Raw genomic sequence first — 227,572 nt, 5'->3', positions numbered from 1 at the left:
GATGGAAGGAACGATTCTCATGCCTCGTCGACAGAGACGGCTAGCTTCAGCGGGCCTGCCACGAACCCTCGCCGGTACCTATATGACGCCGATGGAATGGTTCGACAGGGGATCGGGCAGCCCGGCCGGCCCCTCCTGAAGTTCCGCGGGATGCATGATTGGCAGGTCACAGCTGCCGGCCTTTTGTCCCCACCAAACACTTTGAAGGTTATCACCAACGATCTCACGCTCCCGTACCTGACGCGGTGTCCGACGGTCTGGCTCGACGATCTGTTCCACCGGGGATTGGCGTAACGAGCTTGCCTATGGCGGCGGGGCTTGAAAGGTGACGAAGTTTTCTATCCATAGGTTCATTTGGCTGGCAACACTCTCTGATATGACTTCGAATGTATAAGAAAGATTGGGAGCACTTGTATCCAGTCGGCATCATTCCACTTGATCGTTCTTCGAACGTTTTTTCTCACTTGGAAGATGGAAAAAGAAAGCGTCACATAGACCCTACAATTCCAGTTCAGGTCTCCTCCAAGTAGTATTAAGGTATTGCGTATTAAATACAGCAAGGATCAGACTCGCTAGCGGGAAAACGGATCACTGAGCTGGGCGGCTCGCAGCCCGGGGTGTTGGCATCTTGGCGGGCAGGTCAGGGGCTCCGCCGCCTGTAACCCCTGGTGGGAGGTACACTGCAAAGGCCAAAAAAAGCTCTAAGTGGGAGCTGGCTCCCAAATCCCAAAAAGTCTCACAACGGGAGGTACTTACGTTCCACAATCCAAAAAGAGCCCAGGAGAAGATGTACCTGCATCGCGTAGCCATTCGCGTTATCCTTTGGGAGTCACTTCTACCAATAAGTTCACCCGCACATTCATCTGGTTAGTCAAGGGCAATCATTTCCCCCGTACGTATTCCCTGAGAGCGGTCAACAGACTGATGAGGAACAAAGGTTGTAATCATGGAAGGTGATCAAAGGCAACTAAGTGTGAGGGGGAATGAACGGAAATGGAGCGTCATTCAGCATAGCCAACACCACTTGAAATACCTGTGGCTGATTTACCACATGTACATCCTGAAGCCATCACTCTGAACAATATTAGTTTCGTAGGATGGTCTCAAATCCCCGAGACCTAAGCAGCCTCATATTCGGCTCGGTGGTTCATCTGCAGGGCATCTTGGTATGATTGCTGGTCCATGGAGGCCCTAACTAGCTAGCGGTATCACCGTGGAACGCCAACAACATCATTGTAGTTAAGTAAGCGAATGAGCTTATTTGAACCGCGACAAGACCTACCAGGTTCCTCCGAAATCGCAGGTTGATAGAACCCACGCAGAATCAGCGCCAAAATTGTATCCATCTGCAATGTCCTGTGATGATGTGGACATTGCTGATCTCTTTTTTGTCATCGAACACCCGAAGTGCTTGGGCTCATGGCACTGCTTACTACTTACTATTGATTGGCTTTCATCAGAGGACCCCAATTCACCAAAAATTCAACAATTCCGCAGATATACTATATTTAAGCACGTTTCTAAAGCTCCTCCTCAGATCGCCATTCTATCATGTACGCGCGGATCACTATTGCAGGGATTTTTGAGAGACATTATGAGGTTAAATAGAGCTTAGACGAACTCCGCTGACCCCACTTGAACGGGACACCGTGCCGATAAATGGGGGGTCCACTTGACGCCGGGTCGGTGCGAGCTCCGTGATCCACAGGGAGCGATCCCAGTTTGATCTTTTTTTGACGGTGAGATCCTAGCATTCGTCTCAATAATCCCAAGTTGTGGCATATTTTGTATCAATGCTGTGGCCTAAGGTAACCAATGACAATTGAAATGAATTTGCGCCACGTCATCAAGCCTGCATGAACTCCACGTCCCACACAAATGTCACCGAGATCACTGTCTTCATCCTAAACTTCGTCGCCACATTCCCCCATCACGCAAGCCCAACGTAAACTGAAAACCCCCCTCCCCCTCCTTCCCCCACCCCAAACTCTTGACTCGGTCGGAAATACCTCTTTATTGATCTGATCTATCGAATATGTTAGTAACCGTGTGCCTATTGCGAATTACCGATACGAACTTCTTCAATAGAAGGCGTAGCTAAAGGTCTCATCAGTCCAGAGCAGCAGATTCAAGAGCTCTTTGTCCAGCTCATTATTGTAAGTGATTGAAGCAGAGTCCGAGACTGAGGTTGCTTCTAAGTCCGAAGGCGATTCATGGTCGTGTCCAGAAGTAGAGGTCATGTTGCCCTGCTGCGTCGCAATGATCTTGCATTTTTTGCAATTGCGTTCATGTCGTTTCTTGTTGGACGTGTGGTTCGCGCGCTCTTCTCCACAGGCCATCCGAGCTTTTGGACCATGCTTCGATCTCATGTGTCTAGCAAGGTTGGATCTTGTGCTGTAGGTGGTTGACTGACAGCTGGGTTGAGGACACTTGAAAGGCGAAGTGGTGGGACGAGAGCTGCCCATTGTATGTAAGTGGAATTAGACTTTGATGGTGGGCTTGGAATTGGGAATGTTGCGTCGGGCCTAGCTTGCTGCTTGTGGGTTTCTTCAAGTTGAAACAACACTCAGTTCTTTAATGATTTATTTTGACATGCGAAAGTCAAAATTACAACGCGTGAACACGCTTCTCTTGGTAATATACGTGGGCGCAAGACTGAGGAGCTTCATACTAGATGGGCAAAGGTGGTCAGAGTAGAGGCAGGCACACAGACTGGTACCTCAGGTGCAGCTCCTTACCGTGATTAGACGTTTACCTCAGAGCTAGATGAGGCCCGTATTTACATACGCAGTACTACGTAGGTATACAGTAGTGTGGTGGGATGCAAATGGTGTGCCCAGGCGACATGATCAGCCCAATAAGAGATTGGTGCTGCACGACTGGAAATGAACCCCTGGCTTCGGTAGGTGCACTTGTTGATCTCATACCTGGATGTAGGGGCTGGTTACGTTAAGCGACTACGGAGAAGAGGCTCAAAATCCGCAACCTTTTCCTCCCCCCATCAGACGAATTTCATCTTCCACATGAGCTCGTTTAACGCTGGGCTTTCCAATAAGGTCTTCAGCTGAGCCTTGGAGACAAGAAGGGTGCTTATTCTCTACGTTCTGAGTCTCTGCGCTGCGATGACATTGTGCCGGTGTTTTGGCCACGTCATGAGCACATCCTCAAATCAACGTTTATTCCAAACAAGATTGTGTTGGTGTTTGCATGGCTTCGCAAACATGCGCTACAATACTTGCTATTATATGTTGTAGGCTCTTACGGTGTATTCGTCTGCCTGAGGCTAGGCGTAGGCAGTTTCAAGCTATTTTGACTTCCTTCGATTCAAACGACTTGAAAATGTACTTAAACTAAATTGAAGCCGCCTCCTGTACCATTACCACTTCAACTGATGGCAACATAAACCTCAAACCCCATCTTCCTTGGAGTTCAGTACGATTGGCCTGGCTCCCCGCCAAAAAGATGCGTTAACAGAGTCCGTTGATCATGACGATCTGTCCATCAAGCCTGTGCGGGATTGTTTGTGTTAATTGGATCCGAAGTGATCTGCAACAACATTCGTTCGATAATATGAAGCTAGCACATGTCTTTCGCTTTTGTGTCCAGCCTCATATCTAGTACACTTAACCACCTACCCAATTCATGTATACCATGTAAATTTGTTTACTTTTCATAGTCGCGTGTTTCTGTACCGAAGACCAACCCAGTCTTGTATGAATACAATTCTGACATCTTTACAATGCACAATGCTTCGATTCCACATGAGCCTTAAACAATGAGGTCAGAGGTCTTCCTGAGTGAGTTGATAGTCATTATAATTTCAGTTTGCAATCAATTTTCGGCTTTACCTCCTTCTTCATCGTTTCTGAATGAGAATGCTTCGCTTGATTTGCCAAATCTTGAGTCGTTATAATCCAGAGTTTGCTGATCCCTCACTGCATACTATACTATACTGTATGTAGTCTGACGATACTCTCAACCCTGCAAATACAACCTTGCCTCCCATGGCCTCAACACCCTCTTGTCTCCTTCGGCAGCAACTCTATCTTTTACATCGTCATAGTTTCCGACTCTGATCTTCAAATCCTCTCCAGGGATCTTGACCTCTTGCTCTTCGCTGGTAAAGTTCAACGCCACGACAGCAGCCCTTCCATCTCTTGTCTTCTTATACACGAAAGTCTTTTCGTTCTCCTCATCAAACAACTCAAACGCACCATGTGTAAGCAGGTCTCCCTCCTCCTTGCGTAGCTTCAACATCGCCCTCCAGAAGTTCAGCACGGAGCCGGGCTCCTTCTCCTGCTTCGCGACGTTGATCTCGGGGTACAGCTCGTGGACCCGCATCCACGCGCCATCCGTGTTGTCCGTGAAGCCCGCGTACGGCGAGTCGTCCCACTGCATCGGGATGCGCGCATTGTCGCGGCCCATCTTATTGATGCTGTCCATGACATACTCCAAGAACTTGCTGCCCTCGCCGTGCTCCCGCTTGATGTCGTTGTAGTAGTTCTGGCTCTCAATGTCCTTGTAGTCCTCAATCGGCCAGTCGCGCGGCACGTTGATCATGCCGATCTCCTGCCCCTGATACACGAACAGGGTGCCCGTCATCGAGCACATCATCAGCGCCAGCATCTTGGCCGACAGCTCCCTCCACTCGGGCGCGTCGCTCGCGAACCGCGACACGGAGCGGCCCTGGTCATGGTTCTCGCAGAAGGCCGTCGTCCAACCGTCGGTGCCCTCGATGAACTGCTGCCACTTGGCGACGATGTTCTTCATCTCCGGCAGCTTCCAGTCGACGCCCTGGTACTTGTAGCTCTTGCCCTGGCCGACGTCGACAATGTCGAACTGGAAGACCATGTCGAGCTGCCTGTCGCCGGCGCTGACGTATCTGAGGACGTGCTGCGGGTCCGGGGTGTGCGGGAGCTCGCCGACGGTGACGGTGTCGTAGTGGTTGAGCACCTTGTTGTTCATCTCGCGCAGGAACTCGTGTATCCTGGGGCCGTTGCAGTAGATCATGAAGGCCGGCTGCTCAAAGGCGTTCTTGTTGATGATGGGGGCGTCTCTGTACTCGACACCCTTGCTGTACATGTTGACCGTGTCGATGCGGAAGCCGTCGACGCCTTTGTCCAGCCAGAAGCGCATGGCGTTTTCATAGATGGCTTCGCGGGTCTCGGGATTCTCCCAGTTCAGGTCGGGCTGCTCTTTGGCGAAGAGATGGAGGTAGTACTCGCCCGTTCCCTCATCCCACTCCCAGGTGCTGCCGCTGAAGTGGCTTCGCCAATTAGTTGGGGGCAGCCGCGTGCCATCCTCGGCATAGCGAGGAGGTCGCCAGATATACCAGTCCCGCTTGGGATTATCTTTCGACGACCGGGACTCTTTGAACCACGCATGCTCGTCAGAAGTATGGTTGACCACCAGATCCAGAATCAGCTTCATCCCCCTCTTATGGCACTCCTCGATCAAGACCTCCATGTCGCGAACAGTGCCATATGGTCGGTGGACGTCTTGGTAATCGGAGATATCGTAGCCCATATCGACCTGCGGACTGGCGTACATGGGCGATACCCACACCACATCGACACCTAGGTCCTTCAGATAGTCAACCTTGCTGATGATTCCCGGGACGTCTCCCAGTCCGTCTCCGTTGGCGTCCTTGAAGCTGGCCGGGTAGATCTGATAGATGACGGCATCCTTCCACCAGGCCCTATCGGCCTTGCCGGTTGTGACCGAGCCCATTTCGAACAATCAAGCTGCTGCTGCTGCTGATGCGAATCGATTGAGGTATAAGACGGGGAAAAGATGACAGAATACGACGCGGCAGCTAACGACGACAGAATTCTAGCTATCAGAACGGGGACTGGGGGGAGAAAGAGCATGCGAGGAGCTATGTCCTGGAGCTTGGTGGTCTTAAATAGGTGAAGTTCCCCATACCGGCCGCGCCAATCTAAATAATTAGCCCCCAAAGCTCCCCCGGTTCTGCAAGACACCACGCACACACACTGGAGAGCGGGACACGAAACGTCGTAAGTGGGCTCGGAGCGGGATGATCGTCCACTCGATCGCAGGCTGGTGCATGCAAGCGCCGGACGCGGCAATCGCCTCACTGGGCTAAAGGAACGCACGCTGCGTGGTTGTGTAGTGTACTGCGGTAGTGCAAGGTATGGAGGTGGGTGGTGGCGCCGGGTGGACGGTGCTTGGTGCGGTGTGCTGCCCACCGCAGGGCAAGGGCAGCAGCTGCAGCGCCCATCAACAAGCATGGAACCTACCCAAGGTGTGATAAGAAGCCTGTCAGGGCCCGCGGGGGAGGAGGGACGGCCAAATGGATGGCAATTGGCTGTCCCGAGATCAATTCTCGCTGGAACGACGACAACCACCAATGGGCAGAGACGCGCCGGTGATGGGCGGGCAAACTCTCGCTGAATTGCAACTACACACACCAACCGCAGACTGCAGCAGACTGAGTGCGAACGCCTCCATCAACCTGTCTCAAAACCAGGCGTGACGTCTAAACATGCGGCGGACCTTGAGCCGAGCAAACCAGAAAGTGCTTGGGCTTGCCCCTCTGAGCAGTAGCGGCAACTGACGCCCCGTGATATCGATCCACTCCCCGCGCCGAGCGAGGGGTAGCAAGCATGCTGATGCTGGGGGACGGGAACATGGAGAACCAAACCTCTGGTTCGTCCACGATACCCCCTCGTTGACGTCCATCACCAGCTCCGCTCTTGCGGAGTTTCTCCGACGACTTGCGCCAGTCCAGTCAGATAGTGCTCATGACCAGACTCGACTCGACTCTAACGTCCTGCTCGTCGTCTGGCGTTGCGACGGTCGACGTCTCGTGCATCTGCACTTGCTCGCTCGACTCCAATAGAGGAAGGATACGTGCATGGCGTATCACGAAAGCTTCGAGGTGCTCGGAAACCTTGTTGGAACCCCACCGGCAGGCATGCTGCCACGCTACTTACCGACCACGCTGCCACGCCAATGTCGCTTGATTTTGCCGCTTGAATTTCCCGCTTAAACCCGCTCCGACATATTCCAACGATCCGGAGCGCGGGGTTCATCGATGAAGTCGGGTTCGGTCTTGCTGGCGCTTGGGCGAACCCCCGCGGGGGAAATGCCGCCGTTGTAGTCAGCTTTTACTGTGCAGTCACCAAAGCACACCAGTCAGTCTAGTCCGTCTGCTCGCTCTACGAAGCCTCCCCTCGCGACTCAGTTCAACAACGAGGCAAGGCCCCGGCGCCGGCCCGTGAAAGTTCGCATGCACATCCGTCGGCAGATCCCCCGAAACTGCTCGGTTTCTCGTGTCGGTAATTCATTGTCCCATTTTATGTAATTCCCATCCTATCATACCTATACTACACTCCGCCGAAATAGACGCAGACGCTTTTATAAAATTCCGGCCACCTGATGGCTGTACTTGCGATTCCGTCTGCCCACCTCTGATGTACCCAAATCCAGTCTCTGAGCCATTACCTGCCTCTACTCGTCGTCGTCGTCTGCCATGCTGGTGTCTGCTGCTGGACGTGCCTCGTCGTCAGAGTGGGCGTCGGCACCGTTCTTGGTTGGACCCTCATCTTCGTCTTCCTCGTCACTGTCAATGACTCTGCCTCTTCTCGACCGTGAAGCCTGCTGCCGCCTGCTGACACCAGCATCCTCATCGTCGTCTTCATCGTCGTTCTTGTTGTCCACATCCATCCGGTCATCCTCGTCGCCATTCTTGTCTCCAGCGTCGGATAACGGAGAGCCAGCCTTCTCAAGAGCCCTTTCTGCGCGCTCGAGGGGATCCTCATCGTCGTCGTCGTCGTCGCTGTCCACGACGATTTCGGCGGACTTGTACTTGGTGTTGTTGACGGATTCCTTCTTTGTGAGACGGCGCTTCTTTTTCGTGGGACGTTCCTCTCCAGATTCGTCGCCATCGGTTTCCGCCCTCTTCTTGCGAGACCCCCTCTTTGGACGACTTTCACCATCGCCTCTCGGCGCCGGCTTCTTCTTCCGCTTCACCTTCTCGCCCGTTTCCTCGTCTGTGGTCATCTCAGCCTCCTGACGAGCCTTGTCCTCTTCGGCGCGGCGCTCGGCAATCTCTCTGTCCCTTGCAGCAATCTCCTCTCTTTCCCTCTTGATCTTCTCTTGCTTTTCTCGCTCCTTCTCCAGAGCTTTCTGGCGCTCCTCTTCGCGCCGGCGAAGCTCCGCTTGACGTTGCTCCAGTGCGGCTTGTAGCTTCTCCTTGTTCTTCTCCTCATACTCCTTCTGGCTGGCGATGGCTCTCTCGAGTTGTTTGCGTTGCGTGTTGCGAGCCATGTTGGCACGCTGTTCGACGTCATGCTTGGGGTAGGGGGTCTGGGGGTGGCCAGCAATCTCGTCCAGTGCTGAGATGGCAGCCTCGAGCCCGGCGGCGGCGTCCTGAAGTTGCGCCACCGTGCGCTGGTTCTCACTCAGCGCATAAACCATTGTCGCCATCTGGATCTGCACAAACGCAACATTGAACTTGTAGTGGACTTGATCCGGAGCAGCTTCAAGAGCCTAAATGTCACAGAATTAGCATCGTAGTCAGCAGAGCTTAGACGGGGGTATATTACCTTCTTGGCATACTCGAGGGACTGTCGGTAAGCATCCAGGTCGCGCTCAGAACGGCCCTTATTGAGCCAAGTGCGGCCTAGGCAAGCAAGAATGACGGGGTCGTTGGACTTGCCCTCCTTTGACAGCGCCGTCTCGTAGTTCTCAATAGCCTTGGTCCATTGCCTCAGCTCAGCGTAGATGTGGCCCAAGTTGACGTAGACATGGGCATCCTTGATGGTGTCCCTGATCTTGACGAAGATGCCAAGAGCCGTCTTGTAGTCCTTCTTGTCCTCCACCAACGCAATGGCGATACCTTGTGCTGCGTAGGCGTTCCTGGGATCCAGAGAGAGGGCCTTCTCGAAGAACTCAACCGCCTTGCTGTAAGTTGCGCTCCGCTTGGCTCTGTCACTGTCCGATTCGCGGCGCATCTCTCGCGCCTGGATCAAGTACAGGTTACCCATACCGACCAGAGCGTATCGGTCGTGCTTATCATAGTTCTGCAGAGTGTGCTTGTAGTGGCGGAACTCGTGGTCCTCGTTGATGTTGTGCGGCCGCTTGCGCGAGTGAACTTTACCCATGTACCAGCCATACAGAGCGCGAACCTCGAGGTCTTGCGGGTTTTCTTGGTACAGCTTCGCGACGGCATCCGGGCCTTCCTTGTTAGGGTTTTTCCTGAGCTTGATATATGCCAGTCGTGTGCGAGCGTCGGTGTAATCATCATGGCGCTTGAGCAAGCCGTCGTAGACCTCAATGGCCTCGTCGAGAAGACCACGAGACTCGTAGCTGCGGCCGAGGTTGAAGCTGATCGTAGTGACGAGAGCATCAGTGTCTATCTCTGAATCCTTTTCGCCGATCTTCATACAAGCGCCCAGGGCAGCCTCAAACATTTCACTTGCTTGCTCATGCCTCTCCGCCTGGGAGTAGAAGCACCCGATGTTGTTGAGAAGTTGTGGCGGCAAGAACTTGCGCAGAGCAGCGCGCTTCTCAGCTTCATCTTCGATATCCTTCGGTTGCTCCTCCTCAGGAACCTGCTCGAGCTCAAGTTGCTCGACTTGGAGAAGACACTGCTGAGCCTTGTCCGGGTACTCGGTCTCATAAAGGCGAGCGAGATTGAGGAGAACCGCGGCATCGGGAGACATGCTCTTCTTGGAATCCTTCCAGGCACCGCGAACTCCTTCAAGCAGACCAATTGCCTTCTTCATCTCAGCCAATTTGTCTTCCTTGCCATCGGCGTCCTGGTTGGCAAAGACCTCTTCGGCATACAGAGTTCCCAGCAATATCATGGCCTCGTGACTCTTGGACTGCTGAATTATCTTCTCCAAACGCAACTTTGCCTCGCCCAAATCGCCTCTCAACACGGCAAGCTGAGCAGCACCAAACTTGGCCGGCAAGTATCCACGCTCAGAACCTCCACGAGCGTCGTCGGCCCGGCGATAGAAGTCACTTGCGCGGTCCGGGTCGCCCGTGTAGTGTTCCTTTCGTGCCAGCAGGTACCAGCCGTCGCTAGCAATGGCGTTGACATCCGTGTATTGAATCGCCTTGTGCGCGAGAGAGTCGACTGTAGGCAGCTGTTTGCGGGACAGGAAGTAACCAGCGAAGGTGGCGCATGTGAGGGGCATGTTCTTGTCGAGCTTGAAGGACTTTTGTGTGTATTCGGTCATGGCCTTCTTGTAGAGACGAAGAAAATCGGGACTGTTGGTGGGAATATGGCCACTGGCGTCGAGGTAGTAGAGACCGAGAAGGATGTTGCCGACCTTGTGATCGGGGTTGATCTCGAGAGATCGCTCCCACGCTAGCTTCGCGTCATCCTTGAAGCCAAGCTGCCAGAAGCAGCATCCAATGCCGATTCTCGGATCGGGGTCGACAAAGTCCGGCATCTTCTGCAGAACATCTTGGTAGCATGCCAAGGACTCGGGATATTTTCCAAGCGAGAAGAAAGTGCGCGCTTTGCCCATCATCGCCAACATATTCTTGCCTCCGGAAACTCGAATCGCGTCTTCGAAAGCTTTCAGTGCCGATCGCAGAAGGTCTGCCCTCTCGGAATCAACTTGGCCGTGCCCAGCCGTCTTCGGCGTCTGCAGCGATGCCTTGAGCAACTGGAGAACACCACGGGCGAGGAACAGAGGAGGGAACGCGGGGTTGATGCGCGATGCATCGTTGAGTGTCGAAGTCGCCAGCTGCAGGTAGTATTCTTTCGTCTTTGCCTCGGAGGCTAGCTCGCCATCGGGGGGCAGGCGCGGCGCCTCGCGGCTCTTCCACAAGTACATCCAGCAGAGGCAAGAGACCATGCTAAGCTTCTCCTTGGGGCCGTTGTCGCGCATCGCGTTTCCACCACGAACCAGCATTTCGATGGCATGGTCGATCTTCTTCTGCTTGGCGTAGGCCAGCGAAACGGTCATCCAGTAGGTACGAGCGGCGCGCTCATTTTCGAAGAGGGTGCAAAGTTCGGTCGGGTCGTCGAATAGCTCGAGGAGATCGATTTCGACGGCCTCATCTTCGGCTTCGCCCTGAACAGGAACGTCGATGGCAGCCGGGATGTCAGAGAACCGTTTGCTGACTGGCGCACTCGTTGTGCCATTGGCACCGTTCATCGCGCCGTTCCGGTGGGCTGACATTGTGGCGGATGAGAGGCTATGACATGCCTCGGATGGATATGGCGATGGGATGGGTTGACGAGAAAGCAGTAATTAAGAAATTCGGGGGAGCTGGGATGAGGCTGAGGAAAGGATCACTCAGTCGCGTTGGCCTTGCACAGGTGGGTCTGTAAAGACACTAGTGGGGCTCTCCTGCATTCACCGAGCTGCTGCCAATGTATGCTTTGATTGGCTGATGTATTTGAAGTAGACAGTACTTTTGAAGACCAGACTATTGCCCTGCGTCTCAGGTACCGAGGACCTAGCTAGCTCACTTACACGCACCTACAACTACCATACACTTGGTCGTTCTTTCCCTTCCAGCATGAATCACGAAGAAAAATATGAAGGTGAAGCTTGAGTTTGATGGAATCACTAGTGAGATTTTGATCCAACTTCGGTTCATAGTTCAATTCACACGGAGGCTGCGGAAAACTTTTTTTCAATAGTGAAATGAATGTGTTTGAAATTGGAAGAGAGCAGTAAAGAACGACTAACACCTCCTTCCCCCAAACATTGCTCCTAGTTGAGGTCTGGACCGTCTCTCGACCGTCTCTCGACCGTCTCTCTGATATCCCACTTCAAGCCATACGCAGTCTTCTCCCACTCCTCCTCATCTCAAATCAGAACGCCTCCACCCTCATCACCGATCCTACTTGAGCTGTGAAGACTCCATCATGCCAGCCATCTCTTCATCCGGGGCGAGACTCAACTCTTGGGTCCTCAGATCACATTTTGAAGATTCGAGTCGAATTTTCGCACGGCAAGCCGAGGAGCCGACCGGGCCACTGCCTCCCACATCGCCAGATTCAGACACCACCTGCTTTGGATGGGGATGTCTTACAGAGGCTCAACAGGCCGGAATTATCGTCTGCATCGCCGTGGTCTTTGCTGTGTTTGCATTCTCTCTATGGTTCTTCCTCAAGTCGAAGAAAAAGAAGAAGGAATGGACAGATCAAGATTTCGTTCTCGTCCGCAAGGCACGCCGCCGTCGGCGCAAAGTTGATAGCCGGGCCAGCTCCATCGTTACTCAGCCATCGATTCCGTTCAGACATAACGGACTTTCTGTTATACAACAGCCACCGCCAATTATGATCACTCCCCCGACCTTCTTTCATATTCCCCCACCCCCTCCACCGCCCGTTCCGGTTTATGTACCGACGCCGATGCCGATCCCGGCGCCGATACCTCCGCCTCAACCTATGTACCCATTGGTCTACCAGCCATATCTAAACCATGGCGTGTCTATTCAAGGCGGCTATCAACACCCGTTCCCGCCTCAGAGAACTTATGCGGCTCCTGTCGCCCAAAACAGCCGTCAAGGACAACAAGTACCGCAGCCGCCTTCTCAGAACATGTGGTCAAACCAACCATGGACACATCCTCGAGGTGACTCGCGTCCACAAGAGGCGTCAGGTGGACGGCCGTCACTCGCCCGCAGGCTATTCGGAATCTTCAGCACCCCGGTAGGCAGAGCCTCAACCATTGCGAGCTCAGACTCCAATTCTCTCCATGCGGTGTCTACAAGGGACAGCCATCAATCGAGATTGTCAATGACGTCCGTCACCACTCCCCCCTCACCAGAAACACGTAAAAAGCCCGAAGCCAGTCGCAGCACACAGAACGTTGCCTCTCCCTGCGGAGCTACTGTTGCCAGCGACGACTACGTCTTGTCCGCCGAGCGACCCGACGGCCCATCGCGCAAACCAGGAAAGAAGCAGACCGCAACAATCAAGAAGGACTCAATCGAGTCCAAGACCTCATTGAAGGTGCACACGACAACTGAGGAAACGAGGAATCGAAAGAAGGGAAAAGAGAAGGCGAAGCTTGACGTTGAACAAGACATCCCTGCCGGTCAAAGCCACCACAGAGATGAGCCTCGTCACAGCCCTCTTAAGATCAAGCCAATGAGAAGGTATGAAAAGAACCTCACGGAGGCGAAGATAGCAAAGCTAATTAGAGAAAGTGCTCTCAAAACGCGGGTCACAGCCATCCCGAGATCCAAGTTAGAGACCTCTCCGCGTATGACGGGTGCTCTAGGAAGCCCCAAGTTGGTGCCTTGACCTTCAACCCCTTACTATCTGCTGATAATTCCCTAGAGTTGACGACATACCTTCACACAATCGACCTGCGACATCTTCAATGGCTGTGGAAGGCGGGCAGTCCAAAAGCCCAGATTACGAGAGCTCATCTATCAGAATTGATGGGAAGGCTGACACAACCACCAGACAGAATGTAAATCACAAAGTCGTCAAACGCAAGACGGAGATCGACAGGGATGGATCACCCAAGAAAGCTCGAAAGGATCCGATGGAGGTGACGCTTCGCACAGTTGAAATGGTTGGCCGGCTCTCGACGGGTGATCTCAGTTACCCCATACAGGGAACTCGCGACAACCAAGTCACTCCTCAGCGAGACCCTCCGAAGATACAGGAGTACAGGTATGATTGACTTAAGCATTAGAGGTTGCTCCCAAACTTACAATTGAATGCAGCACGCCGTATCATGATGAATCGGATAGCGCTGAGGAATTCGACACCGACTCGCCGCCGCCTTCTCCGCCAAGGCCAGTTCATCAAGGCGGCGGTCGATACGCACCGGACCAGCTTCGCCGTGTAGCATAGACAAAGTTGGGTGAAATTGCTGAAACGAACACGACGTCGTTCTGAGATGACTAGCCATGGGAAGCAAGAGACATGGCAGAAACATGTTTTTGGTACGAATCCATTTTGGCATGGATTTTTAATGATGGATGGAGTGGTCTCAGGAGTCTGAGGGTTGCTTGACAGGTCCACAGGATGCTCAGATGATGGAGTCAGGTTACGGCGGCAGATGAACCGCAGGGGTGTGTTCAACCAAGCCAATACAAACAAAGATTCCCCTTGACAGTTGCATGTGTGCATTCATAATTCAGAGATGTGCCGAGATGTGCATATTCCAGAACAAAACAGCGGCACTGCGGGTTGCTAAAGCAGGGGTAAGTCAGGTAGTTGTGTCACTCTGGCCTGTGCGCCAGCAGGACAAAGTGGTGAGGTAAGGCACATTTGGGGGCATCCATTGGCTGAGAAGGTGAACTGGAGCTGGTGAGTGGAGTAAGGTGAGGTGAGGTACAAACAGGTAGGTACCTGCTGAGGTACTGGGGAATGGAAGGTACCACCCAGTCCGGGTGCGTAAGGTAGGTAAGGCCAAAGCAGGCCCCGGAGGTGGCTTCGTCATTGCCTGGGTCTCCGGCCGGAATGGCACTTGCACCTGCTGCACCCTGGAGCTTACCTTAGTCCAACCACCACACGAACCTCACCACTGATCAACCTCTTTCCCCCACGCCCGACCGACCTCTTGTCCGCACTTCGACCGCATCCACAGTCTTCCCTGGGACTTGGGTTCTATCACTGAGCTACTGGGATATTTTTTTCTCGACTCCGATACTCACAATCACCCGATCGCTGATTGTCGCATGCTAACGACTGCCTCCACACCCCTCCCCCCCTACACCCGGCTCAGCTGCGCATCCCCCGGCGCGCAGCCTAACTGAGACCGCAAACCCTTTCGCACGATTGAATCACAGCCTATAGCTTTGTTTGCTGTTGTCTTCAGTCACGGCTAGCATCATGTGGAACGACGAGGATAACAACCCCTATGGGACCAGCTTCGACAGGCGGGACAGCCTGACTTCCTCCTCGGCCAACCCGGCCTCTCCTACCTCTCGTGAGTGTATGTTGCGACCATCCCCCCAATACAACACCAGGCGACCAGCAAGATTCTCAAGATGATGGAAACCATAGATCTGGATGATTCCTCAGACAGTGCTGATGCCGACTGGGAGACTCTAGACCAGCGATTCGACATCCCTCAGACCCCGTCCACTACAAGCGACGAGGCTCCCCAGAATCGCGGCCTCGGCCACGACGAGAGCGAGGTTGAGAGCAGTGACAATGAGCCTATTGCTAGAGACAGGGGCGATATCGTCCCTCGCCCAAAGCCCGGTGGCTACGAGAGTCGCGTCGAGCAGATTCTCTACGAGAACCCGTCGATGCCCATCCTCATTACGGATGCAGGAAAGAGCGCAGAGAGTGGTGGTAGATACATTGTCTACACCATTCGCACCGGGGCAAGTTGGTTGAATAGTTCATACGGGGCTGTGTGCTGACAAGAAACTAGAACCTCGAGGTCCGCCGACGATACTCAGAGTTCGCTTCGCTGCGAGAAGCGCTTACCCGTCTGCACCCCACCCTGATCATACCCCCCATTCCCGAGAAGCACACAATGGCCGACTACGCCGCGAACCCCACGAACGCGAAGCAAGACCAGCAGATTATTGACTTGCGCAAGCGCATGCTCGCTGTGTTTCTGAACCGCTGCCGGCGCATGGAAGAAGTCCGAGTCGATGGGGTGTGGTGGAGATTTCTTGACCCCAATGCTAGCTGGGTGAGTCCATGTCATCGTTGCGATAGTATTATTGTGGCTGATTTTTCTTCAGAGTGAGGTCCTGCACTCTCACCCCGTAGCCTCAGTCCCCAAGTCCGTCCTGAAGGCGCCCCCTCTGGATCCAGCGAATCCTACACCCGCCCATGCCTTCCTTCCCGTACCAGCCAGCTCCGCGAAGTTGAGAACAACGGGAGGCCCAGGTGTCGATCCCAACGCCATTGCCGGAACAGGCTCTCATGTATTTGGCCGATTCCCCCCCGACAGCCATAACCTTAGCGAACAGGAACTCGACCCGTACTTCATCACGTATGAAGCCTCGATTAAGGAACTGGAGCAACTTTTGTCTGGATCTATGGAAAAGGTCAACCGTCGGACACTCAGCCATCTGTCAGCCCTTGCTGCCGATCTCTGCGAACTGGGTTCCAAGTTCAACGCTTTTGCGCTGTCGGAACAGGCACCGTCATTGGGACCTGCGCTTGAGAGGGTGGGACAGGCCGCCGACTCGTCATACATTGCAACGGAAGAACTGTCCGGATCGCTCGGTGCAAGCTTTGCGGAGCCTATGCGCGAGAATGCGCAATTTGCGGGCGTTGTCCGCAGCGTACTCAAGTACAGAGTTCTGAAGCGCGTGCAGCAAGAGCAGACGAGCGATGAACTCAACAAGAAGATTGCGCTGCTTGATCAGCTGGAGCGGAGCGAGCAAGAAGCCAAACGCATTGAGCAGTACTTGAGTAGCAGTCAACAGATTACACCCCCGCCGAAGCGATCAACGAGCCTTAGAGAGGCGGGAACGTCGAACCATCAACGTGAGGGTAGCGCCGAAGATACGGCATCCATCGACTCCGACTTTCCTCCCACCCACGGTGAGCCGGCGCCATCAGCAAGCCAGGGAGTACCGCAGAGAAGCAACTCAACGCCAGGTCATAAGAAGGCCGCGAGCAGCAACTCTATCACGAACAAGATTTTCGGACCGATTCGCCATGCGATTCAAGGAGTGGCAGACGTCGACCCTGAGAGGACGCGCCGCGACATGATCGGAAAGACCAGAGAGAGCATCGAGCAGCTGGAGCAGGCCAAAGTGGTATCTGAACATGACGTCAAGGAGGCCAGCGCCAGCATCTTGAAGGATCTCAAAAGATTCCAGGGAGAGAAGGAAGAGGATTTGCGCCGTTACATGGTAAGTTTTGCGGTATCTATGACATTACCGTAGCTAACACGACAACAGCTGGCGTATGCCAAGAGCCAGATCGAATGGGCAAAGAAGAACAAGGAGACTTGGGAAGATGCCAAGGCCGAGGTCAGCAAGATTGACGAGAGCTAGGTGTGAGTTGAGGTAACGGGACATGAATTTGCGCGTGGATATCAGAACAGCTCCAGCTCAAAGCTGCCGGCTTGTTCCTATAATTTGACGAGGCGTTGATTCTGCAGGCTTGGTTGAGGTTCGCTCGTCAGTTGGCGAAACGACGAAGGTCATTTGGCGTTTACGAGGGCTTGCCGTTCGTAAAAGCCATTGAATAGTCCATGAAATAATCAGATTAGTTCAGCTTGCTGTTCCAGACTGAGTTCATCTTGTGACTGTGACACCTTGAAAGAAAGTAGTTGAGCCATTTCGTAAACACTAAAAATGGCTTGGCGCAGCTTGGCATATCCTTTTTCATAACGTTCCTAGCAGGTTCGGGCTGTCGCGAGTTCCAGGCTCCAGCACACCTTAGGTACCCTACCTAGGTACGGCACAGCTCCCTATGGTATCGCTTATCGATAAGAAACCGATAAAGCTCCGAGACTTTTCGTCGTCGCGAGGCTAGGCCGGACCTGTTTGTACTTTCTCCTTTGCGCAACACAACACACAAGATGGACGGCGTACAGCCGCCCCCAGAGGGCCCAATCGCCTCAATCGCAGAACCCGGCATCAAGGCCGAGGGGCAGCTGCTCTTCGACCTGCGTCGGGAGGTTGCAAATCTTCTGCATCGCAATCAAACGAGCTTCCCCGGCGCACAGCCCGTCAGCTTCGCGCGCAAGCACCTGGATGAGCTCCGGAACAAAGAGTGAGTGCACCTTTTCCCCGCCCGCGCCCATCCCTCTCGCCTGCCGTAGAGGAGTCGGACAACACCAAGAAGATGAGAAAACGCGCGAGTAGATTTGCTGACTCAACGCGACGAATAGTTACTACGTCTGCGAGAAGTCGGACGGCATCCGGTACCTGCTGTACCTGACCGAGGACGAGAGCGGCCGCGAGATTCACTACCTCATCGACCGCAAAAACGACTATTGGTTCATCAAGAACAGCAGCTTCCACTTCCCGCGCAAAGATGACGTGGGCAAGCACCACACGCGCACCATCGTCGACGGCGAGCTGGTCATGGACGACGTTGGCGGCGGTCAAAAGGCCCCTCGCTTCCTCGTCTTCGATTGTCTGGTTCTCGACGGCCAGGACCTCATGTCGCGCACCCTCGATAAGCGCCTGGCGTACTTCCAGGAAAACATCTACAAGCCTTATCGAGATTTGTTCAAACAGTACCCGGAGGAGAAGGACTTCCAGCCGTTTCTCGTAGAGATGAAGTCGATGCAGCTCTCGTACGGCATAGAAATGATGTTTCGCGAAATCCTGCCCAAGCTGCGACACGGCAACGACGGCCTCATCTTCACGTGCGTATCATCCGACTACAAGCACGGCACCGACCCGCACATCCTCAAGTGGAAGCCGCCTGAAGAGAACACGGTGGATTGCCGGCTACGCTTGAACTTTCCGACGGTCCACCCGGACGAGAACTTTGACGACTTTACGGAGCCGTACATTGACTACGAAAGTGTGCCGCGTTCGGAGCTGTGGAGCTTCATGGGCGACGGACAGTATCAGTTCTTCTCGGAGGTGCACATCACCGAGGATGAGTGGGAGACGCTCAAGTCCCTTGGGGATCCGCTGAACAACCGTATCGTCGAGTGCCACAAGGACGACAAGAACCGGTGGAGGGTCATCCGCTTCCGCGATGATAAGGCCGAGGCCAATCACATCTCCACGATCAAGAGCGTGATGGAGAGTATCGAGGACCGCGTCACGGAGAAGGACCTAGCTGAGGCGGCCAAGGGAATCAAAGACTGCTGGAAAACGAGGAAGAGATGAGCGACCCGCTAATCGCGTGTTCAAAAACATCCCGTGGCGACTCCCGGAGTGAGGTTGTCCGGAGGCTTCGCGAGTTCTGGAGCGGCAGGGTTTGTATGTGTGTGTGTGTGTGTGTGTGTGAGTACGGGCGACAGAGGCGTCTTGGTGTTTACGCTGGCAGCCGAGAAAAGAGTGGGTGATGGCGGTCTGAAAAAGAGAAGAGAGCTCGCAAGACTTCTTCTTCTTTTGCAAACATCATATTGCGTCTTGGTCTCAACAATTTTTTGGGGGCGCCGGGCTTCGATAGGCGCACGATAGCAGTTATTTCGGCGTTTGCAGCTCAGGATATCAGGCATGGGTCGGACTCAAGGGGATTCGTTCATCAATTTTGCGGTATGGCCCGCCAGGGTCGTCATTGTTACTATTATACAAGTCGAGCGAAGAAGAAAACAAAATAACCACATTTAATAACGCAGCTCGGAGAAGGACATGATGCATTATGGTTGTTGACGAGTATGTTCCACATTCACAAGCCAAACAGGAAGAAGAAGCCAAGGGGTTGTCTGTCTCGCAGCGCAGCGCCCCCTTCACCTTGACTCAGCAAGGTCTTGGCTATCATTTCTCGCCAGAACCGTAAAGGGCACGTTTTGGCAACTTTCGGATGAGCAAGGGAGAAAAAAAGTATCCGTACAGCACTAGCGATTAGCTCAGCTAGGATCCAAGGTACCTACTATGAGATGCGCATGCATGGTCGAGCTATACAGAATGCATGTGAACGAAGCCCCGCGTCACTGCTGATTCCCTCAGGAGCTTCCCAACAAACTCAGGGCAGGTAATAGCCAGCAGCTGGCTGGCTTTCCCGCCTTACCTACATAGGCGCCCCTGGCAGTAGCAGCACGCAGGCGGCAGCACCCCGCCATTGCAGCCAGCCCGGGCAGGCAGGGACCGATCCAGGCACGGGCTTCCGCAAACCTCGAAGACGTCACAAACCTAAAGTTTCCCAATCTTACCTTAGCAGCGACGACGAACCACCCGGCCGGCGGCGAAGGGAGGAACACTGGGAGTTCCGATAGAGCTAATCTTGAACCTCAATTGCCCTGTCCCATTACTATTCTCCTTGCCATGACCCTCCTCAGCGCGTCCAACTTACACATCCGTCCGTGATACATTCAATTGGCCCTCCAACAACCTAGTAACACCAAGTTTCCCCCATCCGCCCACCATGATTCTCGGCCCCGTGTCGCTGCTCGATTGCCTGGTCTTTGTTATATTCCTGACGCCCCAGCTCTTGCTCAATGTCGGCTTCTTCCCCACGGCGGTGGTGGCCATCAAGGCGTTGCCCTTCCTGCTGTTCGAGCTGCCCAGCTCGCTGTTCCGCGAACGGTTCCTGCTGAGCCCGGACGAGAGGTCGCCGTTCGTGCAGCGGGCGAGCTTCTTCGAAGACCTCGTCATCCGCTGCGTGCGCTACGCCTTTGCGAACCTGCCCACCAACATTGGCCGCGTCTTCTTCTCAAAGTACATCTCATTGCCGTTCCTACGGTTCCGCATGCTGCGGCATGGGTACATCAGATCACCCGTCAGCTGGCGGGAGTACAAACAACATGTAAGTCTAGTTTGCCCCATTTTCTTCACGTGTGAGATGCGGTGGCTTAGTTCTCGATGGCAGGGTCGCCATGGATTCCAGGGCGTCTGGATCAACAAGGACGCTACCAAACCACCCGATGTTGTCGTTTACTATGCACATGGCGGCGGATTCGCCATGGGTTCTGCCTACTTCTACCTCGAATTCCTCCTGTCGTGGCACGCGCTGCTGGTTCAGCAAGGCTACCAGAACCCAGCCATCTTTGCGCTCGAGTACACGCTCGTTCCCGACGAGAAGTACCCGACGCAGGTGTACGAGACCTTGAGGGGATATAAGCATGTGCTCTCCATTGCGGGAGACCCGAAGAAAGTGGTCATTGCAGGGGACTCGGCAGGAGGGACTTTGATGTTGACGCTGCTGCTGGAGCTGGGCCACATGAATGAAGCAAGAGCATTCAAGGAGAAAGGGGACGACTCTGCACCATCGGAGGGCGAAAGCCAGCAGTCGCTTCGGCGAGCTTCGGAATCGCCGCTCCCAGGATTCTGCGTGTTAATTTCGCCATGGGCACGACTGATATCAACCAAACACGAAAACTCGGCCAGCGATTACCTTGACCGCGACACGCTGTGGAAATACGCGACACAGTATGCCGGACACACACATGCCTACGACCAAACGGCGTCTCCCGGGCAGTGCGGCGATCATCGGGTGTGGGCGGAAGCTAGCCCGCCATGCGGCTTCTTCATCACATACGGATCCGAGGAAGTGTTTGCGCCGGATATCAAGGACCTGATCAACACATTGGTGAAGAGTACCGAGGTAGACAGCCGCAGCGAGGACGGCGGGATCCACGCCTGGCCCGTAGTATCGCTGTTCTTGTCAAGCACAGAGGACAAGAGGCTCAAGGGTCTGCGGACACTAACGTCAGCCATACGGAAGCACATTCAGTAAGCCGTCTGCCAAGGGGGCGGATGCCGGTCGGGGTCAGATTAGATCAAGTAAAAAACTGTCATGGACCGAGGCGCACAACCTCGAAACCAGAGCTGGAGGACTCGGCTTCTGCAGTCGTGTCCTATTGTTGGTCTCCAGCTATTTCTCTATCTTTATCATCATCCGTGACGACCAATAGAAGGTAGGCGCTGGGGCGGGTGCGCAAACAATAGAATTGATTTCGTGGTTTGATTACCTGCATGATTGAAGTGCGTTCCTGCATACCAGGCCGTTGGCCAAGTGGGAGATTGCAGCGGTAGTGGCGGGATTTCTGCCGAGGGATCGCGAGCAAACATGTCAGTGTTTGCAGAGACGCGTTGAGAGATGCAGATGAGTTCTTGCGCACAGGTCCAGCCCCCGAGCGGAGACAAGTGCGACTCGCGACGGGAGGGTCGTCGCAAAGCTCAGACGGGTAGGTGGTAAAGGTAAGGAGCTGTTGTGGGTCTCGCGTGAGGTCATGGATGGCCTAGACAGTCAGCGACTCGATGAAGGCGACGTTTTGCGACGGGCAAGGCCATTTGACTTGGGACGATGGGGGCCCTTGATGACGGTGTGCGGCGAAAAGGGTCGAAGGAGCCCAAGGTGCAGGGAGGGTGCCAGCTCCAGGCAGCATTGAAGAGGACGGCGCGGGGTTTGACGATGTGTCTCATCGATATAAAGCGAGTGGGAGCTGATGCCGGTGCGAAGCCGCGAGGTCAGACTCGTTTGGACATGACATCTCGACGTGCGATATTTGAGCTGTCCCTCTAGAGCCTACTGAGGCCGCGTGTGTGAGTGCGCGAATATTGGCTGGGAGGCAGGCAACGAGAGGCGTGAGCTGAGTTGTCATGGACGGTCAGCCAGCCAGGCTACCTCAGTGAGCCAGCCGCCTCTTTCAGCCTGCTTGAGGTTACTTCGGGTGCGCCGCAAGGTACAAGTGCATCCGCGAAGCTGCAATATGCAGACTGGGCCAACGGTGGGGAGGGCGAGACGCTCGCGCCGTTGACGAACCGGCAATGTGACGGATGAGGTTTGTACTGGAAAATGAGTGAGGTTTGCGCCACGAACGACAAGAGAATAACAGAAGACGAAAAGGTGGTGGCGAGGCGTGGACAAATATCGCGGTCGGAAAAAAAAAAAAACAGAGACGAGGATTTGGTGGCAGATGACAGTTTGGAGCTTAGACGGCAAGCTTGAGTACCTGAGGGCGGTACTGGAGAAGCTAGCCATGGAGGTAGGTACTTGAGCGTGAAGTATTGGTGGTAAGGTAGAGGGAGGCAGTGTTGGCACTGGAGGGGGAAACGGTAAAGCGCGGGAGAAGAGGTCGAGGATCCTGGTCCAATCAGGATAACAGCGTGGCCCCTGCAACTGGGGGTGATTTTTTGGAGAAGGCAGAGGGGAGCAAAGGGGAGCTGTGACCCGCGACGTGCATATAAACGGTGGGCATTCCCACTGCGAATCCATCGCCTTATGAAAGGAGCCCGCTTCTGCCCACCGCGAGGTCCATGTCCACAGTCCAGCTGCCTTACACCACCCGCACCGCCTGCCAAAAGCCCACACACCCGCTGGCCACACCTGCCATCATCACGGGGCCGTCGTCACCTTGACCTTCCGCCTCCGTCCAACCAACCGTCGCAAACACCGGGCGGACAGCAGCCAGCGCAGAGCAACTGCACCTGCGACTGCACCTGCTGCCATTTTGCCTGGCAACTGCCTCCTGCCGCCTGCCGTTCGTGCCTGCCTGCCAGTCCGCCAGAGGGAAGCAAGCAAGACATCACGCCGCGCCTGCGTTGGCCTCACTGGCCCATCTTGACGACATAACACGCCCATTCACACGTTTCATCACCCCTTTTCCTTCTTGTCTCTCTTGCAGCCGCCAACAACACCTCACTGGATCACGGCCGAACATACCGCTGCCCCGCACCTCACGCCTGACCGCACCACGACCTGCGCGCCCACCGCCTCCTGCCCAGCACCCCCGAACCCAGTGCAGTTGCATCCTGGTTCGCCTCTCACACCGAAACCTTATCGTACCGAAGCTGCCATATCGCCAAAGTCTTTCCTGACTCAGCGCTCGGGCCCAATCGCGACTTCTCCATTTCATCGACGAGCTGTGTCTGTGTCGAGAGTGCGTGTTGTCGCACAAGCAGACCTCTTGTCTCGGCCACGCCCTCTTCAGCCACGACTTCCCGTCGCTTCGAGCTTCTGGTACTGTCTGCATCCATCAGCCTTACCACAAACACGTTGTTGCCTGCTTCGAGGCCCGGAGACGTCTTTCCATCAGGTTGCTCCTCTCACTTTGAGGACTGAGACTTGAGTCGCGAGAAGGCTCCTTCTGCCTGCTTGTCTGCCCTGGTCGTAACAGCAACCTGGCGCTCTTGTCGTGTGTCTGTATATCAGAGAATGTGGGAGCTTATCGGCCTTCTCAGACGTGCCTCGCTCTTCTCTGTCTTGTCGTGACTTGCTTGTGTACTTCAGCCCTGCCCATCACCTTGGCTCAGGCTGACTTGCACGCAGCTCACACTGGGACATCTTCCCCTCCACACGCACACAGGCACGCATCTCCATCCTGTCTCGTTCTGCATGTCATCCGCGAGTCGAGCCTACAGCATCTTTACTGCTTCTGCCTCGTTCACTGCCACCACCAACGCGACACTGCATTAGCCCCGCGTCCCAAGGACACCATCCCGTCTCACGCATCCCAGCAGACGTAGCGCTGGGACAAGCTGTCACTGCCTCAGTGCCTATACATACCGCACGCGGCAGCCAGGCTTAAATCAGACTCCGGGAAACACGGAACGATTGCCTTGGCCGGTCCCAGTCTATATCCCAGTCCAGTCAGTTGTTTATACCACTGAAGAGCATACGCCCACGCACACAAGGGATTGCTCGCGTTGAGAGACGCAAGTCATTGAAGGAAACCACCCAAGCCGAACGAGAGGGGAAGCAGGTGCTTTTTGTTCTCCAAGAAATCATCCACCCCCCTGTTCCTCGCTTAATCATCCTGTCTCCGCTCCCACGCTGCCATAGGCGGTTCTTGGACACCCTTGGCCATTGCACCCCAACCCGACCCAGCCAAGTCCCCCCCCTGCCATTCGTCCTCCACTTTGAGGGACGAAAAAAAAAATAGCGGCCTTCTAATTTTTCCAGAACAGCGCCAGAGCAGGACCTACCTAGCCGGGAGAGGGAGAGGGAAAAAAAATAAAAATGGCGGACGACACTGCCTACGCTCCCAAGTCGCCAGACCTCTCTTCCTTTTATTCGGCAGCACCCGCCCCGCCTACACCTCCACAGCACAATCTGCAGCACCAGCAGCAGCACCTGGACCTGAGCAAACTGCAAACTTCAGGACCTGCGCCGCCGGTATATGAATACTCCTCGTCCCCGTCGCGCGCCTACCAACCTCACCAGCCGACTTCTACTCCTGTACACATCAAACACGAGCAGCCCCACTACCCGTCCTCTACGGCTTTCAAGTCCGAATATTCCTCTTATCAGCCACCCGTGCAGCAAATCCACCCGCACCACCAGCACCACCACCAACCGCACCAGCAGTACCTGTCGCCGCAGTACAACCACCAGCCGCCGCAGCCACCACCACAGCAACAGCAGCAGCAGCCTTCTCCGCAGCAACCCCCACCAAGCCCATATGGGCAGCAACCCATCAAATATCAAGATCAGCATCAACTCCAATATCAACCACCAACACCCCAGAGCCACCAATACGTAGAGAAAAAACAGTACGGCACAACGCCCAATCTCTACGACATTCCGTACAACCCAAATTCCGACAATCAAGCTTTGCCCCAGACACCAGGTTCTGCCACCATGCCTCCAAGGAAGAACACACAGTCGGCTCCCTCGCCGCCGCCAGTCGAGCCCTCTCCAGTTCGGACTAAGTTCCCCACTGCCAGGATAAAGCGCATCATGCAGGCCGATGAGGAAGTCGGCAAGGTGGCTCAACAAACACCCATCGCCGTTGGCAAGGCCCTGGAGCTATTTATGATTGCAGTTGTCAGTAAGAGCGCAGAGATCGCCAAGGAGAAGAACTCCAAGCGTGTAACGGCACAGATGTTGAAGCAAGTCATCGAAAGAGACGGCCAATATGATTTCTTGGCCGATATTGCCCTCAAGGTCGGCGACGAAGAGAAGAGGGGTGGCCGCTCCAAGGCTGACACAGAGAGTGAGGAGGAAATGGAGGTTGAGACGAAGAAGAAGGGCAAAGGTGGTCGCAAGAAGAAGGCCACGTGAGAAACTGTTTCTGCACATCGCATCGGGGTCGAGATTATTTGAATGACGAGAACTATGAAAGGGTTATGAGGACTGGCGTTGGACTGGCTAGCATCTACATCGGCGTTGGGTGACACAACGAAAACTTGTCACTTGGGGGCATAGGGTACACGGCACGGAGGAACTAAGCGCTGCTTCCTCACACTTGCATGCCATGGACGGCTTGTCTTCCTTGTATGCGCATTGGGCCTGTCGTTGAACAGCATTCACATTCACATTCACATTTTTAGAATGAAGAGATTATGTTGCGCTTCAAAATGATTCTCGCATGTGCTGCTGATACCGACTGACTTACACCGTGGGCCATCTGAAACTCACTTCTCACCAACCCGGCGCGGCACGGCACCTCGGCGGGGTCTCTTTGCTTGCCTCATGCTGTGAAATCAATGGGGGATAGGGGGCCAAGCAAGCTCGCAAATTTGTGTAATTATATCAAGATAATTTCATCTCATTCTCACAAGTCCATGGACCTCTCTGTCTCAAATCACCTACCAACTGTACATAGTACGTCAGCTCTCAGGGTGAGCTCTCTCGCCCCGCCCCCTATGCACCTACGTCACATATGCATATAAGACGATACCCCGCCGGCAGGGGTCATCCACCTTGAGGTTCCAAGTTAGTAAGGTAGCTTCTCTGGCTCGGTGCCTCAGTCTCTGGGCAAATGTGTCTCGCCTCTCCAACTCCCGCAGGCGCCTACGGCTTGCGGAGTAAAGAAGGTAGCGAACTCGGTCCCAACGGACTGCGGCCCCTTTTTGTGTGAAGGTGGCCCCTAAAGTTCCGGTGCTCAGTCCTAACCCAGCCCGCAAGGTACCTTACAGGCATGGCAGGGCAGGCCAGGTAAGGTAAGGTACCTAGCAATTGCGGATTGAGCCCCAGTGTTCCCGGCGCTGAGCATGCTCATGCTGAGGTAACCCGGCGTACCTTAATTTGAAGCCCGAAAATTTAGGCACTTGCAACGGCGGGTCGTGCATGGCTGATGGGGCATTCCTCCCACCTTCCAAGTCACGCCCTCACATTAGTGGACAAATCGACCTCCCCAAATCCACGGCCGAGGAGGGAGCTACCTACAACTGGACTCCTTTAATACACCGACGAGCAACCGGCCACCTCACCGCGTGTACCTACCCTACCTGTCCTTCCGCCGACTCGACTCGATCCATTGTCTTGCTTGCTGCATCTGCAAATCTGCGTGCTGCTCTGCGCAAACCGACCTCCCAAACATATGAGCTTCTAGAGCCATGCGAAACCGTCCCTCTCGCTGCGAATACCGTTCATGTCCATGATCAATGAGGCACCGAGCCTCACTGTACTTGCATCCTTCTTTCCGCTTCGTGGCGTAACCAATGTCGTGGGACCTGCTCAAGCGATTCCTTGAGTCCGACGTCTTCAACTCGAACCCTTTTCTCTCCGTCTCCTACCTATCGTGAGCTCTTTCCCCCTCCTCCCGCCATCTCCAAGTTGTCGCAGCGTCCGTTGCGCCCCCAATTGGCGCTGACACATGACGTCGGACACTCAAAACTGACTCCTTTGTGATGCAGCCGGTATGCCGACCATGTGGGAATTCACTATGTCCTTTGCAACAAGCTGCGACAATTCCCTTACGAGGACATTGAATTCTTCTTGCCGCAGCTATGCCACCTTATAATTAGCGTCGACAATGAGTCCATGGCCCTGGAGGAATTCCTCCTGGACCTGTGCGAGGAGTCTGTGACTGCCGCCCTCCTTGTGAGTTACCCTCTGTCAACCCATTGCGCCTCGATGGCTTGTCTAATGTCACTTTCTAGACCTTCTGGCTCTTCCAAACCTACCTACACGACCTATCATCCAATCCTCAATCCAAGTCCTTTCAAACGTGTCGTAGGGTGTACAACAAGGTGCAGCACATCGTATTCGGTCTCCCAGATGCCGCGCGGCATGACAAGATTAAGGAAAACATCCTGCCAGTTACGGTTCTTGCAAGCTTCGTCTTGGCCAGTGTCGCGGTCCCTCTCGTCCCGCATTGGGCGGGACCCCTCGCCGTTGCACAAGCCAGGAAGCCTCAACCATCCGACGACCTGATATCCAACTCGCAAACACAGGACAACAACCCCAAGGTGACACGATCCCAGACGGTGACGGCCGCGAGCAGCACAAGGTCCAAGCGTGCGAAAGATGGCGGGCGCATCACGAGCGCCCCGGATCTTGTGATTTCGAACTTGCCTCACCGGGCGACGGACCCGTCGCCAACGCCGTCGCGGCAGGGTTCATCGGGCTCGAGGACTCCAGTAGAGGTCAAGAGGTTACCGTCACATCTCGAGATGAAGAACGCGGACGCCCGACTTAGTTCATCCTCGCTGCCTCTTCCCGAGCTGCGGTCTCCACGGTTGGCCATCACCCGGCCCGCAACTCCAGTGTCTGCAGGACTCCCGCCACGACCGAACGATGCTCTCAACAGGAGACATTCTCATCACTTCAAGAGCAGTGCCGCCGGCGCCGAATTGACACCTTTACAGAAGACGAGGCTTTTGCGACAACACTACTTCAGGTGCGAGACGCAGTTTTTGACGGCGCTCGAGGGGATTTCGAACCGGCTAGTCATTGTGCCGAAGCCTGCCCGCCTCAGTGCGCTTCGCGCGGAGCTGGCTCTCATCGCACAGGATCTTCCGGCCGAGGTGGATGTTCCAGTCATCTGCCCCCCGACGCTTGTTGATGGCTCTCCGGCGAAGAGTAGACACCATCGAATTGTGCGCTTGAACCCGGGGGAATCAACAGTTCTTAATAGTGCGGAGAAGGTGCCATATCTACTTATGGTTGAGGTGCTAAGGGATGACTTCTCATTCGATCCAGAGACGCCAGACAACAAGAGGCTTTTGTCGACTTTGCTTACGGAGCAGGGCACCAATCGACGCATCTTCGACCTGTCTGACTCGCCGCGCATACCCATCGCGCCTAAAACTCCGGAGCCCGTCATCGACAGTGTGTTCGAGCCCATTTCCGGCGACCTGGGAAGCTCTCCTATGCTGAAGCCATTCGATGAAGATCCATCTTCGAAGTTCCAAGCCAAACAGGTTTCGCCGGCGCAACCACAGCGTCTCCCAAGCGGCACTACCACGATGTCAAGTACAATTTCCGACAACATGACCACTCCACGCAGCTCAGGCGCCTCTACCTCGAGATCTAGCAGTCCCCCAGGCCCTCTCCGCAAGATGACGCTATCAGGCCGTGGTGCTCCAGCAGCCGAGCAGCCCGACTTTTCTGCACTCGCGACGCATATGCGCACAGCCTCACAAATGTTGGCCCAGCTTGAGGCTACGAGCGGCAAGCGGCCAAGACATGAGGTGCAAGCTATCAGGGCAAAAATCATTGCGAGCATGCAGAGTCTGGAGGAGCAGAGCTTCGATATGGATGAGCAGGGTCCAACATTTGACACGATCATGGCCAAGGCCTCTACTGCGCAGGCGGCGCAGGCTGCTGCCGTTGCACAAGTAAATGCTGAGCCTGAGGTGGAGAGCGAATCACCTATTGAGCCAGGGGCCAATGCCGGTGCTGGACTGGCGAGAATGGAAAACGACATCAAGACCGGTGGTATCCAGACCAAGGGCGACCGTGACGATCCGAGCGCAGCAGTCTTTGGTGAAGCCTGGGAGGCCAAGAAGGAGCGTGTCCGCAAGACCTCACCTTATGGCTGGATGAAGAACTGGGATTTGGTTAGCGTCATCGTGAAGACGGGGGCCGATCTGCGTCAGGAAGCGTTCGCGTGCCAGTTGATCGACGTTTGCCACAAGATTTGGGTCGATGCGAAGGTCAATGTCTGGGTCAAGCTCATGCGCATTCTTGTCACGGGAGAATCGTCGGGCTTGATTGAGACGATTACCAACGGCGTCTCATTACACTCTATCAAGAGAAGTCTGACTCTGTCAATGGAGGCGGGCCCGGGCCAAAAACGTCGATTCGCCACTCTCAGAGATCACTTTCTCAAAGCGTTTGGTGCCGCAGATAGCGAACCGTACAAGGCTGGAGTAGACGCCTTTAAGCGCTCGCTGGCCGCGTACAGTATGATATCATACATCTTGCAGCTGAAGGACAGACATAACGGTAATGTCCTGATCGACAGCGAGGGCCACATCGTTCACATCGACTTCGGCTTCATGTTGTCCAACTCTCCGGGATCCGTTGGCTTTGAAGCGGCGCCTTTCAAGCTGACACAGGAGTACATTGAGGTGCTGGGAGGCATCGGATCTGATGACTACGAAGACTACAAGAAGCTCTGCAAACAGGCTTTCCAAGGTAAGTTACGTCCCACCAGGAGTGTTTGAACAGAGCTAACCTCTTCAGCCTTGCGGCGGTCTGCGGATAACATCATTGATCTGGTGGCCATGATGGGACGTGACTCGAAGATGCCCTGCTACTCTGCTGGCGTAGCCCAAGCTACGCACAACCTTCGCCAACGGTTCCAATTGCAGCTCAGTGCGGACGAGGCGGAGCAGTTTGTCGAGACTGACTTGATCGGCAAGTCTCTCGGCAGTTATTACACGCGGCTGTAGGTTTCCTCTACTCTTGACACACGTCCAATTGCTAACGTCCGCCAGCTACGACACCTTCCAGTATAGAACGCAGGGCATCTACTAGATGGGTGATGATGGGACTTGGTCAACAACTCGTGCATTGGGGCATTGGCATACATCTAGGCATCTGGGCGGCGTTGTGGTTGTATAGACGACTTGCTGATAATGAAGAGCCGAGGAATGATCTCTCGGGCACACATGACTCGATGGGGAGGCAGCGTTTTAGAGGTATAGCTTGCCTCTTGAGGAGATAGGATACCGAATAAGATGAATGATATCCATATGAAAAGTTTTTAGTACCTGTTCCGAGTGCCGTGCGTGCAAGTGAGGCTATGATCTATGGGCAGGTTGCCGCTAGTGAATGACGCTCAACAGCTATAGGATACTCGCGAACTGAGCATTTAGTATGTTTCGTATGTTTCCGAACGGGCTCTACCAGTCCTGACTCCAACAACGATGCGCGGCATGTTGTATCACAAACGGGAGGCATCTCAGACACTCGTACGTCTGGCAGTGAGCATTCTCAGAGTTATCTGTTCTCCTCTGGTCTCATTCCTGTAATGGCTCTAGGATGTTGGAGTCGCCGCGCTCGTTTTGTGTCGCCGACTTGGAATTTTGGCGAGGCGGATTGGGTTTCGCAGCATCGAATTACTTTTGGGGCAAGTTGTGCATGTCCATTCGCTCGCAGACCTCTCAGTAAGTTTGAATAGTAACTGGGAGGGAAATTCACCACATAGCAAGTGACGCACGCACTCGTATTCTGTGCAGAGAATAGCCAACGCCTCGATGCGAACAGAAACGGTCCAGAGTCAACTTCGCTGTCACGCCTGTCGATCTCAGCCTGTTGGTCCTCCAGATTCTTGAACCAGCGCGACACGAGCCCCAAAACCTCCCAGAAAACCCCCATTTCCCGGCGTTGGGCCCGATTCAAGGTATCCATCAAGGTCAACTCGAAGGACCCCGTCGCCGTATGCACCACCATCTCTCACTCGTTCTTCTTCACGTCGCGAGTCACACTCCGAGCTGCTTCAAAGGCGCCTTCACTGCCAACCGCCTTCTCTAGTTGGCGTTTGATATGCATTGCATTGCTGAAAAGAAGGACTATTGACAGGTTAGCTCTAACCATCAGTATCGACAAACGAGAGGGATGGCATACGCGTTGGCACCACGACCCAGGGGCCGTTGAACCCGATGTAGTAGACCCAGAAGTAAAGGAACTCGGGTCGACTGTGAGATACGCCGTGGAGAAAGTACTCGGTCAAGCTGGTAGAGTAGTAGAGCACGACGCCGTACAGGTGGCCGACGCACATGATGATGGTCAACGGGTAGCGCAGGGTGCTCCTCTTTGCGATGGCGACCACGATGGACCAGCACAGCGGACCCCATACCGCCTAATTCCTGTTATTGACTATTCGCTCAGAGGTTGAAACAGGGTTTCTTACCACGGTGAATCCTTCAACGCAGAGCATAAAAGAGTCGGATGTCAGGTAGCGTGAGTCGGACAGGGCGTATTCCTTCCAGAGCTGGCCGAAGAAAGTTTGCAGGCTTGCTAGGTTCTCATGGTAAAGAATGAAGTAGCCTGCAAGGGGATGAGATACTGATCAGAAATGATGCGATGGAAGATTGGGTTGTTACCTACCCTCGAAGAAGCAGTGAAGAAAGCCGCCTGCGTCGTGTTAGCTGTTGTAAGCGCCGCAGCCGAGAGCCACTACGCACAAAGTGCAAACCAAGCGACGGTGAAGAGATCTGCCTTCGACAGAGCAGGGTGGGCTTTCCTGGCGCCCAGGACAGCCGCTCCAACGGCCAGAGCAAGAACGGCGCCGAAGGCGATGAGGAGGACGGGGATGGAGGTTTGGTTCGCGGTGTAGTGCAGGATTTGGGCGTCGACGGGGTAGTACGGATGTGCGGGAGCAGCCACGTTGGCCGAAAAGTCGACGGCCGGGTCATTCATGTTATGCGGGATGGACTCAGTCATTGCTGGCTACGTATATCTCGGTTTTGGGCTTGATTCTTGACGCGTGGCTGGCCGACAAAATTTGGTTGTGAGGATGCTGGAGGATCGATGTAACTCGGCGGTCAAGACGGTGGAAAATGACACCTAGGTGCCGGCCGAATCAATGGTCACAGCATATCCTTTCGGCCTGGTCTTAAAGTCCAATGCATTTTTCCTTCTAAACAAAAGGAGACCTGGTTATGTCAAATATTGAACTGGTTTCTCAGGCGGCTTGAAATCTCATAGAGGGCGGGAGTTATTGCTGGTTCCTCTCACACGCATGTCTGCTTTAGTTGCATCTCAGCTGCCCTTCTAAAAGACGGCGCCATTGAGAGGTGCCTGGCGCTGGCCTCCGGATAAAATACGTGCAAATTGGATCACTGAGAAGCCTGTTAGATGAGAGAAAAGTTGTGAACTAAGGCCTAAGAGAAACAGTCTGCTTCACAGGTTAAGTACACGGTAGTAAATATTGTTTGCAGAGAATAGCGCACTTGAGACGAAGTTCTTGTCTCTCACTTCACCACGTTGATGGTTCTCTAGCACCTGTGTAACGTAACAACAGTTACCTTAGCGGCCGATTGGGGAAACCGGACCGCTGATCTTCCGCAGGCCGCCGCCCGTGTGAGGTGGATGCCGTTCCCGCCAATTAGTCGACCTCGTGTTGCCATCTCCGTCAAGTCATCACCGTGGCTGTATGTGAGACGCACTTCTCAACCCCGCCGTCTGGTCTTTTCCCCAAATCACCGCACCCTCAGAGCCGCGACAGTCAACATGGGCGACGTTCCGGTCGAAGAAGCCCCTTTCCCGCTGACGGATGTCGATAAGTGGGTCCTCTCACAGACGGACGAGGAGTTCAAGAAGCATGACTGGGAGGAGCTCAAGGAGATTATTAGTGCGTCATATTTTTTGCGCTTTGGCTTTGTATCTTGAGAGTCTAATGGTCTACAGAGACGAACAAGCTGGAGGTTCTGAAGCGGAAGCCCTCAGACCTGCGTCGATACATGAAGTGGACGGCCGAGACCAAGGCCGAGTATGGTTCCATGACCAAGTACCTCCTCGTGAACCGCCTGCCAAAGACCTGGGGCGAGCCGCCTTTCACCCCCAAGTCGCTCGTTCCCTTTGAGGATCCGTCCGACTACCGAGTCCTTGTCAACGACTGGCCGTACGGACTTGACCCCGAGATCACCCATATCGTGGTCTGGTCGCGCACCATCATCCCTACTGATGCAGTGACCGGAGACATGACGCCAGAGAGCAGGCGCATCACCCAGAGATTTGTCGAAAAGTACTTTGTTGAAAGCTTAGGCGATGGTGGAGCAGACAGAGTTGTCTGGTTCAAGAACTGGGTTGCTTTGCAGAGTGTGCGGGCTCTTGAGCACATCCATGTTTTGGTGAGAAATGTAGACGCAGAGGTCATCAAGAAGTGGGCCGAAGAGCAGCCGTGGCATAGACAGAACTGAGCGGATAGACCCGGTAGAGATGAATAGACACCATATCAGCCGTCGAGCTGCTGGAATAGACTTTCAGTCAAGTTATGCCGCACGGCGCTGTTTGCGGTTGGCGGGCACAGGAGCTTCGTTGTTGCCAGCACCCTGCATACCTTGGGCCATTCTCTTGCCAGCTCCGAGCAGACCAACTCCAGCGTAGGCGCCGTATGCCGGGACGGCGAGCCACAGCAGCCAGCCCCAGTTGCCGAACAGGATGACGAGAACAACAGATGCCCAGGTGACCCAGACGACGTCAAACATGTACTCAGTCAAGCCGGCGGCTGCCAGGTCCTCACCCGAGGCCTTAAGGCTTCCTCCCGCATCGTACTTGGGACGTCCCGCGTTCTCGAGGACGAACTCGCAGATCAAGGCGGGGGCAGAGAGGAGAATGAACCAGAAAAGAGACCTCGACTTGATCAAGAAGTGGAACAGAAGAAAGCTGACATTGACAATGGCTGAGCCGATGTGCAGGTTGTTCAGGGCGGCGGCGTTGGACTTGGCCCTATCCTTCTTTGCCTTTTGCGCCATGTCGACGGTTGGTTGTGTCGAGGTTGCTGCGGGTCGATTTTTCGGAAAGGTGAGGAATGGTTAGTGCCGTCGAAGGGCACAAGAAACGCAGTTGAGGTCAATTGAGTTGGTCAATGCCCCGGCGCAAGGTGGCACGAATGTGAATGAGGACCGGTACGTTCCTGAGGATGAAGACAGGTTGCGTGCAAACGGTGTTGAGGCTGAAGGATGCGAGTGACGAAATTCCACAAAGTGAAGTGTGGCTCAGGCGTGGGATCCAATGACAGTGCACTAGGTAAGGTACGGACGGCATCAAGTGGATCTCCAACTGCTGAGAAGACGGTGCACCGCCTGGAAGGGAAGAGGTGGCGGGTGAATGTCTCTGGCGCAAGACGCCGGTCGGGTGTCCGTACCTCAGGTAGGCACTCCGTGGGGGGGCTGGCGAGTGACGACAGGGGGTTGGCAGGCAGAAAGGCCGCTGAGTGGGCGCTTGTTCCTGTTGCTGGGCGAGGTGATAGCGGTCGCTGCGGTATCGCGTGAGCCAATCAGGGCCGTCGCACCACAACACCACCCGCGACGGAGACTGAAAGGAGAGGGAAACGCTGCCGTCAGGTCAACACGGCACGGAGGGAACAGGAATAGCAACCTGACATTGTCCATCTTAGACAAGGTCCCTGACCTGACCTGAACTGACCTCACCTGAGGTGACACCTTCACGACGACGGGACTTGCCCTTGTCTCTCTGCTCTCGTCTTCCCTCCTCCCGCCATCCCACGGCTGGACGTCTGCCGCTGTCTCCGCCCACCACCTACCTGCCTGCCCCCTCCATCTTGTGGTATAGTGACTCTAGCTTGCCTTAGGTAGTTTCTGGTCTTTGGTCTCCCAGCTTCCACCCCTCTTCCTCTGTCAACACCTTTTCCTTCCTTCCTCCTCTCGTTCCGTTCAGTGCGCTTCGTAGCCACGTTTTTTCTGCAAGACGCGACCCAGTCAGCCAAATGGCCTGCCGTCTCTTCTTTGGTTGCTGCGAGGAGTGAACAACGCAAAAGTTTGGACAGAGTTCTCCGTTCGTTGTTACGTCGACTTGCAACGCCCCCCAGAAGGGAAACCCAAACAAATTCACGGGACCCACCACAACGGCCTTTCCGCCTCGACAGGCCCAGTAACAACAGTACCAGCAACAGAGAAACACCACAATACCCATCGCTACCAACGTCGCTTGTTTTCAGCATTTACGGCGCCAATTCATCTCCAACGGCCATTCATTACGGCTCTTAATTGTTAATGCCTTCAATAAGCCGAATCGATTCGACCGCAGTCCCCTTATTGCTCCTCTAGCCCTGAGGCTCCGCGCGACCCCCAACCTCGAAATTCACGGACGCAACTTTTTGCGCTTGCACAGAAACCACCATCCAAGCTCGCCAGAGCTCAACCACGCTTGCCAACCCTAGCCGCCCGCCCTCCCGGGACGCTGGCCACCCAGATTGACTTTCCAGCCATCCTACCCGACGACTATTTACTACTTGCGCGCGATCCCATGGCCACAATCTCTTGTCGACGGTAACCCCCTCCACCGAGCCGCCTGCATCTCTTCACCACGCCGTGAGAATGGCGCCCACCAGCGCAGCCATCACCGGCCTGCTGCGTCAGGTCATATACTATCATGTCGACCATCATACCTACGATAACGCCCTATTCTTCGCCGAACGCCTGAATGCCCAGGACCCTAAGTCGAGTGAATCGGCTTACCTGTTGGCGCTTTGCCATCTTCGTCTTGGCGATGCGAGGACTGCCTTCGAGGTCAGCAGGCCGTCTGCCTCTCGAGGCTCCAACCTGGGCGCCGCCTGGATTTTTGCGCAGGCTTGCCTCAAACTCGAACGATACAAGGACGGCATCAACGCGCTGGAAAAAGCGCGAGAGAAGTGGATTGGCAAGACGAACCTGGGCAAACATACCACAACAACCCGATCACTATATCCGGACGAAGCTGCGGTTTTGTGTCTGTTGGGGAAGCTGTACCGTGCATACGACGACCGCCGAAGGGCGATCGAGTGTTTTGAGAATGCCGTCAGGGTCAACCCCTTCATGTGGGACGCTTTCCAGGCTCTTTGCGACATGGGCGTCAACGTCAGGGTGCCCAACATCTTCCAGGTCACCGATTCACTCACCCATAGCTTCGACCAAGACCCCAGTGTGGTTCTCCAGGAGCCCAAGGAGGGCACATCAAACTCGTTTGAACCCAAGAAGCACTCGGCCCGGACTATGATGGACTCATCAGATCCTTTCAACCTTCACCGATCCTCGACATACCAAGACATGCCCTTTAGTGCCAACGTTTTTGCTGCCGAGGCGGAAGAGAACGACTTCATGTCGAAAATCACGGCGGCAAAGGCGAGACTGGCACCGCCAGCCACGGCGAATGGCGAGTCCGATCTTATGGAGACACCCACCGGTCCCGTATCGATGCCCGAGGTTCCGACACTGCGTAACTTCGCTGCTGAACCACCTCAAGCGCCACCACGGAGGACACGGACGGCGCAGGCCGTGGAGCCAGGCTTCCTGGAAGCACCTCCGAAGATGAGTTACAGACTAGGTGCCAAGAGAAGCACTAGGAGTCAAGATAAGGACCAAACCGTCGAGTTGCACTCTGACACCGGCACCGGTCCCGGAGTCTTGCGGACAGCAGCACCCTCGGAACGAAAGAGGACAGTCTCGGGGCACCCTGTTCAGTCACGACAGCATTCCGAAGAGGTCAGCGCTCCCACGCAAAGGAGGAGCGCAAGGTTAAATATGAACATGTTTCACAAGCCGTCAGTTACCAAGGCGAACTCGGGCGCTGCCACAATCAGCGGTGGGACTCGCGAGTTGAAGAAGGCTAGACCCCAAATCTCTCGAATCATGCGGCCTGGCTCTAGTGGCTCCAGTGTCGGTAGGGTCGTAAGTGGCAACCGGAAGCCCATTGAAGATAACGGCATGGACGTCGACCACGCCGAGACCACTCGAGTACGGGAGCCTCACGCGACCCAGCATGCTGCGCCAAGAGCTGCTCTTGGGGAGCCCGACAACGTCAAGATTGAAGAGGCTTTGAAATGGATTATGGACTTGCTCAAGAAGTTCGCCTCTGGCTACTTTGCACTTAAGCAGTTCAGATGCCAGGAGGCTCTGCATTCCTACAGCACTTTGCCCCGCAGTCAACAGGATACACCCTGGGTTCTGGTCCAGATGGGTAAGGCGCACCACGAGCAAGGCTCGTACAAGGAGGCCGAGAAGTTCTTCAGAAAGCTGCGTGTTGTGGCTCCAACGCGAATGGAAGATATGGAAATCTACTCAACCATTCTTTGGCACTTGAAGCGCGAGACAGACCTCTCTTTCCTGGCCCACGAGCTTGTTGATGCCGACTGGGACTCGCCTCAGGCCTGGTGTGCGTTGGGCAATGCCTCCTCTCTTTCCCGAGACCACGAACAAGCACTCAAGTGTTTTAAGCGGGCTACGCAACTAGATCCAGGTTTTGCGTACGCCTTCACTCTGCAAGGCCACGAGCACGTCGCCAATGAAGAGTATGAAAAGGCGATGGCGGCCTTCCGCCGCGCCATCGCTGCCGACAAACGTCACTACAACGCTTACTTTGGCATTGGTGGTGTGTACGAGAAGCTGGGCAGCTACGACAAGGCATACTCACACTTCCACACCGCTTCGATCATCAACCCGACCAATGCTGTTCTCATCTGTCGCATAGGAGGGATTTTGGAGAGGCAGAAGCAGATTCTTCCGGCGCTCCAGTTCTTCAGCAAGGCTGTGGAGCTAGCGCCCAAGGCTGCGATGGTCCGGTATCGGAAAGCCCGCGCACTCATGCTTCTCAGGCAGATAGATGCTGCGGAGAAGGAACTGTTGATCGTGAAGGACATGGCACCAGATGAGGCGATGGTGCACTTCCTTCTGGGCAGGCTGTACAGGAACGCCGGGGAGAAGCAGATGGCTGTACGCTGCTTCAGCAACGCGCTCGCTCTGGATCCAAAGGTATGCTATCCGCGTGTAGTGATGAAGTCCTTGGCTAACCACATCGATAGGCCAGCGTATCGATCAAGGAAGCGATCGAAAGCCTCGAGGAGGACATGAGCATGGAGGACTCGATGATGACATGAGTATATGGCATATGAGTTTCTTGGCTTCAATTCAGGGCTTGCCCTGCGAGGCAGAGAATAGCGATTTCTGCATTTTTAGGGGTTGTGCAAGTATAGGAGAAGAGTCTGGGTACGACGGAACGAGGCAAGTCCGCCAAGCTTGGGTTTAGGCATGGTATAACAGCACGATGACACGGATTCATGTTTATCGGCATGCTGCATGGCACCGGCGTTTGGGAAAGCAAAGCAGGGAGAGCATACTGGCTTAGGAAGGACACACTGTGTCCTCTTGTATAGCAACGGCCTCGCGTTGACCAGGTTCCTCGGTAGATAGGTCGTGACGAGAAAAGTAATGCATCACTATTCGCGACACCTCACGACGCTGTGTTGGCATTCTTGCTACGTTTGCTGTCAATCACAGAGGCTGACGTGACGGCCTGTTGTGCGAGCGGGTGCTGGAAAGCGGGCCTCGGCAGCGGCTTACGAGAGATGATACGAATGCTCGCGCGCTATGCTTATCGATATAGTTAGCCAGACCAAGTCTAGGACCCATTCGATCTGGTCTCCAGACCCCCATCTTGTTGCAGTGCAATCGACTTTCATCCCAGTACGGACCAATGAATCCTATGCTAGCCAAGGTACTCAACATTGAACCATTCAGAAGGCGCCTCATCACCTGTGTTTTCCAGAACGCGCCCACCTCAGATCGCAATTGTTGATTGATGGCCGATGGTGGGGGAGACTGAGACCCCTTGCATGAACTCAGTGGAGAGATAAAAATGCAGCCAATGAAAAATCATTCCAGTGGCAGCCGAAAGAACTAAGCGGACGGCAGGCAGCGGGAGGACATCTGACGCGTGACAAGAGACCGGTCGCAAAGAGCTCGGTCCACTCAAAAAATCGCCCACACCCTGCATTGGGCAACTGGCCCAGCTGCGACTGCGAGCACCCCTGCCTGCTGCTCCAGCTGGTCGGAAAAAAAGGCGGTGCACGGGGCAAGTCGGGTGCCCCCATTGCAATTGACAACACAAGACCCAACGCGCCTGCTAAAACAACGCTTTGCAACAGGCCGCAAGTGACTTGCAAAATACGCGGCAAAAAATAGGGACCTTACCGTTTCGCTATTTTTCCAAAGTCCAAATTGGGACTAGCCTACTGATCCGGACCTGCCTCTGCTGCCACTGCACGCACCGCACCTCAGCGCACCACACAATCAGTAACCCGTCCCCCAGACTTGCAGCACCGCCTTATTTATTCCTCTCCCCCTCTTTCTCCCCATTCCTACTCCTCTTCTCACACACCCCAACGTATCCATCACCAAACAACGTCATCAACATCTCGTCCTCGAGACACAACTACATCCACTTAACTATCCACCTCAAACAACTTCATCAACATGACTGGACGTAAGTAAACTTTTGCTTCCTTTTTCCATCGTTACCGTCGTGGTGCTCGGTGCCGCTAGGTGCCGTGGCATACCCCGCGGTTGGGTGCCTACGGAGGCCCATCGGCATGCACCACCGCACCTGGACGCGTCACCACGCATCTCAGGTCGCGTCGATACCAAGCGGCATCATCAACACAACTATATTGCATCTCGGACAATGTGCTGACCATCTCTCCAGGCGGCAAGGGCGGCAAGGGCCTCGGAAAGGGTGGCGCCAAGCGTCACCGCAAGATTTTGCGTGACAACATCCAGGGTATCACCAAGCCCGCTATCCGCCGTCTCGCTCGTCGTGGTGGTGTCAAGCGTATTTCCGCTAGTAAGTTCCCCTTGCTCTCCACCGAACCTACAGCAAGATCTAACAACCCCTCCAGTGATCTACGAGGAGACCCGTGGTGTCCTCAAGTCCTTCCTCGAGGGTGTTATCCGTGACGCCGTCACCTACACTGAGCACGCCAAGCGCAAGACCGTCACCTCCCTGGACGTTGTCTACGCTCTCAAGCGCCAGGGCCGCACCCTGTACGGTTTCGGTGGTTAAGCGTGTCATCACGACACGGTCCAGCTTTGTTTTGCAGCTTCTTGGTATCAAGCAGCCGGGAAAGCCGTTTGGCAAGGCTTGGTGCGGATGGTTCATTGGTCTTTCTCATCGGTAATGGGATATGGATACATCACGTTGATTTAAGGCGTTGGGGATCACACGAGACTCTGGGAATGATACTACTCGAGGCGTCGATAGGCAGACGCGTTTGTCTGAATGAAACAACACCGAAATGGTGACTTGAACATACCAAACCTATTCCACTGTGCATGAATCGTGACGCGTCTCATTGTTTACATCAGAATTTCTCTACCTGGGCCGCCTGTGTTCTCCACTGCGTGTGCCTCAGTCTGGCTGCAGGCTGCAGGACCCCAGATGACTCATTGCGCCGAGTGTTCTCGCCTCTATCCCCGTTGGCATCGTGCTTCTGTCCATGTTGGTCTAGATATTACAAGTATTTCCTTCCTGCCGCTGCGACTCTTGCTCTAAACACTGGGCTCTTCACCTCCATGTTCAGCCTGTAAAATGGGCTCATTATCGCTTTAACCCAGTTCTCGTACACCTCCTGAAAGAAGTTCTTGATCGCCTCCTCCGTCGCAGGACTCGTCGGGTTGGCGCCGATGGCTGTTGATGATCGTGAAGATGCGGTGCTGGAAGGTGCAGATGGCTGGTGGAGTAGGAGGAACTTGACGTTGCCTGCCGTCACGAAACAGGAGACGTAGTTGTTGAAGAACTTGTCGACGACCTTGAGGTATCTAGGCAGAAATTCCATCGTCAGCATGTGCCAGGCGCATGATCACCACCAAAAGCCTCCATCCACCCCTGGACATACAATTGACCCTGTGCCCACTGAACCTCCTCCACGATGTCCAGACTGCTGTGCAGGATGAACTGGTTCAGATGGCGAATCTGCTCGTTGAAGCGCGACTGGCCGTCGCCGCCCTGCTTGGAGGTGCCGAACTCATATTCGAAGAGCGGGTTGTCTTGCGTGCCGACGATGGCGAAGTAGTACGACATTGTTCACCGCGACATCAGTGGGTCTCGCCGTGCTCTCGCTGAGTGAATTGATATTCTAGGCCCGCGGCGCAAAGCAGACGGCCTGATCGTATTCGGGGTTTTGTCGTCGTGGAGTGAGGATGTTCTCGAGCGATTCGGGATACTCTCTCTCGCTGGCCTTTCGCGCTCCTTCACCGAAGTCACGGGAGCACCCGGCGAGAGCTGCCAGCTAAGGTAGGCCCGCGGGGCGGACGGGCGGGCGACCAGTGGGAAATTCCGCGCGCGAATGGGAACCTTGCGCTGCGGCAGCCAATTTGGCCCCACTCTTTTTGGTGCGAGCTCCGAAATTTCCTAGAATCGAATGTCTGGCTTGCACAATTGACGCCCTCGAGCTGTTCGACTCCCGCCCCCTCCCTCGACGACGACTCATTCACGGCGAACCGCGTACGATTGAAAGGCCTACCTGTGAAGTAGCCGGAGAACGCCAGCGAAGCACCGACAGAAGACCGCCGTCACCGCCGTGGTAGGCAGGAGACACACACATACACACATCATGTTCGGGGCGTTCCGCATCACCTCGCCGCTGTCGGGCGGTCTGCTCTGGAAGATCCCCTGGAGGCTGTCCAAGTTCCAGAAGAGGAGGCACAGGCTGCGTCTGCGCGCCGTCGACGACGTCGTCTCCACGGTGGACGCGGCGCTGGCGAGGCAGGGCGAGACGGTTGCCGCCGTGGAGCGGTGGAAGGCGGAGATGCCCACCGAGGCGGAGATGCTGCCGAGGGACAAGTACACCATGTTCGACCGCAAGGAGAAGAGGTACCGCAAGGGCATTCACAGTATGTTGCTTCCCAACCAGCCTGCTTCGTTGTTCCGCAATGGGGTGTCTCCAAAGGGAGTGGCATGGCTAACTTTTGATATCTGCAGAGCTGCCCAAATGGACGAGAGTCTCTCAGAGATTGAACCCTCCCGGATACTAAACGACGACGAAGACGAATGCCGAATGTTTTGTTTGAATGGAGAGGACGTCAAGGGAGGGATAGAGAGGATCGTCGACAGAAGGCGGGCGCTTGTATGGTCCTTTACATATGGTCCTTTACACACTTGGCTGCTGCCAACGCTCTGTCGCGGGGAACAGCGAAGACGTGAGCTCTCGCTGCTTGTTGTAAATTATGCATGTATGTGGGTTCAAGAACAACCGCGTATGCTGCAAAAGCCATGTAGAATCACACGTGCTCAGAACGAGCACAAACTCCAATCATGTCCCGAATGATGTCAAATTGAGGGTATCGAATCCCGAATCCTGTTCCCGTGAAAGCATATTTACCCGCCTATATGGTATGTCAAAAAAACCCAATGCTTTTCTTATCTCTATAATCTTCTCTTCCTCCCTCTCTGCCTTCTCTCTCTCTCAGAGATATGCGCGCCACAGTTTGCCGTGTCAGCACCACGTCTTACCGTCCCTCGTCATATTCTCCACCGCGGTCCTGGATGGCCCTTCCAAGTCCGCCTCTGCCCTCGTCGTAATCCTCGCGGTACTCGTCGCGCACCTGCCCGCCGCTCTTGCCGCGGCCGTACTGGCGGCCCTCCTCGAAGCCGGGGTCGAGGTCGGTGCGGATGACGCGCTCGTCGAGCTTGGTGCCGCCAATGTACTTCATGCAGTCGAGGGCGTCCTGGTGGGTGTAGTACTCGACGAAGCAGAAGCCGCAGGGGGTCTTGTTGAAGCGGTCGAGGCCCATAACGAGGCGCTTGATCTCGCCGCACTTGGAGAAGAGCTCGTACACCTGCTCCTCGGTCGTGTAGAAGGAGAGGTTGCCGACGTAGAGCGTCGTGGCGTGGGCAAGGGGGTCCTCGGCGGGTTCGGCTGGCCTAGAGTCCTCGTCGTCGCGGTGGTCGTTCCTTCTGCGCTTGTTCTGGGGAGAGAGCGCTGGTGTTAGCATAGGAGATGGTGCAAGGGAAGAGTGAGAAGGCGTACCCTGCTGTGGTAGTATGCGCTCGGCCTATCGAGACGCTCTACTGTGTTTCTTACGCCGTACCGCATATTTGCAGCTTGTAGGGTTGTAGGAGATAGCAATTGGTTTGGTGTTGCGCAGGTCGGATCAATGTGAAGGATTGGCCGACAGTTTTGCTGGTTGAGATTGGTTCTGAGATCAAGGTACTTGACGAGGTGAGGTACCTGAGGCAGGCTCCAGTTGCGCGAGAGTCCTCGAGTGCTCTGGATCTGGTGGTCCGTGCATGCAACCTCATGGGTGACCACGAAGGTCTACTTCCCGATTTCAACCACAGGTGAAGTAAGTTGAGTATAGCCATGTCGTTACTTAACTTCTTTTGAAACATCCTGGAACTGTTTATTGTTACACTTTCCGATTAGAGATTTAGAACTTTTAGTAAGAATATTATAGTCTTCGGGGGCCTCTGGCTCATTTTCACTTCTCATCGTAAAAGGCTTCGTAAAGAACCAATTTCTTCAAGTAACTTACAGAAATGCTCTGCTCTTCAGACATCGTCCGTCGTTCTTGTTAGGCAGCATCAGGCTGATGTTCTCAACTTCACTGCGAATTACCGTGTTGTAAGTTTAAGCTTGCGCAACTGTGATTGGCTCAGCTCCGGAACAGAGGTGCTGGGTCAGCCCGGAGCTCAAAGTGGGTCTCGCTGCAGCAACCGCGACTTTCTCTGGATTTTTGTCCAGGAACATTTCAGCAACCAGCCATCAAAGACGTCTGGAAAAAATCGGCCGACGACCTCAGTATTCGACAGCGACCCTGAAAGGCCCACGAAATCGCGCGCAGCTGCAGACACATATTTCCGACACGTCAAAAGGGTAACAGCCACGCAATGCCCAAAGTTAAGAGCTACACGGCTCCGTGGCTGTCCCATGGCCCCGGCCACAGCTTGTTTGCGCCGTCAACCGACTCCAAGGCGCTGAGCGCGCCGTCGCCGTACCCCAAAAAGAAGAAGACTGTCGGACCAAGGCGGACAATTGCTCGAAGAGGCACCGAAGTTTTTGTCGCGGTAGGCAAGGAGCTGCGATGGGGCGATTTAGCGTACCTGAAGGAGAAGTGGTCAACAAAGTATGGCCATCGTCGCATGGGCAGCCGTGTCAAGCGAGAGGAGTCGACGCAAACATTCGAGGATGCGATCCCCTCGACCGAGGAGGCCGCCACCGCGCAGGGTTTCCGCGTGGGTTATGGATACCAAGACGTTGGAATCAATCTCTAACATCTCGTGACAGACCATCAAGACGCCCGTCGCCGATGACATCCGGCAGCTCGTCATCTCCCCGAACTCCGACTACCTCGCCATCGTGACGACACACACCGTTCACATTTGCGTGGTTCCCGACTCATCCCACCTCACCGCCGAAGATACTAGTCCCCTGCGACCGAAGATATGGACACTTGGGCCTACTACCCACGTCACCTCGCGCGCGTCGGTCGCCTCGGCGATCTGGCACCCGCTTGGCGTCAAGGGATCCTGCTTGGTCACAGTCACCACCGATGCCATTGTCCGTGTTTGGGAGCTGTCCATGACCGATCGCTGGTCCTTCGACTCTCCTACTCTGTCTATCGACCTCAAGAAGCTCGTCGATGGCACAACACTTGATCAAGATTTCACGGCGTCCACTGCGGCCACGAATGCCAGCTTCTCGCAATACTCTCTGGAGATGCAGGTCGCATCGGCCTGTTTTGCTGGCCGTGGATCCGGAGGATGGAGTCCCATGACCCTTTGGGTAGCCATGAGGGAGGGTGATGTCTACGCTCTCTGCCCTCTCCTACCCCAGAAGTGGGCGCCGCCCCCAACTCTGATTCCGTCACTGTCTGTGTCCATTGTCTCCAAGGTGGCCGCTTTGGAAGACGATCCAGCAGTCTCGGAGATCGACAAGCTCCTTGCCCAGCAACAGCTCGAGTGGATGGGTGACTTGGACTCTCAGGAACCGCAAGTCATCGACACAGCACCGGGCGAGCAGCCGGTGGAAGTCTATACGCGCCCCTCCCGGCCCGGTGTTGTGCCGCGGCTGCAAGGCCCCTTCGACTTTATCGCCGATCCCGACAGCGAAGACTTTTACGACAGCTCGTTGACCGATATCATGGTCATCGGTAAAAAGGTTGACACGGAGGACCTCATGATGGGCGAAGACGAGGACTTGGATTTTGACGATGGGGACCAGGAGGGTCTTTCACTGTCCGTCGTCTGCTTGCTATCCAAGACTGGCCAGGTCCGAGTCTACCTAGACCTGGAAGGGATCGAGGCTCAATGGCTGCCACCACGCAACAAGTCGAGACTCGGACGTCTCCTGTCGGCGGCCGATTTGCCCAGTCTGCTGACTTTTCAATGCGTCGACACCATGGCACCAACCGAGATGAAGGTGGAGGACTCCTGGCCGACATTCTCGTCGGATGTCATGTCTCGGTACTCAATGTTTGTCACTTCGCATGCCGGCATTACCTTCCTCTCTCTGTCTCCTTGGATCTTTCGTCTTGAGGGTGAGCTTTCAGGCGAGTCGGAGGCAGGCTCAGACTTCCGTCTCGGCCTTCTCGTCAACGGACAGAACTCTATTCGGGACCGACTCTACACTCAGTCCTCGAACGATGTCACTGTGCCCCTCGCCGCGAGTGCCGCCATACGCGACCCTGATCTCGGATACTTTCTCTTGTCAGCCACCCCGTACGAACCGGTCGCTCTGACTTTTGAGACACCCGAAGACGATTTTACCCCTGTACGCCATGAGACGCCGTACGAAGAGAAGCCTGTCACGATGGAACCTTTAGATTTCTACGAGCCTCGTCCAGCCTTCCAGCCGTCTCATGCTTTTGAGCAGCAATCCGACCTCCCAGAGCTCATCAACAGGCTTCGAAGCTCACGTCACAAGACAATTGTAAACCAAGAGATTCGTTTGTCTCCAGTGACTCTGCAAATTCTCACAGACGCTCATCGCATCCTGGGCGAGGATACCTACCGCCTTGGTACTGCCGTTGCGGAGATTTTCCGCCGCTGCAGCACTCTGCAAGATGAACTTCGTGATCAGATTCAGAAGGCCAACGAGGTCAAGGAGAAGATTGATAAGATTGCGGGCAACGGCAAGGATGGGGAGGGTGAAAGCGACGAAGCCAGATTCGAGCGGCGCATCACAGACGCGCAGGATCGCCAAAAGCGGTTGAATGAGAGGCTCGAGAGTGTCCGAAAATATGTCGGCAAGGCCGCAACTCGAGAGCTCAGCGCCAAGGAAAGAGCGTTTGTGGAAGAAGTCAAGAGCATGGAGGCCAGCGTGCTGGGATCATCAGAGGACAGTCCGAGAGCCAAGCAACAAAGATTGCTCAAGAAACGTTTCGAGGACGTGCAGCGGTTACGAGATGAACTGGTGGCCGAGGTGGAGCGGGTACAGAAGCCAGCCGACGGCACTGATGTCCAGGAGTCGCCGTCAAAGGCGTCGGAGCTCAAGATCCCGTCAGAGATCCGTAAGGCCAAGCTTCAGCAGGTCATGGGTCTACTGTCGCGTGAGACGGCTTTAGTCGAGGCTGTCACTTCGCGGTTGGAGCGTCTGCAGACATAGAATGGGGTAGCGCGGGGTTGATAGATAGGTAGGATGACAGGATACCATGCGTTTGTTACGTTAAACATCGTCTCAGGTTGTGTGCTCAAAGCAACATGAGTTCGTCACATCGCGGTTGAGCCCCAGGAAGCACAGGGCAAGCAACTAGGGTCAGGTGCCATCAGTTTTTGACTTCGCACAGGGCGACGAACCATGTGGTGAAGCATCATGGGCTTTCGTTTCAGTAGCACCGTTACCTGACTTTGAAGTCGATTCCAAGCGAAGACCTACTGACTCGGGCAACGATTGTCGTCGAGGCTGTGGCGCCCAGTTGCTAAGTATCGTCAATCGCAAGGAGATGCTGGCTAGATACGCCCGTAGCCTTGAGCCTGGCTGGTGGTCGTTGAAGTTGACGGAAGGATCATGTCTGAGTTGATCGTCGGGTGTCAGATCGACAGTGTGATTCTAGACTGACTTATCTGCAGGCGTCGGCCAATTGAACGAATTTGCCTCCCGCCTCGTTTGATCTCACCTATCACATCGACATCGGTCTTGCCTGCATATTGCATTCTGCAGCTAGGGTGCACACCAACACTAAAATCGTCCACTTTGATGCCCAACTGTGTTGCGTCGTTCCGGATTCGCAGCCGTTGCTATGTCTCTCTGTGCGGGACGGGTAGAAGGGCACAACCAAGTTCCGACCTGCAGCGTAACGACGCAGTGCTTCCTTGGGCATTGTTCCACTGATTGAGATTGAGACGTGGCGGTCGGGCCCCGTCGTCCTCGTGGGAGGAAAAAAAGGTTGTGCATAGCGGTGCCTTCAAAGCACGTCTGGCAGTTTGCTTCTTTCTCGCTTCTAGTCTTCCAAACGCGCACCGCAGTCAGTTCTTGACACTTTCATCTCGGACCTCCCCTGCCGTTTGTAGCTGTAGCGGCAGCAACTTCCCTGTCTGTAAGTCGCAGGGCGGGATCGCCCATACTTTACCAGGCATACCCTCGCACCAAGCTTTCCCCGACTAAACATCAGATGGTCACAAAATCAACTACCTCAGTTCTTGTTACGCCGGGCTTTTTTCCCCTTCAGTTCAGTGCTTTGGTACCAAAAGTCATGACGCCGCTTGCCCTCTCGCAACCTGAGCGTAACCACCACCATCAACGCGCGGGATGTCTCACTTGGGCCTCGAGGCATCCGGACAATCGTCTCCACAGGGCTGTCACGGCGGTGCGGCCTGAAGATGACGACAGCTGCTCGGCATTTACCGAAAACGAAAAATGGGTTTTCGTGGAAACGAGGACGGAACCGATGTTTTCGAAAATGGACGAGAGGCTCGCGAGCTGCCACGACGATGAGATTGGGCTGCGTTCGGGCTCTGCCGAAAGGATCTGCCGTGTGGAATTTTGCCCAGCGTTACTCGTGCCAGCAGAGACATCTGGGACGACCGTTTTTATACTGACGCCAGATCCAAAGCGTGGTCGGCTGGTCATCCTTTCGGCAAATATGCGGCTCCGCGTCGACCGCAAAGTGCAATTCCAGGTGCCCATACTCGCACTCACACGCATTCAGATTTCAAAACTACATCGTGAAGACAAGATATGCAGGGTACAGTAGCCCTGGAGACCCAACAAAAAGAAAGGATGACCATGCAGCAAAATTTCTGATACCATGGGTATCTGTAGAGCCTGATTGGACTGATGCCTTGGCCTTGCTTCTCAGCCCCCTCCAGCTATTGTGCTCTCCCGTTTCCGTCCAGTCACAGCCCAAGGCCCTTCCAACCCCGGGCGATATACCTTCTTTTTTCGTCCCCATTCCCCTTGCAGGCTGTTTATCTGCAGGTTGTCCGTACATTGGCCAAGCCGAAGACCAGATGGGTCATAGCGCATCAGCTTCTTCCTCGTCGACTGGGCCACAGTGGAATGCCTCTCACTGTTAAGGTAGGATATTCATCACACCTGTCTTAGACCAACGTTGCACACATCAGGCTACACCTACCTGCCCGCCTCATCTATCCGCCCTGGCTGAATCATGGGCCACTACTGTTCGCAGCTATGAAAAACATGCCAGCCTTTTGAGATGGGACGGATGGAAAGGGGAGGCATCTTCGGCAGGCTTGTATAAGATGTGACCTACACCCTCTTGTTCTCTTCCTCCTGCATGGTCTATACAGCTTTCGGTTCCACCTTGCATATGATAGTGTTTCTGAGCGACATACGCGAAGCAATACCACCAACTCGTTGTCCCAAATCGACGACCATGGCACCTAACCCGTTATGCCTCGCCTGGCGCGAGCAGATTATGGGTAAGTCTTCGTCACGGCTAAATGAAATTTCGAGATTTTACCTGCCAACACTGCTTTAGACAACTTGCGTCTGATATCCGGCCGCAGTGCCTTCATCGACATCTATACCTCACGCCATCCCAACAAGTCGTACACCATCTACGCAGTGAAGGTGCACAAGGGCAAACGCCAGGAGGTTCTTTCAGCAACAGGCCGCGACCTCGAGGACGCCTACGAGACACTCCATACCAAGTCGGCTCAGGAAGTCTTCCAGTTTGTTGAGCTGAATGGCTTCGGATTCCCTCGCGGCACGAAGAACGACTCGGATAGCTCTGACAGCGAAGCCTCGACACTGGATGAGGTTATTTCTCTATCTGCTGTCTCGTCCGAGAGCGAAGACGATGAGATCCCATCATCCCGTCGCAAGAAGACAAAGGCTTCCCGCCGCAAGGATAAGAAAAAGTCCAAGAAGCACGTTTCCTCTTCTGAGGAAGATAGCTCCTCAGAAGAGGACTTGCCGAGAAGGCGCCCGCCTCCCCTGGTTGCACGCCCATCCTATATCCCGGCAGTTCCCATCAACAGCTCGGCGCCTCCCCCTCCACCTCCTGGCTGGAGAGGCCCCCCCACGCGCGTCTATCCTCGCGCTCCCGGCCAAGGGCCTCCACCTCCCCTGCCGCCCCCAGGCAGGTTCCCACCAGGAATGCGTCCCCCTTCCATGGCGCCCCCACCCCCGGGGACTGTCTCCATTTCCGCGCCTCCCCCACCTCCGTCGGTGCCCGGCAAGCCCGTCCGCCTCGTCATCGGGTGGGCAGGCCACGGAGAGAAGAAGATCGTCGAGCACTGTCAGGCCAGCCACCGCGCAATGCAGAGGACGGCCCTCGCCCACGTCCGCGCCAACTGGCAGTCGTTTGACAACGTTGTTCCCCAGGAGATGACACCCGGACGCCTTTGGGGTCTCGGTGCCAAGGTGAGGCGTGTTGCCTTTGGCAACGACATGTACTCCATCTCTGCCTCTGCGGGCGACGACCTTAGCATGTACTTCAAGGCGGACGAGATCCCCATGTTCGAGATTGAAGTCGACCACGACGCCAGCATCGTCCCACCTCCCCCGCCTCCTCCACCAACGCACCACCACGGTCAACATTGACTCGGGGAGGTCCCCATGGTGTGATGAATGGTGTGGCGTGATCAGGGGCTGTTTGCGGCCGCGAAAGCATGTCCGGTCGTTCCGACGTTGTATGGCTGGATCCTCCCTTGAAGCCCCGTCACTGTCGTAACTTCACGCCTGGGAAACGGACCTTGGCCGAGAATGAGAAAAACAGCAGGAGGGGGAGAATGCAAAGTCTCCGGCACTACATCGACTCCAATTATCTTCGAATCTGTGTTTACAACAATCTTACCTTGCATTGGGTTTATCAAGGGTGTCTGTTGCATTGGTTCGGATTACAAAAAAAAGGGCGTGGTGCATGGGCAAGGTTGCATAAGGCAAGGCTACGGAGAGCGTCTCGTGACTGGTATCACCTTCACTTCTCAAAATGTCATTTGGTGTTGGCGAGGACGGTGTTTGTGCGCGATGTGTAGGATAGGTAGTCATGTCTGGTTTGCAAAGCGGGTTGGTTCAAGAGGGGGTTAGGTAGATTATCGTATCACTCATCAATATTTCAGCATCGAACTTCGTATTCTTCACGAAAGCCTCATGTTGCTGCATGAGAATAACAATGCGCATGTGGAAATATTGTTATCGTCGACGTGCATCCATGTTGTTCTATTGGCCGGCCACGGATCCGTTAACGAGGTGACGTAGTAAGACGAGGCGACCAACGCATTTCTCTCGTGCATCGGCGCTGATCGGGTGAGGCTTCTCCGGACCAACCACAGCGATCGTCCGCCTCATTTTTTTTGTTTTTGGAACAACGTCCGATTCGGATCCCGGATTATATGATCAAGACCAAATCAAGATGCGAGGAATCACGGCACACATCACACGCTAGTGAATCCAAGTTTTCGGAACCGCATGTCGCATTGGGTGTGAAGATTTCTGTGACTCGGTGTGAAGGCATTGGGGGTTTCAGGGCTGCTGGTGGGATGACCGTATCCCGTGTGCTGCCATCTGGACTATGAAAAAGCTGCCTGGCTGAGTATCCTAGCGGTAGGCAGTGTGATGTTGGAGAGGTAACAGGCGAAGGATTGTGGATGTCTCGGTGTGATGGTGGGGATTTTGGTGATAGGGTTGGTAGTCGCGACGGGGAGTCTGATGCAGGCCGGCACGAAGGAGCTGGGGTACGGATTGGTGATAGAAAGACTCAAAATGCTCGCGAGTTACCTTACGGGTCATCGGCAAGAAGGAAATTTAAGAGTGCAATAGTAACGTCCATGGTTTGTGGTGAGATTTGCCGTCCGATCACCCAGTTAGTCAAGTCAGCGAAGCGCCATAATATTTGAAGACACTTACTTGGACTGTGGTATAGTGCCTATGTTTCTGATATTTCTAGTGTCGTTTCTGCTGTTGTTGACTCTAATATCGTGGTTTTTACTCTTGTTAACTCTATTGTTTTCATTCTCTTCTCATACTAATACTCATAGTTTTGGAAATATTCATAGTATAGGAAGTGTATAAGCGCATAGACGGTTTCGAAAAAAAAAAAAAAAGTCATCTCTAACTGCATCGTGTTATATTTTTCTACGCGTTTTTATTTTCAACTACGCAACTTTGGCTTTCTCTGACGGCTCGTACGTGCTGCGGAAAGCTGAAGGGAGAAAAACATAGCCGCCCCAGGCTCTTGACTCACCGCGGGGAACATGTACCCGGATCGCAGGAGAAACAAACAGTCGGTGACTCGCAATATGTCAGGGGTCAAATTCTGAAAAATAATCCATCCGGGTAGATCTTTGTGCATTATCTGAATATATCTCGACTACAACGTGAATGTGAACTATTTGCGCGAAAAGACCGTCCTCACTTATATCCTGGCAGACAACTCCACCCATCACGATGTCTCAATACATTTACATCAACGGCTACCCCGGCGTCAGGAAGCTCACGATAGCCAGAGAGCTATCAAAACTTTTCCCAGGAAGCGAGGTCTGGGACGACCACCGCATCATCGACCTCGTCCGCATCGACCGAGACCATCCAGACTACAACCTGATGAGAGCCTTCCACCGCCGTAACACCTTACTCACCATCGCCACATCTGATTCACATCAAAACACAACGTACATATTCACGGACGCGCGGAGCTCGAGTCCCTTTGGCAGCGCCGCTGCTCAAGAATATGAGGACGCTGCCAGAAGGAGGGGTCTGCCTTTCATTCCCATCGCCCTGGAGTGTCAGTTGGAAGAGAACATCAAGAGGGTCACGAGGAGCGGTCGGGGTGGAGCTGCAAACGGGAAGCTAACAGATGTCAACATCCTGAAGGATATCAGGCAGGAAGAGCAGATGTTTCGCTTTGGAGGGGATCTGGAGCTCGAACTGGACGTCACGGAGTTGACACCGGAACAGGCCGCTTATAAGATCTTTGAACATGTCAAGACCGTGACGCAGAGCCTTTCGGTTTCGAAGTCTGTGTTGCCTGATTCTTACACCATCATCTAAAATTACGTTGCAGCTTCTCGCGGCCGGATCCGCCAGCTTAGTCTATCCTTCCCGTGCTCCAAATGTTAAGGCCAACCTTGATGCCCTTCTCGACAGGCAGACCGGCATGCCACGTCTCCTCGTAACCCGCTCCGCTCCCGTCAGCGCGGAAATTCTCCCAGTATACCGCATTCCCCGGGACAGGCTTGAACACGACCCCCTTGTCTTCATCGCCGCCAGCATTGGCCCCCGTCTCAGACTCAGCCGCCGCCGCCGTCTTTCCACGCTTCTCGCAGTCCACGAAGCGACACCATCGCTCCTTCTGCCCTGGGATGCTCAACAGCGGGAACTCGGTGCCGCCCCCGACCAGCTCTTCGCCCTCCTCGTCGCCGCGCGCATCGACCCAGACCATCATGCTGCTCACCCGCCCCCATCCCCCGCGGTTCGAGCTCCAGTCGAAGTGGTACGAGTAGTGGCCTCCCTCGACGTACCGCTGCGTCCTCAGCCTCTCGATCCACAGCTCCTCTCTCCAGCCCTGCAGCGACCGGGCCCGGGCTTCGATGCACCTGACCCCGTCGGTGCGTGGGATCATGGCCACCTCGGACTCTCTGATCGATGTGTCGCGCTGCACGCCGGCACCATCGTGGGTGATGGTTGATGGCTCAAACAGAGATTGACTTGTTTGAACATTAGCCTCCTGTACAGCTCAAGAATCAATTTCACACTTCATCATGAAACTTGCCATGGGACGATGTGTGAAGCGAGTGAATCAAGGGATGGAGTCTCACCTAACATCCAAAAGATGCGCCCTCTCGTCCGGACTGACGAACCCTTCAATGTACAACACCAAAGGTTCCTTTGAAAATATGTGCACCGTGTAGGTGTCTGGTGGACACGATAGTACCGTGGCGTTGGGGTGCTCGATTGCGAGCAGCGACTCATTCATTGGCGGCCGCGGCGTGCGGACGACGCGACGACTTCCGGACGGGGACAGCATCCGGAGAAGCGGGTCGGAGAAGAAGACGACGAACGCCACGAGGGCGACAATGTACGTGAGCATGTCTGCTGCATCGACGGCGGAACCCGGCGACGAGACAGCTTCATCGAACAGATAGGCCCCTATATGTGAATGAAAAAAAAGACCGGCTCACTTTTGAGATTGACGTTGGCGCTTACATAGCTCCAGCAGGTCTAGCTGCTGTTACTACATCATACCCAAGGTAGGCACTATAAAGTCCCGCTGCGCCGCGTCAGTGGTCGGCTCCGCCACATCCGTCCTGTCACCTTACCGTGCCGATCCGCCGCAACACTGTAGCTCGGAACATGTTTCTTCGGTGCATCGTCATTTTAATTAAGCAATCATGCGACGTTGATATTCCAAGGAAATCCTGCAAGGAAAACATGATAAAAACCGGGAAAACAGCTTAAGCTACTGCGTCTTCTTCTCCTCCGCCTTGGCAGCAGCACCCTTGCCGTATCCGGTCCGGAAATGCGCGGCAACGAGCCTCCACAGAACCCATGCGAAGCCCAGCATCACCGCGCCCGCGGTCCCCATCCGCACCCACCCCGCCTGTCCGGCCTCCAAAACCGGCACGCGCACGGAGCTCGTAAGCCGACTACCGCCGCCGCCGCCGCCGCCGCCCTCCGCAGCGCCGACCGGCTCTACGTGCCAGAAGACGGTTCGCGGTCCGAAAAGCGCGTCGTAGCCCAGGTTGACGCGCTCAAATGGGCTACTGGGGAACTTGGTGCCTTCCTCCGAGGAGCAAGCCCAGAACACGGCTGGGTGGGGGACTTCGAGATCCGTGTAGCCGCCGTCGGCTGGCTTGAGGTAGCGCAGGTGCAGCGGGATCTCGGCCGTCCATTCGGTGTCCTGTTCTTGCGCGGTTGGGGGCGCGAGCTCGAGGAGAACGCCCGAGCCCCACGGCTTGGTCGCGTAGGCTGGCGCCTCGAGGTCGACGGGCGAGCTGGAGTAGCGCAAGGCGGTGAGGTTCTTGGATTGGAGGAACAGGTCGTCTGCGAGCTGGTAACGGTCCGCAAAGATGGTCTTGGGGAGTGTGAAGTGCGCGTGGATGGCGCAGTAAGCGTCGTCGACGGGAGGCCGGGCAGAGCTGACTGTAAGCTGTAGCGCGGGGTGCAGGCCTGTCGGCTCGAGGAACTTGGCGGAGAAGGAAGAGCCGGCGGCCACTTCGTCATGGCGGCGGTGGCGTGCGGGCACGTTGAACAGAACGGGCGAGGGCTTCGTGTGTTCGCCGAGGACGGTCAGGCCGCCGGTCATACCGATCTCGTGAGGCTCCGGCTTTGCGGAGGAGTCAGTGGTGAGAACGCCGACCTCGGTCCTGTGCTTTGGTGTTGAGGCGACGTCGATCTTATGGGTAGTGTACGGCCATTGTGCCGTGACTTTGAGGGCGTGCGAGATGGTATCGTATGAAATATCGAGGGACGCCGCCGTCTTGAGATCCTCGGCGCGGGACTTGCAGGCCGTGTTTGACGCTGGGCATAGCGTCTCGGATGTGTAATGAATGAACTTTGTGAGGTTGTCCAGCGGCTCGTAGTATTGGAGAGCTGCGGAGTGAGAGAATCTGTCATTCGGGAGACTCGTGAATGACTGTTTGAATTTTAGAAGAAACAATACTCAAGTCGTATTCAATCACGTACCTCTGACGAAGGGCATCCGCTGGCCCCAAATGCATCGCCGAGAGCTTCACAGAGTTTGACTCTGAGATCACGTTAGTATAAAGCTTTTCATGACATGACAAAAATACCCACGCATCCCATTGCCCCTCCTTTTTGGGGGTATAAAACAGATGAAAGCCCGGTGACACCCTTGAGTTCAAGGGAGTGACAGTCTCGTAGGTCTCAGGAGTGACCCATCGGATATGGAGCTCATGGCTCTCGCTCAGAAGCTGAGAGAGCTCGGCTGGAAGCTCCTCCAGAGCTAGTGTGACTCTGTCCTCGCGAACGGCCTCAATCTCCGGGCCTTTGACGCCGGCATCGCTAACCTCGAGAGCTTCGAAGGGGACTCCGTTTCCGGGCTTGTGGATGAAGGTGATTCGTTGACGCATGTTGATAGACTGTGCCCCAAGCAGAAATCCTGGTAGGTGGTGTTGACAAAAGTCCTTCCGACGACGACTGGATCAGATTAGATTCAAGGTAGCACCGTCATGTGGGCTCTCGGTGATGTGAAGGGCAAGAACGTGTATGAGTGTGAGCAGCTCGCAGATTGACCCGCATCGACGTCGGACCCGTTGCTGAGGACACCTTCCCTCGGTACCGAAAGAGTGAGGTGAGTGCACAACAACGTACGGAGTAGATTGGGGCGACTCAGGTTGAGCTCCAGTGGGTTTTGTGGCTGAACTCTGTACAAACGACATGTCACTGGTCATCCAGTGCCGCGACGCGCCCAAGCTCCCTCATTGGCCACACAGCGCCACACAAGTACCTCTGCGCACGTGGCAGAAAGCGGCACCAACGGTGCACCGACCCCTGCCAATCGACCTCATTAGGTCACCGGCGTCTGGGAGGCGCTAAACCACTTTGGCTACCGACGCTGGCGCGAAGTGGGATGCACCTCAGCCCGCCAGATGCCGACCGAAGACAACCAGGCCTCGTCAGAAAACACCGCCGGCGACGTCCACCCTCTTCTTTCGAGACCGAGGGGTATCTGTCGATCCTCACCGACAATGCATCAGACGTCCGTATTGAAAATGAAGACCTTTGGGCTCCTTCGGCCTTCATAGCGAACACCACTTTTCACAATTGCCATGCAAACCACCAACCTCGAGTAGCGAATACACCCCGCGCTCTATATTCCAGCATTTGCGGACGCTTACATCCAATCTTTGAAGAGGGGGAGACGGAGAAGGACTGCGACCGAACACTAGGGGACACAGCCAAACATGGGCGACCACCAGCCGTACGTGACCATCCGGTCTCGCCGGCCGTACGATGGAAACAGCGTGAGCAGTGGTGCAGACTCGACTGTAGGTGCTAGAGTCACGACTCACCAGTCGCGAAGAGTACACTCACAAGCTGGTGATGGCCAGTATGGATCCAGCTCCGGCGATGCACCCCGGACCGCCACCCACGACACAAGTCGCGTGAGCTACCATGTCAAACATCTCGATAGCTTCGTGCAGACCTTGGAGGATGTAAGTCGCCGTGAAACCTCTTGGCAAAGCCTTTTCCTGATGTCCACCTAGTCTGCAAACCGAGCATTCCCAAATAGGGGCAGATCATCACAGAGATATAAAAAGGTCCAGGCCTTGTTGCTTCATTGGGGCTCCGATGACCTCTTCGTGCTGCCCGAGCTGGAGGACTTGGAGCGTTGCCTCCGCGAGGACTACGCCTTTAACACGGACATCTTCGCCATTCCTTCCGAAAACTCACATCTTGAGCTCATGATGCAAGTCGGCAAGCTGATAAAAGACCACGAGGCCCAAGATACGCTTTTCTTGGTGTACTACGGCGGCCACGCAAGGATAGACGAGTCCAGGCAAAGCACCTGGTGCGCGTAAGTGACGTGAAGTCTTGTAGTAGATGGTTCTAACCTGAGTTAGAACACGAAATCCCGACTCTCCGTGGTTGCAGTGGTCAGCTATTCAAACTCTGCTAGAACGTTCTGCCTCTGACGTTCTCATCCTTCTTGACTGCTGCGCTGGAGCTGCGAGTGCTACATTTCCCAACGGCAACAGTATCACCGAGACCATCTCAGCCTCGAGCTGGGACGCCATTGCCCCGGATCCAGGTCGCTACTCCTTCACCAACGCCCTCATCGAAGTACTGCAGGAATGGAGGCTACGCACCTTTTCTGCCGCTATGCTGCATGCCGAGGTTCTTGCTCGTCTTAAACATCCTAGGCCAATCACTATCAACGGCAAGCTCTTTGAGGCAAGGTCAACGCCAGTCCACTTCATGATGACCACAAATCACAAAGCACCCAGTATCGAGATGTCACGGATTGTCCCCCCGGACGCTCGACCACCCTCACCTCCTCAGGACACGACCGCTAACGGAAGCGATAACCCGGATCAGTTGACAGGTGGTCGAGGGCCCGGGGCGCCGGTATCCGAAGACCCAAACGAGGACACGCCCCATGTCATGATTTCCCTCGCTTTGGAGGATAACCAACAGCTGGATCTCAATGCCTGGGAACAGTGGCTCTCGAATTTCCCAGCAATGGCAAAGTACGTTAAGGTTCAAGGGGTGTTCAAAAGCCATTCTACATTGCTTTTGCTGTCGATGCCGGTAATGGTCTGGGACCTGTTGCCGGAGGACCATGCGACTTCCTTCATAGCCTTCATCAGGTCAAACAACATGATGCTACAGGGAGGTCAGAAAGACAAGGCAGAGGCCGAAGTGCCTGTGGGAGTCTCTCGTGCAACGCTCGACAGGACACAGCCCGACTCGGCGTCAATGAAGACGTTTTTCTCGGACACCACCTACACTTATGCCCCGACAGACCATGGCAGCATGATTGGCCAGCAACTGGCTGACATGCGTTCATATTCGCTCGGAGAGGGGCGAGCCTCTAGGCGGAACATAGGCACAAGGCAACAGGTGTCCACCGAAGCTATCTCGCCGTCGTCATCGCCGACGAGCGGTCCTGCTGGGTTGTTGAGAGCTGGACCTTCCTCGGCATCCCTGGCCAGTCTTCAGCGGCAGCTTTCGTCGTCCTCTCAGACATCTGCGGAGATCACATCGAGAACAATGATTCCAAACCAACAGAGGAGTTCACGGAGGACTGTGTTCCAGGATATCCCCGAACCACCCAAGTTCTCGCAGCATATTGAGACGCTGCTTCAACAATACTACGATCAGGAACCTTTGCCAAATGACGATCAAAAGAACTTTGTTGCTTCCAACTTAGGCGTTGAGCTGTGGCATGTCGAGGTGGGTACTCTACGGTGTGTTGTGTAGGAACATATGCTGACCTTTCAGGCTTGGTTCCATCATCGAAGGGAACGAGACATCGTCTCTCATCAATTCCAGAATCTCAAGATTGATGATCTAGCCCCCGTGGCGTCTCAAGGAGCCCAGATGATTCTACCTCATCATCTCAACAAAATAATTGATATCCTTCCCCCCAGTGGGATCCTCTTGGTTGACCTCCGATCTCCGACTGAATTCGAGAGGTCTCACATACGCGGTGCAATCAACCTCCGCGCGCCCCCGAGATTCATTCAAGATGCCCCCTTTGACATGATTGAGCGTGCCTTCGCCGACCATGATAGCGGACGGAAGTTTGGAGAGTGGAGATCTGCACACTGCTTGGTTGTCTACGCCCGCGCCGTCGACTCCGTATGGGAGTGTCCCGTTGCCGACGTGCTCTTTACAAAGTTCAAGAGCTGGGGCTGGCCGGGCCGATGTTTCGTGCTCAAGGGCCACTACAAGGAATTTTCGGTCTCGTATAGCAACTCCATCGAGAGTTCCAAGATGACCAACGAAGCCAGGGCAGCCCGCACGGAATTAGCACTCCGCCGGGACGCCCATAAACAAACAACAGACACGCTGTCAGAAGATGATGACGCGGCGAGACGGCTACAATACAATGACCTGCTGACTCAGATCGACAGCGAGGAGGGACGGGTGAACCCCTCATCCTCGGCGTCAAACCCTACAGCCAGCTCTGACCGCGCGCGAGCCATGGAAGAGCATGAACGAGACCTCGAAGCCGAGTTCCGGCGTCGCGTCCCGGACCTCTACCGCAAAGCCCTGGACGTCGTCCACGGCAGCAGCGGCGTCCCTACCGCCGTCGCCTCCTCCGCACCCGTGACGCCAGCTGCCGCCCCTACCGCTGCACCTGTCCAGCCCGATGATGGATCAGGCTCACCTGCCACGCGAAGTGACAGAGCGGGTGGCGACAAGGACTGTGGCACAACGTTTGGTTTTGACACAAAGGCAACGCTCGTCGAGTACCTCGACAGAGGCCTCTCTCACATCCGGCAGGGGATACCCGCCCAAGCCTCGTCTATAGCTACTTCTGCCGCGACACCCACAGCTACTGCTGCCCTGTATACGACACCTCCAACCAACGACACTTCACCGGGACTGTCGAAACTCGCCGCCGAGGGCTGCTACTTCGACTCAGGGGCAGCAGCGGCGGCGGCGGCTGGGGCGTCTTCGGACGATTCGTACGTGAAGATCAACAGGGGAGATGCGCAACTAGCGAGCGATCCGGGCCTCGGAGGAAAAGACGGGACGACAAAGGACCACCATCACCAGCAGCAGCAGCAACGACAATCAGTCGTCACGGGGGATGAAACGCCCAAAAGGGGCCGGGGCGGTTTCCTAAATAAGGTTCTGCGGCGAGCATGAGTTTAGAGCGGGCGGCGTCGTGAGGTTCATCTCAGTTGGCCCTTCATTCCATTAGGAGGGGTTGTCTGGTATCTTCACTATTTGAAAGGACTGTAACCATGTTCATTCGGTTTGGGATCAGGGAGGCAGCAAGTATACACACACACAAGGGCAAAGGCTGGACGGTTTGGTTGGGGGTATGGATGGTGTGGACGGGTGTTCGCAACAGTTCGGGTACAGGCCGGGTAAGGTTGGCGTGTCATCTTTCGTTGGCGATGATGATGATGATGATGGGTGTTCGGAGTCGGACAGGGACTGCATCGGGACAAAATATCGGGACAATCATATACGCCCTATACCTTGGCATCTTCGTCTTCGTCTTCTCTTTTTCCCACTTGAGGTTGTATGTAGGGTTCTACCCTTCCTCTTCCCTTTCGTCTGATGGGCGGGAGTAGCATATTTGTTTGGAGATATAGCCACCAACAGCGAAAAAGCCTGCTTGACGAAGCCTTTTTCCGCCCAAAGAGAAAATACTCGAGTACATACATCACCGTCCGCACGTCCTCCTTCGCTCCTTCCCCTTGCGTGACAGGGAGATACCCTCCCGCCACCCTATGAGAGTTGCGCCTGGGAGAGGCAGAATGCGATGGAGGGGGGATCCCTTCCACCGGCCGCCCGCGCGCGTCCCGTGTGCGCGAGAGATGCTTCTTTCCGCCTGACAACGGCCCCCAGACAGAAACATCCCGAAGACACGGGGGTGGCGGACGGGCGCGCACACACACACAACACACACACAGACATCACATCCACTTGGAGTAGCCCGTTCGTCTCGACGGAATGTCAAATCACTGGCGAAATCGCATCCCTTTTGGGACGTTTTGGATTTTCTGTTGTTTTTGCCTTCTTCTGTTTTCGCAGCTTGGGTTTTGTTCCTTGTTCCCGGATGCTCGGGTATCACGTCATCCATTCTTCGCTCGGGATTTGAGAGAATCTGGCAACAGAACCAGACACACAATACTATGCAGTACACGGAGAAGTCTACCTACGACGGGCGGAAAGTCACTTGTAACTAGCTGGACCGATTTTCCCTTTTCTCGACGGCCGCAAGGTACTTCCCTTCTCTTCGAGGAAATTCTCCGCCAATTCATTGCGTTCCCGTCCAAGGAAGTAGGAGGGCAAGTCTGAAGAAAAAAAAAGGGGGGAGGGCAGAAAAATTGGGGCCTAGATTGATTAGTAGCTTGCGGCAGTTACAGTATCGATCCAATTCATCTGTGGTGATCCGCCGTGCCGCGTTTTCCCAAGTGCCGTTTTGTTTATATCACGGATACATGGTAGGCCAGATATAGGGCTATGTGCAGTAATGAGGCTACTACAGCACAGCACAACGCGACTTGCTCGGGCCCCTCGCCCATCTGGCAGGTTTTTGCATCCCAGGTGAAAGCAGTAGTATGTACACCAAGGGGCAACAACGTTTAGTGTTAGTCACGGCTCAGTCTCTCTTCAGTCTAAAGTTCGCCAGGCACGGCAGCCAGCTGTTGTGTCTCGAGTGCCTGGTCTGATGTGTATGTGTGTGTGGTGTCTAGTGTCTACGGGTCCTGTCTGCTCAGCCTTCTTGCGGGAAGAGCGCATGGCATGGACGAACGTCCGGGGCAGAAAACGCTTGGAAGACAGCATCTGTGTGGTGAATGCAAGCCCAAAGTCCAATGTTCCTGCCGAGCTGTCAGAGCCCGACTGACCAATCCCGTGTGCGGGCAGACGAGGCCTTGGGACAAGATGATCAATGACAAATTGCTCTGACCGGGTGTCAAAAACGTCCGTTGTTGACAGCGCACGCGAGAGTTATGAGTGTGGCCGGCGTGTTGGGTTTGGTCGGTTGTCTGTGACAAGCTTCACCTCAAAACTCGCAAGTGTCGTCCAGAAGAGAAAGCACTTCAGCGAACATCCGGGCCCTGGGGGCCGGACTGATGTTTCTTTTCGAGACAAGTCAAAGGGTGGCGCAGTCCGCAGCCCGCAGCCTCAACGGTCCTGCCAGAAAAATCTACAAGTTGCGACTGGCTGACGGATGTGACAAGTTGGCCCCCCCTTTTCTGCCAAATTCAAAGGAGGGGGGTGGGCGTGTGCGTGTGAGGGGTCCGATGGGACAGGATGAGCAGCGAGATCCTGTACAAACCGTCCCATTTTGTGAGAGTGAAGGAAAAAGAAAGTATGAGGCTTTATCCCTGTCGGCGGGCGGATGATGAAGGCGAGAGGACCCGAACATCGACAGACGGTGGTTTGGCAGCGGGTCATGAATATGCACGACATAACATCATAACGAGAATCTGTACGAGAGGCAAATCAGAAAACCGCTAACTCGAGGTTGAAGAAACACTGCAGATCCCGTTTGAGGGGCTGTCAAAGGTTTCTGCAGTCGAGAGACACATGTCGTTTTTTACCGTGCGTAAGCGTTGCGCTTGGTCCGGTCCCATGTTTTGATGTCTTTTTGGCTTTGGAGTTGTGCCTTTGATGAGACGTCGTCGAAGGTTATGACGGAGTCAAGGCCCGCCGCTGTGCTGTCGTTGGGATTTCGCATTCTGGACTGAATGCGAGAACGGGATGCGATTCGCTCGCCAGAAATCGTGACAGGTGCTAGGATCCCCCCTGACACCACCCCCGTTCAATTGAAGTTTTTTTACGATTTTGACAGGACGCTTGGACCACATTAAGGCTGGGTTCTGGCACCGGGGGGCGGAGAGTGAGGAAGCGGGAAGCCTCGAGAGAAAAGGAGGGTGAAGTGAACTCTTGTCGTGATGGTTGGCCCTGCTGGGCCTGCTCTCCGTCTCCAAGGGCTCCCCCAGGGGCCCGATTGGCAGCCAAACGTCGGTTGGCCGGGATCAGATCAAGGCAAACGAGTGGAGAACAAGCAGCATTTGGGCACCGGTCGGACCTGCCTGTTCCGTTTCAGATGTCCGGAAGCAACGCCAGAAGATTGGCAATTGAGCACGGCTTCCGGGACCAGGTCTGCCGCGAGCCCAGTTTTGCCTGCGGTCATTGTCCGCGGGGGCGGCTTGACAAGTTGCGAGTGGGTGAGATTCTGACGGGCCCCTGACTTCGGCCTCAGGGGCCGGGAATACCAAGAGGCAGAGCCCTCTTTTGACTCCCCACGAATCCTTGTCAGTCACGCCAGTCTTGCGTCCAGAGTGATGACCGCTGCTCCCCTCTTCCTGGCTAATCCTTGGAGGAGACGGGGAACATGGTGTCGGCAGAGGGTATGTTTGGATGTTAAACCTCCTAGCCACTTTGCCACTCCACTCGAACCGACCTTGTCCGATCCATCAGCGTTGGATCTGTCGTCCCCTTGCGGCTGTCAAACTTGACAGATCCCCTTTGCAATTTTGGTGGGCGGTGGGGGAGTAGGAAATCGATGTGACTCCCATCGGCTGGGGGGTTGAAGAATGGAGCCTTCGCCGGCCAGCGAGATTTGCCGTCAAAAAATGACTTCATAATGAGCCGAGATATCTCGTCAAAGTGTCCTCAGAGCAGCCTGCAGTGGAGTGTTAATATAGGTGGCTTTCCAATTATCTTTGCACGATTCTCCTGACTCTGCGTCGTGCGCTTGGATCTGGGCCTGGACCTCGCCTCCCTTCTGTGTAGTCTGCAGCCCTGCGGTCGATCTTTGTCAAAACCCAAGATTTCGTCCATGATTGCAGTCGGTCAACATTACCGACGACGGACGATGAAGTCAAGCAAAACACGCTTCTGCCCCTGTGGGTGTGAGGGATGTGGAAGGTGGTGATGGCAAGATTGGAGCCGCAGGCTGTGAACAAAGTCTGCTGCTCCTTTCTTTCCCCCTGTGGACACGCGCCCGATGTTACCGGCTGAAGAGCGTGCGGTCCTTTAGGCTTCAATCTTAGCCCAGGAACAATATTCCCCTGCGACGCTAATGCTGACCGTTGCTGTCACTCTGAAGGTTTGCAATTGACATGCGGAGCGAAGGCGGCTGCAACGACTGACGTTGCTGACAACTCGACATTGCCGTTCCCGATTACACGAGAACTGTTCTGAATGGAACTACCGGTCGGTGGACCTCTTGATCTCCATCTGATATGTCTGTGTCACTTTCAGGACCCCGACGGGCCAGGGCGGTACTGTATCCAGCACGGCCGTCCCAACCGGCTGTGTTACTTAATAGGGAGCAGCTTGCGCGACGCGATACACAGGGCCGTGACAAGGGTCACCACTGCCGCCTTAAGATCCGATCTGGAGCTCCAGAAGGGGAAACCATTGTCACCGCCGTCACTTGTACCTCGCGAGCGACGGCCGTGGTCGTAAAGTATCCACTGAATCCCCAGAGCTATGGGATGGTCGGACAAGATGATTTGTCTTGATTGCATGTAGGGAGTCGAATATGGCATAGGGCTCATTTGGGTGATTGCACCTCGTACGACGTGTCTGGATGCCTTTTGAGAGCACCTGTCACGGCCCCGGTGATAACCTGGCGTGCGGCGAGTCCCGGCTGGCTGGTGCATTGGTGTCGTCTGTGTATAACGTCGGGCCAGGGCTTGTCAGATCTTCCAACCACCGAGATTGGGTTGTTCTCGAAGGATGCATCCACCAATGACGAGTCAAGTTGACGAACCGTCAGATTAGAAAAGGCGTTTCCGAGTCTCCGACCTGTCCGAGCTTGATGATGTGGTGATGAGTTATGCAGTAGACAAGACCTGGATCACAACCAGAACCCCCAGTTGGAGGAGTGACATTGCGCGTTGTGGTGAGTCGACGACCCGTCATGGAGGCCCGACTATCATCGACCTGCATGTCCTGTGGGACGTCGGCCAAGGCCTGCATATGAGAAAGCAAACTCTGTTGATCATTGATCATGCCAGAACGCGCTGCATCTTGCGGCACGCCGCTAGAAAAGGACCTGTAAAAAGCAATTCTATCGGTCTTGCTCGCCGAACCCCAGGGTGAGCGAGGTACCTTGATAATGCCCTTCAAAGAGATTACCTGCGGACTTGTCAGCTTTGGGAATTGGAGGACGAGGCGTTGGCCGTTCAATGATTCAATCGTTGATGGACCCAGCTTTGTGGTCCAAAGATACGGAACCTAGCATGGCCAAGATGCAGATTCTCTGGACGGTGGCATTCTCCGTTGAACACAAAAGACATGCCTAACAGCTTGGATAGGGGTGCATAGGTGATTCCGTCGTGCCAGGTATCTCGTTGGCTGTGTGCTGAGAGTTTCCTGGGCCTGGACTGAGGAGTAAGCGCATGCTCCTGTGTCATCGGGGAGAATGAGGCCCGGTAACAGGCTATAACACGAGTGCTGGTGACACGCTGTTGCACACCTTACGGTTGCACAATGGTCTGTCCGTTTGAGGAATCGTTGATGTGAAAACCCGTTGAATTGGTTTTTGAAGCCCGGGCGGGCTGAATGGAGAGTGCATCGGGGACCCATGACACCTCCGTGCCCTGGGAAATCCAGGTGGCCTGGGTACCACAGACATACGTCTTCGTATGACCTTTTGCTTGCGCCTTCGCCATCGCAAGCAACGGGTCTAGGTTCCTCGAAAACCCATCGAGGCAAAAGTACCGGCCCGGACACTCAACTCAATTTGAGTGGGCGGGTCATCATGGCCGTAACATGAGGTGCCAGGTCGGCGGAGTGCGGCTCACCCACATTTTGAAAGGCGATGGGAAGATTGCGACTGCACGATCGATACGGATAATCTGGCCGTGATTAACTGGCGCGGCTCTCTTCCCCTTGGATGTTCAGGGTGCTCAATGGCGGTTGGTCTCTCCACGCAATAAGTATGCTGGATACGGTCCCCGGCCTTTTTACGCAGTAAAGGACCAAATCCCCGGAATTGTCAGCCAACCCACCAGGTCAAGAATCCTGGAGTTTGACAAGGCATTGGTGGCAGAAATTCTCTCCTGCTGGATGCGGCTTCGCGGCTGTCCCCCCACGCTTCAGCAGTGCCTGCGGCAAGTCGCACAGCTTTTCGTATGAAGACTGATGGTTTCCAATCATTCGCATACCACAACTGGGCTCGTGTTGAGGCGTCCCATCACCTGACCTTGGAACGGTTCACCGGTTCGGGGTGTTTCGGTAGTGAAGGACGGAGCCGGATCCGAGTCGAATCGAAACGTGGAGCAGCAAGATAACTGGGTCGGTGGAACCCAAGGAACCCTTGAAGGACCCCAGTTGGCGGGCTCTGCCGTCTCATCAATGGGAAGTCGTGCCCCTGCCTGCCCTGGTCTTCACAATGGAGATCCATTTGAATGGGAACCCTCACGACGGGTAATCTTTGCTTAGTTGGGTGATTTTTGCGAATGTGATCCCTGCACATGCGGATGGGTGGGCCACCCAGCGATCTGGCAGACTGGACAGGCCTGGCATTCATCGAGAAAACGAGTCCCATTTCTTTTTTTCCATACTTCGTGGAGCTGCGTGGAGCTGTCAAACGTACGATGCCATGTGTTGGTGCGCAATAACCTGGAGTTCGAATCCCCACTGCAACGATCCTGTCGTCGCCCTTTTGCAATGTAGGCCGGACATGCCGCTCAGCAGATAGATGCCAGTCAGCACGTATTTTCGAAAACGGTCGGTGAAAACGCTCGGCGAGCACAATATTGTGCGCCATCCGCCGACATAACGATACGCAGCATCTGAGATACAATGCAAACAGATGAAGGGAGGCTGCAGCCAGTCGATCAAGTCTTCTGAAACATGAGGCGTTCAGGCGAACAGACGCTCCCACGCGATGTTTGTGTCTGTTCGGCCGGACTAGTTGACGGAGCTTCTATTTCTGTCGACTTGGTGGAAGATAAACAACAACAATCAATCAAGCCATGTCGTCGCTGTTGATTAAGGTTTCTGGATGAACGTTCCTGACAGCAACCTGAAGCTTCGGAGGATGCTCTAGAGCCGGTGGACGACGACTAATGTGAAGAACTCCCGGAAGCAGTTCGGAGCCTCTCTCTTGTGGCACAAGGTATTTTTAGGGTTGCATCGTCGAGCGCGATATCCCCTGTCGCTGGTGGAGATCCAGGACACTGACGGAGCTGGACCGTGTTGGTATGACAAGGCAGCCTCCACAGCAGCTCGAGCTCCCCTATTTGACCATTGGGGCTTTGACGAGCGGAGGTGGAAGATGCCGCCCGAGAGACAGAACCCAGGCGGGCGTCGTAGACGGGAGACAACGGTGGTGACATGCAAGTCGACGGCGGTGACTTGGGTCGGAACAATATGCAGCGTCGGACGGGAAGCAAGATCGATTTGTGAACGACAGGCGGTTGTGATCGCGCATGCTGCTGTTGGCGTCTGCAGTGGCGCGCGATGCGATTCAAAATGCAGCTGCCGCGAGGGCCGCTGCGTCGGCGAGGCGAGCAGGCTGAGGGGATTCGGACGTGGTCCATAGAGACATCAGTGACGGCTTATGCAGTTTGCTCAACTTGACCGCAGCAGCAGGGCCAAATAGGCTGGAGAAGCGGCCGGGATGCGGACACACAGGCAAGCAATTTGGGGCCGTCAGTCTGCCAGGACGACGACTCGATTGGCATGATCGTCCTGTCCGTTCTGCAGGTGGGCATGTGCTCGGGCGCACAGGGCAGCGGGAGGGCATTGTGCAGTGCGCTTGTGCCTGCGGCTGGTGGATGTGATTGATTGACGGATTGATGATTGGTACTCCGCCGTGACGAAGACGGGTGCCGGGATCGCTCGGTGGCTGAGGCTCTGGAAGATTGGTCGAAGTGTTCCAGCAAGATGACAGGAACTTGAAGATCCAAGGCGGTGTCCGGGGAGTATGATAGGCAGTATGAGGTTTAGCAGTTAGATTGGCCTTCCCCTGAGACGTCGTAGAAGATCCATGGACGTCTTCTCGACTCGGGGCTCGGTCCCCAGATCCTAATCATTATCGGCCCTTGTGTGTGTCAACGCGCAGCCCGTGGCGTCCAATCTCTGGACAGGTTTTACAGAATATCTGACCGGCCGATCTATTCCTTTCCTCAACGACGACAACGACGGCGAGGTGGGAAGAAGATGCTCCTTCGAATGCCCTTTGCCTTTTCTTTCGTGGGGACAGGGAACAAGGGTGGAGAGATTGAGAGAAGCAGCCTTGAGCGGGGGCTAGAAAGCTTGAGAACTCGGGGTGGCCCATATTCGAAACGGCACTGAACAGTCGGTCAGTTCTGTGCGGTGAACCGGAAGCCAGCCGCGATTGACCGGTTGACGATGGCTGGAGGGAAGGATGTGCGTGGTGTGCACGCGCGTGCGTGAGGTATGTGTGTTTGTGTAGCGGAGACTCGCCCGTCTGTCAAGCAAGCTGGACAAGACGACAGGATAGCAGTAACAGTTAGGGTCGAGTCCAGGCCAGGGAGGGGCGAGGGTTTGGCAAGGTCAGGGTCAAGGTGCAAGTACATAGGAGTGCGAGCGAGCATCTCGTTCTTGGTAGGTATTCGTACATGCCTGTGCGTGGCGGCGGCGTCGAGAGTGTACATAGTAGTTGTCGTGGGTAGTTGTCCAGGGCCGGGACCGGGACCGGGACCAGGAGCAGGAGGAGGAGTAGATTCTGGCCGCATGTGCATCATGTTTGCTGCGTCGGTCTATCACATCTCATATCGGGGGAGACGATGTTGTTGGCGGATATTCGCAGCAGTTGTCAAGTCCAAGTCTCTGGCACCGGCACCGGTGAAGGGCAGGAGGGAGGGGCGGGTGTGGAGGGCCAGCAAATGGGAGGCTTGGATCGGAAAATGCTTCTCCGCCGCATCTCTTTGCTGGGGCGGCAGGACCAATGGGAAGAGCCGACTGGCGGGAGTTGTCTCCCACTTCAGACCGAGAGGCAGGCGTGAGGCTGCGGCATGTCCAGGGCAGGAGCTCTTTCCATGGATGCATGAGAAGCTGGCACTTTGCTCTCGCTTGTGGCTTGCAGGCAAACGATTCAATCAATCCAATTCAAGTCAAGACAAATACACAGTGGAGTCGGTCTGCTTACGCTGCTCCGTGCAGTGCATGCCCATGCCATGCCTTGAGTAGCTAGGTAGTTGTTTATTTCTTTCTATTTCCCCCCCTTGGCGTGATAGCTGACGCCCTCGTCACTTTAGAGAGCAGCGACCAGAGAGACATTATCCGTAGCTGTTGCCTTAATATTCTGCAGTAGGTAAGGTAAGGGACTTTGGTGAGGTGGTAGGTGACTGACTGGCCAATCACAGCAAGTCTCGTCAGTTGCTCCGACGGCACTTCAAGTAAGATTGCGCTTCTATTTTCTCCCCCTATCCGCCGCCGCAAAGCCATCGGGAGACGCCCGGGTGCCAAGTGACGTCTGGCGCGGGCCCCATGATGGACGACAGACGGCGTGCGGGACTCTCCAGGCTTGATCGCATCCCAGCTGTGTCAGGCTGCTGGGGCCGCTGTCGTTGGCTTCGTTGGCTTCGCGGGCGGTCCAGCCCATGCCCATGGAGGGAAATGCGAAGATTGAAGGCATCGCCAGACTGGTGCTAGCCTCGTCGACCTTGTCTGCTTGTGTCTTGGTTGATTCCAATCTTGGGAATTGGGGGAGTCTGGCTATTTTTGGGCGGGGCAGGAGGAAAGAGCAACGAGGAAAGGCGGCTGGGCGGTGTCGTTGTTGGTGATGGTGGAAGCGTTTTGGCAGGTGCAGGTGCGACAATAGCAGCAAGTGCAGACCACACCTTCCTTTCGTTGTAGCCAATCTTGGAAGGACTAGATAGTTGCAGAGACACTTGGTGGCTCTTTCCCCTTCAATTTGCGCATCTCCGTACACAGAAAGCCCAACATTAGGTACCTACCTTGCCTACCAAAGGTAAGGTAACAGCAACACTTTCATTGTAAGGTAGGTACGTCGTCAACAAAAATCTTGCCCGCATACCCACCTCACCCAATCGCGCTACCGACCACCAACCAACCTTGCTCATCGGGACGCACATCTGGGGTTGATGTCCGTCGCAGTCCTCGACGGACGGGTGCAGATGCCATCTAATCACCTCGCATTTCGATCTGGTTTGAGCTGCATCTCATTACCACGCGGCATGTCTCTGACCGGCTGTCTGGCTTCCTGACTGGCTGCTGTCTGCACCGTTTGCCAGATGCCAACCACCAACTAACCGGTCAGTGGGCAAGAGACAGTTGCAGTGCAGCAACTTGCCTTTGCGTCTGTCTTGCCTGTCTACATTGACAATACCTTAGGTTACCTATTATGCTGCTTGGCCTTGACCTCGGGCACACAGGCGCCAGCACGAGGCCAGGCTCGAGCATTGCATCGCAGCGTATCAAAGCACCCGCGTCCCTACCTTACCTACACCTATCACGCACCACACATCACGCATCTCGCATCACGCATCACGCATCATCACCCAACCCTTGCCAGTTCACTCAATCACCCCCAAGCAAGCCACAAGCCCCATGCCCACGGCTGACCCGGTGGCGATGGCGACGGCGATGGCCCTGGGGATGTGACGGATTGGCGACGGCCACCGCTACAGCGACCTTGCGATGCAGATGGCCACCGGTACAGTGCACCCCCGAGATCGATACAGACCCATGGCTGTGAGATCTAGGAAGGCAACCAAGTCGCAGCCTCCCGTCCAGCCCATCATCAACAGAAGCATTCGGTAGCCAATCCCAGTCAACCATGGCAAACATTATCTTGTCTCCTTCCGAACGCCATAGACTTCAACCGCTATTTCCTCCCGATAGCAAGAGTCTGATTGGAGGACCAGACACTCTCGGTACCAGCCATCCAGCCAGCAGCAGCCCACCGGTGCAAGTCGAAGACCAACTGCGAGGCCAAGTGTCTACGTACCCGCCACCATCACCGTCGTCAGTCATATGCACATCACCAGGCAGACTTCCGGACCCGCCCCGGTCTGTTGTGTACATACTCCAGATCAGGGTCGAGAGATTTGTACGTACTCACTTGGGCCACGCGCAAGCAGCAAACCTTCTCTGGCCTCGGGGCTGGAGACTTGGGACAGACCAAAGATCGACCGTCTAGCACAGATCCCGCGCGGACGTGCTCTGTTACTCGGAACTCTGCTGCGCTTGACTTCTTCGCCTGAAGACTCGCCGTGTTAGCCGCCAGCATGGCCCCAGGTGCCCTACGGTGCGCTGTCAGACCAGCCTTGGCTTCCCTCCAGCTCCAAACTAAGAGTCGAGAGGTAGAAAAAACCCGCTATGCACAAGAACGCCACGATACAGCTGCAAGACCAACCGTTGGTTGGTAGCGTCCTCAGCTTGTCCCGACACACGGACTGGTGACCTGGTAGCAAGGGCCGCTCTCAGCACTGGAAGAGGCCGTCGTACTGCCGGAGGAATCGGTACCTGCAGTGGCTCGACAGTCCGGCTGATTGCTACCTGCCTACCTACCACCCTACCTACCTGAGCGTTCTGGCCAGCCCATTGTCATGCTGGCTGTTGCTAAGCTGCAGGGCGGTCCAGCGCAGCAGAGCCTAGCGACTGGTAACCCGAATGACGCGAGTTGGTTCAAGGTTTGCAGATGTGACAAGATCGGCTTCGCACTGCTCTCCTACCTCACCTTACTTTATCAAACAAAACAACATTGACAAGGGGGAGGCCTCGATGGGAGTCCACAACGCCGCCTGGACCAGAAAGCGGTCGGGCTGCAGCATTTTCGACAGCAGCAGCATTCCGTCAGCCAGTCAGCGGCCACCTTACTCGAGGCTACTGGTAATCGAAACTGTCGACCCAAAGCGAGGGCACCAGCGTACGTGCAGTCGCTGCACGCTGTGCCTTTGGCGTGTCCCAGGAGCGGTTTCCAACTACGGGGTACCATAGTAGCTGCGACGTCCCAAATCAACGAGCAAAAGAAGACGCCCTCTCCTTGCTACCACGCACTCACACCAGCAAACCTCAGATGTCAAACTCGCGATACCACCGTGGCCCCTGACGGGTCCCCCATCAGTCAGCACCCGGGCTTCCGTCTCTCCTTGTCTCCTTCCCACCCTCCTTTGTGTGATGTGTGATGTGCACGCCGTTCCACGGAACCCCAACTCAACTTTCTTGGGGCGCAGCAACTTGAGGCGAGACTTGACAAGGAGCCCATCATGACAGATCCTGAGGAGCCAATCGCAATCAAGGCTGGCGTTTGACAACCTGAGCAATCCCATCTTGGTTCCGATCGACCTCAGATCAACCGTACCGTATACTGCCCCGAGCGACCAATCGCAATTATCGTTTCCCTAGATCTCGTCACGAACCTTCCAGTCTTTGGACCTGTCATGCACACACCTTGACCTGTTTCTGGGACCTGTCAAAGAATGGCGAGCAGAATAATTATCGTGGGACCCCGGACAATGCTTTTCGAGGCAAGGATTCGCCACGGCCACCAGGGCAAAACATTGATGCTACTCGGAACATGCCACTTCCTTTCAGCCACAGGCCCAATCAATTGTGGTGCCGACCGGGGGCCACAGGATCACCGCGGTAGATCTGCGTTTTTGACAGCTCTCCCTCGCGCGGGCGGCTTCGGCTCCGGAGCGCGCTTGCCTGTGTTCCCTTGCGACGGACAACGAGAGAAGAGGCACTCGGCCCCTCCCTGGAACTCCCTGGAGTTGAGGCTTGCCTGTTAGGGCGCGCCTCCCATCTCCCCTCATTAGCCATGATTCCCCAAAATAAGCACGTCTACCAAAAGTTGAAACGGTAGTCAGCAAAGTCGTGGCCATAAATGCCCTTAGTTCAGGCGACTGACTCGGCGGTTCTTCCGGCCGTGAAAAACTGCTGCTCGTTGACGAGATGGCTGTCGAATAAAGCATCCCGCCATCTCGGGAGCTGACAAAAAACGGGAGCCGCATGACATCGGGTACCTCGATACTTTGCGGGGATGGAAGGGTGTTGGCGGGAAAGGGGAGGGACGAGGGGACGAAGGTTACATATGTCAAAGTTTGATCATCACCAATCGCAGAGCAGCAACTCTGCTCAAATGGACACCAGCCTTCGTTTTGAATCAAGGCCTGCAAACACTTCCAGATAAGGCAAATGTCAGAACGATCCGATAACCAGACGTATGGCCCGTCAATGGTGGGAGCCGCAACGCACCGCATGCATCGCGCGCAACTCAACTCGTGTTCCAAAACACTCGGACGGAAGAAAAGCATCCAATGATGGTTGACGTTTCAGTCTACATCGATTGTCCTTGGGTCGAAGTGCCATGCCCTTTTTTTGTCGTCGTTGACAAGCACAGCCTCCGCCATCGAAGGTCGTGGTCGAAGCCTCAGAAGGACGTTCGACGCCTAGGAGGAGCAACCAACCAGCCAACCCTCGGACTCTGTACGGTTAGGAGGTTGTTGTTTTGAGCACGTCACAGACGTCAGCTGCAACCGGGCGACTGACGGGTGGCTTGAGAGGCGACAAGAGGAAGACGACAAGCAGAAGCAGAAAAAAAGGAAAGAATGCCATTACTCTCCCAGTTTCTTGTCAGAAACAAAGTTGTTCGGCTCCGGTTCTTCAACCCAAGGCTTGGGACGGACGTCTGAATCGCGTTGTCTGCCCTCTCACTCGTCAGCGGTCTCGCGCGGCAATGTCAAATACTTGCAGGCCTGTAACGCTCGCGGACCTTATTCAGGTACTGACTGCACAAATCACGATACCTGAACAGCATTAGAATTGGGCTGAAGGGGGTGGGCGTGTCAGCGGCGGATGGCATAGCCGCTCTAGCGCACAACTCAACTCTGCTCTATTCGTACTTCTTCCCATCCAGGAGACTTCCGGACCCGCCTTGTTGTTTTGGGATGGCTGATGGACATCATTCGGGGGTGTGTGGATGGGATCGATGGCAGACAAGCAGGGGAGCGCCGTCACGTCAGGGCTGCCCTGGCTGGCCTTGCTGGCCCCCAGTCGCCCAGGTCCTGGCCTGGCTCTCGCCCATCCGCCTAAACGTCGTCCGTCCATCCATCTACGTTATCCACGGGCACACACCGTACACACCATACGCACACATGCACACTCTCTCTCACTTGCTCCCTTTCTCACACACACTCATACAGTGGCGTACGGGCTCGAACCGGAACTTGAACAACCAGCAGCAAAAGATGCACCCATCGCACCGACTGTAACACACCATCGGGCTATCTTTCAACTGGGGGTCCCGTTCCTGTCAACATGTCTCCAAGTCATGACATATTCGACGTACGCCCTATCAAGGTTGTCTCACTCCCTGACCATGTGCACGAAGAAGAAAACAACAGGGATTTGCAGAATCAACGGCGCCTCATCGAAGGCGAGCACGAGCGATGGATGCACTGCGTAAACATAGAAGGGGGGAAGAGAACGATGGCAGAATCGAACGCCCGAGAGCAATGCTAGGCCTCATGGCTGGCTGATGATCAGCTTCCCGAAGCCGCCACGTCCAGGGATCACGGACGTCGAATCGGCCCAGTATGAAGTTCAGGATAATTCAGGACTCTACAAGCGTCTTCGAAAATAGATTTTTGAGCTCGCGCAGAAGCCCGTCAAGGGTCTGAAGATTCGAGGGCGCCATCGTGGAAGGATACGCATTCTGCCGGGCGATTGCATCTTGTTGCTGAAGATTCATCAAGGACTGGACCTGTTCGGAACGAACCCATACGGGCTTCGTTCTTGGATGCAATATGCCATGAATCCATCCCATATTGACCGCATCTCCGGCTTCCCATGTCGCGGCGGCCAATACACTGCTTCTTTGGGGCTCCCGTTGGGGAAATAACGGTTGAGTATCTGTACGGACACTGGCCTCTCTGTGGCCGACACCGTTACGTTGGGGGACTCGACGTGTGAACAAGGCCGCCAAGCCCGTCTGCCGTCAATTATTGTTTTTATGTCGGGCTTGCACATCTTTGTTTTGTCTGCTCCCTCTTGGTTGCATATTTGACAATCCGTCAGTAACCTAGTAGACCTTTTGGCGGCCAGAGCGTTGCAGAGGCTTGGCTTGGAAGGGTGAGGTAACTTGACGCCAGCGCGCCAGTTGCATATGTAATGGCACGTTGGATAGTCAGTCGTTGGAATAATGCAGCAGCGCCATTGAACATCTCCATACCCGCCGGCGCCCCCCTTCGGGCAATTTCATCTACATCACAACCGTCCTGGCCCGGGAGCAAGCCATCAGCAGCCCGGGGTGTAGTGTACAAAATGACCCCTGCCCACGGACACACAGCGGTTCCCTAGTGGCCCTTTTTCGTGTCACTGTTAGGCAGGCTAGTGCTTCTCCCATCTTTCCACTCTGCTTCTCGCATCCTGGTCGGCCTCGTCGAACAGACCCCTAATCCATGCCCCCCCTCCCCCCCGTGGTGCTGGACACATCCCAGTACCACCACGAGCCTAGCATATCAGTCCGTTGTCCGCCAGAGGCAGAGGGGGGGGACGCCACTTGGGAGGTACCATCAGCATCCCAGGAGCAGGCCCTGGTGGATGTGGGTACGGACGGCGTGGTCCTGCAACCCTGGTCGAGATGGGCAATCCTCCTCTTGTTCCTCATCGACGGCTGCTTGTACCCTGATCGTCCTCCTCGCCATGCTATCCATGCCCATGCCTCGCAGCTCTGGGCTAGTTCAGGTTTAGTCTCTTCCGTCAAAACCGTCCTCCCTCCCCTACATCAGCAAAGGCTCGTTCCCAGATACATAGGTCAAGTAGCAAGGCATTAAGCATCCGTGGGCTGTGCGCTGCTGCTGCTGCTTCTTCTCCAAGTTCACACAGCTCTCACAACTCCCTTCCACGGTCCGATTCACTCAAGAACCTACTAGTTGGGGGGCTCTTTCGTCTGAGGCTGGTTCGTGTCAGTTTCAGTGTGTTCAAATCACCGTCTTAATTTGTCCAATTTGGCTCTTCGCCGGGTCCTCCTCCTCGACACTTCTCTCCCATTTCCTATTTTGGCACCACATCTGTGCGCCTCCCACCGTTAATCCACCTTCCACCAACCTACCACGCTACCTTACCTTACCTTGCCATACGCCTGCCTGCCTACCTACCTACCTTACTCTACACACCTACATACATACACACCTCTACTACACACAACACCGATACCTCCCCCAGACTCAAAGATATACAAAAGGACTGCCATCCCACCTTGCATCTGTCTCCATCATCACCGACCATCATCCCATTCGAGCTGTTTGTTGATTCAGAAGAACGGCTGGGACCACCTCACCATCACATCAGCATCCTTTTATTGCTTCTTCTTCTCCACGCCTGTCGTTGACGAGCAACACTATAACAACTGTCTATTCGACCCCGCCGCCGATACAGATACATAGCTTCAACCAAGCAGCAGAACATCACAGGAGCACCATCCTCGACGTGCCAACTTTCGAAATACCTGGCTGGACCGACTTCGGTACGCTCCTCTACAAACCGACTTTCCCGGATCTTTCTCGCTGACCGCAGCAGTCCTTGTCCGCCGTGCGGCTTCCGTTTTCGAGCCCACACCATTCTTTATTTTCCACAGGATCTAGCCTTCAGCGCTACATCCGCAACGGTCGTGTCTAGAGACCTTCACTTTCAAGATACCACAGCACAAGATGTCTATGCTCGCCATGGCTGCTCCATCCCCCCATTCAGCATTCAAGTCCTACCCTTGGGATGGCGGCAGGTCTGCTTCCACAGACTACTCTTCGCGTCCTCGCATTGAGCCCGAGAGAATCGCCCTTCCTTCCATTCGCCAGGTTTGTTAACCAGTCTGAGAAGCATGAAATCCCCGACTGACAGAGATATCAGGCCATCCCAGAACTTCACCTTCGCCTGCAACCACAGGAGGCGTCAACCACAAGGACAACGTCTTCCAACACCTCACCAACCGTTGGATATGCCGGTGTCATGACCCCTCCGGAGTACGTTCACTCGCCAAACTCGAACAAGAGGAGGAGGCTTTCCATCGATCAAGAGGAGGAGAGTGAGAGAGTTAGCCGCGTGCCGAGACTTTACGACAGCCCTGCCCGTATTCCTCAACGTCAAATCTCCCCGCCAGTCCCTTCCCGCGCTGCCACTGAGAGCTGGACCGGATCAGCAAGAACCAGCCCTTACATGTCTTCCTCCGGCATGACTTCCATGCGCTCCCCTGCCATGGAGGTCAATGAGCGCTCTGAAATCCGCCCCACGCTTCCCAGCCTGCCCCCCATGAACTTTCCCGAGCGGGAGTCCATCCCCATGCAGCGTGTCCGTGGTCACTCTCAGGACGAGTTCCAGCCCATCCGTCCCTCGATGGGCATGCCCCCTGCTCCCATGATGGAGGCAGCTCCCGCCTACCGCACCAGCGGTTACGCCTACGGATACCACCACCCCAGCCGAGTCCAGTCTCTGTCTCTCGGTGCCATCCACCCGTTCGATCGCACGCCTTTCTCTGCCGCCGGCTATGGCCACTACCCTGAATTCATGCGCATTGGAGAGCTTGGCGCCATGGGGATGCACGGTGACAGCAAACAACGCAAGCGCCGCGGCAACCTGCCCAAGGAGACGACTGACAAGCTGCGTGCGTGGTTTGTGGCCCACTTGCACCACCCGTACCCTACCGAGGACGAGAAGCAGGAGCTCATGCGTCAGACTGGATTGCAGATGAGTAAGTTTACGCTTTCCGAAACCGTTAGACTCTCTTTGGGGCCAAACGCTAATTTTTTTTTGCCTCAGACCAAATCTCCAACTGGTTCATCAACGCGCGGCGCCGGCAGCTGCCCACCATGATCAGCAACGCCCGTGCTGAGTCCGACGCCATGTCCAGCCGCAGCGGCGAGAGCAAGATCCTGCCGTCGACAGAGCGCGCCGACTACGATGATGGCAAGCGCTCCAGCGTTCCTCTCAGCGACGGCGAGGCCTTTGACGAGGACCTCGAGAGCCTGAAGCAACGGCGCTCGGCGCACATCAAGAGGGGGAGCATCTAGAAGGACGCCTCGCATCATCATGCACCAAAGAGAGACAAAGAAAAACGCAAAAATTCCAAACAACGCAACAAAAGAATTCATACCAGACCAATCATCTTTTAACGACGAACTACGATCGGGACCTGACGCAGGGCAAAAAACACAAAACGGCACCAGGGGAACACACACTAATACTTCATGAGCTCTGTATAAAAATACCACGGGAGGGGGGCGCGCACCGGCAAAACCATTGCTTTCACGCCCACCTCGTTTCTATTTTCTATGTCGACTGTACCTATGGGAATAATGTATTCTTATTCAACAACACACACAAATGGGTTTATCGGGAAAGGGGTTCAACGGGGCGGTTTACCAGGCACTACTGGCGGATGGTGGGCAGATAAATGCATTCATCAGACAGAGATTCATCTCGGACATTTTGGTCAACGCTTTTTATCGGTGTTTTCTGTTTTTCTTGGGGTTCATTTTTTTCTTCTTCTTCAAATCAGCCAAACCAGAGGCCAAGTTTTACCAACCACAAAGGGATCGTAGAACGATATCAGTGTACCAACTTTTTGTTTTCTGGTCGATTTTGTTCTCTGTACATAGTAACACAACAAACATCAACCAAAAACCTTGTTTAAAAAACACACTTGTTTAGCCTCAAACATTCGATGACAGCCATTCCTTCCCATGTGCGTGATGAGGAAGATTAATCCTTCCTCCCATCCTTCGAACATTGAAGAAAGGCTCGGAAAGCATTTCGCCAAGAGAAAACTTGCTGCCCAGGAAACACGAGAATGGTCTTCCCAAGGTTCCATCCGTGATCAGCAAGCCTCCGGGTGACGCATTCCCCTTCAGCCATGGTCCATGGTGCGCGAGCCCTAGGGCGAACAGATCTTCTTTTCGTTTTTTGGCCTATATCAGCAGCCCATGACGAAGTAGAACGAAGCCAGTGGACGGACTCCACGTGAATCAAAGCGCATGGTTGTTTACAAGCTGTGTTTATCATCAACCCGTAAGCAACGAAAACCAAAATACACACACATTACGCAGAAAGCGTGCAAGGAATCGAAAAGGGTCTGTGTGAACCGTTAACGAGAGCATGATGTTTGTGGTTCCTGGATGGCGAGTTGTCTTTCTCACGCACACCCACGCACACACACACACTCTCACACACGCCTGGCCCAACCACGCCTTTCCCCTCCCCCATCTCTGCCATGTTGCCTGCTCCCTTATCCCTTACTCTCGGTCCCCCGTAAGAGATGGGCGAAAGGAGTCTGCGGTTACATCAACCTGGGGATTGGACCCTATAGCAGTCGGCTGGCTAATGGAGGGTAGCGGTAGCAGAAGAGAGAGAAATAACGAGATTTCGGGGCACAGGACCCAAGATCCCGGGTTAGATACTACCGGCGCCGTGCTATGGCCATGGTCACCTTTAGTCAGTCTGCTCTCTGCCTGGACTGGACTGTTGTTTGGCTGAGGGTTGTTCGTCGTTCCTCAAACCCGCACACTTTCCAGCGTACTGGGCCACCGCGCAACGAGAACCAACGTTTGCTTCATCATTACACACGGATTCTGCAGCGGGAGACTGAGCGTGTAGCTCGCGCGCGCGCGCGCGGTCGGCCGTCGCCGCCGCTCTGGATGGGAAGGGCTGGGCGGGCGGCGAAAATGGTCCCTTAGTCGACCCTTCGTGCCGGACTAAGACGGAGACCGGTGCCATTTTTCCTTTTTTGTTACTTTGTACCTCTCTTTCCCCCCAGCCACCTGTTAATCCTTAGTATGAGATCACTGAAGAGAGACTCTCCCAGCACGGTCAACCGCACCACTATCGTCATCAATGTTTGTGATGTAGGTACTCTTTTTTTTCGTTTTTGCTACAGTTACCGCCTCTCCCGTGCGCCGTGCGCGGCTGCCGCCGTCGCCGCCGCTGTGGTTTTGTGAGGTGTGTGTGTGTGGTGTGTGTGGTTGGGTGGGGGGGAACAGGGAAACAACCAAGGAGATTCGTTCGACTGGGACGTCTAGAATGCGAGAAAAAGCATTGACTGGATGGAGGAGCGAGGGAAAAACGAACGAACCCCTTCCCAAATATGCAGTGTTCTTTTCTCTTGTGAAACATTTCACACTTCTCTTCACCTTTTTTTTCGGGGGGAGCTACTACCACGTAGAATCGAAGGGAAACTGGACTCAAGTGTGTAACACACGAGAAGACCTCATGGCAAGGGAAACAGAGGAGGGGGGCGTGGCGTGTGTAAGGGGAGCCAAGTTTTCCTAAAAAGTCCTTGCGTACCTGCCGTCCTGCCTTCTTGTTTTTTTTCTGCCCAGTTCGCAACGTCGCCAGGGCGGGCGGATGATTTGTTGCCTTCCTGCTGCTGTGACTGCTGCTTCTGCTGCAGCTGCAGAGACGGAAGTAGATACATACATGCCGCATGCTCTCACACTAACACAGCACACCCGCGTCCAGTACACACGCCCCTCCCGCAAGAGAGGGCTAGAGAGGGCGGGGAGACCAGCAGGAAAAAGAAACCATATCTGAGGGGTCTCGGTTTTGGGGTCTGGATTCCTTTCTTCTCTCCTCTTTTCGGGGTTCACAGACATCAAACCCATGGTTGGATGCTTTTTTGTCCAGACCACGCGCTGCACGCGCGAGTGAGATGAGTGGGTGGATTGGGGGCATTTCATGGTAGTACATAATACGAGACGCCACGAGATCGGGGGCAGGGCAGAGACCAGAGGCAAGTGGCGTCGACCGGTGGGGGGAAGATACAGAGAGCGAGAGACATGAAGGACAAGACAAGACCAACATCATTCATCATCAACGCCTGCGCAGCTCGCTCTTTGCTTGGTACACTAGATTGAGGGAGAGGGCCGCGAAGTGCGAGATCGAGGTCCACAACACTAGACACGTTGACTTGGGTCCGGCCTCCGTTGGCTTGGTACGGGCTTACACCACCACTCGGAACGTAATCGTAAGCCTCCTCCGCCTCCTCATCCTTCTCTCCCTCTGAGGACCCCTTCCCATGGCAACACACACAGCTTAGCAAGAAGAAGTTGCTGCTGAGCACCCAACCAAACATGCAAGGCCACCGGCCGGGCGGCGGCGGCGGCGGCGCGAATGGGAAGAACGGCTTGACGGATCCGTTGATGGTGCCGGTGCATGTCAGGCAAGCCGCCGCGATCTCGATAACGGAGGCTTGCAGATCCATCGAACTACAGTCCCTTAAGTCTTAGTCTTTGCCTTTCCCTTCCGCCAGTTCAGTCCAACCTCACGTTGAGCCAACGCTGCCCCTCAAGTCACTGGGCCATACAATCCAGCGCTGCGGTATACTTTGTCCGGTAGCGTCCTCCGCCAGTTCGTTATTTTGTTATTCCTCCTTGCCAGCAGCTTTCCCCTGAGCTGGGCTGACTGCACATCTCAGTTCATGCTATGCCATACCATGCCATGCGTGCCCGTGACTGCTGATGGCGTGCAGCTTCTCACCCCAGCGGCGTGTCTCACGCATAGCTCTCTGGTCTCAAGAGAGCATGTCACTAGATTGCTAAAACATGCAGCAAGAAGCCTGCAATGCACGTCCAACGAGAGGAATGAAAATGTTCCGTTGTGGTTTTTTTGCTTTTTGCTCTTGCGGTCGAGATAGACCTCCCATCATGTCTCTGTCTCTGACATCTTGGCACACAAACGTTTTGTCACTGCCCCCCTTCTGGGTTCGAGACATACACACACGCGCGATCAAGGAACCATAATGACAGGCAACGAAGGACATGGGTTCGCCCGGTTCGTTCAATGTTCAACATCCCCTCCCTCGTGTCAAGGCCGCACAATGATCGACTGCCGGTGTCAGGACAGCATCTAAGCCTGCCGCCGACACACCCCAGTCAGTCTCTCCTCTCCTCTCCTTGCCTCCCTTAAGCTGGGACGTGACAAGAAGATTAGAACTATTGGAAAAGGGGGTGTGTAAGAGGACGGGATTGGGTGAGCGGTAGCATGGTCATCCGATGAAGTGACTTTTTTGTTGGTTTCTTCTCCTTTCTTGATTATGCTGAGACGTTGACATGAAGGGGTAGAGAGAGAGAGAGAGAGAGAGAGAGAAAGAGAGAGAGAGAGAGAGAGACAAATGAGGAGACCAAATCGGTCCTTCCTGGGGGTCAAGTGTCTGACAGCACGATGCGGCAGGAAGCAGCGGAGAACGACAGCTTTTGGTGGTGGCATGCTTGCTTTTGGTTGGCAGCCATCTTTTCCCAATGGTTCGTAACTGCGCTGTCTTGTTGTCGTGTGGCCCCCCAAGGAGCGGTGTATGCCGTAAAGTCTGAATGGCATCTGCGGAATGCCAAGGTCCTACCCTGACTTCGTTGGAGCCGGAGGAGGAGAGAGTGGTGGATGGAGGAGCTATGCGCTACGAAACGTACGGCAACGGCTAAGAGTGTGTTTCTGGGTTGGACCAAGGTGATAAGCGCATTTCGCCGTAGCTGCAATGTCACTGGGCCTCGCGTCTCTGGAAGAAGCGTCGTAACTTTGCGTTGGATGACAGCCAGTCGCAACAGTCACTGGACGAAGGATGTGTGGAGGGGGTGAAGATTCACAACGTGCCGGCTGCAGCCCAAAGCACAGCACAGCATAGCATAGCACAGAACAGAACAGACCCGGCCGAAGAACACAAAACAGGGACCAGGGATCGGGGTCCCGGTTGCGTCAAGCCGGGCCAAGGACGGCCGGCGCTCAGAAAGGGATGTCAGTTGCCCTCCATCTCAGGCACAATACATGAGTCTGGGGAGCATCGTTGGCAAGTCAAGCTCCACTCGGGCACTGCTAATGCTGCTACGGAGAGAGCTATGCATGGCAGGAAGCTAGCTGTCGATGGGTGTCAGCAACATGGCCATGCTCTCATGCTCAACGTGCCACCCTCAGAGAGACGATGGTGGGAGGCAATGACTGCCATGTCAGCACGCAGCTAGCGCCTCCAAACCCTTCGTTGCAGCGTGCACATGGTGATGAGAAGACATGGGATGGGATGATGCGAATCACAGGGCGTGGCTCTCCCATTTGCTCGGCACTTTTAGACGAGCTAGGAAGACGTCAGATGAAAGCGACCTCGAGCTGCGGAGTAGGAGTGTGATGCTGATGGGTGCGTGGTAGAAACCCTGGCAGGACGGTGACATGCCGTATCGCCACCCTCGACGGTGGTGAAGTGACAGCAGCCATCGGCGTCCCGATGAGGGCGACGATACACCTAGTCAATGGTAGACGGTGAGCGGGTCTGTGACGGGATTCGGAGATCAGCGGCCCATCCCTGAGTCTAGCAGCCAAGGGCAGCCAGTTGAGTACGAAGGCGAGTGCGAGGACGGATGAGCAAAGCATGCGGCATGACATTGCATGCTGGGATGAAGCAAGGTTGCTGTGGCGGTCAGATACACACAATGGAGGACTGGGCATGGCATGGGAATTCCGGGAGCGGAAAAGACGCAATTTGATGGCGTATGATTTACAGGCCGAGAGTGTTGAAGAAGATTGAGGTGGAATAGAGCCTGTCGTCAGTACAGACTGTGGAATGCAAGGTTGGATACGTCACTGGGTGGTCGGTTACGGATGCTGGAGGTGTTTCGTAGGGCAAAGGAGGTCGGCAGGTCGTTGCGCCAACAGCGATAGCGTCGTGCTCTCGGTCTTTGGCTTTTGTGGCGTGTCTCTTGATCGGCCAGACTCGCATGGCAGGGTGGATGTGGCGTATTCTGGCAAGTGCTGCTGGTGTGTTAGCAGGCAGGATGGGCGTCTTTGTCTCAGCTTGTTCCTTTGACGGATTCAAAGTGTTCCATGGAGCAGAAACGTTTATCGGGGTATTGGTGGAACAGGCGCGCCCGCGCTTTGAGCAGTGCTGCAGCACCGAAAAGACCCTGACGTTTCGTACTCTGTCGTGTGGGTTTCTCATCCTCTTGTTCCTTGGTCCTTTTGGGATTTGTCCAGCCCTCGGAAAGCGGATATCGGGTATCGAATCTTCAAGTTTGATGATTTGTGATTTGAGTGCAAGTGCCTGCCACCCTCCCCCCCCCCCCCCCCCCCTGGGCACCCCTTGAGCTTTCGGCAACGTATCGGATCGGTAATGAGGTTGCCTCCTGTCAGAGCTCATCTTGCAGCGGACGAAAGGGAGACCGAGGGGGCCTGGTCGGATAGACGCCGTGCGATGCGACGCTACGATGGGAGCGAGGCCGTTCAGGATGCGACTCCGCGGTGTTGCAACTTGTCGATATCGAAGACCGGCAATGGGAGGCCGTGAGTGGATGACGGTGTCGCAGCGGTGGATGGTTGTGTTGTCCAGCTGGCTTCCATGGAAGATTTCACCTAGAGATTGGCGATGACCTGTGCCTTGGAGTTGCAAATCCAAGTACGTACCTACCTAGGTACCCAGGGTCAGGTACACACTGGAGTGCCTCAGTCTCCACTTGGTGCCGTGAGTGTTCGCCTTAGGTTGGCTGGGGGTCCTTTCCGCGGGACCCACCAGAGCTTCATGTTCCTTCCCAGTCAAGCAAGTGTGGAAGACTTTTTGGAGAAAGGCACCTGGGTCCTGCCCAATATTGCAAGGGCGGCCAAGTCTTCAAGGGCAGCGCAAGGGGCCGGGAAGGAGACAAGTGGGGAATGATCCGGTTGAGGCTGCCCAGAGGCCCTGGTCTGCCTATTTCCGCCTATCACCCGCCGGTGATCGCCCTTTTCCCCATCTCACAATCTGGCAGATGCCCTGCTTGTTTCCCGTTTATTCGAGGCAGTGTGTCGGAAGTCCACAATTGCTTCAAGCAACTCCCTCGCTCCGTCCGCTGCCATCGACAACATGGACGCAAACCCAAACCATCACGACATCGCCTACAGCGCCTTCGCCCAAGTAGGGAAATACTACTCCGTACCACGTCAACTATTGCCATGCTAGCCATTGAGTCTTACTCATTCATCTCCTCCTCAACCCTGGATGGCGGCATGGCCCCGGGGGTCAGCTTGCTGCATCCCTAGCCTTCCTTACCCGACACTAATAAGGTCGGGTGCCTCGACCTTACCCTAGGTACTTCCTGCGGTAGGTAGGCAGGCACCTTACCCAGGCAGGTGCAGCGGCTGCCACATCGTCTTCTCGTCACTGGGTCAATGAGGGCCTTAAACCCAATTCGCCTTACCCAACATGCGCGCATGCCCATATCGCCCAGTCACCACCCACAATACGGCGTACGTTTCTATCGACCTACCTACTTGGTAGGCACATGTATCCGTACGCATGTCCAAGTGCGCTACGCTACGTACGTGTCGTGCACCTGGCCAATCTAAGGCAATGCAACGCTAATTCCCAGTCAGACATAGGACGCCCCGTCAAGCCAACTCGAATATCTACTTACCTCACCGTCCACATTTCCCAAGTCTTGACCCAAGGCATTGCTCGGCACTAAGGCACCCTCAAACTATCGGCACCATCGTTGAGTGTTTTGTCATGATAATGGAGTCGTCCTCAGACCTTGACTCGGGGCACTGGCCAAGACTATCCGCCGCCATCACCACCACTTGGCCGCTGCCATGTCGACTGTCATGACCTGCAGCCTTACACGCACTCCCTCTCTACGAATCACTCGCCTCTTTGGGAATAAACCGCCGCAAGTTATCGCTCCATCCTGGCATGCCATCGTTTGACAAACTCAACTACGTGACAGCCTTCAAAGTGTGAGTTGTCCATCCCCCCTCTCCGAAATATAGTTTACTCTGACGTCCCTCCCGATTCACACCCGTCAGCCGCTGGCTCCACTGCACCACCAGCAGCTACTTGTCATGCTTCCCCGGCCTAACCCGCATCGGCTCGTCTCTCTTCCTCGAACTTAGTCCTAAGGAAAGGGCTGCCCTGAATCGCAACGGCCGACGATCCCCGTTGTCTCTTGTACCCTAACCGAATAGCTTTTGTCCCTCACCTCTCACTGGATGGAGTTTGGTCCGAAAGGTGGCTGGATGGATCTTGTCCAGAACACGAGGGCGCTCAGATGACAAGTCTGAAGGAATATTGGCAGTGAGCTGGGCAGCATATTTTTGGTGAAACCACCTAACGGAGGCCCTTCTACCCCTTTCATTCAATTTGGCAGTTGATTCCTCACCAGTCGCTCGCCGCCATGGTGAGCGTGCTGTTTGGCTGCTTGCGCACAGTCTTCAGCTCCCAGAGCTACCTACCCATGCTGCAAATCTTCGAGAATCTCCAAATTCACTGTTGTCTGCTGACCAAGAGGCGGGAAGATCATAAGCCTGGACCACCGTCGATCCTGATCAACCAGCCGAGCGCCAAAGCCCGAAAAGCCCAGGCCCGGCCGGCTTGTCAAGCACACCTAGCGCCAACTACTCTAAGACCCGCTTCGAGTCTTCTTCAATCTTCGGGCCTTGGCTTTCCACATATTCACCGGTGATAGCCTCTCAAATTCCCAGCGCCTGCCAACGCCCATCGATATCGTACAAGTCGATCCCGTGGGCCGTTTGGCTAAGTCAACAGGCGGTGGCGGCCAAGCTTCATCCATGGGTAGATGGACCTTGGCGGCGTTCCGTCACAGCTCATAGCCGCATTCATGCAGTCATCGTCGCTCCGCCAAATTGTGTCAACTGCTCACTCGGGCCAGGCCCGGTCGATCACCAGCCTTAGGCCGTCCAACGCTGTCGTCCGGCTGCTGGCGCTAGACTGGGATGCCGTCTGCAGCTGTCAAGTCGCGGTGGCTGCGTGTTTTTATCTCCGAATGTCTCGTCTCGCCTTTCTTCGGCTCGTTCTGAGGCGCTCTCTAGTAGACCGAGGATGTGGTGAAAAGCGTGGGCAAGATGCGAAATGTGGCGCGCCTAGACGTCAATCCATCACGCTTGTCCATGTTTTAGTCCGAAAGGGACCAAGGCCAGTGGCAATCACTCGGCGGGCTTGGTTGTTAATTTCCCGCCCCCGTTGCAAATCGGCCTCACGATAACAAACAGTGGGCTTGAGGACCTGGCTTGATGCTCATTCTGGCCTACGCCGTCGTCAGTGGCTGCCGTTCTCTGACGCCCTTCACCGACGTGTTCGCCGAGTCTCCCGTAATCCTTCGCGGAAGGACAGAGTTTCAGACCACCAGACCTGACGAATGATGTCCCAGAAGATCGCCCTTGATCATCCCACCAAGGTGCGAACAGTCCATCTGACCGCCAGGGACGCTCGCTGAAGTCCTCTGCGCGCTCAACTTGCTGCGACGGCACAATTGGGATGGCAGTCGCTCAGCTCCTTGACCTGGCCCAAGAGTGCAGCATGCACAGCAACTTTGTCCAGCGCAGTGGTGTCGGTTCCTGGGACGCCACGGGGATTTTTAGGCTTTCAACGACTTGAACTCAAAACTTCGTCATCGCCAATGCAGGCGTTTCTTCGGCTGCCACATCCACCTGATACATTAGCCCCTGGGGACACTGACAAGCCGGTTTGACGGTTTGCTATTAGCTCAGACCTGTTGTGACAGATATAGGTGAGGCTGCGAGAGCTGCTGTCGATCACCCTTTTGGCCTTTTGCCTCCGAGACCCCCGGATCGGCAGGGTTGCGGTCGGCGTGCTGTTCCTGATCGGCGGGTCACCAAAGGCAGGCTTGGCAGAGGCACCGAGTTAACCGCTCGGCCGAGACGGAGCCGGTTGCGCACCGATGTGATCGGAAGCTCGCCATGTCTCGGCCAGGCCATGTGGAATCGATATGGAGTTGATGTACGGATAGACCCACAAAAGACGGCGGCAGAGCGGAAGAACGGACGGGACATGGCGGCTGACGATCTTCAGCGGGACGCAGTTTGAGCACCATGGAAGACACTTGGCGTGAGGAAACAGTAGCTCACGTGAGATCGCAGCGGGGAACGAATGCTTAACGCCGGAAATTCCACTTGTGCTGGCCACACCGGAATTCCCACCTCATGCATTCCACAGATGACCAATGAGGACGGCGCGCTAAGCCCCGTCCTCGGGCAATCGGCGCAAAAGATGTCCGACATTGGTCATCGAGATGGGCACGCATCTGCCTAGCCAGCGTGTTGGCCATTGAAGAGATAGCCCGAGAAGACATCTCCAGTGACCTTGACAACTCAGGTAACCTGATACTGTCTGCGGTATTACGTACTGCCATTGCATCTGCGTCATTGCATCCGTATACGTCAAGTCTGACACCCAACACAGCCCGCCCCTGGATGCAGGTTCGGAGCTGAGGCCCACTTTCGGCGCGCTGATATCGCCTGCTGCAGTCTCGGATGCAAAATTTCGCCGCCGCATCATGGGTACCGACGGCGGCGAGCAAGCTGAGACCGGCCCTGTCGGCCAGGGCTCCGAGCCGTTGGCTTGCGTTACCTGCCGGTCCCGGAAGCTCAAGTGCGACCGAGTGAAGCCGGCATGTAGCCGGTGCGTGAAAGTCAAGGGAGAGTGCGTGTACCCTGAGTCGAGAAGGAAGCCCGCGTTCAAACGACGAAACGTTAAGGAGCTTGAGGAGAGGCTAGGTATGGCAGTTGTATCTCCGTGGCTGGACGTCGCTCACGATTTGTAGCTCAGGTGGAAGACCTTCTCAAGGAGGCGAGTAAGGAGGCCGGCAAGGTGAATGAGGCCGCTGCAACAGCAGGAGATCTGGACAGTCGGATCAATGTTGGTATGGACGACTTCACAGTCGACATCGACACTTTTATCGCGATGCAAAACGGCTTTGCTGGTGAAACTGCAGACCTCCAAGCAGGACTGTCAGCTCATAATATCCCAGAGCCTCAACCGCAAATGCCCAGCTTTGGCGAGTCATCTGGAGAGTTGATTGGCCTTGGTCTTTCGGAGGCTCTGCCCCCTTTTGAGATGATGGAAGATCTGTATGGGCAATCCCTTGCCCTTGGTGTGAACGTTTGTCTAACTTTCTTAAATAGTAACAAGAGTTTCTTCGAGCGACAGCAGCACTTCATTCCAATCATCCATCCCGGCAGGTACTTCCAGTCGTTCTACTCGGCGCCTCACAAGCGTCCGCCCATGTGCCTGCAGTATGCCGTCTGGGCCATGGCTTCGAACGGACATGAAAAGTATTCCCAGTATCACGAGATCTTCTACAAGCGAGCTCGGCAATACGCAGACGCAGATGAGATGAGAGGCTATGGCGAGCACTTTTTGACGGTTCAGCATGCACAAGCTTGGGCGCTGATTGCGACAGACGAAGCGAGGTGTATGTATTTCACGAGAGCCGCCATGAGTTCAGCAAAGTGCGTGCGTCTTGTAGAGATGATGGGTCTTCATCGCATCGATGGGGATGGCCAGGAGATGGCTCCAACGCTCGCGCCGCCAACGTCGTGGGTTGACCTGGAGGAGAGAAGGCGGGCGTTTTGGGGAGCTTACTGCATCGACTGTCACGCCAGTATCTCAACGGGCTGGCCGACTTTGATCGATCCGAACGAGGTAAGTCTTTCCTGGCATACTCGAGACAAAATCGCTAATCCGATAGATTACCACTCATCTGCCATCGTCCGAGGAGGCGTTCAACTCAGCTCGTGAAGAGAAGACGTCTACGATGCAGGACGCCTTCAAGGGGGCGTCGTACTCCACGTTCGCGGGCGCCGTCATCATTTGCTACGTCTTCAACATGCTCCTGAAGCATGTTCACTGGGAGAGACCCAACGACCGACCCGGAGACTTCGAGTACGGCGAGTTTTGGAAGCGTCACAGGGACATTGATAATCTGTTGTCAAGTGCCTTCATGTTCTTGCCCGAACGCTTTCGTCTGCCCCAGAGCATGAAAGACCCAACGGCCGTCCACACGAATCTCAACCTCCATGCATCCATCATCTGCCTGCACCACGCCGCGATCGATAGGATAGAGCAACACAAACTGCCTGAACAACTCAAGACTGCTTCACAACTCCGACTGCGTACTGCAGCCGAAGAGGTGGTCAACATCGTCAAGCTAACAAGTCACACGAACTCCGGCTACGTAAGTCGACGACCGCCTCTGTCGCCCCTGTTTTCTTGTTGTCCTAACGACCTCTCATAGAAAAGCCCTCTCGTTGCTCTATCGCTGTACTCAGCTGCCTCCGTGTACGTGTACAATGCCAAATGCGACCCACAAAACGGGCTGTCGATGGCAGACTTGCAGAATCTCAAATTCATCGTCCAGGCGATGGAAGGCATCGGGCGTCGACACTTGATCACCCAGGCGTTCCTCCAGCAAGTATTCATGGACATACAGCGTAACGGTTTATCGGGTATCATCGACGTGCCCAGCCTGAACAACTACAAAAACACGTTCGGCTGGACTTGCTCCAATATTCCCCTCTTGGCACGAAGCTCAATATCGAAGCACACCGAGATCCAGCCCCCTCTCCCTGGCAGGCTGCCTCTCGGCAATCCTAAAGGCACTGCCTACGAAAATTATCCGAGAACGCACGAAGGGTGCAACGGACCAGTGCCCCCTCAGTCGGGTTGCCCTTCCAACTTAGGTATCTCGCAATCCGGGGTTTCTCTCACAGAACCAATGTCAAAACCGAGTGTTTCTCTCGGATACAACGCGAATGGGGCGCCTCCTGAGAACTCGTCAAATAAGAGGAGACGTACCTCTCTAACGACCGGCCCTGAAGTGGACCACGCCCAGGCAGGCCCATTCAGCGGCACATTCCCTTCAAATAAGAATATGAACAACGCGCCGCCTGCATCGCGCAATGGAATCGACGGCGTTGGAGGCTTTGCAGTTGGGTTCCTAAGAAACACGGGTATGATGCCCAAGAGCGGGTCATCACCGCATCTGACGCTGCCTCATCGCACGAACTCAACATCGCCGTCGCCGCCGTCTGCTTTTAACAAGAGCACCCCCTCACATTCGGTAGCCAGCAGTAGCACTACGCCTGGATACGGACCGGGAAGTACTACACCGGAAGACGGTGTCCAGGGCAGCAATGGCAGCGGCAGCGGCAGCGGCAGCATCATCAATGGCACGGGTGGCAGTACTAATACGAACGGGAACGTCAATGAGATCATTGACATAACCAGCATCCAAGCACAAGTGTCGGGCGCGGCGGCGTCGACATGGGACTCGAGGGGGCTGCAATATGCACCCAGCACCGACCCGATATCCTTTATCGATTTTGAGGCTGTAGGTGGCATCGATCCATGGAGCATGCTGACGAACATGGGCGATATGAGCTGGACCAACCCCGGCGGAGGTGAGGACACGACAGTCACAGGTGTAGATCTAGCAGGGGCAGGCGGGAAGGAGTAGAAGGCAGAGACAAGACGAGCAAGGCAGTCTCCAAAGCTCGCCAGAAGAAGTCGACCGGCTCTGTCGCTGGGCTTCTGTTCTCTAGGAAATGAATGATGTCTACGACGGCGGATGGTTCGGCAGGCATAAAATGGAATCAAAGGGGTCTCGGGCGGTGAGCGGTAATGGACGCACGCCGATGGATGGCGGACAGGCGTATAATGAACCTGGAATGCTGTATTGGCATCAAACAATTGTAGATATCACGTATCGTGACACGACGCATCTCACTCTGAATTCCATCTCACTCTGAGTACAAGAAGTCATCGCCAAAGTCGTATTGGACATACAACATGTGCATCGTTGACTGCCGAAAACAAGGTCCAAAGAAGCTCCTGACAATCCGATGTTTCTCACCCTCCCCAAAAGCCCAGACTCCGGTTTGCGGTTTGGCTCTTTGTCCTGCGACAAGGCACCGCCGGAATCCTTCGAGGGTCGTCAGCGCACGTGATCGATGGAGTGAACCGAACCCATGACGCCGGCCTCCTCTTTTTTCTCCTCCCTCCCAAGCAGCAGTCAGCGAGAGTCCACTGAGCAGCGCCATATTTATCATCCATCCATCGCTCCCCCCGTCCTATCTTTCTTTTGCCGAAACCGCACCGAATTCCACCCACCCAACTCTCCACTTCCCATCGTCACAGTCAGTTCAACCTCCCGCGAAGCCGCAAATCCAACCGGGAACGACGGGATGCAGAGGAGCCGCGCACTTACGCCCTGCACAAAGGAATAAATTAGACTATCTACCTAAGGTACACCTACCTGGGCTGAGGTCTACCTTACGTCACTTCGGCGCGTTGCGTTGCGCTGCGCTGCGCGGTGCACGCACGCGTTGGCGCACCCTACACCACCACCACCACAGCACGACCACCGCCGCCTGGGAACCCCCAAAACACCAAACAAACTCATGGACCCGCCGCTCAAGAGCCCCGGCTCGGCACATAGGGATACCTCACCCAGTCCCCCCGTGCCGAACCGGATCCGGCGTAATACAGCCTGCACCAGTTGTCGAGACTCCAAGGTGGGTTCACGTTCCTTTTGACTCCCTCGATGAATTAGTTACACTCTCCCTCTCTGTTCCCTCAGCCATGACTGCTCCTCCCCGCATGTGCCCTGTACCTGAGCGATGCTGCTCCGGATTCACTTCCAATTGGTCTTCCGACGTCGCCGTGTCATGCTCAGGTACCACGTTATCAAACCCTCAGCCTCCCAGCCTGTCTCATTTGCCGTGTAATACATATACATACTCTCAAGACAAAAGTACCTCGTCGCTAATTGGAGCCGTTGGAACAACCGCAATAGGTGAAATGCAATGCAAGCCTGACGCCGAACAAGCCGTGCCAGCGTTGCGCGAAGCTCGGGATCCAATGTGTCATTGACAAGTCCCACAAGCGCATAACCAGGAGAAGGTTGCTTGCTCTTCCCTCCCCTTTCCCCTGCCGTTTCTCTTCAAGTTCATCTCAAATGAGGCAAGGAACCATGTAATCTGATGCGTGCTCGTGTGACCTTGGCAGTAAGCTCGAACAACTGGAGAAGGAGGTCCAGACGATCAAGAATGCCGTCAATCCCAGTCCCGTCTCCGCCGCCGGCGTGCTTCCCCCGGCCGCCCTTCCGCTGCCGAGCCCGAGTTCGGCGTATCCCGCAAGCGCATTCGCGGACCGGCCGCCTCCGAGTGCCGGTCGGGTGAGTCTCCCTGCGTTGTCGCCTGTTCCTCACTCCCGGACGGCAGAGCAGGTCCCCACGCCGACGTTGACGTCGCACACGACGCCGACTGGACCACCGCGGCATCCGGCGCAGCCAAGGGCTTTGGGCTCTAAAGTGCTGTCGAGTGAGGATATTGACTTCTATTTTGACACGTAAGTTCGCCTCCCTTCCTGTTGACGTATGTCGCAGCGCTGATGAATGTGCAGCTATTTTGAACATTTCCACCCGTACTTCCCCATCGTACGGTCTCAGGACCCGGATAAGCTGTACAAGTTAAGCCCCATACTGTTTTGGACAATCATTGCGGTATCGTCGAGGCGGTACGCCAAGGACCCCGGCCTCTTTCAATTCCTGGTTGAAAACCTGCCAAAGGAGGTGTGGAACGCAGTGTCGAACCCGCCGATAAGCATATCGACCATCAACGCGCTGCTGGTCCTGTGTACATGGCCGTTGCCGACAATACGATTCCTAAACGACCCGTCCGCTTCGTACGTGGCGATCGCGCAGAATGCGGCGTTGCTGCTTGGCCTACATACAGGGCGTGGCACCCATCCCGAATTCTGCATCGGACCGAACCGTCAGACGGACATCACGGACGAGGAAGCGTGCTTTGCCTGGATGGGATATAATATCCAGGCGCAGAGGTATGGTTGAGTGTCGAGTGTCGAGTCGTTGGTTGGCTGACTTGAAATCAGGGTGGCTTCGAGCAATGGCTTGCCCCCGCCCGCAGGCTTCTTCAATGAAGCCGTCAACCGGGCCGCCGGTGGCAGGTCTTTGCCTGATGCTTTGGGGTACTTTGGTCTGTTGTATGAGATGCAAAAGTTTTCGAACCGACTTAACCGCACCATGTTTTCCGTGGCCGAGGAGGGCGAGGGCGTTTCGGACTCTGTCATACAGCTGTTGGAGGATGAGCTGAACAAGCTGAGGCAGCTGCAATCTCGGCACAACACGGGTACGCGGAACCTTTGCCATCAAACGAACATGACTAACAATACCGCAGACCTGGACCTGTTTACCATTCTGGCTGTGCAGTTCGAACTCCAGTCGTACTACTTCATACCCCTATCAACCGCCGACAAATCCACCTTCCGCCACAACGTGAACCGCGCATACAGCACGGCGCAAGCCATCATCAACCTCGCCCTGCGCCTCGAGAGCTCCCAGCGGTTCCTCTACCACGCGCCGCAGCACGTCTTCCGCACGGTGCTCGACGCCGCGACGGTCGTCTTCGACGTGCTCCTCTCGGGCCACGCGACGGACCTCGAGCTCGCCAACGCGGAGGTCTCGATCAAGAACTCGCAGGAGGCGCTGCGCCGGTGCTCCGTGCAGGAGGGCGACTTCGCGATGCGGGTGCTGCGGATGACGGAGTCGTACTGGAGCCTGCGGCACATCATGCCGCCGCTCGAGGCGCCCATCTCGCGGTATCCGCACCGGACGGGCGCGGTGCTGGCGTTCGGGACGCTGCGGCGGTGGAAGAAGGAGCTGGACCAGGCGAGGATGGGGCAGCAGCAGGGCGGTGGCGCCGGAGGGCAGACGGGCGGAGGGGCCGGAGGAGGAGCGGGAGGAGTGGGAGGGGGCGCGGCGGGAGCGACGCGTGAGTGTAGGGGACGGACGGCGGTGCTTGGGGGCAGTGTTGCTGACCTTGCGGCAGCGGCGGCGACGTATGCGAATAACGCCAACGTGTTGCCGACGAGTGATTTGCTACAGGATATCGACTGGTCGATGCTGATGGACGACTTTGACTGGACCGCAGGGGGCGCGGGGGAGCCCAACTTTTTGGGGCTTTCGTAGGGGGGGTTTTCCTTTTCACAGAAATGGGTTCCCGAGCACAAGCCGGCGTATGGGTGAGTTCAATCCGCATGATTTCGAGTGGGTGTGCGTTGTTGTTTTTATCCCTTCTTGTTCTGTCGAGAACAGACCGAGTAACAGATGGTTCGAGGGCAACTCGGTGGTATTAGGTGAAGCGACTTAAGTAGGTGGATGAAATGAAAAATGTACAGCTTTAAAGACGGCTCTCTGGTGATTTGAAGACATTGTGTGAAGAAGGAGCCCCGGGCATTCAAGTCCACCTCCTCTCGCAACTTCCAATCCACAAACCCCAACCCAAGACCTTGCCGTTGATGGCTTCCGCAACCTGCTCTTTCGTCGCCCGGGCCTCGAGCATCGACTTGTCCAGCGGCTCACTCAGCGCCACAACCTCGAAGAAGTCTGCAAGTGTCAATACGCAATCAATTTCAGCAGGATTTCGTGGCAAAAGGACTCACATCTGTGAGGCCCATGGTTCATCAGCGGCCTCGGAGCAACGTAGACACCCTCCCTCCTTCCCTTGCCCCAATGAAAGCCGCCCTTGAGCAGCGACTTGCTCTCATCTTCAATCTCAAAATCCTTGGCCGTGACCTCCCTCCTCTCAGACGGGATGCCGCCATATACTCTACATTCTCACCGTCAGCAAAACCGTGTCTCTCCCAAATGCAATCAGACAACACAAGAGGTTCTCTTACCCGTGGCAGATTGGCGTCGGCAGAGGCGCGTCCGGGTCCTCGGAGACGATGAGCCACTCCTTGACGCGCGCCTCGACGTCCTGCGGAGCCGTCCACGCGAGGGCGGGGATGCGGCCGCCGCCCTCGACGATGTACTCGGGCTTGAGCTCCGCGGGCGAGGGCCCGCAGTCCGGGGACGTCACGGTGAGGTTCTGCTCCTTGTGGGCGGCGAAGGCCGGGGAGGTGTAGAATGCCTTGGCGTCGTGGCCGCGGGAAGATTTGAGGAGCCAGCTGAGGGTGACTTCGACGTAGGGGTTCATTGTGGTGAGTGGCTTTGGGGTGTGGTTTCGGTCCTTTTATGAGATGCGGTTGAGGATGGATTAATGATGCTCGTTGGAACAGCCTGTGAGCGGGAATTGATGAGGTGTCGCTCATTGAGGGAGCAAAGAGACGGGACGAGGGGATACAGCACTTTATTATAGACACAGGTTTCAATGAAGCCCGTTTAAGCTTGTTTTCTGTAACGCGAACACAAATCCGGACGCTTGGTGCTTATCTCCAGACTCCTGGGACTCGAACATCAGACGGTCTTACAAGCCTCTCAACTCCGGGTAGCTTTCGCTTCGGTGCCGAATCGGGCATGTATCGGCCGGCCATCTTACTCTTCGATTGCGTAGGATTTCGAAACTCCATCTCGCGTTGTCCCTACGCCATCTACCATCAAGTCTGTCAATTTCTGGCCCAAAAGGCATATGTGCATTTCTGGAATGTTGAAAGAGAGTGTGCCCACCACGACGGCACGGGAAGCAAGATCGGTTTCGGCATCGGGGTCGAGCCTGAGCTTCCCGGCTTGGCAACTGCTTAGTACCCTGTAGCCTGCCTGCCTGCCCTACAGCGAAGTGCCGCCCCCAGCAATACCCGACCCCTGTACAACCGGTGGCGACCAATAGCGAGTTGTACCACAATCAACTTTCACGCTACATCAACACCTGAGATTCAACATCGACAGCTAGCTTCTTCCGCAGCCACGAGATGTCGACCTATGCCCGCAGTGGCATTCTTCAAGCCCTCTCAAGGCCTCGGTCACATGGTGGATTGTTGGCGCCCTTCAACGCCACGATATCGACGCGTCTACACTCATCACGCTCGTTCCCTGCCATCTTCGTTCGTGGCGGCACGTCCAACGGCCTGATCATCCACCGAAAGGACCTGCCCCCGCAAAATGATTGGCACACCGTCCTCCCGGCCGCCATGGGGTCCCCAGATCCTTACGGGCGACAGTTGAACGGCATCGGCTCCGGCATTTCCTCAACCTCCAAGATCATCGTACTATCACCGCCGTCCCGGCCCGATGTTGATCTGGACTACACCTTCGTCCAGGTCGGCATCAAGGATGGCAGCCTAGACATGGCAGGGAACTGCGGCAACATGTCGTCTGCCGTTGGCCCAATGAGCCTGGATGAGTCTCTGGTCGACAATCCTGAGATCGAGGAGCTTGACGGTCATAAGTATGCTGCCGTGCGCATCTTCAACACCAACACGTCCAAAGTCATTCTTTCCCGCTTCAGAGTCGATGGAAACCCGCCCAGATACTGCCCTGACGGCGGCTACACTATGGACGGTGTTCCTGGCACCAACTCACCCATCACCTTGAGCTTCTTGGATCCTGCCGGGGCTAAGACGGGCAAGGCCCTTCCTACAGGAAATGCTTGCGATTGGCTGCAGTTATCGAACGACAGGTCCATAAAGGCATCTCTGGTGGATGTCAGCAACCCCGGCGTCTTCGTCCGCGCCTGTGATTTGGGGATTCCCTCTGCCGAGGACCTCACACCTCAGGCCATTGAAGCAGATCCAAGCCTGAAGGCCGCCTTGGACGAAATTCGGCGTGCAGGTGCGTCCGCGATGGGCCTGGAACCTGGCGTGGAGAGCGTGCCCAAGATCGTACTCCTCTTCTCCGATACTCGCTCACCCGATGTCGATATTCGCTGCCTAGCCATGTCTATGGGACAGGCCCACAAGGCTGTTCCCCTGACGCTGGCGCTGTGCCTCGGAGCGGCAAGTCAGATACCGGGAACTCTTGCGGCCCAGATTGTTGGCAGCAAGCCAAGAAAGTCTGTCGTTATAGGGCATCCGAGTGGGAAGGTGGATATTGGGACCACCTTTGAGGGCAGCAAAATCAAGTCAGCAGATCTCCACCGTACTGCGCGGGTGTTGATGAAGGGTCAGGTATTCTATTAGCAGAACGAGAGATGCAACGCTGACATCGTCACCGCCATGGACAGCAATTCGCTGTGGTGTCGTGTCTCGGGCCCGAGGCATTGGATGCTGACGTCCGGTGTGATCGAGACGGCGGACAGCCATAGACATCGGGCGGAGGCGTAAAGGAATCCTGGGTATGCGCGCTTGTGTAACACGAGATTTCAAATAAGCGCCCCGTGTCCATAGGGCCGACCTTTGCGCCATAACACAGCGACTTGCGAGCCGGAGTACAAGATAACGAGCAGGATGTGGAGAGGAGCACTGCCGGACGGAGCGAGTTCCGTTGATTGACTGGCTGAGCAGAGCAATCGTTTGGGCTTGCGGTGTACGGACGTAAAAACCTCTCGTTGCGCCTAACGTCTGACATGCATTCAACGTCGCCTACGACCAGGGACGATTAGCTTCTCACTGCGTCACACCTTTGGTAGTGGGGGCTGTAAATGGCTCACGAAGGTGCTCGACAGCTCTAGAACCCCAGTCCGCAGAGGCCGGCCGGGGGGCGACGTCGGGTGGGTGTCATGCCGGACCCCGGTCTTCCACGGGAACTGCAGCCAGGGTCCGGAGACATCAGCCAGGCAGCAGCATTTTGCAAAGATTAATCGACAACTCTCCATTCGAACATGTTTCGTGGTTCGACAAGCTACGTCGCTCCCCGCACGCAACCATGCATCTCGCAGGCGCAAGAGTCTCTATACCAAGAATCCTCCGCACCGGCACCCGAAGAGGAAACATTTCCTCTTTCGGAATTGCCGCCAGTCAATATGCACGACGTTGTCCATCTCCACGATAGGGCAACCCCATTGGCGAAGCGTACGTGATTCTCTAAGTGGACAGACAACTCATTCGGAAGTGATGCCATAAGAAGTTGTCTGTATCCATCATGTTAGACGATGTTTGAAGGAGGTCGGCCCTGAAGGGCTGCAGAGTTTCAGCAGCCGTCAATTGCATACCTCTTTGCAATGTTTGTTACCAACATGGACCACTTCAACGCCACTGTCCACAATGGGAATCTTGTCTCAACGCGGAGGGGGCTCCAAGTCTCCAAGTCGAAACACCAGGGAACCCAGTTCATCAATACTTCCGCGGCTTCGGACTCAAGCCGCGAGGAACCTAACGCTTCAGACTCCTCGCGACCACTGGACCAGAAATACAAGTTCTTGAGCCAACAAAAGGAGCCCCGCAGAAGCGTGTCAAAACGCGGCAAGAGTTCTCATAACTCGTCGGATGATGAAAAGTACCGGGTGCGCAAAGCCAGGGCATCGAAGAAAGCCCAAGAGCCCGGCTTCGTCATGGAGACCTCGGCACAGCTGGGAACCGTCGAGGCTGCCATTTTTGACGACACATGGCGCATTCCCCGGAGCCCCATCCCATGGCTGGCCTCGTGGATGGGGAATCTTTCCGAGAGGGAGAAGTGTCTCGTACAACTCTACCTCAAGCTGGCCCCGACGAAGATGTACCCGTGCGAGCAGATTCTCGAATACAATCCGGTTCGAGGGTCTGCTTTCATCGAAAGAATCAAGTCCAGCGAGACGAGCCTGAATGCCGTGCTCATGACGGCCTGCTACGCGGAGATGTTCCTACAGGGCGAATGGTCATCTCCAGAGTTGCTGTACCACGTCTCCAAGGTGTGCAGCCTGGTTAATGACAGGCTTTCAGACCGCACCAAGAGAGATTTCGACCAAGGGATGCTTGAATGTGTTGCTCAGTTAGCCATCACGGGTTGGAACGTGGGAAGATATGATCATTGGAAGGTTCACATGCAGGGTCTTAAGCACATGATCGAACTAGAAGGGGGGATGAAGAGGGAATGGAACTACCTCCTAAACATGATACGAAGGCAAGTTACCCTGTGTGAATAGTTGACGTTTTGCTGACCTTTTCCATGCAGGGCTGACGTTAAAGGGGCCGTCTACCTGGGCCTCTTACCGTACCTTGATTATCCCAGGTTCTTCAATGCAACTACGGATGCACTGCCGGATCAGGTTCGCACGAGAATTGTCAATGAAATGTCCAACGTTCTCTACCAGTGCGGGCTTCAGTCATACCTCGCCAATGCCATGATATCAACAGCTCTGTTCGCGGGCGTGCTGCGCCTAGCGTTCGCGAGCCCCAACCGGGAAGTTCTTCTCAACCCAGAAGCCTTTATTGAAGAATGGCTTTGGTGTGAGTACCAGCTTGTGTTGTACGGCGGGGCACTCCGTGAGGATTGCCTCAATGACTCTCTGGGGGAGCTCGACGAGCTCACCGTCGCCGCCGACCTCGGGAACTCCGAAGCCGTCGCCGCGGCCATGGTGCGCAGTCTATACACGACCAAACCGGTCCCTTCTCCGGCGGAGAATCTTCTCGAGCCGGTGCTGCGCACGGCTGCGATTGTATACCTTGAGACGATTGTACCAGACGAGCCGCGCAATCCGATGGTTTACTCCGTGCCCCTGAATCTCCTCTCAGCGTCAGTGCACAAATTGACACAAAAGTTACAAGAACGGCAGTCTAGAGAAGCAGATGACGGCGAAGGTGATTTGGACGACGGTTTGCCGTCCATGGAGGCCCTGAGGCCGGTCATGATATGGGCATGTCTGGTGGGGTCCGTCATGTCCAAGCTCTGCGAGACGGATCTGGTCACAATGGGCATCCTGTTTGATCGCGGCTACTATGGGCAGTGTCTGTCCCTCGTTATTGGGCCCGAGCCCGAGCATGTCGATCGCCTCACCGAGAAGGACCTTGCTCTCTGCAAACTCCTAGACGCGAGAGGTCTGCGAATCCGGCAGCAAGACGAGCGTGCTCTTCTCAGGGCTCTGCTGAGGGAGCATGCGTACGGATGCCCTCTGTTAGACTTGGCGTATGTGTAACGGACTGGACGTTACATTGGCGGCAAAAGGGACACCACACCAATGATTTGTAAACTGACTTGGTATGGCATCAAGGGTTAGGGCGATGGTGGGCACATTGGTTAGGCGCAAAGGCATTGTTACACAGGCATCTTCGGACTTTGAAATTGAACACTCGAGCACATGCAAAGGGTACACCTCCCGAGCCATGATCCTCGGAATATCCAGGGACCGACCGGCCTAGAAGCCTTGCTCGAACCGTCCCGTGTGCGGTGCAGTGTGTGGAATACGTGCCGCATCCCGGCAGAACGGCCATGCAGGAGGGCTGCATGCCACCTGGTCCTCACTGCGGGCCCGCGACCCGTCCTCACGTCAGGAACTTTTCTTTCCCGTCGTTCTTGGGCCAATGGGAGATGCACAACGCCGCTTATCAAAAGGTCTGCTGGCCAATTACCTAGGTACGTCTTCATGTTCGAAATGTCGCTGCCTTGAGCTCGGTGGTGCTTTTGCTATGCTTGTCGTGCCCGCGCGCTCATGTTGTCATCATCATCATTAAGAAAGAGAGAGAGCCCGGCAGAGGCTCCGCCCGCTGCAACGTTACCCATCGTATGAGAATGACTGAAGAAATAGTAGCATTAGCATGTATGAAGGCGAAAGCGAGCTCGTAGTTGGCAGGACTATCGTAGACTTTTCAGAGGTCGAGGGTGTTGGAGACTCCCAACTGGGCGTTCGAATGAAACATTATCGAATCAGGAGACTTGCATCTCATTAAACCCCAACGTAACCCCATCTATGCACTAGACCTGTACCATCAGATCACCGTTTGGGTGAGTTTAGAGGTACATGGTGTGATGAGTCGAATCCGGGCCCGAGGGCCCGGCTGAGTGGGTCTGTCAAACCCGAGAAACGGCGGTCCAATCCCGGACCCTCGGACTTTTTGTGGAATTGTATAGGGGGCCGAGTGGCCTCAGATCATTCAAAACGCAGTTTTTCCTAATATTCCAGCCGCTACGTACGGCAGAATATGTTAGAAGAAAGAGCCTGGAATAATGCCCGTTGGACAAACGACCTGTCATGGTTCCTTTGTGCTGCGACAAGTTGGTGTGACCGTCGATCTTCGCCGCGGGGTCTCTCTGTCGAGTTAAACGCGCGTCTGTGGCCTGGCCCCCATATATGCTGTGTTACACAACGCTTCACACCATCACGCATGCGCGTTCCTCAGCACAGCTGACAGCGAAGTCGGGAATCGCTTCACCCGTGCGTCGGGGGGTGCTCTTGGCGTTGCTCCTCGGCGGGTTAGACGTGGCCGGCGAGTTTTCAACTTAAACGGGGGCTTCTTGTTGGTGGAAAGGTTCCCTTAGGGACTTTTACGGAACCGGCATGGCACGCAGTAAGCTCAGTCTCTGCATGCGAGTATGGGCTGTCGTCTGGTTGGGAGCCCAATGGACCGGCCGGGTCTCCGCCACTGCGAGTGTGATGATTCGGCGTCCGACTCCCGCCAAATTTCTGGGGATTTTGTGCAGATGCGGAGTTGCTTTGGTTGGTGAGGACAAGAACGCTGCTTCAATGTCCAGCAGCCGTTCCAGGGCAGAATCCCTGCCCTTACATGGCTCTTCTAGGCAGAAGCATTCCTAGAGAGCAACTCCACTGATAAAGCCAACTAACTTATAGAAAGCTGACTTCTTTTACATTCGAATTTCTCTGATTACATGCTGGACTTTTGGCATGACAAGAATGGCTGTACTTTTGCTCGGGGGCCACTGGCTTCGTGGTTGTGCCCTCTATCTCAAAGAGCGTCCCAGGTGTGTTCACAATTCACAGGCATATCAACATAAGAAGTATAGGGAGCGTGTTTTATTGTTTTGTGTAGACTCAATAAGATATATGAGCAATCTCTTCGCATGTGCCAAAGCTGGTAGTCCCGAGATCCGTCATGTTCTGGTTCAAGCAGCAGCAGGCGATGCGGGAGCTTCCGGCTTGCGGCCAACAACGCAGTATCTAGCTTTGTTAGTAATTGGGAATCATGCACTGAGCTCAGAACCTACGTTGGCCAGTATGCGTGGATGCTTCGATCCTTGACGTCTTTACGCACATCAACGAGAAATACGTTCACTTCTTCCGGCTTCCAGTCCAAAGCGCGCGTCAGAGGAGCCATGGAGAATGCTTCCAGGCCGGACAGAACGTTCTCGTTGTTCCAGATACCCAACTCCTTATAGGTTGTGTCTTTGGGCCAACTGTTAGAAGGCCACTTATAGACGCTCATGGTAACATCCTGGAAGCCAACTCTGGTCATGAGATCTCGGATCTTAGCCATCTCCACATAGGGCCTCCCAAACTTGACTGACGCTTCGTAGAGAAACTTCGCCCACTTTGAGAACGCGCTATCAGGCTTAAGCGTTCCGTCATCGGAGCGGGGGAAGAGGTCTATCTCCTGGAGTTCGAGGTAACCCCCAGGCTCAAGGTTGCTGGAACAATCACCAGAAAGTCAGGCTCTGAAACTTACGCCCTAGATGCAGATTATGCCTGGCAAAGGAAACTCACTCGTAACATTTGCGCAGATAGATCTCCCAATCACTGATACTCGAGGTCATCAGTCGGCTGTGGATGTATTGGAATGGCCGCGACCACGTCCATTCCTCTTCAATGTCGTCGATCTCAAACTTGACGTTGGGGGGGACACTGAGACCGATATCGTCAGCACACTCTGCAATTCAGTTTTTGACAGGTACTCCGAGGGTGATTCTCACTGTCCGGGCATGATCGCCGACAGGTCGTTTCCATAAACCTGTTGGGGAGAGTCTCGTCAGCTGTTTTCATGTGGTAACAAATGTTACGATATCAGAGATAGTGCCTACATCAGCCTCTGGGTGCTCGTCCCCGAAGTTAAGAGCCCAAATTCCTGTCCCAGTGCCGACGTCGAGAACCCGACCAACAGTGGTGCCCTCTTTGCATGGCGGGGCAACACCAAGCCGGTCATCGAGGGTGAGAAGCCACAACTGGTGGACCAAATCTGGTCATGTTAGCTAGAAGCCTTTGATTCGTTGAAAATACATACCATGTCTTTCGCTCTCCCTTTCATCGTTAGGATAATTGTACTCTGGCACCAATGTGAGACCGTGTCTTTATTTCATTGCTGAGGCAGAAACTGACTCCCGTCCTTGTATCGATGGTAAGTGCGTCCGTTCTCTACTTGGTAGTCGAGGAGGGAACTGCGCAAGCTAGTACTAGATGAGGCAATGCTCTGCGAAAGCACAAAGATCAAAATTGCGTCACTGATTCGATGATTTGAGGCTTGAACTAACTGTTCCGACCTCAGATCTGTTATCGTCATTCTAGGACAGCATTAGCAGATGAACAATCCATGGTGTTGTGGCAGAAAATACTTCTTCATCCACGGCTAGCACCACTTCCGGGTTGTGCTGAGGTTGAGCCATCTCGACTGGTTCAGTAAGCGTGACGATTCACACCAAGAAAGACATAGTGAACTTGAAAAAGAGAAGAAACTATTTGAGAGAAGAGAAAACAGGCTGCGCTGGGGCACTTGAGACCTTTTAATTTCGAAAGTAGCCAAGATTTCCCCTCTTCTTGACCGAAAGGGACAGCATGCACCAACGTGCACCAACGTACATTGACCATGCATCTACGCGCTCGCAACGATGCCATTATTGTGGATCGATGTCACTCAATGCGAATAAAAACAGAGATAATCTGGGCAGGTCGATATTTTGCATGGATGGCTGCAGCCTGATCCGTCCATCACTCGTTGAAGATCTCGCTGCGATAAGTCATATTGAGCCGACTTTGGAGTTCAGATTGGCTTTGACCTCCGCTCTTTCAGATAACAACATCGCTGTCGTTCTCAAAGGGTAGGTCATCAGCCCAATTGTCTGCAAGCTCAACACATCATACGCTGCCTCCATAGCTCAGGATCAATCATTGACCGAAACATCAATTCGAATTATTCGATTCATCTGCATCATGAGCTCCATTCTGTCCTTACTCAAAATCTTAAAGGGGCATCTTGCTGGTAACGCTAGCTCTTTTGCGATCGACAAGCTATTAGTTCTCGAGAAAACCCAGACCTGATGCAAAGACGCTTTTTGAGATCACAATAGGCAAAAATATCAAGATCTGAAATGCGAAAAGTCAGGTTCCTATCAGATCAATAGTTGTAGAGACAGAGATTCCCGGCTACAGTACCACTTCCAGAGTCGCCGAGTCTGTCAGAAGCTGCGTCTGGTTGACAGGGTGACAAGAGTAAACCAACAGGTCAGTCAAACAGATACCAACCTCTCTCTTTAAAGAGTGGAAACCCTGCGGGATATTCACGTTCTAGGGCGTTGATAATGACATGGGTCATGGACTGTGTGCGATTGAGAAACGCTGCTTTCTTTTGTATGATTGATATATTGCGAAATGCCAGGTGTCCAAGTTGACCGCTGGAGTTCTATGAGGTTTCAAATGGGTCTGCAAACATACCAAGACTCATAATCCGTTTGCAAACACCAGTAAGCATCATGTCGCCCTCAAAATGCTCCTCACTCCAGCGACAGGGGTTCATTCAGGGGCGAGCCAACGGCACCTTCTTCTGGAACTTTGGACCGAGCGACCCACAGCGTGAACTTTGATCATAAATCCGTTCGATAGTTCCTAGATGAGAATGGCGTTCTTTCGTATTTGCAGTGTTCTCTGAAGAATCCCATCCAGGTGGTGCGTTACTTAGCCACGTCGCGCCAAGTCAACGTGATTGGGGGACCCGCTCGATGCCGGGGACTTTGTTCTCATGATCACAGATCCAATGTTATCTCGGCCAAGTTTTCTTCTCACCTCCGCCAAGTCTTTCGCATCGCGACTTACCAGACTGTTTCCTCTGCCGCAACCTAGGCACTGGATATCAGGTTCGTTGCAAGACAGTACCCAAGTCTTCTGAATTATTGCCTTGCAGCTTGTCAAAATGCTTCCCACGGAAGTCTGGGACTACGTCGTCGTCGGCGGTGGCCTCGCCGGCACCGTCGTCTCCAGCCGATTGCTTGCGTTGAATAGCTCAGCCAAAATTCTCGTCATCGAGGCTGGCCAGAGTGCGGCTGGTCGTTCAGACATCCTCTATGTCAACTCTACCAACCTGATCCAGGGCGACTTTGACTGGAACGACTACTCCATACCGCAGCCGCAGCTCGACAACCGCACCATCCAAATGGCTGCCGGCAAAGGCCTCGGCGGTGGTTCCCTTATCAATACCTGCAAGTATTCCTATTCGAGTGAGAGATATATGTGCTGATATACTAGACAGGCGGATGGATGCGTGGTGCTCGAGTCGACTACGACGAGTGGGCCGAACTAGTGAACGATTCTCGCTGGAGCTATGAAAGCCAGCTGCCGTACTTCAAACGGACTGAAGAGTACTGGACAAGAGACGTCAATTCCGAACAGCACGGCAACGAAGGACCCTTGAAGATTGAGGTTCCATCAGTCACTGGTCGTGTGTACCCTCTCCGGGACGCCGTTCTTGACTCGTATGCGTCTGTTGGAATCGAGGCTTTGCCAGGACTGGATGCCAACGGAGGCTCCAACATCGGCGTTGGTGAGATTTCTGAGAATCGCCGTGACGGTGTCCGCCAGATTACTCCCGAATACTATTCGCTAGACGGCGCAACCATCATGACAGGCACTTTGGTAGAGAAGGTCCTCATTGATGAGGACGACTTGGGCAATCTTGTTGCAACAGGTGTTCGCCTTGCAAATGGTACCGAGATCCGTGGCAAGCAAGTCATCGCTGCTGCGGGTGCCTATCGCACACCCCAGCTGCTCATGCTCTCTGGTATCGGCCCATCTGACGTTTTGCAACAACATGGCATTGAGCAAAGGGTTGATTTGCCGGAGGTTGGGAGGAACTTTGCTGACCATCCCTTCTTCATTGCTAATTGGAGGCTCGCCCCGGAGTATCGCAACACCACCGTTGACTCTGGCAACCCATTGTTCTTCAAGCCGGAATATGGCCTCGGACAGCCAAACAACTTTGTTGCCTCGTTTAATGTCGAAGATAAGACTGGCCTAATTGAGGTGATCAGCAGTGAGGAAGGCAAGGAGCCAGATGCCGAAACGCACCCTCTGCTCAAGAACGAGAGAACTCTCATGGAGGCTTTCGTGCTGTATGTCAACACCAACCCCAGTCTGCCGTCGAACTACACCTACTTGACAACCGCCAACGTTGGGCTCCTGCCTACCTCCCGCGGTTCCGTCACCATCGCCTCTCGCAACCCAGAAACGCCTCCTCTGATCGACCCCAACTTCTTCGCTTCCGAGGTTGATCGCTTCGTATGGCGCGACTCGATTCGCCGCATGATCCGCATGATGATTGGCGGCGAATCGACTCTTAGCCGTGGGATCGTCGAAGCCGAAGCGCCGCCCGCCGAATTGAAAGCTCTCACGGTGGATTCTACCGATGAGGAGATTGAAGCACGTATTCGCGCGGTAGTTATGTGAGTGTTGAGACCTTTTCCCTGTAAAGAGCACAGACTAACTCGACTTGCGTAGCGGCACCTACCATCCTATGGGAACGTGTGCCATGGGCAAAGTTGTCGAAAGTGACTTGCGGGTGAAAGGGGTCGCCAACCTGAGCGTTGTGGACGCTTCTGTGTTTCCGACCATCATTACGGCTCACATTCAGGCAGCGGTGTACGCTCTTGCCGAACAAGCGGCAGAAATCATAGCCTTTTCATAGACTAGATGCTCAGGCTGGTACGGGTCAGGCACAATTGAAACGTGGATGACTTCATTAGTAATATTTTGGGTGCGAGGCCTCTCTCCTCGCGATGGCTGCTACATATCGCATGTGGTCGACGTTGGTGACGATACTCTGCTATTATTGCTCAAGCTGCAACATGACCTGGGTCGCGCAACTTCCAGAAATGCATGCCTATGATTTTCGGTGTCGAAAAGGCAGTTACACAGGAGAAACGTCGCGAGGCAACCAACAGTTGCCTGCATAAGACGCGGTTAAAGCCTGCCTATCAACAAAGAAAGACAGACACCCCTGCGAGCTGCACGTCTTCCTTATATACCCGTCTGGTTCCATTCAAATGTGGATTGCATCTCTACTTCACCAAACTTTGTGACGAAAATAACGACCATCCAAGACATCAATCCTGATTTTGTTGACTGGATCATCAAAACTGTCAGACCACGCATAATGTCCAATGACGAGTCTGTCTACTACTTCGCCTACGGCTCAAATCTGTCCACGACCCAAATGAAACAACGCTGCCCATCCTCTCGTCTCGTCGGCCTGGCCTTTCTCAGAGACTACACTTTCATCATCAACGGCCGAGGGTACGCCAACGTTGTCCAAAATGGCGCCGACGACGTCGCCAACGACGCGGGCGTCTACGGTGTCGTCTACAAGATTAGCCCCGAAGACGAGGCTTCACTAGACAGGTACGAGGGCGTTCCCTACGCCTACACCAAGGAGTACATGTCGGTCGACTTCGTGAAGCTCAATTGCAGCGAAGCCCATCACAGCTTTTTTATCCCGCACGCCGCCTCGAACGAAAGCGAAGACGGCAGAACTATTGACGACAGGATAGTTTTCAAAGCAGACCGCGTGCTAGTCTACATTGACCGAGAGAGAACAAGCCCCGGCCCGTCGAACGCGGAGTACGTTGACCGCATGAGCCGCGGCGTCGAGGAAGCCTCCGCCCGGCTCGGCCTCCCGGAGGCGTACGTGACTGGGACCATCGGGAGGTGGATCCCCGGACTGAAGATCCCGACCGCCTTTGCGGCTGCTGCCGAGGACCTGTCGTCCAGCGCCTCTTGAGCGAGCTGGATAATGAGGGGCCCATGTTCGGACGCCTACTCTTCCGGACCGAGGCTCGATTCTGAGAGCTTCAAAGTCAATCCGCTCCCATCGTGACGGCACGATACAGAAAAACCCCCCTTCAGCAGGCCTCGAAGACATGAGGCTCAAACGCATAACACACCTAGAAACATGTTACCTCTTGGCAGAGGATGGGACTAATCTTGGCGGTCGCCGAAAAGGTCAGGGGCAGCCGAGGCCACAGGTCCCAGGGGTGAGCCCTCGACCGAGTCGACACAGTAGCTGGAACCGGATCCCGTTTGGGACCACCCTTTTTTTAGTGTTTCCCGGGTCGCACGATCAGACGAATGGGAGGAGAACATTGGTCACGAAAACGGTTTAGAGCAGAAACACCACACCAACAGAAATAGAGTCATGATGAACAGGGCCACCATACATCGTGAACTTCAGGCACAAAAAAAAGCTTTCTTGGATTAGCCAATCATGTGGCTCTAGGTATCTAAACCGGCACGATATGCCCGTCTTGTCGTCTCATCTTGTCTTCCTCTCTTTTTTTTGCTGAATCGTCCTCCATGCCCCTCTCTCCAAAGGAATGAGTGCTGTGCTGTGCTGTGTGATGATGTTTGTGTGACATGCTTGCTGTCCCTCCCCCTAATAACGCCTTGCTGATGCTCAGCCATGCTCATGACAATTGTAGGAAAATAAACGCCGCCGCAATGCATAAAAATGTTGTGTGGTAGTAGAAATCATGAACCCATTACGTTGTTCAAAACGCTTCTCAAAACAAAAGACAGAACCCGGTTGTGAAAGCAGCGCCCACCGCGAGGAGCGATGCGGCAATGGGCCCGAGGGACGGCACCGCCGCGCTGCTGCTGCCACCGCCGCGGACGAGACCGGCGGTGGCGGCGACGGGGTTCGCGACGGCCACGGCGGAGGGGACGGCCTTGCTGCCGGTGCCGATCTCGAGGACGTTGGAGCTCGTGGCGTTGTACTTTGTCTGCGCGAGCGAGACCTCGTTATTGTCCAGGTCGTAGACGACGTACGCGGAGCGCAGGAAGGTGTCGCCGAGGACGTTTGTGCCGTCGCCGGCGGGGGCGATGCCGAAGAGGCAGGCCTGGACGCCGTTGGAGAAGGCGATGCGCTTGCCGGTGATGGGGATGAGGTCGAGGACGAGCTCGTTCATGGGCACGGTGATGACGGGGTCGGAGAAGGTGAAGGTCATGTTGCCCGAGTTGGCGGCGGAGCAGGGGATGAAGGCGACGCCCTCGTCCTGCTGGTAGACGGCGCCGACCATGGAGAAGATGGTGGTGACCATGTCGTCGGGGAGGTAGGTCAGGGAGGAGCCCGAATCGAGGAGCACGGCGAGGGCCATGTCCTCGTTGAGCGTCTTGGAGCCGAGCGTGACCTTGGTGAGGGTGATGAGAAACTCGGAGTAGGCGCTGCCCTGCTTCTGGATCGGGATCGTCTTGAGCTCGCCCTCGTAGTGGTCGGTGTCGACGCCGCCGAAGAGGATGTTGCCCGTGCTGGCCTGGAGGTCGTTGAGGTAGAGGCTGAAGGCGTTGGACTTGATCAGGCCCTCGTCGACCATCTTGGCGGGGAGGTTGTCGTAGGGGTCCTTGCCGGCGCGTCCGACCTGCACCTCGTTGACGCGGTAGCCCACGCCGAGGATGCCCTGCGCCGAGGAGCTCGTGTAGCCGATGCCGAACTGGAAGTCGGTGAGGGTCGACTTGCCGATGGTGAAGGTGTCGGTCGCGTAGTCGCCCGAGGCGCCGGAGCCGTCGACGTAGGATATGTTGAACCAGCTGCCAACGTACTTGTAGGTCGAGGACGAGTTGGCGGCGTAGGTGCCAGAGACGGAGCACGGCGAGCCGGTGCCTGAGCAGAGGCTGGAGCTGGCGGTGTTGACCCAGAGATCGCTGGATCCGGTGTCGAGGTGGAATCTCATCGGTTGCGAGGGTGTTCCGAGGGAACCATTAACAAAGTATAGCGTTTCCTGGGCGGATTGTTAGTTTCCCAAAATCGCTTCGCGAAAAGTCTGATCAACTCACCAAGTTGTCCAAAGTTGCTTGTACTGAACCTCTCCTTCTCAGCATGTCCCTCTTGTTGCGAGTGTACGGTATCGTTTCTCTGTGCAAGTCCAGACCAACCACCTTGGGCGCACCTGCCTCACTCTTCTTCAGAACAAGTCCCTCTGCCGGCAGCAACGAGGCCGCGAGGGCGATTAATGTTGTCGATTTCATCGTGTGTCGGGTATTGTGTAATTCGTATACGGTCTTGTGTTGTTATTGTTGTCGTAGGGCTGATTATGAGAAGTCTCGGGGGCTTGCAGGTCGGCTGGCCTTACAAGCGGGGAGTTGCCGGGGCTGTATATAACAGTTGAGAAAAAGACCGTTGTTGGTTTGCGAGTGGGATTCGTTGCTATGAAGTCATTGACGGCGGCGCTAGTGGTAGTAGTGGTAGAAGAAGAAGTAGTGATTGCAAATTGAGCCAGCTGCAATATTCGGCGTTCGGATCGGGCGCGCGGGACCGGCACACGGGGGTGGGGAGAGGATTCGTCACCCACGATGGTGGCGGAGTTGCGTGTGATGAATGGAAGACTTCGTGGTTGGGGGGCGAACTGGCACCGACCCAAACTAAAGAGTGAAAAGGGCTCTGCACAAACACCACACACAAAATACACACAACTCAGCACAGCACAATTCGCGGGAACCGTGGGGTGGTTCTTTCCCTCCTTCTTTTCTGGCAGTTCGCGACTCGTGTGAGTGCTGGATGAGTAAGGAGCCCGTTTAAAGTAAAAAGGCGGCCAAGCACAAAGCAATGACGGGGAAAAAAAAAATAAGGGAGTCGTGGTGGTAGGTGCAGGAACATGAGATGCGTCGACGAAGCAGCGGGCTAGCTTCTAAAGTATCAAAAGTCAAAATTCGGGGAGTGTTCTTTGAATAGAAACAGCCCAGCAGCGCTGGGCCATGCGACAAGGCGGGAGCTGACACTGCCAAGTCGCAGCACATTGTCCTAAAGGTCTCACACAGTCGCAGAATTGTCCATCGTCGTCATGCTCGGCGGGGTACTGGACGGTGCGTGGACAGGGTCCGGGGGGGCTGTGTGTTGGGACGAGGCCGGGAATGCCTCTCCATCTTTTCCCTTTCATTGTTGGTGACTTGGTGTCGGGTCCTTACTTAGTCCTCGAGTTGTCGTTGTCGTTTGTCAGGGAGAGGGACTGAGCGGAACGCATCCACCTTAGTCACGCTTACACCGGGAACACGCCCGCCAGTCAGAAGAAGGGACGTCGATTCCATTGCATACCTGCCCAGCTGTACTGCTGCTGCTGCTGCCGCTGCTGCAAGGCCTGACTCTTGGGAGAAAGAGACGGAGGCCGCTGCATGTCGTGGGACGACGGATGGGCCAGCGAATTGTGCAGAGGGAAACTCAGGAGGGAGGTAGGGGGAAGACCGACAGGCTCGCAAGCTGGGACGACCCCGGCGTCAACCTTCTCGAACAACCACAATTTCACCAGTCGAGCGTATCCCCATTCCCGATGAAGAGGAAAGCTAGCGTGCATGTCAGGCGGAGCAGACGCGTGGCCGTGCTGGGCCTGCACCCGACCGACGCCTGTTCGGCCTGTCGAAGCCGCTGTGAAGTGGGAGGACCACGGGCTGGGCAGGAGGTCGAGTGGTCGACGTTGTTGCCATTTCTCAATTGCTGCGTGCAGAATTTCTCCCTTCACCTCGCAAACTCGCACTTTCTGTCTGCAGCAGAGTAGCCTGGCAGGTCGCGGACGACGCTGAACGGTCGGTCTGTCTCTCTGTCGGTCGGTTGTGCGGGCGGTGCGGACACCAGGTGACAGGGATGGTGAAACAAGACGCACGAGGGGGTTTGACACTGCAAGCAGTCGAAGGACTGCAAGGAGAAGTCTGAAGTGGTGGTGGTGGTGTTCCTCCCCCCCTTCCCCTTTCCGAGCGAGCGCAGCATCCTGACACGGCTACGCGGGAACATCAGACACACTCTGGAACCAACGACAACCTGCGCAGAACAACCATGGCCGCTGCTACCTTGCCTTACCTGACTGAGCCACAGCACAGCACAGCAGAGCACAACCATTCGTCCGCGGCGAACGCTGTAAACTCCGATGATGTGTCCCAACCCGCTGGAACATGCATCCCGAGGGGCGCCAATTGACGCCAACCAGACGACCAGACGACTGAACGACCATCTCACTCATCGCTCCGTCCGCGACTGACGACGACGGGGGCGTTCGTTTGACGCAGCCTCTAAAAGTGGTGACACACCGACCGTCCCTTCACCGTCCGCTGTGCCGCCAGAGCCGCAACAGCGTCACCTCTCACAGTCTCACTGGTCCCAGAGGCCAGAGGGCCAGCGCAGATCCCGTTCGCGCCGTTCGCGGCTCCGGAGTGTCGGAGACAGTAGTATTCCCATGGGGGGTTTGGGTTGCGTACGAATGCTTTTCGCCCCGAGCCTCCAGCTCCCTCCCTCGAACCTGTCTCACGCGCTCATGGATTGCGCAATGGAAGGGGAAGGATTGTAAGCCTCCCGCTCCCGTAAAAGCTTCATCGGAGCCGACTGAGCCGAACCGCCGCCGCACCCGATGGACTTGGTCCCTCGATGCAGCGATCGCCACGACAATCCGGAGCCACCGAGCCGGTGTGAGCAACCCGCGGCCAGCAGTATTGGAAATAAAAGCGAAAATAAGAAAAGAAAGAGGCAAGCAAGGGCCAAAAGCGGAAGTGGCCCGTCGTCATCCACCTGTTTACCTTCGTCCAAACCCGCCTACCCAAGCTAAGCCCCTCCCATGCCCGATGCCGAGATCCGACGGCCGGGATGTGGCGTCGTCCGGGTCCCCAGAGAGCCCCAAATTCCCGGCGCTAAAGCGTCCAGACAGGAGACAAGACAGCTCACTAATAAAGTGTCGGTGACGACGGAGGCGCGGCATGCTCCTCTTGGCCGCAATCTCTGCTGCCAAATGGGCCTCTCGTGTTTGGCTGTCGTCGTATTTTCATGACTGACAAAATAAAAAAACAACCTCGGAGTGGGCTGCACGGAGGAAGAAGAATATTACTTAAAAATGAGGAGACAAATCCACTCTGCTAACGGTGCAGACCGCGGCACCGAGATCGCATCGTAACACTGCGATTAAGCGTGGTCGCGTTTTTGTGCAATGCAAAGCCACCCGAGTCACCGATTCGTACACTCATTCGTTCTATTCCCGCTCACTTTTGCTGACCCAGAAAAAGCTAACCCAGTAAAAAAGGAAAAAAGGCCGATTTTACGATGGGGGTCCTTTTTCCTGCAGGAGATCTCCAGAATTAAAATCCTTCGACCGATTGTGACTGCAACGGCTTTTCTCCCTTTCCCCTTGCCCCGTGCATCGTCGGACTTTGCTCCTAGTGTACCTCGTTCACGTGATGGTCTCCCCTGTTCTTGTCCGATGAGGTTCCGCTGGGTCCACCCCGTCCACCCCGTCCGGGCAACGACCGCAGGCCGGATTATCTTGCCCCGCTCCCGAATCGGCCCAACTCCGACTGGCTTACACCCACCACCCTCACAACCGTCATCTTGAACCAATCACCATGTCGTTCCAAGACCTCTCTGCAGCACAAACGACACGCAACGCCACGCGCATATCACTCGCCCGACGGCTGAAGCTGGCTGATAAGGTTCGGGACTGGATTACGCCGTTGCGTATGCGTGCGAGTCGACGCTGCCTAGGTACAACGTACAATTGGGACAAGGAAGAGCAGACATAACCCGAGAGATGAACACTGGAGTAACCATTCTCAGCACTGAAAATAACACGAAAGTCTTCATAGAAGAGCGCAAGAACATCTGATAACCATGTTTGAATAGCGTGGCCTATGACCTTGTCTGCATGAGCCGTGGTTGGGTGGTCAGCCCGGATCTGTCTCATTGGGCGGCACGCCACCTAAATGATCCTTCCTACATTCAAGAGCAAAGAAATGACTGCAAGTCGGACAGCCTTGCGGCGCATGCATCCAGGCAGCCGTGTGACAGCCCAGATAGAGAGTCTCACCGTAAGCGTAGATAAAAAGAAGCGAGCCTCAGACATCATGCACCATCTTCAGTCTCCTCGTCGTTGTTGTACTGGACTTAATCACTTTCGCTTTCACAAACCGAATACCTCGTGATAACCACTTACACCCCGTCAAGATGGACACCATCGACTACGTCGCTCTAGACCTCTGGTACGTCTCCCCCGTACGCACCGCCAAAGGTGTCAACGCCATGCTGACCCCGCTCACAGCCCGGCCTACTCCGTAAGTATCACCCCCCCAAACCCGTGGCGTGACCCCGTGCTCACACCGCGCAAGACCTTCTTCGGCGCAATGGGCTGCGCTGTCGCCATCATCTTCTCCGTCTTCGGCGCCGCCTACGGCACGGCCAAGTCCTCCGGCGCCATCTTCCACAGCGGCGTCCTGCGCCCGGACCGCCTGATGCAGAACATCATCTGCCCCATCATGGCCCAGATCCTCTCCATCTACGGCCTCGTCGTCGCCGTCATCATCTCCGGCCGCCTCAACAAGAGGGGCCTGGCCCTGCACAACGGGTTTCTGTTCCTGGCCGCCGGCCTCAGCGTCGGCATGTGCGGTCTCGCGGCGGGCTTTGCGATCGGTGTCATTGGAGACTCGGGAGGTGAGTTTAGTAGTCGCCTGGTTTGTCATATTTGCTAATGAGCCATTCAGTGAGGGCGAGCACGCAGCAGCCGCGTCTGTACGTCGGTATGATCCTCATCCTCATCTTTGCCGAGGTTTTGGGACTTTACGGTACCATCATCGGCATCATGCTTGTATCCAACGCAGTCAACGACTGTCAGTTCGGCCCATGAGACAATTTCTCACTAGGCTTACGAGTAATGGAAGGAAATCATGCCGTAAACGACGTGTCTCTTGGAAACTTAATTGATTGAACGCCGGGTATTGCAGCCATCACGCTCTCATGCAAGGGTACCATACATGTACAAAAGATACGCTCTAATTGGCCCCCGCCCATCTATATCTTCCACTCGTTCAGGTTGTCCTGCGGCGTGACAAAAGGCTCATTAACCCTCTTGATGGCGAACTCACTGCATAGGATGCTATAGATTGTTAGTAAGTAACGCAGGAAACCCCCGAGAATGAGACTTACCATGCAGACGCCACCAACGAATCCAACTCTGTAATCATGGCTTCCCTCTTAGCCCCGCTGACGAGGCCCTTGCTGATCTGCACTTGAAGCTCGCGGATCCTCTTGCTCGTGCCGACGCCGGCCTGCTCAAGCACCCTCTTGCCAAGACAGTCGGAATGGAACGAGTGCTGGCAGGGGAACACAAAAAACTGCCGGCTAAGCAGTGGCAGCCCACACACGTAGCACTTCTCGCCCGGTTCGACAATAGCGTACCGGTGGTCGAGCGCGGCAATGTCAATCTTGATGTTTGTTGCCGTCTGCGACGACTCATCCATCTCCTTCTTCAACGCATCGATGTTGCGGCTGTAGTCCTCAAGCGCCGTACAGATCTCCTCCTTGAAATCGTCGATGACTACAAAGTCGGGGAAGAAAGGGATGAGATCTTCAATCTTGAGCAGTTCACACCGCTTCAAAAAGTCAATCGCCGTCTTGATGCCGTTTGATTGAGATATCACTTTGCGGGCTACTGCAAGCCACAGCTTCTTCCGCAACGGCGCATCGTTCATGGGTCTGTCTGCAATCACCGACGCCAGGTCCACCTCGTTGTGCGACAGCGCCAGGTCGACGGCTTGCAGGTACTGGCCCATGCTAGTGTAGATGTGCACGCAAGAAAGCGTCCGGTGATGCTGGATGCACAGACGAAGTGCAAAGTCCGGATCGTAGTTGGGCTCGGGCCCCTGAGACTCGAGATATGACAGCAGGCCAGCCTCGTCCTTGGAGCTGTGCGAGGCATACATCGAAATTAGCGTGTTATGCACTGCCGAGTCCTTGGAACTGAGCTGGATAATGACGTATTGGAGGTACCGAATAGCCTGGTTCTGCAGCAAGCTGCCCTCGAAGTTGCGGTTGTACTCGAGCAGCGCCGGGATGAGCTTTCGGGGCTTGAGGTCCGAATGCCGCATCAGGATCTCGACTAGCTCCGTCGCGACGTGCGTCATGAGCACCGTGCTGTGCCGGTAGAACACCTCCGGATCGGTCTGCTTCTTGAGAACCTTCAGCACCTCGTCCCACCGCTCGCGCTGGACCCAGTATGACAAGACGTAGTTGTAGTCATTGATGGCGTTCGCGAAATGCAAAAGCTCCTGCTCCCGGCCGTGACTGCTGATGACGTCGTAAACTGTCCGGCGATCGAGGTCCGACTTGTACTTGTTCACAAATTCCTGGAACTCGCTCTCGACGGCTCGAAGCTGCTCCCTAGACTGTGCCGGGTTGAGGCCGTCCGCCAGCTCAGCCTGCGTGATGATGGTGTCGTCCAGAGAGTTTAGCTTCGCCATAAAGATCTCCACGAGCCAGCTGGCAATCATGATCCGCTGCATGACCGCAGCTTTCTTCAGAGTGGCCAGCTTAGCCAGGAGGTACTTTCGCAGAGCGTCGGGCTCACCAGTGTCGATGAATGTCAGAGCCACCTCCTCGAACGGCTTATTGCTGCGGCCGTACACTGCTGCCGCGTCCATGAACTGCCGCTTCTTGACGAGGTAGTCACCATAAGCAGTGGCTACCGTTTCCCTCTGGAGTGGCGTCTTGGCATGTTGCAAGGCCGCGTCGAACTGTTGTAGTTGAAGCATGATCTGCCAGATATTTCGGTCCTCTTCGTTGACGACAACCTCAAAGATCTCCTGGCTGGTGAACATCCAGAAAGTATTCTTCTGCAGGTCGACACACAGGCTCACTGCCTTTTGCCCGGGCTCCAAGACCGTTTGGTCATACACAACCTGCCCAGTCAATCGGTTCGTAGCAACCACACGACCGCCAATCAGATTAACAATGTGCCATTGCGTCAGCACAATCGCCTCAATAAAGTCCGCTGTCATATTACGTCTGCCTGGCCCCTCGGACGAGCCAAGCTGTGACCGAGGCAGCATGCTGGACTCAGCAAAAATCTTGCTGCCTTCCGCGCTGGATGCGAGCTGCCCGTGGAAGACACCTTGTGCCGAGAGCCACGCGTAGGCTCTCTCGTGTGCCTCATCCTCATACGGGTTTTGATCAGGAGGGTCCGGTGAGACAACCAAAGCGGACACGGCAGCACCAGACGAGCGTGACAGCTCGTGGATCGTGGGCTGCTCCGACTCAAAAAGCTTGGTGTAGATGGAACCTCCGCTGTCATGGCCGCTGCCGACCTTGCCAGCCAGATGGAACAGCCGGCTCTGCGTCGCAATCAGAACCCGCCGCATGTCTGCCCGGCCGGGGAGGGTGTCGGCCCAAAGGCCCGTGATGGGTCCATCCGGCAGCTTGTGCAGGTTCTTGAGCTTGATGTCTTTCTTATAAAACTCCGAGGTCGTCTCAATGAATGCCTCGTAGATGTTTCCGTCGGATGCACCGAGAAGGATCTCCCGGGTCGAAGCGGTCGGCAGCGAAGGGTTCCAGGCGACGCTCTCGATCGAGACCCCCCGCAGGCGGGCGAGGGCTCGAGGATGCTTGTGTTGAGAGTGGAGGTAGTAGTTCTCCCCGAGCGCCGTGCATATCAAGAGATGTGAAGCTGTCGGGTCGAGAAACATGCGGCGAATGACGCCAATTTCGGCGGGTTTCTTCGGTAGGTCGATGTCTGTCAAACAGCTGGTCAGCTATGGGAGCCTGCATCGCACGGCTTTGAAGTGACGCACCATCAATGTCTTCGGGCCTGTTCAGGTCGATGCGAAGGATGCGCCCGTTCGAGAGCGCCAGAACGAGGACGTTGTTCGCGACTTGGGCGGCGACGAAGTCGGCGGCGATGGAGAACTGCAGCTGGACTCGCTCGACGATGAACATGGGCAACGCGGCGGCGTCGTCCAGGTCGAGCACCCCGTTGCCGGCGGCGAAGCCGTCGGACGGATTCAGGGCCATGGTCGGTTTGTGGGCGCGGTCATACGGTCATCGTCGCTCGGTGTCGGGTTGGCAAGAGTGCTGGCGAGGTCGCCCGCTGGGTATGCGCATGGAATGCACTCTCTGGAGGCTGAGTGTTGATGCCGATCGGGCGGTCGGTCGCTGTTGGATGGCGCACACCTGGGAGGATGACATAGGCAGGGAGCTCTCTCCTCGGCCCCCACCGCAACCTGGGAGCTTGAGTACGTACCGACACTCGCTGTCTGAGCTCACGACTCTTCCATGTTGATAGCTCCGGGATCAACCCAACGATATCTTGACTTTACTTTAGGTGCAAATCTTTTCAAGAGATTATAATTATGTCAAGCATCACCTGGCTGAGTTGATTTATTGATCGACGGGCTACGCTACTACTCCCTAGCCCTTACAGCCACGGCTCATCCATCATACACCTATGACCTGTCAACGCAACATCCGGTTTGACCACCGTGATTCTTTTTAGTCCACCTAAACCCCGGGAGAGTAAAATATGTAAAAGATATGCTAGATGACATCGCTAACATGACCAGCCACTATCCGCCGGTATGAAACGCGATATATGCAAGATATGAGAATAATTCGTGCTCTGCCGAGTTGTTCGTCACTCGGTCAGAGGGGTTAGAGAATTACGACACCAAACTGCCTCCTCTTCCTCCACACTATGATTCACGAGGCTCGCTTATGCCTCGGATGCGTCCTCGTCAGCCCTTCGCCTGCTGTGGTTGTCCTCTCTCGCCGTATCGTCGGTTTCTGACGCCTCGTCCAAAGAAGTCGGGAAGGTTCTTGCTGGCGGCACCGGCGCATTGAGCGGCTTTCTTCCGACCAACACTCGAGCCTTGACAATCAGCCCGTGAGACTTGATGGGATCCCTTGCCAGACGGGCCATCTCCTTTGCAACGTTATGACACGCCTCCTTAACCTTGTCTGGCTCCCAGCCCATGTACGTCGTCAACGGCCTCAGGCACTCTGCCTCCAAGCCGTCAATGCAGACAATCAACCACAGCTTGCCCTCGCCCGTCTCGACGTTGATCGGGATCGTGTGTTCTGTAAGTTTGATGTCTGTAAATCCGGCATCGCTCAACATTTTGGGGTTCATGTGTGATACACCTCTAGCGCGGCCGGCTTTTTGGCCCGCGATCGTGAGGTCCCTCTGCAGCTCGTGTATCTCGGACGAGGGAGGGAATTCTGACAAGAACTTCTTGAAGCCCTGCTGGTCATCCCACTCAAGCAGTTCGATCCAGCCGCCGGGCTTGATGACCTTGTAGGCTTCCTGGTAGATGAAGTTCCAGTCCGTGAACGCCGCCATCATGTGGCGGAAATGCACCAAGTCGAACGAGTTCAGCTCGCGTTCCCACTCCAGCTCGGCGTCGTCCACCTCAAAGAAGCAATTCATCGGAATTGACGTGGGCGCGATGGCGGAAATGTCAGTGCCAATAACTTCGCAGTTTGGGAACTCGTCCGCCATGCCGATCGCCCACTCGCCGATGCCCGTGCCAATATCCAACACTCTTGTCGGGTTATCCAGCGGCACCGTGCTCAGCTTGCCGTCGAAAACATGTAGGTATACTCGGTGGATCAGGCTCATGCGGCACATTTCCCATTCATCGTTTGGGAGGTGGTAGTGCGGGCCACAGTACCGACGGCCATTTTCCCATTGATAATCCAGCTCTCGCTCCATGAAGGAGCGCGTTGACGACCTGCATCTTGTCAGCCATTGTCTCCGTGGCCCTCTGAAACAGGTTTCACTCACATGTCTTGATGGCTCTGGGCCATGCCATAGGGCATCTCGGTCCGGTGCGACTCGCTCGGTCGTGGGTAATGGCTGGGCGCGAACACGGAAAAGCTATCGTCGTCGTCGTCTTCTTCGTCGACCTCCATAATCTCCTCCTCTTGCGAGTTCCAGTCGTCGTCGGCGTCGAGACCGGCCTGGGAGGTCTCTTCGGTGCTCATGATGCTCGTCATCTCGGTCGCAGCGCTCTCGCTCTCGCGCACGCCGCTGGACAGGCCGTCGCTCGAGTGCGAGGCGAGCTCGTCGGTGGTGGACATGCTTGAGGCGCCCTGGGCGGGGTCTTGTTTCGTTCTGGTTCCCTTCCGCTTCTTGGTGCGCCGCTTCTTGGCCATGGGCGGCGGCCGGTACCCGTGTGTCTGTGCCACCCGCTGTTGGAGGTCCTATCGCAGTGCAGAGTGTCGGCGGCGCCGGAAAATCATATCATGGCCCGCGGGGAGAGACGGAGGGGCATGTGCGGTGCGGTTGCGGTTGCGGTTGCGGTGCGGTACGCGCGGGTGGGCGGACGGGCAAGGCGGGCGTCGATAGTGGTGGTTATTTTGAATAAAGGGGCGGGTGAATTGGGCGGCCCACAAACGGAAGGGGAGCGGGCGGGCGCGGGCGCTGTCGATTTTTCGACGAACGAATCCGGGCCGTCGGTCGGCTGGTTCTCTACCTAGTTCGGGCTGGCGTGGAATGTGAAGAGAAGCCTTTGAGAGGCGTCGGGTCTTGGCGGCGAAGAAGAACAAAAGAGAGGGAGAAAGCGAGAGAGAGGGACGGACAGGAAGACGGGCCTTTCTGATGAAAGAGGGAGGAGGGCCTGGGGGACGTTTTGAGGATAGGTAGGTACGGTACGGATAATCAGGCGACAAGACGCAGCAGCGCAGCGCAGCGTAAGGTATCCGTAGAACAGGCACTGGAGCAGGTAAGGTAGGTAAGGTAGGATCAGAACTGAAGGAGGAATGGGCTGGCCCCCGGGGAAAGGTCCTAGTGTGGTGACGGTGGCCAGTGCATGCTGCGCAGGATCCTGACAGCTGCCGGGATGGGACGTGGGAACCGGCGATGGATTGGGAGCAGCGAGCAGCGAGCAGCGAGGACGGGTCCAGGGTGGAGAGCGTCCTTCAAGGGTCCCTTTTGGCTTTTTGGCTGTTGGACCGTGATGCGCCCGAGGAAGTGGATGTGAGATGGGCGGCGGCATGCGCCGTTGGCTTGCTTGCTTGCCGCACCTCTGCCGTGGACTTGGACATACCACGGACAACATGAACCGCGGGAGCTGCCTCTGGTTGCTGATGGCCATGTCAATAAACGGCATCTTAATGGGGGATGGGGGGAAAGCCAAGTTGTCAGTCATAAGGCATTCGCATTACCAATGCTATGCTGCATGTCTTCCTTTCGTTCGTTCCATGTTTGCGTGCTCCGTCAGAATACAACAGCAACAGTCAACAGCTACAACAACGTCGCTCCATCTGCAAGGTCAGTCAATCGTTAGCGTCGTCCAAAACATATTACACGGCACAGAGTGAGGTGAGCTCTGCCAATGACACCGGGCCAGACGACCAATATGCTCCAACATGCTCCAACATGCTGCCCTGTCGTCGCACCCAACACATGCAACAGACGCAGCAGCCCCTCCGTCTGGGCCCCTCGAATGCATGAGAGAAGAGACCAGAAGCCAAGCTGATTCGACTCGACGCACTTGGGACGGCCAACGGGACGAAGGCTACTGCAGTCCAGCGCAGCTTCCCCTATGCACGATGGAGTCCTCGCGCGCACAGTTCTCTCTCAAGTGCTACCTTACCTACCTTAACCAAAGAACCAAAAGACCAAAAGGCCCGCCAGCCAAGCATCCGCGCGTGTGGTTCACTGGCTTCCGTCCCACGATAACGGGCTCTTCTTCGCCATCCAAGTCCGAGGACGAGGGGAAAAAAAAGGTAGCCCCTCTCTCCCTCCTCCCCCCGCCGATGCGAGCCCAGAACTGTTCAATCCCCCGGCCCCAGAGTCTCCACTACACTTCCGATGCTGCAGCGTGGTTGGCCCGGCTGACGGGGGTGGCTGGGCCCGTGTGTGGGTTCTCCGGTTCCCCGCCCACCCTTCGCTGCCCAGCAAACTCCAGTCCCAAGGCACCACACAGCAGCAGATTGTCATTTCACCCGGTGCACACCCAACCCAGTCCGAACACTCCAGGGGGCCACGTCTGCCGCGAACATGGTATTCGTCGTCGGGCAAGAGAGGGAAAAGGAGGCAGGACGCCTGGCCGAGAGACGAAAGCCGCAAGTCTGTGCCCATCGACGCCGCTGAAGAATACGGGTCCCCCTTACACTCTTGGCCCTTGGGCACCGAATACCGGGGGGTTCTGTCTCCTCTACGGATACTTGTCGGCGTCGTTTCATTCGTCCGGGCGGCGGAGGCGGACACAGCTCCGATGGGCAAGTGAGCGATCGTCAGGCAAAGCCCGGCCCGGATATCAGCCAGGAGACAGGAGACAGAACCACAGATACGGAGTTAGAAAGCAAACAAAACCGAAGGAGCAATAGCTGTGCCAAAAGTGCGAGTCTCTCCGCCCCTCCTCCTCCTCCTCCTCCTCCTGCAGAAGTCTTCCAGTGATCCCGACCCCCTCCCTCCTCTTGCTGCTGGGTTTAAATGGGAACGCACCCGTCTGCGTGGTTCCCAAAACGAAGCGAATACCGCCCGCATGGGCCGTGGCCAAGGCCTTTCATGTCCTTCTTCCCCCTCCCTCCCTCCAATCGACGACGACGGCACCCACAGGATGAAAAAAAAGAAAGCCTGATGCGCGCAATCGTGCAAAAAGAGGGGGGGAGATTAATCAACGAGGGGTCGGAATGGACACCCGGCCAAGGGAGCGTGTGTGAGGCTCGGGTCCCCTTGGGACTTCTGCGCGAAATAAACGTGGTTCCAGCCCTCCTCTGAAGGAAGAGAAAAAGAAAGTACGACTACCTTCGCCATACGAGGTTCTGCGGCACAGCTAACCCCTCGCCTGTTACACGAGCGCGGCCGACTAGACACAAGCCCATCATCACGTCACTCTTAGTTTGGAGTCGTTTGCTTGATGCCACCTTGCCTCGACAAAAAACCACCGTAGCCAGAACGACGGAGCTGCAAGACGAAGATGGAACCGCTCACGCCATGTCCGAATTCGTAAAATTAGGGTAGCCTCGGACTGCGAACCAAACATCGCGTCCCCGCGGGAGCGTTACTCCATCATTCGAGCCTGCACGAGCCCTCGCTTACGGATCGGCCCCCGGTTCCGACCAACGGCGGCCGTGATCCCAAGGGGGGTTCGCGTGGCCCGGCCAGATCCGCGTCTGCACGGTCTGGGTTGACATGAAGTCATAGCTCACATGTTATTCCATCCACATCAGGCCTACTTGCTCCCTCGTCGACACCGTTCACGAATAGGCTCCGGGCGGCAATCGTCTCCGTCGATGCCAGATCGGCATCCGCTAGAACTGGCCGGATGAACCGTCAGTGGCGTACTGAGACCTCCAAACTCCCAACGTTGACTGGTTCGATCAGTAGACGGGCACGACGCAAACAGCATGCGAGGGAACACCAGATGAGTGAATCGCTTTGAATTTTCGATCATTCAATCTCTATGATTAACTCCATAGGTACGTTTCCATATGCCTCCTTATCTGCGCCAAAATCATGTGCAATTTGCCATGCAAACCTCGTGCCAGTCCCAGGCGTCGCAAGTCTATAGATTTACATCATAATGAACGGGACGTCTCGTCATGTACCCTCATGCCCCGTAGCCATGCCGTCCTGTAAGTTTTCAACTTTTGTTGATGGAGCCTAGGCCCTGACGGCATGGCCGTTTCCGTTGCCGTTGATACCGTCGACAGTCTTCCTCTTCTTGTTCTCGGGCGTAGGCGGCGAGTTGCTGATGGGCTCCTGGTCGCCGGACACGTCCAGGCCCTGGACAACGGGGAACGGCGTAAGGACGTTGGTGATGTCACCCCACCACTCCTCACCGAAGCGACGGTACCAGTTGACCGTGATCTTGAGGCCCTCGGCAAAGCTGGTCTTCTGGTCCCAGCCAAGCTGACGCAGCTTGGTGCCGTCGACAGCGTAGCGGTGGTCGTTGAAGGGGCGGTCGTGGGTGTACTTGACCCAGTTCTTGAACTCCTCCGTCGTGTCGTGGGGGATTCCCATCTCCTTGAGCAGATGGCTGCACAGGTCGATGTTGGAGATCTCATCGTATGAGCCAACGTTGTAAATTTGGCCCATCTGGCCCTTGTGGAGGATGGTGTCGAAAGCATCGGCAGCATCTCCGGCGAACAAGTACCTGCGAGTGGGGCTACCGTCACCGTGGAGGACAACAGGTTGACCACGGTTCAGCAAGCATGAGAACTTGGGAATGATTTCTGTGACAAAGTCAGCTTGAGATGAGATTACGTTGAGCAGTACACTCACTCTCGGGGAACTGGTGGGGCCCGTAGACGTTGTTGCTACGGACGATAATGACGGGAAGCTTAAAGCTCTTCTGGTAGGACTGAACCAGCATCTCGGCGGCAGCCTTGCTGGCAGCGTACGGGTTGGTGGGGGCGAGAATGCTCGTCTCAAGAAGGTCGTCGTCATCATCGTTGACCTCACCGTAGACCTCGTCAGTGGAGATGTGGATGAAGCGCTTGATGTTGACGCTCTTGGCACTCTCCAGCAGCACGTGGGTACCGTAGACGTTGGCGTGTGTGAATCCGTAAGAGTTACCGAAGCTCAAATCGACGTGAGACTGAGCGGCGAAGTGGAAGATGGTGTCGATCTTGTACCTCTTCAGGCACTGGACGACTTCGGTGGGGTTGGTAATGTCGCCGTGGACGAAAGTGAAGTTGGACTTCTCGTTCAGTACACGAGTGTTGTTGAGCGACGAGCAGTAGTCCAGCTTGTCGAAGGAGACGATGTTGTAGTGATCAGGGTAAGTGAGAGTGAGATGGCGGACGAGCCAGCAAGCGCTGAGGGATTTGTTAGTGCCGCGGGACGTGATGCTGATAAGGCGCAATGCCAAGACCGCAACTTACATGAAGCCTGCACCACCGGTAATCATGATGTTCTTGACATCAGGCAGAGGCTCGAACTTGGTGCTTCCCTTGAGAAGGGGAGCATCCTTCCATACACCGACATCCTCAAAAAACTTGCGGTGGCCGTTGCTGTAGGCTGAATTGGTCAGTTTTGGTGATGGTGATGGAGACATGTCGTTTGGGCGATGCTTACTGGCCTGCTGCCGGTTCTGACCGTTGAGTTGAGTCATTTTGACAGTGGGTAAATGTGGTCTCTTGCGATGAAGCTCCGAGAGAGTGTGGGAGGTTGAAGGTTATTTGGTGTCGGGGAAGCTCAAGGAAGGTTTGAGGTTCGTGGTAGGCAGCGAGTCAGTTCGGGCGAGATGTAGCTACAAATACGCAGAGCAAGCTGCCCTTTCAAGGGAGGTGAAGGCTGCCCTAAACTCACTTTAAGCTGGATGCCCACACGCAAGACACGCTCCTGTCGGGGAATTAATCTTACCTCAGATATGGGATATCCCTATCGCTGTCTAGAGCGAGGCCATTGGCGATCTGTGCCCGGCCTGTCTCACACCACCCGAGTCGCGCTGAGGCAAGGGATGTTCGGCGTGGGCCACGGTGGTCGGTGGTCGGGGTGGGTTGGGCGGTTCGCAAGACGGGATTCGCTGAGGTCAGCAGGCCAGGTGGGATCGCACTCTCAGCGAATAATGGAAGGGCGCGAAATGGTATGAGGAGGAATTTCAGATGTTCGGCCGAGACTCTGTCGTCAGTCCGTCCGTGGATCTTTTGGTCGAGAATATGCAGACGTGGAGATCGGTGTGGCACGGAGGATGTGAAGGGCGAGAACTGGGCAGCCGGGACACCTGCCACCTTTTTTAAGTCTGCAAGAATGACAGGTCAGAGTTCAGATAGAGAGTCCGCAGGCCGCACGAAGCACAGCGCCCTCATGCAAAGCAGGGCTGTCTGCGCAAGTAAAGTACTTGTAGTCTTGCACCTCTTTTGGCGTGTGTGAGAGGTGAAGTGGTGTGTAAGAGGAGGGACGACGGTACGGTGCGGTACTTGGTACGGGCACTTTGGTAGCTTCTGCTAATAGCAATGAGGGCCACGGTGAGATGAGTCGGCCGGTGGACAGATCAGCAAGGGCTGCGCGATGGAGATGATTGGCGTAAGCTCGACTGGGGAACAACAGGCCAGGAACAGGTCGGATCGTTCTGAATAGAGAGCACAAAGTACCGGGCCGAGCTCGAGGAAGTACTTGGCGACGAGCTTGAAGAGGTCTCTGCGGTGCAGCTTGCGTGATGCAGAGGGCTGGATGGAGCTTGTTGGATACAGCTGCGTAGGCTGGGCAGGTACACGTGCTACTGAGAGGTGGCTGCGATGCGATTACGACTGCAGCTACGGGACGAGACTCCAATAAAGTGCAGGGCAGGCGCAAGCAGGCGCAAGCAGGCGCGGGGTGCTATTGGAAACCACGAGTGTATCCGTACCTGCTAGGTAATGGAGGCAATTCCTCAACAATTGGATTGCAGCATAGTGTGACGGGACACCGGGCCCCTCACGCTATCAGAGCAGGTCCAGTGTCACTATCTATCAACAAGCGGGCTGCAGGTGCAGTGCAATGGAATTGCGGGTGAACGAATGGCGCCGAATGCTTGGGGGCGGCCATTGAGAACCGCACCTCACTCACACTTTGGATACCGATCTAGCCAGCCCGTCCGGGTGGGAGGTGGGCTGCTCTCTCCGACTTCAGGTCTAGCAGCGATGAGGACGGCCGTGATTGGCCTGTTGCAGCTGGAGAGTGGATGGTGGGGGTGGACTCCCAGAGGGTCTTGGCAAGGAAGCAACACTTTGAAACATGACGCTCGCTGTGTTTGTGAGGCACTGTTTGCTGCCCGGCGTCATCTCTCTCGCTTCCTCTTTTCTTTTTTCTGCGTCCCCTTCTCCTCGCAGCTCGCAGCGTACCGGGGGCCGATCAAGGGCAACCTGGACATGGAATGGCCGTCTACCCGTCCACGCCAGGTTCAGGTTCAGGGACAACACAATGCCGCGCACCCCTACTCGCCTCGACACCAAGACACCAAAATAACCACTGCGGGCAGAATGGACGACAATAATACTTGTCGATATAACAAAATGCAGAGCAAAATAGATGAGATTCATCGACACCGCAGAGTACCGCCGTTCCACCACTCCAGGTGTCCACTCCCCATTCCATGTCCATTAACACATTGTCACCGTGCCGTGTCATGTCACCCGTGGCTTGGGAGGACAGCTGATAGCCTTCTTGCGCACTAGCGCCCGATGCTGCGTGTCGCTGTGCACGTCGAAATCAAGCCAAATTGGAAATGAAGCTACATAGCATCCCTAATTAATCGTGATTCGTGTGAGCTGCGGCGACTCGAGTCCTCGGCCTCCAGTGCCCACCATTGGTATTTCCTATTTGGGGGCAACTGGACCTGGACCACTCTGGAGTCTGGACTGCCGAGGTACGTACCCCCGCCTCCAACTGGCAACACCAGGGCAGGCGCCTTTCCATCGGTAGTTCCTGCGCTCCCGTCGTAAGGCATGTACTTTGTACTGCGCACCTAGTGTAAGGCACCTTGCCTCTCGAGTCTCCGATGGCACCCTACGAGCGACAGCACCGAGACCCTTAACCTTCCACGACTGCCAGGAGCCGCTCTATCTTGAGATGCCGCACGCTTGACAGATGCAACCCCAATCTAACCGAGACTCCCAATGGAATGGGTCCCCTTCGTTCCGCGCAAGCTAATTGAAGCTAGGGAGAACGACTACGTACGTCTTCCTTCTAGACACTGGACGCTTTCTACGCCTGCTGTGGCCACCAACGAGTTCTCGCTGATAGCTTGTTGCTAGTGCTGTACTGTACCTTCGAACCATCAGAACACTACGGTCTCAGCTCGCCTCAGCCGTGGCATGTCGCAGTCGATGAACGCCTCTGGGCCGTCTACTAGGTCTCATTTGGCCAGCCGCACCACTCGTTCGTCTGCCATGTCCCACGGAAGGGATAGACTGTCGCCAAGTCTCTGATGTGCTTTTTCCAGCCTCGGACGAGCTCAGGACATCTGTCTGCAGGGAGAGAAAGATAGCCACATTAACATCAGGGGCGAAGGAATGCTCACGCAATATGCCAATGTTCAGATAGATCGAGGTTGCAACTCCGACCTCCTAAACGCCGTCTGTCATCTCCGCCAAGCCACACGTGTAACCCATCTGCGCTGAACTGCTTCCTGGCCATTGTCAGCATGAGCCGTGCGCCCGAGCCTGCGGTAAGCACGACAGGGCCACATCGTGTTTATACGACATGCATGGTGCCCTCCAAGACCAGTTCGTGAGCGGCCCGTGACGGACGCCACAGACAGCCTTGGACGGTGTAAACATTACATTCGGTCGCCATTCCGTCGACGTTCACGGACTCGACTCGCTGACGAATGTGTAGTCGGCGCATAGTCTTCCATTGGATGACGACGAGCGGAGCATGTTAGCCCGGACTCCCACTCGCCCGGCAGCTTCGACGTGGAGTCGTGATGACCAGAGCCTTCGCCAGCTCCGGCAGCACGCGCGGGCGCGCCGTCTAGACCGGGGAGGGCGGCTGCGCGTCTCTTGTGGCTTGAGATGGTCCTGTGGGGGTCTTCCGCGCAAGAATGTGGTGCTCATATTTACCACGCTCTTCCCTCCATATCTCGGATTGGCCCACGCACCACACAGCCTCGTGGTGTCCGGAGAATGCTGAAACGCTCCAACGTGAATTCTCGGAAGGCAAGGGAAACATTGGCCTATCCCAGCGAGGCACGGAGTGAACGGTAATCAAATTCCACGCAACCACTGACATGTTCATCGCGAGGGATATGCGCCAGATGATCCGACGATTGATTGCCGGCAGCGAGCAATGGGGGGCTCCCAAGCCCTGACAATAAAGTCAAGAGAAGCTAAATTTGGCCACCAAGGGAGCCACCACCAGGTCCATCGAGAGACCCCGTCCCGCCGGCGGTGCGGTGCGGGCTTGCATGCTGCTGCCGTCTTCAGATGAGATTGACGCAGGGGCATTGAAGATCATGGATCAGGACATGGCGAATTCTCGAGAAGCGGTGATGCCAAGTCTTCATCACCTCGCTGTTCTCGCTAGTTGACTTTGGGCCACCGCGCGGCGGTAGGTACTCTAGACTTCTCTGGTCAAGCGTTTCAACATCCCATGTCCTAGCCATTAGAGGTTCTTGTCAACGGTTGACCGTGACAGTTTGAGGCCAAACGGTGGGTGGAGCAGACGGATATACGGGCGGATGAGGCGTGCCGTGCTGTTGTGGTATGCTGTTGCACTGGTTGAATGAAGTGCGACAGCGGCCAAGACAGGTCTCTTGCTCTCGACGGGCTGACAGACGTTTTGCAGTGAATGGTGACAGGGACGAAGGCTTGACGCTGGGCGCTTGGCAGTACCACTGTCGCTTGGCTTTTGGAGATTCGCCGTCTCAGAGAGCAAACCTTCCAATCTAGGAGTTTATTGTTAATTGTTCTCTGTCAAACTTTATTTGGGGAGTCGACAGGAAGTGTTCGATTTTCTGGGGACAGTCCAGCCCGAAGGCGCCGGGTCACTCAACTCAACCCAACCCAACCCAGGAGGACGGCACTGTCAAAGACGCGGTCATCCTGGGTCAGAACTGGCCGGTTGCTCCGTCGAAACCAACTCTGTGTCAAGGCCAATGGCCACGGTCCACATGGTGACGTGTGCCCACATTGGATCAGATCACTGAAGGTTCGCTGGGATGGCTGCGAGAGCGAAAGAGAGAACAATTAGAGAGAGTTGGGGCGCTTGTCGGACAGCCCGGTGTTCTCGCGCATTGCCAGACAGTGGCAGGCCCCGTCTCCGTCTGTTCAAGCGCGAGCCGGGGACATGGTGGTTCAAAATTACCTTGGACGCCCATACAAAGTGAATGAACACGACAAGACTGCGTTCGTCGATCTCATGGTTTTCGCTGATGAGGCCTGGGGGGGAACCACAAGATGGTGGTCTCGTATTGCGCCAAACCGCTTGCCGCCCTGCGGTTGTCCTGCGGCGCGAAAAAAAGGACCATCCCAGAGACCAGACGATACGGCGACATCTGAGCGGGTGTCTTGCGCGTACTGTAAGGTACCGTACCACGGATCAGGTTCAGGCTGCCATCCTGAGTGTTGCAGATTTGATGGCAAAGCAAACAAGTCTTGCAGATGGCTCTCGTGGATCCAGACGGTGATTGGGCTGGAGAGGGGCTGAAGTCTACGAGTTCCTAGTGGCTTGGCGCTAGCCTGCTGCTAAGAAGCCTGCTGCTGGGAGACATACGTTTTGGGCGTCGAAAACGAACGAACCTAATAAGCCCCTCGGGTGGGCAAACAAGCTGGGAATTTGGGAGAAGCAAAATAAGCCCCGGACGCCGTGGACGCCAATCAACAAGCCATGAGGAGCCAGTCTTGTATGCAGTAGGCCGTGAGCCCAAGAGTATGTCTCCAGGGACGACTCGATGCAGTCGGCTTCGGGTCTGGCGCGCGGTCTGTGATGGCGATCCAGTGTAAGTATCCGTACCTTATTACCTAGGTAGCCTCGGGTGGGCGGTACTTCTCTTGTGACTTTCCACCTGTGCCGCTCGTCTTTAGCAGCGACCGAGCAGTACGTGGCCAGAGAGGATGGTGCCGTCAGACTATTTGCCGTCGCTTGTATTTCGCGCGTTGGTGCGAGTTCCATTTCTTTGCCCCCAATCTGAATCTGACGATTACTTGCCTGCTTCCACCCACTGCCGTCCCGTCCGTCTCAACAAGCCCTACCTAAATCCCCAAATCCCAGGGACGCGGACGGCGGCCAAGTCGCCTTGTTCCGTCGGGGGCTCCTAGGGCAAAAAAGGCGAGACCAGGGCAGGCAGCGGAAGGCTTAGCTTTGGATGGAGAAGAGCCCTGAGGAGACGGACAGGCCTGACGAGCGCCGGAGCTTGCGTGCCAGCGTGCTAATCCCCCTCTCTGGCCCCTGCCCGCCTCAGGACCTGGGCTCGCTATCCTCAGTCGCACCCGCCCGTCCTGCCCCTCCCCTGCCCTCCACTGCCCTTATTACAGCGTGAGCGTGGTGTACCTAAGGTAGGTTCTGAGGTGGTTCCCAGGGACGGTGGACCGGCGAGGGACTTGCGTCGTCTCCCTCCCACCTTCCACGTCCCAGACCCCTGCCCCTGCCCTCCACTCTGCTACCCCTGCCGCTTTCAGCCCGGGGTACTAGGTAGGTGCGACCGTCGCCCGCCGAGACCTGGCAAGATGGAAGAACGCCTCGGACCTTTCCATGTGTATCATTATATCTGCACCCGTCACTCCTCTCCGTCAATTCCGCGCGACCATCTCCGGAATTTGACAAGACGAGTTTTCTCCCTTGGCTGCATTCCAGCACATGCCCGAGACTCCCTTCGTGTAACCGCTGTCGAGCGCTCCATGGTTGACTGAAAAAGGACCGCCAACCCCTCGATGATCACCGATTCGCACCACCCACGCCCCCAAACCATCCATCGTCGCTCACTCTTGCGGTCTCATTAACCACACTCTCAATCCGCAAAATTCTCACAATGGCCGACAGCCAGCGTACAGAACGAGCGGGGTCCTTCGCCTCGTCCTCCACCGAAACCGCGACTCTTCACGAGCTCACCAAGCTGGACCCAATGGAGGACAGCGTGCAGAATCTCAAGTCGCTCAACGACGAGGAGAGGCTTGCCGACGCTGAGGAGGACGAGAAGCTTCTGCCCTCCAGCAATGAGAAAGAGGAGCCCCCGAAGGCGAAGGCCAGCTTTGCCGGTGCCGTTGTATGGATGGTCGTAAACACCTTGGCCACCATTGGAATCGTGAGTTTGGGGAAACCCTCAGAGACAATGAACAATGTCGAAGAGGCTGTATTTGCTAACTTTGAGAGTAGGTTTTCACAAACAAGGCCATCTTCTCCGACCCTCAATGGAAGTTGTGCCAGCTCACCTTTGCGAGTTTCCACTTCCTCGTCACTTTCCTCACGCTTCACATTCTCTCGCGACCCATGTTCGCCTACTTCACCCCGCGCCGGGCTTCGATCAGGGACCTCCTCCCGCTGTCTATCGCCATGTGCCTGAACGTTATTCTGCCGAACCTGTCGCTGGCATTTTCTTCCGTCACGTTTTATCAGATCGCCCGTATTCTTTTGACACCGACTGTCGCCCTGATGAATTTCGTCCTGTACAAGGCGACGCTGCCCCGGAATGCGATCCTGGCTCTCATCCCAGCCTGCCTTGGCGTCGGAATGGTCTCATACTATGACTCTCTCCCCACCTCAGACTCGAAGATCAAGACGACTTCCAGCCTGGGCGTGTTCTTCGCCTTCACCGGCATCTTTGCGTCATCGCTCTACACCGTCTGGATTGCCAGCTACCACCGCAAGCTCCAGATGTCCAGCATGCAGCTGCTGTACAACCAGGCGCCCATTGCCTCCTTCCTGCTGCTCTATGTCATTCCCTTCGTCGATACGTTCCCCGACTGGATGACTGTGCCCGGCAACCGCTGGCTCATGATCGGCATGGTGAGTCGCACTTTTTTGAGACTCTCGAGGATAGCTGCTAATTTTCTCAGTCTGGTGCCTTCGCCTCCCTCATCAACATTTCTCAGTTTTTCATCATCGCCCAAACCGGCCCCGTTTCAAGTACCGTTGTCGGCCACCTCAAGACCTGCACAATTGTCGCTCTCGGCTGGATGGTCTCCGGTCGTGCCATCGGAGACAAGTCGGTCCTGGGTGTCTTCGTTGCTATTGGTGGCATTGTCGGGTGAGTTCTTCAGTAACCTACACCGACCACGTGCATGCGGCTAACCAACTGCAGCTACTCTGTCGTCATGCTTCAGCACCAGAAGCAGCAGCGCAAGTAAATCATCGACATGCGCGGCTTGCGTCATTTTATAACTTGTTCTACTTATTGTGCATTTGAAGCGCTGGACATGACGGCGTTCTGTAGATTGGGGTTCTGTGGGAATTAGAAAGGGTCTACTATGGATGATACCTCTTATGTGAAACCAAACCTTTCACGGCTCGGCGTCTGGGGAATATGATGGTCGAACTTATACACAAACAATGAATTGATAACTTTTTTTCCCTCATCGGTCCGAGAGATGACACCTAACCCTGCTCCAATTCGTCTGATACGGTCTCTATCTAATGCAACAGAAAAACGCCGTTCGGGGTAGTCCCTGACCAAATACCATGCAAGAAATCGCATCTGACTCTTGCGATTCGCTCTCCAGATGAACATCGGCTACAAGTTGAAGCGCTTCCGGTCCTTCTCCATCCTGGCCTTCCACTCCCACGGCTGCGCGTCGTCACCCTCGCTGCCGGCTCTTCCAATACCCTTGTCCACCCTCCTCAACTTCGCGGTGAAGCGAGGGCCGACCTCCTGCAGGCCGACGCGGATGCCCTCGACGCCCTTCATCTCGCTGCCCTCCGCCGTGACAATGTTCTTCTCCGTCTCGCGCTTCTCGCGGAAGACGTAGCGGTGGCGGCGCCAGAAGAGGTAGTCGCGCTGGTTGTGGATCGTCAGCACCTGGCGGCCCTCGAACTCGGGCTGGGGCGGGAACAGGCGCTGGAAGAGGGCGGCGGTGAGCATGCCGAGGGGCGTCTTGAAGTTGTTGAGCAGCAGCTCCGGGTAGTGGTTCGTCGGGTTGCCGTGGCCGGGCAGCTTCTTGCCCTCCATGAAGTTGGTGATGGAGAAGGTGAAGGTCGGGCCGGCGGGCAGGTGGACGATGCTCATGCCCGTGAGCTTCTTCTGGTCCTCCTTGAGCATGACGACGGCGGTGTAGTCGCGGTTCGCGGCGAACTTGCTGATCTCGCGGAGGGAGTACTTGTGGCCGAAGCGGTGGGCGGAGCGAGGGACGTAGGTGGCGTTGGGGAAGACGGAGCGGAAGATGTTGGCCTCGTGGTGGAGGGTCGAGTTGAGGGAGGTGGTGAGGAGGACCTTGGGGACGGGCGGCGGGGTGTCGGTGAAGAGCATGGGGAATTTGAGGGCGAGGGAGGATGGCGTGAGGTCGAGGTTTGTGCTGGTTGTCGAGGGCGCAGTAGAGTTATCCCTGCGCGCGCGCTTCTTCTCCTCGCGTTTCCTCTCGCGCTCCGCCCTCTTTGCCTCTGCCGCCTCCTCGTCGTCCTCGTCGTCCGACGCCAGCATGCTGTCTGCGTCGCTGTCGTCGCCCTCCTCCTCGTCGATTTCGCGATCGAGCTCCGCGTTCTGCGCCGCCTCTTCCTCTTCTATCCTCCGCCTCTTGAGCTTCTCCACGTCCACCTGCATGCCCAGGCTGTCGTCGTCGACATCGTCCCACACGCGCTTCTGGTCGAGCGTCTTTGGCTGGTTCTTGGCGAGGCGCTGGGCCTTGAGCTCGGGGTCCTTGTCCTCCTCCTTCTTCCGGCGGAAGCGCCTCTCGCGCTGATCCTTGTCCTTCTCCTTCTTGTTGAGCACGTAGAGCTCCTTGCGCTTGAGCTTGTTGGAGGTCTTGGTCGAGAGCGAGGCCGACATGGACCTGCCCGGCTTGGAGAAGCCCATGCCTGATTATTCGTTGGACAGCGTGGGCGTGACGGGTATCGTGGTGTCAATTGAGGGAAGCGGGGATGCTGTCGTAGTCTAGCGGTTCGCAACGTGCTGAGATGCCGGTAAAAAGTCGAAATTCGAGTCCTGGTCGACGCTCGGTGAAAATCAGTTTGGAGAAATTTTGGCGGGGCACCGACCAATCCCTGCAGCAAATGCATCTGAACGGGACCGGGCCCGCGGGGGCCAGGGGTGTCTGTCGGCGAATTGAATTTTCCGTCACTTTCCCCTTCACTTTTTTTTCCTCTTGGTCCTTCCCTCTGTTCCACCCGGTCCAATGCTTTACGCCGTTCACGCTCTGGCGGGTGGTCCGTCCGGTACCTGAGGTGGGCTGGGCCGATCGCACCGCGCGACAGGGCAGGCACTAACGGACCAATGAAATTTCTGGGGTGGGAAAAAAAGGGCAGACGACATTAAGAGTCACAATCCAGACACAGCAGCAGCAGCAATCGTAGCACGCAGCATCGCGCTCCTCGAACTCGAATTGATGCCCTTCTGAACTCCAAGGGGGACGCATCTCAGCAGCCTCCCCTCTGACTGCAACGGCCTTGGCTCTGTGACTCACGTTTCCCCCAGACCCCACCATAAAACGTAGCCGTTGATGAAGCCCTTTCGTTTTATCGGACACCAGTCTTCTATTCGTTCCACAGCTAGCTTCTGTGCACTTCGGCCGGCCGCTTTTTCACTTGCCCACTTTCAGAACTACCCCTCCCCCTCCACGTCCACCTCGCTTTCCTCCCACCACAACCTTTTGCTGCACAGCAACCGCACCCGCACCCTCACCACCTCCCGTCACCTCAACAGGGCCAAAGTCTTAAAGAAGAAGCGTGCTGCTGCCGACGACGACGACATGACGACCACCGCGACGACCCTCAAGGGCCAGCCCCTCGACCGGCCGACGCTCGACGCCATGCTGCGCCGCCGTCTCTTCTTCACCCCCGCCTTCGAGATCTACGGCGGCGTCGCTGGTCTGTTCGACTACGGCCCTCCCGGCTGCGCTCTCCAGGCCAACATCGTCGACCTCTGGCGCAAGCACTTCATCCTCGAGGAGGACATGCTCGAGCTCGACTGCACCGTTCTGACACCCCACGAAGTCCTCAAGACCTCCGGCCACGTTGACAAGTTCGCCGACTGGATGTGCAAGGACCCCAAGAACGGCGATATCCTGCGTGCCGACCACTTCGTCGAGGATGTGCTCGAGGCCCGCCTCAGGGGCGACAAGGCGGCCCGCGGCGAGAAGGTCGAGGAAGAGGATGACCCCAAGAAGAAGGCCAAGAGGAAGCAGAGTACCATCGCCCTCAAGCTCGACGACGCCCTCGTCCAAGAGTACAACGAGGTCTTGGCCAAGATCGACAACTACGACGGCAAGGAGCTCGGCGAGCTGATCAAGAAGTACGACCTCAGGAACCCGGCCACCGCCGAGCAGCCCTCCCCTCCCGTCGCCTTCAACCTCATGTTCCAGACCGCCATCGGCCCCTCCAGCAACACCAAGGGCTACCTGCGCCCCGAGACCGCCCAGGGCCAGTTCCTCAACTTTGCCAAGCTTCTCAACTTCAACATGGAGCAGATGCCCTTCGCCTCCGCCTCCATCGGCCGTTCCTACAGAAACGAGATTGCCCCGAGAGGTGGCCTGCTGAGAGTCCGCGAGTTCCTCATGGCCGAGATTGAGCACTTTGTCGACCCCGAGGGCGGCAAGAAGCACTCCCGCTTCGTCGAGGTCGAGGACATCGAGCTCACCCTGCTCGACCGCCACACCCAGCTCTCTGGCAAGACCGACGTGCGCAAGATGAAGATTGGCGAGGCCGTCAAGAACAAGGTCGTCGACAACGAGACCCTCGGCTACTTCCTCGCCCGCATCCACCTGTTCCTGTCCAAGATCGGTGTCGACATGACAAAGGTCCGCTTCCGCCAGCATATGGCGAACGAGATGGCCCACTACGCCGCCGACTGCTGGGACGCCGAGCTGTTCACCTCCTCCGGCTGGATCGAGTGTGTCGGCTGCGCTGACCGCAGCGCCTACGACTTGACTGTCCACGCCAAGAAGACCGGCGCTCCCCTGCTGGTGCGCGAGCGGCGCGAGAAGCCCCTCGTCATCGACGAGTGGCAGGTCGAGGTTGACAAGAAGAAGTTTGGTCCTCAGTTCAAGAAGGACGGCAGGGCAGTCGAGGGTGCTCTGATGGCGACAACACAAGAGCAGCGCGAGAAGCTCGCCAAGCAGCTCACCGACAACGGCGAGCTGGAACTTGAGGTTGCCGGCGTCGCCGACGGCAAGGTCAAGATCAGCAAGGACCTCGTCAAGATCGAGTTCAGGCAACGCATTGAGAACACCAGGGAGTACACTCCCAACGTTATCGAGCCGTCCTTCGGTATCGGCCGTATCCTCTACTCGCTCATTGAGCACTGCTACTGGAACCGCGCCTCCGCGAACGGTGGCGACGAGGCTCGTGGTGTAAGTTACCAGCCCCCTTTTCCAGGGTCTACACGTATACGGCGATCACGGACACAGCACACTAACATATCCTTCAACTAGGTTCTCTCCTTCCCTCCGACGGTCGCCCCTACCAAGGTTCTGATCGTGCCACTCTCCTCCAACGCGCAGTTCAAGCCCTTCATCAAGCAGATCTCTCAGAAGCTGCGCAAGTTCGGCATCTCCGCCCGCGTGGACGACTCGTCCGCGACCATCGGCAAGCGCTACAGCCGCAACGACGAGCTCGGCACGCCCCTCGGCATCACCATCGACTTCCAGACCGTCCAGGACAACACCATCACCCTCCGCGACCGCGACTCGACCAAGCAGGTCCGCGGCGACGAGGACACCATCATCGCCGCCATCCAGACCCTGGTTGACGGCTCCAAGGAGTGGAAGGACGTCGCAGCCACCCTGCCGGCGTTCGAGAGCCAGGAGGTCGAGGTCGCGCAGCGATAAAGAGTCGCGTCTCATACGTCACATACCCCTCCTTTTGATGTAATGAATTCAGAAGACAGACAGACGAGAGACGCTTAAAGTAGTAAAATTAAGAAAAAGGCTCGCTAGGTAGAAAAGCCGCGTGTAGGGGCGGCATCTGTAGACATTCTCAACTGAGTAAAGATGAAAACATGACCCTTTATTTTCTTACATACTCATCTGTTTCCCAATGCGCGTCTGCGTTCCGCGCATGACGACATTTCTCAAGCTTCCGGTCTTGGCTGAATACCTGGAGCATAGCAAGTAACCTCCATCTCTTCGGATGCAACTGTCCTGCGAGATCATGCACGGCATACAAGAGACGAAGAAACGTGTGAAAGAAGACGCGAAAGCTTGTGCGGTGGCTGAGCAGCAGCAGCAGTTACAACGACATGTTCAACAGCAGCAGCAGCAAGCCCATGAAGTTCGGGCCAGCTGGCGACGGCCCGCGCGGGAGGAGGGAGGACGTCTGGCCTAGAGGCTCATCGTATTACTGGCGTCGACGTGACGTGCAGTGGTCGCATCGCGGGGTAAAAGAAAGCGGCAATGTACGGAGATACTCTCGCTAGTAATTCCAGAGTTCCATGCATTGCCGTCCTAGGACCCCGGAAGGATCGCCGGACCTCTCCTCTCCATGCCCCTCCTCATGTTGCCGGAAATCCTCGGACGTGCGAGGCCCCGGGACCCGGGGGACGTTTACCACGTTGCGCGCGAGAGGTAGCCAACGGCAACAGCGGTAGGATCGACTTACACCACTGCCCTAGGAGATTCACACAGCTATTCCAGAAATAAGCATCAGGATGCAACGGCAGCCACGGCGTTGACCGATCATTTCGCAGCACAGCGTAGTCTTTCGTCGCATCTCTCTCATTCTACGTCTTGGCGCACTGACGGGAGAGGAGAAAGTGCAAGGGCGGCTATCCCGTCCCGGAGGGCGACTTCAGGGGGGCGCCGGAGGCAGGAACCTGCGACAGATCCGCGGATTGGAAACAGGACTGCGCAGTCTGTTCACGCGCCGTTTCGGTTGATCTTTGCCAAAGGCTGAGAGGCTGCGGTATGCGCGTATGGTTCAGTCAACCACTCATCGCACCCTGACAGATCCATCCTGCTGTGCAATGACCAATGAGGATCAGTCGGAAGAAGGGAGAACGCGGCCGTCAGGACTCTGTCAGAAAAGTTCAAGGAAGAGAATGCGGAGATTGTTGCTAGATCGGTTCACATCATGGCCTCCCAGCAAGTCTCTTTCTCTAGATTTACTTTCCGGGGCAGTCGGCCGAGGGAAAACTCGAGGCCGCCGTCCGAGGAGTTGCTGGGCATGGTGGGCTTGTGCTCGTCTCCTTAGGTTGCAACGTCGTAGTTGCGGCGTGCACCAGGGGAGAGTAGTGGGCACGCGCGTTGATTGGTGATTGATCTGCCCATGCGTTGCAGGCAGGCAGTCGATCTAGGTAGAAACATCAATGCTAATGATGCGAAATGCAGCGCTGCGTATTGAGCGGGTACGATACGCATCGGCGTATGCGGAGGGCATGGGCGCCCTCTCATGATGCGGTGTTGTGTGACGTTGAGCTGTGCTTTGCTTTACGTTGCCCTTCTCTGCCGTCCTGGGACGGAAATGGGGTGGAAAAATGTGAAACACGTCTGCGATCTGGGTGCGAGATGGATGAATCGCTGACAGGAGGGCGCTACTGCAAACCCAAGGCACGTCCCTCACATTCGGTAGCATCTCGACTCCTCGAGCGCGCGCGCAAGTTAGTGGTTTGCAGACTCGAGCTTCGGCCGCCTGTGGGGGTCAAACCTTGAGGACTTCAGAACAGGGTCCATGGCTGTTGTGACTCGGGCGATGCCGATGTGAAGAGAAGGTTCTTGACCTCGAACTGTGACAGAGAACTGCGTCCGTCGTTGGTGTGTTCTCTCCTCGATGTGGTCTGCTTCCTTACCTCCTTTGTCGGTGCCGTCGTGGTCGTCCAATCAGGATGGCCGGACGACATTACTGCCCGGGGGACAACAGAGGTCGAGACCACGGGCTAGGAAACTCAGAAGTCTGGATTGATCGACTCGACAATATACAGTCTTTCCGACAAAGAACTTTCGAGTCCATGGTTCGTAGCCCAGATTAGGCAGGTGGAAGGTATGCGGCGGGTATGTGGTTGTTGGTGCAGGGATCAAGACGCGAATGAACCCCGGAATTCCAGTCATTTGGCCAAGATTGCGAGGATGAGCAGATGTCAAACAGTTGGCGTGAGTTGAGTTTCGATTTGCATGCTGGCAGTTCGGAAGCAAGGCCGGCAAGGCCCAGGGAATGATGGGGCCGCGGTCGGTCACACGAGAGAGTGATGTTACTCGTGTGCGCATTCTGTGCAGGCGTCTCTGGACTGGTGTGTCGAGCATAGATTAGACGCGGAGGTTTACTGTCAGTTCCACTGGCCCTAGTCCTGTCAAGTTTTGAGGTGACGCTCAATGGCAGGTTGTTCATGTGTTTGCTGCAGCCGGTGGTGTCCCTTTGTCTATTGCGACTTTCAACTCAGGGCGTAAGCAGGTCGGCAGCGCGAGTGGCAGGTGCTTTCCTTCCTTCAGCCAGGATGACGTTCGGCGGCTTGCTTAGACTGTTATGTAAATGCCAGACTAACTCATCATGGCCGACACGATCCCAAGGCCGTCCAGTGGTTTGGATGTTTGGGTATCCCCGTTTGCACGTGCAACAAGAAAGCAAGTGCCGCGAGTTCCCGCTCGCCACTTGATAGGGACGCTGGATTGAGTCTCGCAGGAAACGAGGGGAGCGAGGCGGCGGCTGACATGAAATGGCCTTATCCAAGTCTCAAGAGCCAGGGGCCGGTGCAGCAGTTACCCGCAGTGGGGGTTGCATCGGGTCGGTTGTCTTGTCTCTTGTCTCTGGGTTCTGCGTCGGTAGGTGCATCTTGGGTAGGAGCGTAGTTGAATGACGGAGCTTTGGGTTTATCGCGGGGGCTCCTGACGTCGCGTCTCCAGCAAGAGGTGAGTCGCAAGGCGGGTATCAAGGTGATGGAGGAGGCGCCGAAGGACCGAGACGAGGCGAAAGGATGGGCAGGCGTGAGGTTTGGCGATGAAGGGACGAGGAGGTTTTGCTCTGTTTGGAAGTCGGATATCCATGTCAGTTGCTTGCGCCTGGAACGAGGAGGCGGACGCAGAGCTGCAACGGACAAACAAACGTGTCGGACTCCCGCTCCGTGGGAAACAAGACGGGACGAGGCCGCATCAGAACACTGCGAATTTCGCCTCGGAATTGTGGATGCGTTGAAGGAGAATGGAAACAGAAGGCCGAGTGAAGGACGTGTAAAACAGGTCAAGCCGTGGCCAGAGCATTTGTTGTGCCGTGCTCTGGTTTCCACGCAAGTGTGGCTTGCCTCGCCGTGACACCTTCATACGGAGACTCCAGTCCTACTGGCAAGTGCAGTCAGTACAACCACCAGTATGGAGGTTAGAGGTTGGAGAGGCAAGCGCCGCAGACCTTCACACCCTGGTTGCCGACCAAAACTGGGTGCAGGATTGGGCTTGCGCTTGTTAAGGGGGTAGGCATGTACCCTGCACAGTGCCTGTCTGTCTTTATCGGAAACTGGACGGAGGGGATGGGGCAGCTTGGGGGCAGGTTCCCCGCTATGACGTCTCACGATGCAGCGAGGGCTATCCGTGCCGAGACGAGGTGGCTACTGTGCAGAATACCTTTCCAGGGACCATGGGGAAGTTTACCTACCTACGGATACCTAGTATCTTAGCACTACCGCAGAGGGTACGTACCTGCCGTGCCTAGGCAAGTGGATGAGAGGGGCCGTCTTCCCCTCGCTCCATCCCAATCCCGCCGCGAAAGATGCAGCAAGCACTGTGAGTGGCTGGAGGCCAGCCAAGATGATCAAGATGGCACAGAACGAGATGCAAGATGGAGCACGCGGTGCCTTCGCCAGCCCCAAGCCAACTTGTTTAAATTCGGTTGAGCAGTGGAAGTCGAAGAACGAAGCAGCGGTGTCAGGGGAAACCAACAGATGGGAATGATGAAGACGAATCCATTCCTGCCCAACCTTACGGATGCCAGCGAGATGTGACTTCCCCCGGGAGATGGCGGCCTCTCATTCGCCAGCCGTGCGGGAAGTCTTCAGTTCCATTCGATGCGTCCAGGGAACATGTCCCCCTCCACCATCTGTACCCAAGGCAAGGTAGATTTGGTTCTGTCTTTCTTTCTTCCCTCCCCTTCCCTGCACCTGCACCACCTTCAGGTTCAAACTTCAGGTGTCTTCCTGGCAGGCCTGGTCTTCTTTTTTCCAAGCACCCTTGGTGGCCCTTAGGTCGACTCCCCTGCATGTTCCCATTTTCCCCTCCACTAGGCACGGCGCTACGTGAGGAAGCAGCAAAGCGTCCCGCGAGGCAGGTACCGTCTGGGTCACTTTCCGCAGCGGTGTCAACCATATCGATGTTAAATGTCCGTTGCTGCGAATTGTGCCACTTTGGAGTCGGGTCGGATCCCATGCAGCAGACCCTTAATAATTCTCCTAGCCTTGCTGCAAATAGCCCGTTTCGAACTTTTGCATATGCCTTGTGGGTGGTAGGTATTAAAAGAGAGATAAAGAGAATCGCGCGCTTGACAGCATCCGTTTGGCCAAGACCAAAGACCATGAACCACGAACCAAGACCCCTTGACGCCGCCCTACATAGTACATGCCTCTCCCCAAATAGCCTCGACGCATCAACTCTTGGCTTGGACTCCAGGCCCCAATTGCAGGCCTTGATTCTGCATTCTGAGCGTGTATCCGCCTCTCCGTGTCATCCAGATTTATCTTCATCTCAACCGCGTCAGAGAGTCTTCAGCAACTCTCCAGCAGGAGTCCAAGTGAATGGGCTGCAGCTGCAGCTGAATCTGCACAATACCTACCTTAGGTGTAGTGGTGTACGGATACAGTACTTCTGTTTGACCTGGGCTGCACATGCTTCCCCTCCCCTCCTTTCGGCTGATCGACCACGACTAGAAGGCGTCCAACAACAAGGCGTGTGTGTCGCCCCTTTCCTCCAAACCACAGACACACAAGACCAGACCACTGCCAGACAGACACCCCCATCCGATTGTCGTCCTTGAATCTCGCTGCTCTCTCGCTTGCTCCATCCTTCTTTCCCTTCTTCTTCCTCTCCTCCTCACCATCCTAGGAGTCTTTGCTCGTCTCATCCTGTCCTTTGCTGGCACCGCTGCACCGTCGTCAAGCTTTTGTATCGTTTGGCAACAACCCCCTTATTTGGCCACACTCTGGCCATCATCCATCGACCCGCCGTCAAAGAGCCTCTGGTCCGGTACGGATAGCCTTCGAGAAGCTTGCGGTGCCCACAGCTACGCTACGCTACTCACTACTTACATGCCCCTGTTCCATTGCATTCCCCATTCTAAAGATACCTGCACAGGTGCGACAGGGGAACAGCAACAGGCCAACGAAGAAGAAGAAAAAAAGAAAGAGCAACAGATACCCAAGGATCTTGACGTCCGAACCAGGCCCAGGGCGTAACGGTAACCACAGCCCACAGCCCACAGCAGGCCAGCAGGCCCAGCATATTAGCGGAGCCCCAGGAGGCGCAAGTACAGAGTACCAGCGAGTCTACGAAACATCGCGTGTTCCATACCTTAAGCTATTGCCCGGGGGCTCGCATCCGAGGACAGCCACAGAAACAACCCGCCTCTATTAAACTGTAATCGCCTGCCATTTCCCTGCGAGGAAAGCTGGAAGAGAAGAGATGGCGACGCAGAACAGGTAAGCATCTCCCTCTTGCTTGGATTGTTGTTGGTCTTCCGTTGCCTTCCTACCCGACCCGACCTTGCCTTGCCTTGCCTTGCCTTGCCTTGCCTTGCCTTGCCTGGCTTTGCTTCGCCTTACCTGCGTTGGACGCTGTGCATTTTGCCAACGTCGGCTCTGCACCACGTTGCATCGCATCGCATCGCATTTCATCAGTCTAGTCTGTCTGTCGGGCTGTCTGTCTTCAGTCTAGGTACTGTCCGTGTTCTCTGCACTTGCACCCGCATCTTAGCACCCGCATCATCCCTTCCCCCTCCTCCGTTGCTGCTGGGCTGCATCCCATCCATCCCTAATCCCGATTCCTGCCTCTCCGCCCCCCATTCCACTACTCCCGTCCCTCCCTCTACCGCAATCGGCCGGTTCTCTCTAGGTTGGGCTTGCAGGCACCACGCATCAATCAGCAGCCAGCAACCAAGCAACAAGCAACAACCAGCCCAAGCAGAAAGCGGGCAGCAAAAAGCAGCCCAGCCCAGCCCAGCCCGGTCCTCCTAGCAGTCAGTACTGCGCTGCACAGCACACACACACCAGACAGTAACAGCACACACACTCACTGCTAGTGCCTGGGTGTCTTGCCTGTCTCTTTGCCTCCCTCCAGCAGCGAAGCGACTCGACTCGACTCCTTCAGCGAGGCTAGAAGTGGGGTTAATTTCGACTCGATCTGTCATGGCGCACCTCACCGATTGTCAACCGCCAACAGCCTGCTAATTGCGCTGTTCCCATTCCACACCTTTGCCTCTCCATATCCCAATCAACCCCCCCTTTTGCCGTCCTTCGCTTCACCCGCTCGTCGTCGGCGGCAAAACTTCACACTACTTTGTTGTTCTTTTGCTTGTCATCCTCCGCAAAGTCGTTTCACCCATTCGAACACCTCCATCGCATGCAGACCGCGCCCGCCTCCGTCGTCGTCCACGCTGCGCAATCATGGCTAACGAACGCAGTGTGTACTCGTCCGGCCAGTTCATGAACCCAGGCCCGGCGCCACGACCTCCGACCGATCGACCACGTCTAAATCTCGTTCCCAACAATAATCTACCAGGCAACATGGCCAACATGGCCATCTCCCCCATCCGGAGCACCGCGACCTCGACCTACACCGGCTCCACCATCTCCCTCCCGATCGCCCGTCAACAGTCGAACCAGATGGATGGTATGGGAGGCGTTGCCGTCAAGAAGGAGGGCTGGGCCTCCGTGAAGGAGTCAAAGAACTTCATCAACCCATGGAAGCAGAAATACCTCATCCTGCGCAAAGAGTCGCTCGACTTCCACAAGGCAGAGGGTGGCAAGGTTTCCTACACCCTGTTCCTCAAGGACGTCGTCAACGTCGGCCGTGTCGAAGCCGCCGGCACCATCTTTGAGATCAAGAGAAACCCCAGCGGCTCCTCCAACAGCCCCGGTGAGGACGACGGCCAGACCAAGACGTTGCAGATTCGTGTCAAGAGCGACGACGACTTGTACGAATGGATTGATCTGATTTACGGCGCCTGCCCTGGAATGGGCGGTGTCAGCAACCCCACCAACTTCTCCCACGCTGTCCACGTTGGTTTCGACCCCCAGACCGGCGAGTTCGTCGGCCTACCGCCCGAATGGTCGAAGCTCCTCAACTCCTCCGCCATCACCAAGGAGGATTATGAGCGTAACCCTCAGGCCGTCTTCGAGGTCCTCGACTTCTACTCCGACCTGACCAAGCGCGCCGAGAACCCTCAACAATACTCCAGCCTCACCCCCACGCCCCCCGCCGCCAACCAGCAAAACAAGCAGCTTGGATATGGAGGTGGTGGTGCCGGCGTCGCGCCGCCTCGCCCTATGCCGCCCTCCCAGGCCCAGCGTCAACCCAGCTACAACACCCAGCCCTCATCACAGAACCAGCCGCGGCGGCCGTCGCCCACCGAGTCGCAGCAGCAGCGCATGCAGATGCAAGGCATGGCCTCCAACTACCAGCCCGACCCTCGCGAGGAGCAACGCCTCAAGCAGCTCGAGGCGCAGCGTGCGAGAGAGCGCGAGATCGAGGAGCAGAACCGGAGGGACTTGGAGGTCTTCAACGCCTCCATTCCCAAGACCAAGACGCCCATGGCTCAGCAGGAGATTGGTGGCTACGGCGGTGGATCGTCGTCCATCCCTCAAACGGACAGATACAACCCCTCCAGGGCAGCACCTCCGGCACCGAAGCCGACACAGCAGCAGCAGATCAACGGTCTGCGTGCCCAGCGCCCGGCACCGTCGCCGCCAACTGCCGGCCAACCTGCGCGACCACCAATGCAGTCGCAACAAAGCTCCAGCTCGATGCGGGACCCCAACCAGCAGCAACGCATGCCCCGTCCAGACCAGCCCAGCCAGCAGCAGCAGCAGAGGTATCCCCCCAACGGCAGCCCCCAGCAGCAGAGACAACCTCCTCAGGCTCAGGCTCAACCGCCATCTCGTCTGCCCGCTCCTGTCAAGCCCCTGAACGTCTCCAAGGCCCAGCCCGCACCCCAGAGCGATGCGGTCAAGGCCGCGGAGGCTGCCCTGACGGCCAAGCCCACCCAGCAGGAGCGCCAGAAGGACGTACGCATGTCCACCATGTCCGAAAGCGAGGTCATGGCCAAGCTCAAGGAGGCTGTCTCCAAGGACGACCCGAATCTCTCCTACTCCAAGCAAAAGAAGATTGGACAAGGTGCTTCCGGTTCAGTCTACGTCGCCAAGGTCAAGGAGGGTGCTGTCTCGCCTATCGCTCGTGAGGTTCTGCGCGCCCAGGGCATCAAGGCTCAGGTCGCTATCAAGCAGATGGATCTTGCTCACCAGCCCAGAAAGGAGTTGATCGTGAACGAGATCATGGTCATGAAGGACAGCAGACACCGCAACATTGTCAACTTCCTCGACGCCTTCCTGCGCAACAACAACGCCGAGCTCTGGGTCGTCATGGAGTACATGGAGGGTGGTGCCTTGACGGACGTGATCGACAACAACCCCAGCATTACGGAAGAGCAAATTTCCACCATTTGCTTGGAGGTGAGCACAGTCAACACACGCAGATCGCACGTCGTTACTAACTTGAGCAGACTTGCCGCGGCTTGCAACATCTTCACTCCCAGAACATTATCCACCGTGACATCAAGAGTGACAACGTCCTCTTGGACGCACGTGGAAACGTCAAGATCAGTATGTACCCCGAACCAAGGTCCACACAAACTTTGCTAACGAACCCCATAGCCGATTTTGGTTTCTGCGCCAAGCTCACCGAGACCAAGTCGAAGCGCGCGACCATGGTGGGAACACCCTACTGGATGGCGCCCGAGGTTGTCAAGCAGAAGGAGTACGGCCCCAAGGTCGATATCTGGTCGCTGGGTATCATGGCTATTGAGATGATCGAATCCGAGCCGCCCTACCTGAACGAGGAGCCCCTCAAGGCTCTGTACCTTATTGCCACCAACGGCACGCCACGCCTCAAGAAGCCCGAGAAGCTGAGCAAGGAGCTCAAGGCCTTCTTGTCGGTCTGCTTGTGCGTAGACGTCAAAAGCAGAGCGTCCGCGGACGAGCTTCTAGCCCACGACTTCCTCAAGCACGGATGCCCGCTCGGCAGCCTTTCCGAGCTTCTCGCATTCAAGAAGCATGCCAAATAAACTGGTGTGCACTTCGGGTTGAATAGGCTCACTGAGATGCGGTTGCATCAGCAGTGATAAGCGGCGTTTACGGAAGTGGTGATTTCGTGCAATCACACATGGGACAGAAAAACAAAAGAAGACCCAACCTGCGCGCCCCTGCACGAAGCTCCCTCTCACCCATTCACTACGACGACGTACTCATGAATCTCTCCATTTGAATCGACGCGGATATCCTTGACACCCTTCTGACTCACGCGGGATGACAAAATGTTTCGTTCATCCCATCATCATGGCGGCATGGGATTTTTTGCTAATGGTCTCGGTCACATTGCATAGTTGTTTAGTCACTGAGGAGGGAGAGCGGTAATTTAGAGGGAACGAATGACCCGTGACATCTGTGGTTCCATTGAGCGGAAAGGAGCAAGGCAGTCGAGAAGGAGGGCGAGCGTGCTGTTTTCGTGCCTCAGAGAAGCAATACCACAAGTAGAGGGGCCAAACAGCGCTGATAGATAGTCTCAATGGAAAGAGGATCAACGGACAAAATCTCGGGCTGAGTTACCAATCATTTCAGATGACTTTCATGTTACCTGTTCAAGCAAGACTCAATCCGGCGAGTGTGAGGCGTTGGACGAAGTCAAATGCCGGAGCGGAGGTGAGTTTCTTTTTATGTCGCAACCTTCATTCTGCAATAGCGCGTCGACTGACAGATGTGTATGGCTGGAGCGAAGAAGCTCTCAGCCGGCCCCCAACTCCAGCTTGAGGTATGGTGTCAACTACCTAGAGGACCGCTCGGCCCCTGCCCTTCCCCTCTTATGAAACCCCGCCGGCCTCGTATTCGCATTGCCTCGTAGTGCGATATCCGAGAAAAACGAGGCCGCCGCCAACCACGTACCGTGAACGTTTCCTTCTCTGCAACTCAACGCCCACCCCCAGCGCGCGCCAGTTATTTTTTTTTCCTGGTCCTCCTGCTTACCGCGCCGGCTGCCGAATGCGCGCCGGTCGTGTCATTTTCTGGATTCACTACTGCAACTGCAAGGCCCGATCGGATCCGCCGCTAGCGACATCAACGAGTGAGCGTGTGTGTGTGTGTGTGTGTGTGTGTGTGTGTGTGATCGCGGGCCCCCGTCTTGGCTGCCGTGCCGTGCCTCCATCCCACCGGAATGGACAGCCCAATGGATGGGTCCGGAGGGTCGTCTTCGGCGCCGGACTCGACGCCGACGGCGACGGCCACTACGCCCGGCGCTGCTGCGACGATGGGCGCGGGAGGCACCGTGGTCGCGTCGTCGACGGCGGCGAATGCGAATACGACGCCCGTGGTCTCGAGACGCTCACATCCAAAATCGAGGACGGGCTGTAGGACGTGTAAGAATCGAAAAATCAAGGTGGGTGTTTTTTTGTTTGTGATGAAAAAAATGACATGTGAGACCTCTCACTCACGTCGCAAGTTCCTCTGGTCGGTCTCATTCACTCATGAGGAGTGTGTGGAACGGCCGAACTGTCTCTCATCTTTGTGACACAAATCCCATACTGACACACTCTCATTTTAGTGCGATGAGCATAAACCATCCTGTAGGAACTGCATCAAGCACGCAGTCCCGTGCGACTTTCTCCAGTCCCAACGGCAGTCTTCCGCGTCATCGCTCCCGAGGTCGCCGGGGGGCACCGAGTCTCAGGGTCCGAGTAACGGCACCCACGGCGGTTCAATCCCGGGCTTTGGCGGAGGCGGAGGCGTCGACGACCTGTCGCTGAATCTCATCGACCTCGAGCTGATGCACAACTTCACCACCTTCGCCTACACGACGTTGTCGACCGACCCCGTCGTCCGGCAGATGTGGAAGGTCCCCGTCGTGCGGCTGGCCCTCGAGTGCGACTACGTCATGCGCGCCTTGCTCTCCGTGTCGGCGCTTCACCTGGCCCATCACAGGCCCGAACGGAGAGACTTCTTCATCAGCAGGGCGCTCACCTATCACCAGATGGCCAGCCGGACGGCCATGGGCCTGATGGGAGCTCTGGACGGCGAGAACTGCGAGAAGCTGTATCTCTTTTCCGTGCTTACCATCTTCTTCGGTACGCTTCCCCTTTACGTCTCATTGCTGCTGAGTTAAAGTCCTGACCATTTCTCCAGCCCTGGCCTGTCCCCGGAAATCCTCCGACTCCCTGATCATGGGCGAGTCCTCCTTCCCAGACTGGCTGTTCCTCCTCCGCGGCACGCGGGGCCTGCTCAAGATCCTCGACCCGCGCGCCTACACCGGGCCGCTGCTGCCCATGTTCACCCACGGGCGCGAGCGCTACATGCACACGCGCGACGAGTCCAAGATCCAGTCGGACCTGCTGGCGGACCTGCAGCGCCTCGTGAACAAGACGTGCGCGAACCCGGAGCTGCTGCCCGTGTACAACCACGCCATCGACGAGCTGCGGCGCACGCTGAGCGTGTTCCTGTGGGACGGCGGCCGCGGCATGGACATCACCGACGCCTTCGTCTGGAAGTACCTCATGGCCGAGGACTTTCTGCCGCTGCTCAAGAGCCCCGGCGCGACGCAGGAGGCCGTGGCCATCTTTTCGCACTTTTGCATCCTGCTCAAGAGGCTGGAGAACGAGTGGTGGCTGCAGGGATGGGCTACGCATCTGATATCGAGGGCGTGGACGTTGTTGGACCAGGATCATCGGCTTTGGATCCAGTGGCCGATTGAGGAGCTTGGGTGGGTGCCGCCTTAAGGGGGGCTGGCCGGTGTTTTCTTTTCGTTTACGGGATGTGAGGGTTTTGTATAATAATCGGCAGTTAGCTAGCCCAGAGATACCTCGGGCTTGCTTTGTTACGGCATTGGAGCATTTTCTTAAGAATTTCTCAGATTTCATTTCCATTGTTCTATATAGTTTGGCATATCACAATTGAACCTATCTTGTCCATGGGGCTCGCTCCCTTCACCGCGCCGTGCCGTTGTCTACTCAGAAGCATCCTCACACATGTCGTCTCTGGATGCGCAAACGCATAGGGCCCGGCCAAAGATTGAACGCCTCCTCGTGAGCCAGCTCAAACCCCTCATCGTCAAAGCCAAAGTCATACCGCCGCACCAAGCTAGCCAGGAGCATCATCTGCTCGATGTAGGTAATGTTCCTCCCAATGCAGCCGCGAGCGCCCGCGCTGAACGGGATGAAGGAAGCCTGCGCGTTCTTGGCCTTCTCAGACAGCCACCGCTCGGGCGCGTACCTCTCAGGCTCGGGGAAGAACGCCGGGTTCCTGTGGGCCGTGTATATAGGGACCGCGACGATGGTGCCTCCTGCGATCCAGTGACCGTCGATCTCGTAACCCTCTGGGGGCGTAACGCGATGGAGCCCCGTGCAGACCGGAGAGAGGAGGCGCAGGGACTCGTCGAGGCAGGCGCGGAGGTAGGGCAGGTTCTTGACGCTGGCGTAGGTTGTGACGCCGTCGGTGTCTAAGACGGCGTGGAGGTCGACCTCCTCCCGGAGCCGTTTGAACATGTCTGGGTTCTTGAGGAGAAAGTACATGACGTGGGTCAAGGCTATCGCCGTGGTGTCTGACCCTGCGTCCACTGGTGGATGTCAGCATGCTGCATCAGTAGTTTGGGTGAGTCTGCTCACAGAGTGTACTCATCTGCCCCTGGATCACGGCGAATTGCAGGTTGCGTGCTTGACCAGCCTTGTTTTGGAAGAGGCAGGTGGCTAGATCATCCAGCTCTTCTCCTGCCTCATGTTTGCGTACTCGCTCCTTGACTAGACATTCTAGCAAGTCGTTAAAATCCTCGCCGAGCTGGCGACCGGTGCTGAAAAGCGCCGAGATGCTCTCTAACACAGGCTTCACACGCCGACACCAAGGCGACCAGACAATCATCGACAAAGCCCTCCTCGGCGCATGGAGACCCTCGATGAACGGCACAGTCTTTTCACCCCCATCGGACGTCGTGATACGCACCAGATCGTCCCCCCTCTCAAGACATCCCAGCCGCTGGCTCAGCGCAATGTCCACGATGGCCTCGACGGTAAACAGATTAGCCCATTTGCGAAAGTCCACCACAGCGGTCCCCCCCTCGGCACAGGCGTGGTCGAATCGCTGCGTCAGCCGCCGCACCTTGTCCGCGACCTTGAACTCCCACTGCTCGAGGTTGCGTGTGGCGAAGGCGTTGGACAGGATGCGGCGCTTGGCGGCGTGATCCTGCTTGTCGATGACCTCGATCAGGCCGGCGTGGGGCGTGAGGGTGTTCTCGTAGGAGCCACCCTTGGCGCAAGGGGTTGCGTGGCCGTAGATAGCCCGGATTGCGCCGGGCGAGGAGAAGGAGATGGTGTTGGGGCCGAGTCGGAGGACGGGGTGTTGTTGGTGGGCGCGGTGGACTTCTTTGGAGCGGAAGCCGCGGTAGCGGAGGATCATGAAGGGGATGTTGGATATGCCGGAGAAGAACGTGGCGTTTGGGAACCGACGGAGGCGCTTTTTGTCCCGGAGGTATGTTATCAGGGGCTCGAAGATAATGAGGACGAGGGCGAGGGATAGAAGTACTGCGATCATGGCGTCGTTCTTTGCGGGCGTGTCTTAGATGAGAAGTTGATACGGACAGCCAGAAAAGACATCATGCTCGCCAGCTAACTTTTGTCCTTTTATACCCTTCTTGGCCTTTTTGACCTTGGCCTCTCTTCCTTCTGGAAAGCCCATCATCATCGTGACGAAAATGGTCTTTGCATGGCGCATACCTAATTTAGAAAACGAGCCCGCAGACTGCTCGTGGCCTTTTCACATCGTCAAATCATCCCTCTGATTCCGGTGGACGAACTTTACCTTCTTAAACAACTACAACTCATGCATGCACGTCGGACGGAGCGATGTACTACATCAGGAAACTGTTAATCGTGTGGCGCTGGTTGGGGTATTACCGCATTTGGAAGATCCGCCCGCCTTCCCCAAATCGCAATTCTTCCCATTACCCATAAAAGCAAGGAGCCCCGACTTATCCAACGGTCTCTACCCCAGACTTTCCATCATAATCCCCCCCGCGTTGCCCTCGGTCTCGATCTAACTTCGGCATGGTCATCATCAAACAGTTCAACCCCGCGCCCGGGGGAGAGAAGACCCATGCTTCGAGGTTACGCATGTCATCCCGAGCGTGGTGAGTTGGCCTCGGCAGCACTTACACGCCCTTCTGACTGGTTGCATAGCCATAGATGCCGTACACTCCACAAGAAATGTGAGCTTGTCCCCATGTCTCGGAACTATAGCCACTCTCATTCATTGAGTATGACATGAATGCTGACTATCCATAGGTGACATTCGGAGCAGGGGCCAGACGTGCTCAAACTGCGAAGCCGGGCGCGCTTCGTGTAAGGGCGGTGGAACTAGCGAGCTTCAAATCCGATTCAGCGGGTTGAGTCATCCTGTAGAAGTCGCAGACGCAAGTCCCTTGTCCAAAACACGGTCTAGAACACGGGGAGATCGAAGGAGATCGAACAGACCGCTGCTTGCCGCCACTGATAGCGAGGGCAGTTGTGATGTTGTTGACGCCCCATGGCAACCTGCATCTGAGGCGCCTCCTCTCATTGAACAGGAAGCGTCAGGCTCTACTCACACCCTTGATGTCAATGGCAGTTCCGCCCAGGCTTCACTTCACCCGCAGCCATTGCTTTCACACGAGGCCAAACTTGTTAAACACTTCTTCACTACGTTGATACCCTGGGTAGGCGCAAATTCCAGTTGGAGGAAGTCAACAGAGCCTTCTGACATTACGTAGTTTGACTACTGCTGGCCCAGTGGACCTTTTGGGTCTTACATCAAGTCGACTTTGCGCCAGGATCCGGGGATACTGTATGCTGTCCTGGCCGTCTCGGCGAGATACCTCGAGGCAGTCCGCTCAGAGGAATGGGACTCCAATGAATACGAGCGGAAGTGCCTCGGCATCTTGATTCCGATGTTGAACGACAAGAACGTGGCGGAACCGCAAGAGGACGGGGTTCTCGTGTCCGCGTTGCTCCTGAGGCTCCTGGACGAGATGACCGGTCAGTCAAATCCAAAAATAAAACGGTACTTTTCTGACTTTTTGGGGAAAATATGTCAGACCCATCCGATAGCCAGTTGGTCATCAGACATACGGTCTCAGCGCCTGTTCTCCTGCGTATGAGGCAACACAACTTACAGCCGACGGAGCTGAGCAACGCCGCAATGGCCATCGTCCTAAGGCAGGAGATCTTTGTCGCGAACATGGTCAAACGTCCTGTTGAGCTTCTTGGCGAGGACTGCGGGATTGATGGCGGCCTGAGCCCAGCATCTGATGTGACATGGGCGCACTGCATGACGGCGCACGCAGCGCGCGTCACCAACTTCGCATATGGCAACGAGCGACGCACTACAGATCTCTGGGATCATCTTTGGGGATACCTAAACAGTTGGGACCAAGCAAAGCCCTCTTCGTTCGAACCTCTCAACGAGATCCACAGCATCGGACTAAAGGACCGGGCCTCAACTTTCCCAGCAATATACTACATGCACGACTGTGCGGTGAGCGGCCGACAGTACTTGGAGATTTGCAAGATCATCCTCCTGGCGCATGATCCCCGTACGCCGAGCTTGGGTCTGGGTCGGGCAAGCTATGTCAAGGCGCAGGAGGAAAAGATTAGGGAATCGGTCCGTATTATCTGCGGAATCTGGATGTCGAACGAGGAGCATGTTCCGGCGCGGGTGTTGGTGGGCCTGGCAATTGGTATCGCGGGCGAGCTTTTCACGGATCCAGATGAGACCAGGCAGCTGTACAAAATAGTCTTGGAAGCTGAGAGGCACGTCGGATGGCCGTGTCTCAAGGTCAGCCCCAGCTTGCAGGCCTTTTGGGGCTTGGACGATGCAGACATTGCTCGTTGAGGCCGACGTCAACATGGAGGCGTGCTTTAGGTCCCTGTCACGTTCAAGCCGGCATCAAGTCCTGAGAGTACAGGCATGAGCGTTCCTGGCAGTTAAGTTTCAATGAACAAACAAGTTCAATGGACTTTGATTTGATGATTGTTGTCTCAAACGAGTGGCTCTAGGCTGAAAGAAAATGAGCTCCGATGGAAGCCATTCTAAGAGAATGGGAAACCCAAAATCTGCCCCAGATCTGGAATTGGCAACAAAAAAGTACCGGAGCGAACTGTCTGAACAGAAACGCACTAACGCCTTAAGACTTCGACTTCTCCAACCAGATCGTAGACTCGATGCCCGTAGAGCCCAACGGGCGCTTCGCATCACCACCAGGGGCATCGCCCTTGACGGCAAGAACAAGACCGGAGAAACCAATTCCCCTCTCTTGCATGCGCTTGATGTCTTTCTCACTCTCAGCAGCGCGCACTACCACCGTGGATCGGGAACAACCCTGCGGCACGCCGATGTCGAAGGTGTACGAGCTCTTTCCGGCGGCAGGCTCGAACTTGGAGCCGAGAATCTTGGAGTAGACACGAGCGTACTCGGTCAGCAGGTGCTTGGGCACGAGGATCTCGCAAGCCGCAATGCCAGTGGCACCGCAAGGGTGTGTCGTCTTCTTCTCGTCCTCACTTGGAACCCTTCCAGCTCGCAAGGTGACGTCGTGGCAGAAGAACGGGACGTCGATTCTGCCGTCGGCGAAGAGCTCTTGGCCGGGCGTCTTGTCGCCTTGGGAGAACTCCGGACGCGTGACCTTCCAGCTGATCTCCACGCCATCAGCCTTCTTGCGTGAGCCCGCAATCGGTCTGCCGAATTTGACGCCAAGGCCGGCGTCTTTCTCGGGCCCCTCGGACAATCGTTCGTTGACCGTACCCACCAATTCCTCAGCAGAGTGGGTTGTGTTGGTGATGGCGAAGTCGATCAGCCCCGGGGATTTAGGACCCCAAAATCTCATGGGCAACTCCTCATCATCGAGGGCCGGTGGCTTATCGTACCAGTTGAAGAACTCAAGGTAGGTGCCATCGGCGAAGATTACCAATTTGTTGCGAGATGGTTGGCCATCGTGGTAGCCCCCAGGGGTGACGGTGAAATTGTCAGTGACCCAGGCTGGGAGATTCTCAAAAAAAGGGAGTGTCGACTAAGAGAACGATATGGTCTTGTTGCGTGGAAGTCATGGTGCTGGGTTTTGGTTGTGGTTGATTGCGGAGGTTACATATCCCCTCACTTGTGCTCTCAAAAGTGGCTAGGGACCATGCATGACATGTGGGGTAGATGATCTACCACCCCCCTTGGCTGGCTATATACTAAATTGAGACGTAGAGGTAAACTACTATGTGAGAAGACCTTCAATACTTGATTGGGAAGTTGTGATGGCTTCACTTTCCTCACTACATAACCAAGTGGCATAGTACTGTACATGTACCATGCTTGCTAGTGTCGATTGAGTGAATTAAGACTAGGCCGTACGCACGAGAGGATTAAGCTACATCTCTCTTCAGATCATTATCCGTCACGTCGTCGAGAACGGCCTGATTTTGAAGCTTTGCTTGCAGTCTGGCAAGCTTGTGCCTCCTCGTATCTCTCTCCGTTTGACGCGTAACCCACCAGGTATAGCCATTGGTCACCCCGCAAAGGCTTACGAGTCCCATCGCGAGCCCAAATGGCAGCTGATAGCGCGGTTCATAGGCATCTTGGAACATCTGCGGCCCAATAGCATCACCAATCTGTCCATAACTGTTCACGAAACCGATAGCAAATGCAGAACCTGTTGCTCCGTTCACAGTTTGAGAACGCCACGACCACATCATACTGTCCCAACTCAGAGTAAGCAAGATTATTTTGTAAGCTGAATGGCAGGCGATCGCTAGGGAGCGCCGCTCGCAACGGGAGTGGGCAAGGTCACTTACGGAAACCACGCGATGGAGAATGCATTCCCGATAATCATGGCAATGTAGACACCAATGTCGTGAGGATAGGCAACCAAAACGGAATAGCAAGCCACAGTGATGACGCAACTGGAAATCGGAAATAGAGGGACCGGGATTCTTGCTTTGTTGGACGCCCATCCGGAGCCCAGAAGGAGGGCAATCGTTACGACTGACATGGGGATGTTAAGAATCTGGGCAGTAGCAATACCACTGTTTTTCCACTGTTAGTATCAAGGGCGTAAGTTGGGTCAGCTGTCTCACCTGAAACCCATGTTGGAAATGATGGTTGGCTGGTAGAATTTGACACCGCTGCTTCCAGTGGTCATCAGAGCCCAGCTGAGCGTAAAAAGCCACAGTCTCTTGTCGCGGAGCGTTGTGAGAATCTCCTTGAAGACGAAATTCTTTTCGACAGCCCTTGGAGAGTTTTGAGGTAGTCGTGCTTGTAGGAAAGCCTTTTCTGTCGGTGACAACCATTTAGTCGTCGCAGGAACTTCGTTCAAGTCAGTCTAAGATACGCGGTAGTGAGCACCGGCCAACATACAATCAGGCAGGAAGAACCAGACCACAAACGCAAGCACGATGGTCAGAGCTCCCTCTACTATGAATAGCCTGTCAAAGTGAAGTTAGCAGATTGAGCGAGTGAACCAAGTTGCAGAATGATTTCCTACCATTGCCAACCAGAAATGTTGTGAGCTCCCGAGACGAGGTGGAAAGCGTATGCAAGAATTCCTCCAATTATACCTGCGACATTTCCGACAGTAACTTTCGACAGTCAGCGCCGGTAATACAAGAGGAAGGGGTAAAGCTAACAGATCCAGACGAGCCTGACGGCTATCTCATCAGGACGGTACCAGTAGGTGAGCTGGAGGATGATAGCGGGAAACATCCCTGCCTCTGCCTAGAATATACTTAGACATGAGTGCAAGCATTTCAGTTCTGTTATCTCTCAGAGCTTACCAGTCCAAGTAAGAAACGCACGGTGTAGAGCCCTGCGAGGTTGGTCACTGCGGAGGTGCAAGCCGTGATAAGGCCCCTGAAAATCAGAGAGATCATACCGTCAGCTACGCCAGACAACAAAAGGTTGCTGTTCGTTTACAACCACTCACCAGGTTATCATAATTCTTGACTGCCACCGGGAAGGACTGATTCTTTTCAAGACCAAGTTTGACGGAATCTCTGCTAAAATGTAAGGGACCTATCTCGCCAACGTCAGCTTAAGTCGACACCCGCCCTTCTTTCGGGGGCGTCACTAACGGTATACAGGATGGTAATCATGCCGAATTGGTCGGAGGTGATTCCAAGTTGCGCCAGTATGTTTTCATTCGTTCCCTTATTCATAATCCGAGCATTGGAGGCCTGTCCAAAACTTCCAAGTCAGAACAAACCAATCATGTTGTGGGTCGACCAAAGAAACGCTGAGGACTCACATTGTTCTCATCAATCTTCTTCATCAAATACAGCATTGACAGAAGAGGTAGCAATCGCCAGTCGACTTTGCGGATCAACTTCCGCTCCTCTGCCGCAGTCAGTGCTGTCAGAGCAGTCTCTCGGCTAATCTCCTCATCCGCTCCGAAGGCATTCGAGACTTCCTCCCCACGGATGGCTGTTCTGAATTTGAGATGGAAAGACGGTGTCTCATCCACCGACAGCGCCGATATTTCCTGAGTTCGCGACATGACGAAGCCTGAGTGGTCACCCCCCTCGACTACAGCAGATATGAGGAATGGCGAAGGTGGAGCTTATGCGTAAGGAGAGGTAGCGATGGCAATGTCTGTGATGAAGAAACCTCATACATGATGAGGTTAGCCGAATATAAACAGGAAAAATAGCATGCAATTGCCACTAAAACAGTTGAGTATCGAAAGGCCATGGCTAGTCACGCCATCATGAAGAAGAAGCACGCGCTCAGTACTTTTATTGAATGATCGCATTGAGGATCCTAGAGTCAGAGTTTTCAAGAGGGGATTGGCTTGAACGTTCGTGAACTTATCCAGTGGGCTGCATCACGGTGCTGCATTGGAAAGGCGTCGCACGGGTTGTGGGGGGTCATCTGCCATGCAGCTCTTCCATGTCAATCACCAAGCCGCGACAAACATCGAATGCGTTCGGATTTAGCTCTTTGTAACGGAGCTTCAAGTTGACGGATAACCAGGCTCGTAGAAGAGGGCCCATCTTTATTGATACCTTTTGCGAATGATGTTTACTGCGTCGCGATGTCCATGTCTGCGGATGCCGTTGGATGGATTCCTTAGAGCACGCAACCTGCAGGGCGAATAACGTTTGATTAATTCATCCTTACTATCTTGTAGATAATAGCTGCGCTACGCTGACCCTGGCCATGTCAGGAAATCACTGGTAAGTAGGATGGCTGTAGACCTTAGAGAGAGTCTTGGCACATAGCCGTACGTGGGTGCTGTGACAGGTTAACACCGAAATGCTTGGGGTTTCTGCAAGTTCAAGTATATCTAGGACAACTGGCTGCAAAGAAAAAGAAGGACGAGAAACACGCATTAAAGACAACACATAGTAGTAGGGGTAGTGCACAGCATGGAGAAAACGAACTTCAACGTCGGATTCTTAGATATGAGCAACGCCAAATCTCACGATCGCCGCCAAGTCTTCCATATGTTCTTCAGAACCACCGTCGGGAAAACATACCCTTGTTACGAGAATTGCTTGGGGCCAGTAAACCCGCTTTTTTTATATCCATGCAGTCATCTTTAAAAGATACGCTATCTTCTCTTGTAAAGACTATCAAATTGAGGATATGCAGGTCTGTATGTACAACCCTGTACCAACCATATGCTTGGCACATCCACAACCAACCATATCATATTTCTACGTTAACATGAAATGTAGCCCTGCTCTACTGCCCCATACTTCTCATCTTGCGCCAGAGATACCATCAAGCACGCCAGAGCCCCATGGCCGTCAGGGCTATCTGCATGATCAGGCAAGTCCACTTGGTAGCGAGTGGTCAAAACTACAAATGACGCATCGAAACAAGCATGTAAAAGGCGATGCTTTTGATTCATTATTCGACTGGAATCCTACGACAATTGATCGGGATACTATCGAACATCCAACACAACTCAGTGAGAAGACGAAATGACGAGACACAGTGAGAAGGGCGGTCTTGAGGACCCTCTGACGACGGCAGAGATCCAAGACATAGCAGAGAGAAAGATGTTGTCTTCTGCATGGGACTATTTCGCGAGGGCTGCGGACGAGGAGAGGGCATTGGAAAGGAACAGCAGTGCTTTCAACCGGTAGGGTCATATTAGTCGATGGAGATCATGGGAGAAACTGACCTGTCAGACTATTCGTCATTCCACGTGTATTAAGAGACGTGAGCAATGTGAACACCGACACAGCTTTACTTGGTCATACATACTCTATGCCCGTGGGGGTAGCACCAACAGCGAGACAAAAACTAGCTGGTGGTAACGGGGAAATAGACACCTCAAGAGCAACGGCCAAGATGAATCTGAACATGACTCTGTCGGCCGGCTCGTCTACACCAATAGAGGATGTATCTAATGCTCGAGAGAAGTCGGAAAGGTCTCCGCCACTTTGGGTGCAAGTATATCTTCAGACCGACGTAAGCAAGAGCGTACAATGGATCAAACGTGCCGAGGGTAAGTTGAGTCTTGTTCCCTGTCGCGTCCGCTCCTGAGAACTAAGCCGTTCCTCCCAAAAATAGCCGCTGGCTGTACTGCTCTTGTTCTCACCGTGGATACTCCTATACTCGGCAACAGATTATCTGAGCGCCGCAGCCTTCTCGCCGAAAAGGAGCTGAGCACGAAGCCCATAGCCAGCGCAGCCACCGTGAACCGCATTCTCATGGACGCCCGAACCAAGCAAGAGGCCAAGGATATCGCCGATTCCGCCGGCGGCGCTCTGATCAACTCTGCCCTGACATGGGAGACTACGTTACCGTTCCTTCGTTCTGTGTCGTCCATGCAGATACTTGTCAAAGGCATCATGTCCCCTGAGGATGCGAGGCTTGCAGTTGACTACGGAGTTGATGGCATCGTGGTTTCCAACCACGGGGGAAGACAGCTGGACTGCGTGCCTGCCACTCTGGAGCTGCTGCCGCAGATTGCGGAAGCCGTCGCGGGCAAGATACCTGTGATTCTTGACGGTGGGGTAAGGCGGGGAAGCGATGTATTCAAGGCGATAGCTTTGGGCGCAGACTTCGTGCTTGTTGGTCGTCCCGTGCTTTGGGGACTGGCTTACGATGGAGAAAACGGTGTTTCCGCAGTGTTGAACATCTTGGAGAGGGAGCTGAGCCAGACGATGGCACTGGCAGGAGTAAGCTCCATTTCAGAAATTGGCCGATCGTATCTCGGAGTGACGAGGGAAGATGGCTTCGGGATCCAACGTCTATAGACATATGCCGTTGGATTTGTCTTGCTTAGGCCGTGTCGTCCACCGTGATATCACCACGGCCCAGAGTCTGAAGGTCTGCTCCCCACACCATACCTAATTACATCGCACGAACCCGAAAAAAGTGATTCAAAATCTAGCCTAGTGTAAGATTACGCTATTGATGCAAAAATCTCGTGCTGAGCAACTTCGCTACATATCCTCGAATGTTTGAAGATGATAAGAGCAGCAAACGACACCGATACACCTATTGTCTCCTTCAGCATTAACAACGTCATCTCAGCCCTGAATCCAGAACAATCATGATAAAACCATCGCGGCATCCGGATCCTATTGACTGATTGTGGGCTCGACGGTAGACGGCTAGGCACCGGAGTGAATGTATGGTGCCCATAGAATCGGATCTCGGCCAGAGCGGACCTCTTGCGTAGCATAACGTAATGCTTCTGCGATGACTCGATTCGTAGCATTCCTCCGTCCATCTTGTGCCAAATGCTCGTAAAAGAGTTTTGCTACCTGAATGCAAGTCTCATCATCGGCCGACCAAAGGGAGCCTATTACGTGCCCAAATCCAGCCACCTGGAAGGCACTGACAATATGGAGGGCTTCGTCGGCGAATTGCCCATCCTTGACTTCTGCCGTTGAGCATGCCGAGAGATAAGCAATGCGCGCCTTTTCAAGGGTTCGCTTTTCTGAAATGGCTTGGACAGTAAGTCTATCCAAGCATGGCCCTTCTAAGGTAGAGGTTTGCAGAAGTAGGTGGCTGTCCGAAGGGTTTGCGCGATCTGAAGATCCGTGGCAGGCAAAGTGAACGATATCTGACTGTCTCATCCTATCCATTACCTCTTTCGCCGATGGCTTTTCCAGATACTCGACATTGAAAACATCTCCAAGAGCTTGTTGAATAGCCTTACTTTCTTTGATGACCCCAGAGAGTGATTTTTGGCCGGGCGTCTCAGGCATCGCAACGACTAGAACTGAAGCCTTCGCGTGCTTCTCGCTATCCCTCGCTGCACAGGATCTCGCATACACAAGCGACTTTATTGTCGGGGTGTAGGAGGGTATTGTTAGACTTAGCGTGTCTTCTCGAGATCCCTCCGAATAAAGGCCGGCAGCGTGGAACGGAAACGAGCTGGCGACGCCTGTGCCAATCCACCACATCCGAGGAGGCTCCGCAGAAGGAGCGATATCAAGCTCTGTGAAGATCGGCCTCACGCAAACTCTCCATAGCCAAGACAAGAATCCGATGCTGTATTTTGCCGTGACGTCCTTTTCACTTTTGATGTCTCGAACATGTTTCTCGCCATATCCATCCCTTGATCTGGACATTCCGAAGGCGCCAGCCAGGACCGAGGCCTGTGATTGAGTGATCTCTGGCAAGTTGATTGCTTTGCAACCGGAGCTGGAAACAATGATAGCATCACTGCTAATGCTTGTGACGTTTACAATGATAATCGGCCCTTCGGTGGCACACTGAAGCAGTTCGTCCAGCGTTGGCTCTAGGAGAAACCTTTCGTGGCCAGGATGACGACGAATCCGATCCAGGCAGTCCTCCAATTGGCGATGTGCTTCCGTGCGCTCGTGAATTAAGTGGTCGCGAGCTCTAGGCTCTACAACATCATCGATGGGTTGGGATGCCAAAAGCCGTAATCGCTCAAATTCATTCGCCAAATCAGGCTGATCCTTCTTTAAGGCGGAGGCATCGCTACGGTTATCGATCAAGTAACCGAGGATAAGGCCTCGTCCGAATTCCACTTGTTGAAGAGCTTGACTTACACGGCCCGTCCTTACAAAAAGAGAACACGCGTCGGACGCAAGTCCTGCGGTCTGCAAAACTGCGTGCTGCTGATCCTGCCGGTCCAAAGAGCGGTCACAAACAGAGGGAAGAAGCTTCACTGCGTCCTGGGCCAGTTCGCAAGCCCGCTCCCACATGGGCAACTCTAGTAAAATCCGAATAGCCCGTCGAGCCGCTTGCACCCGCACCACAGGTATTGCGGTAGGGCATTTTGTCGATTCTTCGAAAAGGTTGAGAGCGGAGTCGCGATCTTCAATGTTTCCTGTCTGCTCGTAGCTGCAGAACAGTACATCCCCGAGGTTGCTTAGATATTTAGCCAAATCAGGATGGTTTTTGGGTGTCTCATCAACAGCACTCTTTGCATTCCGCAATGAATCGTCAAGAATATCCATGTCATTTGTCTTTTCGTGTTGGCGGAATAAGAAAAGCCCGAGGTTGCTTAGTAGTCGTGCCCGGTTGGAGTGGCACTTGGGTGTTATTTGGACTGCTTTCCTCATGCTTGCTATTGCAGCCTTGAGGTCGTCCATGTTTCTCGTCTCCTCGTATTGGCTTGAAAGCATGTTTCCACGGCTATTTAGACATGTTGCGAGGTGGGGATTGCTCTCAGGTGTATTAGAGATTGCTTGCGTCGTATTCAGCAGTGCGGCCTCAAGGTCGTGCATGCCCCCTGTTCGCTGATATCGGCGGAATAACCTATCGCCAAGGCTGTTCTTCCACATCGATATATCGGGATGGTCGTTGGGCGTAATGGAGACCGCTTGAGCTGTATGTAGTATTGCAGCTTCAAGGTTGCCTCTGTTCCCTGTCCGATCGTATCGGTTCAACAACAAACCCCCAAGGCTGTTAAGATATGATGGTCGTTCGTAATGGCCCTCAGGTGTGACAGAGACTGCTTGCTCTACCATCGATATTGCAGAGTTCAGGTTGTCGAGGCTTCCTATCCGCTCGTAGCGACGCAACAGTCTCAGTCCAAGGTTGTGTAGCCGCTTCGGCAGGTCGGGATCATTCTTGGGCGTAGCAGAGACTGCTTGCTTTGCATAAGACACTGCAGTTTCGAGATAGCTCAAGTTTCCGGTCTCCTCATACAAGCTAGAGCATATAGTCCCAGTGTTGTTTAACAAACCCAGTAGACCGGGATCATTCTGAGGCGTCAAAGAGACGGCAAGACTCATATTTGACAACGCAGCCTCGAGGTCGTCCGTATTTCCTGTTAACTTGTATCGGCTGAACAGCATTCCCCCAAAACCATTTAGCCAGCTTGCTCGATTGTGATCGTTTCCAGTCGAGGTGGGCGTTGGTTGCACTTCCTTCGTAGTCGATATCGCGACGTTAAGGTCATTCACATCTCCTGTGCGCACATATCGGCGGAATAACAGGTGCCCAAGATCATCCAGCCATGGTAATCGTTCGGGATCGTGATTGGCCATAGTAGATATTGATTCTGCTCTTTTTGCATTCGATATTGCATTTTCAAGGTCGTCCAAGCTTTCCGTCTCCTCGTGTCGGCATAGGAACATGTTTACAAGGTCATCTAGCCAACTTGCTAGGTTGGGATCATCCTGAGGTACCGCGGAAACCTCTTGTGTTGCAGTCGATATTGCCTCGTCAAGTGTTTCCAAGTCTCTCGTCTCACAGTATAGATGAAAGAGCATATTCCCAAGTTTCATTTTGCTTGGCCGCCTTAACAGGATTCGATCGGTGCCGGGTGAAGGGATCTCCGGGCTGTCTCGCCCGTCGTACGTCTGCTCCTCATCTGTGGTCATGATGAAGGTGCGGGACTTCGAAATCCCATAGAATATGTCACGTCTTCAAGAATTTTGTCGTTGATGGCTAGTCTTGCTCAGCGCTGTCCGATGGAGACTTCGAAACATGCAGAGAGGGCCCGTCGAAGGTAAGCAAGTTTACTCGATGACAGACCGCTAATCTATGGGAGCTTTAGAATGAACTCACTTTCACTTAAGTAAGGAAACCCTTACCTTGAGATGATTTATCACTTTGCTATACCTTGCCTCGGTCGGCGTCTCACTTTGCCAGTGGCCTTCCCTCGCCGCGGAACTTCCAGAACACTCAGCGATCGTTATCTTGCAAAGATGTATGGTTTGTCTCACAGCTCAAGGAATCTGTTCGATGAACCGTCACGGTCGTTCGGGGAATGTTGAAGAGTTCACGCAGAGTTCACTCTCCAGAGAGGAAGACCGAGGGTTTTCCGTAGGGGGTAATTGTGAATATGATGTGGCGGAAATGTGTTTGACAACAACCCACTTACGAGCTCCCACATGGATTGCATGCATGGTACACGCTGTCAGTCACAGTCACGTTGTGTAAACTGCTCCACCCAGTGATGTACAAATCTGGCAAACTGCCATGCAAGAGATGAGCCTCCACTGCGACGAGAACTTTTCACTGCTCGGCAGACTTCGCAGAAACTACAAATTTGAGCACCAAGGCCTTGCTTCAAAACCATCGTATGGCACATAGACCGCGGTACATTCCAAACTTTCCGTAATGGCATTCAACGATGGGCAGTCATCGCCATGGAATGTAATGGTAAGGCTGTCGCATGCTCCCCAGGAACATCTGCTGACCTCAACAGTTATGTGCATGCGTTGGCCCATTCAAACGCCAACGCAACTCCAGGGGTATATGCAGGTTCAATCACATATCCTGCAGCATTTAGGCAGCAGGAATGCCGCGCCGTTCTCATAACACCACGTGCGGGTGAATAAGGGCAGAGTGCGGTTGGCATGCGGGGGGTCCGGTAATCACAAAGCTGCCAAGACCAGAAAAAGGCTTCCAGTGTGTGTTTGTATGAACAACATCAATCGAGGAGCTGATAAATCGGCGGAACTTGCCGCGAGTCTGATTGATGCTTGTAAGCTTCCAGGTCAAGGCAGATCAACGTTTGCATGCAGGCAATGGTATGTGTATACTTGATTCCCGGGCACATGGACCATGACCCCATTGTGTACCAGTATCCTTTTCCACAGAGTCTTCAACTTAGTAGCGATGACTTCAACCAAACGCGCTCTTTTGATCGCCAGCCCCTTTTCAGGCCTCCGCGGCCCGATCAACGACGTCAAGATCATGGACAAGGCACCCTCCTTCGTACTCAAAACAGTGCAGATGCATAGCACCAATAAACCATTTCAAAGTCAAAGGCAAGTTGATTTGTTTAGAAACATCTCAGAACCTGAAACTTTATTTTTCAACTTCCAAATATATCCCAAGCTTGGCATAGCAGAGCGGGCCGATGAAAACTGGATACGCAGTCCACACTCTGCTTAGAACATTTTCCTCCCTGGAGATAATTTGAAGCCCTCGAGTGATCAGCCGCATGTTTCTACGAGACCAGCGGGCTTCTCGTTCTTGACTTTGAGTGTCAGCCTTGCTTGCTGCTCACCCGGGTGTTGTGGCCACCCTGAAAGTGTCCTGCCGTAGTTTCTCAGAGATGCTGCGCTGTGGTCAGTACATTGCATCTGACTTGCAAAGTCTTCATACCTGGAACATGTCCCATTTCGGCAGCAGATTGCTACCCAAGTTGGTGACGCCGCAAACGGGATCGAGTGCCCTGGAAAGTACCGTAAGGCCTCCGCCGCGGTGGTATCGAGAAGACATAAGCTGCAAGCAGCCCCACAGGTCGCAGGCAGCCTTGGAACCGTCGTCTCCCTTGTTGAACTTGTCAAGCAGAGCCCAAGTGCACGACTGCCAGGCATTCGCTTCGTCTTCAGTCACCGGCTTCTGCGAAACAGCAACAGCTGCGAGTAGAGTGGTGAGTGACAGAATAGAGATCTTCATTGTCGACTTTCTGGAGTATGGTCAGCAATGATGATGTTGGATGCTGGGAAAGGAACGAACGGCGGTACAGATTCAGGTATGAAGTTTTATTGGATTGCAATGTGATGTGAAGTGCTTGAGGTTTCGAAGTGATGGGTTTGTCTCTTGCTTTTATCCTTTCCTCCTCAAAGCCTGAGCCTGTTTCATTCGGCAGCAACCAAAAGCTTTTCATTGACCGGCTTCAGAACCTGATTCTACAATGTCGATACAACTATACCATGATAACACAGACTGTTACGCATAGGCGGGGTTCAATGTCGCATGACTTGCGAGGAGCCGCAGGCTTGTGTCTCGTCGGCCAGCAGATCAACGTAGCACTTATGTTACAACCATCGCGATCGATGATTTAGAGATGCGGGTTTGGGTGTCAATAAACAGAAATGACTGTATTCGGCGCAGTAGTATTAATCAGTGAGGCGAGAGTCACCATAGACAGCTGTTGTCGGTTCACGGAAACGGGAGGCGTGTACTCCATCGCATCCCATACCGGCACGAAAGATAGGCGGGTCCAGAACAGCAGCTCAACATTGCTCTGCAGTCATCACAACATGAGCCTCACGCACTACGTGCTACAAACATTACACCAGTTATCTAACACCGTGATTCCACTTCCTGATTGGATCCATGTTCAGACCGCCGTCGGCCGCCTGCCACACCGGCAACAGGCCGAGGTTGATGTGCTCAGAGTCTGCTTCAACCGAGTCTGCTTCAACCCGATGAAAGGCTGATCTTTCGCTTGGAATGAGTTTTAACACGTCAACGAGAGTTCAGTTCGGCTGTTGGCCTTGTGCTCAGGCGGCCTGGAGGCCGCGTTGAACCAAAGTGCGTGACTCCCGTATGTGAAGACTCTAGCACAACATGAGCTCCCGAGCGGCAACAAAAATGATGGCTCGGAGAAGGCAATTGGGTTGATTGATTGGGTATGGCACGTTCATCAGCCGCCTTGTATTGCTTGGAGTTTGACCGAATGACGCGTTGCACTAAGATGAATCATCATAACAACAAAGTGACTGGCAGAAGGCCACTTTACACTTGAGTATAAAGGCATAGTAAGGAAATGAATCTCTCTGTTCGTTCAAGATTCAGTCAGCATCATTCATCGACAACTCATTCTGTTACATTCATCGTTCATCGTATCTTTATTACACCACCGCTCAGCGCTTTTGCAAAGATGCGCCTGGCTATTCTAGCGCCTCCTTGGCTTCTCTTCAGCTGCTGTCTAGCCAAGCAGTCCGCTCAGATCTTAGGCAGTCCATTCTCCCTGGGATCCTCCGGATCAGCCATTCAGCATAATCTGGACAGCATCATACCTGCCACCGATCCCAACTCAGGCCGCGTCAAGTGCTGTCCTATCGGTACTGATTTCGACGGCAAGAGCTGTATCATCACCGGGCCCTCATGCCCTCCGGGAACGTACCGCAAGGGCAAGCACTGCCTTCACAACGCTCCTCCAGAATGCGGCAACGGCTACGAGTACAGCGACGGCCAGTGCACCTCTCGGAAGCCGCCTGCCTGTGATCACGGCACTGTTTTTGTTGGCAAGCACTGTGTTCATGAGCGTGCCCCCACCTGTGGCGAGGGGTTTCAGCTTCGTGGTGCCATCTGCGAGTCCCTCAAGAAGCCTCAGTGTCTTGAGGGCGATGTCGTTCATGGAGCCAGCTGCGTGACGCCCGAAGGCCCATCTTGTCCTAACGGATCCAAAGTCGAAGGCGCTTCGTGTATCTCCAAGAAGGACCCTCAATGTCCACCGGGAGCCCGCTACGTGTCCTCGAGCCGGCAGTGTATGTTAGAGAAGTCCCCTCAATGCCCTGATGGGGCAACTCTTGAGTTCGGCCAATGCACATCTTCCGAGGGGCCAAAGGTATGCCTATCCATATGAAAGAGTGGCGAAGATAGGAAAATGTGTGCTTAGCAACACCTACAGTGCCAAGGCGACTCGACCTTTGATCCTGAACGCGGATCCTGCACAGTCAGCAGCAAGCCTCAATGCCCAGGCGAGACAACGCTTCAAGGACAATCATGTGTGGACGTGAGCGAAGCCAAGTAAGTACTTCTATTCGGTATTATTCAAACCGATGGGAATCAATATTAGTCAGAGAGCTGACTAGACCACACTGCAATTAGATGCCCCCCTGAAACAAAGATCTCTACAGACAGAGCATCTGGGATTTCTCGCTGCTGTCCAGACGGGACGACTGTCTCAGGAGAAACTTGCAAGTCTATGACGACAACTGAAGATTGCCCATCCGGTACAACATACAAAGATGGAGAGTGCATCAAGTATTCCAATCGTCAACCTTCGTGTCCGAGCGGCTGGATGCTAGAAGCAGATCAATGCGTGAAGCGAGGAGTCCCGAATTGCCCCAACAATACCTATCCGGATGGTGATACCTGTGTATCCACCTTGGAAGCGCCCGGCTGCCCGGAGGGATACCTGTACCACGACTCAAAATGTATTCTCCGATCAAGTCCCACATGCTCCGGGAAGACGATCCTCGAGGGCGACAAATGCGTCAGCTACGCCAAGCCAACGTGTGACGGTACGTCTGCGGAGTGGGATGGAAAACGGTGCAGCCTCAACCGGAGACCAGAGTGCGCCCGAGGAGTACTTCATGATGGTGCCTGCGTCATTGGGAGCAAGCCCTCTTGTCCTGAAGGCACTGCTTTTGATGGCGTCGGGTGTCTATCCATCAAGGACGCCCCGGTCTGCCCATCTGGCTCAGTGCTCAACCAGGAAGGGCAATGCGTCACAACTATTCAAGCCACTTGTACACCGCCTGCAGTCTACCGAGACGGCCGTTGCGTTCATGGCCAACCTGCATGCTAAGCTGGGTTCGTCCTCACAGATGACGGGTGCCGATCGGTAGATGGACCCAGTTGCCCAGACGGCAAGACTATGGTCAAAGGAACCTGCGTCTCGATCGAGAAAGAAACATGCAAGCCCGGTTATGTTCTCAAGGATGGGCAGTGCGTGTCAGCGTTGCCGCCTAGCTGTGGAGAGAATCAAGTTTTCAACGGCACTGGCTGCATGGGAGTCACGCCCGACTGTCCTGAGAATACCTATTTCGAGAACGGCGAGTGTGTTTCGAGCAACGACCCCAAGTGCGATGCCAACTTCGTCTTTAATGGCAAGAGCTGTGTTGCTGTCAAGGAGCCTACCTGTACCGAGGGTCACGTCTACAACGCCGTCACCGGGGAGTGTTTCGCCAAAGCTGTACCGGAGTGCCAGGAGGACGAGGTTCTCGAGGACGGACGCTGCAAGTTGGTGACTGCGCCGTGCGTCGAGTACAAGTTTTGCTTGGCTGGTGCACAAGGGCTCATTTCTGGGTCTGGTGGCCCGCGCAAACCAGCTGGCGACTCCAAAGACAAATCTCAGGCGCCTTTGACCGGGAAGCCTTCATCCAGCGAAGATGTCAAGAAGGGAGCACCAGACGGTATGCAGGCCAGCATCCCTGTTGACGACCCAATCACCAATAACGAAACAGCCAAACGCGACACGCAGGCCGGCAAAGACAGCACCAATCTGGCAGACAAAGAACAGCCAGACATCTCTACATCACCAGGTGCAGAAACAAACTCCGGGAACATGGGCACAGTTCCGGACCCGAATGTTCAAGTACCCGATCCTGCCACGATAGCCAAGGGCGGATCTGGCGGACTTGAGAACGGCGCCGGAGCGGACGGGTCCACAGAGCCTCAGTATCCCCCAAGTGGCGAGGGCAAGGCTAGCTATACTGGTCATGGATCTGGTTCAGGGGCATCTGGCACAGCTCAAGACGGTGCTGGACGTGAGAAGGGTGGCAAATGGGTCGAGTATGAAGAAGAGATCCCTGATCGAAGAAAGCTCCGAAAGTGGATTGCGGACGACGATGCTGATGCTCATGGAGGCATTCCATCAGGCCAAGGCGGCACTGGTGGTCTGCCTTCTGGTGGTCAATGGAAGCTTGATGTCGACATGGGAGGTCTTCCAGATGGCCTGGGAGGCAACTTTCGAGCCGGCGGCGGTCAGGCGCAGCCAGATAGCCAACAAGTCCCAGCGGGAGGTGCCAGCCAGGGCTCACAGCTGTGGGGGCCCAGCAAAATGAAAGGCGCCTTTGCGGAATGGCAGAAATCTGCAGAGGGCATCCAGAAGCCAGCGGCAGATGTTGCGGGTGATTCTCAACTGGGGAGTGGCGGAACCGGACAGATTCCATCTGGAGGAAGTTGGCAATATAAAGGCGGTAGTGCTGGAGCTGGATCATACGGCACCTGGAAGCCAACAGGAGATGCCTCTAGCGAGTCTTACTACTCGAGGCTAAACAAAGGAAACTACGGTTCTTACCAAGGTGGAGGTAGAGTAGAGACAGGTTCTGGAGGCGGGCCGGCTGTAGATGCCTCTGGCGAGTCTTACTACTCGAGGCTGAAGAAAGGAGGTTACGGTTCATGGCAAGGTGGAGGTGGAGCAGAGGCAGGTTCTGGAGGCACCCAAAGGCCGACTGGAGATGCCTCTGGCGAGACTTATTATTCAAGGTTGAAGAAGGGAAGTTACGGGTCTTACAAAGGATGAGGTAGAGCAGAGGCAGGTTGTGGAGGTACCCGAAAGCTGACTGGAGATGCCTCTGCTGACTCTCACTGGTCGAGGGCTATGCGGGGTGACTTGAGGAGTGAAATGTTGACATACTAGTTAGGGTGCAGGCTTTGCAGGGGGTGGAGGTAGTGATTCTCATTTCATGAGAATAACAAGAAGTGATGGGTTCTCAGTGCAAAAGCAACAACGATAAGCCGGAGGCTGAGGGCGGAGATGTAGTCTTACAACCATAGCAGCCTTCATGATTGGCGAGAAAGGGGCTAAGCATGAATGTGAAATCACTGTCTTTTTTGATAAATGGGAGAGATCTTGTCCCATGAATGCCACATAGTTCAAGCTGATATGCGAGTGAAAAAATACATGTGTAAAGCCGACCAGCTCCGAGTAGGTTCGTGAGAATTAAGGGCCTCATGCAGCTACGTCGACTCATTTATGGGTATGCGAAGCTGTCGTTCCTCGACCGAGAAGATAGCCAATCCACAAAGCCGCCACCGTTTGCTTCTTGGACTAATATCTTAGCAGAAAAACAGCATCTTCCTCACGCCATTGACAGCTTGAGCGCATGTCAGTAATTGAAGTAGAGTCTTCTCGATTAAATCTAAGGTTGGGTAGCTGGGATGACCGTGACAGCTTGCTCCTGGGTGGTCCATAGAATTTTGGTGCCAGCAATACCCTGTTTCCTAATCCCATTCCTATCGAAGGTGCTGTCAGACGTGTGTGTGAAGATTCTGGTCAGTAACTCCCGACTATCAACAGGGAGAGACGGAAGGCATATTTCACCCCACGAGATAGGGGCACTCTCCCCGCTTGAAGCGAACAGCACATATCTATCTTCGATTGGCCCAGACGCTTCATTTTCCGCAGCGGCGGGAACATAGACTTCCAGCTCAATTGGTTCCGGAACTTCTGATGCGCGAATTCTGCAAGCAGGCTCGGTGCCTTCCGGTTCAATCTTGTCAATACCCCAAGACGCGTTGAAGCAGAAAATTGAAATCCATGCAGTATCTGAAGGACCAAGGTATTTGTAGCTAATTTTCAAAGTCTCGGATTCTCTGAGGGTTTGCGGTTCAGTGTCCAGAATGAATCGATCGGACCTGAACTGTTGGAACGCCGGCATGGATGACAGATCCAGAAGACGACGGTAGCGCGCAAGGTGGCTGAGGATGTAAGCCAATTTCTCGGGCGCCATGGTGTCATCAGCTTGCACTGAAGGCAATCTTGCTATTGGATTGCGTTCCTTATCGAAAATACGGAAAGGTCCTTTTCTGGTAGTTTCGAGCAAGAGGCCGGCCTGATCGTCCGAATCAAGCGGTCCGTCCCATAGACGGAGTCCCTCATACACCCGCAATTTCTCCCTCAGATTATCGAGAAAGCCGGGGTACGGGGACTCATCACCGACGACAGCGATGATGAAATCAGGATGAAAAGCCCAGTATCGCAGAGCAGCTCGCCAGGTCGCGTCCACCTCGTGATTGTTGTCGAGCAGTCGAGCCGTGCAGCTGAACGAATTCACCTTTTCAACACGAGCTTGGACTCCGACATCTTGATGACTCGACAGGCCAATTTTCGCTGGGGACAGTAGGTCGTAAATACTTCCAACAGCTGCACCCTGGCAGGCACCTACTTCGATGAGGATTTTCCCATCTCTCGGAGTGATGGCCGCGACCTCGCTCTGGTGGTATACCATCGTCCCCAAAACCTCAATATTTCCGTCACCATAGAGCAATGGAGTTTGAGTTGTACGTTCATGCCCGTGAAGATTTCTGATTCGCCGCCGTACGTCATGGAGTAGGTGGGAATGTGAGGGCCAAAGTTTCCCATCAAAGTCACGCAGTACGTGAAGAAGGTTGTGCGTCAATACACCTTGTCTTATACCGTCGATTGTGCGCTCCCCGGCGGTTTCGTGCCTATCACAGGCCGTAATGATGGTAGCGTTCTTGGGATTTAAGAGCCATGGCCTCGGGTCCTTGATCGAATTTCGGCTATTGTGCGAGCTAAGATGCTCCAGATACGCGCTTTCGGCTTCCTTGTCGGCTTGCTTGTCGCTTTGAAGAACCATACTCGAGATGGTTGCAGTTATGTCTCGTGGCACGAAATCACCAGCGTTCCGGAAAGCTTCACCTGAGTGGCAACTATCCAGAATGACGGTGCATCTGAGATTCCTGTCCTCCGCCATTCCTCGAATCCAAAGACCTAGGTGGTAGCCTGTGAGAAATGGTTCGCCTTCCAAGACGTCAGTCATGACCAAGGCCATGCCAACCAGAGGGTCCGCGTCTGTCTGGGGTACTTGGACAGCTTTCCGCTGAACGCCATGGCCTGAGTAGTGAAAATAAACAATGTCCCCTGGCTGAGCACGCTTGTTGATATCGATCAGCTTTCTCTGGATATTCTTGAAGGTTGGCCAGCAATCCGGTGGTTCAATTGGACGTTCTCCGTTCTCGGAGGTAGATGCCGTTAGCTTCGAGATATTCTGCTCTTTGACACCGCGATTGCGAAGCATATGGAACGTGTAATCCACGTCACGTACGCAGCCTGAAAGGTTGTTGAGTGATATGTTTTGTCCATTCTGGCTCCGAGCACTCCCGGTGAAGTAGAAGTTGCTGCCGACCAGAAGAGCCCATATATCCGGCATTCTGTATGGCAGGTGCGAGTGGCAATGGGATGCTTAAGAGTTTAATTGTGTGTCTCTAATTCCTCGAAAAAGCCCTTTACATTAAGATGAAAGGCTTGTAGGGGGGTTCAAAAAGCGGCGGTCAATGTTTTCGATCAAGGGGTTGGTTGCTTTGTCGATTGATACCCACGGGCAGCGATATGAACATGAAAGGAGATGCGAGCAAGTATTGTTCATTCAACTGGCAACAGGAGGCCGCCGACCCAGCTCTTAGCCAGAGTCACCAGATGCCAGAAAGACTTGTTGGATCGATGGTTCACCCCGCAAGCCCCTCATTCTAGTAAGTAGGGGATGCATTGGGTCTTGACATTTCTGCCTGTTAATCCTGACCGGCGTGTAACCTATCACAGAGAATATATAATGTTGGGGGTGTGGGCTATCGGTTCATCGAGTGTCTGTGATATCAACCCTGAGGTTCTCATGATTCTTCCGCCTCCCCAGGAGCTCAATGGATACCCGTATCACCTTCTCGTGTTGTCCTGAATTTCCGACTTGGCCCGCTGTAGGACACTTAATGTCTAATGGGTTGATTTCCAAAGAAAATCACTGATCGACTGAAACCACGATGCGCAGCCGGTTTTGTTGTCGTTGATGACGTGGTCATGTGCTGACGGCAGTAAATATGGGCCGCCGGACAGGATGTTGCTCCGTTGCTGCATGCAGATACCTACTGCAGCACCCCCCAATGTGAGGGATTTTCACTGCCCATCTGACTCCCGCTGTATATGAGTTAATGCCAAACAGCATGTTGCGCACCATGTATACGTGCCACTCGTCAAGTACTCGGTACAACTCTGCAAGCAATTCAATCTGATAACAAGTGCTTGCTATACTGCTCCCAGTCGACATCGAGCACTTCTTCGAGCAGAGTGCTCTCCTCCCCTTCTTCGCATGTTTTCTTCGTGCAACCGAGTCCAATTATCTGGCAAAGAGTCTGCCCTGTTACCCCATGAGCTTTGCCGTCATCATCACATTCAGCTCGGCGGATTCCCCCAATACCAAGGTCTGGGGGTTCACGCAGCTGGATGAGGTGTGTTAATTGGGATTCGGCACCTTGACCCATATTCTGTAGGTAACTAAAGGTCACAGGCGAGAACTGTGCGGCCCATACCCTCTCATCCGGATGATAGGACATCGTTCCAGAGCCCTCTGACCGTCCAGAAGAAGCATCCATGCCAATGATGTTCAACTGAGCTAAGGCAGCTGCGATGTCTGGTAGCGGCACCGTTACGCCAGCTGAAGTCGATGAAGACATTGTTTGACGGGTAGCAATATGCGCTTTGGTAACATATTGAAGTCCAGTAACCATCCAAATCCTCGGAGTTTTTGACATAGTGCGGTGAAGCCTCTTGAAAATAGACATTTGTCGAATGGCTGAAAATTGGGCCCCTAACCATGTTCTTGCTTCGGCAGAATTCAAAACAACGTCTTTCAAGAAGGCTTCCGGTCTAAGTTCGTGAATAAGTCAGAAGAAAGAACCGTTTTGTTGGAAAACGTACCGATCAATCTCAACTCTACGACCGTGCTCGCCCTCGACCTTGACCTCGACTGTTTTAGAACGAGCAAGCTCTCCTCTCAACAACTGAAATAAGCCTGCAGCCACAAGCCACTCTCGGCCTGCCCGAACCTCGATTGAGATGGGATGTTCGATTTCGGCTTCGCCCGTCCAACGGTCCAGTTGGTTGGATCTACGAATCCATAGACACCCCAGTCAACTCATGAAGATGTAGCAACTGGGGTGAAGGGGGTCATAGTTACATACGTAAAATCCGAGGTCCATCTATGGCTCTCGGGGCCTTGGGGATTTGCAGGGTTGACATGAAGACTCCCGAGACGCAGCTTACTAGGCATAATGCCCCTTGTAAAGACAAGGTATGTTCTCTTTTGTATCGTGTCCATGTCGAATCCAGCAGGTAGCTGCAGATGAGGCGAAGGTTATGATAAGCACTCAAAGATGAGTCTTGCCAAAAAGTGTTTATCACGGTATTGGTATGATTCAATTGTTGGGCATGAACGTATTTGAACCCTAATCTACAGCCCACCTCAGGGTGTTGCCATTCATTAATGACATAGGTATGTAGACTGGATGCATTGCTGCCGTACATGACATCTGCCCCTCCCTCCCAGAGGCAATACGCAGGCAATTTTGACAAATCATTTCTCACTGCACGCAAATGAGAATCCCCTCGCAGGATTCGCCCAATAATTTGACAAGATACTGAGGGTTTCTGCGTGCTTTTCTCTATCAGAGCTTGAGAGAGCGGGGCGAGAAGAGACCCGTTGGGTATCGCTGCGCGATCATGCACGATGTGTTGCTCCAGCACCGCACTCCACTAAATGGATATCATAGGACGTAGCATTGAATCTGATATCTCAGTGACCCATTTCATGAGTTTCTCACTGTTCCTCTTTGTCTAAGCACGAAAACGTACTCTGGTCATCCACTTAAGCGTGGCATGGGACTTCGAGCACCCTCCTCACCATCCTCCTCCTCCTCATTATTCTGCCCACGAAAGAAGACCGAATACGTCGACAATCGCATATCAACCATGGCTAATATAGAGAGAGCTATTGAACAGGCGATACTGTCCATCAATGCTGTCCCTGGTGATTACCGGGTGTGGCCTGGATATCTCAACAAACTTCACCTTGCGCTCGTTGAGCCTCATGCGACTATCACTGCACTAGACATTGCCACGCAATTGGCTCAGAACGCCATCGATAACATACCAGGCGGCTATTCGGAGCGTGAAGAATGTATGGACGTCCTTTCAATCTTGTATCGGAAGAGATACGCTCTGCATCTGAAGACAAATGCTTTGCAAAACGCTCAAGATGACATTGGATTGGCCATCAATTTAGCCCAACAATGCTACGACGCCACGCCCAAAGACCATCCACGTTGGACCAACCGCTTGAACAGACTTTGCAGCTGGTTAAACGATAAATGCATGGTGCCAGGGGATGCGACTGATTTGGACAAGGCTATCCGAATGGTCCGTCATGCACTGGAGGTCACCCCAGTGCCTTCACCGGACCGATCCGACCACATGAGCAGCCTAAGTAACCTGCTTGGCAGAAAGTATAGGAGCACGAAGGCCGACAAAGATTTCAAAGAAGCCTTGAAAACGACGCACGCAGCCATGGAATTTCCAGGGGGCGCCAAACACCGGGCTGTGTGTCTGCGCTGCCTGGCAGTTCTGTGGAATGTTCGATACGAGTGCTCCTCAGCCATAGCTGACCTACAGGAAGCTATCAAGGCTGCACAGCAAGTGATTGAGACATCGGTACAGGGCAGTGAGGAATGGCAGGGTGATGTGAGACTTTTGGGGATTCTACTTCACCAGAAACACTCGAAGACTCGTGCGGACTCGGATCTAGAAAAGGCCATTCAAGAGCAACGAAAAGCTATGAAGTCTCTTCCTCGGGGAAGCTGGAACTGGACATCATGCTGTTTCACTCTCACAAATCTCCTCAATGACAGATACTCTCAGCACTCAGACGAGAGGGATCTCAATGAAGCCATTCAGGTTGCAAGAGAAAATGTCGACGCCACGCCTTCAAATCATGAAGACAAATTCAACCTTTCAATGCAGCTTTTGAATCTACTCGACGGGAAGCGGGACTCCATGAATGATAGGCAAGAATCAGAGAACACCATACGTCTAGCGCGTCAGCTTTTGAATGAGACCCCGGAAGACGACGATGAAAACCAAACGAAGTTGAGGACCATTCTCGGGCACTGGCTTGGTGATAGTTACTCGAAGACAGGGGATGTTGACAAGCTAGATGAGGCGATTCAAATCACCCGCGAGGCTATCTTATACACCCCATCAAATGACCCTGGCTGGGTGGACTATAGAAACAGCCTTGCAGTCTGGCTTGTTGAAAGACATCACAGGAAGGGGGTATTAGCAGATCTGGATGAGGCCATTCAGCTAGCTCGAGAAAATGTCGATGCTTCTCACGGTGGAGAGAGGGTTGAGGAGTTATCTAATCTCGCGTCCTGGCTCAGAGGAAGATTCGAGATTGAGGGAGCCCTTTCAAATCTCGAAGAAGCCGTTTTACTTGCGCAACGGGCAGTCGAAGCTACTCCTCTAGAGTCAAAGAACCGTTACAAAAATTCAATGACTCTAGCAGGCATACTTAAAGCCAGATACATAAGGTTAAGAAACTCGGAGGACTTAGATGAGGCTATCCGCTTAGCCCGCAACGCTGTTGAGACCATTCCTTCTGTTCATCGGGATTGGGCAGCATGCGCACATAATCTAGCAGGCGATCTTCACGACAGGTTTCAGAGGACGATTTCCCTGGATGATCTGAATGAAGCCTCAAAGTTTGCCTACGCCGCCACAGAAGCTACAGATCAAGATGACCCACGTCTAGTCGTGTACCTGAATACATGCGGAGGAATCAATCAATCGATGTGGCAAGCATCTTCGAAGGATGAGTATCTTGACGAAGCCATTAATTTCGGGAGGAGAGCCCTCCAGCTTATCGAAGAAGACCACTCAGGCCGAGCTACCTACGCCAACAATCTTGCGAATTGGCTCATCGACAGACACTCGAAATCCTCAGCGGCGACGGATCTCGTAGAGGCCAAGGCGCTCTACGCTACGGTGTCAAGTCAAGAAATGTATGGAGTACGAGCTCGTATTCATGCTGGTCGAAGATTCCTGAGGCTCCCAAACATTCTTGAAGATGACGCTCGCCTGGCTTATGATATTGCCAGGACAACAACCGAGTTGGTACCTCTGTTGGCTCCCCAATCTCTTCAGCACACAGATAAGCAGCATGTTCTGGCTGAAGCTGTGGGAATAGCTTCAGATGCGGCTGCCATCGCACTTCATTTCCAAGAGGCCACAGAGGCCGTCAGGCTGCTCGAAACTGGTCGAGGCATTCTCGCCGGCGCGATCCAAGACATGCGAACAGACCTATCCAGCTTACAGAAAAGTCACCCCTCACTGGCGGAGGCTTTCATTGCGCAACGTAACCAGCTTGACAGCCCGAGCCCCACGGGAGGCTTGTTACCAGGCGAGCCAGGAAACAAAGTCAGCGCGGACCAACGCTATAATGCATCCAAAGCCCTACAAGACACTCTCCGCGAGATTCGAAAAATACCGGAGTTCGAAGGTTTTCTACTTCCGCCGTCTGATGAAGATATCAGAAAGACCGCCTCGCGTGGCTCTGTAGTCGTTCTGAATGTCAGCTCTTTTCGCTGCGACGCCATCATCATCACCCCCTCCGATATCCAGGTACAGAACCTACCCAGCTGTACTCAGCAAGGGATTATGGAAAGGGTTGCCCAGGTGAAAACACAGGCTACCCTTGAGTGGCTCTGGGATACCATCGTTCACCCTGTGTTCCTAACATTGGGTCTAGATCAGCCAGCTGTCGGAACCTGGCCGCGAATTTGGTGGGTTCCCACTGGCCCATTGGTGAGGTTTCCTCTCCATGCCACCGGCTATCATCTTCGACAGGATCGTCAAACGACATTAGATAGAGCAATTTCTTCCTACAGTTGGTCCTTAAGAGGGATCAAGCACACCCAACCGCGTCCAACGATGGAACTTTCGACAACATCGTTAGGCTCAAAGATGGTGATCGTCGCGATGAGGGAGACGCCAGATGAGGCAACCCTAGAATACACGGGGGTTGAGAAGGAGGCGATTTTAGACGTCACGGGGCGCGCAGACGGCCTGCAGTGCGTTATGCCTATGCCTTCTAGGTTGGAAGTCTTGTTAGAATTGGAATCCTGCGATGTCTTCCACTTCGCAGGGCACGGCAGCGCACATCCTACAAACCCTCTGCAAAGCCAACTGTTATTGGAGGACTGGAAAGAGGCACCTTTGACGGTGAACAGCTTACTTGAGCGCAACCTCGACTCCAAGTCTCCGTACCTCGCCTATCTTTCAGCATGCGGGACGGGCGAGGTCCAAGATGAGAAATCTGTGGACGAGTTAACGCACCTGGCAAGCGCCTTCTTGCTTGCGGGGTTTCGAAACGTCGTGAGCACACTGTGGGATGTGGATGACGAGCAGTCCGCACGAACGGCGAAGATGACATACGAATATATTCTAAGCACGGAGTCGGATGACGATGGGACCGTCGCGCGTGCCTTGAATCATGCTACGCGGAAGCTTCGGGGTGAGTGGGTGAGAAGACGACACGGACACGTCCCGGATGAAGCAAGCTCGAGAAATCCTGGCAAACGACGAGTAGCAGAGAGGTTGAACTGGACGCCCTACGTTCACTACGGGGGCTAGGAGCAAAACAGGTACCATGAGCAAACAGCATGGTCAGTACTGTCAAGGGCGAGTCTTCTCCAGCTCTTGGTGCAGTCATCGTTCGACAGGGTGTCTGTGTCGTACTCGCCCGCAAAGTCGCCGTCGTCGATATCGTTGTTGTGGATGTGGCATCCGCATTTGCTCTGGTGCATGTACGCAAGCCCAACGAAGCTAACGTGGACGGCGACGGCGCTGGGCATGGGATGATGTGTTAGTGGGGCCCTCTGTCGTATCTCCAATACAGGAACTCTAATGGGATTGTGGTTAGTGCGAGCGGAGTTTACCTTGTGATGAGGAGACGTTTGGGTTTCGATATGATAGTCACATTGTTTGCGTGGAGCTTTGCAGCATCCTCGCAGCGAGTGAGGAGTATGTGATATGATGAATGTTTAGCTACCTGTATTACCACCAAGGACACTGGAATGTTAGGATACCTAGTTTATCCACTCTCAGCTGCAGTGTCTCAACCCCCGCAACTCGCTGCGGCTGGGGCGCCTTCGGGCCCTCCCGCAGCAAGGCCCCCTCGAATTCAGACGCCGAAATGAACGTAAGGGATCCAGTGGTGGTTCATCAAATCCCTTCTGATAACCCTATCATGCACAGCAAACGCCTTTCTTTCTCCTACATCTGTGTTGACGCAGCCGTCACGTAACATCCTAGTCGCCTGGTGCAGTCCTCGACAAATGGCCACGTCTGTCATCCCTTCGTCCTTGAGCGTCTCATAGAAGACCCGGGCTACATCCACACAGTGCTGGTCCGAGACCTCCCAGAGCGTGCCAACCACGTGCCGAAATCCTGCGAGCTGTAACGAGTTGATCAAGTGAATCCCCTCGTCCGCAAGTCCTGGCGCTTCGTTTGCTCCTGTCGAGCAGGCCGAAAGGTATCCAAGGAACGGCTTCTTCTGAAGTCGATGGTCACGGAGATCTGCGACGGTGAGTGGGTTTTCTTTGCAGTCTTGTAGGAGCAGACAGCTCTGCGATGGTTCTGCGGGGTCCGATTTTCCGTGTCCAGCAAAATGGAAGACCTTGCAGGACTCTAGGCCCATGAGTATCTCATCCTTGTACGGTCTCGGTGTGCTGTTCCGCAACTTGAGCGACGGGCAGAAGCTAGCCACGATGTCCACTTCCTGTTGGGCCCAGAGCAGGCTCCCATTGCCAGGTGTAGTCGGCATGGCCAGCAAGAGGGCAGAATCGACCGACGACTGGACTGGTTCGTTGTGGATGTTATTTCGCCGCCCGTGGATCAATGACCTTAGAGATAGCGCGTAGGACGACATAACGCGATCAAGGACCGTCTCTCCTTTGCGCTCCCGGTATTCTCCAGCTGCGTGCAGTGGGAAGTGGCTGAGCAGTCCGGTTGGAATCCACCAGATACGCGGCCACTCTGCCAGGCTTCTACCGGATATCGAACTCGTGAAGTTGAGGGCATCAAGACAAGGACGCGCGGTCGATACCCAGAGCCACTCCAGGAGCTCATTCATGCCATCGAGATGCCCTGCAAGACACAGCTTGAGACTCCCGAAGTGTTCCTGGGCGTGTTCCTTGGTTAGAGCAGGCAGCTCTAAGACGCTGATGCTGTCGCGTTGAATAAGGAATGCATCGCATCGATAACGCGCCACGTTGATGACCACGAGAGGCCCTGAAACCGCCGCGGCTTTGAACTCGTCCTCGTCCGGGACACCACAGAAGTGGCGAAACCCATCCTGTGCCTGGATCTCTCGAACGAGCTCACCGAACCTCTTCTCCGTTACACGCCTCTTTCTTGCTTGCAACTCCCATGCAGAGATATCACCAACATCATTCTGAGACTTTGTTGAGGCTTGCAAGTTTCCAGGCGAGTCTAATTCGTCTCGGAGGGAAAGAAACTCAGTTGCCAAAGAAGGGTGCTTCGCTTTCAAGTCCGAGATATCTCCCCGCATGTCCAGCAGTAGACTGGCAATAATGCCACGACCTAGCTCCAGGAGCCTCAGAGCATCATAAGCGCTCTTGCCAGCGTTGAGAGCGACAGAAGCAGCCGTAGAGGCTAAGCCCGTGAACTTTGCCAGCATATCTTGCTTGTCGGTGTGTTGCAAAGACCGGGGCGTGGCAGCAGGCAGTAGATTGATTGCTTCCTCCAGTAACTGGTTTGCCTCTTTCCAATTTGAACGTGCGGCAAGAATTCGAGATGCATCTGTGGCCAAGCGGATGCGAACGAAAGGTGCAGCATTCTGCAACCTCGAGCCCTCTTTGAAACTTTCAAGCGCATCAGTCTGGTCCTGTTCGTTACCTGTCTGATGGTATCGATCCAGGAGCCAAGAACCGAGATTGTCCAGCATTCCCGCTCTTGCGGGGTTTGCTCGCGGGAGTTTCTCGACCGCTTCTTTCGTTGCCTCTATAGCACCATCGATGTCGTCCATATTTGTTGAACCACCTTGTCGAAATCGCCAGCCAAGCCAATTTCCTAGATTGCAAAGCCGACTAGGTAGATCGGTATGCCGCTCCTCTGTAGCACTGATCGATAATCTCAAAATCTCAATCGTCTCATCAAGTGCGGCGTTGGCTTTGGCCCCTGGAGCGGTTGAGGTCTCCTTTGACTTCCATGGATTCCTTTCACATTCGGATTGTTGACCAAGTAAGTTGGCCAGATTGTTCAAAAAGGCTGCGCGTCGAGGGCCGCTGGCAGGTGTGGAGGAGACTGCTTCTCTTGCTGCTGCAATGGCATCTTCAAGGTCGATCATGGAAGAAGTCATCTCGGATCGCGAGCCCAAGGCGTTCCCAAGCCCATCAAGCAGACGAGGTCGCATTGGGTGATCCCTGGGAAGACCTTCGACTGCTGCACGGATAGCCGCGATAGATTGATTGTTGTCATCCTTTGACCCGCTCTGCCGAGCTCGCCTGTCGAGCCACAGTCCAAGGTTCTGGATTCTATCTATACGATCAGGGTGGCTTTCGGGAGTTTCGTCAACTGCAGTTCTCGCCAACTCAATGGCGCGGTCGAGATCTTGGTCTCTGCCAAGTTGCTGAAAGCGCTCCTCAAGGGCGAGAGCAAGGTTGTTCAAGTTAATGCAACGCAAGAAGTGATTTGGCGGCGACATGTCGAGAGCTGTTTCAAGAACTTCCACGGCACGATCTAGGTTCGCGGCCGCATTGGTGAATTTGAACCGACTGTGCAGATGGTTGCCGAGGTTGGTCAAATTTTTGAGTAGACTCTGTTCGCTTTGCACCGTGGCCGCCACCGCCATCTCCATGCATTCGATAGCCCGATCAAGGTCCTCTTTGTCGCCAAAGCGGTCGAATCGCTCGCTTAGACGCAGCCCGACATCGTTCATGCGGCCTGGCCACCAGGGACTGTCACGCGGCGTAAGATTGACGGCCATTTCCGCCGCGTCAAGAGCCTTGTGAAGATCATCAACTAAACCGAATCGTTTGAAGCGCACACTTAGCCAAGTCTCCAGGCCGGAGAACGAGCAAGCTAACGAGTCCAACTTGAACGCATCAACAAAGGACTCGTTCATGGAGTCCAAAGCTTCCGTAGTAAGTTCGATGGCACGTTCAAGATCAGGTATCCAGCCTGTGCGTTCAAACCGGTCTCCATAAGCACCGCCGAGGTTGGTCAAGCGGATTTTTCGCGCGCCGGATTCATGATCACTTCGAGTCGTGTATTTGAGTGCCCTTTCTAATAATTCGATGGCGCTGTTGAGATCATCCATTGAGTCTGTCGTGTCGAACCTTTTGTAGAGTCGATATCCGGACCAGGCAGCCACACGTCCATTGCCTACGACTTCGAGCACGTCAACGGATTCAGTGGGCGTTTCATCGTCGAAAACATCAATTTGCTCCAGCTGTGAACCCGAATTCCGCATATTAGAAAGCAATCCCTGATACCGGATGTGAAGACTTGCCGCGGTCAACTCGCCCTTATGAGGAGCATGGCTGTGTTCCCTTCGAATCATTTTGACTGTCACGCCCATCTGCCGAGCCATCTCAAACACTTCTTCCAGGTCTTCGTCTTTAAAACCCTTTAGGCCGGCCATTTCCAGCATCATGTTGATCCAATCTCTGATCTGAGCCTCACGGTCAGGGTGGCAGCGAGGCGAATTCACCACCATCTCAAGGGCGCGAAGAATAGCGTGCTGCAGATCCTCCATCGCAGCTGTCCGCCTGAACCTCCTGACCAGTAAGGTCACCAAGCTCTTGAGACGCGGGGCGTATTCAGGGCTGTCGCAATCGGTAGGGATAAGCTTTCCGGCGTCGTCGACTGCACAATGTGCTCTTTCGTCGATGTTCTTGTCGAATTCGTTGTAGTACTCTAAATTGTCAAGAGAAGGGAGTTGATTCATAGTTGCCAGGAGCGTCATGACGAGTACAGGAGGCTTTGAAGACAAAGATATAGTGATGCAAACGATAATTGATGCTTTGCACTGAATAGCTCAGTGACCAATACAGAGAAGCCTGTTGGTGTTACAGACTATCGAACTACAGTCAGTGGTATGATTTATGTAGATGAATAGCCATCGTCTCCCCTCCCCATTTAAGGCTGCGGTGGCGATCCTCGGGCTTCGTTCCTGTTTGTGTTATTGCATCAACTTGCGCGGGCATGCCCAGCGCTAGCCACCTGCTTTCGTGCCCATGGCTAGGGAGAAAGAAAGAAAGAGGTAGCCAAGAGCCAATCCATCGATGCCGCGCAAAACAACACGAAGCACGCGCAAGGCTTACAGTTCCACTCTTGTGTGTTGTGAAGCTGAAGCCGCCGCCACTGCCACGTAGTATTCACACTAGCTTGAGAAACCAAAGAGAACAGGCTGAAAAGATATTGCCAACTGCGAGAACAGTCATAAGACGGCGGCTACAGCCCTGTTTGATAGAATCCTGTGCCAGGAACGAATGGGATCGTGCCGCGATCCCGAGCTGTCGAATCACAGAATGCTGCCTAGGTTGTTGTGGACAGCTCACTCACCTGACCTGAAAGGCTGAGTCACTTTCGTGTTTGCTGCTGAAGCCGAAGGAGCTGACCCCTGCACGAGCTGAGCTGCACTTCGGTTGCCGCCCGCATTGTTAACTGGTCATCCAGCGTCGACTGCCGCGATCTCACTGCAGAAACCGGCCCCTCCCCCGATGGATAGTGGGGTTCTAGTGGAAGGCCTCCGGGCCTGCCCAAGATACAGATGTACCTTACTTGGAAGAAAGTGTTTTTATAACGAAAAGCCATCCCATCCGCTAGGTAAGATCGTTGAAGAAGATACGATTCATTCGGCCGTTATAACAAGATGGTTCAAGCAACACAAAAAGACGTTCCGGACCATACGCGTACTTCAGACTCCACCGAGCGACGGAAATGGGCTCTGCTGATTGGAGTGGACCACTACATTCCAGGAGATAAGAGAGCGATACATTTCAGCCATCTCAGAGGCTGCGTCGAAGATGTTCAGAGGATCGAAAGTTATCTTCAAACCAGGAGCATCGGCGCCTGCAACATCGTGAAACTCATGGCCATTCGGAACGACCATGGAGACGAACCAGTGGGGGACAGCATGACCTGGCCAACATTCGAAAATATCAAAAGAGCAATCGAGGAAATCGGAAACAAAGTTACGAAAGGAGACCTCGTCTACATTCACTATTCAGGCCACGGAATCCTACGACGCCAATTGGGAACATTAGAAAATCCGGGCGGCGGCGACGCTGTCACCGGCACAGCACTAGCTCTCACGGATGTCATGGCTGGTGGTGCTTATTTGACAGGCTATCAGCTGGGTGTTTGGGTCAGAAAGCTCGTGCAGTTCCGCAAGGTTCGAGTGTGTCTGGTCCTCGATAGCTGTTTCTCTGGAAGCGGGTTCCGAGCCAACAGACAACCTAACTTCGACATGCGCACATCGGATACCGATTCCCCCGATGAGCAACTTCTCAAAGTCGATGAAGCTGCTGATGAAGATGCTCGCTCCATGGAAGCCGAGCTCGACGCCAGATTTGGAAGCCAGAAAGAGGATGGAGAGTACAGGAATGCCAACCTCAGGCGCTCATGGTTGTCCAGGCCGTGGGGATGCACCGTCATTAGCAGCTGCCAACTCGACCAGCAGGCTGGAGAGAGCCTCTTCGACCCCGATGATCAGGTCAGGTCCCCCACTCGGAATGGGATTCTCACTCATTGGATGCTGGACATACTTAATCACCCTGGCCCACGAACGCCTACATATACACGAGTTGTACAGCATGTGAAATCCAGAATACAGACTACGATGCCACGGAGTCAGCAAACGCCAGTTCTTCATGGCGACGGCCTCTATGAATTTTTTGGGCATGAACAACTTGCTCAGAAGCCTGCAAGTATGGTCAAATTGTTGAGGCAGCCAGGATGTGATTCGACGCTCTACCATATCGACATCGGCGCGGCACAAGGAGTACAAGTCGGAGCCATATACGCCATTTTCCCAACTTATACAACAGTACCGCCTCGTCCTGAAGGCAATGACACCTGTATCCCGCGGATTCGCATCACAAGGACAAACATGTTCTCCTCCCATGGAGAGCTGCAAGACAGCAACAACACATCCATCCAGGATGGCGATTTGGCCGTCAGGGAGGCTTGGGCCTTTCAGTCACCGAAGCCAATTGTTAGGCTTCTCGGGTTGGATGGGTATACGGACCTGGAAAGCGAACTGGAAGAAGCACTGAATGGATATCTGAGCCTCTTCGCAGATGATGTTCCGCGCGACTACAGCTTCACTATTTACATCGATGACGCCGAACATATCAACATCTGTGACGATCGGGATCCAGACGGGCAGGATTGGGTGCCCAATATACCTGCTAATGACCCCAATAGGGCCCGAAAAGCCGCTCGCATCCTGAACCACATGGCCCGTTTCAATGCTTTGAAAAGTATTGAACACGGTCTGTTGTCGAGAGCCTTGTCAAGAGACGGTTTCACCTTTGAGCCTCTCGATGATAGTGCGCTTTGGCGTCCTCTTGCAAACCTAGAGTCTGGCATGTATGAGGCAAGGCATGGCCAGATTATACGGCTTCTATTTCGAAACATTGGGCCTGCCACAAATATCCACTTAGCCGTATTCTCATTCAACTCCACTAGGGGTATTGAGAAGTTCTACCCAGAGGATGGGCAGCCGATGGCGCTTGTGTACCCTCGCAATACCTCGGAGGCATCCTTTGCAAGCCAAGAACATTTCGTCAGGCTTCAGATGCACACCCCACAAAAAGCCAACCCCGGGGACTCTGACACGGTAGACCTCTACAGAGCCTATGTCTACCAAGGGAATTCCCCACCATCATGGGACGAGCTCAGCTTGCCGGACTTGCCCAACGATGCAAGAAACATCACAGAAGAGCTTCCTGTGGAACCTGTGCTCGAGGAACACAGTGGACGAAGCGATGACATGCGGAATGCAAGGAGACTCCCGGGCAACGTCTCAAAAGATCTGGACAGATTGAAAGTCTCCGAGGACCCATGGACGTTCTTGGAATTTCGAATCCGAATAAGGGCATAGATAGAATGGATTTTCCCTCTCTTGATGTCCTTGCATATCCATCGATAACTGTGAAAATATAGCCCCAAATAAATCAAGGGGCGTCGGATCTCAGTTCACGCAGAACACGATCCATCCCCGAAATAACCACACCGAACCGTAAAGTAGTCCAACACGAAATCCTCCGTGCCGCTCCTAGCCCCTCGACAGACGGTACACCGGTTCGCCTTGTTGTCGCCGTTCTGGACGTCCATGTCGGGGACGAGTACGTGCCCGCCGATCTCGGTGGCGCAGATGCCGACGGCCTCGTCGATGCGGCCCAGCGCCCATTTGTCGTATACGCCGCTGGGATAGGACCAGTAGAAGGCGCAATCTTTTGCTGCTGAGAGAGTGGTGAAGATGGCGAAGATGATGGCTGGCGACCACATGGCGAGTTGCGGTTTGAAAGGTGAGTTGGAGTTGTTTGCGTTGTAACTCTGAAAGACGAAAGAACGAAAGGCAACTTGAGATGAAGCCATGGCTAAAAGTGCTCTTCAGGCTGGCCTCTCCGCGCGTCCCGCGGTCTCATCTCACGAAAGCCATTTCGAAGATGTTGAGCACCGCTGATCTGTCTGCGAGTCATGGACGCGATGGTGTTGAGGGCATTTAATCTAACCAACGCGCAAAGTCCAGAATAGAAAACTTTACTTTGCAAGCACAAGCCTCTTGTTGTAACCCGCTGTAACCCGCCGATACATTCGGTAAGCCTGGGAGGTCATCTGTGACGACTGCCCTCAGCGATTCGGTTTGATGTCTGAAAAATGCATTCGAACTATGCTCATGGTATGACTTTCCAACATTTGTTTCCCGCATACTAACTCCTCATCATGAATATGTAGCTATCCAACTCCAGGCGCCGTTATGTCAAACATCTCTTTCCTATTTGTCAATCTCTGAAAAATATCCTCACGCCTTGCAGGCGCTGTAGCTGTTCCATCCCGATGCCTGCTGCCACTCCGTCAGTGACTTGATCAACGTCGGGTCGATGTCCCTGTTCGCCTTGATGAAGATCGTCTCGAATGGGTGCACGTTGGTCCCAAAGTATTTTCCGTTCCACAAAACATCGCCGTTTTGCGACGAGTCGCATTCGTCAATGTAGTTCTCGGACTTGTGGAACGCCGTCATCATCAAGTCTACTTTGTACCCATTGTTCAGGAAAATGCTTGTCGCGCCAACCTCGGCGTGGACGGCGTGGTTCCAGTCGTTGTAGCAGCCAGCGAGGCCGACGGGATCCTTCTCATTGCCGAACTGGTCGCTGGCGTGTGAACTGGGTGGAGGGTTCAAGAGCAGGTCCATGCCAATCGAGTCCGTCGCCCAGATCATGGACTGCACGTGGAACCGAGGCCAGCAATTGGCGGTCATACCAACCAGCTGGAAAATGTCAGAACCGGGGTCGCATGTTGCACAGAGATGAGAGGGGCTGGCTTGCCTTGACTTTATCGGTGACACGATCCAGGTAGAGGTCGCTCCAGCACGCCTGGGCCCAGTGAGGGAGGAACGGGCCGCGGATGCTCGCATTCAAGGTGATGAAGCGCTTGTACTTCTTGTAGAGATCACCCTCACGAAGAATCTCACCATAGGCGCCCAGATCGAAGCAGGTGTTGGGGCGCTTCACAACCCTGATGTTCTTCTTTTCGGGGATCTTGCTTTCCGCGTTCGTCTCGCCGTTCAAGATGAAGACGAAATCAGCAGCATCGTGGAGACCTTGCTTGACAAAGTAGTCGAGGTTCTCGAGAGCGGCGGCGGATTCGGCGAAGGCGTAAAGAATCAGGGGCCTGTCTTTCGATGACGATGAACTGGACGGCGAGGAAGACTTGCTTGGGGCCTTGGCTGTCTCTTGGCTAGCTGGCTTGGAGCCGGCCTTGGCGTCCGCCTTCGCCTTGTCTTCGTCTTCTTCATACCATGGCGGCAGGGTGACTTGCGGTGACGTGTCTGGGCGAGAGGCGTCCGGTCGCGGCTTCGAGTTGCCTGATGATGGGTGTTCGGGGACACTTGCAGGCTTACCTCCCGGGTTGACGTTGGGATTCTGAGCGGGAATGGCGGGCTGCGCGGGTTGTTCATGCGTCTAAGCACACAGGTCAGCGAGTCCCCGTCGAAACCGGAAGAAACCCACGATGTGTGTCGGCGTCTTTGGATTAGTCGACGTAAATGTAGACAGCGTCCACAGAAAGATGAGGAACATCAGCAGCCCTACGGCGGTCTGCTTGTTGACCGGGAAGCTGTTCCCCATGGCTCTGGTGCGGGTAGAGGTAGCTCGAGGGATTCGCAGGGACAGCTTTGGCGTGGACCTCGCCAGCTCGAGAGCTCGGAATCGATGCGATTCGTGTGCGATGCGACAGCCGATTATCCGGAGGAGCAGGTCAAGACGAGGCGCAAGAAAAAGATGGAATAACCATCAGATGCTTCGAGCAACAGTGTGGGATGACAATTGAAGGAAGAGACAATGTGATCCGAAGTTGAAATGGGAGAGAGTTCTTGTCTTGTCGGAGGCCAGTCGCAACAAGACAAGGGAGCCCAAGCCAGATTGGAGGCCAGGGAGCTCCATCTGGGTACGGACAGGATGGCGTGGCATGGTATGGGAGTTATTTAGGGAGAAGTGGGCTAGTCAGGGCTGGATGACGGGAGGGATTTGGAGGGAAACGCAAGCAAGGAATGCGGGTTAAAGTTCGAGAACTTGTTAGAGACGGTCGAGTGTGGCTGAAGCTAGTGTTGCTGTCATGTCACTTCACCTTACTCTTGTCAGTGTCAGCGACGATGAAGTGACATGACACTGCCGTCCAAGCGCCGCATGGCACGGCAGGACGGGACGAGCATCTCACGTTGATGTCGTACGCAGTACACGGCGCTGTTGAAGATGAACTGGCTGGCTGGATGGAGGCTCGGGGGGGGGGAGGATCTACGATTCGGTGGATGCAGGCGGACGGGATGCACACTGGTGACACCACCATCCCTCGAATCGACGGCTAGAAACCGGGAGCCTGGACTCGTAAGAAGCCCACTGTCCACGTCCCCCCTGTGGAACTCTCCGATCGGGCTGTCCAATCCAGCGCAGCGGGTCAGTCAGTCCCTGAGGTGGCCTGGCAGCGTCCGCGTTGATGCCGGCCGGGCCTTTCCCCCCACACCCGGGACACTGGCGCCGTGGCTTTTACATTGCTCATGGTGGTGGGTGCTGTTCGGCAGACGGCAGACGGCACACGGAAGACTGTTTGAGTGACGGGCGAAGCCACAGTAGTCTTCTGCTGTCGTGAGGCTGGATGTCGTTGATATTGAAGTTGCCAGGTCATCGGTACTCGCATCCAACCCCCACGCAAGTCAAGGTCGTCATTGCATCAAATCTTGCCTTATCGGGGACTTTCTTTTCCCTCGCACAAACGTACTTTATGTATCTGTAGGGGTTTGTTCCCTCGAATTCCCGTCTGCGCTGCAACCCCCTGCATGTCGTCCCTTGCATTCTGCACATGGCGATTGGTACGATATCGACCTGTGGCTACCTACCTTAAGTAAGTACCTGAGCTGAGGTATGCCGTACCACCTAATCATGTCGGTGCCAATGGCGCATGTCTCGGACGCTCGCTATCGGCCGTGCAATCTCTATCAGTCTTAGATGCGCCATCGCCTTCAAATAAACGTGCAGAATTGCGCCGAGACTTAAACTGACTTTGGGCGGTGCATCTATCGCAATTGACTTTGGCAATCAACGCAAGGGTGGACTTGAGGAGAGACAGCAGCGCACGTCAATCCCGCTAGAGTTGACGACCGCCAAGCCAAGCAACTGCGACCTTTATTCGGACGGAGCATTGTTAGCCCATGAGATGGATGCTGTCTACTGCATAGGCGACCGCCAAGGGCTCAGTCTCGACCTCGCGATGGCCTCTGCTGCAACAGTCGCAACTGCCGATGGACGGTGAACGATGAAGTTCAAGAAAGGACGTCGCAATGGCCGGGATTATTGCAGAAACGTACGGTTGCTGACCCGGAACTGCCTTATCTGGAAATCGTGTTGGAAGGAGTCGCTATCTCGAGCGGGGGTTGCACCGAGTGGAGGTCCATCTCACCATCTCCAACAACACCATCCGCGTAGTAGAAGAGAGGCCGAGCGCCATTGACAACGTCACTTCCCAATCCTGTTCAGCAGAATCGCTGCTCGACTTCAGATTTCACCTCTGAAACACCATGTCTCCTTCAATCACGATCCAGCCGCCACTGTCGCGACGAGGCCACGGTCCCGGCCTCATCATTCTGGTTGAGGCGGGAATCGACCTGGCCAAGCACGACAAGATTCTGGATCCTCCACCGGCGCAGAAATGGGCCGAGGAGGGCTACGCCGTGGCTCAAGTGGTCGTTGCTCCTGGACTCGCCAACATCCCCAACGACATCACATCGGCCATTGCCCAATTGAAAGCGCTTGAGAGCTGTAATGATAAAGACAAGTTTGGCGTCATCGGTGAGCCCTTCATCATCATATGTCACCGTCACGAACTGACCATCACGAAGCGTTCCTCGCCGGCGAAAGACAGGAAGTTGCCGATGCCCTGGAGAGCCATCCTGAGATCAAGGCCGCCGTCTTTTTCAACTTTGCTCAAACCCTCAGCATTCCCACTCTGTCACACGCCTCAGGTCCCGATGGCGGCGGCACCAAACCTGCTGCCGCGTCCAAAACCTATCATTACCCATCAGCCGGCGATTTCTTCACCATTCCGAGCCACGACAACTTCAATGCTAATGCTGCTGGTCTCGCCCACACGCGCACGTTGACATTCCTCAAGCCCATCCTCGGGGGACCGTACTTCGATCTCGAAGCCGTGTGGGAGGAGCATACGCTGTTTGAATTTGGCGAGCGTAATGTTGACAAGACTATGGCCACTATGGTTGAGCAACCTTATGTGAGTGTATTGTGTTAAAGTGGCGGTGCCATCTGCTGACTGCGACGAGGTCAATCATATTCCCACACTCACCGGCGGCGTAGGCCGCGCCCGCCTCACCAACTTCTACACCAATCATTTCATCTTCAACAACCCAGAGGACACAGAGCTTGAGCTGGTGAGCCGTACGGTGGGCATTGATCGAGTGATTGATGAGTTTGTATTCAAGTGTACCCATGATAAGGTAATTGATTGGCTGTAAGCACACCCCGCCCCCCTTGCTAGGCTTTCATCGCTCAGTCTAACGTCTTTTATTAGACTTCCCGGAGTGCCGCCCACTGGCAAACATCTCTCCATCCCCTTCACAAGCGTCGTCAATGTCCGCGGCGACCATCTTCACCACGAGCATATCGCCTGGGACCAGGCGACGGCTTTGCGTCAGCTTGGACTGCTCCCCGACTACCTCCCATTCCCGTACCAAATCAACGGCAGCGGTCCTTCGAGCGGTAAAATGTTCGAGTATCGATTGCCAGTCGCCGGCGTGGAATCGGCTCACAAGCTCGTGGACGAGGGGGCAGTCGAGTCGAATGGCATGTTCGAGTACGGGACGAGAGAGGTCGATGCGTAGGTGTCGGGCTCAATGGGTCGGCTCAAAAGGTGCGGATCTTCAGTCACTCTCCTCGCGGCGGGTGGTCGCTGACTCTAACGATGAAGAATCTTTATTAGGTTTATTATGTTGTTCGGCTGTTATGAATACAATCTTCTCATTAGCAACTCACGAGCTACGGTCGAGAGCCAAGACCCGAGGACGAGGCGCTTCTCGAGGAAGGCTGGTATTTTGACTCATTGTACTTCGACTGTTCCTCGCCCCATCGGACCTCTTGGTCAACCTTGATGCGGATGCCGCCCTTGAGTGACAGGTCGTCGTCGGAGCCAGAGTCGGGTAGGCCCTTACCACCTCGTTCAGATCGCCCCGTGACGCTCGTCGTGACGCCGTATTTGCCGTCCTCGGTGCCGAGACGCTTGAATCCTCTGTCGGCCGACTTGCCGCCGGTTCCCCCAATCGTCATGAGTTCCGTGGGCCCGCGGCTGCCCATCTTGGTCGCGCGGCCGCCGCTGCGGCCACCGCTCTGGCCTCCGGAAAGGTTGTACTTGGTTGCGATGCTGCCGAATTGCGATGAAACCTTGACCATGAGCGGGCGAAGGGTAGGCAGGCACGCGCTGATGACACCGCAGGCGCACTCGACGACACACCACGTGCAGGCGGTAGCAAGGGTCCCTATTGATGTCAGGATGAGTAAAACACCGTAAGCGGCGAGCAACTCACATGTTGTGTCAGTCAACTGGAACTGCATAATCGTCGTGAAGCGGTAGATACTGGCGAACAGGACGCTGCTGATGTTAGGCAAGTTTCTCCCACATTAAGACGCAGTTACTCACAATCCACCCAGCAGGAACATGAAGCACAGCGAGATGCGCTGCACCATGGTAACCTGCAGCCTCCATACCTCCTTGATAGGCAGGCAGAGAATGGCGACGTCCGTCAGGATGTTGGGGATGGCGTTTCCGATAAAGGACGCCTTGAGGTCGATACAGGTGCCATCAATCCATGGCATGTACGCCTTCGCCACGGGCGTGCACTGGAACACGCAGACCAGGACGATCGAGATCCACCAGCCGATGGTAAGGAAGCCGAGGACCATCGCCGAGATCTTGAAGCCACGAGATGGGAAGATGCGGCGGTACATCAGGAGCAGGGAGATCTTGATGAACATGACTGCCGTGACATAGATGCACTCAAAGGCCAGAAGCAGCTTGAGGAACTGCACCTGCTGGTCCAGAGAGAGAGTCGAGGCATGGCGCCCAAGACCTTGTGCAATCACTATGATGCGATGTGAGTCTGTATTCAACTTTTTTATGTTTTGGCATCTGCTTACTGGCATAGTTGAGAGCACCCGCCATGAAGGTGACGATCTGTTTCTGACGTGTTAGTCTTTGCCCACGACACCGCCACCGCCGCCATCACCACACCGAAAACGCACCAGTCCAACGACCATGAACCAGTCATCGAGGCCGTAGTGGAAGCCAACCGTCCATCGCGCCCAGAACCGCAGGCCAACAAAGACTGTCGCGAGAACGAGCAGCGCCGTCGTGGTGCCGCTCAGCTCCGGCCCTCTATTCGCCAAGGGGTCTTCCACCGTAGTGTCGGCCATGGCGGCTGAAAGAAGAAAAGATGGAGACCGGAAGGACCGGCCAGAAGCAACAATCCAATATCTGAGCGTCCGATTACGAAGAATATATAAAACGAGTAAGATGAAAAGACAGGCGAATTCGACTCGAAAGGGAACAACTGGACCCGCGATGTGGGAGCAGCGCAGCGCCTACTCTAGAGTCCTTATACATAAACGACTTGTCGATTCCCCTGGCCGGGAAAAAAAAAAGTGGTAAGACAGAAACTGACTCGGCACTTGAGGGGCAACAACTTGCCGGGTAACAGCAACAGAAATGGTCGATTGGGGCCCTCAGAGGGGGCATGTAGCACTGCCAACTGGGGGGTAGGTATCCAACGGGCACATCAATATAACGGCGTCGTCGAGCCCTTGTCCATACCAGAGTGGCACCGTCACAACCCCGGTTCGACTAGCGATGCGTCTGATCGCAGCGACTATCACGGGAGTTCAGACAACGACCCCATAACCAATACTACGCCGTACCACGTTGCCATGCTCCATCGAGCAACCTCAATCGAGGCATCACCCTCCGTCCTGACATCTCCATTCGGAAAGGGGGGAGGGACTCTGGAGACATCATGGGATGGCGTGCCGTGCGAGGGCTCCTTAGCCGCGATATTGACGAGGTATCGGAGCTTGGTTCATGGAAGCAATATTTTCGACGAGGATAAAACCGCCCGAGTTCGTCGCTACCTCGTGGCATTTTGATCTTCTCTCCTCACGCTCGGCGCCATTTAATCGATTTCCCCCCATCCTCGCCTCGTCTGTCAAGCTTGTTCTGGGCATCGCCCGTCGTCGTACAATCCCAACTTATACACACGTTCCTTACAACGGCCTCTGGCATCCCACCGGTCCTTACAAGTCCATCCTTTGGTACCCTCTTACCTTAATTTATACCACCTCTTTCAAGCATCGATCGGCATTTGTTCGTCTGTGTGATCCCGCGTGATCCCAGCCCTTGACAAAAGCACTCTATCCCCAACCAGAGAAACACACAGAAGACATGTTCCCCAAGATCGCCAGCCTCCTCACCTCGGCCCTTGCGGTCTCCGCGGCCGTCCTGCCCCGTGCAGAGCTGCCCACCATCGTCTTCACCCCGGGTGCCTGGCACGGTCCGCAGTCCTTCGACCTCGTCCGCGCCGGCCTGACCCTCAAGGGCTACGAGTCTGAGGCCATCACCCTCCCCTCCGTCGGCGCCGAGCCCGCCACCGTCAGCCTCGACGAGGATGCCGCCGTCCTCCGCAGCACCCTCACCACCCTCGCCGACGCCGGCAAGCAGATCGTCCTCGTCGTCCACTCCTACGGCGGCATGGTCGGCGCCAACGCCGTCTCCGGCCTGGGCTACCAGCAGCGCGCCAACAACAGCGAGACGGGCGGTGTCATCATGATGGTCTACCTCGCCGCCTTTGCTGCCCCTACCTCCACCAGCCTGGTTGACATGCTCAGCGGCGAGTTCCTCCCCTGGATGAGAGCCGATGTAAGTAAATCTTTTGAACCGTTTTCCCCCGCTCTCTCCTTCTTTGACATACGGGCCCCCTCTGCATCTGCATCTGTCACTGTTCCACACCCTTGCCTGGGCATATGCAACGTATCAGATGCAGAAAGCGGCTCTCGCTTGATATCAAAGACCACAGTCGACCAACACGTGTGAACAGGGTGACAAGGTCTACGCCGACACGCCCGAGACCATCTTCTACGCCGACGTCGACCCCGTCCTCAAGGCCAAGGCCATTGCTGAGCTCAGCTGGGAGTCCAAGCGTGTCTTCTCCGATGACGCCACCTACGAGCCCTGGAACGAGGGCATCGAGGTCATGTACTTCCACACCCAGCAGGACCAGGCCATCCCCCTCGCCACCCAGGAGGCCATGGCCGCCCAGTTCCCCGCCGGCTACACCACCTTCTACGCCAACACTTCCCACTCGCCCTTCCTGTCCCGCCCGGACCTCGTCATCGAGGGCGTCGAGCTGGCTGTCACCAACGGCCAGGCTAAGCTTGCCTAAGCCTTTCTCTCCGGAGGCGTGTTGTAGTAGTGTAGTTGAGATATGACCTGTCATGTGAACAATTTCGTGTCGAGGAGATTCTTCGGGGGTGTCCTCGACCTGATAAGTCATAGCCCCCTTATCCTTTTTTTAGAGGAAAAAGAATAGACAATCAAGACCTCTTTCCTCAAACCATACTCGGTATCACCATTTGCCTGCGAAATCATGTGTTGTGTCGTTCGAGAATAGCTTCACTGGACCGGTTCTGGTCATCTCGCCGCCGTGTTAGGTACGAGAGAGTCCACCGGAAGTTGTCCGTAATCCGTAAGAGATCGCCGTTCCCCCAGGGCCCTGTCTTCTTTAACGGAGATCCGCGTGCGAAGCCTCCGGAAGCCCCTGCAGCTGTCTGGGGGGTCCCGGAACATGCGACGCGGCAGATACGCTTTCCTCTTTTCTCCCACAAGAGAAAGCTCCAATCCAGAAGCAACCGTTTGGGGGCAACTCGTCAAATATCTGCCCGAAAAGGGTCGCGTAGCCGACGAAAACACACGATGGGGGGCCAAATAACAGGCGATAATGTTGATAACGAGTCAAACGACTCATGAGCACAAGCCCAGAAGAGAAAAGAAACAGAAAAAACCTCCGGATATCTGTGCACTGCGCAATCAATCTTTGGCCGGTACCCTACCGCCCACGTGCGCTATTGTCCCTTCTCTTCCAGCAACCCAAGATTATGAAAACAGCTTGACCACCCCCCCGGGCAGTGGCACCAACGACCGTTGCGCGGCGCGCCGCACTCCACAGCTCTTCCCTTATGGCATTGTCTTCAGCAAAGGGTCCCCGGCCTTTCTCGTGTGGAGAACGTCGAGTGTTGTGGACTCAAAGGCCGATGGGAGACAGGAAAAAAGGGGGTGTTGACCAGTTTGACGGGTGGGAACCGATTGAATCCAGGCCTGCCGGAATTGAGTCCTTTTTGCTAAATTCTGCTCTCTCCCCTCCCCCCCTTGTTGATGTGACACTGTCTCGTCTCTGCAACCACAAGCTCGTCTATCTAATTGTTTTGAGTTTCCTGCGACATGTCGTTAGAAGAAGGATGGCCAGTTTGTTTGGTTCGTCTAAAGGACGGGCCGGTACTAGGGAAACGCGCCAGTCTCGGTTTGGGTGAGTGTGCGCGTGTTGGCCTGCGGGAGGATTTTCACGCGCCAGACGCGAAGAAGAAAGGTCTCCGCGGGGGGGAGACCGCGGCGTTCCTCCCGATGTGCATCGCGCATCCTCCTGCATTTGCCGATTTGCATGCACCAACCGGATACCAGTGCCCTTTGTGCCTGGCCTTCTGCGCCTTCTGTGCGTTATTCCATTTGGCAGCAAACCGAGCTATGCCGTAGACGGTAATCGGAGGTCCGGGCGTACGTCTCCACACCACCGGGCCCCGGTCTCCCCGGCCGTCTCGGCGCGCCGTCCTTTTTGCACTACTGCACAGGACGAAGACGGAAACGCATTCCCGAGCCATGAGGTTTGCATGAACGGTACGGAATTACGCGCTGGGTCTAGAGTCATCACGAGATCGTCTGTGTGTTTTCCTACAAGCCTATGAGGGGTTTTCTTTTACTGTTGTTGTTGAAGAAAGTGTCGCCCCCCCCATTCATGGCTACCTGCTGCGCGGCAAATTGCGTGCGTTGCCTGCGTAAGGCAGTGTTGCATTGGCTCTCGGACGCTCAGGATCCACCACCGCCGCCCATCATCGCCCGGCGCCCGCGATACGAAAAGACTGTTAGAGAGATCTAGAACGCTGTCTATAGTACCCTCACAGAGAGTCCACAGTGGTTTTTGGGAGGGACCTATATCAGCGCCAGCGTCACTGTTCAGGTGAGTGAGGCGGGAACAATGCTGTCTCAGTTCGGACATTGTGGCAGGCGAGCCAGACGCAAATTGCGAACGTTGAAAAGGGGCGAAGTCAAACGAAACGTTAAAAAAAAAAGGCTCTTAAGACTTAAACCCCTAAAACGACAGAGAAGAAACCGACCGACCGACGGAGTTGAAGCGAGCCACATCCCGCGGGTAAATTAGACTTGATCAAATTAAACTTTCACGTCAACAAACATGACAACTGGAGATCCCCCAAACCTTCAACGTCGGTTTTCGAACATGTCAGGCTCTCTGGCGAACTTGGCACCCCCAGGTCTAGCGCAGGACGCAATCGTTTCACCAACAACTGCAATCCAACACCGGTTTGGGACCCTGGGCCCTGAGCCTCCCCCCCGTCTCTCTCTCTCTGAGCAAGGGGCCCCCCACCAACGGCCCCCATAGTATCGTCGCGCTCTTTAGCCCTTATCGGTGGCACAATTACGGATAGGCAATAGGCATCTCCAACTCTTCGCCCGCGGAGGAGCAAGGAACGGCCTCAGAAAAAAAAAAAAAAAAAAAAACTTGGCCTTGTCAAATCTCCTGTGACGTGAACTATCCTCTGACAGGTATCTTGACAGGACGATCTCGTTTCATCGCGGGTGTTCCCCGGGACGCCGGCGGCGGGTTCGTCCGCTGAACCGTTGCGCGGTTTGTTCGTGTTGGCGCTGGTGGCTTCCAAGTTCCGCCCATCTCTCCAAGGCAAATCTTGGAGAAGCCATTAAGCTTTTTGCTGATCTTCATCTTGACTCGTGGTGGTGGCCGAACCGCGGTTCCAATCCTTCTAGAAGCAGCTCTCTCTCACGAGGTCCTCGCAGTTCCCGGGTTCCCCCATCACATGCATTTAGATCGATCCATGAATGTTCGTCACTGATCAAGCCGAAAAAGTGATAAAGAAAGAATCGCGTCGCCAGCTTCTGTAGAATGTAACACGTCAACTCCCTTACGCTCGCTGCAACTCGTAACGAAACGCCCACGCCCGACAAGATCGCCGCCGTCAAATCTCTGCAGCGGTGAGTTTCAACACACGCCCGGAACGCCACTGCCGTCCCGTCCCTCTTCTCTGCCCAAGAGAATCTGTCTAATTCCCGTCGGCGAATGGGCTCCCGGCGGAAACAGTACGGCACAGCAACAGCAGCAGCAGTAGCAGGCGAGCATTAGCAATCAGCCAGCAGAGCGAGACGGAGAAAGGCCTCTGCAGGTTGTCGGGGGTGGTAAGTCCCCACTCGCCGAGCGCAGATCTGTATTTTAAAAAAGGGAACACACACAAAAACACCGCGCCTCCCGGACCTACGAATAGGTTGCGGTTGGTCAAGGCCGCAAGATGAGCGGAGAAAGCCCAATGGCGAGGCGGAAGATTATCAAACGTTTGATAAAAAAGCGAGGCATTGAAACAATTGGATAGAATGCTCGCGGCCTTGGGGGGCTAAGCATCGGTGCCTCGGTATGAGCATGAAGATGGCGAACGCGTCACTGAAAGGCCCCCACGGACCACATCGCGGGCGAAGAAAGGCTGAAATGTCTGCCCAGGATCTTATACATCCTATATTGTTATTGCCAAAAGCTGAACGAGCTGCGTCGATATTGACCGGGCCTGGGAGATGAGCTGGAACGTGCTCTGTGAGAAACAACGTGGTCAGTGATGTGCTTAGTAACGAGGGTCCCGGTTTTGTACAATCTCTCGGCTCAACGCGAGCTCCTCGCGTCGCGACGTTGATCATATCTGATCATAGGCGGATCATTTCATTATCGTCGGGCCTGGCCGAGGTAGCATTGTCAGGTCGAGTAGACGACGCTCAAGAGTCATGTTGTGGATGTGTGATATAGCTGATTTGAGGTTCATTACTCTCTTCTGTCTTGGTTCATTCGTCGTCGAGATCTTACTATACACTCTTATACTTCGTGCCCTGGAGGGTTTTCCCTTGAAATGCCAAAGCTTTGCCCCTCATTTCGCCAGCCCATGCGTGATATAAAGAAAAAAAAAAGGTCCAACCACGTCCATGCTTTATCGTCGGGTCCTTCCAGCGGCCACTAGCACGTACAAAGACAGTTGACTGGCTCATCCTGGTATATATGCCCCGACTCGGGCGGGGTGGGTTTTCAGATCGTTAGGAAACAGGTACAAAACGGCCTGTGTCAAGTGTCTTGATGGACACGAGACCACAGTCCAAAGAAGCGAAGGGGTATCGTCTGCGTGGCCACGTTTTATGTGATGGGCGTAAGGAAGGGACTAAGCATGAGCTCGTCCGCACTCGGGCGCAGGTTGTGGTCGATTTCGAAAGTTTGTGAAAGGAATGTCTTGGCGTCATCGGACGCGTGATCCGGGATCGTGGGTGCAGCCTTGCCACCGCCAATCTTGAAGATGGCTTGTAGCTGACTGCAGTCGGGGTAAGGGTGGGTGCCTGTCATCATCTCGACGACCAGGCAGCCGAGAGACCAGATGTCGGCCTTGCGGGTGTAGGATGTCTGCTTCACAACCTCAGGCGCCATCCAGAAGACAGACCCTTGAAGCGAGGGGCGGTGCTTGTTGTTGTTGGCACCGCTCAGGATGTTGGACGCCTCAAGCTTCTTGGAGATACCGAAATCGGAAATCTTGATAGTACCCTTGTTGTCGACAAGGATGTTGGCACCCTTGATGTCTCTGTGAATGATGTCCCGGTTGTGAAGGTACGACAGTCCAGTGAGAATCTGGCGGACGAAGCTACGGACAAGAGGCTCGGGCAGGGCGCCGTATGAGTTGAGCATCGTCTGCACTGAGCCTCCGGGAACGTACTCGAGGAAAATATTGAGGTATTCCGACGACGAGCTGCATCCAAGGTATTGAACAATATTCGGGTGTCTCAGATCGCGGAGCAGACTGATTTCCCGCTTAAGGGCCTCAATCATGCTCTTCTTGCGTGCGTCGTTTTGGCTGTTGGCACCAGGGGCAGGAGCCTCGACTTGCTTCACAGCCAGCAGCTCACCGGTCACGGCATGAAGTGCGAGGTAGACGCAGCCGAAAGAACCCTGGCCGATCATGGCTCCCTTCATCCACTTGTCGTCGGACCAGGATTCTCCCGCGAGGAAGCTCTCGAGCTCCTCGTCTGCGTCTTCCCCATCTTCGTTGAGGGCTTGTGTGAGATCCTTGAGAGACCCAGATCCGGTCGAGCCATCGGCATCAAAATAGCTCCGCCTTGTGACGTTGCCTTCGGGGTCGGTTACGCTTAGAGCCGCAGCGCTGGCACCGTCGGAGCTGTCGGCAAAGGAGACGTATGACTTGCGGTTTGGCTCCACCGGAGACTCCTCCTGAAGGGTGTCGAGCATGGAAGAGGCAACCGAGTCGCGGAAGGCATGCGTGACACGCAGACCAGACCGCGGCTTGGACATGTTGTTCGATGCATTAAGCCAGCTGTCGGCGATGGTGGGAATTGGAGGGGCGTCTTGGATGCTGGACGCGAAGCTGAGGTTGCTGGCCACGCTGAGTCGACTGTTGACCTTGCTCAAACGTGTTGACCTTCTCATAGACAAGCGAGCGGTGCGGTCAATCTCCTCCCTGGGGTGGTCAGGGAAGTAGGATGTGAGGTCGGAAGCGATGAGCTCGCTTGGAGGTCGCAGACCGCCAAATGACCGCAGAATACCCTTGTTCCTCCGCGGACCCGCCGATCTAGGGCCGTCGTTGGATGCAGGTCGCTCGAGTTCCTTAGCGGTGTTGTACACGTTCCGCTCCCGGTCACGGAAGGACACGGGCGAAAGAGGGCTTTGTAGTTCATCGTTCCATCTCTCGCCGAGAAGCTTTTGCACCTTCATCTGACTTCTCTTATCGACCGTCTCAAGGGCGCGGCTGTGGTTCTGCTGGGCCTCCTCGATAGCAATGCCCGCCGCCCTCTCGAGCTCGGGCATCCCAGGCTCGCCAGCAGGCACGCGGCGTAGGATCAAACGGTTTCGCTCGGGTCGTTTTTGGTCCTTGATGATGCGCCACAGCTCTGTGTCGCCCAGCCGTCTGCACTGGTTGGGGTCCGGCTCGATGCCAGCCAGGACCCAGAAACAGTAATTCCTCTCATGGTCCTCTCTCAGAGCAAACTTCCTTAGGGTAACTCGCATGACCTCCTCGCAGGTGTTGCAATCGGCAATCTTGACGACCTTGGTGACGCCTCCTGTTGAAATGACGCGGATGACGTCCTGATTCTGCGGTAAGCCAGCCATCAGTGAACCATCCATACTGGAGTTGTTCCTCGTATGGGAAGTTACCAATCGGCCGGTTGAGGGGACGGACGCCCCGGCGTTACTCACATAGCCGGGGCTTTGGCCATACCGTGGACGCAGAGGGCGGATGGCGTCGGAGCCGGGAAGTGGCGAGGTAGGTCGGGAAGACGAGGTGTCGCCGATGGGCAAAGAGTCGTACTGTCTCGAGTAGCGCTTGTTCATGGAAGGCGTCGGCATGGTGCGGGCACTGGATGCGGACGGCCGCGGAGAGCCGCCCGAGGACGGGGTGTACTGCTCGAGGCCCCCAAACGAATCCTTGAGAACGGTTAGACGGTCGCTACAGGTCACGATGCACACTGGTGGTGGCCTTACCCTATTCCGCTTCTTCTGGTTTGCGTACGCCTTGGTCCTCAACTTCTTAATTCCAAGAAAAAGGCGAACGCGGTCGCCGACTTTTTCGATACCCATTTCCTTGAGGACATCCTTGTCAAGCTCGAGGAGGTTCTCGCCGTTGATGTGGTTCTTGCGGAAGAGCTTCTCGTACTCGCCACACTTGACGCCGCGGAGGTAGTCGCATACCTTCTCCTCATCCCAGTTCTTGACAGCGTCGGGACCGTCGCTCTCTGAAAATTCGGACTCTGTGGGACTGGCGTAGGAGGTTGTCTGGTTCGGAATCGTGGGTGCGCGTCTCGAAGGCGGCATACCGCCGGTCGAGACGCTGGACACCATGGGGTTGTTGGTGTTCAGGGGCGCCGGGAAGGCGGCGGTCTTGGGGGCTAGCATTGCCATCTTTTGGGTATTTCGAAGTTGCTGGTGATCATTGACCGGGTTCGAAAAGGCTTGTCGTGGTGGTTTCGCGCGGGGGTTGTCTCAGCTGCCTCTCTCCTGGAGCGCGTCGTGCCGAGAGAGGATTCCTTGAAGCGGGTGGCCGAGACAGTGGACGGGATGGCGGGCCGGGATGGGGTGATGTTCGGCTCTCTCTCGAGGAATGTTGGTTATGGTGAAAGACGGATGGTCGGTTGCTGGCGAAGGGAATGCTGGCCGTTCTCTCACTACCGGACCGCGAAGGTCTGGACTTGCTGTCTCGTACAGCAGAAGGGGAGGAGAGAATTGGGTTGAACGAAAGTCGTGGGTGGAATTACGGGTACTCCGGCCGGGCGCGAAGAGGAGGAGGGAGAGAAGGGTTAATGATTGATTTTTGGGGGTGCAGCAGGGGAGCGGAGCAGCAGCTCAGGGAGGGGAGGGGGGCGTGTCTGCGGAGGGAAAGTATGGACGATGGACGATGGACGGGAGCGACCCAGGGCAGGCCAGTCACCCAGCGGAGGAGAGCAGGAGAGCAGCCTCAGGTACACTACAGCGAGTGCATGGCGGGCGGGACGGCCACACACACCCAACAGCTGTGCCGCACTTGAGGCAAGGAAGGTACTTCAGGACACTGCCTTTTGACGGGTGACTGTGCGGTACCTGGGTTTAATGAGGGACTAGAAGCGAGCAACAAGCTTCCAATGCTTCCTTTGTGTGCTGTCGCAGCATCCCGCGAAGGGAAAGCAGCCCAATGCAAAGGGCAGCGTGCCACAGAAACAAGCCAGCAGTTCCTTACCTCACCTCACCTTTCTTCCATGCCCCCCTTCTTACCACACTTACGCCGTACCTCACACACTGCAGCGTCTGTTCGCCCTCTCGAGACCACCCAGGCGGAAGTCTCTGGTCAGTAAGTAGAGTATTGTTCCCCTCCCGTATCAGGTCGGCCTCTTTGGCCGGTTTTCTCGGCCTCGCGGACTTGTGTGTTGTGTTGTGATACCTGCCATTCCCTGACATATGGGGTGGGCCATCGGCCGTGACATGACAGCAAATGATACCTCAATTCAGGTAGGTTTTTTTGCTCGGATTTCTGGTGCCGCAACTTCTCCTCTGCCCTGGATGGACACAGGTCCAACAATTTGCTTGCTGACGGCTTACAGCTATTACGGGCCGTCCGAGGGGAGAGGTGACGATGATGGAGGACCCCTGTCGCTGTCCTTGGCGGCAGTAGGTACCTAATCTGCACTGAGGTGAGGTGAGGTGCTGGAGGGGGTGTTTGCAAGGGTAGACCGACGGCGGCGGCTTGATGAAACTGGCTCAACCAGGGGTAACGACCGCACGTCCCCACCTCGCTCGTCCACCGCACCAAACCTCCCGTCCACATGTCGGCTCACTGCTTGCTTGAGCTTCAGCAAGTATTGGAAACGCATCCCCAGGGCGTTCCCTCAGCGGCACAATGTACCTGAGGAATTACTCAGCTATTCCCGAACATGCAATTTGCCCTTCTCAATGCATCGCCGCATCGCGTCCCCTTTCCGCCAATCGCTGCCGTCCAGATATCTCGCGTCCGCTGCTGCGACAAAGCCCAAGACAACGCCATGCGCGCCGGATATCCCTCTAATTATTGTCATCGCCGCCGCAGCATCTCAAGACTGCGGATATCGCATTGTCTACCTACGACCTAAAGAATGTATTAATGGCTAGCTCCGAGCAATGCCGTGTCCATGGCGTCCCGTCCAACGCCAACATCCATCTCGCTTATCTGTTACGCTTCCACCACCACAAAACCCGACATGCGCCTCTCGTGAGAAAACACACATCTATTCTGGGCCCGTCAGCAAGCCAGCCTCAGCTTCCACGCCCCTTACCTACGGGAGGCTGTTGTCATAAAGGCACCAGAAGGCCCTTGCGACAAGCCCCCATTCTGCGCCGCTGCTATGCCACCATTGAACCGTGACAAAGATAGCATCGACCTTTGTTCGCAGACGACGGCTCCGGCCATACTGCGGAGCCCACAGAACACGGGGTAATTGCGCCGCCATCGTGAACCATCGTCACCCAGTTGTCGTCCTATCCTCAACTCATCCAACCGCCCACCTCTCCCATGCCACGATCCGTCACATGGCAAATCACACTCTGTTCCTTGCCAGCAGCCGCGACAGCCCGGGCGATCCTCACAAATGTCGGCATGGCATGGGCCATCCGCCATGGGCTTCATCAGCTTCTCCCCACAACCACCTCCCAGCTGCGTGGAAGTCTCCATCGCAGCCGGGAGCTGTCAGCGCAAACAATGCATACTATTCGTACGCAGTAACAGACTAACAGCCGAAATCGCAATGTTTTCCCGTCTCGCCCGGATCATGAGAGAAACCCCGCTGCAATGATACCTCCGCTGGTTCCACCGTCCGTGGACGATTGACGAAAACCCGAAACGCCTACGCGGTGAGGGACTAGGGGTGCTTGATAGAACAGGACGAGCAAACGTCAACCAACAAGCCCGACTGGTAGCGTACGCAGTGCGTTGAATGGGACCACCTTAGCCCCGTGATCCAACATCAGACCGACCAATCTTGCTTTTACCAGGGGACCATCGCCACTGGCAGCAAGACTGGACTGGCTATCGTGAACCCTCAACGGACGTGCCATGCACGATCAACCCACAATCGCCAAGGACAACTCACAACTTTTTTTTTTTCGCCGCAGAGACTGCAGAGGCAGACAGCGGCGGCGGAGGATGAGCCATAGCTGCGAAGACCGGCACGATAGGGCCGCGTCTGCTGTTGATTGGCTTCCCGTGCCATGCAGTCACTCCAGGGCTGGATGTCTTGAAACCAGTCGTGTCGCACGTCTCGACACCCACTCCGCTGCCCAACATCCCTGGCCTTCTTCTGGGCGCCAACGTCCTGTCCCCCCGCTGGTGCTTGGCCTTGCCCCTCGCTCGCAGTTCGCACCAGAGTCTCCAGATGTCGCCGCGTTATTAGCTCGCCTGACTGGGCCGTCCGCTGTACCATTCTACTAACCTTTCGGCGTTGGCGTCCTCAGATTAATTAACACGAAGACGCCGGTCTGAGCCCGTCAATTGTTTCGCCGCGGGAATTAACACTCACCGTCACTTTGGATGTTGTGTCTTCGTGGATCATCCCAGCTTTGCGACTCCCTAGAGCCTCTCGAGAGACCTTTACAAGACGGTGGCCAATCATGAGCTGCCCTGGTTTGGAGTTGTCTATTGACTTTTTTTCTTGTGCGAGCCGCCATGTAACCTGTGGAACATTGGCTTTTTGGGAAGAATGGCATCTGGCTGACGACCTCGTGTACAGAGACTGGTGATGACGAGTTTTTCGTTATTCTTCCCGTTTCCCCCGCACCATGCGAGCCATGCATTGCAAATGACCATGCGTTTGATGACTCGGTTAGGTACTTGACGATGCTATTTTCAAAGATTTGCAGATTTGCAGCTCCTGTACTGCAGTCGTGCGGCGTCGTGCAGGGCAATCTACTGACCCTGCATATCGCCATCTCTCCTCTCTCTCTCTCTCTCTCTCTCCTGCTCGGCACCGACGATGGAGATGCGCCGTCATGCGAGGGAAATGAGCCATGGCCCGATCACCGTCGACTCGCCACCTCAGAGAACCACACAGTGAAGCTATCATCGTACCTTAGTTACCCAGCCGCCGACGCTGAAGTGGGGCTTGGCGCTTCTGTTGATAATCACGGCCTTCCTCGACTGGTGATGTTCCCAAAGACGTGTCCTGGGGTTGCGCCTTTGACGTTTCACACTAGACCGTCTTTGACCACCGAAAAAAGAGCTTTTAACCCTCTGCCAGAACAGCCTGCCAGCCCAGAGCTGCAGTGGCAGCACCAAATCCGGCTGTTTGGTGAGCTAATGGAGGCCAACGTGGCCCTGGCCAGAGCGGGCGCCAGCCAGCCTGAAACGTGAAACCTCAGAAGGTCTTCCTTGCATATCCAAGTGCCAAACAACCACCAAAAAGGTCGTCCCAAAGCCAACCCTGCAGACCGACGGAGATCGGCTTGTGGGCAAAGCCTCTCCCGGCGCGCCGGCACCTCACCACCCTGCTCGCCGCCCATCATCACGGACGCGACGCAATCCCTGGGGGAGCTTCTCTCGAGTGTTTGCTCGAATGATGGGCCTGTGTGACTGAGCACACTTCCACGTGGACAGGAGGTTCACAGATGGAAACATGACGAGGAGCGAAGGGGGGCCGCAATGCGCCTTGTCCTCGCGGCGGCTCCTTCTTTTTCGCTTAGCGCCAGAGGCTTGCAATGGAGAAGTCAGATGCCGAAAGCGAAGGCTTGAGCGAAGGCGAGCCGTGGCTTGCCTCAATTACGGCACATCTTTTCTTCACGCACTGCGAATACGACGGGGACATCGTGCAACCTGGAGCGTTTCTTTTCGGGCGATGAAGGCTCGTCCTGGTCTACCTGCCCCCCTGCATCTGGGGGTTGTTGATGGGCACGAACGTAGCAGCCAAGAGTTCCCTTGTCTGGCTAGCATGCTGGGCTTTTCACGATGCTTTTCATCAGTGACTGAAAACACAGGGAAAAAGTCTTTAGAAATTGGAGGACGGGACCTGACGAACACCCGCCGGGGTGCGTGCGCGAAAACCAAAACTGGGATAGCCAGTCCGGCCGGTCTCCCGCCACCGACACGTGCCATCGGTACAAACCTGTCAGGGTCCGGCGGCGCTTAAATAGGCTTTCGGGTTGTCGGGCGGGTCGCCGGTCTCCGCACGGTCGGCTATCGGCTTCCGTCCGGTCAGCCCGGGAGGGGGTCGGCCGCCGCACTCTCGGCCTGAGGACGGGGCCTGCTGTCCGCTCTTCGCGATAACGGCGCGGCGAACCCATGAGTCACCGAGATCTATGTGGACTCAGCCGCTGTTTCGAATCCCCAGCGCCTAGGGACTTTCAGTCAAAGTCCTGGGACGCCGTCTGCACAGCTTGTCCGTCAGTCACGCATCGATCCGAGCAATCCGCCATGGACACCACACACAACTTTTGCTTCCCAGTACGAGTGCTCGCCAACTCGCGGGTGAAACTCACGCCGTTTCGGGCAAGTCTGTCATGCTGCCAGCTGATGATGATGATGGTCACTAACCCTCACGTCCCGTCCAGGCCGACCGCCATGCGGCGAAGTACATTGAGTCTACATCCGGACACCCTGAGATCTACGCTCACACCATAGCGGGCCCGTACAAGAGCGTGGACGACTTTGTGTCCAGCTTCGTGGAAGGCGAATCTCGTGTCGACCCGGGCATGATGACATACGCCATCATCGACAAGACGCGGCCGCCCTCGGACGAGGACGAGGAGGGGGAGATGGCTGGCCGGATCTCCTTCGCCAACACGTCGACGGTTCATTTGTGCACAGAAATTGGCTACATTGTCATATTTCCAACGTACCAACGGACGCATGTGACGACCAACGCCGTCGGGCTGATGCTCCACGAGGCCTTCAAGAGCCCCGAGGACGGGGGTTTCGGCATCCGGAAGGTCATCTGGCAGGCCCACGCCCACCCCGGAAACAGAGGCTCGGTGCGCCTGGCGCAGCGGATGGGCTTCCGGGAAGAGGGGGTCAGGCGGTGGCATAGGCTCATCCCGAAGGGCCGTCTCCAGGGCAAGATTGGCAACGGCGAACCGCTGCCGCCAGGGAGCGATCCGGATGACATCTGGCGGCACAGCATGCTCCTTGCGCTCTGCTGGGACAGCTGGCTGGAGGGAGCTGCGGGCCAGGTGCAACAGGCGATGGACCGAACCCGCTGACGTCTGCATGTCGCTGTTGTCTGTGTGATGCCGTGGAATATCAAAGAGACGTCTTTTAGCATAGCGCCATTGCTGCTGTTGTTCTTGTTAGAGTCCCATGTGTGTGCAGCGTTGGAATGTCTCAGGCCAAAGCTTGTCAATCGTTCCGCTGGGTGTTGTCGTCGACAGCTGTTGTACGGCATCCCCTCGCGCTGTGCCTTGCACAACCGCATTCAAACAATTGAGCTTCACAGTGCTCACGGAGAACACGACTCATTGTGAAGCAATGGGAAACTGTCACCGTCTTACTCGCGCAGGTCAACTCTGACTGAAGGTGTTCTGCGTGGTGGTGCGGGCTCTTGGGTGCGCCATGCCATGCCCAACGGTCTGGGTCACTGCGGGTGCGGGTGCAGTACCGAGAAGTGGATCTTTTTCCCCCGTGCCCCGCGAAAAAAACACAAACCCCCTCCAAAAAGGCGCGCCCAGTCAGTCAATCGCTTGACCCTCTCCGATGTAGGGGCACCTCCTCCAACGTCTTTTCCCATCAAACCCGCAAAACCAGCAACCCAACTACGCCCCATCACCGCTCCGGCCGCCAATGCTCGCCAGTGGGACAGTAAGGCTCATTAGATGAAGCTGCTTCGTATTCACGATATCACGAGGAACGTGTGTGCAGTCGATCGCCCGCAGGTGGTGCTACCCCGACGCGGCCACCCGGAACGGGAATAAAGGCAATCGAGTTCCACGACTTTGCTTGTGATGAGAGAGCCCTCGAGCAACTGATCTCATCCGCAACTCACCGCCCCCTCTCTCACACTCGCCCTGGAGCAACAACAGAAAAACCCAAGCTACAGCTCCTCCTCTCCTTGAAGAGGATCATCAACGACCCATGAGTGACAAGTCTCAGGTTCCGGCAGAGGCTGCAGCAGCTGGCGGCGGCGTCAAGCCGCTGGTGGCCTTCCTGGGTCCCCAGGCCTCGTACACCCACCAGGTATTACGAACCTGAAATCACACATCACACGGCATGCCGAGCAGTTGTCATATCTAACATCTCCATGTGTGCAGGCTTCAGTGCAAGCTTTCCCGGACGACGAGTGGGATCTGCGGCCGGTTGTCACCATCACGGGTCAGTGTCTTTCCATGTCTTGATTCCTGCCCCGCGTTCTGTCTTGGCTCTCCTGTTCCGGGTTTCCTGACCGGGCCGTAGACATTTTCGAGGTCGTGCAAGCCGGTGAGGTCGCCTTCGGCGTCGTCCCCGTCGAGAACTCAACCAACGGGTCCGTGCTGTTCACGCTCGACAACTTCGCCGACCGCAACGCCTTGTACCCGGATATCTCTGTGTGCGGCGAGATCTATCTGGACGTGCACCACTTCCTCGTCGGCCGCCGGCCGCCCCGCGTCCTCAACGACGACGCCGCCGGGGCCGGCGGCTCCGGTGGCGACGGCTCCGGCGCCTGCACCCCGACGGCCTCGGACCCCAACCCCCTGAAGCCGCGGACCAAGCCGCTGTGCAGCCTCAAGCACATCCAGCGGCTGTACTCGCACCCGCAGGCCTGGGGCCAGTGCGTCGCCTTTCTGCAGACGTATCTCAAGGGCATCGAGGCCATCGACGTGAGCTCGACCAGCCGCGCCGCCGAGCTCGTCTCCATGGACGAGACGGGCACCAGCGCCGCCATCTCGAGTGAGATCGCCGCCCGCATGCACGGCATCGACGTGCTGGCGCGCACCATCGAGGACCGCGAGGACAACACGACGCGCTTCTTCATCATCCGCAAGGGCCTGGACGGCAAGATGCCGGGCCACTGCGAGCGCAAGAGGGGCAGGACCAAGTCGATGGTGTCATTCACGGTCCCGCACGAGGCCCCCGGCGCGCTGGCTGACGTGCTCGAGTGCTTCCGCAAGTTCAGGCTCAACCTCACGAGCATCAACAGCAGGCCGAGCCTCACGGGGCCCTTTGAGTATGTCTTCTTCGTCGAGTTTAAGGGCCACAGGTTCCAGGACCCGGACGGCAGGGTCAAGGGGGCGCTCGAGGGGGTCGCCCAGGTGGCGGAGAAGCTGAGGTGGCTAGGGAGCTGGGAGGACCAGCGGTCATGAGGCAGGGCAGGGCAGGGCAGCCTTCGGCGAACCCCGTTCGCGATGTCTCGCGCTGTTGCCTCCCTGGCGTCTTTTTTTCCTCTCTCTCTCTCTCTCTCTCTCACGCGACAGCACCCCCACGGCAAGACCCAGCAGCACCGGGACTTTGACGGATGTCGGGATGCTGGTGGCCAGACCGTCGTTGCCGTCTGGTGATGCCGCACCCCCTGAAGGAACATGCTTCGGGGCTACTTGTGTGAATGTGCGGCTACGAAGGGGGTGGTGGGCGCCGCTGTCGGTGGCACACAAGGGGATCGATTGGACGGAACAGGCCTGGACTGGCTGACGACATCGCAGCTATGTCGATTCGAGATAAGAGGTGCGTCGTGGGCTGGGCAGAGACTCAGGAGCGTGGGATTCCCCCCCTTAGCCGTTGTGTAATGGAAACAGCGAGTGCCCGCCGTGGAAGTTTCTCTCCCGTGGTTCTGGACTCTGGACTCTGTTCCGCAGGTCTTTTTTCTTGTTGCCTCCGCTGCCCCCCTGGTTCGTGATGGATGCCCTTTGAAGAGTTTTCTCCTTCGTCTGCGCCGAGTGGTGGCGTCGTGAAGCATGGCCACGGTACTGCGGGCATGGGCATTGGCAGAAAAGGGGGCTGGCCCTTTTGACTCATTGTCAATTTGGAGAGCGGCGGCCGATTGAGAGCTGTCATCTGCAGCAGCACGCGTGTACAATGGGCAGAGATTTACAGTCACAGCGAAGGGGAGATGCGATGGAAACAAGGAGGAGGAAGCGACGGATCAGGGAGCTACGGCTACGGCCACATGTGATGGTATCGCGAGATAACGAACGCCGGTCGCGTGCCTATGTGTCTCACAACGCCCGATCCCACGCGGGCTGGACGGATAAGGGCCGTCCCAACAACGCCCAAAAACCTGTATGCAACTGTTATGCCTACAGGGACTAAGGTACTACTCTGTGAACGGTGTGAGGGCCTCGGCTCAGTAGCACGCCCCCCCAGTAAGCAGAGCTAAAGTTTCCTTTCAAAGCTTTGTACGGTAAGTGTGAGTGAGCAGGGAAGTGAGAAGGGCGGGCGAAGAAGCTCTGCAACCTCTGCAGAAGCTCTGCAACCATTAGCGTGGCGGGTTGAGGGGGTTGCTGGAAGCTCTGCAGAAGCTCTGCAAGTCTTGTCTGGCGCCTACCGTAATCATCATTCTCAACCATCCATCACCCACCCCCAACCCCTCCCATCCTTTTTTTGTGCTTGTGTTTTTTTTTTTTTTCCCGGTCGGCCACCCCCTCTTTCTCTCAACTAGTGTTGTCGGCCTCATCCTCGTTCAAAATGGATGGGTTGCTCCGTTGGAAATTGGGGGCGCATCTCTTCATGGTGGATCGACAACTCCACGCCCATTACGTCCATATTACACGGACAAGAACGGCAGGAAAAAGACCCTTGCGGAGCCTGCGCATCCTGCGAGCTGCATCCCGCGTCAACATGGCCGAGCTGGCCCCAGAAAAAAACAAAAGACAGACCAGACTGGCAGACCAGAGTTCTGACTCCTGAGGGCGCAGATGCCGAGTATGTGCCGTTGCTCGTCAAAAGGGTCGAAGGATGCAGGGAACGCGGCGCGGTGCAAGCCGGGAAGAATGCTGCTTGATGGAGTTTGTTGGAGTGCTCTGAAGTAATAAGCTGGAGCAAGCTGGAGCCGGTCTCCACCGGCCGACACACGTTCCGCCGCGGAACCTCTCCATTGCTTGATTGCCCAGCCAGAAAACCATGAGATTTCATCAGATTCCCGGTCAATCCCCAGCGGGCGTACCCACGCATTTCCCGCATTTACCCTACTGCACTGCGTACTACACGTATGTAGCCATACAGTAGTACAGGCCAGGCCAGGCAGGAAGGACCAGGCACTTGGCCTTACTGGGTAAATGGAGAATGAAGAGTGCTTCGAGTTACAGAGTTTTCCATACAACTCTCTCGAGAGGTACCTGCTCGTTCAGTGTTTTTCCCAGCCGACAAAAGCGGGCTCCGACCCTAGTGCTGCTGGGCGTGGATTCGGAGAGCTGCAATTGGAGAGCCGGCTTCGGGTCCTTGTCTTACTACGCGCACTACACGTCATAGCACAAGGTTTTGCAACGAGACGCCTCCCAGGTACAGAGCAGGAGTACTGGTCCGTACCGAACGAGAATCGTCTGGTCTCCGGATCAGGTACCTCGCCGGCCACTGTCGACGGCGTTTTCGCCGCCTCAGCCCGTGCTTTTGCCCGCGTCAACCTGCTGCCCGCGCTGGATGCGGTACTTTCGTCTCACCTCGCCTCTACCTCTGCCTCTACCTCTGAGCTGCCTCTCGAGTGACTTGCAGCCGGGTGGGTTGAGGGGGAATCTTCGGTCTGAAAGAGGGGCGGGCGCGTTCCATGATCCGTGGCCAGACGCAACAACGACGCCAGTACCAGCAGTAGCGAGCCCAGACTACGAGGATACGTAGCTACATTTGGCACGACGGACGGCTGTCGGCCAAGGCAGTCGGCAAAGGCAGGAACCCAGGGAAGAAGTTACTGACACTGGGCGGTCGTTCCATGGGAAAGCGTGGGCGACATGTGCGTGAAAGGCGACAAGTGACTGCCCGTCGGCGGCAGTGGGAGTGGGAGTTGCAGAGCTTCGGGCAACCCAGAAGGCAACGTGAGAGGCGAGCTGGACTGGACCGTGAAGGAGCTCTTGGACAATTTATAGCCCAAGCCCGCACTCTCTTCCCTCCCTTGACCTTCCTGTCTCTCTCGATTTCGCCATCGATACCTGTTCTGTCGACATATCACGATCTCTCCCATCATCTCCATTTGTTGCTTAGCCCCAGCAACAAGAGCTTCTCACAACGGCTGACAGCTGTCTGCGTAATTGATTGATTGCTGCCTGCAAGTTCCAATTCAGCCTCTGCAACAAACTCGCGGATACCCTGTTCCGCCCGCCCGCGCCAGCCCAGCTCTGTGCGGCAATTTGATCTTTCCCATACCAGATTCCCCATCTTCGCGGTGAGGTGCTTCATCATGGCCATCACGCCTTCGAAGCCAATCTTCTGTGCGACCCACCCCCGGGCCTGCTCTACCGCCTTTGAGAGGGTAAATCATCCCCCCAAGAAACCACTGAACGAGGGACCGGTGCTGCTTACGCTGCCCGGATTCTGCATTCCGAGACAGGACGGCGAGCACGCAATCGTCCGGCGGCGGCCCAGCAAAAACAGAAACAAGGTTCAGGGTCCTGAATCGTGGGAGCAGCCGGGCGAATGGTGTTGACAATCGGTCGTCTCTCGTCCCAAAATCTCGATCTCCCGCTCCCCCCATCCCCTCATCTTCCAAACTTGCTAAAGGGAAAAGCTTGGCTGACCATGGCTTTTTGACATCACAGGTGTTCATGGCCCGCCGGGACAAGCTGGCGTGTGTCCATGAGCCTTTTGGCGATGCGTTCTACTACGGCCCCGAGCGCATCGGTGAGCGTTTTGAGAACGACGCCGACGGCAGGGAAAAGTCTGGCTTCGCCGAGACGACGTATGCCGACGTGCTGAGCCAGATTGAGGAGGCCGGCAAAGAGGTTTGTGCCCTTTTTTCCTTCTCTCCCATCGTTTCATTCCTTCTGCTCGATCGATCGCCCGCGGGGCGTCAGCAATCCCTAGTATCCCTCCACCCCTGCACTTTGTTTCCTTGGGGGTTGCAGAGCTTCTGCAACCCGCAAACCCGCAGTTCACCCCATCAATTCGTTACTTGCCATCCCCCATCGGAAATCGATCCAATTTTCGGTCGCAGAGGCTCTTTGCACCTCGAAACAGAGCTTCTCGAAATTCCCAATTGATTTAAGCTGAAGCTCGGTCGGCTGGGGCGGGTCTGCCGACCGCCCAGGGAAGCTTTGCGGTGCAGCCACCAACTGTACCGGGGGTACCTCCTCCACTGGGCTGAAGGTGTCCCCCCCACACTGGACGACCTGACGGCCCCCGGGGAGCTTCCAGTGGCCTCCCGGCAGAACCGCCGCCGACCAACCAGATGCTGCCGCAATAGTGCATGCCATCGATGGTTGAGACCAGTATCGCTGACTTAAGGACAGGGCGGCAAGCGCATCTTCGTCAAGGATATGGCGCAGTACCTGATTCCTCCCAACGGAGGAAAGGCCGCCATTGTGCCCTCGGCCGGTAACGCCCCCGAGGCCGGCAACCCGACGGTGCTGCCGATTGAGACGCTCCGCAAGTTCCAGTGGACGTTCCTCATTCGGCACCCGCGCCGCTCCATCCCCTCGTACTACCGCTGCACCGTCCCGCCCCTGGACAAGATGACTGGCTTCTACAACTTCATGTCCAGCGAGGCCGGCTACGTGGAGCTGCGCACCCTCTTTGACTTCCTCGTCAAGGAGCGCATCGTCGACGAGAGCAACCTGCTCGTCGTCGACGCCGACGACCTGCTCGATGACCCCGAGGCCATCATCCGTGCTTACTGCCAGCACGTCGGCCTCGACTTTACTGACAACATGCTCAACTGGGGCGAGGAGGACACCAAGATCGCCCAGGAGAAGTTCGCCAAGTGGACCGGTTTCCACGAAGACGCCCTCGGCAGCACCTCGCTGAGGCCGCGCAACAAGGCGCATGTAAGTCACCGTGTCCCCCTCGCAGTTGCTCTCTCAGCCCCTGCCCCGGAGGGAAATCCCCTTGGACGTGGAAGGATGGAAAATCCCCTGCCGTTGTGGTTTGCCCGCCCGGGGCACGCTGGACGGCGGTCTGTGTATACTTCGCAGCATGCTAATTCCCCGCGAGAAAAAGGTCATCACCCGTGAATCCGAAGAAGCCGAGTGGAAGCAGAAGTTCGGCGACAAGGGTCTCAAGGAGATCCGCGAGTGCGTCGACGCCAACGTCAAGGATTACGAGTATCTCAAGAAGTTTGCTATCCGGGTCTAATTGTGTGTGCTTGTGTGTGTGTGAATCATTATAACGACGTTGATGACAAAGAGCATTATCACGAACTGTTTGGTTTCTGGGGTCTATGGGTTCTGAAAGGGAAATGCGTTTTATACGCTCAAGGGGTTTCGGTTTATCATGGGTCATGCAACCATACGTATTGGTACAATAGTCTACATGGAGAGCCGTCTTAGCCACTCTAACGGGCTGCGGATGGCAACTAGTAAAAAAACAACACGGACGTCCTTTTACTTCAATGTACAGGTTTTTGAATACTCATCCGTGATTTTAACACGTCTATCCATTCGCATCCTCACGGCTTCGATTCGGCCTTCTCGTTCTTCTTCTACTCATCCCGGATCGTTCTGTCCTCACCAACCGCCTTCGCCTTGCCCTTCTTGCTGAACTCCGCGGGAATGTCGTCCTTCACCTCCTGATAAACATACTTGATGTTGTCCTTGCCGGTGGGCTTCTTGTCGTCGGGCTTCTTGTCTTTAGGCTCCTTGTCGTTGGGCTTCTTGCTGGCCTTGGGGACCTTCCGCTTATACACCTCAAGCAAGCGCACAGCGTCGTCGAAGAGCTTGTGCTTGACGTTCTCCGACCAAGAGCTCGCGTAGTTGCGGTCGGCGTCGACGGCCCAGGACACCGTCACCGGCAGGAGTTTCTGCTCCCTGTTGAGCTCCTTGAGCGCCTCGAGCTGATTTGCGAGTTTCATGCGGTAGTCGAGCCATTTGCGGCCCTGCAATCTACCTTTGACCCTGTCGCCTCTTCGCACGAACAGGCGGTTGCCGCGGCCCTTGCCGGCGAGGACGGCCGCCATGTCGGCGATGCTGTTGGCGTACTGGTCGTTGAGCCTCTGGCCGCGCTCGAATTTGTTGAGGACCCTGCGCCGCTCCTTGACCGGGCGGGGGCCCTTTTCAGGGGAGGAGAGCGCTTCGGTTTTTACTACATCGAAGCGGAGGCTCTCGTCCCAGCACAGCTCGTGCATCTTGCGGAACTCGCGCAGCTTCTGGAAGACGGACTGGCCCGCGGCGCCCGCGCCCTTGGGCAGCTGGATCATGGCCATGGGCTTCCAGTAGTCTTTGCGGAGCGCCGCAGGTCGGAGTTTCTTGCCGTTGAACGGGAGCTGGCGGAGCACTCGGTGGGACTGGCAGACGGCGTGAATTAGCATATTGTGGGATTTTTTGCTGGCCGTGATATTTGGGAATGAGGGGCGGCAGCAGCAGCACTTCTGCGAACGAGTCGCTCATTGCTCCGCCATTGCTTGACAACCCCTCTGTCAAGCTAGTAAAAAGCGTACCTCCATGGTCTTCGAGTGCGAGTAGACGACCTGTCTCGTAAGCTGGTGGCTCCAGACCCAAATCTGCTCGCCGTGGCCCTCTGGGAATTTGGCCAACTTGTATTGTGGCCTCTGCCGCTTCGGCATGAAGTGGCCATGTCGAACGCTTGTCCTCGAAACGCCGATGGACAGCTGTGAGAATCTGTTGGAGAGCGTGGCCGGTAACATTGTTGCGTCGTGCGCCGTCGCTTTCGGGGCACCGGCGGTGGGCTTGTCGTGGATCGTCGTCGCCGTCGTTCGTCGTCGTCGTCGTCGGCCCCAGAACTTCGGCGTAGCTCGACCTTGCAAAATTTCCCCAAGCTCTGCAATCGGGTCGCGCGACCGCTGTGGCTTATGTGGCTGGTGGCTTTCCGTACTATCTGTGGCTTACATGCCAAGGTCACATGATCCCAATGGGGACTGTCCTATCGATGAGCGATAAGATAATCACTCAATCGATAGGACGATTAGATCCGGAGTGGGCCCCAGCGGGCCCGCGCCCAATGTGACCCCGCGATTTGGGCTTGGTGGTGCACTGATTCCAGTGACGTCGCGGGACTTCCACCAGGTTCTGGTCGCTGCCCTACAACTCCCGGCCTTACCAGACGATGCTCGATCAGTCCATTCGACGGCCCACTCTTCCCAGTTTACAGCCTCGAGAAGCTTCAGTCTTTGGGCATAAATTCAGAGACTCGAACCGACCTTCGGCAATTGTTTTCACTCTTCACCAAGCTTAATTCAACACAACAAAAAAAGATACCCCAGTTGATGATAGACTCTTCAACTTGAAGCCTCACAATCTGAGCTTCGCAACGAACAACAAACCTACCTACCTACCTTTCTACCCTACGCTTTAATTACAACGCAACAACAAAACACAGTCGTCACACACAACTACAACCGCCATCATGAATTCACGAATGGAATTCACCGACAGAGGCGAGAAGGCCGTCCAGGACGCGATGGCCCTCGCAGAGCAGTACGCCCACTCGCAACTGCTCCCCGTCCACTTGGCAGTCTCGCTGCTCGACCCTCCCGCAGACCAGTCAAAGGACCAACAGAACGCGCCGCCGCCGACGTCCTCGATGTTCAGACAAGTCGTCGAGCGCGCCCACGGCGACCCGCAACTCTTTGACAGAGCCCTCAAGAAGACCCTCGTCCGCCTGCCGAGCCAAGACCCGCCCCCGGACCAGGTCTCCGTCGCACCCACCTTCCACGCCGTCTTGAGGAAGGCGCAGGAGCTCCAAAAGACGCAAAAGGACTCCTTCATCGCCGTCGATCACCTCATCCAAGCCCTCGCCGAGGACCACACAATCCAGACATGCCTGAAGGAGGCCAACATCCCCAAGCCGAAGCTCGTGCACGATGCCGTCACGCAGATCCGGGGCACGAAGCGGGTGGACAGCAAGAACGCCGATACCGAGGAGGAGCACGAGAATCTGGCCAAGTTCACAATCGACATGACGGCCATGGCCCGCGACAAGAAGATCGATCCTGTCATCGGCCGAGAGGAGGAGATCCGCAGAGTCGTGCGCATCCTCTCGCGCCGCACAAAGAACAACCCCGTCCTCATCGGTGAACCCGGTGTGGGCAAGACCACTGTCGTCGAGGGCCTGGCCCAGCGAATCGTCAACCGCGATGTACCCGACAACCTGAAGGCCTGCAAGCTGCTGTCGCTCGACGTCGGCGCCTTGGTGGCCGGAAGCAAGTACCGCGGAGAGTTCGAGGAGAGGATGAAGGGTGTCCTGAAGGAGATTGAGGACTCCAAGGAGATGATTGTCCTCTTCGTCGACGAGATCCACCTTCTCATGGGTGCTGGCTCCTCCGGCGAGGGCGGCATGGACGCCGCCAACCTGCTCAAGCCCATGCTTGCCCGTGGTCAACTGCACTGCATCGGTGCGACCACCCTCGCCGAGTACCGCAAGTACGTCGAGAAGGACGCCGCCTTCGAGCGACGTTTCCAGCAGGTGCTGGTGAAGGAGCCCACCATCGGTGAGACCATTTCCATCCTCCGTGGTCTCAAGGAGAGATACGACAGACACCACCGCGTCACCATTCTCGACAACGCTCTGGTGGCCGCCTGCAACCTTGCCGGCCGCTACCTCACCTCCCGCAGACTTCCCGACTCCGCCATCGACCTGGTCGATGAGGCCGCCGCCGCGGTGCGCGTCGCAAGAGAGTCGCAGCCCGAAATTATCGACTCTCTCGAGCGCAAGCTGCGCCAGATCATGATCGAGATTGCGGCCTTGGAGAAGGAGAAGGACGAGGCATCCCAGACCCGCCTGGTCCAGGCGAGAAAGGATGCCAAGAACGTTGAGGAGGAGCTTGAGCCCCTGCGCCAGAAGTACCTCTCCGAGATCAAGAGAGGTGAGGAGATTCACTTAGCCAAGCTCAAGCTCGACGACCTCGAGAAGCGCCTTGAGCAGGCCATCAACGACGGTGACCACGCCAAGGCTGCCGACCTCCAGTACGGCGCCATTCCCGAGCAGCGCGCCGTCATCAAGGAACTTGAGGCCAAGAAGGCTGCCGCCGATGCTGCCCTCAACGCCTCTGGCCAGGACCACGGTGCCATGGTCACTGACGTTGTCACGGCCGACCATATCAACGACATCGTGTCCCGCTGGACTGGCATTCCCGTTACCCGCCTTAAGACGACCGAGAAGGAGAAGCTTATCCACATGGAGAAGCAGCTCGGTAAGATCGTCGTTGGACAGAAGGAAGCAGTCCAGGCCGTCTCCAACGCCATTCGCCTGCAGCGATCTGGTCTCAGCAACCCCAACCAACCACCCAGCTTCCTATTCTGCGGTCCTTCGGGTACCGGTAAGACTCTCTTGACCAAGGCTCTTGCCGAGTTCCTCTTCGACGACTCCAAGGCCATGATCCGCTTCGACATGTCCGAGTACCAGGAGCGTCACGCCCTCAGCAGAATGATTGGTGCTCCCCCCGGATACGTGGGACACGACGCCGGTGGCCAGCTCACGGAGGCCCTCCGCCGCAAGCCCTTCTCCATCCTCCTCTTTGACGAGGTCGAGAAGGCCGCCAAGGAAGTACTCACCGTCCTCCTGCAGCTCATGGACGACGGCCGCATCACCGACGGCCAGGGCAGAGTCGTCGACGCCAAGAACTGCATCGTCGTCATGACCTCCAACCTGGGTGCTGAGTACCTCACCAAGTCCACCAACCGCGACGGCAAGGTCGACGCCACTACGCGTGAGCTCGTCATGAATGCCCTTCGCTCTTGGTTCCTCCCCGAGTTCCTCAACCGCATCAACTCCACCGTCATCTTCAACCGTCTGACGCGCCGTGAGATCCGCAAGATTGTCGACATCCGCCTCCAGGAGATCCAGAAGCGGCTGGAGAACAACGGCCGCAAGGTCTACATTGACGTTTCAGAAGAGGCCAAGGACTACCTCGGCAACGCAGGCTACTCACCCGCCTACGGTGCCCGTCCTCTGTCTCGCCTGATCGAGAAGGAGGTGCTCAACAAGCTGGCCATTCTCATCCTCCGCGGCAACGTCCGCGATGGAGAGAACGCCCGCGTGGAGCTCATCAACGGCAAGATCACCGTCCTGCCCAACCACCAAGACAGCGAGCTCAACACCGACGACGAGGACATGGACGAGGATGACGCCGTGGATGAGCTCGGTGCCGAGTCCATGGACGAGGACATTTACGACTAAAGGGGTTACAACAGAACCGAGACTTGAAGAAGGAAGAAGAAGAAAATAGCATGGGATGATTCACGAAGTATGATTGCAAAGGAATAATGTAGATGTTTCATTACCCTAGAAAGCAGAGGCGTTTTGGGATCAAAAGGGATAAAGTCTTTTCGAGAATGAAAGGGATTACAGTAAATAGGCATAGAACTCATAGAAGTTCAATGAAAAAAGTTGAAAATGTAATGTTCAATGGGCTCTCAATTGCTGTTGATGACTGTGAGATATGGATGTCATGATCAAGACTGAGTAAGATGAAAATAGCATTCACATAGAACGAAGTCATTGTGATTTATCACCTCCCTGTGCGAACCTGGACACGCAGATTCGCAATAGAGACCCAACTTTGTGGCAACAAGATACGACAGGTCGGAGGGGGACTTGATCCTACTGCAGATCGCCATGTCGATCAACAGACAGCTCAGAACCTTTCTCCATGTGAACTCTTGGTGTCGACTAGCCCACCCTTTAGAAGGGTACACAGTAGGTAAATAGAGTAAGAGCACTTCGGCCGGTGCTTCGTGCAGCAAGAAGATCGCAGTAGGTGACTCGTGGTATCGACTTAAGACTGGGAATCAAGCTAATACATTCCAATGCGCATGAGACAGGCCAGAGCACCATCCCACTGACCATCCCCAACTCAGTAGTTTCCACGGCATCCCGTCGCGATCCAATCGGCCCGCTTTCTTCTATGGGCTTTTACATGTGTTGAGAAGAAATAGTAGACAGCTTCGGTTCAGTTCTATTGCGGGGGCCCGGGACCTGCAGCGAAGGGCCAATTCCAAGAATGACGTCAACCTGAACCAGAGCCTCCTCGATGGCACAGTCGCCCGGCCCGTCTGGAATGGTCTGATGTTAATTGGCGAGACCATGCGACCTCGGAAAAATAACAGTACCATAGTATGGGGGCACTGGCACAGATAGAGAGAGACACTGCAAGAGACAGAAGGCATTTGGGACGATTACGGCTGGGGAGGATTGCCCGAATGGCACACTTCCCCGCGCCTATTTACAGACAGATGTGACGCCATCTGAGCCTCGACGGGTGCGGCATCATCTTCGGAGCCCGTGGTTGGTCACCAAACAGCTGCAGAGGGCTATTCACAGCATCTGTGGCTGTTTCACAAAGCCTGGGCTCGCCAGTATTTCGGGATCGATCCACGTCTTCGGGTTGTCAAGATATCGCCTGGGGGGAGGGGGGTTTGAACGAACCTGACGTTTCAACTACGACCTACCCACGGGGTGTTGTTGTCCTGCTGATCAGCAAGTTGCAGGAGAAGAGCCACCGTTTGTTTGGTTTCTGTCTTCTTCTCCTTCTTTTCTGAATTCATCGCCGGGATTGGGTAGCATTCTGCCCGTCGAACGCCATGCAGCTGCGGTGCCACGGATTGGCCATCGTTTACGACCTCGTTGCCAACTTTGCGTATTCGTGAGATCTGCAAACCTGGCCGTGGGATGGCGGGAGAGACTGGCAAAAGGCAGCGGTGCTATTTTTACCACTGCGGCCCCGGTGATCGCCCTGGTCGGGGAAGGGTAACCCACGACGGGGAGGTTTGCCCGTTGTGACCTCCTCCCTGAGCCTCACCCAGCGAACCGGGGCGTCGGGCGAATGAAGGGACTTCGAGCCAGGAGTGGACTGTGGCGGCAGCCCCCATTGCCCAGGATGCATGAGGCGATAAATTGTCCAGTCAAGCGCCGAAGCGACCGCAGCTTTTCCGTATGTTGCGCTCCGGGCCAGGGTACGCTGGGAGCGGCCGTTGATCCCATCGTGGAGATGGGAAGAAAAAGGGCCGCCTCGGTGGTGGTGCGGGCAAAGATCGTGGTGGGTGTCGGCGGACCGATCATGCCGCGGGCGGTGATGCATTGAGGCTGCGCGGCGGAACGCGTCACTAGCACGACGGACGTGGCGGAAGAGGGCACTGGCACGAGTTTCGGCGGAGGCCGCGGAGGTAAGTTGAGGCTGGAAAGGTCCGTGTCGTGTTGCACATGTACAATGTATGTAGGGCATTTCGTCCTGAATCTGGGACGAGAGAGGGGACGATGTCCGATGTCCGGTTGAAGAAGAGGACAACAGAGCGTACATACATGAGCGAGGAGAAGGGCCCCTGGTTCTCAACCGCAGACGGAAAGCATCGACAGGTGACTGTGGGGGGCGGCACAGAATAGGGGTCGATGAAACGGCCAGGTACACAAGAAGGGGATGGAATTCTCTCATCGGCATGCTCGAATCGGCTGCCATTTGGTGTGGTGGTTGACGACAGGCTCGAGTCAAGAGCTGCGATGGCAGGTGTCCTTTGACAGTTCAACACGTTTGGAGGCCGCGAGGCACGACGGGATGGATGAAAGCTTGGTTGCCAACCAGCCCGACGGATTTTGTCCCTCTGCGCTGAGAAGGTCTTGGGATGGAGAGGACGGACCGTAGCTTGTTCTCTATCGTGGAACTGCTCAGCAGATGCCAGCACGGTGGAAGCTTAAGGTATCCGTATTGCCTGCGAGACTTTCAAGGGACGCAGGTTGTCCCCAGCATTCAAAGTCCCCGTACCGTACTTTCCAAGACGGGGGGGGGGGGGGGGGGGGGGGGATCAACTCGTCCCATACCCAAATCGAGGAGACGGCGGGCGGCTACCCGGGCGGTGGGCCGAGAGCGATGACTGTCCAAAATAAGACATTGGATGCTGGACGAGCCAGACACCAGACAATGTGCTCACCGTATCTGCACACCGGCCGATGACCAGTTGAAGACCAGGCCCTGAGAGGCAGCGGGCGACCAAAGAGAGATACGAGAAACGTGAAAGCTTTCGAAAGGCGACGTTGTAAGCGGGAGCCGTTGGCGGCAGATCGTGGCGTGGGAGTGTGCATACGGCAATACAGAAGTGAGCGTAGCGTGGATAGGGCAGGCTAAAGCCATGTTTCAGAATTTTTTAGCAGATCCTCTGACAAGAGTCATCCGAGGTTGTGATTGGAGAAGGGCCAGGGGGCGTTAAGCTGGAGCATAAATTACCAGCATCTCCATCACGCCTTTGAGGTGCTGCACCTGGCAGGCCTGGCTTAGCCTGGACCTTGGCTGTTGATGTCAGTGGCCCCATTGGGAAACACGTCGCAAGCTTCGTTGGCTTGCTGTGGTGGCCCCCCTCCCCTTTTTTATTTTCCAAGGGCCAAAGTCTCTTTTGCCAGGCTGGTGATTCGACCAGAGCTGGTGGATTAAGGTGCGATGATGGCCCAGGTTTTGAGTCAGTAAACGGTGGCGGCCATGTCCAGCACTCGCTGCTCTTTTGTCAAGTCGTCCATGCATATACATGCGGATCTCGTGTGATGGCCCGAAGTTGAAGAGGGCAGGAATGGCCGACGTCGGTTGCATCGTGTCAGCAAAGCCCGAGGAGGGCTGACCGAGAGATTCTCTAACCCGAAGACTGGACGTGGTTCGCGATGTTGGTGGTCGAACCCCTGAAGGAACCCAGGAGAGAGCACAGAGCCTCCCAGACAGGGTGTCCGGCTTTCCTTGGACCCAGGCCGGTACATTCGTGGCTTCTGTCAATTTATCCATGACAGCAGGTCAGCACTTTGTCAGGTGCTGCACAGAACATTGCGGTCAGAGGGCTGGATAGTAGGATTCGCCATGCCGGCCAGAAGTCATTGCGGTGCACAGGATTTGTGCTTTGTGATGTTGAGTAGTCTCGTCCCAAGTTTGCTGGCAATGACATATCGGGCTTGTCAGCCGCAGACCAAGTTGCTTGTTGCCGGCATTAAGATGTGAATCTGATATTGGGCTAGGTTCCAGCTAAGGTGCGGGCATGTGAGGTATGGCCGGGGGCTCTCGCTTTCCCCAGAGCCCCAGTCTGAGGGCTTCTCGAAGGCCAGCCGTCGTTCCCGAAAAAGGCAGACGGATGGTGGTGGCCGGTCAAGTTGCACTGAGATGTCGCGGTTATATGATGGCTTGTGGTAAGTTTGTAGCGACACCCCGGTCTGACCAGGTGGTTAGCGAGGGTTGTGCACACCGCGCTGCAACTCTGAAGACGACGAGGCACGCCCAGAGATGGAGAAATGCCTCCGAGCAAACGGTGTGGTGTACTACGCAGTAATGGACGACAACTTGTCAGTGGCGACGAGCGAGGATGGTTCGTCGGGGCGATGGAGACAAGCCAACGTCAAGTCAGTTTGGCCCCCATTTTTGGGTCATGCTCCAGGCCAGACCCCTAATTCTTCAGCGCAGAGGGTGTCTTTTGCAGCAATCGGCTACTCAACTTCGGCGAAAGATGAGGCGCTGTTGACGGTGATAGATCGGTGACACTGGGGAAGCGTGTAGGAGATAAGGGACGGGATCCCGGCTCGTATGGAGGGATGGGACCTGGTTGACAGTTTGGAGGCTTCGTTGACGGTGGTTCCATGGCATTGGATGAGGGGTTGAGTTTGGTGAAAGATGACTGATGACTGGCCGGTGGTGGCGGTGGTGGTGATGGAGGGAGAGGAGGGATGTGCGTCTTAGTCGGGTCGGTATCAAGACCAGGCGCCAGGATGGCATCGCGGCATCGGCTGGGCCTGGAGCAGCTGAAGAGTGTTGATCATCCCAGACGGGACGATGTGGAAAAGCAGGCCAGGGACGAGTCGCCGTAGGGCTGGTCGGTTGTGTCGTGTTGACAGTTGGACGTGGACGCTCAGACACGTTGCGGTCATATCTGCGTCTTGAAGAGGAATTGAAAGACAATAGTCCCGTCGGGTCGCTTGGAGACGGGTAGTTGGAGGTTGATCCGGGGTAAGGGCCGTGGGATCAGGAATTGAAGGACAAGCGATTGCTTCGAGGGCAGACAGGTTATTGCCCGCTAACAGACGTTGGTGCGCATTCCGCCGAGTTAGCGTGTCGTTGGACGAGGTCCCGTCCCGAGTCTAGACCGAGACCTACCCTAGGTACTGCTGCGGTAGGTGTTAAGGTGCTTGGTTTGGTTTTGTGGTGTATTCGTACCTATTCGTAGCATTCCGTAGGTATGAAGTATGTGTTTTTCCTGCGCATCTGTTCCGTTCCGTTCCGTTCCACAGCTCGCAACCGGTTCTGTCGTGGCCGCCCGTCGGTTTCAAGGTGGGATTCGCGGCAGAAGGCAGCGACTGGGGCAGGTAGTGGGCAATAGGCATGAGCAAGAGACAGCACAGCCGCTCTTCACGATGGCGTCGCGGCCTGTCAATGGATTATGGCAGTGATCCTGATTCTCCATCTCCATGGTGTGCAAAGTTGGATAATGTGGAGTTGCAATTGCGGGTACAGACAGCGGTACAGCGGTACACCAGGTGGAAGGTACCCACGGCATCGCACCTTCCCACTCGGTGTCAGCCCTCCCTGGCCACACCATTCGCTCCCGGGCTCGGGACCCACCTGCGTCTGTCTGGCTGAGGAAAGCAGGGGAAGGGGCAATTGACGTTGAAGGGAAGCAGGAGGGAGGAGACGCCTGCCAACTAGAGGCGTCAAGATGCCAACGCCGTTCCAGGGGCCGGCAAGACGGACTCGACGGGCTGCCTACCTTAGTGCAGGAAAGGGCACATGGTCGAGATACAACAGGAAGTGAAGGCAGACTGAGATACCGTAACGCAGGTAGGTAGATAGGTACCGGCTACCTAAGAAGACAGACTGCCCGCTTGAGTGCCCCCTAAAGCGATGCTAAGGTCGATCGGCTGCCGTTTCACACTGACCTCAACCCTCCGCTTGGCCCCGTTGTGGGCGCTGTCGTGTCAGCCAGTCCCTGTCTTGAGCAGCTTGCCCTGGTCTAACTGACGAGGGGAGACGGCTGCGAATGACGAGAGCCATGTACCTGCCGTGGCGGGCAGCAAGAAAAGGCACCTTGCCCTGCTTCGCCTTGGGTTGCCTTTACTTCCAACCTGGCTTCAATATGGATGGCAGTGGAGGCCAGGGCAATCAATGGCAATGAATATCCGTGGTGACAGAGCTGCATCTGCGCCTGCATTGCACTGCGCCTGCTGCTGCTGCTGCTTGCTTCTACTGATGCTTCGCTGCACCGCACTGCACCCAACTACGTAGCGAAAAGGTAACCCAAGGCCTTCTTCCATGAGAGGTAAGGCAGGCAGGTAGCCCGGTCATGCATGTACCTTTTCCCCTAACCTCAAACCACCCCTCCTTTCCCCCCTAAACTGACCTCGACAACGTCCTTGTATGTACCTGTCTCCTTCTCTCCTCCTGCCCTACCTACCTACCGTCCGTTTCCTACCTATCCGTCCGTACCTTACCCTTCCTCGAGGTACCTACCTGGCCTGCCTTACCTCACCTCACCTTGTCTTCTTGTGCCTTGCCTTGCCTGACTATCCGTCCTAAACTGGCACGACGGGACTGGTCCAAGGACCCAACTCCTTACTCCAAACGAGCACTGCACCTCCGTAGCATTCATTTTACCGTTCCATCAACCACAAACCTCACGCTCTGAAATCTCTCTTTTCCCTCCTCCTCCTCCTCTGCTGCTCCTCTCGTCTTCTTCCCCTCTTCCACTCCCACCACTCTTCCACCCCCCAACCCCTATCCCTTTCTCCAGGCCTCATCGACCCTATACTAATGACGCCTGTATATTGAGATCTTTTACTTTTGTTTCTTTCCTCTCTCTTTTTGTCTCGCTCAAAAGAAGCCCGGAAGGAAAGGACATCAGAGTTGGTTTTTGGGATCTGCCGCTACAAGAGAAATCGTGGTAGTGTGTGTGTGTATTTGTGTGTTGAGAATCCGGACCTGTGGAATCTGATCCGAAAACCGACCAGACGACACCGCAACGCTACGCAACGCAACGCTCCGCAAACGCACCGCACCGCACCGCACCGCATCGCTTCGTATCGCAGCCTCCACATTCAATAGACCACCCACCGCTACGCGACCACAACGGCTACCGAGTGACGGCAGGAGAAATCTTCCCATCGCCCCAGCGCCCAATCGTCCGTAGCCCACAAGCCCCCGACATTCCTTGACCTCACAACTCAAGCAATCCCCCCCATCCGACCGACGTCGAACCCTCCTTTTTTATTCTCGACAACGCCCAGCAGCCCCCCGTACAATCGTCTGTCTGGCGTGGCGTACCTTGTAATACCTGGAAATACGCACACAACACTTTTTCGTCCCCTTCGACCGTTCGACCAACATTCCTTACACTCCCAGCCCCAGACGAGCCAACCCCGTTTTTGCGCACGACTGCCCCGGCGACCCCATCACTTCTCTGCCTCCCCGTACT

At 55.3% G+C, this 227,572-nt stretch overlaps 58 protein-coding genes across 58 annotated transcripts; 34 read left to right on the top strand and 24 right to left on the bottom strand.

The window, feature by feature from the left end:
* Positions 1 to 3,975: 3,975 nt before the first annotated feature.
* Positions 3,976 to 5,730, bottom strand: COL26b_002955 (uncharacterized protein; the record flags this gene model as incomplete). The annotated part of the gene is made up of 1 exon (XM_053175861.1): positions 3,976 to 5,730. The coding sequence occupies one exon, from the start codon at positions 5,728 to 5,730 to the stop codon at positions 3,976 to 3,978; it is 1,755 nt and encodes a 584-aa protein (XP_053040290.1).
* A 1,743-nt stretch (positions 5,731 to 7,473) lies between these two features.
* On the bottom strand, positions 7,474 to 11,165 carry COL26b_002954 (uncharacterized protein; the record flags this gene model as incomplete). Its single annotated transcript, XM_053175860.1, has 2 exons — positions 7,474 to 8,514; positions 8,571 to 11,165. 2 exons carry the CDS (start codon positions 11,163 to 11,165, stop codon positions 7,474 to 7,476), a joined length of 3,636 nt encoding a protein of 1,211 aa, XP_053040289.1.
* A 3,784-nt stretch (positions 11,166 to 14,949) lies between these two features.
* ATG20 (Autophagy- protein 20) lies at positions 14,950 to 16,929 on the top strand (the record flags this gene model as incomplete). The annotated part of the gene is made up of 4 exons (XM_053175859.1): positions 14,950 to 15,270; positions 15,342 to 15,608; positions 15,661 to 16,785; positions 16,834 to 16,929. 4 exons carry the CDS (start codon positions 14,950 to 14,952, stop codon positions 16,927 to 16,929), a joined length of 1,809 nt encoding a protein of 602 aa, XP_053040288.1.
* A 530-nt stretch (positions 16,930 to 17,459) lies between these two features.
* Positions 17,460 to 18,729, top strand: RNP2 (mRNA-capping enzyme subunit alpha; the record flags this gene model as incomplete). Its single annotated transcript, XM_053175858.1, has 2 exons — positions 17,460 to 17,653; positions 17,772 to 18,729. The coding sequence occupies 2 exons, from the start codon at positions 17,460 to 17,462 to the stop codon at positions 18,727 to 18,729; spliced, it is 1,152 nt and encodes a 383-aa protein (XP_053040287.1).
* A 1,201-nt stretch (positions 18,730 to 19,930) lies between these two features.
* Positions 19,931 to 21,241, top strand: COL26b_002951 (uncharacterized protein; the record flags this gene model as incomplete). Its single annotated transcript, XM_053175857.1, has 2 exons — positions 19,931 to 20,311; positions 20,375 to 21,241. The coding sequence occupies 2 exons, from the start codon at positions 19,931 to 19,933 to the stop codon at positions 21,239 to 21,241; spliced, it is 1,248 nt and encodes a 415-aa protein (XP_053040286.1).
* Positions 21,242 to 24,466: 3,225 nt separating this feature from the next.
* Positions 24,467 to 25,510, top strand: COL26b_002950 (uncharacterized protein; the record flags this gene model as incomplete). The annotated part of the gene is made up of 1 exon (XM_053175856.1): positions 24,467 to 25,510. The coding sequence occupies one exon, from the start codon at positions 24,467 to 24,469 to the stop codon at positions 25,508 to 25,510; it is 1,044 nt and encodes a 347-aa protein (XP_053040285.1).
* A 1,382-nt stretch (positions 25,511 to 26,892) lies between these two features.
* Positions 26,893 to 30,157, top strand: COL26b_002949 (uncharacterized protein; the record flags this gene model as incomplete). Its single annotated transcript, XM_053175855.1, has 5 exons — positions 26,893 to 26,972; positions 27,088 to 27,274; positions 27,334 to 29,815; positions 29,864 to 30,068; positions 30,118 to 30,157. 5 exons carry the CDS (start codon positions 26,893 to 26,895, stop codon positions 30,155 to 30,157), a joined length of 2,994 nt encoding a protein of 997 aa, XP_053040284.1.
* A 921-nt stretch (positions 30,158 to 31,078) lies between these two features.
* Positions 31,079 to 32,068, bottom strand: COL26b_002948 (uncharacterized protein; the record flags this gene model as incomplete). The annotated part of the gene is made up of 4 exons (XM_053175854.1): positions 31,079 to 31,152; positions 31,250 to 31,484; positions 31,536 to 31,672; positions 31,810 to 32,068. The coding sequence occupies 4 exons, from the start codon at positions 32,066 to 32,068 to the stop codon at positions 31,079 to 31,081; spliced, it is 705 nt and encodes a 234-aa protein (XP_053040283.1).
* Positions 32,069 to 32,857: 789 nt separating this feature from the next.
* COL26b_002947 (uncharacterized protein) lies at positions 32,858 to 33,546 on the top strand (the record flags this gene model as incomplete). The annotated part of the gene is made up of 2 exons (XM_053175853.1): positions 32,858 to 32,978; positions 33,035 to 33,546. The coding sequence occupies 2 exons, from the start codon at positions 32,858 to 32,860 to the stop codon at positions 33,544 to 33,546; spliced, it is 633 nt and encodes a 210-aa protein (XP_053040282.1).
* A 72-nt stretch (positions 33,547 to 33,618) lies between these two features.
* COL26b_002946 (uncharacterized protein) lies at positions 33,619 to 34,101 on the bottom strand (the record flags this gene model as incomplete). Its single annotated transcript, XM_053175852.1, has 1 exon — positions 33,619 to 34,101. One exon carries the CDS (start codon positions 34,099 to 34,101, stop codon positions 33,619 to 33,621), a length of 483 nt encoding a protein of 160 aa, XP_053040281.1.
* Positions 34,102 to 35,685: 1,584 nt separating this feature from the next.
* On the top strand, positions 35,686 to 38,219 carry COL26b_002945 (uncharacterized protein; the record flags this gene model as incomplete). The annotated part of the gene is made up of 2 exons (XM_053175851.1): positions 35,686 to 38,094; positions 38,145 to 38,219. 2 exons carry the CDS (start codon positions 35,686 to 35,688, stop codon positions 38,217 to 38,219), a joined length of 2,484 nt encoding a protein of 827 aa, XP_053040280.1.
* Positions 38,220 to 39,594: 1,375 nt separating this feature from the next.
* On the top strand, positions 39,595 to 40,180 carry COL26b_002944 (uncharacterized protein; the record flags this gene model as incomplete). The annotated part of the gene is made up of 3 exons (XM_053175850.1): positions 39,595 to 39,604; positions 39,824 to 39,961; positions 40,017 to 40,180. The coding sequence occupies 3 exons, from the start codon at positions 39,595 to 39,597 to the stop codon at positions 40,178 to 40,180; spliced, it is 312 nt and encodes a 103-aa protein (XP_053040279.1).
* A 448-nt stretch (positions 40,181 to 40,628) lies between these two features.
* On the bottom strand, positions 40,629 to 41,197 carry COL26b_002943 (uncharacterized protein; the record flags this gene model as incomplete). Its single annotated transcript, XM_053175849.1, has 2 exons — positions 40,629 to 40,935; positions 41,013 to 41,197. The coding sequence occupies 2 exons, from the start codon at positions 41,195 to 41,197 to the stop codon at positions 40,629 to 40,631; spliced, it is 492 nt and encodes a 163-aa protein (XP_053040278.1).
* A 532-nt stretch (positions 41,198 to 41,729) lies between these two features.
* On the top strand, positions 41,730 to 42,150 carry COL26b_002942 (uncharacterized protein; the record flags this gene model as incomplete). Its single annotated transcript, XM_053175848.1, has 2 exons — positions 41,730 to 42,009; positions 42,098 to 42,150. 2 exons carry the CDS (start codon positions 41,730 to 41,732, stop codon positions 42,148 to 42,150), a joined length of 333 nt encoding a protein of 110 aa, XP_053040277.1.
* Positions 42,151 to 42,624: 474 nt separating this feature from the next.
* On the bottom strand, positions 42,625 to 43,211 carry CBP20 (Nuclear cap-binding protein subunit 2; the record flags this gene model as incomplete). The annotated part of the gene is made up of 2 exons (XM_053175847.1): positions 42,625 to 43,083; positions 43,146 to 43,211. 2 exons carry the CDS (start codon positions 43,209 to 43,211, stop codon positions 42,625 to 42,627), a joined length of 525 nt encoding a protein of 174 aa, XP_053040276.1.
* Positions 43,212 to 44,005: 794 nt separating this feature from the next.
* COL26b_002940 (uncharacterized protein) lies at positions 44,006 to 46,721 on the top strand (the record flags this gene model as incomplete). The annotated part of the gene is made up of 2 exons (XM_053175846.1): positions 44,006 to 44,350; positions 44,403 to 46,721. The coding sequence occupies 2 exons, from the start codon at positions 44,006 to 44,008 to the stop codon at positions 46,719 to 46,721; spliced, it is 2,664 nt and encodes an 887-aa protein (XP_053040275.1).
* A 2,230-nt stretch (positions 46,722 to 48,951) lies between these two features.
* COL26b_002939 (uncharacterized protein) lies at positions 48,952 to 50,123 on the top strand (the record flags this gene model as incomplete). The annotated part of the gene is made up of 2 exons (XM_053175845.1): positions 48,952 to 48,997; positions 49,057 to 50,123. 2 exons carry the CDS (start codon positions 48,952 to 48,954, stop codon positions 50,121 to 50,123), a joined length of 1,113 nt encoding a protein of 370 aa, XP_053040274.1.
* A 1,845-nt stretch (positions 50,124 to 51,968) lies between these two features.
* COL26b_002938 (uncharacterized protein) lies at positions 51,969 to 52,571 on the top strand (the record flags this gene model as incomplete). Its single annotated transcript, XM_053175844.1, has 1 exon — positions 51,969 to 52,571. One exon carries the CDS (start codon positions 51,969 to 51,971, stop codon positions 52,569 to 52,571), a length of 603 nt encoding a protein of 200 aa, XP_053040273.1.
* Positions 52,572 to 52,608: 37 nt separating this feature from the next.
* Positions 52,609 to 53,496, bottom strand: COL26b_002937 (uncharacterized protein; the record flags this gene model as incomplete). The annotated part of the gene is made up of 2 exons (XM_053175843.1): positions 52,609 to 53,227; positions 53,381 to 53,496. The coding sequence occupies 2 exons, from the start codon at positions 53,494 to 53,496 to the stop codon at positions 52,609 to 52,611; spliced, it is 735 nt and encodes a 244-aa protein (XP_053040272.1).
* Positions 53,497 to 53,979: 483 nt separating this feature from the next.
* On the bottom strand, positions 53,980 to 55,612 carry COL26b_002936 (uncharacterized protein; the record flags this gene model as incomplete). Its single annotated transcript, XM_053175842.1, has 2 exons — positions 53,980 to 55,155; positions 55,313 to 55,612. 2 exons carry the CDS (start codon positions 55,610 to 55,612, stop codon positions 53,980 to 53,982), a joined length of 1,476 nt encoding a protein of 491 aa, XP_053040271.1.
* Positions 55,613 to 56,446: 834 nt separating this feature from the next.
* On the top strand, positions 56,447 to 59,864 carry COL26b_002935 (uncharacterized protein; the record flags this gene model as incomplete). The annotated part of the gene is made up of 4 exons (XM_053175841.1): positions 56,447 to 56,698; positions 56,750 to 57,060; positions 57,107 to 58,453; positions 58,637 to 59,864. The coding sequence occupies 4 exons, from the start codon at positions 56,447 to 56,449 to the stop codon at positions 59,862 to 59,864; spliced, it is 3,138 nt and encodes a 1,045-aa protein (XP_053040270.1).
* A 16,481-nt stretch (positions 59,865 to 76,345) lies between these two features.
* On the top strand, positions 76,346 to 77,698 carry COL26b_002934 (uncharacterized protein; the record flags this gene model as incomplete). The annotated part of the gene is made up of 3 exons (XM_053175840.1): positions 76,346 to 76,489; positions 76,542 to 77,379; positions 77,448 to 77,698. The coding sequence occupies 3 exons, from the start codon at positions 76,346 to 76,348 to the stop codon at positions 77,696 to 77,698; spliced, it is 1,233 nt and encodes a 410-aa protein (XP_053040269.1).
* Positions 77,699 to 87,937: 10,239 nt separating this feature from the next.
* On the top strand, positions 87,938 to 90,898 carry COL26b_002933 (uncharacterized protein; the record flags this gene model as incomplete). Its single annotated transcript, XM_053175839.1, has 5 exons — positions 87,938 to 88,157; positions 88,205 to 88,511; positions 88,566 to 89,085; positions 89,132 to 89,617; positions 89,678 to 90,898. 5 exons carry the CDS (start codon positions 87,938 to 87,940, stop codon positions 90,896 to 90,898), a joined length of 2,754 nt encoding a protein of 917 aa, XP_053040268.1.
* Positions 90,899 to 93,484: 2,586 nt separating this feature from the next.
* COL26b_002932 (uncharacterized protein) lies at positions 93,485 to 94,429 on the top strand (the record flags this gene model as incomplete). Its single annotated transcript, XM_053175838.1, has 2 exons — positions 93,485 to 93,590; positions 93,639 to 94,429. 2 exons carry the CDS (start codon positions 93,485 to 93,487, stop codon positions 94,427 to 94,429), a joined length of 897 nt encoding a protein of 298 aa, XP_053040267.1.
* Positions 94,430 to 94,697: 268 nt separating this feature from the next.
* COL26b_002931 (uncharacterized protein) lies at positions 94,698 to 95,438 on the bottom strand (the record flags this gene model as incomplete). The annotated part of the gene is made up of 3 exons (XM_053175837.1): positions 94,698 to 94,846; positions 94,903 to 95,069; positions 95,140 to 95,438. The coding sequence occupies 3 exons, from the start codon at positions 95,436 to 95,438 to the stop codon at positions 94,698 to 94,700; spliced, it is 615 nt and encodes a 204-aa protein (XP_053040266.1).
* A 712-nt stretch (positions 95,439 to 96,150) lies between these two features.
* Positions 96,151 to 97,356, top strand: COL26b_002930 (uncharacterized protein; the record flags this gene model as incomplete). The annotated part of the gene is made up of 1 exon (XM_053175836.1): positions 96,151 to 97,356. The coding sequence occupies one exon, from the start codon at positions 96,151 to 96,153 to the stop codon at positions 97,354 to 97,356; it is 1,206 nt and encodes a 401-aa protein (XP_053040265.1).
* Positions 97,357 to 98,351: 995 nt separating this feature from the next.
* On the top strand, positions 98,352 to 100,226 carry COL26b_002929 (uncharacterized protein; the record flags this gene model as incomplete). Its single annotated transcript, XM_053175835.1, has 2 exons — positions 98,352 to 99,082; positions 99,266 to 100,226. 2 exons carry the CDS (start codon positions 98,352 to 98,354, stop codon positions 100,224 to 100,226), a joined length of 1,692 nt encoding a protein of 563 aa, XP_053040264.1.
* Positions 100,227 to 102,148: 1,922 nt separating this feature from the next.
* COL26b_002928 (uncharacterized protein) lies at positions 102,149 to 103,284 on the bottom strand (the record flags this gene model as incomplete). The annotated part of the gene is made up of 6 exons (XM_053175834.1): positions 102,149 to 102,203; positions 102,251 to 102,670; positions 102,747 to 102,884; positions 102,953 to 102,990; positions 103,061 to 103,201; positions 103,261 to 103,284. 6 exons carry the CDS (start codon positions 103,282 to 103,284, stop codon positions 102,149 to 102,151), a joined length of 816 nt encoding a protein of 271 aa, XP_053040263.1.
* A 1,875-nt stretch (positions 103,285 to 105,159) lies between these two features.
* On the top strand, positions 105,160 to 106,926 carry COL26b_002927 (uncharacterized protein; the record flags this gene model as incomplete). The annotated part of the gene is made up of 3 exons (XM_053175833.1): positions 105,160 to 105,463; positions 105,496 to 106,684; positions 106,740 to 106,926. 3 exons carry the CDS (start codon positions 105,160 to 105,162, stop codon positions 106,924 to 106,926), a joined length of 1,680 nt encoding a protein of 559 aa, XP_053040262.1.
* A 468-nt stretch (positions 106,927 to 107,394) lies between these two features.
* On the top strand, positions 107,395 to 108,018 carry COL26b_002926 (uncharacterized protein; the record flags this gene model as incomplete). Its single annotated transcript, XM_053175832.1, has 1 exon — positions 107,395 to 108,018. The coding sequence occupies one exon, from the start codon at positions 107,395 to 107,397 to the stop codon at positions 108,016 to 108,018; it is 624 nt and encodes a 207-aa protein (XP_053040261.1).
* Positions 108,019 to 108,796: 778 nt separating this feature from the next.
* COL26b_002925 (uncharacterized protein) lies at positions 108,797 to 110,258 on the bottom strand (the record flags this gene model as incomplete). The annotated part of the gene is made up of 2 exons (XM_053175831.1): positions 108,797 to 110,011; positions 110,067 to 110,258. 2 exons carry the CDS (start codon positions 110,256 to 110,258, stop codon positions 108,797 to 108,799), a joined length of 1,407 nt encoding a protein of 468 aa, XP_053040260.1.
* Positions 110,259 to 114,201: 3,943 nt separating this feature from the next.
* Positions 114,202 to 114,877, top strand: COL26b_002924 (uncharacterized protein; the record flags this gene model as incomplete). The annotated part of the gene is made up of 4 exons (XM_053175830.1): positions 114,202 to 114,236; positions 114,296 to 114,308; positions 114,363 to 114,684; positions 114,735 to 114,877. 4 exons carry the CDS (start codon positions 114,202 to 114,204, stop codon positions 114,875 to 114,877), a joined length of 513 nt encoding a protein of 170 aa, XP_053040259.1.
* A 164-nt stretch (positions 114,878 to 115,041) lies between these two features.
* Positions 115,042 to 118,035, bottom strand: COL26b_002923 (uncharacterized protein; the record flags this gene model as incomplete). The annotated part of the gene is made up of 3 exons (XM_053175829.1): positions 115,042 to 115,126; positions 115,177 to 117,757; positions 117,816 to 118,035. The coding sequence occupies 3 exons, from the start codon at positions 118,033 to 118,035 to the stop codon at positions 115,042 to 115,044; spliced, it is 2,886 nt and encodes a 961-aa protein (XP_053040258.1).
* Positions 118,036 to 118,732: 697 nt separating this feature from the next.
* COL26b_002922 (uncharacterized protein) lies at positions 118,733 to 120,174 on the bottom strand (the record flags this gene model as incomplete). The annotated part of the gene is made up of 2 exons (XM_053175828.1): positions 118,733 to 119,750; positions 119,804 to 120,174. The coding sequence occupies 2 exons, from the start codon at positions 120,172 to 120,174 to the stop codon at positions 118,733 to 118,735; spliced, it is 1,389 nt and encodes a 462-aa protein (XP_053040257.1).
* Positions 120,175 to 123,631: 3,457 nt separating this feature from the next.
* COL26b_002921 (uncharacterized protein) lies at positions 123,632 to 125,084 on the bottom strand (the record flags this gene model as incomplete). Its single annotated transcript, XM_053175827.1, has 4 exons — positions 123,632 to 124,203; positions 124,253 to 124,788; positions 124,855 to 124,990; positions 125,048 to 125,084. The coding sequence occupies 4 exons, from the start codon at positions 125,082 to 125,084 to the stop codon at positions 123,632 to 123,634; spliced, it is 1,281 nt and encodes a 426-aa protein (XP_053040256.1).
* Positions 125,085 to 131,420: 6,336 nt separating this feature from the next.
* On the top strand, positions 131,421 to 132,735 carry COL26b_002920 (uncharacterized protein; the record flags this gene model as incomplete). The annotated part of the gene is made up of 4 exons (XM_053175826.1): positions 131,421 to 131,693; positions 131,765 to 132,394; positions 132,445 to 132,635; positions 132,690 to 132,735. 4 exons carry the CDS (start codon positions 131,421 to 131,423, stop codon positions 132,733 to 132,735), a joined length of 1,140 nt encoding a protein of 379 aa, XP_053040255.1.
* A 383-nt stretch (positions 132,736 to 133,118) lies between these two features.
* Positions 133,119 to 134,393, bottom strand: COL26b_002919 (uncharacterized protein; the record flags this gene model as incomplete). Its single annotated transcript, XM_053175825.1, has 1 exon — positions 133,119 to 134,393. One exon carries the CDS (start codon positions 134,391 to 134,393, stop codon positions 133,119 to 133,121), a length of 1,275 nt encoding a protein of 424 aa, XP_053040254.1.
* Positions 134,394 to 135,285: 892 nt separating this feature from the next.
* On the top strand, positions 135,286 to 137,361 carry COL26b_002918 (uncharacterized protein; the record flags this gene model as incomplete). The annotated part of the gene is made up of 2 exons (XM_053175824.1): positions 135,286 to 136,884; positions 136,966 to 137,361. The coding sequence occupies 2 exons, from the start codon at positions 135,286 to 135,288 to the stop codon at positions 137,359 to 137,361; spliced, it is 1,995 nt and encodes a 664-aa protein (XP_053040253.1).
* A 6,860-nt stretch (positions 137,362 to 144,221) lies between these two features.
* Positions 144,222 to 146,776, top strand: COL26b_002917 (uncharacterized protein; the record flags this gene model as incomplete). Its single annotated transcript, XM_053175823.1, has 3 exons — positions 144,222 to 146,165; positions 146,216 to 146,315; positions 146,367 to 146,776. 3 exons carry the CDS (start codon positions 144,222 to 144,224, stop codon positions 146,774 to 146,776), a joined length of 2,454 nt encoding a protein of 817 aa, XP_053040252.1.
* A 1,394-nt stretch (positions 146,777 to 148,170) lies between these two features.
* On the top strand, positions 148,171 to 149,473 carry COL26b_002916 (uncharacterized protein; the record flags this gene model as incomplete). The annotated part of the gene is made up of 3 exons (XM_053175822.1): positions 148,171 to 148,235; positions 148,332 to 148,825; positions 148,884 to 149,473. The coding sequence occupies 3 exons, from the start codon at positions 148,171 to 148,173 to the stop codon at positions 149,471 to 149,473; spliced, it is 1,149 nt and encodes a 382-aa protein (XP_053040251.1).
* Positions 149,474 to 149,716: 243 nt separating this feature from the next.
* Positions 149,717 to 151,277, bottom strand: COL26b_002915 (uncharacterized protein; the record flags this gene model as incomplete). The annotated part of the gene is made up of 2 exons (XM_053175821.1): positions 149,717 to 150,309; positions 150,359 to 151,277. The coding sequence occupies 2 exons, from the start codon at positions 151,275 to 151,277 to the stop codon at positions 149,717 to 149,719; spliced, it is 1,512 nt and encodes a 503-aa protein (XP_053040250.1).
* A 650-nt stretch (positions 151,278 to 151,927) lies between these two features.
* Positions 151,928 to 153,611, top strand: COL26b_002914 (uncharacterized protein; the record flags this gene model as incomplete). The annotated part of the gene is made up of 3 exons (XM_053175820.1): positions 151,928 to 151,950; positions 152,511 to 152,755; positions 152,857 to 153,611. 3 exons carry the CDS (start codon positions 151,928 to 151,930, stop codon positions 153,609 to 153,611), a joined length of 1,023 nt encoding a protein of 340 aa, XP_053040249.1.
* Positions 153,612 to 153,903: 292 nt separating this feature from the next.
* On the bottom strand, positions 153,904 to 155,844 carry COL26b_002913 (uncharacterized protein; the record flags this gene model as incomplete). Its single annotated transcript, XM_053175819.1, has 4 exons — positions 153,904 to 154,761; positions 155,285 to 155,378; positions 155,552 to 155,782; positions 155,834 to 155,844. The coding sequence occupies 4 exons, from the start codon at positions 155,842 to 155,844 to the stop codon at positions 153,904 to 153,906; spliced, it is 1,194 nt and encodes a 397-aa protein (XP_053040248.1).
* A 3,209-nt stretch (positions 155,845 to 159,053) lies between these two features.
* COL26b_002912 (uncharacterized protein) lies at positions 159,054 to 159,964 on the top strand (the record flags this gene model as incomplete). Its single annotated transcript, XM_053175818.1, has 2 exons — positions 159,054 to 159,210; positions 159,276 to 159,964. The coding sequence occupies 2 exons, from the start codon at positions 159,054 to 159,056 to the stop codon at positions 159,962 to 159,964; spliced, it is 846 nt and encodes a 281-aa protein (XP_053040247.1).
* Positions 159,965 to 165,152: 5,188 nt separating this feature from the next.
* Positions 165,153 to 165,551, bottom strand: COL26b_002911 (uncharacterized protein; the record flags this gene model as incomplete). Its single annotated transcript, XM_053175817.1, has 2 exons — positions 165,153 to 165,212; positions 165,255 to 165,551. 2 exons carry the CDS (start codon positions 165,549 to 165,551, stop codon positions 165,153 to 165,155), a joined length of 357 nt encoding a protein of 118 aa, XP_053040246.1.
* A 3,067-nt stretch (positions 165,552 to 168,618) lies between these two features.
* Positions 168,619 to 170,136, top strand: COL26b_002910 (uncharacterized protein; the record flags this gene model as incomplete). The annotated part of the gene is made up of 1 exon (XM_053175816.1): positions 168,619 to 170,136. One exon carries the CDS (start codon positions 168,619 to 168,621, stop codon positions 170,134 to 170,136), a length of 1,518 nt encoding a protein of 505 aa, XP_053040245.1.
* A 10,085-nt stretch (positions 170,137 to 180,221) lies between these two features.
* Positions 180,222 to 183,433, bottom strand: COL26b_002909 (uncharacterized protein; the record flags this gene model as incomplete). The annotated part of the gene is made up of 3 exons (XM_053175815.1): positions 180,222 to 180,321; positions 180,366 to 181,363; positions 181,925 to 183,433. The coding sequence occupies 3 exons, from the start codon at positions 183,431 to 183,433 to the stop codon at positions 180,222 to 180,224; spliced, it is 2,607 nt and encodes an 868-aa protein (XP_053040244.1).
* A 3,257-nt stretch (positions 183,434 to 186,690) lies between these two features.
* Positions 186,691 to 187,092, bottom strand: COL26b_002908 (uncharacterized protein; the record flags this gene model as incomplete). Its single annotated transcript, XM_053175814.1, has 1 exon — positions 186,691 to 187,092. The coding sequence occupies one exon, from the start codon at positions 187,090 to 187,092 to the stop codon at positions 186,691 to 186,693; it is 402 nt and encodes a 133-aa protein (XP_053040243.1).
* Positions 187,093 to 187,519: 427 nt separating this feature from the next.
* COL26b_002907 (uncharacterized protein) lies at positions 187,520 to 188,843 on the bottom strand (the record flags this gene model as incomplete). The annotated part of the gene is made up of 4 exons (XM_053175813.1): positions 187,520 to 187,984; positions 188,049 to 188,581; positions 188,618 to 188,678; positions 188,727 to 188,843. 4 exons carry the CDS (start codon positions 188,841 to 188,843, stop codon positions 187,520 to 187,522), a joined length of 1,176 nt encoding a protein of 391 aa, XP_053040242.1.
* Positions 188,844 to 190,786: 1,943 nt separating this feature from the next.
* COL26b_002906 (uncharacterized protein) lies at positions 190,787 to 192,103 on the top strand (the record flags this gene model as incomplete). The annotated part of the gene is made up of 4 exons (XM_053175812.1): positions 190,787 to 191,057; positions 191,108 to 191,496; positions 191,546 to 191,691; positions 191,794 to 192,103. 4 exons carry the CDS (start codon positions 190,787 to 190,789, stop codon positions 192,101 to 192,103), a joined length of 1,116 nt encoding a protein of 371 aa, XP_053040241.1.
* A 154-nt stretch (positions 192,104 to 192,257) lies between these two features.
* Positions 192,258 to 193,688, bottom strand: COL26b_002905 (uncharacterized protein; the record flags this gene model as incomplete). Its single annotated transcript, XM_053175811.1, has 5 exons — positions 192,258 to 192,754; positions 192,803 to 192,867; positions 192,916 to 193,357; positions 193,413 to 193,449; positions 193,518 to 193,688. The coding sequence occupies 5 exons, from the start codon at positions 193,686 to 193,688 to the stop codon at positions 192,258 to 192,260; spliced, it is 1,212 nt and encodes a 403-aa protein (XP_053040240.1).
* A 1,021-nt stretch (positions 193,689 to 194,709) lies between these two features.
* On the top strand, positions 194,710 to 195,706 carry COL26b_002904 (uncharacterized protein; the record flags this gene model as incomplete). Its single annotated transcript, XM_053175810.1, has 2 exons — positions 194,710 to 195,183; positions 195,362 to 195,706. 2 exons carry the CDS (start codon positions 194,710 to 194,712, stop codon positions 195,704 to 195,706), a joined length of 819 nt encoding a protein of 272 aa, XP_053040239.1.
* Positions 195,707 to 199,792: 4,086 nt separating this feature from the next.
* Positions 199,793 to 202,558, bottom strand: COL26b_002903 (uncharacterized protein; the record flags this gene model as incomplete). The annotated part of the gene is made up of 1 exon (XM_053175809.1): positions 199,793 to 202,558. One exon carries the CDS (start codon positions 202,556 to 202,558, stop codon positions 199,793 to 199,795), a length of 2,766 nt encoding a protein of 921 aa, XP_053040238.1.
* A 5,005-nt stretch (positions 202,559 to 207,563) lies between these two features.
* COL26b_002902 (uncharacterized protein) lies at positions 207,564 to 208,348 on the top strand (the record flags this gene model as incomplete). Its single annotated transcript, XM_053175808.1, has 2 exons — positions 207,564 to 207,593; positions 207,701 to 208,348. The coding sequence occupies 2 exons, from the start codon at positions 207,564 to 207,566 to the stop codon at positions 208,346 to 208,348; spliced, it is 678 nt and encodes a 225-aa protein (XP_053040237.1).
* An 868-nt stretch (positions 208,349 to 209,216) lies between these two features.
* COL26b_002901 (uncharacterized protein) lies at positions 209,217 to 210,421 on the top strand (the record flags this gene model as incomplete). Its single annotated transcript, XM_053175807.1, has 3 exons — positions 209,217 to 209,318; positions 209,393 to 209,453; positions 209,535 to 210,421. 3 exons carry the CDS (start codon positions 209,217 to 209,219, stop codon positions 210,419 to 210,421), a joined length of 1,050 nt encoding a protein of 349 aa, XP_053040236.1.
* A 3,384-nt stretch (positions 210,422 to 213,805) lies between these two features.
* COL26b_002900 (uncharacterized protein) lies at positions 213,806 to 215,330 on the top strand (the record flags this gene model as incomplete). The annotated part of the gene is made up of 3 exons (XM_053175806.1): positions 213,806 to 213,982; positions 214,490 to 215,023; positions 215,196 to 215,330. 3 exons carry the CDS (start codon positions 213,806 to 213,808, stop codon positions 215,328 to 215,330), a joined length of 846 nt encoding a protein of 281 aa, XP_053040235.1.
* Positions 215,331 to 215,676: 346 nt separating this feature from the next.
* On the bottom strand, positions 215,677 to 216,837 carry COL26b_002899 (uncharacterized protein; the record flags this gene model as incomplete). The annotated part of the gene is made up of 2 exons (XM_053175805.1): positions 215,677 to 216,477; positions 216,631 to 216,837. The coding sequence occupies 2 exons, from the start codon at positions 216,835 to 216,837 to the stop codon at positions 215,677 to 215,679; spliced, it is 1,008 nt and encodes a 335-aa protein (XP_053040234.1).
* Positions 216,838 to 217,556: 719 nt separating this feature from the next.
* On the top strand, positions 217,557 to 220,328 carry HSP98 (Heat shock protein hsp98; the record flags this gene model as incomplete). The annotated part of the gene is made up of 1 exon (XM_053175804.1): positions 217,557 to 220,328. One exon carries the CDS (start codon positions 217,557 to 217,559, stop codon positions 220,326 to 220,328), a length of 2,772 nt encoding a protein of 923 aa, XP_053040233.1.
* Positions 220,329 to 227,572: the final 7,244 nt, after the last annotated feature.

The sequence above is a fragment of the Colletotrichum chrysophilum genome (genome assembly GCF_026319265.1).
Source record: "Colletotrichum chrysophilum strain AFK26 chromosome Unknown scaffold_15, whole genome shotgun sequence".
Taxonomy (NCBI): Eukaryota; Fungi; Ascomycota; class Sordariomycetes; order Glomerellales; family Glomerellaceae; genus Colletotrichum; species Colletotrichum chrysophilum.
Note: the sequence above shows the minus strand (reverse complement) of the source record. Positions and strands in the feature narration are given on the sequence as shown.